The sequence below is a fragment of the Mytilus californianus genome, unplaced genomic scaffold, assembly GCF_021869535.1.
Source record: "Mytilus californianus isolate M0D057914Y unplaced genomic scaffold, xbMytCali1.0.p SCAF_4, whole genome shotgun sequence".
NCBI lineage: Eukaryota > Metazoa > Mollusca > Bivalvia > Mytilida > Mytilidae > Mytilus > Mytilus californianus.
This window is the reverse complement of record NW_026262690.1, coordinates 23,406,413-23,668,884: the sequence shown is the minus strand read 5'-3', so window position 1 is coordinate 23,668,884 and position 262,472 is coordinate 23,406,413. Positions and strand designations below refer to the sequence as shown.

The following is a 262,472-nucleotide window of genomic DNA, read 5'->3' as shown; positions in this document are numbered from 1 at the left end:
GAAGTTTAATAAAAGTATCATTTTCTACTATTGATTATTTATTCACGCTACCAATGATGACAGAGAACAGACAACAGATTTGACGGCCGTATGATCCCTTATATTAGTTTAGTCACAAGTTTTGTGAGTTTATTCGTATTTGCTGGCTTTAAAACTATACATCAACCTAGCAAGAAGCAGAAATTACAACAGAGGCCTAAGAAGTGCTAACAATATTCATGCAAGTCATAAAACATATGAAGAAATATTAGCCATACTATTAAATGTACTTTGTTTATATTTTTCTGAAATCTGAGGTCATCTTAAATTTGAAACAGTTTAATGTATCTCTTATTACGTCTTTGTTCTATTAAATAATTGAGGGTCACCACTTTTTCCCCTTTTGTGACCATAGGACAAAAAGATTTATTCAAACTATTGTTAACAATCAAAAAAATATTAACTAACTATCCAATTTATATACAATTTTCAAAATACCATATTAATTTAAAATAAAGGGAATAATTTATTTAAATTAAGGGACAATAACTCTTAGACTAGTAAACATATTACCATATGTTGAATTACCAATTAATCTCTTAATAATAGAGCATGCTTATATTTCAAATATGCAATGTCCCTTTATCTATTCTACTTTTCAAGAAAGAAATTATGGTCTTTTTAAAGCAATTTAGGCAGATATGTTTTTGACTTTGATGCAACTTTTTTTACCTATTTATTAAATCCCAAAGGCAGAATTAGGGGGGGGGGGGGGGGGGGGGGGGGCAGGGGGCCTTGGTCCCCCTTTTTGTGGGAAAAATTTAGTTGCTTATATAGGAAATCACTGAAGCATGACTGGAGCGAGCCCCCTCTTAGGCAGTCAGTGGGCCCCTTCTTATGAAAATTTCTGGATCCGCCACCGAATCCCTAAATTTGTTAGCAATACATGTACACCAAACTACCAAACAACCTGGCATTCTGTAAGATCAATATATAAATGAGATGGCTGTAGAGTTTTATGAAAATCAAAGTTGATTTGGAAACGTTACACCAATTTTTAAAGATGACTATCTGAATTTAGCCTAAACTGACAATTGTAGCTTCTTTTACCTATTAACTAAATCCATAAAAATGAAAACAATAAACCAAAGTATCAAACAACCTGGTATTCTGTATGATCACTATGATATTGAGATAGTTGTAAAGTTATATAAAAATCCAAGTTGATTTGAAACTTTATACCAATTTTTAAAGATGACTATCTGAATTTAGTCTAAATTGAACATTTAAGCTTTTTTAACCTATTTATTCAATCCATAAAAATGACAGCAATAAACCAAAGTACCAAACAACCTGGTATTCTGTAAGATCAATATGTTAATGAGATAGCTGTAGAGTTTTATGAAAATCCAAGTTGAATTGAAAAAGTTATAAAAAAAATTTAAAGGTTACTATCTGAATTTAGCCTAAACTGAAAATTTTAGCTTTTTTTTCTTACTTATTAATAAAATCCATAAATTTGACAGCAATACTCCAAACTATCAAACAACCTGGTATTCTATAAGGTCAAAATACAATTGATTTGAAAATCCAAGTGGTTTTGAAAATTTATATAAACTTTTAAAAGTGACTATCTGAAATTAGTCCGAATAGAAAATTCTAGCTTTTGTATTCTTTAATTAAATCCTTAAGATTGACAGAAATGAACAAAGCTACCAGTTTGTTGAGACCATGTCTTTTATGTTTTGTGTGCCTGCAAAAGAAATTTCCTACACACCGATAATATTGATAGCAAAATGTTTCCTATAAAATAAGTTCTGGCCAATCGACTATACATGTAAAAAAAAGTTCTCGCCCATCCAAATATTTCCACAAAAAAGTGCTTGCCCCGCCCCATTTTGCACCGGCCCATCCATCTGATAAATATTGAACACTCCCTTATGGGACACTTTTAACTATCACACAATTTTTTTAAATTTTTTGTTCACTCATGGTCAACATATCAATGAAAGACACTGTGAAAAGGTCCTTGGTATTTTCGTTGACAAACTCTGTCTTGGTCTGAACATATAAACCATTTTATAAAACATTAAATTCTTCATTTGCATTACTGAAGAGAATAAAGAAATACTTGAATCATAATGCAATGATTTTATTTTACAATGCTTATATTCACCAACATTTAGATTACTGTTGTTCAGTATAAGGAAAATGTGGCAAATTTATAATTTACAGTTTACTAAACTTGCAAAAAAGGGCAGCTAGAATTCATTTAGACAAACAGGATACCCGAAAACCATCTATTGAACTATTTAAGGAATCTGGAATTATTCCCGTTACTGAGCGAATACTCTACGACAAGTCACTATTAATGTATAAATCAAAACATGAACCGGCATAGAAATATTTCTCAAATATAATTGTGCCTACAAATAGCAAACGATCATACAATACTCGACTTTTGTCACCATATAATTTTATTGTTCCTAAATCAATACAGAATTATAGAAATTAAGTATTTCATTTAGTGGTCCAAAAGTGTGGAATTCACTAACAAATGAAAAAAAAAACCAGACAGTATTTGCATTCAATTATTCTTACAAGAAATTATATTTTTAACAAAGTATTATATATTATATAACTTTAACCACAATGTATGTCATTGTTGTTGTCTGCATATATGTAAATGTTGTGTACATGTTATCATTTTGTATAAATTATAATTTGTGCAAAAAAATTGTACAAATTTTAATTTGTATGTTAACTTTGTACAAATTATAATTTGTCCAAAAAATGCTTGTACAAATTACAATTTGTACAAAATTTGACTAAAATTCATTTATAGCTTGTACATTGGATATATGCTAATTTAACATGATAGAAAAGATGACTTTTTATATATTTTTTTTACAGTAATACATTTCAATTGCCTTGAGGAAAACATTTTTGCATTCAACCCCTCTTGAACACGTTTGGACTGTTCATTATTTTGGGGTCAATTGTTTTAATAAGTTGTCAAAAATATATATTCCCCGTGTTTGTGAACACCATTTAGGTCGTTTACTCATTTGATGTAATAGTGTAAACATGGCCAGTATTGTTGATCAGCAAGATAAATTTGTCCAAGAAATTCTGAACCTAGCAGAGAATAATAAATGAAAGCACAATCATGTATTCACCAAGGATATTTGGTACCGCATTGGAACAGCTGTGGGAATTTTAACCGGATATTTGTCTAGAATTCAAATTGAAGCTATTAAAGACATACTAGTATGTTTATTCGCAGCAACGGTTCATGAGCTTCAACTTTCGCTTTTAAAAGCTGGTGGTCAGGGGTTTCTTTCATGTAAATGCAAAGGGGGTGCAGCACTTTTTAATGTAAAAAAACAAGAAATTATTTGAATCTGGAATAATTTTGAATTCTGGAAAATTGATAAGAAATGTATGATAATCATTGATAGACATCAACCCATGTAAGGAGGGTTAGTCATAAATGCACGGCTAAGTATGATAAGTTGTTAGTTCATACTGAAACATCGGTGAAAGTAACTTGAACCTTAGCCATGCGCTTAAGTTGGGTTAGTTTTCATCATACATTTCTTATCAAGAATTGTAAAAAGGTCCGGCGTAACCAAAATGTGAAACAATTCAAACGAAAAAAAACCCAACTCTTTGAAACTCCTTGGATTATCTTGTAATAAAACAATTACAGTCTTTTATAGAGGTCGATATGAGTTATAATAGATGAAATATTGAAGATTTGGTATATAAAGACTTACATTGACCTCTTTACAAAATACTATAACTGTATAATATAGAATATAAAGATTTGTGCAACGATACTTATGATAGATATGACACATATATATATACGAATGAGATGAAATAATGTTTTTTCGACAGCCAAATTTTCGGCAGAACAAAAGGCATTCGTCAGTCTCGATCGTTTTTGTCTCGCCTGCGACGAAAGTCGCGGAAAGCGAGACATAGGGATTGCTTTTCCGGCGACGGCGACGGCGTCAACAATTGTTAAGTTTTCTGCTTAAGTTGATTTGATAAGAACTACTTGTGATAGATCATTGATATTTAATATAAAGTTGCATTACTATCAATACATATCAGTTTGGCGACTATTTTGAGGCCCTTCCTGCTAGGACATGTTCAAGTGACTTTGAATAAATTAGCAATTTTCAATGTTAAGTTTTCTGCTTAAGTTAGTTTGATAGGACCTGCTTGTGATAGATCAATGATATTTTGTATGAAGTTGCATAACTATCAGTACATATCAGTTTGATAATTATTTAGAGGCCCTGCCCCCTATGACATGGTCCAGTGATTTTGAATTGTTTAGCAATTTTTAATGTTAAGTTTTCTGCTTAAGTTAGTTTGATAGGATCTAATTATGATAGATCAATGATATGTTGTATGAAGTTGCATAACTATCAGTACATATCTGTTTGATGACTATTTTGAGGCCCTGCCCCTAGGACATGGTCCAGTGACTTTGAATTAATTAGTAATTTTTAATGTAAAGTCTGCTTAAGCCAGTTTGAAAACAACTACTTGTGATAGACCAATGATATTTTGTATAAAGTTGCATTACTATCAGTACATATCAGTTTGACGACTATTTTGAGGACATGGTCCAGTGATTTTGAATTAGTTAGCAATTTTTGAATGTCAAGTTTTTCTGCTTAAGTTATATAGATATGAACTACTTACAATAAACAACGATATTATCTATAAAGTTACATTACTGTCTGTACATCTTAAATAATAAATAACAAGTTTGGTAGACATGCACGAAAAAGGCTTCATCGACGAAAACAACTCTTCAATATTTGTCATCAGAAAATCCAAAACCTGGCCGATTCATCGATTACCCAAAAACACAAGACCAATAATCCAGGAAAACCCTCTGTTTCAGCAAATGGTCATCCGACTGAAAGACTTTCTGAATTTATCGATAACAACCTTTGTCAACACTTACCATTTTATATCAAAAACACTGCTGATTATTTAAGGAAAATAGAGGTCTTTAAAAGAAGAGAGGCAAAATATATCAAAGGGAAATCGAAACTCATAAGTCGACAACAAACTGACGAACGCCATGGCAAAATAAAAGAGAAAACGACCAAAAGACAAAAAGACAAAAAAAGTATAAGAAACACAACACAGAAAACTAAAGACTGATCAACACGAACCCCACCAAAAACGGGGGAAGGGCGGTTGTGTCCTCATGCACTCTTGAGTGCATACCACATTTCTGTTTCAGCTTTTACATCATTTATAAATATAATTTGATTACAATTACCTTTTTGGTGGTATTCAGTAGGATATTCTGGTGTGTAAGATTAAAATCATCACTCTTTTATTCTTATGTAGGACTATGAGTGATCACTTAAAGCTATTATCAACAATGTTTTCTGGATGGTTAACATACAAATGGTAAATAATAGAACTTTTAGTAGATGTATTTCCAGTAGGGGTATTAATCATTTGAGTAATGAACTATTATTGATTTATTTCATGTTTGTGCAACCTGTTGTGTAATATATGTTATGATCTATTATCATGTATCATTTACATTGTCAATTTCTGCATCAAAACTGTCAATTCATGACTAAAATATCAGGGGATATATATGCATAATATATATTAAACTCAGTTTGGATGAAAATAGTTTCTAAACCACTTATCTCAAGATCTTTTATAACTTAGTGAATTTGAAATTTTCCAACCTTTTTTTCTTTCTAGACCAAATACCATCTATATATGGCAAAATCAAAAGCTCAAACACATTAAACGAATGGAAAACAACTGTCATATTCCTGACTTGGTACAGGCATTTCCTTATGTAGAAAATGGTGGATTAAACCTGGTTTTATAGCTAACTAAACATCTCACTTGTAAGGTAATCGTTTCCTTGGGACGCTCGAATCAAAAAGTTAAAAAGGCCAAATACGGTACGAAGTTGAAGAGCATTGAGGACTTAAAATTCCGAAAGATTTTGCTAAAGTGCTGACTACTGGGCTGGTGATACCCTCGAGGAGCAGACCTGCAGACCCAGTGGTTGTAAATAAACTCATCATAGAAACCAGGATTAAAATTTTTTACGCCACACACGCGTTTCGTCTACAAAAGACTCACCAGTGACGCTGTTTAAAAGGCCAAATACATAACGAAGTCGAAGAGCATTGTGGACACAGAATTCCGAAAGGTTTTGCCAAATAAAGCTAAGGTAATCTGTTCCTAGGGTAGAAAATCCTTATCATTTCGAAAAAAAATAAAATTTCTGTAAACAGTTAATTATGACCATATCAATGATTATTCATGTCAACGCAAAAGTGCTGACTACTGGGCTACCTCCAGGTAGAAAACCTCCACCAGCAGTGTCATCGACCCATTATAATCTCATTGGTTCGTTAAGAGTTTTATATCATTTAATTTTGATAAAAGATTAATAACATGTAGAAAAGATATCTTAGGTTTAGTTTTGTTTATTCCAAAATAAGTACTGTTTCTTTGTTATATTTTCAACTTAAAATTTTATCTAGACCAAGTTTATATATTTTTGACATCAAAATCACTTACTTTTAACTGTTTTGACTTAGTTCTTATTTTGTTAAATAATTCTTTTAAAGTCTTTCTATTATACTCTTTGCAGGAGCAATAGCTATGGTTACATTCAGAACATATTTCGAGATAACATTTCTTATCGAAGGTTGAATGCCTGTCTTTAATGATTGGTACGTGTTTATGGTATGATTTGTACATACAGTACATTTGTAATTTGTTGATTTGTAAGTACAGTAGTGCCACGATTTGACAAAGAGGCACTATCTTTCCATATAAAAGTTTTGTTGGGTGATCCATTTTCCCTTAAACTTTTTCCTATGGTTGTAACAATGTTCACACTCTAGTTCAGGATCTTTTTTGCGACTGGCATCATTTCCTCCCACTTGAATGATTTATGTTCTTGAATTCTCCAAGCTACGGTGTTCCGATCGATGTTTTATGTGTTATGTATATGCTGATGGTATTAATGCATCTAGAAAAGTTGGAGATTCATGTACAGTCAAACTTCAACCTAATGAACACCTGGTTAAAACTCTCAAGATGGTACTGAAGAACAACGAATTTACCGTTTTGAATGGCAATGAGTACCAAAATAGGACCAAACTATGCTAACATATTTATGGGTAAAAACCCACCAAAGGTATGGATAAATCATCTTTCACAGAACCGCTTTCCTGGTTTGAATTCATTGATGGTGTGGATATAAAAAGGAATAAAAAGGATGAAGATTTAGACCGATACCAATAACATACTCCCCAGCATTCAATTTACAATATGTGGGTTTTTGTTGTGTCAACTAAACCAACTTATTTTCGTGGATATTTTATACACATTAGATATCATATTCCGAAGCTACCTTCCTTGATACTTCCTTCTGACTAACGAATGGAATGTACTCTAAGCCTACTGACACTCACCAATACCTGTACTCCGAAAGCTGCCATTCTGGTCATTGTATTCAAAGCATCCCTACAATCAAGCACTCATAGTCAAACGTATATGTTCCAACACCGAAAAAAAAGAATGAGCCAACCCAAAAACTACTTGAGGAGAAATGGTTATAAAGACTAAAAAAGAAATGCTTTCCAAAGGACCAAGACTATCCCAAGGAACAAGTTGATAAATTGCAATGAAATGAAATATAAAAGACTCCATGTGTTCTTACTTCACCTAAAGGATCCAAAATCTTTCTCGAGCCCCTATGAAGTCACACCTCCAAGTGTGCCAACACTTTAGATAATCATACCACAACCTCGATTTCATATGTATGTAGTTCTTGTGGTTGAACATAACAATCTATTGAATGATACCAAGTGTGGGGTTGAAAACTATTCTGGCTAAAGAAACTTAACGTCTTTTACCAAAATGGTATTGACAGAAAAAAAATAATGTGTTGATTTTTTAGAAGTATTCGTCGATGATTATTTTGGATGTTACATATAAATGTTTGCATGCATATCTACGTTTTTACATCTGATGATGTATGTGTATACTCAGACATTGTATGTTCTTTGCATTTCAAGATCACGGATTAAGATTTAAAATAATCTTATAACATTAAATAAAGAAATATTAAGATTATCAGAATGTACATTAAACGATCGACACTGATGTCCAAATATTAGTCGTTCAAGACGATATTATTTCATCTCATTCGTATATATATTTTAAAAATCTTTACACATTTAATTTATATTCGTGTTTGTGTAGCATCGTCAGTTCAAGACGATCCGATACCTGTTAAGTTTGCTGGTTCTTTTTACAAACTGTTTTATAATCTATAGACTTTTATAATTGTATCTCATTTGTACATTATCGTCAATTGTTGTCTCGTGCTTCTAGGACATGATATCATATAATGAGACAAATATATTCCGGCACAAAAAATAGGCTTTTGCCAGCGTTAATCTTAAAAACTACCGATAAAAGATATATAAAAAGATATTACATTTGTATCGTATAGAAAAACAAATATTTCGACACAACAAATGGCCTTCATAAGTGTCAATTTTTAGTTTTCCACCTCGAATTTTAACATTTAACTTGTGATGATTTCAAAGTATATGCCATTTGTGGTGCTAGTCGTGTATAGATATGTTAACCGATTGTGAATGACTGTTGTTGATTGACATATTAAATGGGAACACCATGATTACTGTTGTCATTCATCAATCATAATCATTTAGGTCACATTAATAACGAAGATGTGAATGTTTTGGTAGACAGTAAAGACATAAGATTAGGTCAGCAGCTATAAATTTACCATATGTAATTATGCCTATGTAATTCGTCTCTTCTTTTTAACTCACCTGGCCTACAGGACAGTTATGCTTTTTATTCTTGATTTTGATGATGCGTGTTTATTCAAAATTTTTATGACGCTGTTCTCATATTCAACAGTACACATTTTATTTAATTTTTGTTCACTACATTTGTAATGTGTATCTTGAGTTTGTATTTGTTGTACCTCATTGTGAATTTCTCGACTTCAAATGTTTTGTAATTTGTAACGTATTGTTTTCATTTTTTACAGCACTAGGTCCATACCTCTGCACAGTTCCCGAAGGTATCATCAGTTCAGTAGTCAGTACTTCGGTACTGACATGATATAACAAACCTTTCTAAAAGTGTCCGTAAATAAATTTTGAAATTATAAGGAACTAAGGTTTTAACTCCTTCAGGCAAAGTTGACCTAAGATGGATTTGGCTATTTTTTAGGTCCTTTTTTGGTCATATTGCTCGTTAACTTTTTCGGTATATTTATATATATACATTTTTTATAAATGTGGTTAGATATATGTTTGTATGTTTATGTATATGTCTTGGTAACAATCCTATAATTTTGGATTTTAAACCAATAAAATATCTTATCTTATCTTATACATCATTGGCTGTCTAATATTCGGCTTTGAGTGTTCCTGATGAAGGTAAATTCAGAAAAGCGCTTCGGACTCGTGGAATTTGTTACGTGCTGTTTTCATATTTTTTGTAGATTAATTAAGTAACCCCTATGTCTTGTTGAGGAGTCAAATCACCTTTAATTACAGCAAATGTTAAGCCATGACAATTGCTCACTCCTGTAAGATTTATTTATTTATATTTGAACACATACTATCATTGTTAGTAAGGAACATCAACGAGAGATGAATTACAGTCTTTGTTGAAACAGGTGGTATTATTCATTATTAACTTTTTGTGAAAAATTAAAAATGTCACACATATCCTTAATAGATAAATGGCTTTAACCGTAAAATGTCATGTTTATATAATGTACCCGCCTAGCATACGGCTAAATCATATACCAATCGAAAACATATCATCTGTACTGTCTTTTTTGCCAGGTCGTTAGATATTCGAACGGTGCAATTTCCGTGAAATCACGATGAAAGGCCAAGGACGGATATTTTCTTATTCTACGAGATTTCAGTTTTTTTAATATTCTGTCTTCTGAATAATAAAATTATGTATGAACATATGACAAACTTTAAGAAAAGAGGTTAATATTCACTTATCAAACACACTTTAAAATATTAATGACGTACTTTTAATAGCGCCTTTTCGAAGAACCAAGGGAAATGATTAAAATGGGTGAACACCAAAATATGTATCTGTAATTCAACTATTAATCACAATAAAACCAAATAACATTTTTTATTTGGTGCTAAGAACATTTTTGACAACAGCAAGTTACTGCAATCACACCCTAAAAATAGCCAATTATAACAACTCATACAGTTGCCCAAAATACTCACATCTTCAAAAAAGATAGCTTTTTAGCTGTTCTCCGTTAATGTATGTAGTCAATATAAGTATGAGGAAACACAAATCTATAAATGCAAAATATGTTTAAAGGGGCATTACCTACGAGATATAACAAATTCAAATATGATATTTTTTGTTCAATCATTAATTAAGGTAAAATATTTAAATAAGAATTCGCTTTTAGCAGCCAGTTTGGTTCAATTTTGTCCAAATAAGCTAAGAAACATCGCTGATGAATTATTCACTTGCAAGTGAATAATTCGACCTCATGGAATCCGTATGCATGTGACCTTCAATTAAACCCCTAAGCTAGAGATGGGTTACGCATGAATTAGGCATTCTCAGCTATTAAAGGGAAAAGAATGTCAACATTGAAAGTGAAACAACAGTAAACCATTTAGTTGACTGATTTGATCCACAAATCCAGGCGAAAACGATTAACATATCTTATTAACACATAATATGAAATCAAACAGACCTAGACAAATCCAATTGCACGTGTTCGCTATATTTATTTATATATATATTTATGTTTATATCAAGTTATATGACCGTCGGTAGTCTTCGGGTGTCACCTCGGTGGTTAATTAGATGGCATCTAGAGTAAAATAAACACGAAACGCTGATACATATTATCGAGTCCGTGCATCTTAAATTGTTTTTTAGACTGTTTATTATTTGGATATATGTTTTATTTTTTATGGAAATATTCTTTATAAAGCACAAAAATGTCAGTATTCACCTCTGAAGCTAACAAAACCTTTAAATAGACTTATTAAGAAGGGATATAGTTACGATACTGTTGTCAGGTCATTAAAGATTGCATATTTTGGCGTTAATATTGATTCACTTATAGGGTCTTTGCATCGGCACTAAACACATTTATTTAAAAACCAGTTGTTGGCATGACACGGGTTATGTTCTTCTCATATATGTTATGATGGTATGATACTAAACCCCTAACGGGAAGGATTGTGCCTGATATTCATATGATGAAGACATAATCTTTCAATCAGTTTAATTGAAGTCTGGAGCTGGCATGTCAGTTAACTGCTAGTTGTCTGTTGTTATTTATGTATTATGGTCATTTTGTTTATTTTCTTTGGTTACATCTTCTGACATCAGACTCGGACTTCGCTTGAACTGAATTTTAATGTGCGTATTGTTATGCGTTTACTTTTCTACATTGGCTAGCGGTATAGGGGGAGGGTTGAGATCTCATAAACATGTTTAACCCCGCCGCATTTTTGCGCCTGTCCCAAGTCAGGAGCCTCTAGCCTGTGTCAGTCTTGTATTATTTTTAATTTTAGTTTCTTGTGTACAATTTGGAGTTTAGTATGGCGTTCATTATCACTGAACTAGTATATATATTTGTTTAGGGGCCAGCTGAAGGACGCCTCCGGGTGCGGGAATTTCTTGCTGCATTGAAGACCTGTTGGTGACCTTCTGCTGTTGTCTGTTCTATGGTCGGGTTGTTGTCTCTTTGACACATTCCCCATTTCCATTCTCAATTTCATTAAGTATGTTATTAACAAATATGAGAATTTGAGTCAAATTGGTGAACATGAATTTGACAGCTAATGCCCCTCTTAGGGAAATAATACACGCGGAATGCACTCTCAGGGGAATTTAGGGAGCAAACTTTGTATATATTTAAACCGACAGTATAAGATTTTTTTTTTGTAAATTCATGATTAACATTAAAAGAAACAAAGGACTGTATATATACATATCAAGCTAGCCCCAAAACTAAATACATAAATAGATATTACATACTAGTAATTAGTAAATTGATCAATGAACTGTTTAATTTTAAAATATTTCTCTTATACACATTAGAAAATTTGTTTTATTGGATCTTGCATTGACGAAGAAAGTAAAAACTGTTATATTCTAGATGCTGAAAGTGTTCTTTGTGCTTACCCGAAGTAGGAAACCCTATCAAACTACATAATAGTCCTGTTAAAAATGACATGGTGCAGTCACATGAACTTACAGTTGTATTTTAATTTTGATTTGAAAATTCTAGCAATTCGCAATAATTCTAGTTATAATTGGACTTCCTAAATAGTAAAAATAGAAGTAGATTAAAGAAAGAAATTACTGTATCGGTGTCACACCAACCATTCGACCAATCAGCCTCAAGAACGTTTTATAAAGTAGGCAACCTTTGACAAACTATAGCTATTTTGTTGTTGCTGTTTACTACAGCTACATGTAACATGTAACAAATAAATTTACATAATTGAAACTGAAAGATAAATATGTATTTGGATCAGTTTTATTCCAAATTTACTTGATCACAATTTTGCATTAAAATTTTATGGTGGATGTGCCCATAATATTCTATTTAAAAATGTAAAACAAAACCACCGAACTCCAAGGTAAGTTGAAAAAGGGAAATGCAAGAAAAGTCAAACTTTACCAACCAACAGAATGAATGGAAAACAACTGTTTTGGAGGTAGAAATTTCCAGGAGGTTGTCGGCCTTCATATGGGTACCAACTGTGCACCTCTCCAGGCCGACATTTTCCTATTTTCATATGAGTCGGAGTTCCTTCAAACACTGTAAAAACAAATAGATAAAAGAAGCGAGATAATTTAATTTCACATATAAGTATATTGATGATGTTATTTCCATTAACAATCCAAACTTCTGAACTAAGAAACCACTCCGACTCATTTCCAGACACTTACCTCGAATTTGATAACAGCGAGACAACCAATTTTGAAATTATAAATTATCCGCCCCTTAGCAGCAATATACCAACTTCACCCGCGCATGGAGTATACATTTCTAAACTCGTAAGATATTAAAGAGCTTGAAACTGTTTCTCAGACTTTGTAAAACGACAGTGGTGTCTGAGCAAAACATTAATGAGCCAAGGTTTTTGTCAAAAACATCTCGTCCTTTTTCTCACAAAGTTCATCGGAAAGTACCAAGATTAAAATCGATAAATATTCAGTGTCTACTTCACAAATAATAAAAAATGGTCTTGATTTATAGGTTCTATGTGATAAAGGTGTGTATCTTTTTATTTACTGTACCGTTTTTCCTTTATTTGTCTTCGTGCTATTATGTTTCTTCTGATCGTACGACTTTTGACACGTAACTCGGTATTTATGTATCCCGCTATAGGGCGTTCCTTGTGCAGTTGGATCCTGAGGTACAAGAGGTTTTTACAGTGTTGCTTCTATTTTATGTACCCTTGTATTGCTGTTTTACTTAGTTTATACTTTATTAAAAAAAGTGTATGCTATATGCGGTATGCACGGTATGAACTATCAACTACAAACACTTTTTTCGACGTCTTTGTCAATTTGCTGTCAACTGCAAAAACATTTTTTGTTGAACAAATGCATGATAAGCTTAATAAGTACACAATAAGACATTTTCCGAGTTCAGGCATCAATAAAATTCTCAAAATTTTTAGTTAAACTATTAAGGTTTATAACCCCTTTTGTAGGCCTGTTTAGCACAACATTTTCAAAGTGCAAAGATATCAAAACAGCAAACATATTGAATAAAAGAGATGTCCTATTTTGAACATATACCAAGGGGGAACGTCTTCACAGAAACTATATTTGTTTAGTCATTGCATTTAATAAAAAAATGTGGATTTTGTGGCTCCTTAAGCGAAGATTCTTACAGAAAATCCCCCGACTTTATTACTTATATTTTCATTGAAGCATTTGAAACATAGACAACTCACTTTTTTGTTCATGTTGTGCTAGCCTTTATTGTTTACAAAAAGCGCTTAGCAACCTTTACAATCCCAAAAAAAAAGTCACAAAAGTACCCTAGAAGGTGTACTTGGATAGGTCCATATTTGTTCTTGTTTTTAGCTTATATCTTTATTTAGAAACTTGTTTTATGGAAATCATTGGTAGCACTGCATGCAGTTATCCACTATCTATTAATTACATAATTGTCCAAAAATAAGAGTACAAGGGAAAAGCCTGTTGATTTTTTATAAAATTTCCATATGTTAAGCATTGAAATTACATAAGGGTGCATTATCCTTAATCTTGCCCTACTTGTTGAAGTCATATGTAACGAGTTTCTAGTATTAAAATGTAAAAGATATCATTGAACCAATGTGTTCATATATACTAAACTAAGTCCTCTATGCTCGTATATTTACAATTATTACCAATCCATACTGTAAAATATACAGCAAAATATTTCATTCGGTGATTGTTGATCAAAAACTTTGTCTGCTTTTTAACTTATGGGACAGAAATTAACCGATAATGACCTTAATAAACAATTATCACAGAATTATGGAGCATGTATAAATGACCGAGATTATAGAACGATTCTTATTTGTTGTTTTTTAACATTGGCAAAGCATTCCCATCTTTTAAATAAAGTTTGTCATATCAGTGGTAAATTATTTGGTGTATTAATTTTTTACTTTTAAAATCGGTTATTACTATATATCTTCTACATTTGTTACTTTTTTCCAGTCTTGCGATATGTTATTGCCGAATACCAAAAATTGACAAAGCTGTCGGTTAATTTAAGTACAGTAAGACAATGATTCCATAGAAGTACATTTCTTTAAATTACAATATTTGACAACCCTACCATCATTCGGTATATTGAGACAAATGATCGTGAAAGTATTACTAACGGTGGTCAACTATTGCAATCGGATTATGGAATATGTGGTATCGGATCATGAATGAATTTTTTATCGAAAAAAAAACCATACAATATCTGTATTCTATCTAATTTGTAAAATCATATGAACAAATTTTGTAAAAAAAAAGATGTCGTCATAAAAATGATTCACTACAGTTTAATCAGTATTTGCCATACAACCCCATCAAAACACCAAACTAATTTGGCAAACTATGTCACTCGCGAACGAAATTTATATATTTTAATTGTGATAGAAACAATTCGGCTAACTATTTTTATTATTGATTTCTCAATAACTTTGATAGATATTAATTCAAACTCCTTTACAGAAATGTTGATCGTAGTATTGTTTTTTTTTATTAGTTTATACCAACATTACTGAATTCTTTGCAGTGATTTGTGTACTATGAAGTGCATTATATATTTAAAAATGAATAGTTTTTATGAATAGCTAGAATTCATACCACTGTGTCTATAAAAAGAACAACGCAAATGTCAGATTTAAATTTGTTAGAGGATAAATTTATTATATATATACTATCATACCTTCATTACTGATATGGTCTTATGTAAGCAACTTTGCATTCACAGCAGTTGATCCTGGAGTCGACATGGCTGATTCGTTTATTTTCAAGACACAGTAAAGACTCTATATAGATATAAGAAGATGTGGTATGAGTGCCAATGAGACAACTCTCCATCCAAGTCAAAATTTATAAAAGTAAACCATTATAGGTCACAGTACGGTCTTCAACACGGAGCCTTGGCTCACACCGAACAGTAAGCTATAAAGGGCCCCAAAAAATTACTAGTGTAAAACCATTCAAACGGGATCCATATTACAGACGGTAAGTGTCAGTTTACAGTAGTAGTAGTAGTTTACCTGAACTAAATGTGCAAATGCAAAAAAACAAAATGATAACAAAAGATTTAAAAAAATAAATGATTGCGGTTCAACGAGTTTTGTTTTCTTGGATTTAAATATAATGGTTTCGTCTAGGTTACAGATAAATATGATAAACTCTAAACGTCGATAACGTTCGATTTTGTCCGTTTTATGGACTTCCCCCTTTTGGAATTTATCTTGGAATTCGGTGTTTTTGATATACTTTTCTTAAACGATCGAACAAGGCTATGTAGAATTCATGCATGAAACAATTCATAAAACAAATGAAAAATAAATAAATTATTAAAAGCACGGGTCATGGTTATTTTGCTCTTCTTTTACCGACAAATAAATCATCTGGTCAATATCCCTAATGCGCCTCAAATTGAGGAACACAAAAATAGTGTGTAAACAAAAAATCTCTGTGTAGTGATATTGGACCTGTTTCAATTTTGAACAAGTGACTGAGCATAACCATGTGTGCTGATTTGGAGAGCAGAGGACCATATAATAAAGGTGTAAAAACTATGGCGTTATTAAATGTATTCAAAGAACTAAATTTTGAAAGAACTAATTGTGTGAAAAAAGGGATTTTTTACCTCGAGAAGCCGCATCACAAAAGTCTTTTCGGGGTGTGCTAAATTATGGAAAAACTAATCTCACTTCGTACCCCCAAAATTTAACCACAGATGTGAAAATGTCTCAGCTTCGAAACGAGCCTTCATACATATCCAAGTTTACAATATGAGCAGAGTAATTAAGGAAACGGCTACTATTACCGTCTACCTGAAATAAAATGAATTGCGCATCTGTACCCATTTATAGAAAAAAGTAAAATAACAAAAATACAGAACTTCAAGGAAAATTCAAAACGGAAAGTCCCTTATCAAATGGCAAAATTAGTAGCTCATGCAAAGACATCAAACGAACGGAAAAGAACTGTCATATTCCTGACTTGGTACAGGCATTTCCTTATGTTAAAAGCGGTGGATAAAGCCTGGTAGCCAAACTTCTGACTTGTATGAAAGTCGCATAGAATTACATTAAATTGACAACAATGTGTGAACAAAACAAACAGTGCATTATATACAACAAAGTATTTTAACACAAAACTGTTGGAAATGTTTTACTTTAGATCGAGGGGACAGATAAAAAGTAAAATCACAAAAATACTGAACTCCGAGGAAAATTCAATCGGAAAGTCTCTAATCACATGGCAAAATCAAATGACAAAACACATCAAACGAATGGGCAACAACTGTCATATTCCTGACTTGGTACAGGCATTTTCAAATGTAGAAAATGGTGGATTGAACCTGGTTTTATAGCGCTAAACCTCTCACTTGTACGACAGTCTTATCAAATTCCGATGCCACTCTTACTATTGGAGATTTGTTTTATGTAGTTAAACATCTCAATGCAGTGAAAGCGTCTCCGTATAATTATGCATGCATCACCCAGGTTGTGAATCCATAACTGTAACGACCCAACTAGTTATTACATCACCTTGTTGGGTACTTCAACGTTCGTAGGACGATCTATATAACTGATAGATAGATAAGTGGCCAGATGCATAACAACCCTTACGCAAAAAATGTTGCTGCGTACACATGTTCTGAGTTGAGTATGTGACAAAGTAATGATAGATATCATACAAAAACATACAAAACACGATAATATATCTGACCCCCCAATACATTAGTGCTTTAGTAGTGATATAATTAATGAGATACATTCTGATAAATATATACATACAGTTTATATACTTGTAATGTATGAACGAAAAACGGGTTACTACTGTCTTATTTTGATAATGAAAGGTCTACATACATTTTATGGATATGAGGGCTAGTTACAGTCACTAAGGAATTTATCTACTACTAAAAGTCTAAAGAAATATTCACTAAATAAAAACTTTAATGACACATCTTGCTATGATATAGCAAACAGAGAGGTGTTGTTTTTTTTTTAGATAAACAAAAACTTAGGGGAACAGTAGTTAAACGATGTTCAAATCTCGTTAATCGGTTAGGAAGAGACACATCAAGGTAACAAACAAAATCTAAGGGAATTGCATGAACTCCAATAAAGGCAACAGTAGTATACCGATGTTCAAAACGGAGCAAGATTGGGTGCGTCCACAGGGTAAGCCTCTCCTGCTATGCATGCATCACCCATCAAAATATCACAATCGGGAATAGGACACAATCGGTTAAAAAACTGGTAATTGTCCGTAAATTCGGAAGTTCTTCGTCTTTCTCTCATACTGAATAGATCAAGCATTTATCCACATAATATCAACGAGATGTGTTGTCCTGTACGGAACCGATAGTTTAGTTTTGACAATTGCATACCTAGGGTTAAAACACACTTATACTGCCTTTTTTGAAAACATAACTTTTATCAAATCGGGAGCGTCATAAAGCATATCCCGACCCGCACGTATTACTTAAAAGGAAGCGTTTAAAAAAATATAAAACTTTGCTTTTTAGTGCCTAAATTGAAAAAAAAGAAATGGTGATTTTTTTTTTGTCAAATGATAGAAACATAATTGTCTGAATAAACTGTATTATACATTATACAAAGAATTTGATACAAAAATGTCCGGTGACGGTAACTGGTCCCTGGAGGTAATGTGTCCTGTAAGGCATAATATACTTAAAATTTAACAAAAAAGATGAATTTGTTTTATATACTGGAATCGCTCAGTTTACTTAAAAAACTGGTGATCAGTACATAGACGTTCTTAAATGAAAATCCTTTATTTTATCCAAGTCTTCAGAAATGAACTGCTATTGAATCATTGTCTTCGCGTACTGTAAGTGAGAGGTTCAGCTAGCTATAAAACTATAGGTTTAATCCACCATTTTCCATATAAGAAAATGCCTGTACCAAGACAGGAATATGAAGTTGTTATCCATTCGTTTCATGTGTTTGAGCTTTTGATTTTGCTCTTTGCTTAGGGACTTTCCGTTTAGAATTTTCATCGGAGTTCTGTATTTTTGTTATTTTACTTTTCAATGGCGGCTTTACCAAACGCAGTGACCGTAACCATACTTTCGCTAGAAATTCGAAATCGCACAGCACAGACTGAGGGAAAAAGCCGTGATGAAAAATGCAACAAACGTAGAGGGAAAATGGTATTACCGATTCCATAAGTTAAAAAAATACACCAATTAATTTACCATCTGGAATGACAACATTAATTTAACAAATGGGAACGCATGGCCAATATGAAAAAAAAAACAGCAAACAAGAATCGCTATCATCATAGTCGCTTAGTATATACGTGTTCCATAATTCTGTGTTGATACTTTTTCAAGGTCACTCGAAAGTTAATTTGCAGCTAAAGTTTTAGACCAACTATTTTTTTGTCGATTATACATTATGGATTGGTAATAAATGTAAAATAGTACATAGTAAGTACATATGCATGCAATGGTGCAATAATTTTCTTCACATTATAATAACTTGAAACTCGTTTCATCTGACTTTTTAAAGTAAAACAAATAGGGCAAAATTAAAAGTTTACCCAAAATATTTTGAAAATATTAATGTTTGAACATGGAAAATATCATAATTGTGATGATTGACAACACGGCCGTCATTTGATATATCAAGACAAATGATCGTTAAAGTATAAAGATCAGGTACCGCTTGTTTTGGTTGTCATGGAAATAATCGTGAAAGATCAGATACCGCTTATTTGTTTTTGTAATTATCCTTGCAAGCGTTCCACTCGTCCTGTAATTGTTTGGCAATTTATCATTGAAATTAGTCTAGTTAAAGACTTGACTAACATGACTTATCCATTTTCATTTTGATGGGAAAAAGGGCTACAATGATTCATTGAATTTGTTTTTTTATTATATTTGTGAAATCTTACAAACTACCCCATAAAACACCAAAACCAATTTGGCAAACTATTTCACTCGCAAACGAACTTTGTATACTTGATTTAATCGTGACAGAAACAATGCAGCTAACTATTTTGACAATAATTTCTCAATAACATTGATAAATAATTATATTATTTCATACCCATTTACAGAAATTTTTATCGTAATATTTTTTTTAAGATTTTTTGAATAACCTTAAATTACTTAATTATTTGCTGTGGTTGTTATCATATAGAGTGCGTAATATAAATTTAATTGTGAATTATTTTTTTTATGGATAGTTAGAATTCATACCACTATTTCGTGTCTATGTAAAAAAAAAACGCAAACGTCAGAGTTAAATGTGTTAAAGGATAACATTATTATGTTACTATCAAACCTTTATAACTGAAAAGTGATGTGAGCAACTTGCGAATTCACGGCAGATTAAAGAGGAGTCGACAAAAGAAAGTAATGACCGATTCCTTTAGTTAAAAGACATGCTACAGACGTTTAGTGTCAGTTTATCAAAATAATATATGAAGAGCACAAGTCATGATCATTTTGCTGTTCTTTTACCGACAAACAAATACAGCGAGTTAAATACAACAAAGTATTTTAACACAAACATGTTGGTATTTTTTTTTCATTTGATGTTGTAAATAAACTCATCATAGATACCATGATGCTGTTATTACTTTAAGTGGTTTGTTTGTTTTGACTAAACGTCCCACTGCATGTGCAATAACTATGTAGCGACGGTTCAATCGAATTGGATTTTTCACGTTCAAGCTCAAAAGGTATAAACAGATTAAAGTAGAAAAATCACTTTACCGGGATATTAGTTATTCTGACTTAGAGGCAATTGAATTTTATGTTATCCGTTATAGTTATGGTCTTGGGAATTAACTATCAGTTTTTAAGTAAATCCATTTTCAAGATACAAACCAAGAGAAACAATCATAATGGAATCACATTGTCACTAAACCGATCGAGACTTGGTGTTTCTACAGGGTGAACATCTCATAATAATTATGGATGCATCACCTAGGATGATAATTTACAATTGTTGTGCTGGTCCACGAAAAATAGCAACAATTAACTTCATCAACTTGTTGGGTACTTTGATTTTTGAAGGACGATTTATATAACTATAGTATGATAAGCGTCCTGATGCGTAACAACCCTACGTAGTTGGCTACTCATTAACTATTCCCAGGGAAAACCCTCATATCCCTCTGCTTTGTTCATTTTCTAAATGCATTTAACTTTAGTGATAAAAGATATTTGTTTTTCGGCTAGTTAGTCTATTTTTTCTCTCTGTATGATCATGAACTTCAAGGTACTATTTGTATTTAAGTATACATATAATTTTAAATTGACTAATTTGATGGATTTTGTAGAAAATGATATAGTGGTTAAATACATAAAAAAAATTATTTCATTATGATTTAGTCTAATTTCTCATTGTCAATCACTTTCAAAATAATGTCATATCCAACTAAGTCAGACATCACGTGACTTTTGTGACGTATACTAGCCGCCATTTTGTATTATATTGCCCCATATAAAATGCATAGGTGCTTCAATAAAGTTTAGTTTTCTCATGAACCTGACCCGTTTTCTAACTTTTGCAAATCAATCCTTGATATTCAAACATATTTCTATCAAACAATGTTGGTCCTAACAGTTTAATTTTTGATTAAATTCTGTCACTGGAGAATCGTAAAAACATGTACTTTTTCTCGTTATTTCTCCGTTGACTCAATGCTAAATGTACCGATACCCATGTCTACTTGTATAACAAATAAAGAAATTCTGTTAATAAAAATAAAACTTTGCAAATCGATTAAGTATATTCAAACATATATCTGGCGAAAAATACTATTTAAAACAGTTTAATTTCTGGGCAATTTCGGTCAAAAATCGATTTAAAAAAGTGAATATTTCGAGATTTTTCAAAATGGCGGATGATGTATATGGAAGTGTTGCATCAAATGGAGGATTTGTATAGTAAGACTTTCCTTGATTTAATTTAATTTTTATGTAGAATCTATGATGTTTCTGTTATTTTCTTTGGTTATATTTCGATATGATTGATTTCAAAATTTATTGATTAAAAAAATATTATTTTAAGTGTGACACGGGAACATTTTATTTTGACAGATATCCAGGATATACTGTTACCAGAAAATAGTTAACAATAAAATTTATAATAAAATTTTTCTCTTCTTTTTTTAAAAGGTTTTTTTCCTGTTTTCTGTATAATTTATCTTTCTTTAGAAATATATTTATACATTCCTTTTAGAACAAAAAAATATTTACGTCCCAAGAGAGAAAAAAATCCCAACAATTATTATAGATAAATATTCCATACCTTCAAATTCCCATCACTTGACGAACAGGTGAACTCTGACTTTGGATGTAATGTTACATAACAATATATTGTCAGGTAGACGTGCAAACCAAAAGCAACCAGGTGACATTAAACATCCTGTGTATACATGTATTACCAGAGTTTAAATTTTGTGATATACAAAAGTTTTCATAACTGTACAAATAAATATCTTCTCTTCCCCGTGTCAAACCAGAAGAAGTATGCATCATAATGAACTTAAGAAAATATGAATATTATAAAAAAAAATCTTTAAAAAAATAATTTTTGCTTTAAAAGATAATTAAATTAATATTTATGTTTCTATAATTATTTTAAAGAAATATTTTGATTCAAATTTTAATTTAAATGGATTTTGTATTATTTCGTAAAAAATTAAACGAGATTTCATTGAATATGATTTTATTATTTATTTTTTTAATTCAATATTTTAAGCAAAATCCAGGCATTCAATAAATCGATATAAAGTTAAACTTGTGTAAAAAAATTTGTTATTGTATACATTTCAACAGAGACATATAATACAATTGCTCTGATTTCAACAACATTGTATACCCGACAATATTTATCGACAGAGTTATCGGTCCTGAATAGGACTGATATAGTTGGGTATGGTTGCCTGATCTTTTGCAAACAATCATAGTTTAAAGTTAACAAAATCCTTCTTTTCATTAAATAACCAGACTTTCCTTTCGAGGAAAAAACAACTACACTTTACTCTACTACCTGGCACACTAACGATCTTCTTTCTAATATATCATGATATATTGGTATGCGATCATAATTTGAGAGAAGTATGATGCATTGATGACCAATAATAATTCTGTAAGAGTTGCCTCGCTTTTGACGTAGATTTGAAAAATGGTATTACACTAACTGGACTTGGATTTCATAATTCCTAGTGTTTAATTTAGAGCGCCAGTAACGTGTTTCCAATATAAAAATGAATTACAAAAATGAAATGCAAATATCCGAAGTATTAATGAGACAGAAACTGAAAACGAAAGAATTAAAAATAATGATCCTAACAACTCTGATTTATATGCAATTAGCACTTTAACAGAGAAAGTGAATTCAGTATTCAATTCTCTAGGATATAGTATGGTAATCTTGAGAAGAAATTTGAGGACGAATTATCAGAAAGGATACGCTGACCGTTACGTCGAGCTCGATGAATTCGGTAAACAAATCTCAAACTTCTAATAAAGAAAGAAATCAGGACATAAGCAATATAAAATCTGACTAAGATAAACCATCGAAATCATTTGCAGGCGTGATCGGAAATGCAACATTGCTGTTAAAACGTAGCCCCCCTCCCCCCTGACTGGCTGATAATAACATAAACGAATGGACTGCCACAACGAACAACGTTAACAGGTTATTTGGAGGCGGTTAAAAACTAGCGGGTTTCAAAGTTACTCAAGCCAAAAGATTAACACCCAAAGGTAACAAAAGTGGCGTAAGTATTGCTACGGTGGGAGTATTTGAACAAAAGCAGAAACTAATGAATACAAAATCCAGTTAAAAGAAACTGACTCTGAAACGCGAAAGATTGACGTCAATTTACTACATTATTCTTACAATGGTTTACAAATTATCAATCTAAAAATTATGTAAATCGAGGATAAAAAACTATTTGGATTTTTCATATTTTTGAATTGATAAGTGTTTGTAAAACCTCATGAAAAATAATGAATACCGAAATTTAGTAATGGAAATGGAAAACATGAAATGAAAATCTATTCAATATTTGTGACCACGGTAACTTCGACAAAATTCATTTAAACTTGGTAAATAGACAATCATGTTTGTTTTTCGAATAGAAACTGCGACATTCTGAACGACCCTATGGCGGCGAAACAGGACGTCATGGATTTGGTATAACGTACAACAGTAAATAAGGCATCTTGTTTTACTGTATTCCTGCAGACAATTACGCTCTACTATTTAAACATGTTTTTATTCTTTTTCCAAATGGTCATGTGTCTGCCTTTCGGTGAATGGTTTCATTAATTAAATTCAATAATGATAGTGGTTGTAAATGAAAATAACACTTTATTAAACAGTTGTGTCCGAAGCGCTTTTCTGGATTTACTTCATCGGGAACGCTCAAAGCAACAACAAAAATGAAACCCAAGAATGTAAAAACGCGAGGAGCTTAATGGTAAAAGGACATAAGAAGAATAGTCAAATCCATCTAAGGTAAACTTTGCCTGGGGAAGTAACAACTTCCGGAACACCACCTGTATCCTCCAATGCAACGAGAATATTAATTATTTCTAGCCAGTTACACTATTAGTCCCCGAGGTTATCATCAGCTCAGTAGTCAATACTTCGGTACCTACATGATTTATGACAAACCTTTGTTAATGTCTGTTTATAAATTTACAAATTATGAAGAAACTAAGGTTTCAATTCCCTCAGGCAAAATTGACGTCATATGGATTTGGCTCTTATTTCAGGTCTTTTTTGTTATATAGCTCTTTTCGTAATATAACTGTTTCGTTTGTTATAATCCTTGGCTTAAACATATTTGGCTTTGAGCGTTCCTGATGAAGATAAATTCCGAAAAGCGCTTAATTATGACGCATGAATTTTTTAAAGTGTTGTTTTCTTTTATTACGGTACTTGGTCGATACCGCTGCTGGTGGACTATCAGTCCCCGAGGAAATGATCAGCTCAAAGTCAGTACTTCACTACTGACATGATTTATAAGAAATCTTTGTTAAATTGTCCGTTTATGATTTAGTAGTTATAAAGAAACTAACTAAGATTTCAACTCCCTCAAGCAAAATTACACCGTAAATTGATTTGACTACTATTTCGAAAAGCGCTTCGGACGTATGACATTTGTAAATTGTTGTTTTCATTAGATTTTCCTCGGAGTTCAGTATTTTTGTGATTTTACTTTTTATTATTTACAATTTGACAAAAATAACCGTATAATGGATATTGCATTAGGAAACAGTGTTTAATAAATCACTCAACAGAAGAGGTAACTATGATTATACTCTTATACAACTCTGTAAGATACCACAATTTACACTCCAATAAATATATGAAATAATCAAAGCTATACTCCTTTACAACACTATGATAAAACCATTCCTTTTCTATTTAGTTCTATAAGCCAACCGTTGCTTTTTACTATATAATTGAAGAATATAACCAATGCTACACTCCTATAAAGTATACGTACGTTGTCCGAATATATGCAACTTATTGTTTCGAGATCTTTGGAAACCTGTAGCTTCATTACCATACAACTCTATAAACTTACCGAACCTGTACTGCTAGACAGCTTTAACAGATAGTAGTTATCATAAATAAGAAGATGTGGTATTAGTGCCAATGAGACAACTATCCATTCAAGTAACAATGTCTTAAAAATAAACAATTATAGGTCAAAGTACGGCCTTCAACACGGAGCCTTGGCTCACACCGAACAGCAAGCTATAAAGGGCCCCAAAAGACTAGTGTAAAACAATTCAAACAGGAAAACCAACGGTCTAATCTATATAAAAAACGAAGAAACATTTATGAATCACACCAACAAACGACAACCACTAAACAACAAGCTCCTGACTTAGGACAAGTGCATAAAAATGCAGCGGGTTTAAACGTTTTAACAGGCGCCAACCTTCACCCTAACCTGAAACAGTGGTATAACATTACAACATAAAAAGACACACAATAAAATATCAATTGAAATGGCTTAACTCGATCAAAATGATACTTCTATTGAACCAAGATAACAGTAGCTACAGATCAATACAACTCTATAAGATTAACAGTAGCTACAGATCAATACAACTCTATAAGATAATTGTAGGTATACTCCTAGAAATTGCCATAGCTATACTTCTAGACAGCTCTATAAGATAATCGTAGGTATACTCCTAGAAATTGCCATACCTATTATCCTAGACAGCTCTATAAGATAATCGTGGTTGCACTTCTATTCAACTCAATAAGATAATAGTACCTTCAGCTCAATACACTCTTTATATAGCTCTATAAGGTAACTGTAGCTATACTCATTGACTCATTGACAGGGTTTCAGAAATCTACAATAACATTTATAGACATATGAATTAAATAACCGTAGATATACTTGTTGATAGCTTTATATATAACCGTAGTTAAATTCCCAGCCAGCTTTATAAGATTACCATACTAGTAGCTATACTCCTAGATAGCTGTATGATATACTGTAGTTGTACACATTGGCAGCACTCGTTGATAGCTCTTTAAGTTAACCGTAGTAACACTCCTATACAGCTCTGTTAAATAACCGTAGTTATACTATCATCGACAGCTCTATAAATAACAGTAGTTACACTTCTAGTCAGCTCTAAAAATTATTGTAGCTATACTTCTAGACAGCTGTATACGATAACTATAGTTGTACTCATTGGGAGTTCCGTAAAGATCTATTAGATAATCGTAGCTCTACTCATTAGTAGTTCTTTAAGATAACAGTAGCTATACTCATAGACAGTCCTTTACAGCTGTATAAGATAATCGTAACTATACTCATTAAAATCTTTATATAGCACTCTTAGCTATATAAATTAGTTGTATAAGATAATCGTAGCTTCACGCATAGATATCTCTATAGGGTAGTCTTAGCTATATTCGCTGACAGCTGTATAAGATAATCGTAGCTTTATTCATAGATATCTCTATAGGATAGTCTTAGCTATATTCGTTGACAGCTGTATAAGATAATCGTAGCTTTACTCATAGATATCTCTATAGGGTAGCTATATTCGTTGACAGCTGTATAAGATAATCGTAGCTTTACTCATAGATATCTCTATAGGGTAGCTATATTCGTTAACAGCTGTATAAGATAATCGTAGCTGTACTCATTAACATCTCTATGAAATAAATGATTACAACTCTTTAAAATAATCGTACTATACTTCTAGATAGCGCTATGAGATAACAGTTGCTATACTCATTGACAGCTGTTCACGATTAACTCCTTAAACACACCTTTCGATAATCATGAGTAAACGGTCACAAATTTTTTTTAAGATAATAATGGATAAAAACTAAATAAAAGACAATCGAAAAAACCGTAGCTTACTTATATTTTGGCATTGCACAATATCATGTTTTTCTCTGAATGTTTATGTCGTCTTTACACAAAATCCGTTGGATGTGTACTGGTTGATATTTTAATCTGGAATATATGATTATTTTATTAGTTGCTATTGGCTTTGAACTAGCTTTCAGTAACTTCAATTACTCTGAGATCGGTACTTTTTGTCAGAATTAAATCTTTTTGTTATATGTTAAAGTGTTTTGTGTCAATCTAGTGAGTTGAACCTTTTTCGGCTGATTTCTATAGCTTTTTCTTAAGTTGTGCTGTTACCCCCGTCCCAGTTAAGAGGGACGATTGAGTGTTTGGTTGTTTCGTACATAAATCGGCCAGTTTTTTTCTCTCTCTTGTTTGGAATGTTTTATGGGGACTTTTACAGCTTGCTATGCGATATAAATGTTGCTCATTATTGTAGGCCGTACGGTGACCTATAGTTGCTTAATTCTATGTTCTTTGGTCTGTAGTGGATAGTTGTCTCATTAACAATCATTCTCATCTTCTTATTTTTATATCTTATCATTCAAGTAATTAAGATATGTTTAACCCTGCCACATTCTGTATGTGCCTGTAATTCAGTGGTTGCCGTTTGTTGCTGCTGTATGTCATATTTGTTTTTCGTATATTGTTTTTTTTAACATAAATCAGACCGTTAGTTTATGGCTTACTGTGCGGATGGGATTTTCTCATTGTTGAAGGTCGCACGGAAACCTATAGTTGCTATCGTCATTTAGTCTCTGTTGAAAACTTGTCTCATTGGCAATCGTACCAGGTTACGGGTATTAAGAGTTATTTCCCTTTCTGTGTTAGAGCCATAGAGACCTCTTCGGTCTTTTGACACAACAAAAGTTATTTTGAGCAAGCAATTTTTTTTCTTTTCATATCTGGATAAAATTTCATTTAAACCTTAATTATCAACGTGTAGGGTGGTAAGGCCTTCAGTCGTTCTCTGACAATTAGTTTTAAGTTTGTCTATTTCTTCGGGTAGGGAAATAGTTGGCAGGCACATTAGTTTACTAATATTCAAATCTCATAAATCCATTAAGAACATACAAATCAAGGTAACAAACAAATAAAGGGAATCGCATGAACTCCAAAGGGAGCTAGCTATACCGGCTGCGTCGACAGGGCTGGCGTCTGGTGTCATTCATGCATATCCAGCTATGTAAATCCACCCCGGCAAAATATTACATCGAGTATACGCAATCGGTAACTTTACAAATAAGACGACTATCTTTGTATCTAAAGATTTTAGAATTCGGGAACATGTAGCTAGTGAGTTAAGACACAGACATATATCGTATCGGTCAACCAATTCGTGATGGTCACAATAAAACTTGTGTAGTGTCCGATTTTAGTCGTTTAAGATAATACTATAAGAGACATGTTTATGTATGTTACTTTAAGTATTCTGATTATATATGTTCAAAGTGATTGTTCATTGTCATCAACATTTTACACAAAGTAAAAAGCGCAAATTAGAGGAAAGGGTTTGAAAAAAACTCAATAATGATAACAGGCGTATATTTTAGTTTCGTTCTCACAAGACTCATCTGTGTCACTCGCATTAAACAGTTGGAAAAGTACATATCAGTTGAACATATCTTATAAGTATGTTTTCCTTTGTATTAATTTTTGTCTGGTTTTTAGTGTTTTTCTATGTATTAAAAAAAATATGACTAGTGTACATTTTCATTCGATGCGGCGATATATTCCTTTTTGATTGTCACCGATTGTCCTTATAAAATCTAAGTCTCATTCAGTCATGTTATTAAGGTCATTAACTCCTAGATAAATATATAAAATTGGAAATAACTGATAAACAAAGGGGTTTGAGCATATTGCCGTGCCATAGAACTATTTTTTTTACCAAAATTGAATTACTATGACTGTCATTCGACAATTGATTCGAAAGATATAGTTTGACATTTCCTCTAAAGATACTTGTATATTTAGACATTATTTTTTTTAACCTACCTCTAAGTTTTGTTCATTTGTTATTCCGTGTACATATATAGAAACCATCAGTTCAGAAGTACAACGGTGCCACTAGTAGAGAGGATCTGTTTACCCTTCCGGAACAACTGAGATCACCCAAGTTTTTGGTAGTGTTCGTATTGTTTAGTCTTTAGTTTTTTTCTTTGCAGTGTTTTGTGAATGTGTTTGTTTTTTCGTCGTCTTTCGTTTTTTGCCATGGATTGCCAGTTTCTTTTGATTTATTAGTTTTGAATATCGCCTAGGGATCTTTCATCTCTATTTCAATGGTCGACGTCATGGTTGTCTTCAGGGCCAGATAACCGAATAATCTGGAGATATACTGGGTCAACTATATGTAAATCAACGAAGTAAGATAAATGTATGTTAACATTTCTGAAGCACCAGATAACACCGCACCATGAATTGATGTTGATACTGCACAGTCGTTAGTTTTTAGTATTGTTCGTCGTTTGTTGGATCAATTTTCTCGTATATTTTGTTATCAGGATCTTATAACTTCCTCTAAGTTTTTTGTCTCTAATATTCCATTTTTTAATGTTTTTAAACTTTTGTTTTGAGAAAGTTGCACTCATCCTAGACTACTTTAAAACACACAGAGGGCAATTAACAACAACAAAGGTCAATTTACACTATTTTTTTAATTGCGTTATAAATAGAATGAGCACTTTTTTCAAGTCTGTCACCTTAAACACACTTTTCCCATAAAAGAAAAGAAAAAGAGAAAAGGCAAAAAGACGCATAAAAATTTTAACCAAAAAATTATAAATAAGTTCAAAAAATGTGTTAACAAAAATTCTGAACTCGAAGGTAAATTGAAAAAGGGGGAAGTCCATAAAACCTGAGAATATCAAACGTTATAACTTATCAACCAACGGAACGAATGGAAAACAACTGCCACATTTATGACTTGGTACATGCATTTTCCAAAGATCATGTTGGGTTAAACTTGGTTTTAAAGCTAGCTTAACCTTCCATTTGTATGACAGTAGTTTATTTTTCCGTTATATTGACAAAATTGGATGAGCAACCAAGACATAAAATATTTTAAAGAAAAAAAGGTAATGTAATACATAGAGGAAAAATTTTTTTTTTCTCTCTCTAGAAACGTTTTGCTTGTATGTATATATGTATATGAAAGAAGTTACGCTTAATGATTTCACATTTGACACAGAACCTTAAGTAAGTAGACCGCAGATGATTTATCTACTTATAACATCATACGTAATTAAAGGTGAAGATAATAAGGTAAGTATCTAATTTATCTTTCAGCCTTAAGAATATATAGCAGGATATAAGTTTACAAAGATGGACCTTTTTCTTCATTACATATTGCAGTTATTTATAACTGTATTGTGCACTTTGAGAAACACCTGTTTCATTAAAAAAGAATTCCGAAAACGTCACAGGGAGTACTATTAAGACTGTGGTTGACATTATAATTGTTTGTTAAGGTCAGATAATCATGATTCTTGCTTATGATTTTTCCATTTGTAACATACACCATACAGAACATATAACAGTTTAATAACATAAACGGTACCAATTTTTTCTGCACCAGATACGCATTTCGACAATCAATGTCTCTTCAGTGATGCTCGAGGCCAAAATATTTGCAAATCCAAAGTTTTTTAAAAAGATGAAGAGCTATGAACCTTTCGCCTTTAAATCCTTTTTGACTTTCTTACAACTCTTTTATCAAAAATATTAAACTCTTAGAGATGTACTTAAACGATGTTGAACGATATTAAAACGACTTCTTTCATTTCCTTAATTGATAATTTATAAAAAAAAAAAGTACATTGCTGCTAACCAGGAAGCTGTGAGCGAACAATTGACCCCTATACGTTAAATCTCTACAGAGGAACAGGAATACTACTCGAAGTGGTAGAAGTAACATCTTCCATTATTAGTACATAGCTTATCATTAGAGTCGGCCGATAGTAGATCATAGTAGCGGCCCGACAATTGCAAGAGGTACCCAATGCCTTTCTAAAGAACTTGATATTTTCCACGTCCCTTTGTGATCAATGATTTGCAGTTTTCTCGAATATAATGACATATATAAAAATGGATATATATGAAGCCTTGGCCTTGTTTGTCAGAATGGAGGGGGTACCCCGGGCGTATTACGTTTCCGCATTTTTAGCAAAAATCCTGAGTTTCACGTTTCCGCATTTTCGTGCATTACTTTACCGAAAAAAATAGATACCACCTTTCCGCATTTTTACCTGTATTTCACCTGTAAAAAAATGGTTATAATGATATATAAGACTTTATTCTATTATAGTATTTTTTCTTAATTTGTATTTTATTATGATAATATAATTCCTTCAACAGGTAGATTATATTCAGATTAATTTTAACATTGTGAGTACTTTTCAAAAGTCACCATGTGGAAAGTCGTCCCATATGCGTTGAATTCCGTATTTGGTTATATCTTTTGTATTCATTTGCATAGTTTGATTTATTTTTTGGGCACTCAATTTCATGTCCTTATTTGGTTTCGGTCAGTATTTCCATTTGCATATCATTGTTCTTCGAAACATTCACAGTGTTTGAACTACTGGTATTTAAGAAAGTGTATTTTGAGTCTAAGTGCCAGTTGATGTATATGTCATGGATATCGTACACACAGAAACAAACCGAGGGAAAAAATGTATCATTTATGATGGTTACACGTACAGATTGTCAAATACCTTGAAAAATGAGGACACTGTCTACAGGTTATTATTATACTTTATTCAATTGATATTTACTTTTCAACCAAAATAAAGTTATTATACCTGTTCAGAATTTTATGAAATTTTCACAGAATCTTTTTAACTTAATCTACATTTCCACCGTCTATTTTATTTTATTTTTCATCAGAATTATGCATTTCATATCATGTTTACCTGGCAAACGGAAGAGGCATACATTAAAAATTAAAATGCGGAAACGTACATAACCTTTAAAAAAATAAATGAAAAACAATGCGGAAAAGAGTACTATAAAAATGCGGAAACGTAGGAATTTCAATGCGGAACCGTAGTGCCATAATGCGGAAACGTAAAACGCCGGGTACCCCGGCATGTCTCGTAGTCCTATTTATATAATTATTAATGACTGGACAAACCAATAATTCTTTTCCTTTCTTCCACACGAATCCTGAATTGTCCAATAATTCTTTTCCTTTCTTCCACACGAATCCTGAATTGTGTGCTCATCTGGTCGATTTGAACAAGTGAAAATACATCATTAAACCAAGTATCACATCTTATAAAATTAATTCTTAACTAAAAATAGAAAATCAATTTGTCAAAAACGTAATCTGGGTTCAGTTCGTTGGTGTTATCTCGAAACAGTCTCCACTTGCATTAAAAATTGCTATCGGCTAAAATATGAATTCAATTACACGGTATTACAGAAGAAGAAAAAAATTGAAGTACAATTTAATTAATCAAACATACAAGAATTATTTTATTCAAACTGACAAACTTTTACAACTAAAAAGTGCTAGAAATCTTATATAACATATTATTGTACATAACCCGCATTGTATATATACATGTATACAAGCATAGAGCAATTTATCATGAACTTATATGACAGCGATGAGGTAGTTTTACTTTCATGTATACAATAAATTGTGAGGTTAACACAGGAAATGCAACATGTAAAACCTGACTCAAAGATAAAAATGATGGGAAATCAATAGTGATATTCTTCAAAAGGTATGTAAACACTGAATTAAACACAGCAAATAATGATTTCAATAAGCTCCAATAACAAATATATTTTAAACCAAACGCAGTAATGGACATCCTAGCTGTATTTTTTTGTCTTCTATTGTAAAACAATTCAAGGCATTAAATGAATTACAAGAAGTCAAATTTGGAATGTAATAGTTGAACACATAAAGTACGTCATTAAAAATATGTGAGCTGACGTATAAGAGGAATAATACAAATGATGTAAACTCCTAGTGTTTGACTTTTATAGGAGGAATAACAACTGGTTTACTTGGGTTTTGTATTATTTTAACGTGCTATTTGAAAGGAAAATCTATTTTAAGATACGTTTATTTTTAACATACAACTTTTTGGTCACTTTCATATCACGGATGAGTTAACAGAATAAAATTCAAATATATGATACTTCCATTGTAATAACTGTTGCATTCTGTTGTTCATTTGTGCGTCCAGCAGTTTTATTTACGATTTTTCAGACGGAACATCAAAACAAATAAGGCACTGCTCTTGTTTCCTTATCCCAACTTTTGAATTACTTCTATTTTTCGTATTTCTTTACTCTTGTAGCTATAAATAACGAATTCTATAATAAAATATGTTAACACTAAAACAAATAATTTTATAACATAACCTCAAAATGTTTTATTCTTACATTAACTTTTATTTACATCTTATGTAGATAGTCAGGAGACGACAAAAATCTTTGTAGGAAGATGTTTTTTTGTTAAAACAACAACCACACTATAATGTACAATTCTTGTGACAAAGATATTAATTACCTAAACACGACGAAAACAATATAACTCAATGTCTTTATAGTGATTAAGTATAACAGATTGACGACTAATCTAATTACCATTATTTTTTTATAATCTGTAAAGGTTTTTATTTTCCGTTTGTTTTTTCATTCAAATACGCAATGAGGTGTAAGATCATGTCAGATGTTTTTCTATTAAAAAGAACGTTTTAGATCCATTGTCTGTTAATTATATTGTTTCAAAAACATTTAAATGTTTATGTTTAATAACAAGCATAAGAAAAAAAGTCTAAAATGAAATGTCTGTATATTATGTTAAGTATTCATTGCAGACATAAATCTAAAATATAAAAATGTATGAAGACCTTAAAAAAACTTGCTCAAATTGCTCATACTTCATCTTATAAGTCAAATAAATAAACAAATATGCACGTGTTTTCCTTTATTTCTCTTATACACGTTTACAAAAAGCCCCTAATTTGTCGTTCGTTTGACATTCACATGTGTCTTGTTGCAATCTATATAAAGTAGAACTCTAATCGTGATTATTTTAAGACTTCCGTATCAATTCAATTTCTTATAGACGGATACTAAAAGCACATTGGATCTTCCTACACTTATTATGTTTTTATTTGACATGTAAATGATAGATGTCAATAACAGGAATGTGACAATTCATTTAAATATCATAGACATATATAAAATAGTCCCTCTTTGCGTGAATAAATGTAAATTCAATCCATTATTTGGTATTAATCCAGGTGAGTTTTTAGAACATGGGCTCATAGTTGTATATCTCTAAACACAGTGTATGTGGAGTTGCAACTACACGTTGTAACAAAGCAAAGGTTCAAAACTTACATTTTGTGGCTAAATTTCAGACGAAGAATAAATATAATAATAATAAATACTTTATTATGGAGCAATACAGCTTACAGATATACATTATGGAAAATAGCTAGTGCATCAGTGACCTGATAATACCAATATTCACTGTATCAGTGATATGATGATATCAATAGTCACTGCATCTGTGACATGATAATACAAATATTCACTGCATCAGTGACATAATAATACCAATATCGAATGCATTAGTGACATGATAATACCAATATGCACCGCATCAGTGACATGATAAAACCAATATTCACTGCATCAGTGACATGATGATACCAATATTCACTGCATCAGTGACTTGATTATATCAATATTCACTGCATCTGTGACATGATGATGCCAATATTTATTGCATCTGTGACATGATAACACGTATATTCATCAGTGACATGATTATATCAATATTTAGTGCATCAGACACATGATAACACCAATATTTAGTGCATCAGACACATGATAACACCAATATTAGGTGCATCAGTGCCATGATAATACCAATATGTAGTGCATCAGTGACATGGCAATACCAATAAAGTCTTATTTTCATTTCACATTTGAAATGAAAATAAAACTTTGGAAGTTTAGGGCGTCCGAAGCGCTTTTCTGGATTTACATTAGCCATACAGGAAACGCTTAAACGCAAAAGGACAAGATATGGTAAACTCCATTCCTGGATTTCCTTTTTCAAGACTTTAGAAACTTTGTAGTTGAAACCCATCCCGCGTGTGAAATAATCTGTATTATCTCTTCGTCCACGTAGCACCTTATTTTGTTATATTATGCGCCCCGGAGAAGAAATTTAACACCGAAACCAACGTAGGTCATCCTGAAAGTTTCACCATTTAATTCTAATCTTATATATCTTTCATTTTATTAAATATCATGATGGTCAACTTTGGTGCTTATACTTTTAATTTAAAAAAATATATCCAATTGTTTACAATTTTGACAAGTCCGTTTAATACTTCAAATGAAATCCAAAGATGTATAATAAAACCTTTCTACTATAAGAGTAAATATAATTTTAATTATTATTATCATTGACCCTTAAAACGTTAGTAAAATATTAACTGCAATGCTTTCTATAGAACCTTAAAGGAAATACAGATACATATTCGTTAGAAGTTGCAGTGATATTTGTAATAATTAAATGATTTATTTTTTTGCTTGGCCAAAACAACCGTTAAAAATCATGAAAGACTTTCACGGTGAATCCTGTAAGATTACGTCGTTAACTCTTATGGTACTAAATGAAAGGGTGGTTTTACGTAATGGACCAGTTAGGAAATGGTTCTGCATTATGGAATGGTCACTATTTTTAACCTTCTGATTGGTTAAAACGTCATTTATGATGACACTAATAATCGCAACATTATTTACAAAGACAAGAGTTGAATTCTGAATTGGTCCATTAAATGACAAAATTGTAACTATTATTGTATTTTGAAAGAGTCTAAATAAACTTTTTAGGAAGACATCATCGACGGTTTTTCTTAAATCTACCTACTATAGTAGACTTGTTGTGACATACAACCAAACCTGTCACACAAGTCACATGTTTTAAAAGAGGACAACCAAATTAAAATTACCCGCTAAATAATCGAATCTGATCGTCTGTTAAAATCTAGACTAATGTTATTTGAACTATGTAACTGATTTCACATATTAGTTAACTTATTTTTTTTTCCAACCCAAAATGAAACTTTTTATATACTAATCACTCTATCAGATACAATTTAACTTAAAAAAAAAAGCAGTTAACTACCCACCGATCAAAAGCAAAATATGTTATGTGATATGACCAATTTTCCCTTGTTTATATATTTTATTACAATCAGAGGATCAGAATCGGAAAGTGGAAGAAACCAAGTGGAATTTCATTTTTAACGAATAAATGATATTTTAAGATATTAGATAATTTTGCATTTACGAGTTTTAAACCGAACAGTAATTTAGCGCTCCGCATTGCACTTGAAAATGTAACTTTGATACATTATTGCAAAATTCACATTTTTTTTGTAACTGAAATGAACAAGTTTGAAAAGTAATTAGAAAGCTTTAAATTTGATAGAATTTTTGAATTAGTTTGAAATATGATGATCTTTCTTAATTTGTTCTTTATTAACACTCAACATTTGACAAAATCTATTAAAATTGCAGGTTCGAGCCATCTTCAAGCATTTATAATATGTTTATAAGTTTTAAAATATAACACATACATAATGTTAATGGAACCTCGGAGTGCACAGAAACTGTTTTACTATGATTATTCGTAAACAATGAATGAATAAAAAAATGAAAATAGTCAAGGTGTACGAAAATTAGTAGGAAAATTAGTACTTTTCTTTGTCTGAGTTGATTACCACATTTTACTGTGTGTTAAAACAATTGAATTATTTTATTTACAGGTTTCCAACTGCAACATGGAACGGCGTATTTGAAACATACAAATTACAATGAAATATAACATCCATTGCCTGCTGTTAATGACAATTGTAACAACAGGATTTGCTTGTCAGAAACCAGACTGCGAATTTCGGAAAAAGCAACTACCTGCAATGAATATATTAAATAGAAAAGGAAAAAGTTTATCTACCACAGCAATACTATATCATATAAAAGTTCCTGACAATGTTCTTGAAGGATGTATCGTTAACACAACACGTTACTTCCAAGAGTTCAACTTCAGCGAAGACATGGAAAATATAGTCGTTTTCATCTTCCGATGTGGACAAGTTCACCCGATTTTTCTGACAGAATATGGGGGCAAAAAATATTCCAATATTCTTGCTTATATACAGATTACAAGGTGTACAATAGGGCACTATGACATTCAACAATTTGCCAGTGCTACGACTTTGTTGGTCATTACGATGTTTGAAAATAAGTACGATCCTAGAAAAGAAGCATGTTTATCTTATTCCAGAAATATTTCAAGCTGTGCGGGTCTGGAAGGTGTAAAGTCTCTAGCATTTACTACCCCACCTAATACTACAGCCTCCAATGTGATTGAAATAGTAAACTGCACTAAAGTTTTTCCAAATATTGCAGAATTATCATTATCATCTCAAGGTTTCACAGAATTCCCAAACGAATTCAAAAGAAAATTTCCGAATATTCAAACATTAGAATTGGAAAAGAACAATTTATCAGTTCCTCCAGAATTTCCATGGAATGATAACCCAGAAATCCTAGGTTACAATTTATCTCGATCGGTTTACCATGATAATCATTACGCTGCTCCTTATTACTTACAAGTTCCTAGAAATATTTTCCGACGCTATTTAAACATAAACTTCAATAAAATCGTCGACTTACGAACCTTTGAATTTACAGGAAGATTAGATATGATATCAATTAAACATAACAACTTAAGATATATAAACGAATATACATTTACTAAACTCACTGGTTTACAAAGTTTAGATTTAAGTGAAAATTTATTAGAAGAAATTCCATCTGGTTCTTTCTACGGATTAAAAGATTTAAGGAATTTAAATTTGAAGAATTGTTCATTAGCAAAACTGGTCAAGGACATATTCCGTGATCAGAGTAACCTCATTAATTTGGATTTGTCTGCAAATGCTCTAACCTCACTTCCTCATGATATATTTGCAAGACTTGAAAAACTGAAGAGAATACATCTTGAATCCAACAAGCTAACGTCAGTTCCATCAGAATCATTTCCTGTTCTAAGTTTACATCTTGAAGAGGTTGGTTTACAGTTTAATCCAATATCTGAATTTCCTGTGGTCGTTTTCTATTTACGTCAGCTGAAGAGAGTAAATTTAGGGTACACCAATATTAACTTTAACAATGTTCGTGCTCTTCTTGAAAATGTCAGTTATACATATTTAGTAGAAAGTACTGTTGAATCAACAGCAACAAACAATGTCAACATTAACCACAGACTCACTAAAACCAGGAAGAGAATGATTGACCTTACAGGTAGTAATGTTACTATAATTGGATTCGATGCTTCAAATGAAAAGGGCATGGGTAGTAATGTTACGAGAATAGGTCATTCGAAAGACGTGGAAACATATTTTAGATTGATTCTGCAAAATTTTAACATTATCCTAGACAAGAATGACATATTGTGTGACTGCAGAATAATTTCTTTTTCGAAATGGATAAAATCACAAGTTCAGATCGGTGAATTTAATGGAGACGAATATTTCTTTTCTGACTGGAAATGTAAACGACCAATCGGGTTAAACGAGAGGTCGCTGCTTAGTGTGACCGAAGAGGAAACATATTGCGAAGTCGATGTTGAATTCTGTCCAACCAAATGCAGATGTTTCCGGTGGTCCGTTAATAATATTATAATAGTTGACTGTCGAAACACAAGTTTAACAGGTTTCCCAGAAAAACTACCTGCAGGAACCTTAGATTTATGGTTTCAAAATAATAACATTACACATATTCAAGAAACGAACTATTTCGCTCGCGCTAGAGATATCATTTTAAGTCATAATTCTATAAGTGATGTAAGTGATGACATTATCAACATTTTGGGAGACGATATAAGAAAACTTTATTTAGATTCTAATTATTTGATACATTTGCCAAAGTTAATACAACGACTATCTGGTGTTCGATTTCACATTAAAGATAATCCTTTTGTATGCGATTGTAAGACACTGTGGATGAAATCATGGATATTAAAACATCAGCATATGGTGTCCGATTGGATGGATGTCGCATGTGCTTATGGAAATGAAGGAGGACATCAGTTGATATCCGTGGAGGATGACAAGTTCGTATGTCTTGAAGCCTTTAATACTTTTAAGCATGTAATTGCTCCGAGTGTTTCGTCATCTGTTAGTGTCCTTCTGTTTATAGTTATGTTAGCATGTGGTTTCGTCTTCAGATTAGAGCTAAAAGTTTTAATTTTCATATACTTTGGACTTCATCCCTTTGACAAAGATGAAAAGGATGAAAATGAAGATCTAGACTGTATTGTTATACATTCTAAACCGTTAACGGACTGGGTGATGGAACATGTGGTTGCTCCGTTGGAAGCAGGCGACAAAGCTTACATGGTTTGTGAAATGTCACGAGATTTTGTAGTCGGTTTTTCATATCAAGAAAATATCTGTAGCATTGTAAGGCGAAGTAAAAGAATGATTTTAGTACTATCGGAAGACTTCTTAGTCGATTCTGATATTGTCAAAATAGCATGGAATGAAGCACAAGAAAAAATAAGAGATATGCGCACAAATTATGCAATTATAATTTTTCATGAAATATCGATGAAATCAATTGATAACAAAGACCTTAAAAGATATATTAAAAGGGGGAGATATATAAATACAAGCGAAAAATTATTTTTTGAAAAAATTCTTTATCTAATGCCCCAGTACACGAACATTAATCATAGAAAATTTCCAAATCTAAGAAAAATAGTTCTTGAAACTTACGAGAATGGAGATGATTTAGATACTGAAGAAGTGCATGCTTTTTTATCTTATTCAGACAGAGATATTCATATTGCTTTGAAGACACTCACTCCTGTTTTACAGGAACTTAGATATATTCTTCATGTTCCAGATCGAGATTTCATTCCTGGTGCTTCAAAAGAAGAGAATATTTTAAACGCTATAGATATATGTAGACATACAATTTTCCTTTTATCAGGACCCTATTTAGAAGATGAATGGTCATTGTTTACGTTTCGAACTGCATCCGAAAAGTCTATCAGACATAAATGCAATCACATGATCGTAATAGTAATTGATGGCCAAGAAAACGTCTATATGGACGAAGAAGTGAAATATTATATAAAAACACATGTGACGCTTCATGTTACTGATCCCTGGTTTTGGGAGAAATTGACAAAAGCATTGCCAAGCGAACAGGACAATAAACTTCAGCTAGCAATTCTAAATAACAGAGTTAATAATCATCTTTACCGACAAAACTCTGTAGATGATAGACAAGTGGAAGAAAATGGAAGAAATATATACCGACAAAACTCTGTAGATGATAAACAATTGGAAGAAAATGGAAGAAAGATGTACCGACAAAACTCTGTAGATGATAGACAATTGGAAGAAAATGGAAGAAATATATACCGACAAAACTCTGTAGATGATAGACAATTGGAAGAAAACGGAAGAAATATATACCGACAAAACTCTGTAGATGATAGACAATTGGAAGAAAACGGAAGAAATATATACCAACAAAACTCTGTCGATGATAGACAATTGGAAGAAAACGGAAGAAATATAATAAGGAACTGTCTTCCAATGCAAAATATAAATGAAATCCAAGAAAATAACAATGAAAACAAACAAGAGGACTGCGCCTTAGAAACAAGGTGTTAGCCATAAACATGTTCATATATACATGTAGACCAATATCATTTTATAGCATAATGTCATGATGACAAATTGTTTTATATTTTTGTACACCTCAAACATATCATATTGGGCTTATATTGCCCTGTGAACTCACAAAAATATTACAGAAGTGTGTTACCGTTGTTGATCATATTTTGTAAGTTTAGACATAATACAGAGAGTACAAATATTGATAGAAATAGACTTTCAATAATGTGTGACTAAATTGACACGAAGCGCAACCAAAGTTTTTGCAAGCGAAGAGCACAATAAGCATTTCCCATGTGTAGAGAACATTAATTGCATTGACTAGCTCAATTGAAAAGAAATATGTATACACATAAAGAAATCTAGCATTAAATGAAGTTCACAGAATCAACATTTATTTCTGCAAATTGGACAACATTTTTAATAACATTAGATTCTTGGACACATTTGGACCCAAACTGTCACATCTAGTATAATGTTTAAGATTAAAATATTGACTGAAAATGTTAATAATAAGAAACACAGTCAATAGTGACACACTAGAGAAAACGGATTTTATGAACGATTAATAAAACAGTGAAAAATCTAAGTAAGTATAAACTACAAAATTACATGTTTTCTACATTGTAATTATTGAACTAATCATAAGTAAGATATATGTATAGGACATAAAGGAGACACGTTTTACATGTAAATAAGCCTAAACTATTCAAGGACGGCCTGTAAAACAGTTTGTAAAACAGATCCATCCCTAAAACATTATCAAAATTTAACAAATGAATGAAGACAAAATCCTATGCGAGGTAAAAGCTAATATTAAGGTTCAAGAACTAATGAAAAGGATAACGAAGTGCCAGGACTTATTAACAACTTTTGGGAGAAAAGCAGATGTACATTGTGTAATGGAAACACATAAAACCTCATTCGTCTACAGATTTTATAATAGTACATTATGTATGTTACTTTTGATGAGAACAACGGAATAGAGCCTAAACCTTTGAAAACAGGTTACGATATCATATTTCATATTAATAATTCCTAAGATTTCATACATAGGAATAATATATCCCCAATAATCGCAATGAAACGGTCGCGTATACAACTAAGCAAGAAAAATCACTTCTATTTTGTCATGATTTTGCATAAGGCATAATGATAGGCAAACTTCAGTTAGCTATCTCGGGTGAAGCTTTGTTTTTTCCCAAGCTGGTGAGTAAGCAAAAGAAAAAGTTTACTTTTATATTGCTAATGGTGGAAAATATTTCTCAATCTTTAAATGCAAATTTGACTGTTTTTAATGTCGATGTGGGACTAGTATTTATATTTACACTTTATCAAACTTCTATGTCTTTTGAAAACTAATTTTTTTGTAGTTTAAAAGAGAAAAAAGAAATCAATGTTATAAAAAAAATATAGATGTGGTATGGCTGTCAATAAGATAACTATTTAAAAAAAAAGAAACGACAAAGATAGATATGAATAATACTGGTTATCATACGGTTTTCAACAATGGTCAAAATCCATACCGTATGGTCAGCTATATATACTGATGAACTGGGTTGACAAAATGTAAAACAATCCAATAGAAAAAACCAACGGCCTGATGTATACTACATCAATGATCAACCGTCCACCCCCACTCAAACTGGGACAGTAATGTCATAAAACGAACTGTAGACATCAATTGAAAAGATATTGACTCATCAGATCAGTACTAAGCATTAAGTAATAAATATCTCTACATCATTTGGTCACTTGTGGATAGTTGTCTCATTGGTAATCGTACCACATCTTCGTTAATTTATACATAAATAAATAACAAAAGGACAAAGGACACAGAGTACCAATCAAAGAGTACCCGCAGTTACTGTAATTAGATCAAAGCCCAATTTCCACTTATTATCCCACACCATAATATTAATCAGTACACATCCAACGGATTAAGTATAGTAAAGACGCGGTAAGTAGTTCCTATAGATTTCTCTTTTTGTACATGGATATTTTCATAATTGTATTTCGTCCTGAATATGCATGAAATATTTGCCACTGGACGTTAAGCAACCAACAATCAATCAATCATAATTGTATTTGTTGAAGGAAAGAACTGAAGACTAGAGAAAGTATAGCAGCCATGATTTTCCTTAAAAAGTTAAAAAATAAATAGATAAAATCGATTAAATCTTTTCACAAACTTTACACAAATGCCATATTTGAAATTTAACCACAGTTGCCATTGTACTCTCATTTAACAAATATATTTCACTCATATCAACGTGTTTCTATGAAAAATCTTGTGGCGGGGTCCTTTTTTAAGTATGACTAAATACTTTAGATTTGAATATCTAAACACAAATGCAGTTCTAAAAATCTGAGTTTGCTTTTTAGTCTTAAGTCTGTTTTCGTTCTACACAAAGGTGTTTCCATTTCAATTACAGGACAACAATCGTCATAAGAAAGTTTATTACAAAACACAGAATGATATTTGACAAGGAAATGCTGTAACTGCTCTTACTTTTATGGCGAATTTACATTCATTTTTTCTTTCATCTTACTATTATCTATGCAGATACTAGCATTTTTCATTACACAAATATTAAACTAAAACATAATAAAAGACTGTTATATCATTAATTTTCCCAATGCTTGTTCACGGTAAGGTTCCAATTATAATTCTAATTTTTATTGAGTAAATGTGACCTTAGCGTTCAAGGTATTCACTTCAAAATTGATAGAAATCTTCAACTCATATTTGTAACTACCAATGTTAGCGTTTGGTTCATCATCAGGAAATCCTTTTTATACTCAATGTTCAGTCTTTTTTTTACTTTCTGTGACCGTAACCTGGGATAAATAAGAAAGAAATTGACTAAATGTTACCATATACAAAATGAAGTTCCAATTCCAAGTAGGATTGGCACTGCCATCTGAAACCATCAGAGATATTGCTAATGTAAACGTTTGACATAAATTTCACTTACTGCGATGAAACATTTTGGCATGAGGCACTAGTGGATTTTCCATATTGAACATGTATTTCAAAAGAGCACCCCCCTTGTGTCCATCTGATTGGTTGCGGTTGTTTGTGTGTATTTTGTGTCCATCTGATTGATTTGGTTTTTTTTGTGTGCTTTTGTGTACATCTGATTTGTTTTTTGTGTGTGCTTTGTGTCCATCTGATTGGTTTTTGTGTGTGCTTTGTGTTCATCTGATTTTTTTACTGTGTTTTGTGTCCATCTGATTGGTTTTTGTGTGTGCTTTGTGTCCATCTGATTGGTTGTTTTTTTACTGTGTTTTGTGTCCATCTGATTGGTTGGTTTTTTACTGTGTTTTGTGTCCATCTGATTGGTTTTTTTTGTGTGTGCTTTGTGTCCATCTGATTGGTTTTTGTGTGTGCTTTGTGTTCATCTGATCTTTTTTACTGTGTTTTGGGTCCATCTGATTGGTTGGTTTTTTGTGTGTGTGTTTTGTGTTCATCTGATTTGGGATTATTTGTGTGTGTTTTGTGTCCATCTGATTTGGGATTTTTTGTGTGTGTTTTGTGTCCATCCAATTGTTTTCTGTGTGTTTTGTTTCCATCTGATTGTTTTTGGTGTGTGCTTTGTGTCATCGGATTTATTTTTTTATAGATCTGATGTTTTTTTTGTGTGTGCTTTGTGTACATCTAATTGTTTTTTTGGGGTATTTTGTGTCCATCTGATTGTTTTTGTGTGTGTGCTTTGTGTCCATCTGATGAGTCAAGCCTTTTCAGCTGATTTTTGTAGTTTGTTCTTATAGTATGCTGTTAAACCACTGTCCCAGGTTTGTTGTTGGTTGGGAGACAGCACACATGTTTTAACCCATCTGCATTCTGTATGTGCATGTCCAAAGTTAGGAGCCTATAATTCAGTGGTTGACGTTCATTGTTGTATATTATATTTGTTTTTATTGTTTTTTTTTTACATAAATCAGGACAAATTTTTTCTTTGAATAAATACATTTGTCATGTCGGGGCCTTTTATAGCTTGCTATGTGTTAAGGGTTCTGCTGATTGTCGAAGGCCCTATATTTACCTATAGTTGCTAATTTCTACATAATTTGAACTGTGATGTAAAGTTGGCAATCATACCACATTTTCTTATTAATATATTAACATGGAATTATTATAGTGATCAATTAGTTTAATGAAGATTGTTTTATTCATTTTTTATTTGCATAGTTAAGATTCTGTTGCATTGCAGCTTTAATTAGTACAAAAATAAACATATTACATACTAATAGAAAATAAATTATAAGCAAAATCATGAAAAATTAAAATGCAATCAAAATGTTCAAATAAAACAAGATACTTCAACAACTAAAAATATTGCTTGCAACATCAATTTTAAACACACTTTTTCTCTGCTTTGGATGCTTCATTTATAAAATTACTTGTCAGCTCTTCAACGTTTGTATTCAGTCTTGGATTTTTAAATGTTTTGGCCTCAAACATCACTAAAGAGACTTTAACTTTGGATATATGCATCTGGTGCAGTAAAATTGATATAACAAACAAAAGTAAGAAAATAGTATTGAAAAAAAATATATTCACATTGATATGGCACCTTGATCATCTACATTAAACATGAATGCAAAGAAAACTTTCATGGAAATCTCTCTTTCAGTTAAACAAAAATCATGGAATCATATGTATTAAAAACTTTCAATTATATTGTGAAACAGTTAACACAGTGATATGTCTTGCCTGCTTTACCAAAATAGTAAATAAAAATGCATTTTGAAAGTCTGTCAAAGTCACTGAAGCATGACTAAGCCTTACAATCTGCTAGAAACTGAAATGAACGGGTGTAAATGCAACAGCATCAGAAATTAAATACCTCTCAAGGAACACACCTATACTTAGAACACTTCACCTCTCAACTGTGATAATATTTCAGTTATTGCAGCTGAACTGAGTGACAGAGTCTCATATTTTGCATGTAATCAATATGCATAACGATATGCAAATGTTTACAAAAATATACCAAATGTCAAATATGTATCATCTAAAATCCTTATTCTGAAATGGGCCTCACCAGAAGACATTACATCAGGTGTTAAAGACTGTCTCTGCTCCTCAACACTAGAAAAGTAATTCATATATCTGGCTTCTTCACAACATGTCACCAGAGAATGGCTTCTTCACAACATGTCACTAGAGAAAAACAATTGCACAAAGCTCACTAATCTATACCTTGTTTCACCATAGTTAAATAGATATGCAAAAGTCATTGTTTGCCTACAGAATAATACCAACGAAAATAAAATATGCATGAAAGGAGACAAGTGGTCTATATCAACTAGACAAAAACCTCTTAACATAAAACATAAAATAAAAGACATTTGGAAGTCAGCATATGATATTTAACAATAGACAAGTTTCTTAGTCTTCAATATATGTCATACCATGCTGACCAGTAAATGTGTGTGTCTGGTATTTCCGTTCATTTAACCCCATGTTATGAAATGAAAAGACCTACTGGAAAATGAAGTTACCAGACTTGAGGGTATGTCAATCTCATATATGCCACAACTATAGACAAAGTGAGACTGAGACTGAACAAAGTGAGACTGAATTCATCGTCTGAAGATTCTATGAAATTTTTGTTGAAATATTCTGGCAGTCAAGAGGAATAAATGATATAAAAAAGAACTCATTCTCTCAAAGATAGGACACATTCCATGTTTTGCAATAGGAAACAAAAATATCATTTGAAAAAAAAAAAAAAAAAATGTGGGTGTCTTTGTGTACTTTAAATTCACTAACCATTTCATTGAAATAGAGTCTATGGATTTGAAGTAGGTTTTGATTTACTAACCATTTCATTGAAATAGGGTTTCTGGATTTGAAGTAGTAATCAATATCAAGTGATGACAGATGAAAAAATGATAGGCAAACCACTATACACCTCCACTGTAGATAAGTGGGGTATAACTACTTACAAAATACAGTCAAATATGTAACAATCCCTGACCTTCTCACATCACATTTTAACAACACATTAATCAAAATATAACATAAAAAAATGACTCAACAAAACATATAAGTTCATGTAAACATCAAAACTTGTTACAAATATTTTTGTTATGATACTTTTATCAATGATATAAACTGAGGTAAGTATAAGATTACAACAATCTGATGGGGCTTATACATGTCAAAAATTTACTAAATACTACCTTGGAAGAAAGACAACTCTATCAACATTTGTTTAAGATCTATTGATCTCATTAATACACATCTTGATTTTGTTAAAGCTGGGAAATCCTTTTACTAATATAAATATATTTTTTTACTACTAAATTTTAAGTTCTATATTCCTTTTCCAGTTCAAACTCTCAGTAAAATAATTCATATAATTTGCTAAAAGGTAACTTTATTGTGAAAATTCAAGAAGTTGTTCAGTCTTGAATAGCACATAATTTCAATGGCTCTTTTTCTACAATGACATTTGAATGACCTTGACCCTATGACAATAAACATCAAGTTTTAAAAAAAAAATTTGTGTTGTTAGGGTGTTGTCTTATTGATGTATGAACCTCATCTCTTTTTATTGACAGGTTTCAAGTTCCACCAATTGCAAAGAAAATTAGATTCTCTACTCTTGGTCAAATCAAGATTTAGTGAAGATTTAAGATGCAAGAATTTAGCTCAATAGTGCCTTAAAGCGTACAAATCCATGATATTCTAACCCTGAACTTTGACCTTAATGTTTCAATGGTTTAAAGCTCATTCTATGGCTAAGCTTTGGATGATTTAATACAATTTTGGTAGCCATGGTCCTTATAATTTCTAAGGTTTTTTTTAAAGCTTTAAATAACAACAGAATTCAGATATGAGGTTGTTCAGGATTTAGAAAAAAATAAATATAATTAAGTTGGTAAAAGGCATTTTTATGCAAAAGTATATTACATTTTCTCTAAGGTAGGTATGGTAAATGTCAATATGACAGAAAACCAACCTAAATTAACCAAAGTCAACATGCGGTCTTTAAGGGCACATGATACAGTTACAGGGGAGGTAATGACATTGCTAACATAAAATGTTATTTTAAACGTCAAACTGTGACATATCGGGAAAAGATGCATTTTTCGAGTGATTTTAATCATTAGCTTGAAAACGAGTACATGGACCCCTCTTTTTTAAAATGACATTTGACTTGAAACTGTATGAAGATTATTTATTCCAATTTTTATAAAGAAATCAACGATGATTTTTTTTTAAATTAGATAAATATACAGCAAAAAATGCCTTTTTTTCCTAAAATCTTGAAAATTTAATAAAAATGAATTATTTCCAAAGAATTGTTACACAAATTAAGAGGATACTTTTGTAAAGAAGATATTCCAAATCATTTTACATAAATCTGCATGTGTTAATCTATTGAAACAAAAAGTTTAATATGTCTATCCAAAGGATAGAAATGTCCAAGAAACAGAAGTTTTAGGTAAATGTCTAAAATTTCAACCCCATTTTACTCTAAATTTAGAACATGAAGGTATATTTTTTAATTGACCAAGTGAAAAATAGCTTGTATGCAAATTTTCGTAAATAAATCACAGTGGGATCGAAACTGTGTCGTATGCCCTTAATGATGAGCACCAGTACTATATGGCAAGGTCAAAATCACTTATTGATCCCTTTTTTGTGTTTAGAACATTAAAGACTATTAACTACATTGATAATAAAACAAACAACTTTAGTGAAAATCAATATATACTTTAGATATTTAAGGTTAAGTTCTCCAACGAAAATATATCAAACATATAAGTACATACCTTTGCATAGGACAATTCAATATTCTTCAATCTTTCATAAATATAACTGCATTAACAAATTAAATGAAACGATATGTTAAACATTATCAATATGCAAAAAAGTTATATCACAAGTTTGTTTTTTGTACAAAGGATTTCAGCTGTGGAGAATCATCACTAGTTGTGACAAATTTCTCTGTTTCAAGTGGAGACAACTCCTTCAGAGGTATCGTCGAATCCGAATGTGGCTGAAAAAGAGAATAAAGATATTATCATAATAAACAATACTAACTACTGAATATTTGAAAAATTTTATAGAATCTTATTTCAAGTCACTCATGTGATCAATCAATGATACAAAGCTAAAAATCCAAATGCATTTATACACCAGTTACAAAAAAACAAATTCAAATCAAATATTATTACAAGTATAAGCTTTTTATCTCATTTTCCCAGTATTCTGATGCGAACACATATACCAAAACATCACACTGCAATGCTTACATATATGAACTAATATTCCAGGAATGTTCTCACCATAGCATTGTTAGTTGTATAGAATGCATATATCCCTTACCCTGTTTAAGTGGTGTTTTAATAGTCGTTATTCATAGTATCTGTATAAATCTGTGAAATACATTTACTGGACATGTATTCCTATTATTGTGACTTCAATTCTACTTAAAATATTAACTGTTTATACATACATGGACATAAACACATGCATCATGAAGATTCACATAATTTCTTTTTTAAATGTGTATTATATTCAGGAAAAGGAAAAGGAAGTAAGCTTTTAGAAAATCTTAGCTGGCTTCCAAATAAATGTCCATTTAATAAACAATTATTAAGCTCAGGTAGTAGTCTACTTACTCAGGAGCAAAATGACAATATCTTTAAACATGTGTTTTAGTTTTATTAGAGGGTTGAAAAGATTTTTTATTTTTAAAATTTTAGTGATTTTAAAATAGTAAAACATAACCACACACACATGACATCATCCTCTGAGTTCAGCTGTTTTTGGGGTTTTTTTTATTATTTTATTTCATAGTTGTTTTTTGTGTTCTATTTTTTTCCCCTATCTTTCTTCTTTTGCACCACTTAAATTTCTGTCCAAATCATACAAATGTTAAATACTATATAATGTATTCATGCTCTTATATATTGTATTGTTAGATATGTTGAATGGAGAAGGCTTCATAAGTCTGTTTGACTAGTGTCTTATCCAATTTGTGTTTATGCAAATAAAATATGTTTAAACTAAACATATGTAACATTGATCATAAAGTAATGATCACCTACATATTACATAGATTACAAATCTAATAATATAAACCGTGATGTGAAGTGATGTTTTGTAGTGTTGCCTATACATGTAATGAGAAAATACTATCATAAGATCATACCATAACTAAGCTGCTCCATTAGTGATTGGATTTTGATGGTTGTTGAATGTTTTACCTTAAGAGCCCACATTAACTCTGGAAATTTCAACTTTCAATTTTGAAACATGAAATACCATGAAAAAAATACCTTCCTAATTCTTATGCATGAAAATAAACAGAACACATTCAAAAGAAACACATGAACCCAAATTCCAAACAATCAATTAACACACTGGTATTAAATGTCTCTTGTACATGGTAAATGTCAGGGCTTTAATATTATAACTTTCAAATATCTCCTGTTCCAGGCATCAACTATACATTTATCACATCTTGCTTAAATTAGTGAATTATGATTGGATTAATGCTGTCGCATGATGACCCCCTATGGATCCGTACTGGGTCAATAAACTTTATATGGGGTTCATGACATCACATCTACTATTAATGGTGACATTATGAATTCATGTTATTACATTTCATAGTTTATTTTTATACAAAACTTGGCAGGAAAAGTCCTGTGTGCGATAAATTCATAAAATATGGTTTGCTACTGACCCCCTACAGATCCATAAAGGGTTAGTACAATCCATAGGAGATTCAGCCTCACCCCCTATGGATCAGTAGCAAACCATATCACTTATAGTATAGTACTCTTGCATTGATATGTAAAAATGTAAAATGCATAAATGATGAAATATATCTGTGTATTGGAACTTGTGGTAAGATCAGTGATTGGCTGTATAAATATGCATCAAATTCAGTTGCAGTCAGGTGTTTTAACATGCATGTCATTCAATGTAGATTCTGTAATTCGTTTTGCATGCTAAATTTACAAATCTATAAACTGTTAATGATAAGTAAGAGTAGGATAGCATTTTTTTTTTAAATTCATTGACACTGGGCATTCTCAAGTTGAGTTGAATGTTGGACAAATGGTTCCAAAAATATAGTCAAGAAACCAAAATTTTTCCAAATTTCAGTCTATCAATTACTTATATGACCTTGAATTTTGATCAATTGACCGCAAAATAAATATAAGTCTTCTTCATTCCATGAGGCATTATCAACAAAATGTTGGTAAAAGTTGGACATAAAGCTCAAAAGATAAAATTTGGAAACCAAAACTAGGCCCTAATTTTAGTCTATCAATAAATGCTGTGACCTTGATCTTAGACCTAAATCTATAAGGTTCTTCCTCATCCCAAAGAAAATTATCAAACCAAATTTGATGGCCCATAAGATTTTGCCTGAAAACTGTATCTTGACTCCCAGACATATTGATGGCATTCAGCATATTATAAGAGTTTGTTGCAACTCAGCTAAATATAAACTGCCCTTCCATTTGGATTTAAAATGACTATAAATATCCATAAAATTTAAAAAAAAGAAAGAAAAAAAAACACTGATAGAACATTGGATCCTTATTAACTCTTTTAAAATCATAGACAAATCACCTCAGAATTGTCTGCAGAACAAAGTTAATAATCTAGGAAGACATCTTCATAACCAATTTACACAATTTCTAATGACATTCAAACATGCCAATTACAAACAATAAATATTTCACGTATATAAACATACATACAATACTACATAACTAGAACATGTGCATGTTAATTAGGTAAAAAATGAAATGGTTATCATACACTGGACATAAATCACTAAAAATTTACCTGTTATCCTGTTTACCATGTTAATGAGAAATTACATGTATATATATTCATAAGTTTGTCTTAGTTCAAAAGCTACAGGTATATATATTCATAATTTTATGTTAGTTCAAATGCTACATATATATAAATGGTATAGTTAGTTGTCAGTCATCCAAAGATGGGAAAGTTAACAATTAGAAAATTAATAAAGAAAGGGTATTGGATATATCATTTTTCTAAAGAATTTTGATAGTGGGAGCTTTCAACAACAACAAAAAATTAGGTTGTCTTCAAATAGAAAAAAAAGTTTCAAGAAAAGCAACAAGAAACAGCTTCCAAAATGATTCAACTGATCCACCTAAGAGATTATACTATACTATCAGTATTTACTATCTTATAAGATAAAGTAATAAAACACTATTATTTATGAACTATACTACTACCTTTCACTGATCTCATAATCCCTGACTATTTATGACTTTGTATTTACCACAGAATATACATATTTGATAACTTCAAAATGTACTACAAAAATTTCATAATAGAACAGTACAACATTCAACACAGACAACACAAAAAAAACTGACGACATTAAAGCTGAACCTTAAAGCAATCTTTGTGGAACTGTAAAGCAATTCTGTTTCCATATGAACAAAAGGAAATGTCAAGTTCAGTTTTCACAGCTGTTTTAATAGATTCTTATGTTATGTTATTTACAGCATTGGATTACAAAGATTTGAAAGTTTACATGCTACATTGAGGTGTAGAATGACAGATTTTTTCAAACTTCAGTCTTGCTTATGTCACTCTTAGATGTGAAAATTGATGTGAGCAGATTTTGCCTGTGCTATAGTTTTGTGATTGCATATTGAATGTTAAACAACTAAAAATCAAATTATCATTGTATCCAATCATCATATGCCCAATTCAAGTTTTGAATCTGACTAAACATTCATATTGCTATGTGTTTCTTTATTCTACATTGGCTAGAGTTATAGGAGGAGGGTTGAGATCTCACAAAACATGTTTAACCCCGCCACATTTTTGTGCCGGTCCCAAGTCAGGAGCCTCTGGCCTTTGTTAGTCTTGTATGTTTTTTTAATTTTAGTTCCTTTATATGTTTTGGAGTTAAGTGTGACGTCCATTTTCACTGAACCAGTACACAATTTTATTTAGGGGCCAGCTGAGGACCACCTCCGGGTGCAAGATTTTCTTGCTGCGTTGAAGACCCATTGGTGGCCTTCAGCTGTTATCTGCTCTTTGGTCGGGTTGTTGTCTCTTTAACATATTCCTGATTTCCATTCTCAATTTTACATTGGAAGCAAAAAATATCAAAAGTGTTAGAAAAACAATAATTTATGTCAATTTAAGAATTAAACAGTTTACTGCCCTCAACCTGCAAACTTTGTTGTTTTCCAGTTCATGTGATTGAAATAAATATAAACACTGTGTGTGTGAAAACTGTAAATGACAAACAAACCTACTACAACTACAGTGTTATTTGTGTTAGTAACCAAACAAGTGCTTCACACACGTTACCTAATACTCATGATCCATAATATTAACAGTAGACAATGTAAGTTTCCCTGCACGCTTCGTAAATGAAACCAAATATTTATCTTCATTAGATTGGTAAGCCTTCAAGCAAAACAGGACACAAATACATTAACATTTCAGAGTTAACAAATCAGGGAAAAATTCTAGGCTTGAAAATCAAGCATCACATAACACGAAAGTCTACTCCATGTTTTAATTCTTCATTCTTTTAGTAATAATTTACATATAATATTGTTAACAGATAATTTTGTATTACATTTTAGAATTGATACCCTGAATTGTTGTCTCTCAAATCATTCAATGTTTTACCATTTTCATAGCAATATACTTGGCAATCAATCTATGAAATGTAAAATATTTGTAAAATTTCTTCTGAAAATATAACTGCAACACAATTAGCCAATCAATTAGAGTTTTGCTGGCCATTTCTAAAATATACAGTAGATAGAAATATTATATTTTTTTGAAAGAAAATGAACATATTTAACTTAAAATCTTCTGCTTATATGCAACATCAAAAATTAAATCCAATTATGTGGACAAAAAATCCATATTCCACTTTCTTTAAAAATCCACCTCCACTTAATTGGTTTAACTTCAGGAATATAAACCAAAACAACTTAAAACAAGGAGCAATCATCCGAAAAACAGGTCAACAAATAATAAAATGATGTTGACTTACTGTTCTCTGGTTTAAGGTTCTATTTTTAGTCTATATGATTTAATCATAAATTATCACTTACAAAAAAAGTGAAAGAAGTAAATAGTGCAATTTTAGAGCAAAACATACCTGTCCACAAAAGTTCAAGGGAAAAAATGAAGTTTAATTTATCTAATTAGTGTTTTGTGTGTTAAATATATAGTTAAAAGCTAATTGTAAATTAGGCTGCATGCTCGGATATGCTTTGCAAATATTCCTTGCAGGTAAATGGTATGACGGAACTTTTTAAACCTAAGGCTTTTATTATGCATTAGAGGTTCCTGTCAAAAACAATTGTAAACCTTGTATCCTCCATGTAAATTTTATATATTAAGCAATTAGGCAAATTGCACAATTACTTAATATGAAGTTCCAGAGCTGTTAAAAATTGCCTTATTACTTAAGTTACTCCACCCACAGAAAATCTTCATGTCTATTAGACAAGGAAATCTTGTCTAGGCTGTTAAAGTAGCAATTGCATATCCTGCATGTCCATGTAAATTGTCTTATATCGCCCATAAAAACATGTAATAAACAAATCAATCTGGTCAAGGAACAGTTTGTAATTTTATATGACAAGGAGCCAATTGCTGCTGATTAATGGTATCTGATCATATAGAACTAATCATCATTCTTGCAACATGTTATAAAAAAAAGTTGACAAAAATAAAAGAAAAAATTCAATTTTTTTCCTCCTGTATTTTTTTCTTTCACATGTGAATGGTCAAATTTTTCACAGCTCTATATCTTTGGAATGGGTCATGGGTCTTACTTTTAATAGATCTATTTTTATCTATTTTTGTCTCACAATGACATATCCAGTGTGTGCTGATGCAGTGTTATACTGCCATCAATAACTCAATCAATTAAAATATTGAAGAACAAGGCCGAGATAATTCATCAATGATCTGAAGGAAAAATAATTTGACCTTCCTGCCAAGAATTAAAAGTCTGGCTATGAAAAGTGCAGGGAAATGTAAGTGATAGTCATTAAGGTCTGCTATTTCAGTAGATATCGGTAAGGTAGATTTACATAAGGGATGGAGGCTTATGTTTTGATAGCATTCTTACACTTCATTCAGATAAGGTAGAAGCTGTCAGTTCCTGGCTCATCTTTATATTAGTACAGACACAAAGAGCCAAATGTTTACTTATGATAAAAAACTAAAGTTTAACCAATAAAATCAAGTGTCTAAAAATCAAACCTTCTGTCAAACCTAATGTCTGACAAAACTTTCAAATGTTCTGCAGAACTTTTCTAATCTATTATCTAAGGAATTGGGGGGGGAAAATGCATTTTGCTGCTAAAAAGCATTAAGCAGTTAAGGCCTTAAGGGCAAGAAATAATAAAAACACTTACATATGATTCTATAGATAATCATATCAGTCTGTTAAAACCATCTGCCTAAAAATCAAACTCTTAAGAAAATACCATTCAAAAATAATTAGATTATTTTTTTCATTCTGCATATCATTTATATTATTCTTTATTTTGAATATAATTGTATAGGTCTGGCGCTACTAAAATTGCACTATTTTTGCCATGAGCAAAAACCGTTTCACAAGAAATAGTATTCCAAAATTGCTATATGTATAAATTTATACAGTATTTGAAGTGTTAATTCCAAAAATCATATCAAATTCTGAAAAACGAGAAGAAAAAAAATTACACTGTTGAAATGGTTAACTCTTGTATTCAAATTGAAAATTACCTTTTACATTTCATTCAGTACAAAATGCATCCAGAATCCTTTGCCATTCAAGAAGCTATATCCTGTAATTCAAGAAAAGGATGGTATGAACCCATTCGGAAACCCATTATCAAGAATGGTAAGTGGTAAAATCAATTTCATTTCAAAAATTTGAAGGAAATTTGAAAAAAAACCACTAAAATTAATTTCGGTGATCCCTCAAGTTTCATGATAAGAAGATACTGATTCTCCAAATAAAGAGACTTTCTTTGAAAGTTGAATTCACATAAAATCAATTATGTGCAAAAGGTCTGAATTAATGTCTTCATTCATCTCAAATTCCCCCTTAAGAAATGAAATAAGACTTGAATTGTTGAAATATTTATCATCAAATGTAAGTCAATAAAAAAGATTTGGTGCTTTTACTTCTCTTCTTTTTTTAATTTTCCTGAACTTTATTGAATAATACAAATGCATGGCTCTTTATAGGTCCAACCACAAAAATGTATATGCAATAAGCAAAATATGAAAGCAGAAATTGCTTGAATGGCAAAGGAGTCCTTTTATTAACTTAGTAATATGTATGTATAAGATATCTAATTATTTTTTGGATGCACAAGACAAAAACTTTAAATTGATATGTTTAGGTACCTACCCGTCTACTATCATTTTTTGTCTTCTGTATATCAGTAATACACCGTATGACAATATCAGGTAATAAGGCAATCACAATCAATATGATCATACACAACCATATTGGTCCACATGACACATGTACAAAAAATAAATGATAAAAGTCTTGATGGCTAATGATCAAATCTCTGAAAAAATAATAATAGTTTGAAACAATTTTTTTCCCAAAGTACATGGACATCAACATACCTATAATAGGAATGGGTTAAAGTAGATCTTTATCATGATATACATTATCATTCCCTGTACAGCAGTATAGGTTACAAGAGCGCAATTATTTGTTTACATTTTACCAGCAAGTTTTTTACCCCAAGATGGTACTCAGAATAGAATCATGTACAGCTTCTGATTGGATGATACAGAATTGGAATTACTTTTAATCGAAAGCTTATCCAATTAGGTTTTAAAAATCCAGAAAATCCAATTCACATTTTGCAAAGTATAGAAAATATCTTCCATTTCTGCACGTCGGCCCATTAAAAATATGCCTTTTTCATTAAGCGAAAAAAATAGACGATCTTTTTCAACGGCATTTTAAGTCAATTTTTGTCGCATGACCATATATATTTTTTTGGTTGTAATGCAACACTGGCATTTCTAGTAACAGGAACTGCTACCCGTTTTTCCCTAGTTTGTGTAGTCTTCGAGAAAATAAATATGGAACACCACTGGTACCCTATGGAAAATGCATTACGAATAATGAGGGGCCTGATGGGTTAATTTCGTTTTTCGTGATCGGCGCATTTTCGCTATCGTGATCCGTTTTTCTACAGATTTATTTTTTTTTATATTTTCGTGATCCGTGATCATGGAAATTTATTTTCTGTGAATCGTGATTGACAAAAAAATCAACTCGTGAATCGTGATGAGACCCCCCCCATCAGGCCCCTCAATAATTGCGCTCCTGTAACCTATAGGAAAATGACATTTTTTTTTAATAAGGCTTTGAAAAATGTTAAAAATAGTCATTTTGCTTGGAAAAAATGCGAAACGGCAATTAATGGGGTCAAATGGACTTTTCATCAACGTGCATTCAAGCTATAGTCTGTTTCCTATTTGTATAGATTTCCATATTTGAAACTAGGGTGGGCTCGAATGTCGGCACAGTATAAAGAGAATAGAACGTTTCTGTGATATCTACTGTTTTTATTGGGAAAAGCATGTATATATCTTGAATTTGGAGATACATTTTGGTTTTTAAACATAATGATCGTGACTCAGTTGCTATTCTAGCAAAAAGCAAATTTGGTGAAAATTGGCAAAAAGTGCCCCTAAGCAAACACCAACGATTTAGTTAAATTGCTAAGTAGAAAAATTAATCTTGGCATTAAATATTGTAGTTCAAGAATAGTTTTTCTTGCCAAAGTAGTAATATTATCATATATTCGAAATTTGTAAAAACTATAGTCTGTTTCAAAAACGTATTTTTTCAAGAAATGATTTCATTTAAAGCCATTCTTCAAAATTCTATGTAGCTTTTCCATATCAGAACGGTTTTGTCGGCAATATGATCAGTGCTGGATGACCTTTGAAAAATTAGGGCAGTAAATAAACATTATCTTCATGTCATTTTGAACAGTACCGTATTTGGTCCAAAAATCAGTTCAAATTTTTGGCCTGATCGACTGGCAATAAATAATTCTCCAAATTCAGAGAGTGATCAGATAATGTTTAGAAGATGTGATATGAGCTAGATAGACGCTAGCGCTTCATTTGGCCCGGGCGCTTAATTTTAGAATTTTTTTTGCATTACCGTATAGGTTACAAGAGCGCAATTATTTGTTTACATTTTACCGGCAAATTTTTTACCCCAAGATGGTACTCAGAATAGAATCCTGTAAGGCTTCTGATTGGATGATTCAGAATTGGAATTACTTTTAATCGAAAGCTTATCCAATTAGGTTTTAAAAATCCAGAAAATCCAATTCACATTTTGCAAAGTATAGAAAATATCTTCCATTTCTGCACGTCGGCCCATTAAAAATATGCCTTTTTCATTAAGCGAAAAAAATAGATGATCTTTTTCAACGGCATTTTAAGTCAATTTTTGCCGCATGACCATATATATTTTTTTGGTTGTAATGCAACACTGGCATTTCTAGTAACAGGAACTGCTTCCCGTTTTTCCCTAGTTTGTGTAGTCTTCGAGAAAAAAAATACCACTGGTACCCTATGGAAAATGCATTACGAATAATTGCGCTCTTGTAACCTATAAGAATGTTGTTTATTAGGATTGATATCTACCTTTTGTTTTAAGAAATTGTACAAGGATTGATTGATTGTCGAGTGGTACAATGATTAACACACTGAGACTTCAGTAATTATGTTGTTAACAAAGAAGCTTCCAAAATTTTAACATAACACATTTGTAATTTGAAAGAAATCATATTATTCAACATCAACATTTTTATGAAATGGATAATTTGATATGTGGTTTTAATATTCCCAAAATAACTACCTAGGAGTGTCAAAATACATAATACTTTATCTAGTGGGATTAGTTTACTTACGGCCATAACAAGCCAGTATAAAGAGATGTCATTGCAACGTTCCCCACAAAGGCAAAAATATAAGAGAAGAAAATTGGTGCACTCCAGTAATATGTTTCTAAACCAAGCTGAAAAGATAAAATGAAAAGTTGTCATTTATATTTCTAAAATATGAAATGTTCCATTTATGATTAGAGGTGTCTGTACAACATTTATTTCCCATTACACACTAGGTTTTTTATGTTCAAGTTAAACAATTCCATCACGTTATGTCAAAACTAAATGAAAGATAAATTTGATTCTTATATTTCATAAGCTCAATATTTGCAGTTTTCACATGAAATATGGAGATTCATAATATCAGTTGGGTGAATTTGAAAGCAGTTTCAAAGAAAAAAGAGATGTTGTTAATGGAAGCATACATAATCTACTGTCGGGCGACCTACATTTGCGCGGATTTGAAAATGACAAGCATTACATTTGCGCGGAGAAATGATATAACATTTGCGCGAATTTACCTGTAGTTTACCTGAGTTTTTTTTACCTGTAATTTGTTTTTCGATTATTGTTTTGAACATAAATTGCTGATCATACCACATCTTCTTATTTCATATATTGATAAACATATATTAGACAAGTCTTTATTTGTTTATTTGTTTATATAAACATTAAAAAGCACTACATTTATGTAAAAGAAAAATTTTAAATAAAATACAGTGAATATCATGGAAAAGAACATTCAAAGTATATAGTCATAAATAAAACGCAGTATAAATGCAGATGATATCTATACGGGAATCATCTATAGATTAGTCTTTGCCTGGTACTTGTATCCTAGCAAATTTGTTGCAATTTTCATTTACAGGAGCATTTGACATTATATAGTCTGCAAAACTGTCCTCAACTTCCTCCGCCGGAAAACAGTTCAAATTAATTTAATCTATTTATTTTTTTTATTTTATTAAGTAAATTTGTTCAAAATAATTTCAGTTTATTTTAAATATATTAAGGAAATTTTGTCTTTTTTTTTATAAAAAGTTATGGATTTATTTTTCATATGTTTTTGTTTAAATCCGTGCAAATGTAGTAACTTTTCAACAGGTTAATTTCGCACAAACATAATGCGTTTTGTCGTGCAAACGTGGATTTTTTTCGCACAAATGTAGAACGAATGCACGCAAACATAACGCCCCGCTACTGTCACACATAAAGCTCGATTTAAATAAACAAATGGTTACTTTTTGTCATAAAAAATATTCAATAAATGTCAGTGATTTGTATAATACTGTGTTATACAGGGGGAATGCTTACACAATGACGTGGCATTATTGGCAAAGGAAATACAGTCGAACCTTGTTGTGTCGAACTCGGTTGTGTCGAAAACTCGGATGAATCGAAGTAATTTACTGGTCCCAGTAAAATTCCTGTTTGATCAATGCATAATTACCTCTGATGAGTAGAACTCGGTTGATTCCCAATATTAAGTCGAGTAAATTTTATAGTCCCGTCGATGTAAAATTAATGTAAATTGACCCTGATGTCTCGAAGTTCAAAAGTAAGAGTTTTCGAAAGATGCAAACCTAATGATAAAAATTCAAATCGGATGTATTTTTTATGTAACCTAATCATTTTCAAAAGAGATTAAAGCTGAGTAAACATACTTGTTTTTATAACAGTTAAAATGACATGTTTATGATGACCGGTAATTAGGACCTTTGTTGATAGTTCAAGCGGAACTTTAGTGTGTTGAACATATTTCACCTGACATAGAAACAAAACGAATTTAAATGACACAAGCCGAGATTAAATGAATCGTTTCAATTAAAATTCATTAATTACAATAAATAAAAGGATTAAAAAAATTATGATAAATTCATAATAATTTAATGTAAAGCAGACGACCTCATCAGAGAACTTATTTCATTCTGCGAGTGATTTCATAATTTATAGTGACTGACCTTTGTAATTATTTGTGTTGACTATTGATTTTATTTGTGCATGATTTGTATCTGTACTTGTGTGTTTGATTATTATGAAGAATAAAAAAATATGGAGATTGAATACACAATCATTAAGTGTCATATCGAAAAAAGGCACATTGTTTTAAGTATCTAAATTACACAAATCTCATACTATATTTCATGCATTCCAAATTTTTATTACAACACACTCAACCTTGGATAATAGGAATACTTTGGTCTGGTCCCTTCGACTTTGACACAACTTTTCCCTTGAATCAGTTGGTCTTGGTGAGGCTATTTAAATTTTTGCAAGTTGAACTCTCCCAATGAATAAGTACAATAGCTATTGTTCTCTGGGGAGTTTATTCAATGGGACCTTTCAATTTCTCCTTAACCCTTTTCAAATAATGGTAATTTCACACAAATTGAAAGATTTTTCTTCTTCACTAGATGAACATATTCATTACCTTGATATTGACAGCTAATACACATGTTATATACACTACTGAACCAAGCATCCAGTTCCCCATCATCTGAAAATAGTAAAGTCATATATTCTCAAAGCAAATCAAACCACACAAATATGAACTATATATAGATGATAACACCAGCCCTTGGCTACACATAAAATCAAATAATATAGCCAGTTGTATGAATGACTAAAAAAGTGTTTATGGGACAAGCCCAGAATATCATTTAATTTTCAAATGTAAGTATTGATTTCCTTGTATACATAAGAAAAAATTCTGAGAGTTATTATCCCTGATCTTTTGTAAGTGCTTCAATAATTCATTCACTATATGTGCAATTTTTTTTAATTTTTTTTATATGTTTCCTTACATGGTTGGTCTTACAGTGTGCTTACATATATGACAGTAATAAATTTGCAATTTATTTTTGTTTATGTAACCAATTAACATGCATATATATTCATTGAATTGTTCCCAATGATAAAGTTCATGTATATTTCTCAGACATTCTTGATCTTATTTTGGCAAATACTGTCAATGTTGAAGACTGCACAATAACCTCCAGGACCTGGTTCTTCATCTTCTAGTTAAATATAACTCGTAGTTTAATATAACCCAGTGTTAAATTATTTAACCAATGGTAACATTACCTAGGGTTAAAATTCTGTTGCTGGACTCCTTTTTAACCCTCTGTTACGTAAGTTAGTCTTGGATATATTTTCAGTGAATATTAATTTTTATCAAAAAAAAGTATTATCAACACTTTTCTCGAGTCCTTGAAGAACTGTTTAATCAATAAATATGATTAATTATTGAAACTTGTAAAAATGTTCATTAAATAGTATTGTATAAGAACAATGTGGACGTGATAAATCTGGAAAAATGCTTGAAGTTACAAAGACTAAAAAGCAAAAACTTTGGCAATATTAACTCTTTGATGAAAAATTAAAACAATAACAATAGATAATAATGCTCAAGACTTTGATATTCAATATGTTTTTTATTTACATTCATTTGCATTGTCCTACCTTTCCATTTTTATAAAATGTGATGTCACCATTAAACATCAGAAACACACCAAAGAAAAACACAACAGCATGCCATAAACCTGAAAGATCATAAAAAATGTAGATTTTAATTAATTTAAGTATTATCCAGTAAATTCAGTTGTAAAGATGTCTTATTTTAATTCAAATTCAAGGTTCCTTTTTGTCACAAAAACTTACAAATTGTCTCTTTCCATATTTCCCCCTCTCACTTCTAACTCAAGAAAAATACTGCATATTTAGTAATAGTATAAAAAAACAGCTTTCCAATGTCCACCGTGTTGCACATATTTTATCTACCCCGGACAATAACTAAATTTTTTTTCAATTTTTAATATATAATAACTTAATAATTTACTTAATTTCAAATAAATACCTTACAAGAAATATATGCATGAAATCGGTAATAATTTCCATATATTTCTATTTTCAAGAGGCATAAATCCTGTAAAAATAGTTTGTTGGCACGCTTCCAAGACATTGATGATATCAGTGTTTGATATAAACTTCATAAAAATTTGACAAGAAAAGTAGGTGCAAGGGTGCTATAGGCAATGTTCAATATAAATTACATTTCAAAAGGACATAACTCCTGTGAAAATAATATATCAGAGCTGATTTTCAAACTCACCCAAGTCATTGCAGATGTAAACCTATTATATAAATTTCATAACAATTGTACAAAAAATATTGGCATGAGAGCGCTTACAATGCAATATTCCATAAAATTCATGTTTCCAAGGGCATAACTCCTTCAAAGATACTAATATCCAAATGTCTTTAATATCATATGGAGGCCATGAATGTTTATTCTTGATATTAATTCTCTAATGGGTACCACATCATTTTTTCTCTTGACACCAGTTTTTTAATTATAATTGTTATGCTGTCCACCTGATTCATTTGCCTTATTCATACCTCCCTTATTTACTCTCCTTTCATTTAACATATATTTTGATGTGTCTCATGGTTATAAAAACATTTGTACTATTTCTGTATTTTGCAGTGAGACTGGTGTGATATTCATGACAGTAATTGTTCAATATCTTTGCCCAATATTGTTTATAATTTGTTGATGTTACCCGCAGTAACACCTTCCGGTGTTAAGGGAATGCGATTCATTTTTGATTCCACATTGGGTTTTTTTTACGAAAATTTGCATGAAAGCTTTTTTTTACCTGGTCAATTCAAATATGTCATAAACTTATATACATTCATGCATACTTATAGAGATAAACGGGGTCAAAATTATAGATATTTTTTACTCATAAATTAGTTTTTTTACCATCCAGTAGATGGTAACTAAAATCCTACTTAATATTCTGACAATGAGGTAAGTTAGTGTTATTTATTTATTGAAAGTGCATGTATTTAAAGGTATGGTTCAAGAACATTAAATTTTCTTATACTGCCTTGTTAGGACTGATTTTCATGGAATTTTAAAAAACACAAGAGTGTACATGCTGAAATATCTCACCTGGTTTAATAATGATTTTATTTAAGTTGAAAATCTGTTATTTGAAGGTTTTTCTACAATTATCACATAAACTTAACATTATCAATGTTGTATGAAAATGAAGTCACGGTCAGATGAACCATGCAAAGACAGACATGTTCACCTTGCAATCATTCCAAACACCAAGTACAGTTGACCTATTGCTTATAGTACCTGAGAAACAGATCAAAACAGAAAATCTTAACATTGACCAGTGAACCATGAAAATTAGGTCAAGGTGATATAAACGATGCCAGACAGACATGTCCACCTTATAATTGTTCTATACACCAAATACAGTTGACCTATTACTTAAAGTATCTGATAAACTGACAAAACCATGAAACTTATCATTGAACACAGAACCATGAAAATGAGGTCAAGATCATCAATCATGCCAGACAGACATGTCCACCTTACAATCTTTCCATACACCAAATATAATTGACCTATTGCTTACAGTATCTAAGAAATAGATCAAACCACAAAAACTAAACATTGTCCAATGAACCATGGAAATGAGGTCAAAGTCATATGAAATCTGCCAGACAGACATGTACATCTTAAAATCATTCCATACACCAAATATAATTGACCTATTGCTTACAGTATCTGAGAAATAAATCAAACCACAAAAAACTAAATGCTGTTCAATGAACCATGACAATGAGGTCATGGTCAGATGAAACCTTCCCGACAGATATGTACACCTTGATATCATTCCATACACCAAATATAATTGACCTATTGCTTATAGTATCTGAGAAATAGATCAAACCACAAAAACTAAACATTGTCCACTGAACCATGAAAATGAGGTCACGGTTATATGAAACCTGTCAGTACAACATGTACACCTTATAATCATTCCATACACCAATTATATTTGACCTTTTGCTTATAATGTAGTATCTGAGATACGGACTTGATCACATAACTTTAACCTTGATCACTGATCAATGAAATGAGGTCAGGGTCAGGTGAACCCTACCTGACCTACATGTAGTCGTTGCAAGGAACCCTTATATACCAAATATAGTTATCCTATTACTCATAATAAGTAAATATTTCTCTTAACAAAAATAATGTTTTTTTTTTTTAAAACAGTCACTGAACCATGAAAATGAGGTCAAGAGCAATGTACATATGAAAGACACAAACTTTGTAACATAAGGTATCTGCATACAAGGTATGAAGTATCCAGGTCTTCTACCTTTTGAAATATAAAGGTTTATACAAATAGTTTACACCATCTTCGCTGCGACACAGGTGAGACAAAAACAAAGAATCTTGCATAGTAAACATGTCAACATCAACTTTAAAATGCAACTTTATTGCATAATATTTTTTTTATATCTCATCCAGATTTTGATGAATGAAATGACTAATTTAACATTACATGAATGATCTTCTTACCTAAGGCATTCCACTGTATGAAATATTTTTTACTTAATTTGCGATTTCTGGTTATTTTTCTGAAAGATAAAAGGTTCATGCATTTCTAATACCTAAGTACAACAACAAGAAAATAACTGAATTGACTGTTGATAAACTGAAAATGTAATTTTTTCTCTTTAAAATTCAGTATCACTAAATATAAAGCATGAACTAGATACATTTTCTCATCAGAATACTAGTATTAATGCGTTGGACATTTGTGTAAAAAATAAAATAGGATGAGACTTTTCTTCCTTAAATTTCTTTAAATTTAAAAAAAAAATATTTTTAATCTTTATGATAAATTTCGTAAGATTGCTGATGAGCAACTGACACAGACATTGTAATTAACTGTTATCCTGATGTAAATTTACACTTTTCATATAATATAATTTAGAAGTATTAAGAGCCTTAAAATTGTTTATTACATTAACAAAAATCTATTTTTAAGCAGATTTTTTACAGAAATTTACCTGTATTGATTACAATGCATTTCAGCTTAGACCTGTTCCAGAATAAAATGCATTGAGGGGATGGAAGGCACTCAAATTAATAATTTGTGGGTGCTTGCATTTTCTTTAGAACTTTGTGAACATTATGAGTAAAATGAAAAATTTATATCATGGATGGTTGAAGTCTTAAAAAAATGCCTTCAATCCCCAATGCATTTAAATCTGAAACAGCCCTTACACGAAGAAGCTACACATGAAAATTGTATCTTAAGACTGAATTAACATTTAGGGCACATTTACAACAGATACAACACCACAAAGGGTTCACAAAAAAGTTGGACAGAACACAACTGCACACAAACACAAACATAGAAAGAGAATTCTAGTAAAATCTAACATACTTGTAAAGCTGTGGTTGTTCTAATAATGTTGACTGTTTGGTATGCTGCTCAAACAAACTATACAGAAATATTGGTAATGATGTGAATGTTATGTTGTAAAACATCAGGTAGAATGAATCAAATAAGGACTGAAAAACAAAAGATTTTTAGGATAATATTTTCTTTCAAATACATATTACATTAATTATACTGTTACTCAATTTCTGTTATATCATTTACAGTATATAAATTTTCAAGAAATATGTGATGAATTTTTCAGTTATTTCAATGTTCTTTGTAATATATCAAACACTTGGTACTCATATCTTTATCTGTTTCCAAAGGTCTATAGAGTACTAAAGTATATAAACGTTCTGTAATGTAAAGAATAAACTGCCTGGTCCAGTGGTAAATGTTTCAAGCATATTCAGAATTAGAATTTTAACAATAACCAATATGCGGTAAAATGTATTAAATAAACTGCTTCGCTGAGCGCAGCTGGATACGCCCGCAGAGGTCCAACCCTGAACAGTTGGGGCAAAAATGGACACAATATTCAAGCTTGATACAGGTCTGAATTTGGATTGTATTAAATATTTGACATATTATAGGTTTCTGAATAAATGTAGTCAAAGAACTTGAAATTGGTTATATGAATTGAATTTATATTCAATTAAAGATTTCTTGCTGTTGTGCAATACACTGTGCTGTTGCGCAATACTTAGTAAATCTGTTGTCAGACTATAAACAATTAAAGTTCAATTAATTCTCAATGTCATATTAGAAATTTATGAAAATAAAAAGGGAGCTTACATCAATAGATATAAACAATTCACCAAAGTTTCATGAGAATTGCTGACAGCATTTTTGAGTTATTGTCCGAAAACTGGAAAATCCCCCCTTTTTTAATGAATAAAACCCCATAACTCAGAAATGTAAAATGTAAAATTTATAAAATTCTAAACGGAGCTTACATCAATAGATATAAACAATTCACCAAAGTTTCAAAAGAACTGCTAAAAGCATTTTTGATTTTTTATCCAAAAACTGGAAAATCCCCCTTTTTTATGAAAAAAACCCTGTAACTCGGAAACGTAAAATCTAAAATATATTTAAATCAAAAGGGAGCTCATGTCAATAGATATAAACAATTCACCACTATTTCTTGCAAGTTGGTGAAAGCATTCTTGAGTTATTGTCCGAAAACTGGAAAATCCCACTTTTTTTAATGAATAAAACCCCATAACTCGGAAACGTAAAATCTAAAATTTATAAAAAACGAAAGGGAGCTCACGTCAATAGATATAAACAATTCACCAAAGTTTTATGCAAATTGGTTAAAGCGTTTTTGAGATAATGTCCGACATGTTGACGACGGACGGACAGACGGACGGACGGACAGACGGACGGACAGACAGACGGACGGACAGACGGACGGACGGACAGACAGACAGACGGACAATGGTATACCATAATACGTCCCGTAAACGGGCGTATAAAAACATCTCATCACACCTTAGTACCTCCAAGCAGTTTTTACACTTTCAATCATTCTTTCATGCTGGATTTACGGCAACCTTTCAGCAAAAGATTTTGTTTTATATTTTCTTTTTTTTTCAAACAAAAATATGGTGAAGTTTGTAGATAAAGGTGATTTTTTTTTAATTTGTCAAAAACAATATACTCACCTGTTGTGAAAATGCAGAGAAAAACATGTAAAAAAGCTGAGAAGTGATAAAAGCAACATTCTGAAAAAAAAAGGAAATAAAACACATGAATCAAATCATCTTATAAAACTTACTTTAAATTATTCAGTATTGGTTAAAAAGAATACAAAATTGTCACAAATATACAAGCTTGCATTTTTGTAAAATAACATTAGCATAACTTTTGCTGTTCCAGTTCCTGTATCATACAAATATAATATACATTTACAAGCTGACTTGTAAAAAAAATTATTTAAAAGCTTTTTCTCACTGGATTTATTTTTTCTAATTCTGAATCAACTGGCAGCCTATAGACCCAGAGGCCTTTAATTGTAAAAATATATGAAAATGAACTATTGCACTGATAATTCATGCTGAGTTTCATGCAATATCATGATTGGTAATTTTGATACATGTACTAGTAATCTCTCTTTTCTTTCTATGAAGTCAGTTTAAAACTTGGAATCAACAAGGCCTTTCAATATAATCAAAGTGCTTGTTAGCACTGAAAGGGTAAAGATTACTTTCATATTGCAATTTTGTGATTTTGAAAACAAAACATTGAATTGTACTTAGCTAGGCAAATTCTAAATTTGAGTTGGAGTTATCTTCCTTTGTTTATGATTGTACATCATAGTTGAGCCTGTTTTTATGACAGCTTCATACACCATGCACTACTTATGTAATTTTCAATAAAGAAAAGATTGCTTGACAAGTACGGTAATTTAAATACATATTATATTGTAACTTGAATATCTAATTAAATCATATCATTAATAAATTGCTTGACATTGACTGGATAGGATCTAAAGAATGATCACTTCACTGCTCTATTTTGTTTGCACCATCAAAGGTAGTGATAAACCTTTGAAGATTTAAATATCAAGTCAGTACCTTAGGGTTTTGATTGCATTTCATACAATCTTTACCCAAAAATAAGGAGATGTGGTATGACTGCCAATGAGACAACTATCCACCAGAGTTCAAATGAGTGGATGCAAGGATGTAAGCAATTACAGGACACTGTACTGCCTTCAACAATGAGAAAAACCCATACCATATAGTCGGCTATAAAAACCCTTGACATAAAAAATGTGAAACAATTCAAACAAGAAAACAGCCTAATTTATAACAAAACAGTTTAGGACAAACAAAATCGACAGACAGGAACCAACTACGACTACTGAACTACAGGATTCATACTTGGGACAGGCACATAAAGAATGTGGGTGGGTGGGTGTGGGGGTGGGGGGTAAATATGTTGGTGCACTTAACCCTCCTCTAATAAATTTCTAAATTTTAATACCAAAAAAATCATATCTAGTTTAAAGCCAATAAAAGAAAATTACATATACTTAGATGGCAATACCTTGCATGGCCTTTTATACTAAGACGGAATTTAGATTATATATAACATATAAAAGAAATATTGAACAAGAGTAGATATGTAGGACTCTGAACCGCGATGGTACCTTGAACCGCGATGGTACCTCTAACCGCGATGGTCATGCTGAAATGCGATGGTTTTACACTGAAGTGCGTTTTTGATCATGCTGAAGTGTGATGGTGGCATTGTGACGCTATCTTGTTGATAGCTACACCTAAGTGCAATGGTGGTAACACTGAAGTGCGAAGGACTACATAATCTATATTTTCTATACTTTTCGTGTTCACATGCCGATGTTTGTCAGAAGTAGCCTTTTTTTTTTAATAAAACATAAAAGGTATAACCTGATTAATTTAAAACAGGCATGGCAAATAGTCATTGCATTTCCAGTTCTAACTGATACAATCGTTCAGAAATTGACCACTATAGAAGCTACATACAAAGGTTATTTTCCTTTAAAATCTGTACTAATTGCAATGACTGAAAAACGTTAGAGTTGTTTGAAATGTAAATACTACTTGATTAGTCAGAACGAAACAAAATAAGCGAAACATCTATAGGGCTGCTGTGAATGAGAACAAGAAATGAGATAGATCACCTGGTAGATGGTTTTTACTGCAACTGGAGAAAATATTGAATGTTTGGTATTTATTTATTTATGCTAACTAATAAAAAATCTTAACTCTCATAATATTTGGACATCTGTAGATTTTAAACTAGTAATCACGCTTCTTATAGACCATGGCACATCAGCGAAAGAACCATCGCACTTCAACAGACCATCGCACTTCAGCGTGACCATCGCACTTCAGCGTCCCAATCGCACCTCCGAGTCCTACAGATATTCTGATGTAAAAGAAATTACCGTAATAGAACATACCATATAAAAGAAATAGTTAACTAGAGTAGATATTCTGATATAAAAGAAATGACTGTAATAGAACATACCTTATAAAAGAAATAGTTGACTAGAGTAGATATTCTGATGTAAAAGAAATGACCATGTAACAATAACATTCTATTTAGGAATTTAAACTTAGAGAATGCATAGTCACTGTTCCTCACTGCTTGTCTTCCTTCTTTTCCCATTATTCCTAGAAAATAAATTCATTTCAAATTTTACAGTTTTATGATAATAGTAAGTATAAAATCTAATTGTGTTACATTTTTATGCGGTGTTTATATATAAGCAGTGCAATTCCTATTTTGCAATGAATAACTTTCATCCTTTTAACTCCTGTTTCATTCAAAATTGTAAAAAAAACATTTCAATAATCATTTTGAACAATTCAATTTTGCTACACAGGATATTATAAAACTACTTTTTTCTAGTAAAGATTTTTGTCATATAATTCAGACAATGTAAATGACATTATTTAATTCAAGTTTGATTTGTTAAAAATTCTTTCTGATAATTTGACAAAAAAAAAACAGTAAAATACACACCTAAGCCAACATGGGCCTCTTGTATCATACTGACATCATTAGCTCCATCCCCTATGGCAGCTGTTACTGGAGCATCCTTACCATTCTTTATCAGTTTTACAACCTGTAATATATAGTTTCATGATAACAATTTATACTAAATATCTTTTTTATAAATACTTCAACTTAAGATTTGCTCATATGTCAACAAAATTGTAATACCATAGAGTGGGTGGCACATATTTGCTATGGACACATTTTTGCTGTTTTGCAATTTTCTAGTGATGCATATCAAGATGGGTAGTATTCTTTTACTTGAACAATGTCCATATTAACGATTCATATGCATTTTATGTACAAATAAATGTGGATAAGTGTCCACATGTGGACACAGATGATGCCCCCGCTTGCATATCATATAGTTATAAAGGGACATAACTGAAGAACGGTAAAAGTGACGCTACCCAAATTTCAACTTGATCTGAGTTTTGTGGTAATAAGCATTGTGTGTAAGTCTCATAACATTTGGTTGAGGCTAACTTAAGTAGAGAACAGAAACTAAAAATTCAGCAATATTTCTACATGTATTTGTAAACACGTATAACTCTAGAACGGTTGTGTATAAGTTTTATAACATTTGGTTGAGACAAACTAAAGTTAGAGAAAGGAAACGAAAAATTCAGCAATTTTTATGTTGATAAAGGGACATAACTCAAGAATGGTAAAAGTGTCGCCACCAAATTTCGTACTTAATCTGTATAATGTAGTAATAAGCATTGTGTATAAGTTTCATAACATTTGGTTGAGGCAAACTAAAGTTAGAAAACGGAAACAAAAAATTTGTACTTGATCTTAGTTTTGTTGTAATGAATATTGTGTATAGGTTTCATAATGTTTGGTTGGGGCAAACTTAAGTTACAGAATGGAAACTAAAAATTTTGCAATCTTTTGATTTATAAAGGGGCATAACTCAATAATGGTTAAAGTGACACTACCCAAATTCAACTTGATCTGTGTTTTATCAGTGGAAGTAAAATTAAACATTGCATTGTATAAAGCATTGATTGTAGTTGATTCAACTATAATCATGGACAAAGGAAGATAACTCCAATTTTAAAAATTACTTGATATTTAGAAGAAAATAAAAATTTTGCAATTTTTCCATTTATAAAGGGGCATAACTCTAGAACGGTTAAAGTGACGCCACCAAAATTCAAAGTTGATCTGTGTTTTGTGATAATAAGCATTGTGTATAAGTTTCATAACATTTGGTTGAGGCAAACTTAAGTAAGAGAACGGAAACTAAAAATTTTGCAATTTTTCCATTTATAAAGGGGCATAACTCTAGAACGGTTAAAGTGACGCCACCAAAATTCAAAGTTGATCTGTGTTTTGTGGTAATAAGCATTGTGTATAAGTTTCATAACATTTGGTTGAGGCAAACTCAAGTTAGAGAACAGAAACCAATTTTGGGATGTATGGACGGACGTACATACGTACGTACAGACGGACAAGGGTTAAACTTAATGCCCCCACCGCTACGGCGGGGGCATAAAAATAAATGTATCAAGGCTAAAAACAATGACCTCTGCATGTAATTATTAATCCCTTCCCCTTATCTGGAAGAAAAATTACAGTATTTCTTCCTGATGGAATAAAGGTTATAGAATATTTGTTCTAACAGAAACAGATAATATAGCATTGTTTATTACAAAGTTTCCAGAAGAACTTTTATTAGGAGGAAGGAAAATACGTTGAAACACATGACAGGTGCGTTTGATCAATCAATCAATCTAAGTGTTTGTAAAATTTAAAGTACCTATCATTCTTTAAAGAAGATTTTCTACCTATCAAATGGGGATTGCTTTCTGTTAAGAAAACTGATAAAAGTGCTCACTACGGTGATACATGATGGATGGCTTAGTAACATGCCATACATACATTTTAAGGTCAAGTTACAGTAAATGAGCGCCATCTAGCGGATTCCGCGAAATGGCGCGACGTTTTGTACGAGTTACGTCCCATTGACTAGATTTAGCAATGTTGCAACCGGCGACTTTCCGACGAGACAACGTTAAATTTGATGAAAAGTATGTTACTTCTAGGAGAATGAACTTGTATGCTAAAATTGAAGATGAAGAAATGCTACATAGTTTTGAAAATTAATATGAAAATAGTCACGAAGACTTCAAAATGAAAATAGAGAACTTGACTTGCGTCAGGGAGGTAGGGTGGTAACGTTAGAGCTTGGATATCTCGCCGACCAGTTAAAACAGTGTAAAAACTTCTAGCTCACCACTATTTCTACATAATTGTGATGAGGAAAACCAGTGTGGTCTCGGAAGTATTCTATATGTAGTATGTTAAAAACGTCACTACAGAAACCCTATATTCACTGGGAAAAGACATCGTCCCGCAGAAAATAAGAAGAAGGGGATGCAAGTTGGGACATTAATACTAAACTTTTAGTCTTGGTAAGATATCCCCTATTTTGAAAATTACCACACCAGTCGGAACAAGTAAAAATATTTCCTAATTCAAGAAAAGGGAATGAACCACATAAAATTCTCAGCTGCGTCAGTCAGTCTTGAAACAGATGACACAAAACGATTTTAAATTAACATTAACCTTCTTCACGATTGCAACAATCATTTAATATTTATACATCACAATCTTTAAGACTATAACACATAAATGATAAACAAAAAGTTATAGAGATTCATCGCTACAGTTTGTTTTCTAACGATTTTTTGTAATGGTGTTTTCTTTCACGTCCGCAATTTTGTGGAAAGTTTCGAAGCTAAAAATAGAACACAAATCCTTAAATAGATACATGTATAAATAGTATATGGTTTGAAGAGTTATACATGGTATATTTTCCTAATAAAAGAACATCCAAACGGATCCTAAACGCATTTTCTTAGTATTGATTAGTATTGTTATTTCCTCAAGGTAATTGATATATCAATGGTTAAAAAAATAACTGGAAACAAATAAAAATTTGTAGCCAGAAAGTTGCATCTCAAATATAGAATAGAACTGTTCTCAATTCTATTTCACTCATACAACTTGAAGATTAAGAACGAGCTTCTGTCGATCATGTCCATATCATACTACTAATATATACATGTGTGTGTATCTACTAAAAAAATATGCACACACACTTTCAGTACCCAAAGTAAAATGAAAATCCCGTAATAAGTCAGTACTTCAGTAAGACAGCAACCAGGCAACAACACCAGGCCACAAAAATGGAATAGGAAAAGACATCTGATGTTGCGCATTTGTGCAGATGGAATTTAACAAGTTAATTTAAAAGACAAAATTTTCAGTCATGTTTCAGTCTGTGATTGCTTTTTTTTTTTTTTTTTTTAGGGTTGATACGCTTTTCAAGAGCTTCATTAATATAAATTGTTTTGTAAAAAATAAGGCCGTTAGTTTTCTTGTTTGAATTTATTCACATTTTCAAAATCGGGGCTTTTTATAGCCGACTAAACGACATAGGTTTTTTTTGTCTTTTTTAAGTCCGTACGATAGTCTGTAATTGCTTATATCCACCTCATGTGAACTTTGGTGGATAGTTGTTTCATTTGCAATCAGACCACACCACCTTGTTTTTATATTTATTGGTGTCAAATACAGTTGCTCTCTGATGCACATTAATATTATTGTCACATATAATAAGATTTAAAAGGGGTTTGCAGAATAAAAGATAATGGCGAATATAGAAATTGAATAGAGAAAAAAGAGCCAAAAAAAAAAAGAAAAAAAAGATAGAGAATAATGGTTCGCAAAAGTATAAAGAATAACAATGGAAAATAAAATAATAAGTTAATACAAGTATAGTAGTTAAAGACATGAACCATGTACAGAATAAAGCAATCATGTAATATAAGAAGAATTTTACAATAAAATCATTTATTGAGGATTTTACAGAATAAGCGTGTAATTAAAAATTCAAGAAATTTGCCATTAAAATTAAAGAATACAGAAGTTAATTACACACTTCATATAGACCCTTAAATTAATTGTTGTATTATCTCGGTGTTGTTGGTAATAAACAAAAAAATCCGGCACTAGTCAAATTATGCTGAGGGTGTTGTATTTGATGCAATATATTCTTATCTTCCCGTTCCTAATGTATCTTCCATTTTTATTGAAGTTTACATTGATCAAAGCCTTAGTTTAATATAGTTTCATGTTATTACTATATTTGTTGACTCGCTATCTTTGCTGAAAACTGTGCTACCAGAGAGGAAACAAACGGGTAAAGGTAATAACCAGGAGTGTCTAGTATTTGACATTCTTGGTGTCAAATACGACGCACATAATGCCGTTGGAGATGTTCAAGCATTACAACAACTAGTAGAACATGTGTCGCTTCCCACTGAGAAAGTTGCACCACACTCATTCTCAGTGGAATATGTTTCACAGTCTTATGAACGTGAGGGGTCTGATGGTGTTGTCATTCTCCTATCGGAACTTTTTTTTTTGGAAAAGCCAGAGTCACAAAAGATAAAATAATTATATTACATCTTTTTTTGAGTCAAGACATTGGGATGATTTCTATTTTTATGTTATTTCTATTTTTGCGTTCATGTACTTACAAAGTATTTTCGTCTGAATTAGTAATTGTTTTAAACATGTTTATTGATAATGAACATATCATATTTTTTACAACTGTTATAATTTAATTTGAAATACCTGTCCATAAAAGAGGGTCTGACTGGGGTTTACGGAATACAGTTTAAAAGGCAAAAACTGCAGACTAAAAGGCAAAAAAGAAAAAAAGAGAACAGAGAATGATGAGGTGCTAAAATATAAAGAATAAAGAATACAATACTGGTAATACAAAATAAAAATTAATAAATGAAGGACCCTCTATCCAGACCCTTATGATAAAAAGAACCTATCAATACAAAACACATAATCATCATGCGTAATCAACACCAAGAACGTTGGAAGTTCATACCATGATAGCTTGACGTTATGTAATAAAAATGAAGACGTCACAATTTTTGATGTTTTTTCCCCAAAATGTTGAGGTTGCGTCGTTTCTAGAGGGAAAACGAGGTCGGTGACCATATTTTTTTTTCACATCATCTTATTTGTTAGACAAAGAGGAAGAAATCATCATTTTTAAAAAAAATTCTATGGAGTGAATCTCGTGATTTATACAGGAAACTGAAAAGTGTAGAAGAAAAATAAGGATCTTCCCTATATATTCAATGTAATTTAGTACCCTCTCGGACCATTTTGAAAATGGCTTTTTCTCGAAAACGAAGTCGGTGACTTTTTTTTTAATTTTCTGATGTATATTTTCAAAATCTAATTGAATTCTAAATTTTAAACAAATCTATGGACTGGTCATTTACTGATCCTTGACCTTAAGTAATGAACACATCCTACAAGACAAGAAAGAAACATCCCCATGGCGGTACAGATCATGGAGTGAAGTGGTGATAACAGATAATGAGAGCTGTAACATGTCAATATAGAGATATAATATGAATGTCTACTGAATACCTAACTCAGCTTTCTGTAATGGAGAGACATTCTACAACACAAGATAACTACATCCTCATGGCGGTACAGATGGTACTTACAGATAATGAGAGCTGTAACATCTCTTTATGGAGATATAATATGAAATGTCTACCTGATACCTAACTCAGCTTTCTGTAATGGAGACATTCTACAACACAAGATAACTACATCCCCATGGTGGTACAGATGGTGCTTACAGATAATTAGAGCTGTAACATGTCTTTATGGAGATATAATATGAAATGTCTACCTACCTCAGCTTTCTGTAATGGATACATTCTACAACACAAGATAACTACATCCCCATGGCGGTACAGATGGTGCTTACAGATAATTAGAGCTGTAACATGTCTTTATGGAGATATAATATGAAATGTCTACCTACCTCAGCTTTCTGTAATGGATACATTCTACAACACAAGATAACTACATCCCCATGTCGGTACAGATGGTGCTTACAGATAATGAGAGCTGTAACATCTCTTTATGGAGATATAATATGAAATGTCTACCTACCTCAGCTTTCTGTAATATAGACATTCTACAACACAAGATAACTACATCCCCACGGCGGTACAGGTGGTGCTTACAGATAATGAAAGCTGTAACATCTCTTTATGGAAATATAATATGAAATGTCTACCTACCTCAGCTTTCTGTAATGGAGACATTCTACAATACAAGATAGCTACATCCCCATGGCTGTACAGATGGTGCTTACAGAAAATGAGAGCTGTAACATGTCTTTATGAAGATATAATATGAAATGTCTACCTACCTCAGCTTTCTGTAATGGAGACATTCTACAACACAAGATAACTACATCCCCACGGCGGTACAGATGGTGCTTACAGATAATGAGAGCTGTAACATCTCTTTATGGAAATATAATATGAAATGTCCACCTACCTCAGCTTACTGTAATGGAGACATTCTACAACACAAGATAACTACATCCCCACGGCGGTACAGATGGTGCTTACAGATAATGAGAGCTGTAACATCTCTTTATGGAGATATAATATGAAATGTCTACCTGATACCTAACTCAGCTTTCTGTAATGGAGACATTCTACAACACAAGATAACTACATCCCCATGGTGGTACAGATGGTGCTTACAGATAATGAGAGCTGTAACATGTCTTTATGGAGATATAAAATGAAATGTCTACCTGATACCTAACTCAGCTTTCTGTTATGGAGACATTCTACAACACAAGATAACTACATCCCCATGGCGGTACAGATGGTGCTTACAGATGAGATCTGTTACATCTCTTTATGGAGATATAATATGAAATGTCTACCTGATACCTCACTCAGCTTTCTGTAATGGAGACATTCTACAACACAAGATAACTACATCCCCACGGCGGTACAGATGGTACTTACAGATAATGAGAGCTGTAACATGTCTTTATGGAGATATAATATGAAATGTCTACCTACCTCAGCTTTCTGTAATGGAGACATTCTACAACACAAGATAACTACATCCCCATGGCGGTACAGATGGTGCTTACAGATAATGAGAGCTGTAACATGTCTTTATGGAGATATAATATGAAATGTCTACCTACCTCAGCTTTCTGTTATGGATACATTCTACAACACAAGATAACTACATCCCCATGTCGGTACAGATGGTGCTTACAGATAATGAGAGCTGTAACATCTCTTTATTGAGATATAAAATGAAATGTCTACCTACCTCAGCTTTCTGTAATGGAGACATTCTACAACACAACACAGCTACACATAAATGACAAAGATCTCTTAGTATATCACCATGGTCATATAGAGCATGTGTTAAAGTGGTGCCATCTATGATCAGTGCATTATGTTTTCCTTGAGAAAAATTGTTCTCTGCACTGAAAAGTAAAATAATATTTCCTGGTGTTTCCTTAAGGTAGCACAATACAAAGATTTTTTTACTTCCAATCTCCAACCTTTAAAATGATGTTACTTTCTTATGACTGCATACAAATTAATAAAAGAGGTATATATAGATAGATAAAAGATTAATCTTTTAAATGAATGCAATATGTTTGATTAAACATTTGACACAGCATAGGTTTCTGACACAGAATGAATGTGGTCTAAGAACTTAAAATTTTTTAATTTACCTATTATGGTCCAATATCCAAAATCTAAATACATACACGGTTAGATTCAGCATATCAAAGAACCCCAAGAATTCAATTTTTGTTAAAATCAAACTAACTTTAATTTTGGACCCTTTGGACCTTAATGTAGACCAATTTGAAGACGGGACCAAAAATTAAGAATCTAAATACACGGTTAGATTCAGCATATGAAGAACCCCAATATTTAAATTTTTGATGAAATCAAACCATATCATTATTATTTGCTTTTGTATATAAATAAAAAATAACCAACTTAAAATTTTAAAGGAAAAAAAAAAGGAAAAAAAGAAAAAAAAATCTCCCCCCCCCCCAATTTTTTGAACCCCTTATGATTCATCACCCCCAAACTCAATCCCAGCCTTCCCTTTGAGGTATGGTACCTTGCAGTACAATTTCAGAGAGATCCATACACTTACACACAAGTTATTGTCTGGAAACTAGAAACATGCTTATTTGTGGCCCCTTTTTGGCCCCAAATTCCTAAACATTTAGGGCAATTACCCCCAAACTCAAACCCAGCTTTCCCTTTGTGATATGGAACCTTGTAGTACATTTTCATAAAGATCCATACATTTACACACAAGTTATTGTCCTGAAACTAGAAAAATGATTGTTTTTTGCCCATTTTTGGCCCCTAATTCCTAAAATTTTAAGGCAATTACCCCCAAAATCAATCCCAGCCTTCCTTTTGTGGTATGGTACCTTGCACACCAATTTCAGAGAGATCCATACACTTGAACACAAGTTATTGTCTGGAAACTAGAAAAAAGCTTATTTTTGGCCCCTTATTCCTAAACGTTTTGGGCAATTATCCCCAAACTCAATTCCAGCTTTCCCTTTGTGATATGGAACCTTGTAGTACAATTTCAGAAAGATCCATGCACTTACACACAAGTTATTGTCATGAAACTAGAAAAATGCTTGTTTTTTGCCCCTAATTCCTAAAATTTTGAGGCAATTACCCCCAAAATCAATCCCAGCATTCCCTTTGTGATATGGAACCTTGTGGTACAATGTTAGAGAGATCCATACACTAACACACAAGTTATGTCTGGAAGTTACAAAAATGCTTATTTTTGGCCCCTTTTTGGCCCCATATTCCTTAACTGTTGGTACCATAACCCCCAAAATCAATCCCAACCTTTCTTTTGTGGTATTGAACCTTCTTGTAAAATTTCATAGAGATCCATTTACTTAAACTAAAGTTATTGTGCGGAAACCAAATGTGTCTTCGGACTATGACGACGACGCAGACAACAAGAATATGTGTCCATTGGACACTATGATCTGCTCTGGGTCAAGAACTTCATTTGGAATATATCTAAGAAAGTTCAAATCATAATGAACATGTGTCTTAAGTTTCAAATTGAATTTACCACTAATTTGTGATAAACTTCTTTAACTTAAGATTTTACTGATTTCTCCTTTCACATAAACATGTTCAGTAAACCACAATATTTTAGTCAAAATTTTAGTTTGGCATATTCTAAAAAGTTTATCTTAGAATTGAATGCTGTTTTTTAATTTGTTTGAATTGAACACCTACTGTAAATATTTCAAAATGAACAGGTGTACCAAGTTTCCAGTTGATGTGACCACATTTTCATGGTTTACTACCTTAAACCAAATCTTTATCATAATAGAGGATATATGAAGAGACAAACAGACAGGAATACAATATGCCACCTACTATCATGGGAGGGGCTAAAAAATTATTCATAGTATAACTGATCTAAGATCTGGAATATCCTAAAATATTCAACGAGTGACCTATTCAAAATGCAATTAAGGCATGAGTGCAATATCAGAGTGTTCGGTCACAAGTTTTATATTTGACTCTTGGATTAGTTATTCTTTTTAGTAAATAGACTTTTAAAGTCATATGAAACATGTTTCTGGTTATAATAATGTTAAAGGGAACTATTGAACCAATGCATGCATATTATTAAACTAAATCCTTTGTCCCGATTTTTACATTTATTACAAATCAATATGTATAATCGACAAATATTTCATTGTGTGATTGTTGATCCAAAACTTTAGCTGCTAATTAACTTTGGGGTTTTGGTTCTGAAGTTTGCGGATAGTTACCTATTGATAAACAATTAACACAGAATCATGGAGCACGTGAAAAATAAGTGAGATGATAGAGTTATCATAAAAAAGAAAATGTGGTATGATTGCCAATGAGACTGTATATTTGTTTGATTTACATTTACCATGCATTCCCATTTGTTAATCAAACTTTGTCATAACAGTTGTTAATTTGGTGTATTAATTGTTTTCTTTCACAATCCATTAATACTATCTTCTTTCCACTTTTGTTTACCTGTTCTTTTATTATGGTATATTCCCACACACCTGCACTGTGAGGTTGCTGAAGTGTCATGGTTAATGTCACAGCATACAGGAAAGTTGTTGACTAATTAGAGTACTGGAAGACAATAAATCAACAGGGAAATCACAGAATCTCATTGCAACCAATTTTATAACTCATTATACACTCAAATTGTATGTCCTTACCTTATCATGTGTTTCCTGACAGCTTCAGCACATTCGATTGAATCAGTAATTTTGGTCAGCCTTAGCTCTGTCATTCCTTGTTTAAAATGACCAGCGGAGTAACTTATATTGACTGCTGTTTCTTCTTTATCTCCTGTTAACACCCAGACCTGAAAAAAAGAATTATGTTTCATACCTATAGGGGATTACATTATGTTTAATGCTCACCGTTTTACTGAATTTCTTAAATTTGATTTTTTCTCACATTGCCTTCATATAAAATGCATTATGGTCAATATTCTTTATACATGAATGAAATGACAAAAAGATGCATCAAACTGTTCATTATTACAAGCAAAGCTTTATCACTATACAAATATAATACCAGCCATCCTTAGACTCTATAGTCTTAGGAACATCTTCCTGTAGATTTTGTTTACTACTAATCAAGCTCTAAATCCCCCTGATTCTTCACTAACCTTAATACCAGTCATCCTTAAGGACTCTAAAGTCTAAGGAACATCTTCCTGTAGTTTGTCTATACTACTAGCCAAGCTCTAAATCCCCCCGATTCTTCCCTAACCTTAATACCAGCCATCCTTAAGGACTCTATAGTCTTAGGAACATCTTCCTGTAGTTTGTCTATACTACTAGCCAAGCTCTGAATCCCCCTGATTCTTCCCTAACCTTAATACCAGCCATCCTTAAGGACTCTATAGTCTTAGGAACATCTTCCTGTAGTTTGTCTATACTACTAGCCAAGCTCTGAATCCCCCTGATTCTTCCCTAACCTTAATACCAGCCATCCTTAAGGACTCTATAGTCTTAGGAACATCTTCCTGTAGTTTGTCTATACTACTAGCCAAGCTCTAAATCCCCCCGATTCTTCCCTAACCTTAATACCAGCCATCCTTAAGGACTCTATAGTCTTAGGAACATCTTCCTGTAGTTTGTCTATACTACTAGCCAAGCTCTGAATCCCCCTGATTCTTCCCTAACCTTAATACCAGCCATCCTTAAGGACTCTATAGTCTTAGGAACATCTTCCTGTAGTTTGTCTATACTACTAGCCAAGCTCTAAATCCCCCCGATTCTTCCCTAACCTTAATACCAGCCATCCTTAAGGACTCTATAGTCTTAGGAACATCTTCCTGTAGTTTGTCTATACTACTAGCCAAGCTCTGAATCCCCCTGATTCTTCCCTAACCTTAATACCAGCCATCCTTAAGGACTCTATAGTCTTAGGAACATCTTCCTGTAGTTTGTCTATACTACTAGCCAAGCTCTGAATCCCCCTGATTCTTCCCTAACCTTAATACCAGCCATCCTTAAGGACTCTATAGTCTTAGGAACATCTTCCTGTAGTTTGTCTATACTACTAGCCAAGCTCTAAATCCCCCCGATTCTTCCCTAACCTTAATACCAGCCATCCTTAAGGACTCTATAGTCTTAGGAACATCTTCCTGTAGTTTGTCTATACTACTAGCCAAGCTCTGAATCCCCCTGATTCTTCCCTAACCTTAATACCAGCCATCCTTAAGGACTCTATAGTCTTAGGAACATCTTCCTGTAGTTTGTCTATACTACTAGCCAAGCTCTGAATCCCCCTGATTCTTCCCTAACCTTAATACCAGCCATCCTTAAGGACTCTATAGTCTTAGGAACATCTTCCTGTAGTTTGTCTATACTACTAGCCAAGCTCTGAATCCCCCTGATTCTTCCCTAACCTTAATACCAGCCATCCTTAAGGACTCTATAGTCTTAGGAACATCTTCCTGTAGTTTGTCTATACTACTAGCCAAGCTCTGAATCCCCCTGATTCTTCCCTAACCTTAATACCAGCCATCCTTAAGGACTCTATAGTCTTAGGAACATCTTCCTGTAGTTTGTCTATACTACTAGCCAAGCTCTAAATCCCCCCGATTCTTCCCTAACCTTAATACCAGCCATCCTTAAGGACTCTATAGTCTTAGGAACATCTTCCTGTAGTTTGTCTATACTACTAGCCAAGCTCTGAATCCCCCTGATTCTTCCCTAACCTTAATACCAGCCATCCTTAAGGACTCTATAGTCTTAGGAACATCTTCCTGTAGTTTGTCTATACTACTAGCCAAGCTCTGAATCCCCCTGATTCTTCCCTAACCTTAATACCAGCCATCCTTAAGGACTCTATAGTCTTAGGAACATCTTCCTGTAGTTTGTCTATACTACTAGCCAAGCTCTAAATCCCCCTGATTCTTCCCTAACCTTAATACCAGCCATCCTTAAGGACTCTATAGTCTTAGGAACATCTTCCTGTAGGTTTGTCTATACTACTAGTCAAGCTCTAAATCCCCCTGATTCTTCATTAACCTTAATACCAGTCATCCTTAAGGACTCTATAGTCTTAGGAACATCTTCCTGTAGGTTTGTCTATACTACTAGTCAAGCTCTAAATCCCCCCGATTCTTCCCTAACCTTAATACCAGCCATCCTTAAGGACTCTAAAGTCTTAGGAACATCTTCCTGTAGTTTGTCTATACTACTAGCCAAGCTCTAAATCCCCCTGATTCTTCACTTTCCTTAATACCAGCCATCCTTAAGGACTCGATAGTCTTAGGAACATCTTCCTGTAGTTTGTCTATACTACTAGCCAAGCTCTAAATCCCCCTGATTCTTCACTTTCCTTAATACCAGCCATCCTTAAGGACTCGATAGTCTTAGGAACATCTTCCTGTAGTTTGTCTATACTACTAGTCAAGCTCTAAATCCCCCTGATTCTTCACTAACCTTAATACCAGCCATCCTTAAGGACTCTATAGTCTTAGGAACATCTTCCTGTAGATTTTCTATACTACTAGTCAAGCTCTTAATCCCCCTGATTCTTCACTAACCTTAATACCAGCCATCCTTAAGGACTCTATAGTCTTAGGAACATCTTCCTGTAGTTTGTCTTCTATTGCTGTTGCACCTAGGACATGTAGTTCATTCTCCATAAAGTCAAACACCTCAGCTAATTTCTCTTCTCTATTCTGTAGGGATGTCCTTGCATCCTGTAGCTTAGCATCAAATAATGCTATGTCTTTCTCTGATAATTTTCTTTGAGCAAGTACTAGTGTTCTTAATCCATACTGTAATAAATACAAACTTTATAATTGAATAGCAAAACAAACAATACTTTTAATCAATTTAAAAAGGAGCAACTTTTATCGTAATTCAAAACCATTGAAAAATATATTTACATTTTTAACCATTGAAATACATTATTACCTACATTCTTACAATAACATTTATTTAGCCAGCCACATGAAAAAATTCAGAATTCTGCTTTGAAAAGTACATGTACAAAAATGTGTAACAATTAAATACAACATTTTCTAACAATACTTTGATTATTGCTTGATATTCACCACTATAATATATATGACTTCTGCACGGCAACTATTTTCTATGTACACAATTAATAATTTGTCAATTGTCTGTTTATATTAAACTATCTGTCCTTACTGAACGTGTACTCTTGAAACAAAAAGATACACGTTTAACAGAAAAGGGTTACATCAGATTTTATATTTGTACAACATCTGTTTTTTGTGAGACCTTCTTACGTATAATTTATCAGTTTTAGAAAGGATTGTGTTGTTTAAAAGAAACAAAAGGTCTGATTACAACTAATTTGAAACTTTAATTACTTACTGTAGCAAACTCATTGACATGTTGTAAGGTTATCTGTTTCTCTCCTTCAATCACTCGGTCTAGAATTGCTGACTCAGCACCCTTACACAGAAGATAAACTTCTCCTACAAATTAAGATACTAGAAATAACATGTACATTAAATTAAAATAAAAGGATGTGTCTGTGGACATGAATTCCCTGCTCAAGTTTTGCAATTTTTCCAAGTTTAAAAGGGACATAACTCTAGAAGGGTAAATGACTAGCTCCCCAATTTAAGACTCTGTCAGCGTGTTGTGGTTCTTGCATTTTGTATGAGTTTCACAACATTTGGATCAGACTAACTCAAGTTAGAGTGTTGAAACTGAATAATTTGCAATTTTCCAAATAACACCTTAATCCTAATTATGGAGGACACACATTCCTTTTGACATTAATTCAAGACTGTTAATATCATTAAACAGTCTCTGATCAATTGTCATGATGATGTCAATTTTACTATATTATAAATATATAAATAAAACCTTTAACCTTTAACCTATTTCTTCACCATGAAAGGATTTCTGTTCTTAGTGGTCCAGCCCTTACAATTGATGCAAAGCTCTGACTAGGATGTCTGGTTAGTTATAAACCTACCTTCTTCATTCTTGATAATGACACTCATCCTCTTTCTGGTTGGGTCAAATTCTAGCACATGCAGCTGTTGATATCTCTTCATTTTACCCTTAAATGTAATCTCAAGCATGCCATCCTTCAGACCATGAAATATTATTGCATACCTGTATCAAGAAACAAAATCATCACTTACTGTAAATTCAGAAATTATTGCGTGCATTTATTATTGCGATTTTGTCATTTTAGACTAAAATGTGATTTAAATTTTTGCGATATTGAGAAAAATCCTGTTTAATTCATATAAAAAATTTCAAAATGCGAGTTTAAATTATTGCGATTATAACCCTGTCGCATTTTTCGCAATAATAAAAACATCGCAATAACTCACAAAAGGGTAACTCGGTCCTACATATTATTGGCATATTGAAGCAAGTAAATTTGATTATCGCCCCTTTAACATGTTGGACAAGGATTATATTACCATATGCACAACCTCATATAATGTTCTACAACTGTATGTAGTTTTATCAATATCAGTCTAGCTGTATAGGACAGGCTGTGACTACAAGGAACAAGGACAGACAAATGCAAAGACAGACAGATGGATGGACCAGTTCCTTCTTTCTAGGCCTAATTCTTGCAGTATCTGAACATGGAAACACTTTTCCTAATCTGTTCTTTCCCTTTACTATACACAGTAAATTTTGTCCAATAACAGACTTATCAAAGCATCTCACTTTGAATCAGCTTATTGCATAACTTTGTTTTTACATTATCAAAGAAGGACACACTTGAAAATCAACACAATTCACCAGTACCAACTGCTTATAGTATATGAACCAGATTCCATCACAAAATATATGTCAGTTTTGTTTGAATGAAAAAATATAAGTCTATTCCCCTTATCAATCAATATCAATTATCATGTTAAAATACAACAAATCATGTTTGTCCTAGATATATTTCAGATCCAGTTTAATTCTAAGATATATCTGGTCTATCAAATAATCCATATAAAAATATACTGACCTTCTACAAGCCTCTACAAAAGCCTTTTCATCAGGTGATGATGACTGGTATTCATACTCCATACCAGTGTGACTATACACATATGCTGCCCCTGTTTGATGCATCTCAGGATGATCCACACGGACTGTATGACATAAGGCAAGTAAGGCAAAAAATTCCTCTATTTCTGGCTATTAAAAAAGAATATAGATCATATTTATATATCTGGCTATCAACAAAGAATATAGATTTTATTTCTATTTCTATTTCTGGGTATTTAAAAAGAACATAGATTTTTATTTATATTTTAAATGGTAACTAGGATTTATCCACCATATTGTAAAGCTATAGCTTTACCATTATCATCTTTCAAACTATCGATTCTTTTAAGTGATCAAATGTTAGAAAATATGTTAATAATAGGGATACCATTACTCATAGAATTTATCCCACTTATTTGTTTATCAACATTTTGCAAATTGTTTGTATCTTTGATTATCCTATTGAACATTATATCATAAAATGGGAAGATCTGTTATTTCTACACTACTGTTTTTAAATGCTTTTTCAGAACAAATAGATAGGAATTGCAGTTAACTTATACTGTGTAATTTTGGGAGAGAACTGAGGAAGTGATAGTGAAGTTGAGGTGAGGACACATTTCACAAATATGTTATGTTTCACTTACAATGGTACCTGATATTCAATGTAATTGCAATACTTCAGTTATAACATATCATATAAATAAACAAAAATTGCAACTGAATAAATCTAAATTTACAACACATCTATTATCAATAATTCTGGGAGTGTTGCTCAAACAATACAATGTCACCCATTCTTTAAATATAATCATGATTACACCTGTTTTTTACATTGTAATCAATTAAATTACGATTACTTGTAATCAGAAATTGCATGATTACTGAGTACATCTGATTACATTGCAAAATGTAATTGATTACAGCTAATAACGATAACTGATAATGATTACCCCATGTCTGACCCAAAGGCAGGATCACTACCTAAAGATGAATACTAATTCATATATTTCTCTTTTGCAAGGGGCATAATTCTAGAATAAAATATCAACAACACTGGATTTGTAACTTTTCATACCATGACTTTATACAAATAAAATGTTGACACAGAGATATGTCTCGCCTGTCTGCATAAAATTCAGAAAAAGACAATCTGATGGACAGCAACATTGCTTATTAATTCAAAGTCGCTGGACCATGATCTTGTGGGCAGGGCCTAGAAATGGTCGACAAATTGAGATACTGATAGTAATGCAACTTTATACAAAATATTATTGATCTGTCTAAAGTAGTTCTTATCAAACTGACTTAAGCAGAAAACTTAACATTGAAAATTGCTAATTAATTCAAAGTCACTGGACAATGACTTAGGGTGCAGGGCCACAAAATAGTTGTCAAACTGATATGTACTGATAGTAATACAACTTTATATTAAATATCAATGATCTATCACAAGTAGTTCATATCAAACTAACTTAAGCAGAAAGCTCAGCAATTGTTGACGCCACTGCCGTCGCTGGATAAGCAATCCCTATGTCTTGCTTTCCGCGACTTTCATCACAGGCGAGACAAAAATGAAGAAAGTATTTGTTGCCAATTAGAAAAGAAGAAGTGCATCTGGAAATGAAATGTTTTTTTTCTAAATTCTAGCACTGTGGAAAAACAAAACATATAAATCTTGAAATGAAATACTAATCTTCAATACCTTAAGTTGATATAACAAAGGTTTTAGGAAAAAAGTCTGTAAGACTTAAGTGTAATGGACATACTGAGTGAAACCTATAGCCTCTTTTGTAACTTATGATACAATACAGAAATATACTGACCATTATAAAATGTTCAAATTCAAATATATATATATTCATCTTGACATAATACCAAAATTTGACTATTTACTATGTTAACTTTTTAGAAACTGAAGAAGAGACAATGAACTCATGTGCAATGACAAATGCTGTTAGATAAGCATGCTTAGAGTATTCAATGAGAGATTTTTTTTGTTAAATTACTTTGTTAATCTCTTTTTGAATTTTTAAAAAATTTCTAAAAACTCAATGAAAATAAATTAGAGATCTGAAATACAAAATACAACATTTTTTTACCTTCCAACTGATATCTAACAAATAAAAGAAGTGTGTTGGAACAATGTATCCATCTATCTTTCATTTTACAATGTCAAAATTTAATGTGGAAAGCATAGAAGCTAATTATTGCTGATGCTATAGGGATAATAATTACCGTCCAGCATCCATTTTCCTACCATGCAGAACATATTTTTTATCATAAAGTCCTTATACATTTTATCTGCTGTCTAATCCTTCTGTCTGTTAAGGCTTACTAATATGGTAGCAAATTTAGTATGAAATTATTTTCCATTTTGTTTGACCTATAACCATTCTTCTATTCACAAACTGTGCTATGAATACCACAACAGTATCTAGAATTTTGTAAACAAATTATTTTTTTTCTTCAAATTTCAGTGTTGCAGTAAAACAACCATGAGTTTCTTATATTTATGTATGTTATCCAAAATAAGACATTTTCTCAGATACTTTAAATTATTTTTTTTTCTACTATTAAATGAACATTTTTCAATGAAACTAAACTGACTATGTTCTTACTGTAAGTTTATGTACAGGCATACTCTGTCCTCCTGTCAGGGACACTTCACACAACATTCCTCCCACTTCTTCATATTTCTTGCCATGTATAGAGCACTGCCTAAACTGCATATCATTCTCTGTCAATGTACCAGTCTTATCAGTAAATAGATACTCTACCTAAAATTAACAGGTACATCATTTGTATTAGTTTAACCAAAGAATGACCTTTCTTTATTGGGGGAAATACAAATGAAACAGGACAATACTACTACATATATCCATGTATAAAAACAAGACTAGTGGGCCCTATGAAAATATATGTGCATAGGTAGTCAGCAGGGGGCACCACACTTCATAATTTTAGGGGGAAGTGACTTCTTCGTACCTACAAAACGGAGAATTCAGAAAGAATTGATGATCACGATAATGCCTTTCATGCGATAAATTTGCCACCATTCTCATGAACTATTAGGAGCCTTTTTTCATGACATGATTTATTTATTGCCTTTTTGTCTGAATGAATTGATAAAGGAGTTAAAAAATACTGCATTGAATTTTGCAGAATCTCACAGCTGATTTAAACATAAAGCTGTTTAGATTCACTCATATTTGTCCTCAATATCAATAAGTAAGTCCAAAACAAAGTCAAGCACCCTACTCCCCCCCCCCCCCCCCAAAAAAAAAAATTCTGAATGTAAAGTATATAATCTTTATTGCAATTTCAATCTTTTCCTATGTGTACTAAGATTTAAGTTCCTATGTGTAGTAAGTTTAAAGTTCCTATGTGTACTAAGTTTTAAGTTCCTAAGTGTGCTAAATTTTAAGATAAGGTTAGCAAAACTTCATGGCAAGCAACCTTAACCAAAAATTTTAACATGAGAATGTGCTAATTTCACACCATCATATTTCAACGTTTAATAAGCCATAAAATCTTGGTAAAAACCATACTTTGGCATTTTGGGACAAATATTTCAAAACTAACCTAAATCCCCTTTCAGTATATCAGACTAATTCAGAAATTCCATCTATCCATCCTTGCATGTTAATTAATTTGTGAAGTTTCAACATCCTCATTGATGTCATTGAGGTAAACCCTTCAGACAAATCCTTTAACAGCCACTTTCCCACAATGCAACAGCATTTCTGAATTGGGCCATCAGTTAGTGCACTGAAACCCTCTTAACTTTGTCCCATATTATGCTACATATAATCTGTAAATGTTTTAATATTGTCTATTATGAAGGCAAGAATAGCTAAAATTCAGATTGTAAGAGCGTAAAACAAATTTCAGTAGTAAACTTCATTGTCCATTAAGGATGTATTCTTCTGATGTTTCAGTCTCGTTGAAATCTAGTTCTGGAATTATTTCCAAAACATGTGATACAAGTGGAAAATATCAATGAATTTAAAAAATGTTATAATCAAACTTAACTCTGTGAAAGAATTGTGTATTTAAAATAGGTAGTTTTTGAGTAATAAATTTTCCCAATTTTATAACCAATCAAGTCAGTCTTTTTAGCCAAACTTTTGAGAAAATGGATGAGGGGTACAAGAAATGATTTTACCAGAAACATGTACATCCCATATCACGTTTTTCTTTTCAAATTTCTTAGATATGTATTTTTTCAATCATTTATAACAAAGAAGTTGAAATAATATGCATTTTGTTCTTAAAATAGAGAAAAATCACAAATTTACAAAATTGACAGCACGGTAAATTTGACATGAAAAAGCATCTTAATATGATAAAACTTTCTTATATTAACACAAACCTATAGTTTTTTTAAGTTAAATTTATACAGGTTGGTCCACTTCATCTTTATTGAAAGTATGAAAAAAAGTTTAATTGTGGAACTGTGATTTTTGTCAATAATAGCCCAAAAATGGGTAAAAATTGATGAAAAATGGGAAAATCATCAAAATTGGGTACTTTCAAAGGGCCGTAGCAAAAAAAGAAGTGCACCACCATATGATTTTTTCTTCACCAATTATTTTTTTACAGTCATATAAACCCAAAAATCAGGTTAAGAAAAAAAGTTTAATTCTAAAAAATTTTGGCTCCTCAGAGGTGTACATCCTTAATGTGAAGTAATTCTAACCTGGCCAAGTTCTTCATTTAGATCAGAAGTATTAGCTTTAGCAGGCTGGTCATTCTCAGTATCATACATCTCAAGGTCCCATCCTATAAACATGGAGCCTACAAACTTCTGTACCTCTGCAGACAAAAACAATTAAAAAATACATAAACATAAAGATACTCTGTAACCTATAGTAAATTTGTACTTCATTGAACGAAATCCAGGAAAATTGGTAACCCACAATTAATAATTATATATATAATGAATCAACAGTATTTAAGTTTGGTGGTGATTGGTCTTGGTGTGTTACAGATAAAAACAGAGACAAGCCCACTACTTTATTTCCTATTGTGACGTCATGAAAAAAGGCGACCATGCCTGATAACATCACATAAAAAGAACACATCTTTTTACAGATCATTCAAAAAGAAGGATTTAGATTGTCTGTTAATCATCTAAAATTATCAGAGAAACAGATGCCACCACCAAATCTCATGCAATACAATATTTATCCACTCTCGACAGTTAAATTCTAAATATTTAAAACACTCATCGAGCCTGGCATTTTAAGATATATAATTTAACTGTCTCAAGTAGATAAATATAGTATCACACTTGATGCAGTAGTAGAATCTATATATATCTCATCCTATAATCTTTATGAAGACAAGGAAATTCTGTATGATTGCCAATGAGACTAATATCCAACAAAGACCAATGGATGAGGATGTAAATTTTTAAAGAGCACTATACAGACTTCAACAATGAGCAAACACTATACTGTTTAGTATTTTATAAAATGCTTTGACATACTAAAATGTGAAACAATTCTAAAGGGAAAACCAGCTGTGATTTGTAGAAAAAATTATTGGTTTTGGAATTTGTTAAGGACTTTGCTTTTAAATTTACAAATTGAAGAAAAATATGCATTTTGCTATTAAATGAGATTACATACAAGACATACATTGATAAAAGAATGATACAGAAAAGTTACTATCCACTTTCCAATGGTGTAAGTATTATATAATACAGAGAACTTACCTACAGTAACATATAATGAGATAGGTATGATATAGTTATATAGCACCATAAAAGCCAGGAAATCTTCTAATGCTGATTTTACCTGAAATAAACAATGAAACTGAAATCCTAAAAGGAGCTAGGAAATTGTTCTCATTAGAAATATGTTTGATTTAATGGAGGTTAAGTTTAAATAGCCTATCCCATATGTATTATTCTACAAGTTAATTTAACCAAGTTTTCATTTATTATAGGTTTAATTTTATTTATCAGTGTTTTTTTCCATTATCACTTTGATGGAAAATTTTGATTAAACTATGTTTCATTTTTTTCCTGTTCAGGGGGAATGTAAATGATTTGTTTATTTTCGAAGTACAAAATAAAATAAAAGTTTCTATTAATCAATTAAAATGGCTAAGACTTGTTTTTTTTAAGAATTCCACCAATAATTAATTTGAATTCTCTCATAGTAAATATCATTTTCTTTACCAGTCCGACAAAAAATAAGTATATTTACATACACAAATTCATTTTAGGATGAGTTTAATATAAATAATAGATATGGAAAAAGTTGAATGGGAGAATAACTGGATGACAGAAATAACCAAAAGACTTCTTGAGCAACTTGAGTTATTGTAAGACTTTCTCAAATAATTAAATTTGATGGCTAAAAACCCCAAAACTCTGCAACAAAAAAATTTGTCAAGCCAAAGATTATGTGAAAATATTGTAAATATTTGATTAAACGAACTTTATTTATGATGGGACATGCTTGTACTTGCTGAGTTATGAACTATTTATGTTCCATAAATGTAGAACAACAAATCTTAAAATCAAAATAGAACTGGTCTTTATAGAACTTATTCACATATTATGCACAACAACACTAATTTTTTTTATCTGTGTCCTACTATCAGTTTTGGTGTATTGTATTTATAACAATTATTGACAGACTGATGGACAAAGTGAAAATTAAAGGGTTTTCGTATTATTGATAGAGTGTCTTTAATATTCTTTATGTCCAAAAGAACAAACTTCATTTATATTATAATTCCTGTTTAATTACTGTTCTTCAAGTCCAAAAATTACATAATATTGCAGTGTCAGATTCCCTAGTTAGTTGTAGGAGTTCAGTATTCAATACATAATATTGCAGTGTCAGATTCCCTAGTTAGGTGTAGGTGTTCAGTATTCAATACATAATATTGTAGTGTAAGATTCCCTAGTTAGTTGTAGGAGTTCAGTATTCAATACATAATATTGCAGTGTCAGATTCCCTAGTTAGGTGTAGGTGTTCAGTATTCAATACATAATATTGTAGTGTAAGATTCCCTAGTTAGTTGTAGGAGTTCAGTATTCAATACATAATATTGCAGTGTCAGATTCCCTAGTTAGGTGTAGGTGTTCAGTATTCAATACATAATATTGTAGTGTAAGATTCCCTAGTTAGTTGTAGGAGTTCAGTATTCAATACATAATATTGCAGTGTCAGATTCCCTAGTTAGGTGTAGGAGTTCAGTATTCAATACATAATATTGCAGTGTCAGATTCCCTAGTTAGGTGTAGGAGTTCAGTATTCAATACATAATATTGTAGTGTCAGATTCCCTAGTTAGGTGTAGGAGTTCAGTATTCAATACATAATATTGTAGTGTCAGATTCCCTAGTTAATTGTAGGAGTTCAGTATTCAGTACATAATATTGCAGTGTCAGATTCCCTAGTTAGTTGTAGGAATTCAGTATTCAATACATAATATTGTAGTGTTAGATTCCCTAGTTAGGTGTAGGAGTTCAGTATTCAATACATAATATTGTAGTGTCAGATTTCCTAGTTAGTTGTAGGAGTTCAGTATTCAATACATAATATTGCAGTGTCAGATTCCCTAGTTAGGTGTAGGAGTTCAGTATTCAATACATAATATTGTAGTGTCAGATTCCCTAGTTAATTGTAGGAGTTCAGTATTCAATACATAATATTGCAGTGTCAGATTCCCTAGTTAGTTGTAGGAGTTCAGTATTCAATACATAATATTGTAGTGTTAGATTTCCTAGTTAGGTGTAGGAGTTCAGTATTCAATACATAATATTGCAGTGTCAGATTCCCTAGTTAGTTGTAGGAGTTCAGTATTCAATACATAATATTGTAGTGTCAGATTCCCTAGTTAATTGTAGGAGTTCAGTATTCAATACATAATATTGCAGTGTCAGATTCCCTAGTTAGTTGTAGGAGTTCAGTATTCAATACATAATATTGTAGTGTCAGATTTCCCAGTTAGTTGTAGGAGTTCAGTATTCAATACATAATATTGTAGTGTCAGATTCCCTAGTTAATTGTAGGAGTTCAGTATTCAATACATAATATTGTAGTGTCAGATTCCCTAGTTAATTGTAGGAGTTCAGTATTCAAAACATAATATTGTAGTGTCAGATTCCCTAGTTAGTTGTAGGAGTTCAGTATTCAATACATAATATTGTAGTGTCAAATTCCGTAGTTAGTTGTAGGAGTTCAGTATTCAATATACTTACTGTTAATTTTTTCTCATTCTGTATAGTAGGGAGGTACCATGAGTTCTGCATGAAGTCTTGTCTGACAAACCAATATTTTAAAATTGTTGATATTAAAGCTTCGGTTAGTAACATCACAATAAAAGCTAATAGAAATGTGTTGAGTCCCCTGCAACAGCAAGAAAACAATATTTAGATAAAGGCTTAATAGAGTGCAAAATTCTCATCATTTGAATGAGTGTTTTCTAGTATCGTAGCAAGTCTTGATATTGATACAAATCAATTTCATTTTTATAATTTTTTTAAATTTATTTCACCTGATCAGATTCAACAATGATATAATTTAAGGTAATTTTATTCCAAAAATAACAAATAGTGATGATAATTTCTTATCACTAAACTAGCTATTACATTGCAGAAATCTTCTATGTTGTGACCTTGACTAAAAGTAGATCCAATAAGATATTTATTATGTATTATATTTGCACCTGTAACCACTGACTTAACCTTGACCTTTAACCTCGTACTATAAAAATCAATGAGAATAACATATTGGATTTTTAAGGCAAAGCTAGTTCTTATAGTTTTTGTTAAAAGCCCCAGAAAGTGGTCAAATTAGCTTTTTATTAGTTTTTTTGGGGGCCCTTTATAGCTTGCTGTTCGGTGTGAGCCAAGGCTCCTTGTTGAAGTCCGTACTTTAACCTATAATGGTTTTCTTTTACAAATTGTGACTTGGATGGAGAGTTGTCTCATTGGCACTCATACCACATCTTCTTATATCTATTTAATGTAGCATGTGACCTCATCTGGCATGTACAAGCTTGTCTCCCATGCAATTTTCACATCTATTTATGAGGTGAACGGTATGATTTAAAAATATCAGTTCCATGTCACAGTAAAATACTCAAACACTGTTTTTTTTTACCCCCTTATTCTTCTTTACCTTTCAACTCTAGAGAATTTGGTAGATTTAGCTTTGGAGTTTAAGGCCATCTTTGTCTGTGAACCTGTATACACTGCACAACCTGCAAATAAAACTCTTGAATATATATTCTTTTTCCTTTTTTCTGTAGAACACAACATTTAGATTGTATATATTTGGTTCGTGTTGCTTAGTCTTTAGTTTTCTATGTTGTGTTTTGTGTACTTTTGATTGTCTGTTTGTCTTTTTCTTTTTTAGCCATGGCGTTGTCAGTTTATTTTCGATTTGTGAGTTTGGATGTCCCTCTGGTATCTTTTGCCCCATTTTTACAGGAATTAATAATCAGTATAAATGTCCTCTGTTCTTGTTAATGTCACTGACAAATGTTTTAAGCATTCCCACCTTTTTAAGTTGGTTGTAGATGAACTACTTTTTTCCCATAACTGCTTCATAGGCTTCTTTGATCTAAACAATTTTTTTTATTTTTGTTTCATAATGACAAATGTGTTCTGGTTTATTTCCATTGCTAGTGATTTGAATCATGTTGATAAAAAAAACGTTAAAACGTAATGATGTATTACATAATACAGCTATTTCAGTCATAAAATACTTTACAAATTAATATTCTCACCATAAACATAAGGTGTATTTTTAAGTCTGGCTCCCCTGAGTAACACATTTTCTGGTCCAAGAGATTTCATTGCATTTTCACCATTTTTATCTACAGTCATTCTGCCTACAAACTTGTAGAGATCTGGAATGGGCTGTTGACATTCTATCATAGCATGCAAAGAACCAAAATCTCCATCAGTCTGGTAATGTTTGGTATCTGGTATACTGTAATGGGTCTAAATAGAAAATATAAACAATATTAAAATTTTAAATATATAAACAATAGTTCATATTTCCAAAGATAATTTAAGACCCACTACTAACACCTATAAAATTTATACATCTTTTACAGCCAATTTCATTGAGTGTGTAGGGAGAGGTAGAATCTTTGGTTAGCTTGCTTGTTAGCTGAACTGTGAAGTCATTATTAGGTAAGGTATACTACCCTCCTTACGAAGTAGTCTAGTCTTACAGACAGATAGATTGGTTATCTGTCGGACTAGTCTATTCTTAAAGGAGGATAGTTTACCTATCCTAATAATGACTTCACAGTTCAGCTAACAAGCAAACTAACCAAGGATTCTACCTTTCCCTACACACTCAATGAAATTGGCTGTAAGAAATGTTAGAATTTAATGTTCACTTTCAGAGTGTTAAGATTTATCTTCAAATACATTGTGGTTGCAGAGGAACAATTCTCTTTTCATTCATTTTATGCTTTGGCCTTAACATTTAAATTAAATAATCACAACGGTTTTATAGTTTGCTCGAATCATAATTTGCATAAAACCAAAGTAAACTGACAACCTTCAGAATACATATAAACAGGCCTATGATTTGAAAAGTAGACATACTCAGAAAATATTGTGTGGGCAAATAATTAACAACCCTTGAATATTTGCGTGTAAAACTATACTATTTTTTTTGGTAAAGTTTTTGATTTACTTGATAAGGAGTTTTTTGAGGATGTCTTAAAGGAAAAGGGTTCATTGTGGTGTACATTTTTACAGACATCATAACAAAATTGATTGGTAATATCAAGTTAGGTCCAGAATTGTCTTTTTACCTTTAGATTGGTTTCTCCATCAAGATTTGCTGTCGTAACATAGCATTTTCCTTCTGTATCATGTGATGATAACAATACCAGATCACATGGAAAGCTGTGGTTCAACTTGACTTTTACTATATCACCAACCTTAAAAAGAAATATAATATGATCTCAATTACTTCCCTTTGAACACTGTAAATAACAAAGGAAATATCCAAAACATTGTAGAAGTTACTCAACAATGATAGGTATCAGATTATAATGTGATATGTGTTGTTCAACTACAGGTACCTAATTCAACTTATTACAGTTACTGGTTGAGGTCCAGTTATTATCAGTGACCAGTTACCTTTACCCATCAATTTTCAAAATAACATACAAGTTACAAAAAAAACCACTTGTACTACTTGACTACAATGGACACTACAGACAGTATGGCCTATAATATTATTAGTTTCCTAGTCAGCACAGAACATGTTCTGAAAAAAAAATGGAAAACTATCTTCTGTCTTAATTCTTTATAGATTAGATTGTATTTAAAAAAAAAGGATTAACTAAAAAGATAAAGAAGATACCAAGTGAACAATCAAAATAAAAACAGACAATACTGTGTCACTAAATGGTGACTATATCTCTAAAATAAAAAAGTGAAAAAAATTACGGTTTGAAATTATAATAAAGCTATTATATAATAATACTTTTAAAAGAGTAATTTCAAGACCCAACCAATTAATCACTACTATATATCCTAAATTTGTTATTTTTATATGCAATAATGGGCCTTTCTTGACAGTTGATCTTGTCATTTACTTGCAATTGTCTCAATCATATATTAATCAAATCATAGATGTAACACCCATAGATCTATGATGAAATCAATTAATTAAATAAAGCATTCCTCTAGGATATTTAACTTTCTTATCATTGCTATATTACAGGTATACATATTCTCTTGATTACCCAATACACTTGATGTCTATCATGAAGAATGATAAAACAAACAATTTTAGATAAACATCATGTTTGATGATCAATTCAGATTTTTTCAGTACTTGGCAACTATTTACACCTGTTTAGTGCAATCTACATTAACAGGTGATTTGTGCTGAAATAGATTATTGCAACAGGTGATCTATTACGGATTTAAAGGGTTAACAAATGATAAGCAACCCCCATCTATTTTGGACAACTTTAGATTGGAGAAAAAACTTGGGCGTCCTTACTCCTTAAGCTCATTCTTATATTCTAACATTGTTAAACTTTTACATTAAGGTTCATTAAGGTTGAATTAATGATAAGTATCTTTAAAAAGATATAAGGGTTCAGGTAGGTTCTTGCCATTGACAATTTTACTCTATTAACTCTACTAAATCCAGTATCTGAATCATAAAAGAAAATTCAACCTACACGAAAACATCTGTATTTGACAATTAAAGGGTTCCAGTACTTTTGATGAAAGCCTAATGAGTGAACACAGAGGAAGATACAAAATATCAAAGTAATTCAGTATTTTATTTAATAGATGAGTCCAAATTTTAAAAATAATTCAGTGTATCTCCATAATAAGTAAAAATGTGTCTCAATTGTTAAACAAACAACAGTCACTGTGGAAAAAGAACTAAATATATAGCAATTAAACAGAAAGGGCATATATAGTATCTCACTACAGACAACCAATAACCAATACAATGTATTTCATCAGTAACAACTATGACCCTTCATGACTCTCAATATATATATATTGATCATAAAACAGATGTGTCCTAACTGTTTATGGCTCTGGATTATGGGAAAATAAGTAAAGAAAACACTAAGTATAATATATAAATAATTGAACATGCTATTATAAGAAATAAATATTTGCATATTTACTATTTTTACTACTATTTAACTTCTTAAATAGGGAATGTATTAAAAACAGTTTGTTTGCAACGACTTAAAAGGAACTAACTACAAATGTGTTTCCCCATTATTTGAAAAAAATTAATTGATATGATATAAGTATAGATACATGCAATTAAAATTAATAATGTCTTCTGTTTAATTTTGATTGGGTGACAATCTCTTTAATGTATATCTCACATTTCCTTTTATTCATATTCAAATTAAAACTATTATCTGGTTTTATTCAAATAAATTCTAAATTTCCCAGCTATTCAACAACAACAAAAGGTTAAAGTCAAGCCACAGTAAAATCCTTTTATAGGATAATAAAAAAATAATGTAATGATTTATAACTTCCTCTTAAGTGGGACATTTGTGAAATAGTTATAATTTGAAAAGTTGCAAATTGCAAAAATTGGCTCAAAACTTATACATATGAAGACCAACTAAGTATTGAAGTGAAATCTGCAAAGCATATTCATTTGAAAGTGCAGGTAAATTTTTTTCAAGGTTTTCTTAGAATTTTTATATTCATACTGCTAAAGGCTATATCAACTGGTACTCAAAACTGTCCTACAACACAAAGTAATGGGATAATAGCAGGACACACGACCAACTTATGAATATGAATAGTGGAAACAGTAAGTCTATAGACTATAAGTTCATGTACACATCTACCTTCCAGTAATCTCACAATCTCTTTCAAAACAAAATAATTTTATCTAAGTGTTTTGCCTGGCTGGTTTGTGCATCATGGTTTGTGAAATGTAGTTGTTAACTATGTTATACAGTAATCATTTAGATTTTTACATATTTGTTTCTCATTTTTATTTTTCAGTCATCAAAATGATTGATACAAGTAAATACAAGACAGGGTCTCTCTACACACTTCATTTTTCTCTTTACATACTATTATGTTTGAGGCTTCTTCTTTTTCATAGTGAACTGCAGAGGTAGATTCATTAGGGTGAGAGGTTTATCTTATCATTTTCCACATCAGTTAACTTAAGACATTGACCTACTCCAAGTTATTAATAATAATAGATTTGACAGAGGAGCTAATAACAGGCCTAGGGGAAGATCTGGCAATTTTTCAGGGGGTGTCACCAGAACAAACTTTCAAAATGTTTATTTTTTATTTTCTTTTATTATTAAGGTAGTAACAAAAGAAATGGTAACACATGGTTTACAAATTTCATTCAAATTTCATTTTTCTTTGATAGCCTGGGTAGTTTTGTGGTAGCGTGCTGTCTCGAGTGCAGGAGGTTAAAGGTTCGAACCCCTGTGGGTCAAAGCAAAGACTTGAAAATTGGTATTTGCTGCTTCTCCACTCAGAACACAGCATATAGAGTAAGAGCAAAGACTAAATAGCTCAGAGTCAAAAGAATGTGTCCGGGTAGGTTGACCGGTTGGTTGACCAGGTAGCTTGACATGTCTTCCTGCAGGGTTTATATTAGACAATATTTTGAATGACAAAGCTGTTTTGATAATCAAACTTGTTGCATTTCTTCATGCTTTCAGTGCTGACTTTGGCAATGTCTCTTTTGCATTTTGCTAGAATTACCACCACAATTTTACTTACAAAAAGCCCATTTGTATAAACAAGTCAAAGTTATAATAATCAAGATCAGTTTTAGGTTTTCAAGCCATGACATGCTAGGCCCATTAAAGTTTGTTTGTAGTTAGGTTTGGGCTGATTTGTGTTTTCCTAAAGAAAAGGGGAAAAAATTAAAAGCATGCAAAAAAAATTAGGTCAAAATTTGACTGGGAAATTTAAAAAGGGTGGGGTATAGGACACAGACACTTGTCTCAGATTTTTATATAACACACAGAAACTAGACAAAGTGATGCCCCCGCACTCCACTCTGAAGTAACTGTTTTATAACAAAATCAATGTAGGACTTTCTTTGAGATATTATTGTGTCTGGGAGACACAAATGATGCCCCCGCAGATGCAAAGTGTTATTTTAAAATACACAAAGTTGAGCATGGGAGCACACAGGTCTATGGTTCACTGTAGGAGGAGTTATCTGGAAACGCTATGCACCTCTTATGCAAGTATATACTCCAAAAACGACAAAGTTCAACTATCTCCCAAAAGAGCAAATATTAATAAAAATCAAAACCCTGACCACATGCACACCTTCAATATATGTACAAACAGCCAGAAAAGTGAAAACTTCCTAGCATTCAAACTGTAGGAGGAGTTATCTGGAATAGCTATATACCCATAATGGGACAGACAGACGGACGGACGGACAGACGGAAGGACGGACAGACAGGGGTAAAACAATATGCCCCCCAACTTTCAGTTGTGGGGGCATAAAAATCTGAGAACAGGGCCTGGGGTACAGGATTTAGGATGTTGCTTATTATCAGAACGATTGACAAATCATTCAGAATAACATTTAAACAATTCAAATATGAATAGATAATACTGAAGAAGGAAAACGCAAAAAATTGTTTTCATTTTCCCACCTCCGCCTCAAAGAAACTGAATTTGCAATTAACGTTTGGTGATTACAAATTCATTGTATAAAAAACATTTCAAGGTACATGTGTTTTGCCTTCAGGTAAATTAATTGATAAGTATATTATAAGTGATAGACAAATTAGTAATTATACTCTAGATGGTGCACCATTTTTGTCAACCTCAGGGGGTGTCAAGTGCACTCAGGGACATCCCCTAGATCCACCTCTCAATAAATATGTAAGACAGAGAAATTATATGTACATGACATTTGTACCTTTTAAATTGTATCAAGATAACAGATATGATAAGTAAAACCCACACAGGTAGATTACAGGTAGATTAATAACCAGGTGATTTGTTAAAAAGGTTGATCTGACAATTATATAGGTGATGAACTTTTATGGTCTCACAAAAATAAAATGCACATCATGACATGTCACAATATCATACTAAACTAAAAATTACCAATCTTTAATAAGTATGCAAATATTTAATGAAGTGTATATTAAATAATCCCCTAATTTACATATTGTTTACACTTTGAAATTACAAGGAAGACTATAAAATCAGATAAAATTAAGGTTATTTCCTAATGATAAAATCATAAAAGTCAGACTAATTTTGTTTTATTTATATTACACGTACAAGCCATCACAAATTAAAACACAGTTAGAAAGTCCATTGAACAGAATTTCATATTATGAAACAAACATAACAGGCTATTGGTCACTAATTAAACTGACCATTAATGATTGTTGGTTGCTTAACATCCAGTGGCAAATATTTCATGCATATTCAGGAAGATTACTGACCATTAAGAATTTGTAGTGGCTGAGAAAAATGTGATGAAAATTTCAAATATGCACATTTTAAAGACACAAGTTTTCAAATTCAGTACGATGTATGGTGAGCCATTACTCACTGATCATATCCTCCTCAAGATATATTTTTAGAAAACAGGACGTAGGAACTGAAAATGTGTCACATGGTATGGCATAACCAGAAGAAGCTTGATGCCATAAATCAAGAATATAGGACTTGTTATTTCTGAGAATGGTAGGAAGTCATGGTTAACAAGTGCAAACCTAAACTCCTTCTGTCACAAATGTTATTGTGTGGAACAATTCTCTTCTGACATTGTCTGAGGAACAAGTTAATCATAAAGACACAATCCTGTTAAAGCTTAGTAATATTTAAAACGAGGTATTTCAAACAACAAATCTCATAGAAATCTATGTTTTATAAAAAGGGCAAACACAGGTTTACATATGTGCAAACAAAACATATCCTTTTCTATTAATTGAATGACTTTGATTACCGTTATGTCCATAGATTTAACTTGTGCCACCTTGCCATCCCTGACAACATATGCCTCTCTGTTATTAACCTCATTGTCAGCTTTATGTCTGAGCCAATCCTCATAACCCTACAAAAAATACAATTTTATAAGTCTGTTATTGTTCACATGTAACAAATCATTTTCCTACATTTCATTGATCAGTATATTTTGTAATGCATTAGTATTGTGAAACGATTTGTTTCAATAAAAGATGTTGGATACAATGAGAGAGCAACCTAATAACAAAAATCAAACATCCTAAGGTCAACAATTGACAATTACCTATAATACAATATTTCAAGCTTTAAAACACTCAAGTATAAAAAAAAAAGTTGAATAAATTTAACAGAAATATTAATGACCTCTCATAGAAAGTTATATTCATCATTAACGTTTAATTGGCAATGTCTTTTAACACATACCGTAAAGCGGGTTATTTTCGCGGGTGTAAAATTTCGCGATTTAAAGGCAACAAAGTATAAGAAAAATTTTGGCAGTTTTTATTTTGGCGGATTAATCCCAATTAAATATTTTGGTGGATACTGAAATGGTTGCAGTTAAAAAGTTGTAAAACTTGACAAACAAGGGTCCATTGTTATTGTTAAATGATTGTTTTACCTGCATGATGTCTTATTTATTGATTATATTTTGATAAATTAATATAGAATAGAATACTGCTACATAGTTATTTGTCACAGGTGTACAAACATCTTGTAAATGTTACGGTTGATTAGTTACGAAATTGACCGGACCTTTAATGTACTAATGAGATTATAAAATTATCATGAGTGACTTGCAACTCTTATATAATTTGACACTAATTAATAAGGATAAAATACCTGACAGAGTACCTTACACTCTTATATTATTATTTATTTCATTATGTAACCAATAAACTAATTAAGACCTGACAGCCAGTGAACAATGGCCTTTGACATTTATGTTGTTTAAATTAACATGAACCGTTATTGATCCGTCGAACTCGAAAAAAATAGATAGTTTACAAAATGCTTAAGCTATTAGAAAGAATCGCACGTGGCATAAATTTTCGCGGAATTTATTTTCGCGATTTCCCCTGGCCCGCCAAAACAGCCGAAAATAAACACCCCGCAAAAATAACCCACTATACGGTACTAGTTAATACTATTTTATAATAAGAATATGAGAGAAGTTCATAGCCATTTATTTTCGGTATTTATTCTCTTCAGAAAAAGAGCACACCAAAAAAAGACCTTTGATCAAGTCAAACTGTAAGTAGAAAATTTATTATTTACTTAGTAGTAGTAGATTGTATGTGTAATATGATCAATGGCAATCGTGCTGTATCAGCCATATGTGATGCTATCAATATCAGTCATGGTTGCAAAGGCTTCATCACATCCCTACCCTGTATGACGTCACGTCATCGATATCAGTCACGGTTGCAAAGGCTTTATCAAACTCCTAATCTGTATTACGTCATGTCACGTGAAAAAAAAATCTTCTGGAGGTATATAATAAAGTTTCTCTAATTCTTCGTCAATTTATCCTTTTCTGCACCCATTGTATAAAAAAATTTAATCAACGTGTGGTTCGTTTGATCTCAGTTCTTCATTGGTTAAAATCCGATTATGACGTCGAATTTTCTTGCTTTCCTCTGAATTTCCTATTGTGACGGCATGAAAAAAGGCGACCATGCCTGATGACGTCACATAGAAAGAACACATCTTTTTGCAGATCATTCGAAAAGAAGGAAAAAATTTGCCTGCGTATTGTTTGAAAATCATTAGAGAAACAGATTCCACCACCAAATCTCGTGTAATACGATATTTATCCACTCTCGACAGTTAAATTTTAAATATTTAAAACGCTCGGCGAGCCTCGCGTTTTAAATTTGAAAATTTAACTGTCTCGAGTGGATAAATATCGTATCACACTCGATGCAGTGGTAGAATCTATATGTATATTATATGGCTTTTTCAATATCACATTGTATCAACCCTCAACTGGTGTCTTGGGTTGATACAGATGTGATATTGAAAAAGCCGTATGATATTCTCTATATATCTAATTCACATTTTGTTTATTTTCATTAAAAAAAATTGTAAGGAGCAAAACTTGAATTTGGTAGAAGACATCACAAACATGACATGTAGTTAATGGCTACTACTTTTCCTATCTTTGCATCCTAAATGTGCAAAAATATAAGGCTCCATATTTATAGCTATTCTGCTTCTAGACAAATATGCATGTAAAAACTGACCTAGTTTAAAGTTATGAATCACAGGAAAAATATTTCTTAGAAAAAATTAGTAATTCTGATGTCAATCGTTATGTTACTTGACATACTGTTTTACACTGTCTAATAAGTCAAGGTCATGTTCCTTTTTGGTATATTTTCACTTGTATAGTTTATGTACAAAATTCCAATATTAATTTAGAGTTGTGTGGAGTGAAAGGTTTTGATATAAAAAAGTATGATGTATCTGATATTTTACATACTGTATTTTTATGGGTAAACATCATAAATGTACTGGCCAAAGCTGACAAACATTTGGCTGTTATAGAAATGAACAAGTGAAAATAAATTCATTTGTGTTTTGTTATACAAAATTAGTATGGTTATACTGTACAACAGTCAATCCCCCTTTATAATTACTAATTTCTCAAAGATTAGAAATTTGTATTATTTACTGAAGCAGAAAAGAAAGGAATCTGTAGGTGTTATATTACGTCAAAATTTATCTCCTTGAAAAAAAATAAAGACATTCAAACAACAAGACAACTACTGAAAAAAGTCTGATATTAGTTAGCAAAATTGTAATTTATGATAGCATTACACTTTTCAGATTCAGCTTAAGTATTTTTTTTAGTTAAAAGTCTATTTCATACCTGTTTAATTGCTGTAACCACTACTACAAATACCAATGGTGTTATACTAGTGGCTGGACTAACTGGACTGTCGATTATCAACTGTAAAAAACAATTTAAATACAAGGTCATTAAAGGTACAACACAAACGTAGAAACTAATACAATTTTTTTTACCAGGAGGTAGAAAATATGGTTAGTTATTTTTTTTTCTACCACATCATATTTCAAAGACAATATTATCGACATGAATAGCCAACTAAATAATAAAAAGAATGATGAGCTTGGACTGAAATAATTTTGTGAATTTGAATAAAAGGCGTTGTTGGGTACATTTATAAAACAGCAACCAAAGGACTTAAAAAATCAAAAGACATCATGATCTGGTCCTCAATAATAGATACAACCATTGTCATACTTCTAATTTTACTATTCATGGGACTTTCAGGGAAAAATTTCCCAAATTCTCTGAATTGAGGGATAGGGGAACCGATATTTTTTAAGGTCAGAATAGGAAAGTATTAAAATAACATCATCATTACCTATCTATCAGTGTTATTTATCCCACTGGTCCACCCTATATTTTTGGCAAATCATAAACCTCATGTGCATTTCCTTGGGAATTCAACATTACAGTGAACACTGTCTAAACATTCTAGCTTGAACTGTTTCATTAGTATGAAAGAGATTTCAATCCTCTTGCACAGAATATTTAAAGCAATTAGAATTCTGTCATTTCTTCATCAGTCTTTTCTGATTGCCCTAAGTATTCTGCTGATATGTATAAAATTACCTGAATGAATCCTACACAAAGGAAATAGAAATTAGCCAATCTTCTAAACTGTTCAAACAGATTCTTGGGTATGAAATTCCATGATGTATACTGTAAAATAAAATTTATTTGATACTGTTTTAAAATATTTATTTTATCTCAAGCAATTCTACCTTCATATCAGATGTGGGCTAAGAGGAGCCAAGATGCTAACAATTGGATATTTTTGGGGGGTTTGTAATGAACAATTGTGTGTTTGAAGAGTTGCCACTGTCAATTGGTGGTTTGAAGATTGCAGTTTTACTGGGGACATAAAGAGTAGACAGTTGTACAAACACTTGCTAAAACAACAGTGGCAACCCTTCAATCAATAAACTCTTATTACTTGTTTAAATGCAATACTAGTAAAATGTCCCAGAAACATTGACAGCAATTATGCAATTTGTTTCCAACTGTCAACCGTTGAATTGATGGCAGACATCATTACATCTATAGCTTCGTTATTATTGTAATAGAATATACTGTAAGGAAATCAATTTCCTTTTGGGATCCAGGCCAGAACATTCTACAAAATTATAAACTGTTTTATAACAATTTCTTGTGTTTTAATGTTTAAAATGCAAAAAATGGTCTGTATTTCAAACTGAGTAGGATATATCTTGATTGTTTTTTTAAATTTGTGGCATTTTTATTTTCTTAGGGTAATCATATTTAACAATATCAAATTAATCTATAAATTCAGGCCTACATATGATAATGGAGAAGCAGAAGCAGGCTTTTACTGCCAACTTAACATTCAATTGTATAACCATGGCCAATATCAGAGAAATCAGAATTAAAATTTGTGGTATGTAGGATTGACTTTGCTGCAAAATGTATATGAATATTGGCTTTAGCATAAGAAAATTGTCATAGTTCATTGCTTTTATATAGACAGAGGAAATCTTAAGAGCACAGATATCCCCAACTTAATCACAATCACAGTTTTCAGAAAGGTGATCGTAAGTCCATAGCAAATGTATATCAATCATAAATATCCAACTTCAAATTTTCCTTACTAGAAACATTCTTTTTCTGAAAGGCTCATTATATCAATCTGCCTACAATGGAGGGCTGTGATACCTCACAGGTGAAACATGTACATTTCTCCATTGTAAACCTTCAAAATCATCATAAGTGTATTATGGATGGGACTGAAAATACTTGCATTTGTGAGAAAAATATAACTATAAATTTAGTATGCACATTATGTAATCAAGAGAACCACTTGTAAACATTTTGATTGTCAGCCAATACAATATAAATAATAAAGAATCAAAATCTAATCAAAACCATTATTTCACTTAAGAAGTTCATTTAAGTAATCTGAAATGTCTTAGATTTTGTCTATAAACATTACACAGTGGCACCTACTATCAATCTACATTGAATAATCATCTCTGAAAGAGCAATTCATCAAAAGAATGAAGTAAAAAAAAGATATGTACATATTAGCATACTACTATTTTCCTTTCAATTTTTCTCAAAGCAATAAGTAACATCTTGAAACAACAAAACCATTTTAAGCATTTTTAATAAAGTTAAAAAAAAAAATCTGAATAAATTTTACATATCAAGCATAAATATAGCAATCATGTCAATCAAACATAAATATTATACTTCTTTGATAATTGGTTAATTTCATTGGTCAGAGAGGAGATATAATTTTCTCTCTCTGATAAGCTCTACCCTCATTACAGCAACCATTGGCAACTGGTGGTATTTCATCGCAATACCAAACTGCAGAATATATATGCTTAAAAAAAATTTAGCAACACAACTTCTGACTGAAAATAAAGTAAAACAAACCTTGATTTATCTTTCAGACTGTGTTTTCTTAATCTTCTAAAGTACTATAGTTATTTTGGTGAAATTTCAGACAGCTACACTGTTCACAAACTTTGAAGGAAGGGGTCAAAATTTAGAACGTTACAATTTGAACATTTTTTAAAAATATTTTGCACATGGTCTAGCTAAAAAATGCATACACAGCACAAAATTACCAAAGTGGTAAATATGATGGCATAATTGATTACATATGAACAGAAATTGAAATTTTCCCCTGCAAAAAATGAGAGGAAAACAAGAATGTGTCCATCATAGTACACAGATGCCCCACTTGCACTATCATTTTCTATGTTCAGTGGACTGTGAAATTGGGGTCAAAACTCTAATTTGGCATTAAAATTAGAAAGATCATATCATAGGGTACATGTGTACTAAGTTTCAAGTTGATTGGACTTCAACTTCATCAAAAACTACCTTGACCAAAAACTTTAACCTGAAGTGGGACAGACGAATGGACAGACGAACTACGAACGGACGAAGGAACGGACGCACAGAACAAAAAACATAATGCCCATAGTTGGGGCATAATAATTGGGAAAGGCAATCCCCCCTCAATTTTTATTATATTTTTTTAGTTATCTTATTTGTCAATTCAACAATTCAACATCCTTTAAAACAGGAATGCTGTTAATTTTCTACTAAGATATGAGCCCTGAAAGTTAGACCACCATTAATCTCTATGGAAATGTTGCAAAACTTTCTTTGAATAGTATATGACTGCTTTCATTGGAGTATTATCTAGTATATTTACTGTTGTTGAAAGATTTATAAGCAACAAAATAAAGATAATGCTGATAAGATACAGTCAAAGAACTTGAAAACATGGAAGTCCCAAGGTGTGTGTTATTTTTCTTGCAAATATTAATACCTGGCACAAAGTATGTAGAAATTAGAAATATTCACAGCTTTTGTCTCGTCAGCCAAAACTACTTGAATCAAGAAAGTTTATCAATTATTTCTGACATCAGATGATTTAACTTTCTTTCATTCATTCTATACATAAATGTTTTTTACTTCAACATTTTATGCTCATAATAATAATAAGATGTGGTATAATAGCAAACTAGACTACTATCAACCATAGCCCAAATGAGGAGGATTTTGGCAACTACAGGTCACCATACATCCTTCAACAATGAACAAAACCCATGCAGCATATTCAGCTATAAAAGGCCCTGCCAGACATGACAAAATGCGATACAATCAAACTAGAAAACCAATAACCCAAATAATCCAGTCGTTATATTCTGCTCACAACGATCATTCCATTAACCTGGAGGATACTAACCGTGCTGAATTATTCGAGTTAGTAATGTATGTACCTTACATGCCAATTTTCTTTCATGAATTGCAAGTAATTAGAATATGAAAAAAATATACACATATGAAAGTAAAACATGTTTATTTAAAATAAACAAAAACCTGTATGTAAATAGTATAGGGCTCGAAACAGAAATTTGCTAAGCATTGTAATTTAATTGAAACAGGCTCTTTATCTTTGAAGCTGTTTTAGAGATAAGTCAAATACAATTGAAAAATGAAAAACAGGAAAGTAAATAAGGAAACTCAAGGATAAAAAAAACAATGTAAGGATGTGGTAAGAGTAAGAAGAAATCTGATTGCTAAACAGGAAAGCTCATAAGGAAATTGAAAAGATGAAAATAAGAAACAAACTTATTTGACTGCTTTAGCGATTACTGAACTTTATATGGAAATCCTAAAGATCAAGATTTTTCTACAGTTATCACATATACTTAACATTATCAGGCCATTATTAAAATAAATGGGGAATGTGTCCATTGGACACAGATGATGCCCCCACTTGCATATAACGTTATAAAGGGACATAACTCAAGAACGGTAAAAGTGACGCTACCCTAATTGGTACTTGATCTGAGTTTTGTGGTAATAAGCATTGTGCATAAGTTTCATAACATTTGGTTGAGGCAAACTTTAAAGAACGGAAACGAAAAATTCAGCAATTTTTCCATTTGTAAAGGGGCATAGCTCTAGAACGGTAAAAGTGACGCCACACAAATTCAAACTTGATCTGTCTTTTGTGGTAATAAGCATTGTGTATCAGATTCATAATATTTGGTTCAGGCAAACTAAAGTTAGAGAACAGAAACGAAAAAATTCAGCAATTTTTCCATTTGTAAAGGGGTATAACTCTAGAAAGGTAAAAGTGACGACACCCAAATTCAAACTTTACTTTTTACACATTGATGGAGAGTTGTCTCATTGGCACTCATACCACATCTTCTTATTTCTATTGATCTGTGTTTTGTGGTAATAAGCATTGTGTATAAGTTTCATAACATTTGGTTGAGACAAACTAAAGTTAGAGAACAGAAACCAATTTCCAGACATACGGACGAATGTACAGACAGACAAGGGTAAAACTTAATGGCCCTCCGCTAAGGCGAGGGCATAAAAATGTCTGTTTCCCCTCCCACTACCAACATGCTCATGGTAGGCCAGGCAGGCAGGTTTTTTTTTAATATTGTTTTTTATCATTTTTGTACATTTTTTTGTATATATTTTTGTGCTAGCTTATTTGTGAAAAATGATGCTGTCCTTAGTTGTGTTTCATGCAATATTAAGCACTGAGTGAAGTGTCATTGTATTTTCAACCAATTTCTGCATTCAATAATTTCAGATACTGCCCTCATGAGTTGCACATAAGATCCCTTACACATACATGTATTATATCTCAAATCACTAGTAGCACTTTATATGGTTTTTCTATGTATGTACCATTTATTTCTTGATCATCCTCTGCTTCATGCAGTCAATCTGTACTGTTTATTTACATATATAATGAAAGAACCTTAGTGAGCGCGCTCACATACCCCACGACACAGCAGGGGCAAGAGGAAACAAACATTCTTAAAATGATAGCCTCAATGATCCATAAGAAGAAGGTCAAGGTCAAATGAAATCTGCCAAAAACAGACAACATGACAGATATGATGAAAGAACCTTAGTGAGCACGCTCACATACCCCACGTCCCCACATTGTCATTGGAGAAATAAAATAAGTTTAAGAAAAAAAAATTGCATCAGAAAAAAAAATTGAATCATAATTTCCTGTCAATATGCACATCTACATAGTATTTCCTTATTATCTACACAGTTTCATGAAATTCTGTTGTGTGGTTTGAGAGGAGTTGCGATGACAAAAGGTTGCAGTAGTATATTGGGCAAATGAGTTCAAAGGGGCGCAACTCCTGGAAACAAAATTGAATCGTAATTTCCTGTCGATATCCACATCGACGTAGTGTGTCCTTATTATCTGAAAAGGTTTCATGAAATTCTGTTGTGTGGTTTGAGAGGAGTTGCAATGACAAAAGGTTGCAGTAGTATATTGGGCAAATAAGTTCAAAGGGGTGAACTCCTGGAAAAAAAATTGAATCGTAATTTCCTGTCGATATGCACATCTACGTAGCAGTCCTTATTATCTGAAAAGGTTTCATGAAATTCTGTTGTGTGGTTTGAGAGGAGTTGCGATGACAAACTGTTGCAGTAGTACATTAAAGTAAATAAGTTCAAAGGGCGCAACTCCTAGAAAAAGAATTGAATCGTAATTTCCTGTCGATATGCACAACTACATAGTTTGTCCTTATTATCTAAAAAGGTTTCATGAAATTCTGTTGTGTGGTTTGAGAGGAGTTGCGATGATAAGAAACAGGACTGACGGACTGACGGACGGACAGACGGACGGACAGACGGATGGGTCAAAAACATTATACCCTCAGCAACTCGTTGCGTGGGGTATAAAAATAAGGAGGTGTGGTATAATTGCTACGAGACTAAAGTTGTTTATGTAGCAAACTCTTCCTACTGGGGTTTTTCTTGTCTTATTTAACGTGTACACATACCATGTATTGACAGAATGTAAAGAAATCTAGGTTTATAAACACTACTATGTATCATAGAAGCAATGTGAGTGGTGTTCTATTTCAATGATATTAAATGCAAAAAAATTAAATATGTTATTCAGAAGTCCTGTCAAAGTAAATGTTTTTTAGAAATGTGTTTCCAAGAAAATCCTTAAAGTAGTGATACACGGCTGCATGAACTATTAACCAGGCACTGCAAGCATCTTATAATTGGGGCTGTGATTAGAATAGAAACAACAGTAGAATAAAAACACTGTTGTAAAGGTAAAACAATTAAACTCATATTCAATACTATTACATTTTCAGCATTATACTAACCGTATAGTCCAAGACCATGACATCATCTAAGACATTTTTTCATGTTGATTGTTTTGGAAACAACTATAACCTATTACCTCAAGCAAATGTTTCACCTTCCCATGTTTGAATAATGTATTTTAACACAGGATGAAGGGCAAAGTTGCCCTATCATTAACACTGTGACATAATGTTTTCATATTTCCAGTGAGTGTTACTAAAAGCTATTCATTAACACTTCCCAATTTCAGCTGGTCACAATTTTTTTCCAGAAATTACGAAAAAATAATGAAATCTTTTCTCAGACACAGCAGGGGCAAGAGGAAACAAACATTCTTAAAATGATAGCCTCAATGATCCATGAGAAGAAGGTCAAGGTCAAATGAAATCTGCCAAACACAGACAACATGACAGATATGATGAAAGAACCTTAGTGAGCACGCTCACATACCCCACGTCCCCACATTTTCATTGGAGAAATAAAATAAGTTTAAGAAAAAGAAATTGTATCAGAAAAAAAAAATTGAATCATAATTTCCTGTCAATATGCACATCTACATAGTATGTCCTTATTATCTACACAGTTTCATGAAATTCTGTTGTGTGGTTTGAGAGGAGTTGCGATGACAAAAGGTTGCAGTAATATATTGGGCAAATAAGTTCAAAGGGGCGCAACTCCTGGAAAAAAAATTGAATCGTAATTTCCTCTCGATATGCACATCTAAGTAGTATGTCCTTATTATCTGAAAAGGTTTCACGAAATTTTGTTGTGTGGTTTGAGAGGAGTTGCGATGACAAAAGGTTGCAGTAGTATATTGGGCAAATAAGTTCAAAGGGTCGTAACTCCTAAAAACAAAATTGAATAGTAATTTCCTGTCGATATCCACATCTACGTAGTGTGTCCTTATTATCTGAAAAGGTTTCATGAAATTCTGTTGTGTGGTTTGAGAGGAGTTGCAATGACAAAAGGTTGCAGTAGTATATTGGGCAAATAAGTTCAAAGGGGCGTAACTCCTGGAAAAAAATTGAATCGTAATTTCCTGTCGATATGCACATCTACGTAGTATGTCCTTAATATCTGAAAAGGTTTCATGAAATTCTGTTGTGTGGTTTGAGAGGAGTTGCGATGACAAAAGGTTGCAGTAGTATATTGGGCAAATAAGTTCAAAGGGGCGCAACTCCTGGAAAAAAAATTGAATCGTAATTTCCTGTCAATATGCACAACTACATAGTATGTCCTTATTATCTAAAAAGGTTTTGTGAAATTCTGTTGTGTGGTTTGAGAGGAGTTGCAATGACAAGAAACAGGACTGATGGACTGACGGACGGACAGACGGACGGACGAACAGACGGACGGACGGGTCAAAAACATTATACCCTCCGCAACTCGTTGCGTGGGGTATAAAAAATTATCAGGTAAGTAGACCTTACAATCTTTCCATACACCAAATATAATTGACTCTCTCTGAAAAACAGATGTCAGATGAACCCTGCCAGACAGACACTTACAACTTAGAATAATTATTCCATACACCTAATATATATGACCTCATCGTCACCTATTGGTCATGATATCTAAAAGACCTTATCACAAAGCCGTAATGTTGACAATGATGGCAATGAACCATGAAATGAGGTCAAGATTAGATGAATCCTGCCAAACAGACATGTTTATTTTGCAATCCTTCTACAAAATGTTTATACCAAAAATTATTGACCTACGGTTTATTGGTTCTGAGAAAAAGACTTAATCAAGAAAACTAGATGTTGACCAATGAGTTCAACCCAGATGAAACCACCAAACAGACATTTTTACCTTATAATCATTCCATGCACCAAATATAGCTGAACAATTGATTATTGTATCTGAGAAAGGACCTCATCAATAAAACTTTACGCTGACCAATGAACCATGAAAATAAAGTGGAGGTCAGATGAACCCTACTTTATGAACATGAACACAAAGCAATTATTCAATATACCTGTAACCAATATAGTTTACCTATCGCATTATAACTACAGTATCTGAGAAACAGAGCTAATAGTGAAAACTTAGTGTTGACCAATGAACAATGAAAATGAGGTCAAGGTCATATAAACCTTGTCTGACAGACATGTACACTTTACAATCATTCCATACAACAATTACCTATTGTTAATTGTAGTACACAAATGTATTTGAGAAACAGACCTAATCAAGAAAACTTGATTTTGACCAATGAACCATCAAAACTAAGATCAAGGTAAGATGAACCCTACAAGAGAAACCCCTTCCCCCCCAAAAAAAAAAATCCTATCTTTATCAATTAGATGGCTCAATATAGATGTCATTCTTAAACAAAATGAGCATTAATTAGGACATTGTCAAACAAAAACAAAACTAACAACCTACTAAATGACACTGCTGATTGTAAAAGTTGTCAGAAAGCTAAAACAAAAGGCTTTATATAAAACAAAGGGACAAAAATGGCACAAGTGGTGAGAGCATCACAAAACTAGAGGATCCTAAGAGTCTACATGGCTCACCAGACATTTTACATGAAACTTATACAATGCAGCAAGAATATTTGTGTTGAATGGAAACTGTATGGTCCAAATTCCTATTTTACTGACAGATTTTTTGTCTAAACATAATAGTTGTCAAGATCATACATAAAAATGGGTTAAAATTGTTTTGGGGCAACATTCAGCAGCTTTTCTAATTACTATTTTAAAAGAAGAGATTTCCAAGGCAGGAATACATTTAACCCCACCTGGTAACATCATTCTAACTTGGAGAAACCAGTCTTTTCTCCTACTATTAAATTTCAAATGCAATGAGTTTATATTGGATAATCAGCAAATAATAATTTCAAATTTTGTTGTTTTGACTCTTCAAGAGATACATTCCACAATCTCCTTTAGACAGTCCCAACTGCAAGATTATACACAATGAACTAGCATTAGTTAATTTACCTGTTAGGTAATGAAGAGTAAAGAAGATTTGTAGAAAAAAGTGAATGTGGATAAGGTTTTCAAAAAAATATAGATCCTGTGCCAATATTTTACTTACAAGCCAGTAAAAACAATTTAATTTGCTGTCTGATCTGAAGACCTTTTCCAGATACTAAGAATTGGTTGAAATGACACATAGCTTCAAAATTTGAATTCAGAAATTCCATTGGTAGTACTAGTAGTAATGATTATCAGAAGAAAAAGTAGAATGGCTCATTGTCAGATCCTTGTAGGGAAGCAAGGATACAGGTTCTTTATTTCAACCGGACTGAAAATTTTAAATGTACAATGAATCTGTGGTATTGAAGCACATCTTTCCTTAAAGGGGCATTAGCTACGAGATATAAAAAAAATAAAATATGTGATTTTTTTTTTGTTCAATCATTAATGAAAGTGAAATAGTGAAATAGTAATTTGCTTTCAGCAGCCAGTTTAGTTCAATATTGTCAAAATATGCTAAGAAACATCGCTGATGAATTATTCACTTGCAAGTGAATAATACAACCTCATTGAATCCGTATTCATGTGACCTTCAATTTAACCTATTAGCTAGGGATTGGTTACGCATGTTTTAGTCGTGATCAGCCATTAAAGGAAAAGAATGTCAACATTGAAAGTGAAACAAAGGTGAACCATTTCGTTGACTGATTCAATCCACCAAACATCATCAGGCAAAAACGATGATTAAGTTATTTTTTTAACCTATAACATGAAATCAAATAGACCTAGAAAAGTCCAATTGCACGAGGTCGCTATCTATTTACATTTATGTTTATGTTTATGTTTATGTTGGGTTATGTGACCGTCGGCAGTCTTTTAGAGGTCATGTCAATGGTTAATTAGATGGCATCTAGACTAAAATACACACGAAATGCTGATATATGTTATTGAACCTATGCATTGTTAATTGTTTATTTCAGACTTATTGTAATTTGGATAAAAGTTTTAGTATGTTATAAATCAAATATGAGAATTTTAGTCAAATTGGTCAACATGAATTTGACAGCTAATGCCCCTTTAAAAACAAATCTTTATTCTGTATGGTCAATATTGAAGATAAAAAAAGTGTATTACCTTTGAAGATATAACTCTGTTGTCAGGATATTTGTGAGGAACAACTACTTCTACATGTTCTCCAGGCAGACGTTTGCTTCCTACGTACACAGTCCTATCACCTTGTATTGCTTTCTTCTTACATTTACTCTACAAAAAATTAGCAGCAAGTTTAGTTCAATTTATAAATAATTTGTCACATTAAAAATAGTTAATTCTATATATAAAAATCATAAATTAAACATGTTAAAATGAGATCTAATTTGTAAGACATCTTTTCACTTGCTTGAACATCTCTGTTTTTATGTCATTAATGTAGGAATAACAAAAATCTTTTTTCTTCATCATGCTCATCTTGTAAAAATATGTAAGTCACACACATCCTTCACTTTCTTTCGGAGTGGTATCACTTTAATCCCTTTCATTAATAACAATAAATTAATTCTATCCATGCAATAAAAAATCAAATATAATATCAAATGAAAATGATTTCATTGCTTTTCATCTTTACAGTTACCGGTACTAATAAGTAACCAGTTTCTTCAAGCTTTCAGAAAGCAAAGCAAAACACGACTTGCATGCAATGAAAACAGATTGGACAAGACCAGGTGCCAGTTTGTTCTCAATAATTCTGGAGTATGAATAAAAGAGATGAAGGTCATACATTGTATTTCAATGAGACAGCTACCCTATGACAAATAAAAACCAAACGATAACTATTTTTTAAATTTTCTGTTCAGTTATGTATTATGTTTATATCAAAATAAGGTCAATTTCAATCTCTTTATAAATTTTTCGACAAGTTTGTTTTGAATATATTTTTTTTTTAATTCACTTTTGGGTGTTATTCATAATCTTATTTTAAATTTTTGTTTATCTTATTCTGATAAACCACCTTACAACAAATATTTTCTTAAAGATTACTAATATGCTTTTTAGTGAAGATATGGATATCTATAAATCAGAGGTCCAAATAAAACTGGATCACCATGACACATGTATATATACATTTATCATAAACTTAAATGATACACTAAATACATTTGTGTGTAGAACCACTAAATCTGATATAAACAGAACCAGTAGGGGTCTTTTAGATAGAGGTTTTACTACAGGTATAATCACATAAAATTAACTTTATCAATGATCTATGAAAAGTAGGTCAAGGTCAGATGAAGCCAGCCAGATGGACATGTACACCTTGCAATTATACCATAGGCATACACCAACACACCAAACATCGTTGACCTATTCTTGCTTATAGTATCTGAGAAAAGGACCTACATGAAACCATGAAAACATAACAATGATCAAAGAATCACGAAAATGAGGTTAAGGTCAGATGAACCCTTCAAGACAGAAATGAATATCTAGCAATGATTCTATGTACCAAATATAATTGCCCTATCTCCATAATAAGTGAGAAAAAAAAAGTTTTGAAGCAGTGACTGAACCATGAAAATGAGGGTCAATGACAAAGTTCACCTGCCAGATAGAAACTTCTTAACATTAGCTATCTGAATACAAGATATGGTTGTATCATGGTCTTTTAACTACTGAAATATTAAGCTTTAAACAAATAGTTTATGCTGTCGCAACCACCATCAACGCCAGGTAAGTATCCCTACATGTAAGTCTTGTATTCTGCGATATTAGCATGATTAGTCTCTAAAAACTAACAACTTCTCAAAACAGCAGAACCCCTAATCAAAAATTACAAAACAAGATTGGACCACAACCAATCAAAAGTTCCAAATACATAAAAATAAAGCGGACGATGAAAAGCATGATTTGCCCCGAGGTTTCGCCCCAAGCTTGTAAAATATAAAAATCAAATATATTCTTTATTATAAAACTTGTATATATGGTGAACCAAAACCTGAAGTGGTAATCGTGCCACGGGTTGGGTAATAGTGGGTTATTATAAAAGTTTAATAACCAAAATTTAAGTTTTTTAAGAATAAAAAAGTAGAGTTTTGTTTTAAAATATGTGAAATAAAGTTTAAATGTTCTAAAATTTCAGTCTTTAGCAAAACACATACTGCATAGTCAGCTATAAAAGGCCCCGAAATGACAAATCTAAAACAATTCAAACAAGAAAACTAGCAGCCTGATTTGTACAAAACAATGACAAATAACAAATGTGATATGTAGCAATAAACAACAACCACTGAATTACAGGCTCCTGACTTGGGACATGCACATACAGAATGTGGCTGGGTTAAACTAGTGTGTTGGCACCAACCCATCCCCCAATCCCCCTAACCTGGGACAGTGGTGTAACAGTACAACAAAAGAACAAACTATAACTAGAGGCTCTCAAGAGCCTGTGTCGCTCAATATTGGCCCTGTAATCTAATAAAAAATCCTGGTGGCCATCTTGAACAGTAAATCAGCAACAAAGTAGCAACACTTCATCAGCACCTCATAAGAAACATTTATGCCATGTTTGGTTTCATTCCATTCAGTGCACCTCTAGAAGAAGCATTTGTATGTATTTCCAATAGGGTCTTATGTTAAAGGAATTCCCCCCGTTGGCGGCCATCTTGGATGAAGGATCAGCTTCAAAGTAACAACAATTAGTCAGCACCTCATAAGGAACATTCATGCCATGTTTGGTTTCAATCCATTCAGTGGTTCTCTAAAAGAAGACATTTGTATGTATTGTCCATAGGGTCCTTTGTTAAACACTGTCCCCAGCTGGTGGCCATTTTGGATGATGGATAGGCTTCAAAGTAACAACACTTGGTCAGCACTTAATAAGGAACATTCATGCCATGTTTGATTTCATTCCATTCAGTGGTTCTTTAAAAGAAGACATTTGTATGTATTTCCCATAGGGTCCTATGTTAAACTAAGTCCCCCGCTGGCGGCCATCTTGGATGATGGATCGGCTTCAAAGTAACAACACTTGGTCAGCACCTCATAAGGAACATTCATGCCATGTTTGGTTTCATTCCATTTAGTGGTTCTCTAAAAGAAGACATTTGTAAATATTTCCCATAGGGTCCTATGTTAAACTAAGTCCCCCGCTGGCGGCCATCTTGGATGATGGATCGGCTTCAAAGTAACAACACTTGGTCAGCACCTCATAAGGAACATTCATGCCATGTTTGGTTTCATTCCATTAAGTGGTTCTCTAAAAGAAGACATTGTAAATATTTCCCATAGGGTCCTATGTTAAACTAAGTCCCCCGCTGGCGGCCATCTTGGATGATGGATCGGCTTCAAAGTAACAACACTTGGTCAGCACTTCATAAGGAACATTCATGCCATGTTTGGTTTCATTCCATTCAGTGGTTCTCTAAAAGAAGACATTTGTATGTATTTCCCATAGGGTCCTATGTTAAACTAAGTCCCCCGCTGACGGCCATTTTGGATGATGGATCAGCTTCAAAGTAACAACACTTGGTCAGCACCTTATAAGGAACATTCATGCCATGTTTGGTTTCATTCCATTCAGTGGTTCTCTAGAAGAAGTTCAAAATGTAAAAGTTACACGACGACGACGGACACAAAGTGATGAGAAAAGCTCACTTCGGGCCAGGTGAGCTAAAAATCAGTTGAAAAGGGCTTAACTCATCAGATCAAACCAAAGCAGAAAAACAAAAACACAGACTGGAAGTGGCAGGGTATTTATACAAATAAAAAAGAAGATTTGGTATGATTGCCAATGAGACAACTCTCCACAAGAGACCGAATGACTCAGAAATTAACAACTATAGGTCACCGTACGGCCTTCAACAATGAGCAAAGCCCATACAGCACAGTCAGCTATAAAAGGTCCTGAAATGACAATGTAAAACAATTCAAACGAGAAAACTAACGGCCTAATTTATGTATAAAAATTGAAAGAATAAAAAATATGTAACACATAAACAAACGACTACCACTGAATTACATCCCCATATAAAAAAAGACACTAGATGATTTATTCACTGTAATTGATTTATTTAGCTTCTATTGTCATTGCATGCTTTAGTTTTGAAACAATGAAAATGGTAACTAAAGATTTGACAGCTTAACCTTATCAATTATTTGTTAATTTGATGTCGGAATAAAAGAGATGCCTAATCAATTGAATTAAATACACATTATTGCTATTTGTCTGCAGAAATAGGATTTCACAGACATTCACATAAAATTTGACTTCATCATGTACATAAGTCATGAAAGTGAAAATGTATGACGCTGCAAAGCAAGAGGGATTGATGTATGATGTCAAAAGTTCTTGTAGCAATTTCTCAGGTCAAGTCTTACAGATTCCAAAATAGCAATAAGGTCTATTAGTTACTCATGGAAGCAAGTCAACTCGTACTACTAACAGTCAGTTGATACCAATATTAACACGTACCACTGCAAACTTGTACCATATACAATATACGAATGTTTTATGACTTGTTTTTGCAAATCTTTATAAAAAAATCATTCATTTCACTGATTTTTTTTATTAAAAAAATATACAACATACAAATTTTAAATGAATTGTTTTTGCAAATCTTTAACAGTATATACAGTTTATTGATTTTCTTGAATTTCTAAATTACAAGTATCAAAGAATTAAATTGTATTGTTTTTTATCATTACAATTACTTTCTATTACTATGTGATATTGAAAACATTTTAATATTCATCATGTTATAGTTTTGGTATATATGTTATACATGTTATACAGATATTGATGAAATTGTAAAATAAATATCCTGTGTAATATATGATATTTTGTTGTTTTTATACATTGTATTAGCCAATTCAAGGACCAATCAGGTACAAATTGGTTATTGTGACTTTCAAATAAAATACTTTTATACACTTCTGATTTATTCAGTCAAATTAAAATATATATTCAACTTTAAACACCACTGATGATGATTTGAGTGCATTTAAAAAAGTTGGTATGAGATTGCAAGGATACGAATTTACGAACTTACGTGATATGAGTTTACAGAGGTGAGCCTCCTCATGGGGGTTTTGATTATGTGATTACTTGGCTGTTTTTATAGTGATTATTTGATTACCAAAACAAATATTTCATGATTATTCGATTATTTGATAATCTAGGACGGTATTTTTGATTATTTGATTATCTTGTTTTAAAAAAATAATTAATGATTATGTGATTATATTGGCAAAAAATTTGTGATTATGTGATAACTTGGACTACCCCATGAGGGGCCTCATAGGTACAAGTTTGCTACAGTGGTATATCGAAATGCAAACTGGAATAGGGCTAAGCCATCTGATTCCCAACTAGCAGTATTGATTGAAAATTTTAAAAACAATATCTTACACTGAAAAGTATCCCATATTTGACTGATACCGGCAGTTACTTTATCTGGTGGACTTTTTGAAGTTTTTCATATTTTGTGAATTTTTCATACTTATTAGTTATTAAAAATATTGGATTCCGACTTTGTTGTTCATAACTATAAACAGCGTGGTACTTACAAAGCAATCGTTCATTCTTTAACGTAACACCCGCACCCATGTAAATACTTTAATGTCCAAAATATAAATACACCTCTAGCCTACATTGGGCTTTCCACATCTAAAGGTAAACAACACATTTTTGATACGTCCTGTTTCACTTTCACTTCGTGACAACTTATGTAGAAGTATCGAGAGAACTCCCGAACGAACAGAGACGTCTGCATTGGGGACTGTTTCAAAACACCAAATACTCAGTATCCCTCTCTACCATACATTTTAATTACAGACATTATACTAGATGGTTACGACTTTACTCAATTAGTTGCAGAACCCACAAAGAGACAGAAACATCTTGGATCTTATAGTTACAAACCATCCATCTAGTTTCTGTAGGCCTGAGATCATACCAGGTATATTAGATCACGACATAGTATCATGATTATGAAATAGATTACACCAAAATCCCAGCCAGATACCATTACATGGCAAAGCAAAATGGGAGAATGCACGGTAAGAAGGCATCAAGGCCATCCATCACTCATAATTAGATATGACAAAGGATCAACATTATAAAGAAAGGAAGGTAAGTCAGTGGACAGCATGTGGAAAATATTCAGGCCAGAAAAGGTTAGAGGAAAGTATCACATTTAGAACAAAATTCCTCATAAAACAGCAGAGTATATATGGATGCCTGTGGCTAAGTAGAGACTTGAAACAAGTCATCAAAAATCGGGAGTTACTGGATGGTTCAAACAAAAAAAGAAATCTTGGAACCACGAGTATGCGGGAGGAGGTGATTCCAAAAACTTATTCATCAATCAACAAACTAAAGCATTTCTACTGAATTGTTCACTAATTATTAGCCTGGATATCATTCTCACCACAAGTATTCACAATTCTTTGTATCTAGAATTATATTTATAAAAGATGGAACTTTTTTCACTAATTCAGAAAGTTATTGTTCTATAATTATTGTGTTAAGTTTTGAATATTTTAGTTTGAAATGAAAATCGTCTCCTACTTCTAAAAGACATAATTAAGGAACACTCTCTTCTGAAATAAGTTTTTTAATAGTCCGACCTTGTTTAGTATACAAATTTACTTAACCTTTTAACAAAATTTCCTGTTATCTTTTTGTCTATATGTTCAACATTAAGGAGAATTCTAAACTGCAATGTCTTTTGAGAGCTCTCTCTATATGTTCTTAGCGTTTTGCAATTCAGTTATTTCTTATCACAAAAAATATTTAAAAAACACAAAAAAACCCATCTTCTTTGCAATAGTTTAAATCTGGTATGAATTGCATACAATAAATGTGCCTTTCTTAAAAGCGAACATGTGGGAAATTAAATGTAGCAAATATAGATATCATATCTTTCTTGTAACCCATTGGGTAATTGCATGTTTGAATTATATACATCCCTAAGAAAAGAACCTAGTCAGATTTTGTCACCTGCGACCAGAAGCCAATTTACAATTTTAGTAATTCTATGAAAACAGGATACACATACAGTTTACCTAGCAATGCTAAACACAGCTGTTTAATTAGTTCCAATTAAATTTTTTTTCTGAATTCGAATACCGATATTTTGATTCAAGATTTGTAATATCTTTATATTAGGAGACCAAGCTTCACTTCTATAAAGAAGAATACAACCATTTAAAAAGTTTTAGGTGAGATAATAAATTAAAGTCATATATGATGCTTCAAGTTTTATAACAAGTTGCATATGTTTTATATATTTTAATGGCTATAGTTTTACTATAAAACACGTGTGCGTGGACAGGAACATATATATTGACATACTGTTCCCAGGCGTGGACTTTTCCTTTCAAAAGACAATCCTTTATCTTATCAACATCTTCAGAAATTTACTGCTATTGAATTATTGTCTTTCCGAACTGTTATTCGTCGATAGCTTTTCCCTATGCAGTGACCTTAACCACGAGACCTCTCGTTAGTACTTCGGCAATCCGGCACGGCGCAAATGTGAGGGAAAAACCGTGACGAAAGAAAAGGTAAACATACCACATCATTTAACAACTGTTATGACCAATTTAATTGACAAATAGAAACGCCTGAAAAAAAAAACCAACCAAACATCGCTCTATATATACATTGCATGTCTATCGTCTCACTTATTTTTCACGTGCTCCATTAATCTGTGTTGATTGTTTATTAAGGTCACGTTCGGTCAACTTCGGCAACAGACCACTAACGTTGATAAACAGGCAAGGTTTTCTCTATGAATTATTTTTTTTTGTCGATTATATGTTATGGATTCGTAATAAATTTTACAAAAAACGTGCATAGAGGTAGTCTAGCATATACACATGCATTGGTTCAAAAATTTCCTTCACATTATAATTTCAAGAAACTCGTTTCATATTACTTTTTCATACCTTCAGAAATAAAAATGTTCTCATACAAAATATAACTTTTGAGGCTTTGGTATATGTAACTACGCTTTCCAATTTTTAGAAAATTAAATACACGTAAAAAGAACCGTTCAAAATGTATCATAAGATCGCACGTTAATTTCGCCCAAAAAGCAAAAAACATGTTCTCAAATTGCCTAGTCTGGAAACCCTGTCATGCAATTTTGTTCTGAAAATAAATATATTTGTTTGCCTTTTTCTGTGCTTATATGTATTACCTGTTACCTAATTTATTTTTATATTGCAAAAGCTTGGCTTAGATTTTTTAAATGAGGGAAGCGCTAATTTTGATATAAGGATGCAATGTATTTCCAATTATGAAATGTAGAAGCCTCAGCTTCGAAGAACTATCACTGAAATAAACGACAGATTTTTTGTTATAAGTAGATACAAAATACAAAATTCTTTATTCAAGTCGGACTCTTTGAAACATTGAAAAAAAAATTCACAAATAAGAGCTAGTAAACAAATACCAGGCTTTACACAACTAATATATGAAGAGCGATTACGAAAATTGAAATTACCAACTTTAGCTAATCGTATAACATATGACATCGCATTTTTAATGTTTACAGTTTTAAATTGATATTTTCATTTTTTCATTTGTTTTGGAATGCGACACAGAAGGCAAATAGAAATAACAAATAGCTAAATTAATAAAAAAAGATTATCGCCCCCGAGGTCATATGTTAATTGACTACAACTTTAGCATACAGAAAATCAAGAGGAGATACGATTGAGCTCTAACCTTACCGGTATAAGTATGATGAAGACGTATCCAATTTTTTTAGAACTAGAGAAGATTCAACAATAAGAGGCCACAAATATAAGTTGTACAAGACACCACATTCAAGACTTGGTATCAGAAAACATTCATTCACACAAAGTACTGTTGAAATATGGAACAACCTACCATCCTCAGTTGTAATCACACTATTTATCAGATCATTTGAATGAAGGTTAGTTAAATTCTGGGAAAATCAACCACGAAAATATGACTATACTCATGCAATTGTTATTTATTATAACACGACCGGATATCTTCATCAAGATGCACTTCATCATGGAACCAGTCAAGTTGTTCTCAGAAACTGTAAGAGATTCCCATCTTCAAGGACGTGACATCGTATATACAATCAATATCAAGATCAAGACCGGACACGACATTATTGTGTATAAAGTTCAGACGAGGAGCTGCATGAAAAGTAAAATTTATTAATCATTAAAAACAGCTGACAATATAGTAGTACACATATAAATTATATACAGAAAATTGAAAGAAGGCGAAAGACAAACTAGTTCACAAAACACTACATAGAAAACTAAAGACCTTGAAACAATTCAAATGAGAAAAACCAACTGCCTGATATATGTTTTCTTCGTAAGAATTTTAATTAGTTCCGCACGTTTTAAGGACAAGGTCCCTAATATGTATTGGCTACACAAACAATACAAAACCCCGTCAAATATCGTGTTATACCAGCTTCTAGTAAGTGATATTTTTGCTTTAAATAAATACTAAAGAATTGTCTAATTATATACTTACTATATTTATCCCAAGAACTTTACTATATAAATTTAATACAAATAGAAACGACTGTCATTGTCTTTTTCTTGATTGATATTTCAGTTTCACACGTGAAACTCTATACTACTATTTACGACAAGAGACCATTTTTCGTTCCCTATTGTTAATATTGTTTTTTTGGGACGGCGATATTCCTTTTGACCCTTTGTACGGTGTGTATATTTTCTGACACGTTCGCGAAGTCCGTGTTTGCAGTGATGATCATATATCCTTGGTAAATTCATATCATCTTACTACTGAGTAACAGTCAAAACTGAGTGTTGGAAGAATGCTGTATATTGCACGCTTTCGTGATTAGATAAACGGCAGGAAATAGCAATCCAGTGCTTAAATCTGTTGAATCAGAGACAGCTTTTTAGATTATGATTATATTGACCTGTTCATGTTACTCATTTTACATCCATTCCGTGAATGAGCAGATCCGTACAAAACTTGAGTAACCTGAATATGTGTCTTTTTAGAGTGCATAAATCAATTATAAAATCTTGTTTGGTTTATCTATTTTGAATGATATGCTGCCCTAATCGCGATACCATAATTGAATTGATGAAATATGTCTGTCTGTCTGTCTGTCTGTCTAAGAAAAAGAAGAAGAAGAAGAAGAAGAAGAAGAAGAAGAAGACAATTAAAGGCTCCGATGTACATAATCATTTCATTTGACATGTCAATAACATCAATAATTTGAGATTAAAACAAATAACGTTCATTATCAAAGTACTGACGTACTGTTTACTCGGATGAACGCACCTCCATGTAGACTACTGGCAGTTGCTTTTTCAAGTCGGGTGTCAAACATTTATTTCACATTAAGACGTTAACATACTAGTATTCTTCGTTTAATCAATTGGCTAGGTTATGTGGGCACAGTGGGCCGAAAGGGACAACAGAAAAAAGTTAAATGTGTTTTGCACTGCCAGAAGATTTGATAATGCATTCAATGAATTTTCGAATTTCGATCAGAAGTGGTTGTGTATAAAAAGACACCATTCCCCAATACGAGACTGGAGAAGTTTATGTGACTTTAATTCTATATTCATGTGACCCTTGCTTGTGTAAACAGTATGCGTTGGTTGTCCTTTTCCTTAAACCTTCACAGCGTAGACCATTTTTTGTTCTTTGATTAGTTTTAAATAGTTCTGATTTTAAAAGCAAGACATCATCTATTTCCTTAATCATGCCCTTATCCAACCAATATTAAATTCATGTAAATTATACCATGTTTATAATATCAAATTGTTTTATTTTTCTTGATGAATTATTCAAACGGAAGTAGATCATACAGAAGTCTATTTTGGTTCTCCCTTAGCTTAATCAGTAGTTAATCAAGGAACTATTGAAAAGGGGAGTGGTTACATGTTAATATGGGGAGGATGAAGGAATAAACCTTATAGTATACTAATATTTCAGATATGAATGAGAATCAGATAATCAGTAAAAGTCAGCGGGCAGCAACCTAACACAAAAGGTTAACATGCATAGACATCTATTGTCTTTTTGCGATATTGAAAATTAAAAGTCTATCGAAAATATTGTTGGGTTTGCTTGAATCCAAAAAGTGAAATTGGAATAAAGTGCCTGCTAAACTTCAGGGGCGTAAGAGCAAGGGACAAAACTGACTACCTTCTAGACTATTTGACTATAGAAAAGTTCTTTTTTTTACTTTCACTAACTTTCAGAAGTTTGTTATCCCACCCTACACAAGCACACATACACAAACACTTTTCAGTCTAATCCATATCATGAAGCTGAAAAAAGTTACCTATTCCAGCGGTCCCTAAAACACATAATGTAGTAAGTGCCCCCCTCCCCCGATTATAGACCTAGGATGTCATGGCTCAAACACCTAAAACTGTTTTTGATTTTTATAACTTCGACTTGTTAACTTTAGACTTTTCTTCAGAAGTATAAATGTGGTTGTATTTCTGGCAAAATGCAAAAGAAACATTGCCAAAGGTCAGCAACTGAAAGCATTAAGAAGTGCATCTAGTTCACTGAAAACCTAAATTAGTCAATTTGACCAATTTAATTGGTCATTTTTACTGTCCTCTAGATGACAATGCATTTTAATCATTTTGACTATGCTCTTAGTCGTTTGACTAGATGGTTAGTCACATTTGACTGAGTAGGCTGGTATTTATGACTATGTTAGGAAGTCAAAATGACTATATGTAATACTCGTTATGACGAATTGGATTGTTCAATTGACTATGCACATTTGTCAGTTTGACAATTGAATGCAGTCCATATGACTTATTGAAATGGTCGAAAGTGACCATGTTGGTTAGTCAACATGATTACTGTGAATAGTCACGACTGTTAGACTGTTATTTTAATTTGTGTTGTGTTTTTTGTTCTACCATTTTACTTTGTGTGTGTTTCCATCCGTTTTGTACTTTTATGTTTCATTTCTTCTGTTATTCTACTTTATGTTGTTTCTCTTCCATAGGATTGACAAATACATTTGGAATATAATATCATTAAAAGTACCACAGCAGCAATACTAACAATGACAACAGTATAGGACCACAAAGTGCTCAATGTTCAAAACCTTCCTATATCTTAAGTGTCCATGTGTTACCATTACTCAGTGACATATATTAAAGTCTAAAAATCAAATAAAGAAAATATATTTATTATAAACTCATTGTTACATACATTATGATATCCCAACTTCAATATATATTTTATACATTTTCAGTATGTCAGAACTTGAAGTGTTTATTTTAGATATTTTGTCGGTATCAACTCTGCATGTGTCAGTGTAATATTCTCTCTGGTCAAAAATCTCTCAGCTGTGTTCATACAAATATAGCAATGTCTTCATTTGCTGAAAAATATAATTATTTCATTTTAAAAGCTAAAATATTACAATAAACAAGTATATCAGTCATGTTAAAAGTTAAAAGAATAAAACAAATTTTAAAATCTTTGATCTAGTGATTTAGTCACTCATCTTATACTATTATTTTGTAATGTAAGCACCGGGATCTTGACAGCCACCCATCCTATATCACAACATTGAAATGTAAGCACTAGGATCGTGACAGCCACCCATCTTATACCACAACATTGTAATGTAAGCACCAGGATCTTGACAGCCACCCATCTTATACTACAACATTGTAATGTAAGCACCGGGATCTTGACAGCCATCCATCTTATACCACAACATTGTAATGTAAGCACCGGGATCTTGACAGCCACCCATGCATCTTATACCACAACATTGTGATGTAAGCACCAGGATCTTGACAGCCATCCATCTTATAACACAACATTGTAATGTAAGCAACAGGATCTTGACAGCCACCCATTTTATAACACAACATTGTAATGTAAGCACCAGGATCTTGACAGCCACCCATCCTATATATCAGCATTGTAATGTAAGCACCAGGATCGTGACAGCCAACCTGAGTTTTTTTTTAATTTTTGTTGTGAATATCGATGCAGTGTTAAATTTATTTTCAACAGTTTTTGGTCAGGTGAAAAAAAGATATCGCTAAATACTCTTTTCAATCGACAATACGTTGTATGTGTATCAGAATTGATATCCCGTATACATATCTCCCCCTTTTTTATTGTCATTACGTCAACATGTGCCGATTTTACATTCATTACACTTTTTCTTAAATTTAATTTTTGTAAGTTATAATTTAAACAAATATACATAATACTTACTTTAAACAATTGGTTTAATTGACAAAATAACAGTTTCATGCCTCCTGGTTTGTTTACATCTACACGATCTAGGGAACAAAGGGAACGCGAAAGAGTGCGCGTGAAAATTGATACTCTACACCACGTGGTGCTGTGACCACTAACATAGTCAAATTGACCGTGCAGGTAGTCACAATGACTTGATGGGTAGTCATATATGCTGTTGACTACCTTTCGGCTAATATTTGACTAACTGAATAGTCATAGTGACTAATTTGAATTTTCAGTGTTTGACCATCCAAATGTATCGTTGTCATTCTTAAATTGTCAGCATGATAGTAACCAGTTCCGCGTGTGAGCGTTCAAATAGTGATCTCATGTTCCTGAAAATATTTTTACGTGCAACAATGAGCGAGAAATAACTAAATGGATTTAGCACTAATGCACATGTACCATATATTTACACTTATACCTTGATGTTTACACTTGATAGTTTACACTTGATAGTTTACACTTTGCTCTCAGGCATCAAAGAAAAATAATGATGATGATAATTACGATTGGCTGTTTAATGTCCATTGGCAAATTTAATGCATATTCAAGACGAGAACATGATAATATGATATGATCAGAATATAAACCCTGCTTTGTGCTAGACCGACAAGCTGAGCCTGATTCTTAACGTGCTTTTTCACAAGGAAACAATCCACTGCTGCTTTGTGCTAGACCGACAAGCTAAGCCTGATTCTTAACGTGCTTTTTTCATAAGGAAACAATCATCTGCTAGACATGTCAGCCTATGCAGACACATTTTTCCCAGTCGATCAGTCTTTGCTCTTACTCCTATACGACGCGTGCCTAGCGGAGAAGCAGCAAATACATATTTTCAAGTCTTTGGTTTGACCCCGTCGGGTTCGAACGCACAACTAGCCGCTCTCAAAGGGAGCACGCTACCAAAAGACCATGAGGAGGTAAAAAAAGAGACTAAAATCAATTTTGTAAACTATGCGTTCTCATATGTTTTGTTACTACCCTAATGACCTTAATATCAACTACAAAAATTGAAATATTTTGAAAGTTTGTTTTGGTGACACCCTTAAAAATTTCTCGGTCCGCCCTTGTTCACATGAATCCTTACAAGCGTTTGAGAAAAACAAAACAAAGAAAGGGATAGTAATTTATTTCTGTTCGAGGCGTTTACTTGAAATTATTTTATTTACAGTTATCGAACATTCCTTCTATAAAATGATAGAATAAGTATGTTGTGTATTGGACTCAGTGTATTGTGTAAATCACAAACTAATAAATAGATATTAATAATTTACAATCATGCGATGAGAGTATATATTGTCTCCGTGGTATTATGTAGATAAATAAATATCTTTTATACCAGTTGTGATATAATGTAACTCTTGAAAGCTGGATATAAAATTAAAACATGTAAGCATAATTATAATGATTCAATAAAAATACGGACACACATACAATTATCTTTTGAGCAATTATTCTATAAGAACTATTGTACAAAATAAATTTGTTCAATTACGTGTATTAATCCCATGATGACTTTAATAGTTTTACATTACCAGTTATGTAAATACTACAGGCCCCTGATAAGAATGATTTAACATAACTGTAAATGATGTGAATACCTACAAATTATTCAAAAGGTAGATAGACACCTTTGGATAATTACGCCCGTCGTATTGTTATACAAGGAACATGCACACAAGTCAGAAAACCCATATTTCTGAGGTTGAAATTAAGTAAAACTGACATGCATCGGAATAGTATTATCTTTTGTTATTATAATTGACTTGAAATTTCTAAGACCACAAAATACTGTCCTCGCGAAGTAAAACCCAGTTTTCGGGTTATGAGCTTGTTTTATACCGTTTTCGGCTCAAGATATACATGCATACTTCATCAAACCAAGTTCAACCCGCGTACACTGATATTCATGATGTTTTACCGATATATATTTCTCACGAAAAAACATGTTAATAAAACAAATAAATGTTTTTAACAAAATCTTCATTAAATTTCATTCATAATATTGATATATATATATAATATATGAAGCGATAAAGAAGCTGTGTTGCATTCGATAACGTCAGCGTATCTTTACGCAGTAAAAGGTGTTTAAGGTCAAGTAACAGTAAATGGGCTATATGTCACAGATTTCAGTAAAATTTTGCATACAACTTTGGCTCGATGAACTACAACTGAAAATCGAAAAAATAATGCATTCATCTCATTTATCATTTGAATTATTACTGATGGGATTCTTTTAAAATGGGTCAGTAAACATTTGTATAGAAAGCACATAAAATCGGCGAAAAAAACTTCTAAAATTTGTCTTAAAATCATCAAATCTCTAATTTCTACTCCATAGATTTTTCTTAAAAAACTATATGTTGTTGATATATAAATTTCTGTTTTAATGATGCAAAATAAAGATAGGGTCACCGACTTCGTTTTTACGGTATACCTCTTTCACAGTTGTGTTCTTGGTGAAAAACTCCCACAAAACGTCGAAATAATCGTAACGTCATCGCGTTGCAGGCTGTAAAACGTTGATTTTTGACGTTTTTCATTACCAACAAGGTAACCAATTGATTATTAGACAAAAAACGAAGTCGGTGACAATATGATTATTTTATATCATTTGAACAGAAATTTATGTGTCAACAACATATAGTTTTTAAAAAAAATCTATGGAGTAGAAACTAGAGATTTGATGTTTTTAAGCCAAATTTAAGATGATTTTTCGACGATTTTGTGTGCTATCTATACAAATATTCACTCATATTGAAAGAAATCAATCTGTAATATTTCAGATAATAAAAGAGATAAACGCATTATTTTTTCGATTTTCATTTGTAGTTCAACGAGCCAAGGTTGTATGCAAAATTTTAGCAGAATCTGCGACATAGCCCATTTGCTGTTCCTTGACCTTAAAAGCACACTCAGATGTTCGTTCGACCAATCACCAGTCGAAGAAATTGCCATAGCATAACTTCGGATTCCCTCAAAGTCATCCTTGTAAAAATCAAGAGATAAAGAACTTTCTTAAGTGAATGCAGTTGACACCAGGGGACGATGCAATTAGGATACAAGAACATTTCATTTAACGAAATAAAAAAGGAACGTATTAATTCTGTATACATCTCCCATTTCTTTCTTTTTTTTTTGTAATGTTCAAATCAATACGTATATACAGCCAAAACTAAAAACATATGTGTACAGAATAATCTTTAAACAGATGTTTGCATATAAAATTCCATATTATTTTAAGTAAATCAATATTTTTTACTGTAAATAGCCAAATGATTTTGTTTTGACGGTTTAAATTATTAATATTAGTATTAACTGTTACATTGCTAGACAACATATCACCTCTTTCACCAATATATTGTGTACAATCAAAAAGAAAATGAGACTCATCTTCAACTGTACTGGAAGTACATTTATTACATATTCTGCTGTGTCCGGGAATACCTTGATTTCTTGAAATATCTACTCAGTTCTAATTGTAACATATGCCAAGGACTTTAAGTTTTACCTGTGTTACCTGTAAAATGAATGCGCGCTAATGTAATCAAAAGCTGCGCGCAAAGTATTTTTTTTGTAATCCCCAAATGCGCACAAATGTAATGCGCCCAATGTAATGCGCCCATATGTTAGTTATACGTCCTTGCATATGTGAAGAAATATGCAACCTTGTAAAACTTCTAAGTTCAAATCAACGTGAGATTGTCAAAACCAAAATTTGATGTATATACATGAACATTCTTGATAGCTTGGTTTGGATATACTTCTTAAATTCGTAAATAGACTCATAAAAAAGGAACATTTCTAGCTTTTGTATATATATATACAGTCAATTCCAAGTTGACTTCAATCTAACATTTATTGAACCATACCATGACGTTTTATTCTGTTGGTGTAGTGTTTTAGGTGGTTCACATGCCTCTTTTAATAGGGGAAAATTACTTCCTAAATTCTCTACCAGTACAATAGCATACCTTTAATTATATTTAAATAAATTAGAGATTCCCCGAGTTCAGATAATACTGCAACATTTGCTGAATTTTTTTGTGCACTCCAAGTATAAATTTGGTAAACTGTATGTGCAGTTTTTGAAAGATACATCTTCCTTCTTACATTAGGAGGAAAGAGAATGAAACATTCCCCATACCGCCTCGCTACCATCAGAGACATATTCGATTCAATTCAATTCAAAGTTTTTTTCAAAGTCGATATTCAGTAAACTACATAAACACAAGCTCTAGTGAGCTATTCAAATCGACTGAATAACAAAATATATACACACATACAAAAGTCATGAAAGCTACACCATTTTAAACATACAGTGCATGGTAAGATACCATAGATGACATATAAAAGTTAAAAGCATAGAATGCAAAATAAAGTATTTCTCAAAACATAGCATAAGTTAGAATGATAAGCACAGCAGATAATAGCAACTAAACATGCCAAACAAGTTAAATAATCAAACAAAAATTAAAAATTGAAAAGCACAGGCATAAAAACACTATATGCATGCACTGCACTGGCATGAGCTGTTATTAGGATCGATTCCCATGTTTGTACCAATTTTTTTAATTGGTCAAATATGTTTCCATTCGACAATGGTTGGGTAGCTCATTCCAGATTTGTGCAGCATTATAGCGAAACGATCTCAAACCATACCTAGTAGTTCTGACTCTCGGGAGTACTGCTGTTTCCTGTGATCTTAAATTATACTTCTGAATCTTAATATCAATTAAATCATGAAGATAGCTTGGACTTTTTTTGTGAATTATTTTAAAAGTTTCTGTTGCAATAGTTTTTATTCTTCTTATTTTTAAAGAAGGGAATTTTGACTTTTCTAGCAGTTTTTCGTATGAACTATTATAATCTTCATAGATGAATATAAGATCTCTTTCTTGCATTTTTTCCATTTGAAAAGAATTTTTTCCGCTACAGTAGTGCCAAATTACTGGACAATAGTTAATTCGAAAGAATGAATGAGTAGTATGCTGTTAACCTACCTAGCCTGTTTAAATATTTACCCATACGTTTTAGAGTATTTAATTGTCTTGATGCCTTTTTACATATTTCAGACATATGACTGTTAAAGTTTACGTCCGAATCTATAGTTATTCCAAGAAATTTTGTTTCCATTTAAATTGAATGTCAAATTATGTTTATTTGTTTTTTTCCCGATGGCTATAGCCTGGAATTTGTCAGGATTAGCCTTCATTAAATTTATCGAAAACCAGTTTATTAGATTTAAACTATCAGTTTCTAAACATATAATACATTGTATTCGATATATGTCTCTGGTTATGGTAATCTCAGATTAAAAACAGATACTGTAATATTAGTTGCAGTTGATATAATATTCCATAATATTTCTACCAGTTAAAATAATGTTCCATCATATTAATCATTATTATAAAGGGACTTATGCATTGCATGACAGTCCTATCTATGTCTAAACAGTATTTTGAGATCACCCCCTCTAATATCTTCAGACTTTAGTTTCGTATCAAGATTTTGCTCACAATTTCTATAATTCATTGCTCATGTATAAAGATTATTAAAAACAATATGATTAGTTTAAAGGTTTATTTTTTCTTTCTTTTCATTCGAAAATATAACATAGCTTTACTTTACATGCGCATTGCCCGTAGCGCGGCAAAACAATTCTCTTGCAAATGGTCAATATCTGGCACTTTTTGTGCTATGGATAGGAGGGGCACAAATGAAACTGAGACATTATTGTTACAGAAACTTTGTTGTAAAATAACAGGGCTTTCTGAGGGTAATTAAATGTGTTCAGTGTTATCTACCAAAATCTGACATCAAACATCTTCAGACATGCACCAGAGTTTTTGTCTTTATAAATTATAGTCTGAGACTACTATAACACATGTGTTATAGTAGTCTCAGTTATAGTTTAACAAAAAAACTGTAATCAAGTTAATACAATATGAGACATATGTTTAATATCTGTGAAAGAGTATAAGAATTCAATACTTATTTTTGCAACATTAAAACTACAGTAAAATGTTCTCCATTCATCAATTATTCTTGCAGTTTACATATTATGAATTTATGTATTTACTAAGACCCCTCTGTTATTCAGAGCACCCCTCCAGAGCTGCGAGGGTACAATGGAATCTGTGTAAGCTCTGTATTAGGTTTAATGGAGATGTGTCACTAACTAGTATATATAAATCAAATGTCTTTATTCCAAATTAAAGGGCCCATGTAGCGCATATAAATCAATACAAATCACAAAGTTCATACAATATCCACACAACCAACACATGCAATACACCTTATCGCTATTTGTCCGCCATTACTGGACATCACAAAAGTTTCCTGTAAAATTTTGAAGTCACAACAGAAAATATCTGATGCCACAATGGAAAAGTGATTGTTGTATGACGTTCAAGCGGTGCAGATTCTTGGGTCAAGCGGCGCAGATTTCCAAATAACGATAAGGTCAATCTAACATACATACTGATCGTTAATAATTTAAAATGATTAAGAAAAAATATGGAAACATGATAAAAAAAACCATGTATATATATATATATATATATATATATATAACCATCTTTTCCACAAGTTTATTGTTTTCTGTTTGGTATTAAATTAATAATTAAGATCCATTTTGTTACATCTGGTGATCGGTTTATTTTGCAATGGCCATGGCAGTCAGCAGGGTTTAAGAACATCTGTTGTTCGACCTGCTAGTCAAATGCGTTTTGTTAAAATATACTTTTTCACTTTTTTGGTCTTTTGGAAAATGTTGTTGTGCTGTATTTAGACCCCTCTACCAAGAAATTTGTTTTGCATGCACACATATAAAAATTGCGGTTTTAATCCAACGCAATCATAGGTTTGAACGTTGTTTTCAATTTCGACTTGTTTATATATAACTTTCATACATAATATTAATTAGGAATAAGAAGATGTGGTATGACTGCCAATTAGACAACTCTCCATCCAAGTCACAATGTGTAAAAAGTAAACAATTATAGGTTAAAGTACGGCCTTCAACACGGAGCCTTGGCTCACACCGAACAGCAAGCTATATAGGGCCCCAAAATGACTAGTGTAAAACAATTCAAACAGGAAAACCAACGGTCTAGTCTATATAAAAAACGAGAAACACTTAAGAACCACAACAACAAATGACAACCACTGAACAACAGGTTCCTGACTTAGGACAGGTGCAAACAAATGCAGCGGGTTTAAACGATTTAACAGGCGCCAACCTTCACCCTAACCTGAAATAGTAGTGTAACATTTCAACATAGAAAGACACACTATACAATATCAATTGAAATGGCTTAATTCAATCAAAAAGACATATTAACAAAAACAAGTATACATACACTGAACGAATAAATTTGATCTATGACACTATATAAATACAATATTAAAATACTGAACCAGTACACAATTTTATTTAGGGGCCAGCTGAGGGCCACCTCCGGGTGCGGGATTTTCTCGCGTTGAAGACCCATTGGTGGCCTTTGGCTGTTATCTGCTCTTTGGTCGGGTTGTTGTCTCAGACTTATTCCCCATTTCCATTCTCAATTTTATTAATATTAAAATAAACTTATTTACACCAAGGACAATCCCCGTTCCAAAAGGAGTGTTGAGACACTGGGAAGTCTGTTATTATGGTGTAGGAAGCTGAAGTACTCGGAGAGAACTACCAGGCTCCTCAGCGGGAACAGACAATGCAAAAATATTACTATCATTTTAAAAACAGTCTGTTACCCTTCAGATACCCTCATCATTGGCTTCATGACAGACATGACAGAGGATAGTCCCAATTATTATGACATCTCGAAAGGCGATTTTAATATTTTGCTGGGAAGCCTTCCTACCACGTCAGAAGGCTGAAGTCATTTTTTTTGGCTGGAAGTTTGCCTTGAAAGCTTAACTGTCGTCTAGAAATTTTGCATTATATACATTTCATTTGTAACAATTCTTACCTTTTGTGTGCTTGGTGGTGCAAAATATTTCCAGAAATATCCAAAAGTAATTTATAAATAAGTTGCAATTCCATTCTAGTTGGCCATGACCTAGTGCTTTTTTCAAATGGTTTCCCAGATTTTCAAAGATCCTTCACTTTTGGAGAGTATAAAATAAATTTTAATACTGAACTCTGTAAAATATGACGGATCAGAATTTCCAGATAATATAAATATAAATCGAAATTCCAGCTGAAAAAATGGCTTTGGCTTTATGATGTAGAAAGACATGACATCATAAAAAATTTAAATAACCTTTCAAACTTCATAATTATTAGGACTAGACTGAGGGCTGAACAATAAACATGATAAAGGACTCTTTATCAAATTGCGAAAAATAAAATGAATTCCCCACAAAATTCTGTTGAAAAAGTAACTGAAATATGAAAACATATCGGATGTTGGTTCTGGTGTTAAAAATGTAGGACTTTTATTTATGAGGTAATTTTCAATGTTAACAAAGAAACTCTATCTTCAGGTACATCTTTTTTTTGTAATTTTTTTTTTTGTATTTAAAGTATTTAATAAAAAATGTAATAATTTGTACCTTTAATAGACGATTAAACCAGGACAGTTTGGCATCGATGAAAGACAATTCTACACAGAGAAAGACAGTTTAGTATCAAAACAAATCAGCACCTAGAAAAATATGCGCCTGTTTAAAAGAGAAAACTGCTTTGTTTATATTCCCACTGTTTAGCTTGCAGACCTTATTAATTCCAACGATGTAAATTGGCCTTACTGTCCAGATACTGATGTAACATGAACTCAGGGGTCAAACAATCACCATTTGCAAACACATGTACACTTTTTATTTTTCATTGAGAAAATATTAGAACTCATTATAAACTTACATATATAGTATTGATTATAAGTTTATTCATTGTTAAGCGTTTAAAACTGATAAAAAAGCTGTTTTTTTTGCTTACTGTACAGTTTGTGCATTAAAATATGGAACTTCCTATTTGTTGAGTCTACAATTTCCTGCTTTAGAATACGTAGATAATGTTATATTTGTAAATTTTTGTAGATGTTATTTTACCAGTTCTTCAGCATGCATTAAGGATAGTTGGAAGGTAAGATACATGCAACCCATACAGTTTTGATGTATTCATTCATTTAATGTATTTATATACCCAATCTTAAGGTCTCAATATCACACTCATGTGTACCTAATGAATGTTAATACAAACACATGCGTGCGCTGAACTGAGTACCATATATATATAAAAATAAGATGTGGTATGATTGCCAATGAGACAACTCTCCACAAGAGACCAAATGACACAGAAATTAACAGCTATAGGTCACCATACTGCCTTTAACAATGAGCAAAACTCATACCGCATAGCTATAAAAGGCCCAGAAATGACAAATGTAAAACAATTCAAACGAGAAAACTTACGGCCTAATTTATATACAAAATAATGAATGAAAAACAAATATGATACACAGCAACAAACGACAACCACTGAATTACAGGCTCCTGACTTGGGGACAGGCACATACAGAATGTGGCAGGGTTAAACTAGTTTGAAGGCACAAATCCTCCCCTAACCTGTTTATTTTATCAATAAACCTGGAAGATTTCAGACCTTGATATCATTTGGTAGTTTTGTTTACTGTAACACAACCATTATAGAAATGACATTTGGTGATCACAATAACACAAAACCAACAAGTGATCATACAAATATTAGTCCTATTATTTATTTTATTTTCAAGAGAAATTTTTTTTTTAAATTGTAATGAATAATAAATGTATTTGTGTTAACTTACAATTTCAGCAAAGTTGATCCATTAGTTGAAAGTGATGAAATACAGGTTGCAGAAAGAATTAAAAGGAGATGTAAGTATTACAAAATGTACTGTAATTTTAATAGCACTATATATTGACATTGCAAAATTACTTTTCTTTCATTTAACAATAAAACAATATTTATTAAAACTGTTTTTGTTGCAAGTTTTGAAACTAGAAATTAATTAAAACTGCTAGTGCATAAATGAAAACAGATTATACCTTGTCCACAACTGTATGGGCAAAACTGCGTAATTCTGGCTTTAAAAAAAACTTTGTATAAATCTTAGTACTGAGTTCTAATTAGAAGCAAAGCAATACATATTGTTACACATAAGGTTTTCTTACCTCAATGGATACACAATGTCATTATTTAAGATGCATAAAGCTATATTGTCAGTTGAATCAGGCAGTATATTTTGATTGGATTGTACGACCCACTTTTGCGTCCGATAAGTGCTTCTGCTCCTGAACCGATTTTGAAAACTTTCACATAATCCTACTCACATGATGTAATTTTGCACCGCTTATTTTATTGATGAGTTGACAAGACCCCTTCAGTCATGGTCTATTTACTTTTAAACTTTTGCATAGTTTACATATTATTATTTGGCGACTATTTGGCCTGCGCTTTCAGTCATGCTTTGCATATTTTACTTGTTAAAGTATTGCCATTTAAATTTCAATGTTTGCATTTTACAATCAAAATTACATACAAGTGAGACATATCTCTGTGTCAACAGTTAATTCATTTGATTAAAACTACATTGTCATTTAATATAACATTTTGATATGACGCCATAAGGGAACGGATAAAGTTATTGCTACAAGTTAATAAAATTGAAGTTCGTTCCTCATGCTATTATGTTCAGGAGGTACATGTAACTTATAAGAAGATATGGCGTAAATTCAATGTAGAAGCATTTTACACTTTACTTCCCTTTTCAAGTTTCTTACTGCTTTTTCAATTTATAAAAAATGATAGAAAACAGGTGATTGTTGGCCAATTTTAAATGTATTTTTCAATCACTACATACAATTGTGGCCTTGGGTAGTGATGTAGAATTGCATCTTTGGTACATATTTAAATATACAAGGTGTCCTATAACTATATTCATCAGTCTTTTACAGTCGAGATTGTTCAGTATATATTCTGTATTGGCTTTGTTGATTTTTTTAGTGGTCAGAAGAGGAAGGGAAAGTGATGCTGCTGTATTCTCTGATCTTCATAGAAAACTTCAGTCACAGGTAAAAAGGAATAACTTGTTTAAATTCAATTGTTAAGTGAAATTGGTTATGTCAGTAATCAGGCCATAATCTTGCCAGCGAAATGACGATTTTAGTCCCTATAGATTTTTGAAAATCACTGAAACTTGCCCGCAGAATGATTTCAAAATTGGTATAAGGGAGACAACTTGTGATTTACAAGTCACACAGATAAACAAAAATGGCAAGTGACAAGAAAAATTTGTAAGGGTTCCACGGAACCCAGTGTCTCGCCTACTTTTGCTGTTAATCGCAGGCTCAACAAAAATGAGGAAAAAAATTAATAAAAATATTCCTCTCTACTATTTTTTGATTGTAAGTAGCTTCTGTCCAAGTTTGGTAAAAATCCAGGATAGTTTATGAATCTAATAAATGTTTTAAAAACTTAAACTGCAGACTGTATGTAATGTTAACTGGAAGAAAAACTAAGTCCATTTATAAGTAAAATACGGATAAACAGGTACAAAATTTGAACAAATTTTCCTTCTAGATACTAGCTTTTAATCATAAACAAGCTTCTGTCCAAGTTTGGTACAAATCCAGGATAGTTTAAGAAAGTTGTTAAAATTTAAAAAAACTTTAACCACAGAGTGAATGTAATGTAAACTGGCAGAAAAACTAAGTCCATTTATAAGTAAAATACGGATAAACTGGATTTTTTTACAAATTTTACCTCTGGATACTATCTTATGATCATAAACAAGCTTCTGTCCAAGTTTGGTAGAAATCCAGGATAGTTTAAGAAAGTTGTTAAAATTTTAAAAACTTTAACCACAGAGTGAATGTAATGTAATGTTAGCTGGCAGAAAAACTAAGTCCATTTATAAGTAAAATACGGAAAAAATGGATTTTTTTTTTTACAAAATTTACTTTTGGATACTATCTTATGATCATAAACAAGCTTCTTTCCAAGTTTGGTAGAAATCCAGGATAGTTTAAGAAAGTTATTAAAATTTCAAAAACTTTAACCACAGAGTGAATGTAATGTTTCCTGGCAGAAAAACTAAGTCCATTTATTAGTAAAATACGGAAAAAATGGAATTTTTTTTGTACAAAATTTACTTCTGGATACTATCTTATGATCATAAACAAGCTTCTGTCCAAGTTTGGTAGAAATCCAGGATAGTTTAAGAAAGTTGTTAAAATTTTAAAAACTTTAACCACAGAGTGAATGTAATGTAATGTTAGCTGGCAGAAAAACTAAGTCCATTTATAAGTAAAATACGGAAAAAATGGATTTTTTTTTTACAAAATTTACTTTTGGATACTATCTTATGATCATAAACAAGCTTCTTTCCAAGTTTGGTAGAAATCCAGGATAGTTTAAGAAAGTTATTAAAATTTCAAAAACTTTAACCACAGAGTGAATGTAATGTTTCCTGGCAGAAAAACTAAGTCCATTTATTAGTAAAATACGGAAAAAATGGAATTTTTTTTGTACAAAATTTACTTCTGGATACTATCTTATGATCATAAACAAGCTTCTGTCCAAGTTTGGTAGAAATCCAGGATAGTTTAAGAAAGTTATTAAAATTTCAAAAACTTTAACCACAGAGTGAATATTTGTGGACGACGCCGACGGAATGTAGGATTGCTATGTCTCACTTTTTCGACAAAAGTCGAAGGCTCGACAAAAATCGCGATTTTTGAAGTGATCCAGGACTATTACGGTCAACGATTTAATAAAAAAAATATAACACCAACTACATACCTCCGTTGATTCAAACGGGTAACCGAGCGATTGTTCAAGTTATTATTTTACGATGAAATGTGTCTGAGGATGTTGAGTAATCACTCAGCTCAGTCAGCTGATTTGTTTTATTTACATTAATTATGAGCCGACCAGTTGTACTCGAATAGTTAAAGGGTGAGAATTAACACAGGATTCTTGATTTTCTTGTAATCATAATTGGAATATGAAAAATGAGAAACAGCTGATTAATAACTTTGATTGTATGTACATATACATGAAGCATGATTAGCTGGGGATCAGCAGCTCGTTTTGTTTTCATGACCAATTCAGATTCCTAATAAGAGAGAGATCTTTTATGAAAAAAATTTAAAGTTCTTTATTGGATAATTAATATGTGCTTTACAGACATTTTCATTTCTTGTCCTACAATCATTTATGAGAATCTCAAGTTACAGCTACAATGATATCCTGAACATTCACAAATTATTTACAAAATTATGACAAATTGTGATAATTTAATTACTCTAATAACTCAATCATTCTTTAAAAACAGATTTACAGGATGGTAGAACATATAAAACTGTCTAGTTTTTTTAGGGTCACCAATTTTCAAATTTTTAATTCTACTATAAATAAATTATTTACTACTGGAATGGCACTTTTGGAAATATTCCTTCTTAGTATTATAAACTGATTAAGAGGCAAGTCCCCAAAATCAACACAATCTCAGTTTACCATTGAAAAAAAACCCCAGATGAAACTAATAGAAATGAAAGGCCTTAATGTAAGGCAAAGTTATGAACCAAGAAATCTTGGGACTGGTTTACAGAAAAACCCTAGGCATTGTGAAATCTGTTTTGCAGCTAAAAAGGCAATGCAATGGGGAACCAATAGTGGTAGGTCAATGATATTTGGTATGCATTTGTATAAGCATTTAGCATGTCTCATTTCCATGGAGATTATTTGGCCACGGCCCCTCACTTTTGCTTAGTTAACATGTATTAGTTTGTGATTACATGTAGGTCAGTTTAAGGGGAATCGTTAGTGGTAGGTCAATGATAATTGGTATGCAGTTGTATAAGCATTAGCACATCTCATTCCCATGGAGAATATTTGGTCCTTACCCCTCAGTCATGGTCTATTGACTTTGAAAATTTTGCTTAGTTTACATACATGTATTAGTTTGTGATTAGGTCAGTTTAAGATGAACCACTAATGTTAAGTCAATGATATTTGGTATGCAAATTTGCAAGTTTCATTTCCATGAAGATTATATAGCCCCGCCCCCTCATCATGGTTCATTGACGTTGAAACTTTTACATAGTTTACAAGTTAATGTTTGTGTTTAGGTTTGTTTAAAGGGAACGACTTATGAAAAGTCAAAGGTATTTGGTATGCAGTTGTATTAGCATTGGCACATCTCATTTCCATGGAGATTGTTTAGCCCTGTACCTTTAGTCATGGTTCATTGACTTTGAATATTTGCATAACTTACATGTTAAAGTATTGCTATTTTAATTTCAGCATTTGCATTATCAAAATAACAAATAGGCGAGACATATCTCTGTGTTAACAGTTTAATTTTGTTGTATAATATTCCCAGTCTTTTTCAAGTAATATATAATATATCTGGATAAAGTCATAAATACATTTTATTCCTATCCTCAACTCTTCTCATATTTGCATTAGAATATGTGAATAGGCTTTCACTTTTAAACAAACCTTGATAATCAAATTTTAAATTGATATATTTAACTTCTGTTTTAGGGTGTGTTAAGAAATAGATGGTCTATCCTACATTTATTATTGTCATTAGCCGACAGTGCACCTAAATTAGACAATGAAACCAGCAGGGTAAGTTTAACTCTGAAATATGTACTGATTGATATGGATAATACAGAAATGATACTCTAATGAGACAAATGTAGCTGTAGCACATCGTAGGTGTTACATTTCATATAAAATTTTGTGTTCTGACAGTTCTACATGTACCTTATCTATGGTAGGTTAAGCTCAAGTATTGCTTTTCTCTGGGCATTGTTAACAGTTTACAAATGCCTTCGATAATAATTGATCCTTATGTTTACCTGGAATAGCAGCATTTTGTATTAGCCATGATAATATCTTATCAGCCACAGTAACAAGTCTTTTAAAAGTGGAGTTACAAGCCTTAGGTATGTAACTTTGTGGGAAATGATTTTCTTTCCAATTAAAAAGTTTTTTTTTTAATGAAGACTGATGTGGATTGGTTGTTAGGAGTATAGCATGTAATTTTTACAAGGTGCTAATTCTGGGCAAATTTGATCAGTAAAATGACAATCACAAAAATAAAGAATGGAAATGTGTTTACTCAAAAGCAACATGTATAGTGCTTTAAACCATACAGTACACACACAAAGTAACAGATAATAGTTTAAGGTTGTATTGGTAATATGACTGAATACAACTGCCATTAACATCTGTGTAGACAATTTATGGTTTTATCTTCATGCCTTTCCATATAAATCTCTCATCTGTTGACGTTTAAATGTAATTAAACTGTTGACTGAATTTATTCCTTTTCTACTGTCATAGTAGATGGTTTACCATTCAAAAACATAATCTTACCTAAAGATTGTCATAGTAGATGGTTTACCATTCAAAAACATAATCTTACCTTAATGTCACTCAAGATTGAATAAGTATACTGGTTAGGTTGAGTAGGGCTATTTTTTGGGGTATTAATAGGAATAAAAAAAACAGATTTGTCTTTTATTTAGGCCAATGTCCTGCTAAAATTTAAAACACAAAATATCTCAAGATTTTAAGAATTGTGGTGTCTTGTAATGAAGGCCTTAAACTACTTGAGACTATGAATTTTCATTTGTAAATAGTATTTTTGCATAATTTTGTTGTCATCCGAGTTATTGTGATAAAAGTATTACTTCTAACAGAGTGGACTTGGAAGTTCCGTATTTGGAGTTGGATTACCCACTCATGCTACATCAACACCATTCAATCCTGCTCTACGTCACCTGCAGCACCCTACTCCAGGTAGTAGAGATGTAACCTCACTGCATTCGATCACACACTCCTCTGGCAGCAGTGGTATTAGTAGTATACGCAGTGATATAAACAGTAATGATCCAACGCCTATACCACAGTCATTTTTACCTGTGTATGTATTACATTCTTTTTGTGTTTTAATTTCATTTCATTTTGATTTTTACATCAATTTTCGCTATACAAAAAACTAATCAAAGATACCAGACTTAATATTCCAGACCCGCTTTTTGTCTAGATCTACACAAGACTTATAAGTGATGCTTGAATAAAAAAAGGCAAGATCTTTGTACATAAAATCAGTTGATTTACTTTGACTGCTTTTAATAATTGTTAAATAATGAACATATTTTTGCTTTTGATGATGTTAATTCAAATCATATTAATGTTTTATATCAAAAGAAAGTTAGAAAATGAAAGGACCTTAGTATTTATTTAATATCTATGAAAGTATGTATGATAAAAAAAAAAATTATTTCAAGGATTTTTTAATTAACTAAATTTTATAACTACAGAATAAATTGTCCTGATGATGATATTACTTTGTATTTACAGGACAACTTTCACCCATGTAGACCCAGACAGAAATAGTAGAAGTACAGGCATGAGATTAGCTTCCACACTTACTGACAGAGGTAAAGTATCAGAATAATGTATAAGGAATATGTATGTGAAAAAATAGATAGCTGGTGAAATAAACTTCAAAACAAAATTAACAAACATCTAATAATCCAAGGGTAATACTTCTATTGTTTACAGTGATTGTCTAAAGGATTATATAATGAGTGTTGAAGAACATTCATCAATATTAAAATTGCAAATGGAACAAATCTTTTATCAGACTGTCTTTTAGGTCGTATTTGTTCAATTTCTTAAACATTCAATACATAGTAATATAAGTGAATTGCTCTTTTCAATGAGAGACAAACCAAGTTTATTTTTTTTAAATGTTTACAAATAAAATTATGCATTTAAATGGATGTGGGGTAGAAGTCACTACTGAAGGATACACATACAGTAACCTGAAAAATTTCCATGAGCCTGACAAAAGAACTAGTATGAGTAAAATAAGATATGAGGAAGTATGGAATTAAGAAGACAATAGAATATTGTTTATGATTATTTTAGGTACAGAATCAGCATTAATGCCAAGAGGTGCTAGAACAGTTATAGAATCAGGGATACCTATTAACAGGGGAGATAATAGTATGTATTTACTGAATCAATTATTGTACTGCACAGAAATAGAATCAGGGATACAGTATTACCTATTAACAGGGGAGACAGTAGTATATATTTACTCAATTATTGTACTGTACAAAAATAGTAGTTAGTTACTTACAAAACAATAAATGCTCGTTAAAAAAAGTGTTATATCAAAAGCAGTAGTTTCTACATCCATCTTCTTTGATAGCTATATAATACAAGGTATATAATCAGCATTAAAGTGTGATGAAAATTAGATTAAAAATGTAAAAATAGATAGTTCTAACTTATTTAACTTATGTAAACTAAGTTCAGTTATAAAATTCTTCTTACATCATAGTTTTATAATTCCTGTATGATTACATATCTACAAATACTTGAATGTGACTTGTTTGTTAGAATTTTTCCCTGTGTTTAAACTTCTCAAAAGCCCCTATTGCCAATCTACTTTCCTAACCTATGTAAATACTGTGATATATTCATGTGCAATTCACATACATGGAATCCTAGGGTTCATAGAAAGTTAAAACTGAAAGGGGGAAAATAAAAAAAAACATTCGAATTGAGAACTATTAGGATGAAACACATTTTTCCCTTTGGACTTTTATTCAATCTGTGAGTTATTCTGCCAAGTTTACACATCATTAGACCTTATCACTATTTTGGAATCTGTGACACTTCACCTGAGATTTTGCAACACTTGAATTATTGATGTCATACAACAATCACTGGTACATTGTTGCATCAGACATTTTCTCTAACGATATCAAGATATTACGGAAATGTCTGTTAAAGTCAGTAATGGCCAACAAATAACTATAAGGTGTATAATCTCTATAGAAAATGTGTTCAATCAAATATGAACCAAAATACTATCTAACTGAAAATAATAGTAAATTTTGTTTTTATTTAGCCTCTTATGAATTGCCAGAATCAGAGTTAATCAAAGATATTGTTTATACCTTCCAAGGAATTGATGGAAAATGGATAAAATTTGATCCGTCCAAAGATGCATACAGAATAGATTCACAGGTAAACAACTGATTCCTGATTTTTCTCTCTTTATGGTCTTTATTAAAGGTAATGTCTTATAGGATGACCTCTGACGTGAAGTAATCTCTTAAGATAGGAAGTAGTTGTGTTGGAGTTAAAATTCTTGAATCAAATTAGAAATTTCACTGTATTATTGACTCGCTTGACTCAAAGAAACATGTGAACTTTTCTGATCACTTTGTGATGCCTTTCATCTGTTAACTTTTTAAAAAAATCTTCTCTGAAACTACTGGGCCAATAGACCACAATCATCCTTTAGAGTATCTAGTTTTAAAAATGGATCTGATGATCCCACCTAACAACCAACATGGCTGCCCATGCTAAAAATAAAACATAGGGGTAAAATGTATTATAGGTAGGGAAAATCTAGTAGATAGAGGGAAACTGTGAACAGCAAAATTGATCAGCAGGACAAGATGTACAAATTATTTAATATGTCGGAAATAGACAGTTGACTCCTCATTGCCCTTAATAGACCTTTTTACCCATTATTGTGGAAACTAGAGTAGATAGAGGGAAACTGTAAATTTCAAAAATGACCAGCAGGACCAGACCTACTAAGGCAACATGACCCAAATTGTCAGTTGGAGTTATTGCCCTGGAAGGATGATTATCCAGTTTCTGTTATTTTTGTGTAAACAGTAGAACATTGTAAGAAGTAAAAATGACAAGCAAGACAAGATCTTCACATCTGTCAACAACAACACAGCCAAAATTGTTTGTTGACTCCTGATAGAAGTTATTGCCCTTGAAAGACACCTTTTATCTATTTTTGTGTTTCTTGGCAGAAATTTTAGTAGATTGAAAGAATCTGTTTATATCAATATTGACAAGCAGGACAAGTTCTACTATTAATTCATCATGACACAAATTGTCAGTTGACTCCTTGTAGGAGTTCTTACTGTTGAATGATGATTTTTGTCGAGCCTTCGACTTTTGTCGAAAAAGCGAGACATAGCGATCCTACATTCTGTCGGCGGCGGCGTCCACAAATATTCACTCTGTGGTTAAAGTTTTTGAAATTTTAATAACTTTCTTAAACTATCCTGGATTTCTACCAAACTTGGAAAGAAGCTTGTTTATGATCAAAAGATAGTATCCAGAAGTAAATTTTGTAAAAAAAAAATTCCATTTTTTCCGTATTTTACTTATAAATGGACTTAGTTTTTCTGCCATGAAACATTACATTCACTCTGTGGTTAAAGTTTTTGAAATTTTAATAACTTTCTTAAACTATCCTGGATTTCTACCAAACTTGGAAAGAAGCTTGTTTATGATCAAAAGATAGTATCCAGAAGTAAATTTTGTAAAAAAAGTAAAAAAAAAATTCCATTTTTTTCGTATTTTACTTATAAATGGACTTAGTTTTTCTTCCAGTTAACATTACATACAGTCTGCACTTTAAGTTTTTAAAACATTTATTAGATTCATAAATTATCCTGGATTTTTACCAAACTTGGACAGAAGCTACTTACAATCAAAAGATAGTATAGAGAGGAATATTTTTATTAATTTTTTTCCTCATTTTTGTTGAGCCTGCGATTAACAGCAAAAGTAGGCAGGACACTGGGTTCCATGGAACCCTTACGAATTTTTAACCATTTTGTGTAAACTATAGTAGATTATGAGAAACTCTAAAACGCTAAAACTACCAGCAGACTTCCTCCCCAAACCAAATTTGGCTGTCATGATAAAGCCATGAATGCTAAAATGTGGGTTTAAGCATCAACAAACAAACAAATGTTAAATATTTTTATGCCCCCGCTGTAGTAGAGGGGGCATTAAGTTTTACCCTTGTCCGTCTGTACGTCCGTACGTCCCCAGTTTTGGTCTCCACATAACTTTTTATCTTTTTAAACAACCAACCACATTCTGCTAGTGGGAATCTACTCAGCTAAAAATTTTAATTTTTTGCTCCATGCCTAAACCAAGAGCCTAGCTATGTGCATACTGAAAAGTAGCAAAGTATAGACCCCTGGCTTGACATCACACCAATCCAATTGGAACGATGGTTCAGAATAAATGCGTGAGGCTATCAGGAAGCCTATGAGGCTATCATGCCTAGAGGCTATCATGCCTATGAGGCTATGAGGAAGCCTATAATGAGGCAATGAGGAAGCCTATAAGGAGGCTATGAGGAAGCCTATAAGGAGGCTATGAGGAAGCCTAGTAGTGTTGATGTTGAATTGGTGTTGGAATGAATTTGTATGAAATTTGACAGTTTATCCCCAGAAATTCTTGGGGGATGAGTGAAATTTTTGAAACAACCAGTGATAAAATTTCATAAATGAAATCTATAAATCTGCTATAAACTGTGCTGAGATTGATTCCCCTGTCATGGCAATATTGAAGGTGAAAGGAGGGGTCGGCGGGTGGCAAGTTTTTAGCTAAAACACTATTAGAGCCAAGATTAGTCTAATAACTGCTTAATCTGCATTTAAATAAATGGATACTCAAGGCAGCATACACAGGTTTTTAATACACAACTTCTTAATGGGATACTCCTATGTGGGAGGAGTTAAAACTGCACCCAGGTTAATGTATAAAGAACAAAGGACAAAGGAAGCCAAATGCCACAAGTGGTCACTAATTAACAAGACATGTATATTTGTATTGGAACTGATGTAATTAAACCTCCTGCTAAGAACATGTGATAAACTTCACATCTAACTGATTGAGATATGATAATAAATCTGTTTCATCTCAACAGTAAAGAAAACACACATCCTGGGAAAATCCTAAAATAATGACCACTGAGTGTAATCATGGAAGTAATATTTAAAAGGAATAACAACGACTAATTAGCATGTATTAACAGCCTGCAGAGCTCTGTACTAAAGTCATATGATTTTATCCAATTATAGTCTCAGCGGCAAGACCCCTTTGGTTACTATCTGTGATACCGCGGTTGTAAAATGGCATCTGGAATTTCTTATCAGTCACATGATTTTATCGAGTCCGGTAATTATAAAGCACCTGTGTGAAATCCGATGTTTATTAATAAGAAGGTGGCGCTGTATCATATAAAACCTCTACCTTCAGAAAGAAGTCGTATGATGTAAAAAACTTGAAAAACGGACGAGAACTGTTCAACCTACAACAGTTTAGCTTGGAAAATTGTATTTAATTTAGCATATTTTTGCTTTTTACCGTTTGTTTTAAACTGTTCTAAAAGTATTTTCCGGTTAAAAGCGGATCCCGAGTAAAACAGTTAAATACCGATGAATCGATCAGGTTTCACATGATGTTGAACAAAATAATGTAGACAGATGTAGACATAGAATATTTTACTGTTGAAATGTGCCAAGTTTATCGAGATTTATAAAAATATTTACTTTCAAGTAATTGATTACGTTATTGAAAATGGACAATGAAAATCGGGATCAAAAGTTCGTAAACATGTTAAATTTATATCTATTTTAAAAAAGTGTTTACAATTGAATACTAATATTAATGTAGCACGTTACAGCAAAAAGAAAATCAACCATACAATACGAGCTTGACGCTATCTGTCTAATCGCAAATTTATTTTATATGAATTTGTTTATGTACAAATTAAAGAATAGAAACGTTTAAAATTGTGAATATTTAATTTGCCTGGTATACACGGAAGACTTGGATTATTCGTATTTAATAAAAGGGGGTCGAAACATATTTTTTGTACAATCATCTTCTTAACTTTCAGAAATGTCTTCTTAATTAACTGCATGGTTTTAAGTATTAAAATTGAAAATGATCCACCCTTTTTCTTAAATTCAATATGTGATAACTGTCGGCCTAAACTATTAAGATCGAAAAAGACATAAATAGGAAAAATAGACTAAAATCAACATTGAATGACTGACTCTATTCGGTAGCGTACAGCAGCGGAATGTAACGAGTGAACTATTCGGGTTACTTCGTACGTACATACGACAACAACTGGTCTATTCGTAATTTTCCGGGAACACGAAAATGACCGAAAAGTGTCAGTGATTTGATCTATCACATGTCGAGAGTCAATTACCATGCCATATATTAAACCAATTAACGAGTTATCGAAAGATGGGCGGTAACGCAGATGAAACCTTTGAAGTGACGACGATGTTATTCCTTTCAATATTACTTCCATGGTGTAATGAAAATCAAACTATGTATAAACATTACTTATATAACATATAAGTACCTATTTATACAAAATTCTCAGAAAAGGTCCTGAATATGTTTAATTGTCATTTGTTCCATGTTTGCATTGTGTTCTGATTCTTTGTAAATATTTTTAGGGTAAATTAATTTATGTTTGATGTGATGTTGTACTAATCTTATTTTAATTGTCTGTTGTTTATTCTGTATCTTTTCTTTGGTAAGTGTTAGTCTGTTATGTAATAGGGAAATGTGTGTTAACACCTGAGTAAACATCCAACCTGATACCTTCTTGCGAATTTCTTTGACCTGACAATTAAACCATCCTGATGTTACTTTCTGCCCTATATTTCGACTTTTGCTAATAAATGTGTCAGTGAACAAAATCCTCAAAGTCACACATAATGAGTTCATAGTAATTTAAATAATTTAATTACCCCTGATTTCTTTTAGAACTCACCATTTGAACTCATGATATGTAAAATTAAGGATTTAGTGCTCACATCAACATTATTATCAACCTAATTTTTTCCTGTTATACCTATCTTGTAAATAAACTCCTGGGAAATATTGTGTAGCAATGCCAGTGGTATCCATGTTTGAATTAAACATAAATCATAATTGAATTAAAACTTTTATTTTATATATACACATCACTAATTTGGCCCTTGGGGAATCTACTCAGCTAAAAATTTTAATTTTTTGCTCCATGCCTAAACCAAGAGCCTAGCTATGTGCATACTGAAAAGTAGCAAAGTATAGACCCCTGGCTTGACATCACACCAATCCAATTGGAACGATGGTTCAAAATAAATGCGTGAGGCTATCAGGAAGCCTATGAGGCTATCATGCCTATGAGGCTATGAGGAAGCCTATAATGAGGCAATGAGGAAGCCTATAAGGAGGCTATGAGGAAGCCTATAAGGAGGCTATGAGGAAGCCTAGTAGTGTTGATGTTGAATTGGTGTTGGAATGAATTTGTATGAAATTTGACAGTTTATCCCCAGAAATTCTTGGGGGATGAGTGAAATTTTTGAAACAACCAGTGATAAAATTTCATAAATGTCCATAACACAGATGGTAACAGCTGAGTGTCCCCAAGGATTTGTGAGGTAAGGGAGGGGGTACCTTCAATAAAGCCATGAGAGAAAAAAAAAACAAAAAAAAACAACATTATAATAACACATTATCAAAATCAATTGTCAAACAAAAACAATATCATACAGAAACTTTGTGAAAACATGCATATATATATATGAAACATTTGAAGATGAGCATTCCTTTAAATTCTGCCTAACCTACTTTGAGCTGTTTTAATAGCTGCTGGCGTGACTCTAATGTATCTGATGTAACTATCTGAAGACCAGCGCCCTAATGTTTTTTTCAAGTGATCTTCTATTTTTGCCTTACCAGCACTAGTAGCTGCCCCAATTCTAAAACTATGACCATTATAATGACTTGAGTTGAAGCCACATATATCCAGTACTTTTTTAATACAGGTGAGGAAATATTGTCTCTCCAGAGGTTTCTTATCAATGGTTATGAAAAGTGGATCAGTTTGATTGATAGGAGAAAATTCCTTCCTTATTTGTATATATTCTAACAAAATTGTGTAAGGGCAGATAAGCTGACCTAATTTATGTAGCTGTATATTTATGCCTTTTCTAAAAGGATCAGTTTTTGATTGTTTTAATTTCAAAACTACTAAGTCTGTGTGAAAAACAACATCTTCAATACATAAATTTATATCTGGATCAAATTGTGAGGCCTTTGACACTGTAAACTCTCCACATCTCAAAAATCCATAAAATGTGACAATGCATGCAGTTCTTAACATCAAATCAGTAGACTTGGAACAAAAACCATTTCTCAAACAATTTACAATTTTCTCCAAAATTTCGAAAGTTATTGGTAATCTTATGTGATTTTTTGTTTTTTGCAGTCTTTTTACAGAATTTAAAACATAATCAAGCCTAATTAAAGGTGTATTATTAGCAGATTGCAAGGGATCATTATGATTACCCTGTACATACTTATACCTAATTCCACATAAATATAGTTTTATGGTAGAGTATTGTAAACTCAGAATTTTAAAGCAGTGGGCTATGAAATAAATTAAAATATCCTCAGAAATAGGAGGTAAACTAGTAAATTGAAAACCATTCAATAACATAAAAGTCTCAAACTTTCTAAACCCAGTATCATAAACAGTTCTTGTAGTATTAGCAATAGCACTGTTCCAAAGTTCATTCACTGCTTTATTTAAGACCACATTACATCTGAGCTGCTTGGGCACTTCATTGGATGTTGTGCTGCACTGGGAGCTAGTTTGCGGAATCTGTCTATCTGAAAACGAGATAGAGCATCACTTATGTCATTCTGATATCCTGGAACATGTTTCGCACTAAAATGAAAGTTGTATTTACAAGCACACCATGTAAGTTTCCTCATTAATTTCATTATTTGTAAACACTTTGAACGGCCCTTTTTTACTATAGCTACTGTAGCTTCATTGTCACACCAGAAAAGAATGCGTTTTGTTGTCCACTGTGAGCCCCACAGTATTGCAGATACTACAATAGGGTATAATTCAAGAAAAGCCATTGAAAATGTTTTGTCAGGATAAGCAATGTTTGATGGCCATGATGAATAAAACCATTCTCCTTTGAAATATCCACCAAATCCTTTCGTTGATGAGGCATCAGTGAAAAGTTCCATATAACTTGAGTTAAATTGTCTACTGTAAAACATGTTCACACCATTCCAGCTGCTCAGAAAAAGTAACCAAAATTCTAGGTCAACACGGCATTCCTTATCTAATTTAACATAATGATGCAAATCATTGACAGTAGTGGACAGCCCTATGAGGTATGAAACAAAGGATCTACCAGGTAAAATGACACGTGAAGCAAAGTTTAAGTGGCCCAAAAGCTGCAACAATTCCCTTTTTGTACATGATTTTTTCCTGTATAATTTTTTGATGAATTCACAAATGCGATTGACTTTATTAAGGGGCAGTCGAGCTTCCATTTTTTCAGAATCTAGAATAATACCCAAATATTCTAAACATTTTACAGGACCTATTGTCTTATGTTTAGCTATAGGAATGTTCAGTTTTTTGAAAATCATCATCATTATAGCCATGGTCCTCTCACCATCAGCATCTGGTGGATCTATGGTTAGAAAATCATCCAATAAATGCAAAATGCTATTAACTTTGTAATTGTTTTCTGCAATATGACACAAAGCTTGGGATAAATGGTCAAAAATTTTAGGGCTTGAACGACATCCAAAAGTTAAACGGACATAAAAATAATACATTTTTTCCCATTTTATGCAGAAAAGAGGCCACTGACTTGGTATAATAGGACAATTTTTAAACGCGTCGGATATGTCGAACTTGCAAAGCCAGGAATTTCTTCCAAATTTCAAAATAACATCAATGGCGTCATCTATTCTTACATAAGACATTGAGCAATCTTGTTTGTCAATAAGATCATTAATGCTTAGATGGTTGTCATCATTATGTGGTGAAGATAAGTCCAATATTAAGCGCTTTTTACCAGAATATTTCCCTTCTGCAATACCAATTGGGCTTACCCTATATTTTTGAAAAGGGGGATCCTTAAAAGGCCCATACAAGAAACCTTTAAAAACTTCTTTCTCTATCAACTCAGAAACCACATCTGGTTGTGTCCTAGCAGATAAACTATTCCTACATTCTTTTGTAGGTAAATCTGTTGTAGCTACCATAGTATCAAAACCTTTCTCTAAGCCATTGCATAAATAGTTAACAAATTTTTTGTCAGGATGAGATACTAATTCTTTTGCAAGTTTAATAACATTAATTGGAGTAGTTGCCAGATGTGGAAAATCATGTAGTCATTGACCTTGCTTATTTGTTGTTATTTTCTCAAACTTTAGTGGTGAAGAGTTAACTGTATGTGGCTTAGATTGTACTTCAGTCCTACCTTGAGAGGGAAAAACTTTTTGACAGGCTAATAGGGTATGACCAGCGACTTTACATCTACTACAGATATGTGAAAAATGACAAAAACTCCTGGTACAACCCCTACTGGTATTAAAATTATTGCACACCTCCCTCCCAGAATGATAAACCTTCTTTCTACCTAACTTATCAGTATTGTCTACCTGCCTTGATACTTTATCTGGGTAGTCTTGATACCCCATGGAGGTTTGCATAGGACAAAAAGCTGTAGTGTGATCAACCAAATTACAAATTTTGCAAACATTTACATTCCCACCAGCAACTATTAATGAAAGAAGATCCCTATCTCTTGCTCCAGTCAACCTTAATCCTTCTCTCCCTTAAAAGAGCTGCTGATTTTGCAGAAAACAATTTGTGGTAATCATAAAATCTATTACCATAAAAATTACTAATATCTATAATCTCATCTTCATAAGCATCCAGCTCTGCTCTACGATCAGGATAAGCTGATGACATAACCCTTTTAAACTTGCCAAATGCCTTAATGAATTCTTGAATTGTGAGTTTCCTATTTAGACGGGGATCTGGCTTCCCAGAGATATTTAATTCTAACCCATTAGCTGCAACAGAGTGAACTTGGGGACTTTCATAATTTGGGATAAGAAGAGATGCCAAATTAACATCCTTACCGTCAATGATTTGCTTCTGAATACTGTAAATTCAGAAATTATTGCGTGCATTTATTATTGCGATTTTGTCATTTTAGACTTAATTGCGATTTTAATTTTTACGATTTTGAGAAAAATCATGTTTAATTCATATAAAATATTTCAAAATGCGAGTTTAAATTATTGCGTTTACAACTCAGTCGCATTTTTCGCAATAATAAAAACCTCGCAATAATTTCTGAATTTACAGTAGATGGAGATATTATGTCCACATTAGAGTATTCATCAGAACGCACTCCACATGAAAAATTTCCAATTTGTGTTCCTGAGATGAAAGATGCATTCTGTGTATTTCCTTGTAAACTGTTGTTATTTCCCCTGTTAGAAGTGTAGGTTTCACTCCTATTTCCAATCCCTGCATGGTTATACCACTGTTGAAGGTTGAATTCGCGATCTCTACTCGTGTCATGAGTATTGTCTCTGTAAATTAACTGTTTGAAGGTCTCTTGAAGCCCTGCAAAACACTGAGCTATGTTTTGTGATTCTGCAGTCTTGTTCCTGTCTGTTCCACCATTCTCATTTTCGCCATTCGATACACTGCTTCTGTGTTGATGCACTGACTCTGCCAAGTTAATCGGAACAGTGTTCTCTGGTGAGGAATCTGTGTTAATCTCATCACTAACGTTCTCTGTCTGTTGTGTCTCTATAGGTGTTACTCCTTCAATACTATTCTCTATGTAAAGTTGTTTTAACACTTGTTTTGACATTCCAGTAGGTGTTCTTATTCCCTTTTTGTTAAGTTCTTCTTTCAGTTTGTGTATAGTCCAGTTAGATGGGTTATTAGAATCCCATTGGGTCTCATACGGAGAACTCCTAGTCTTCCTTCGCACACCTTTTCCTCTGCCAGACATTTTGTTGTCAGTTATTCCAATAATGTTTAAATTCTCCAGTTAAATTAGTCTGAATTATATTAAATTGTTTAAAAACTGTAATATAGCTTTAGTAAAGTAATCCAAACACTGAGAGTTCAAGTTTTTAGCTAAAACACTATTAGAGCCAAGATTAGTCTAATAACTGCTTAATCTGCATTTAAATAAATGGATACTCAAGGCAGCATACACAGGTTTTTAATACACAACTTCTTAATGGGATACTCCTATGTGGGAGGAGTTAAAACTGCACCCAGGTTAATGTATAAAGAACAAAGGACAAAGGAAGCCAAATGCCACAAGTGGTCACTAATTAACAAGACATGTATATTTGTATTGGAACTGATGTAATTAAACCTCCTGCTAAGAACATGTGATAAACTTCACATCTAACTGATTGAGATATGATAATAAATCTGTTTCATCTCAACAGTAAAGAAAACACACATCCTGGGAAAATCCTAAAATAATGACCACTGAGTGTAATGAAAATCAAACTATGTATAAACATTACTTATATAACATATAAGTACCTAAGGCTAAAACTACCAGCAGACTTCCTCCCCAAACCAAATTTGGCTGTCATGATAAAGCCATGAATGCTAAAATGTGGGTTTAAGCATCAACAAACAAACAAATGTTAAATATTTTTATGCCCCCGCTGTAGTAGAGGGGGCATTAAGTTTTACCCTTGTCCGTCTGTACGTCCGTACGTCCCGATATTGATTTCCGTTCTCTAACAAGTTTGCATCAACCAAATGTTATGAAACTCATACACAATGCTTATTACCACAAAACAAAGATCAAGTTTGAATTTGGGTGGTGTCTCTTTTACCTTCCAATAGTTATGCCCCTTTACAAATGGAAAAATTGCTGAAATTTTCGTTTGCGTTCTCTAATTTAAGTTTGCCTCAATCAAATGTTATGATTCTTATACACAGCGCTTATTACCACAAAACACAGATCAAATTTGAATTTTGGTGGCATCACTTTAACCGTTCTAGAGTTATGCCCCTTTACAAATGGAAAAATTGCTGAAATTTTCGTAACCGTTCTCTAATTTAAGTTTGCCTCAATAAAATATTATGAAACTTATACACAATGCTAATTACCACAAAAGCTCAGATCAAGTATGAATTTGGGTAGTGTCACTTTTATAGTTTTTTAGTTATGTCCCTTTATAACGTTACATGCAAGCGTGGGCATCATCTGTGTTTCCCCATTTATTGTTATATTTTATATTTTCAGGCTGGAATTCCAAAAGCTGTAAGACAGTTAGTAGGTAAACTAGCAGAATGTGGTTGGTTGTTTAAAAAGATAAAAAGTTATGTGGAGACCAAAACTGTTGATAAAACATTTGGTCTTGTTGGACAGGTAGGTTATGCTATTTGAATTAATCCTATAAACCTGTTTAATTTACCTTTATAATGGAAAAGAAAGAATATGGTGTATCAATTCTTGACACAAAATCATTACTCAAACTTACTAAAAACAGAAGCAAAGGGACAGCAATTCTATTGATTTTCTTCACCTCAAAGTTACAATGAGACCTTCAGCATTGAGCAAAAATTCAAACCTCACTGCAAGTTTATGACAGCCCCTAGTACCATTGAGATACATTGGTTTACACATTTTTCTGTGCATTACATTTATATCATATTTTCACCAAGCCTAAATACATGCAGTCAACTAGATTTTCCTGTTGATAGTCATTTATTAGGAAAATTTATAACCGTCAAGAGACATTTCATAATTCTGATTAAACAATCTCTTTGAGAATTTGAAGGCCAGATTTTTTCAAACTTCATAGAAATGAAAACTTGCACATATATAAAATTTCTACAAGGTGCATTTATTTATTTTGTTAGGTCAATGTTCAAATGCCTTGTCTAAACTACAAATCGAAACCAACAGAATATATGATCTCAAATGTTTTTACCGTGATCACATTATCAATATAGAAACACATGAATTCTTTCTGTAGCTTACAGTAAGTAATAGATCACTATATTTGATATATAGAATGAGTTTAAGAGATACAAGTCTACCTGACATGGGTGATCTTTCCTGGGTTTCATTTTCATGGATCATTGATAATGTTAAGTTTATGTGATACGAATAGTAAACCCTTGATCTAAAAACTTTCAACTTAAGATTCAATCAAATTCTGACAGTAAAGATGGCAAACCATTTCAGCATGTGCACTCTTGTTTTTTCATAAATAATTTACTCACAATTTTTGTGATTTACATTATAGAGCTTTTGTGCATCATTACATCAAGAACTTACAGAATACTACAGATTGATAGCTGTATTAGAATCACAGGTAGGTATTCTATCATTACATGAAGAACTTACAGAATACTACAGATTGATAGCTGTATTAGAATCACAGGTAGGTATTCTAACATTACATCAAGAACTTACAGAATACTACAGATTGATAGCTGTTTTAGAATGACAGGTATGTATTCTAACATTACATCAAGAACTTACAGAATACTACAGATTGATAGCTGTATTAGAATAACAGGTAGGTATTCTAACATTACAACAAGAACTTACAGAATACTACACATTGATAGCTGTTTTAGAATCACAGGTAGGTATTCTAACATTACATCAAGAACTTACAGAATACTACAGATTGATAGCTATATTAGAATCACAGGTAGGTATTCTAACATTACACCAAGAACTTTAATACAGAATACTACAGATTGATAGCTATATTAGAATCACAGGTAGGTATTCTAACATTACATCAAGAACTTACAGAATACTACAGATTGATAGCTGTTTTAGAATGACAGGTATGTATTCTAACATTACATCAAGAACTTACAGAATACTACAGATTGATAGCTGTATTAGAATAACAGGTAGGTATTCTAACATTACAACAAGAACTTACAGAATACTACACATTGATAGCTGTTTTAGAATCACAGGTAGGTATTCTAACATTACATCAAGAACTTACAGAATACTACAGATTGATAGCTATATTAGAATCACAGGTAGGTATTCTAACATTACACCAAGAACTTTAATACAGAATACTACAGATTGATAGCTATATTAGAATCACAGGTAGGTATTCTAACATTACATCAAGAACTTACAGAATACTACAGATTGATAGCTATATTAGAATCACAGGTAGGTATTCTAACATTACACCAAGAACTTTAATACAGAATACTACAGATTGATAGCTGTATTAGAATCACAGGTAGGTATTCTAACATTACACCAAGAACTTTAATACAGAATACTACAGATTGATAGCTATATTAGAATCACAGGTAGGTATTCTAACATTACATCAAGAACTTACAGAATACTACAGATTGATAGCTATATTAGAATCACAGGTAGGTATTCTAACATTACACCAAGAACTTTAATACAGAATACTACAGATTGATAGCTGTATTAGAATCACAGGTAGGTATTCTAACATTACATCAAGAACTTACAGAATACTACAGATTGATAGCTATATTATAATCACAGGTATGTATTCTAACATTACACGAAGAACTTACAGAATACTACAGATTGATAGCTGTATTAGAATCACAGGTAGGTATTCTAACATTACACGAAGAACTTACAGAATACTACAGATTGATAGCTGTATTAGAATAACAGGTAGGTATTCTAACATTACATCAAGAACTTACAGAATACTACAGATTGATAGCTGTATTATAATCACAGGTATGTATTCTAACATTACACGAAGAACTTACAGAATACTACAGATTGATAGCTGTATTAGAATCACAGGTAGGTATTCTAACATTACACTAAGAACTTTAATACAGAATACTACAGATTGATAGCTGTATTAGAATCACAGGTAGGTATTCTAACATTACACCAAGAACTTTAATACAGAATACTACAGATTGATAGCTATATTAGAATCACAGGTAGGTATTCTAACATTACATCAAGAACTTACAGAATACTACAGATTGATAGCTATATTAGAATCACAGGTAGGTATTCTAACATTACACCAAGAACTTTAATACAGAATACTACAGATTGATAGCTGTATTAGAATCACAGGTAGGTATTCTAACATTACATCAGGAACTTACAGAATACTACAGATTGATAGCTATATTAGAATCACAGGTAGGTATTCTAACATTACATCAAGAACTTACAGAATACTACAGATTGATAGCTATATTAGAATCACAGGTAGGTATTCTAACATTACACCAAGAACTTTAATACAGAATACTACAGATTGATAGCTGTATTAGAATCACAGGTAGGTATTCTAACATTACACCAAGAACTTTAATACAGAATACTACAGATTGATAGCTATATTAGAATCACAGGTAGGTATTCTAACATTACATCAAGAACTTACAGAATACTACAGATTGATAGCTATATTAGAATCACAGGTAGGTATTCTAACATTACACCAAGAACTTTAATACAGAATACTACAGATTGATAGCTGTATTAGAATCACAGGTAGGTATTCTAACATTACATCAGGAACTTACAGAATACTACAGATTGATAGCTGTATTAGAATCACAGGTAGGTATTCTAACATTACAACAAGAACTTACAGAATACTACAGATTGATAGCTGTATTAGAATCACAGGTAGGTATTCTAGCTGTATTAGAATCACAGGTAGGTATTTTAGCTGTTTTAGAATCACAGGTAGGTTTTCTAACATTTACATCATGAAATAGATTAAATCAAAGGGGAAAAAGTCAATGTTTTCAGCATATATACAGCAAGATTGAAACAAAGCTTGAGTATCTACCTATAAGGAACAGTTTATCTACCATTTTGATGAGTAATCTTAATAATAAATAAATTAAGCAAAATGATATCATTTTATCTAAGTGTTGGATTTTGTCAGTTTGTTCTCTGCATTGAGAATTCTGATAGATGTGGGGAAGGTTAACTTATACAAGGGAATATTACTGTGTGATATTTTTAATGACACATGTTCTTGTCATTTTCTGGTAAGGCAATGGATACACCAAATTATTGTCTTCCAGGTATTTTATAGGTAGGTCTTTTATAGACTAACAAAAAAAATGCTTTGCTTTTCTGCTTTTTCTTATCAAGCAATGAGTCTTATGATTTAAGGTTTTCTAATTATTTGCAAACAGAATTTATTGATCACGAAGTTAAAGTTGGATCTCTACTTATAATTAATGCTATATGTTTTATAGCTACACCAAGAATTGGACCAAGGAATAGGTCTTGGTTTCACTGGTCTCTCATTACGACAGCTGTTTGTTTGGACATTTGATCCCTTACACAGACTTAAAACTCTAGCAACCGTGGTGGATGGTTGCAAAGGTAAAATAGTAATATAACATTCTGTCATACTATTAGTGGTGGGGGTATCTATTTATAATTGATAATACAAAGTATGTTATTGAAGAGAGACATGAAGTAATTTTTCCACATTCCATGAAATACAAATACTTACACCATATCTTGACATGCTAATCTGTCAGGTATGAAACATAAATTTACAGTGGAAAATGGCAAACCTTAAAGTAATCATTCAGTTTAACTATGATTAGCGTGACTAAACCATTAAATGGAGTATAATACCTGCAAAACTGAATGATGTCTCTGTCTTAGTATAATTCATCTATCAGATGTTCTTCACATAATTTTTCCCTTGGTAGTTCATCATACATAAGATTATGCCATAAATTTTTCTTCAACATGTAAGAATTTAAGTCTTTGTTCACTATAGTATCATGATGTTACTACATGTGGTCAGTATTTCATACTTTTTAAACTTAAATAGGAACCTTAAAACTTCCATTAAAGATACATGGTACACAGGGATGGCACTTTCAAAATGTGGTTACCACCTATAGAGGTAAATTTAGAATTAAAATTACATTTTCACTATACTTGATACCCATTCATAGTTGAGATTTCAAAGTGACTTCCCTGGGTCCCATGTTTGTTTTTATGGAACAGCTCTTAAAATATTGACATAGGTTATATTTTTCAAAAACTTGTGATTTTTGGTAAGCTACATTGTATTTGCATTTATGATATATTTTAAGGTTCTTTTCAGGTAAAAAAGGTGGAGCTTTGTCATCTTCAGTTTATTCCTATATGTTACATGGAGATCCATTTATTGCATCACTCATTAAACATATTTTAACCATGGTAAGTGTAAAGCTTCTTTGGTCATTTGATGTTGGCATTTATTTTTGGGTTACTTGTGTACAGAGATAATGTTATTTTACATAATTTTATCGCATCTTGAAAGCTTTTGATACATTGATTTAGTTTCTATAATCGTTGTTGCCAAAAATAATATTTTGTTCTTTTTATTCTAAATTAAGAATATTTGTTCTTCATTTTTCTGAAATACTTGAAGTAAATATCTTGAAAAATCAGAACACATGGAGTCTGTTTTGTTTCATGTCAGCTTGTTTTGAACGGTACCCTATTTCAACATCACAGATAATAACTTACAAAAGTCACACAACTTGAAAACATTGGTTAACATTTAAAGATAATAAATCTACAGATCCTATTTACTAGATCAAGAAATCATGATTTTGCTTGCAAACTGTTTGAAAGACTGTTCATCATCTTGCTTTTTATGTTCGTCTATTTACTTTATGATGACCGTCCATTGATTTCCTTAAAAAGGTTGTGTTGTCTAACTTGGCTGCATTGATATCTGATAAAAACAGGCAGCATGTAGGAGAAAGAGCAAAGAGTGGTCGACTAACAATCTGAACAATGTGTTTCGGGTAGTGTGCCATGTCTTTCTGTGGACTTCTAGCACTTTAAGAATGATGGTCAGCCTGTTGGTCTAGTACTCAGCAGGGTTAATATTCATGTCACACTAACATTTTCTCATCCTGAATATGCATTTAAATCCTGCTTGACATTATTCAGCCATTCATAATCTTCATCTCCATGCTGTATTCATCCACCTTTTGCTTTATTATTAATTATTTTATCCAACATTGCAAGTGTGTCCCTTAGTATTTTTTATGCCCCACCTACGATAGTGATCAATGGTTAAAAAATGTATGAATTATATCTGATGTTTATATTTGTAGGTTGCCCAGCCAATTTACTGTACACTTGTAAGGTGGATATATGATGGTGAATTAGAAGATACTCATGATGAGGTAAATAGATTATCTATTGTAAAAAAAATACACAAATCTATATATACATGTATCAACCAGGGCTTCCAAAACAGTTGTATTGTCCGGACTTGACCATTATTTTTTAATTGTTTTGATGAGCCCGAAATGGACATATATCGTGGGTTTTCCATTCTAACATAATTCAGAAAAAAAATGAAGTTTATGTGATCTTTTTGATCTGACCTTTTGCCTTAAACAATGACACATTTCCGGTCATAAAAGTGGCATGATGAATAAGTACTATCAGAACAAACCCTACTTTAATACCTTCTAATTACAATCGAGGTTAATTAGTTGTCTGACAGCTAAAATTTACCTGTTCAGGTGATAGGTAAACTATTTTGTTCCAGACATTGATCGGTCTATTTAAAGTTATTTTCTTAAATTTCAGCGGTTTGTGTCTGATTAATTTAGGCAAAATGATTAACATTATCAGAAATGCATATATAAATATGATTTGATGAAATATTTAAAAATGAAGTAATAAGGGCTATTCCATTAAAATGTATGTGGGAGGGTAGGAAGGGAAGTTTAATTATTGAATGTGGGTTGTGGGTCTTTTTTCAGTATGCGTCTATTACCATTATGCAAAATTATCTAAAAATGGTTCTTGGTTGTAGGGATATTTTGAAAGTCCCTTCCTACCCTCCCACATATATTTTAATGGAATAGCCTTAAAGGTTTTTAGCGAAAAATCGTCAGAACCACGGTGTTTGAACACGTACATGTGTGCACAGGTGTGATATTTAATTATGCATCCGAATTCTCAAAAATGCTAAAATTATCATTGATACCTTTATCTAATGTTCATTTCGAGTATTCTTAAAGAAATTACGTGGAAAGAGCTACTTAAACTCTATCATGCTTTGTAAACGTACACGGATTTTACCCATCCATCTCTGGTCCGTGTTCTACCATTGTCAAGTCAACATCCGTTATTAGGAAATTGTACTTTTTATATCGAAAATAAAGTTTTTGACAGTGTAATTTTGCACAAATAGAGAGTCTAAAGCAGATATTAGTATGCAGGTGTTGCACACTTCAAATAATGTGCTGTCAATAAAACAGTTAAAGTTCAATAATCAAATTTATATCAAAAGTCAAATTTAATATCATTTTTATGTCAATCATTGTTTATATGATGCTCAACTGATTACCATGATTGCCTTTTGTTACTAAGTCTTAATGGATTAAAATCAAGATAAGATTAAAAAAAAAAAAAGTGAGACTGGCTGAAATATTTTTTGGAAGCCCTGGTATCAACCCTATGAATTCATATAATTCATAGTTTCAAAACATATTTTTCTCATGTTTCAAGGAGTGCTGTTAAAAACAATTGCTTTGTTTATCTTGGTTTTATTGAAACATCTTCAATGTCTTAATTTTTTGAATGCTAGATTTTTGTCTCGCCTTGACGGAGTCAAAAAGCGAGACATAGGTATGCTGTTTCCTGCGGCGGCAGCAGCGGCGGCGTGAACAATGTATTAGTTTGTGATTAGGTCTAGGTCATGGTGAACCACTAGTGGTAGGTCAATGATATTTGGTATGCAGTTGTATTAGCATTGGCACATCTCATTACCATGGAGATTATTTGGCCCCGCCCCCTCAGTCAAGGTCTATTGACTTTGAAACTTTTCATAGTTTACATGTATTAGTTTGTGATTAGGTCAATTTATGGGGAACCACTAGTGGTAGGTCAATGATATTTGGTATGCAGTTGTATAAGCATTGGCATATCTCATTTCCATGGAGATTATTTGGCTCCGCCCCCTTAGTCATGGTCTATAGACTTTGAAAATTTTGCTAAGTTAACATGTATTAGTATGTGATTAGGTCAGTTCAAGGGGAACCATTAGTGGAAGGCCAATGTTGATTGGTGTTCAGTTGTATAAGCATTAGCACATCTCATTTCCATGGAGAATATTTGGCCCTGCCCCCTCAGTCATGGTCTATTGACTTTGAAACTTTTGCTTAGTTTACATGTATTAGTTTGTGATTAAATCAGTTTAAGATGAACTGCTAATGTTAAGTCAATGATATTTGGTATGCAAATGCATTGGCATTTGCAAGTGTCGTTTCCATGGAGATTATATAGCCCCACCCCTGGTTCATTGACTTTGGAACTTTTACATAGTTTACAAGTTAATGTTTGTGTTTAGGTTTGTTTAAAGGGAACGACTTATAATAAGTCAATGGTATTTGGTATGCAGTTGTATTAGCATTGGCACATCTCATTCCATGGAGATTGTTTAGCCATGTACCTTCAGTCATGGTTCATTGACTTTGAATATTTGCATAACTTACATGTTAAAGTATTGCTATTTTAATTTCAACATTTGCATTATCAAAATTACAAAAAGGCGAGACATATCTCTGTGATAACAGTTTATTAAAAGGAGTTGCACATGTTAAGTAGAAAAAAGCTTGTCATATATTGATGGATGTAATACTTTTTTTCCAGTTCTTTGTAGCCTCTGACCCTACCGTGAAGAATGACAGACTATGGCATGATAAATACAGTCTGAGGAAATCAATGATTCCTAACTTTGTAACTACAGACCAAGCCAGAAGGGTATGAACACTCTGAATTTTGTACACTAACTTCAAAGGAAGGGATAAATATTTTGTTTCTGTTCTCTTGTATGTAATACATTTCTGTTGCATTTTCTTGGCAACTAAAAATCATAGCTTCTTGATATATATATTACACCAGTGAAGTTTCATCTAGTTGTTCCTTAACACGTAACACACTCTTCTTTAGATTTTCTACCTCATGTTGAAACATTTATCTTTATAACATTGTGCTCATATATATTTAAATTTCTGTAAGATTTTTCTCAACATATACATGTAGCATCTTGATTTATGGCACTAGCTTCACCTTTTTATGCTCTACTGGATGACATGTTTTTAGTTCCTTGGATTTTTTACTTCCTGTTTGTCAAAAACATATATCTTTAAAATGTTGTTCACATATATGAATTTTTTGTCATATTCTTCTAAGCAACTGCAAGTCATACCTTCTTGATTACGTGAGGGTATAATTAGGGAGATCACAGTGTATTTTGTTCATCTTAATCTCAGTTAGAGGTAGGTGTGATGCAATTTCATTTTAAGAATAGGACATATATTACAGGAGTTTTGATATGTCCCAAAATTGGTTTCCTTTCTCTAAGTTTAGTTTGCCTCAACCAAATGTTATGAAACTTATACACAGTGCTTATTACCACAAAACACAGATCAAGTTCGAATTTGGGATGCGTCACTTTTACCGTTCTAGAGTTATGCCCCTTTATAAATGGAAAAATTGCAGTTCACTAGTGTCCCTTTATAACGTTAAATGCAAGCGGGGGCATCTCCATTTATTTATAGATTAAATAATGTAAGAAAATGTAATGATTTCTTTCTTTCAGATCCTGCTGACTGGAAAATCAATTAATTATCTACGCCAAGTATGTAAAGACACAGCTCCTATTAAAGGGAGAGAAAAAAGTATTGAAATAGACAGAAATAATGGTATGGTACAGCGTATTTGACATGCTTTTGAATTTGGATATGAATCATTTGGTAGATTTGTTTGTTCACTTACCTCAAGTTTCTTTAAATGTACTCTCAGCACAACTTATGTGTCAGAAAATAGAGAAAAAAGAATGATTAGTTTTTTGCTGAAATAGAGTTTTGGCTTATTTGCAGCTGTTTAGAGCTATTACTGTTAAATATATAGCTCACCCCAACAGTGAAATGATAATTTATTTCAGCCTGAAAAAAGTGTTTTTATTTTATTAAATGTTGACAATTGTAAACATACCACACTAAAAGTTTGGACAATAAGAAATAACTATAGTATTGGGGTGAATAAAGTAATGACTTACAGCTTGAAAATGGACGATAAGAAATAACTGTAGTATTGGGGTGAATAAGGTAATGACTTACAGCTTGAGAATGGACAATAAGAAATAACTGTAGTATTGTGGTGAATAAGGTAATGACTTACAGCTTGAGAATGGACAATAAGAAATAACTAGAGTATTGGGGTGAATAAGGTAATGACTTACAGCTTGAAAATGGACGATAAGAAATAACTGTAGTATTGGGGTGAATAAGGTAATGACTTACAGCTTGAAAATGGACGATAAGAAATAACTGTAGTATTGGGGTGAATAAGGTCATGACTTACAGCTTGAGAATGGACAATAAGAAATAACTATAGTATTGGGGTGATTAAGGTAATGACTTACAGCTTGAGAATGGACAATAAGAAATAACTAGAGTATTGGGGTGAATAAGGTAATGACTTACAGCTTGAGAATGGACAATAAGAAATAACTATAGTATTGGGGTGAATAAGGTAATGACTTACAGCTTGAGAATGGACAATAAGAAATAACTAGAGTATTGGGGTGAATAAGGTAATGACTTACAGCTTGAGAATGGACGATAAGAAATAACTATAGTATTGGGGTGAATAAGGTAATGACTTACAGCTTGAGAATGGACGATAAGAAATAACTAGAGTATTGGGGTGAATAAGGTAATGACTTACAGCTTGAGAATGGACGATAAGAAATAACAGTAGTATTGGGGTGAATAAGGTAATGACTAACAGCTTGAGAATGGACGATAAGAAATAACTATAGTATTGGGGTGAATAAGGTAATGACTTACAGCTTGAGAATGGACAATAAGAAATAACTGTAGTATTGGGGTGAATAAGGTAATGACTTTCAGCTTGAGAATGGACAATAAGAAATAACTATAGTATTGGGGTGAATAAGGTAATGACTTACAGCTTGAGAATGGACAATAAGAAATAACTAGAGTATTGGGGTGAATAAGGTAATGACTTACAGCTTGAGAATGGACGATAAGAAATAAATGTAGTATTGGGGTGAATAAGGTAATGACTTACAGCTTGAGAATGGACAATAAGAAATAACAGTAGTATTGGGGTGAATAAGGTAATGACTTACAGCTTGAGAATGGACAATAAGAAATAACTGTAGTATTGGGGTGAATAAGGTAATGACTTACAGCTCGAGAATGGACGATAAGAAATAACTATAGTATTGGGGTGAATAAGGTAATGACTTACAGCTTGAGAATGGACAATAAGAAATAACTATAGTATTGGGGTGAATAAGGTAATGACTTACAGCTTGAGAATGGACAATAAGAAATAACTATAGTATTGGGGTGAATAAGGTAATGACTTACAGCTTGAGAATGGACAATAAGAAATAACTAGAGTATTGGGGTGAATAAGGTAATGACTTACAGCTTGAAAATGGACGATAAGAAATAACTGTAGTATTGGGGTGAATAAGGTAATGACTTACAGCTTGAGAATGGACAATAAGAAATAACTGTAGTATTGGGGTGAATAAGGTAATGACTTACAGCTTGAGAATGGACAATAAGAAATAACTAGAGTATTGGGGTGAATAAGGTAATGACTTACAGCTTGAGAATGGACGATAAGAAATAAATGTAGTATTGGGGTGAATAAGGTAATGACTTACAGCTTGAGAATGGACAATAAGAAATAACTGTAGTATTGGGGTGAATAAGGTAATGACTTACAGCTTGAAAATGGACGATAAGAAATAACTGTAGTATTGGGGTGAATAAGGTAATGACTTACAGCTTGAGAATGGACAATAAGAAATAACTGTAGTATTGGGGTGAATAAGGTAATGACTTACAGCTTGAGAATGGACAATAAGAAATAACTAGAGTATTGGGGTGAATAAGGTAATGACTTACAGCTTGAGAATGGACGATAAGAAATAAATGTAGTATTGGGGTGAATAAGGTAATGACTTACAGCTTGAGAATGGACAATAAGAAATAACAGTAGTATTGGGGTGAATAAGGTAATGACTTACAGCTTGAGAATGGACAATAAGAAATAACTGTAGTATTGGGGTGAATAAGGTAATGACTTACAGCTCGAGAATGGACGATAAGAAATAACTATAGTATTGGGGTGAATAAGGTAATGACTTACAGCTTGAGAATGGACAATAAGAAATAACTATAGTATTGGGGTGAATAAGGTAATGACTTACAGCTTGAGAATGGACAATAAGAAATAACTATAGTATTGGGGTGAATAAGGTAATGACTTACAGCTTGAGAATGGACGATAAGAAATAACTAGAGTATTGGGGTGAATAAGGTAATGACTTACAGCTTGAGAATGGACAATAAGAAATAACTAGAGTATTGGGGTGAATAAGGTAATGACTTACAGCTTGAGAATGGACAATAAGAAATAACTATAGTATTGGGGTGAATAAGGTAATGACTTACAGCTTGAGAATGGACAATAAGAAATAACTAGAGTATTGGGGTGAATAAGGTAATGACTTACAGCTTGAGAATGGACAATAAGAAATAACTAGAGTATTGGGGTGAATAAGGTAATGACTTACAGCTTGAGAATGGACAATAAGAAATAACTATAGTATTGGGGTGAATAAGGTAATGACTTACAGCTTGAGAACCTGTTTGTGAATGATGATTATTTCAAAATAAATATTTATTTACAGCCTATGTTATGTTCATGCAAGATACAACCACAGAGTTCCAGAATATAATTGATGAGGCTTACAAAGATACTAGTCTTCATCTTCTAGATGTTTTACATGAAAAATATAAATTCTTAGATCACTTGAAGGTAAGTTAAGAGTTTGTATGATGTTGGTTAGCATATTACGATTCTGTATTATCCGGTGAAAAACCTATGTATAATGTATTCACAAAGTTTGTTTTTTACCTGCTGGTCCAAAGGTGGAAGCAGATCTAGTAACCACTTGACTCTATCTGTCTGTCTGTCCGTCAGAAAACTTTTGTCAAAGTTTGTCAAAAGGTTTCTATGACGGGGAATAATATAATATTTGGTCTGCAGCCTTACAAATTTGAGTTGTAGTGAGTAAGCAATTTCTACATACTGTGGATTCATTTATTTTCGTGGGTACCAATTTTCGTGGATTGAGGAAAACTTGCATTTTTGTGGATACTTTGATTTTGTGGTTTTGCCAAAGTCTGCATACAATCTTATAGAAAATTTGTAATTCGTTGAACATTTAAATTCATGGTTTACCTGTACCCAAGAAATCCATGAAAATTGGTACCCAATGAATAATAAGAATCCACAGTATGCCAAAGTGATTGGAGCTGTGGAGTAGGAAGAAAAATGGTAACTTCAGGGTTGTTAATTATATGTCAGATTTAAAAACAAAAACAAAAAGTCTTTTTTACAAGCATTTTTTATTTATTTTTAAAAGTAAAAGTTCACCTATTTTTACATTGTAATTTTAAAAATTGTGTAGTTACATGATTTACATACTTAGACCTGTAATGTTTTTCCTGTTTCAACTAGGCAATGAGAAGATACCTTCTTCTGGGCCAAGGTGACTTCATAAGACATTTAATGGATTTATTAGAGTAAGTTTTTCAAGTGTAGAGCATAAAAATCATTATATTAGATGCTAGAAAATGCATCACATATGTCATTTACATAATGCTGAAAATTTGCTGCTTTTTATATTTGTTTTTGTACTATAAAACTGATTTTCATAGAAATAGACCTACAAATAAGTTAAATTTCAAAGATAGCGGAAAGTTCCCATAGAACATAAATTGGGAGTTGCATAAGACCAAGAAAAAAAATATGTTGCATTTCCTGTTACTATCCTGAAAGAAGTAAGGGTTGACCAAATCTTTTTTGCACAACTCATTAAAGGAATAGAAGCATTATATAATTTAAATCGCAAAAATAGTTAGGAAGTTGATCTTTGTGAATGTATTTCCATTACTTAAGACTATTTTGGAAGCTGATTCATCCTTTTAAAGGGTCGTCTATGGCCGAGTGGTCTAATTTGTTTAATATACAGTTGTCACTAACCAATCAACTCTGAGTTTGTGAGTTGGAACCTACGTTAAGGTGTGTTAGCTCCAAACTTTATTGCAAGGATTTCCTACTGAAATCAGTGGTTTTTGTCTCACCTTGGCGGAGTCAAAAAGCGAGACATAGGTATGCTGTTTCCGGTGGCGGCGGCAGCGTCAACAATGTATTAGTGTGTGATTAGGTCTAGTTCATGGTGAACCACTAGTGTTAGGTCAATGATATTTGGTATGCAGTTGTATTAGCATTGGCACATCTCATTACCATGGAGATTATTTGGCCCCGCCCCCTCAGTCAAGGTCTATTGACTTTGAAACTTTTCATAGTTTACATGTATTAGTTTGTGATTAGGTCAATTTATGGGGAACCACTAGTGGTAGGTCAATGATATTTGGTATGCAGTTGTATAAGCATTGGCATATCTCATTACCATGGAGATTATTTGGCCCCGCCCCCTCAGTCAAGGTCTATTGACTTTGAAACTTTTCATAGTTTACATGTATTAGTTTGTAATTAGGTCAATTTATGGGGAACCATTAGTGGTAGGTCAATGTTAATTGGTGTTCAGTTGTATAAGCATTGGCATATCTCATTACCATGGAGATTACTTGGCCACCCCTGATCATGGTTCATTGATTTTGAAACTTTTACATAGTTTTACAAGTTAATGTTTGTGTTTAGGTTTGTTTAAAGGGAACGACTTATAATAAGTCAATGGTTTTTGGTATGCAGTTGAATTAGCATTGGCACATCTCATTCCATGGAGATTGTTTAGCCATGTACCTTCAGTCATGGTTCATCGACTTTGAATATTTACATAACTTACATGTTAAAGTGTTGCTATTTTATAATTTCAACATTTGCATTATCAAAATTACAAAAAGGTGAGACATATCCAGGGCTTCCAAAACGGTCATATATTCCGGACTTGACCGAAACTTTCATAAAAAGACCGGCTGCTCTCAGCCTCAAACGGTCAAATAGAATTGGTGTGCCACATTTTGTTAATCAAGGCATTTTCATGAAACGGTCATTTCAATTTTTACCAACTACCGATCGATAAAAATGTCCGTTTGGGGCTTTGGGCATGTCCGTTTGGGCATTTTAGTTTATAATTGTGGTAATCTATTTCACAAAGATATTTCGGTCATAATTGGGTTTAATAAAACAGAAGCAGCATATTTCAGATACTTTGAAGTGTCTCAGTTAGTCTAATCCTCTGGTTACATAAATGTACGGCTTGGTCTTTAGCTTGTGTACATCAATAAAAAGTAGAAAAAACACGTTTTCTTTTATTTAAATAACAATAAGCTGTCAAACAATTATCCCTTCAATAAGTTATATTGAAGCCATAAATCATTCACTGATTACAGGTTTGTTACCTTTGATGAGGTGTCCTTAGCTTGTCTTTATCAATAGAATTAATGATGCATAACAATAAAGGTAATCAGGTAAACGAGGTCAAACATGTAAGTGTGTATGGAACAACATCCTATTTAATTAGGCTTTATAGATATTATTTCAAATGAGCATTCAGTTTAAAAAAGTATCCTGATATTTAAAAGTTATTCTTCAAATAAGGATATTTATAAATGAATAAGTATGATATATATTATTTTATTTAACACTGTACATGGTGTTAAATACTGGGGTACTCTCAAGGGGAAAATTTACTAAAATATATAGGAAAAACACCGAGAATAGCTTCGCTTGGGTATACCAAGCTGAGTTGTCCAATAAATAAGGGGGGCGTTCTCTATTCTTGTTTTCATATTAAAAACTGTTTTTATAATTAAAATCATAAAGAATAATATCCAATCATGACAATCTCCGACTGTTATAAAGACTTTGTCTCAAATTGAACTTTACAAATCTGCCATCATGGGCAAACGTAAACGTGACGATTCCGATCAAAATTCGAAATCTGCTAAAAATGCTAGAAGCTTTATTCATAAATGGTTACAACTGTTTTTATGGTTAAGATTTGACAGTATGCTAAATGCCATGTTTTGTGACATTTGTCAAAAACATAAACTTAAAAATAACTTTGTAAAGCCAAATTTTCGAAAGTCAGCCGTTGTAGAGCATGCTAATAGCAATGACCACATTCAAGCTCTTAAATTAGAGACAGCTTCCAAAAGTAATCCATTTGTATCCGTATTTGAGAAAGTTCATGAAAAGACTGACAACGCAATGTGCACCTTGTTCCGTAATGCTTACTTTATTGCTAAAGAAAACTTACCAATGGACAAATTTCAGTCAATAAATGATTTAACTAAGTTAAATGGTGCCGTGATCACTTCTAAATTATATCAAGAGAACAATGCCTGCTCCGAATTTATTCAGACAATTTCCGATGTTATAGAGAAAGATGTGATGTCCGACGTAAAGTTAAGTCCCGCCGTGGGAATTATGATCGACGAGTCAACTGATCTGGCTACGCAAAACATTTAATTTTGATCAACTTATGAGGATAAGCTTAGTAGGTGTAGATGTTAAAGACTTTGACCCTGTTCCTGCTATCCGCAAATGGCAATCCGTTCGTAACCGCCATGTTTATCAGAACAATGCATTTAGCAAGCTCATGAATGTAAAATCTTAAATTAGACTAAATGAACTCTAATCTTGTGCTGTGATCTGTGCTTCTTTTCAATGTGCTCATTGTAATATTTATTGCGTGTGTTTGTCAACATTGTGCTCTTCTGATAGTTTATTGTTGTTATATGCTTACATAAAATATCATGTTGTTATTCATTAAATTATTTATCAACTGAGTATGTTTTTATTTATTCCTTATTTCTAAATCAGGTTGGGAAATTGTACAAAGAAAAATGTTATCACTGTTCAGTAGATTTTACACGGTTTAAAACAATATCCTTCATTGGGCCTCCTCAATGTTATCTATAAATACCGCATCAGTTGTAAAAGTCACGTGGTCAGGTAATCAATACACAAAAAGAAAAGTATCACGTGTATTGATGATCAAGTTGTACTGCAATTAAAGCCAACATCAACAGTTTCAAATAAGATGGCCTTAATTTACAAAGTGTTAAGTACTCACAGAGAGAAGATAGATTATATAAACAGAAACAAAAACATGAGAACAGTCAGGTACTGAAGCTGATTGATGCAATGATGGTTACTGTACTACGATACACAGAAAAATGACACAATACCGAGGATAATATTTTATTTATTTTTAGAATGAAGAAAACAAAACAGTTATAAATAATTTTATTGCATATAACACTACTAATTATTTAGACACATATATTAATTTATGCATCCTCTCAGTTACATTTAAGTATCCAGCTGATCACTGACCGTCAAAAATATTTCTTTGAAAAATGTCCGGCTGTCGTCAGGAAATTTTGGAAGCCCTGGACATATCTCTGTGATAACAGTTTATTTCCAGGTATTATGGCTTCTGGCATAAATAAAAACTGGCCCCTGTGATATAGTATAGTTGTTTATAAAACCAACAATTAATCAATCGTTCTAATACAATGTTTCGACATCAAATTCTTTATGTAAAATACAAGTGAAGGTGAAATGAGATGGTTTGGGTTTATACTTGAAACAGGTTTTTTTTTGCCTATCTTATGCCTAACTTATGTTTTCTGATTAACCAGTCCATTTCTGGAAAATTTTGTTACATTTAATTTAGTGTGTGAAGCAAACAAATTTCATGTAATATTATGTTTTCAGAGAAGATTTAGCTAAGCCAGCAGGTAACTTATATCTACACAACTTAACAGGAATACTAGAGACAGCAATCAGAGCCACAAATGCTCAGTTTGATGATTCTGATATTCTGAAGAGACTTGATGTTCGCTTGTTGGAGGTTTGTTTAGAAAAATATGATGTATTGCAATACTTTGTTGTTTTTATACGCCCATTTACGGGACGTATTATGGTATACCGTTGTCCGTCCGTAGTCGACATGTCAGACAATAACTCAAAAATGCCAAACCAATTTGCATGAAATTTTGGTGAATTTTTTATATCGCTTGACGTGAGCTCCCTTTCGATTTTTATAAATTTTAGATTTTACGTTTCCAAGTTATGGGATTTTATTTATTAAAAAAGGGGGATTTAACAGTTTTCGGACAATAACTCAAAAACACTTTCACCAATTTGCAAGAAACTTTATCAAATTGTTTATATCTATTGACATAAGCTCCCTTTTGATTTTTATGAATTTTAGAGTTTTCATTTCCGAGTTATGGGATTTTATTCATAAAAAAGGGGTAATTTTCCAGTTTTCGGATGATAACTCTTTAAGTTTTTTGAGCAGTTTTCATGAAACTTTGGTGACTGGTTTATATCTATTAAAATAACCTCCTTTTAGTTTTTTTATAAATTTCTGACACTGAGGAGTTATGGAACTTTATTCTTTGAAAAAGCAAAGGATATATCATGCGCTCATGGTGCAGCTCTTTATTATTTGTAATTCCACACATTTCTATAGTACATATTGAAATAAATCTTTTGAGTTATTTGACAGCGATGTTTTTTGTTAACTGAGTATTTTCAATGAAAATGTAGAATTGTATTGTGAAATTTATTTTTTTCTTGGACGTTAATTATAATGTTTTAAATGTTTAATGCTTTATGGATTGTTTAACTTCAGGTTTACCCTAAGATATATAGAACAATTGGATCCATTAGGCTATGTACACGTTTTTGTTTAACAAATATTTACACAATAAAGGACTAAATTATGAAATATTTATTAGAATTTTTATAAATATTTTTTGCATTATTATGATGATAATTATTGTAGGTATCCCCAGGAGATACAGGCTGGGATGTTTTCAGTTTAGATTATCATGTTGATGGTCCTATTAGAACTGTAAGTAAGATGTACACTTAGGACACTATATAAGTAGTCAGATGAATTAGAAGATTAGTTTTATTAATGTTGATTCCCTAGCTAATTAATATGGCATTTTTCAATAAAATAATGTAATAAAGTTTTTGTAGTTTTTGTATCATAATGATATGAAATAAATAAGAATTATATAAATTTTAAAAATTTATATTTCACCTGAATTTGAAACACATTGATTTTGAATTTTATTTGCTAACATGATTATTAACTTTTTAATATATAAATTATAAAATCATAAAATCAAACAAGAAATAGCATGCTTCTGTTATGACTGCAATATTTAATTTTTTATTAACTAGAAATTAATTGCATTTTAAATCTTTTCACATCATACTTAATGAAACAGACATGTTTTTTTCTATTTAATTCTGCTGATCATTTATTGCAAAACTTGAGAAGTTTACAGAAAATCCTGTAGAAAGAATGTGTAATTAAAAAACTGAATCTGTTTTCTATTTGACTTAGGTTTTTACTCCAGAATGCATCATCATGTATTTACGTGTGTTCAACTTTCTATGGAGAGCTAAAAGGATGGAATATATTCTTGCCATGATCTGGAAAAACCAAATATCAAATGCTCGTATGCTCAGAGCCATACCAGGTAAATAATTCTCACTTTGAGTAATAGGACATATATTTGGTATATGGGACTCTTGGCTGGTCAACATGTCTGTCAGACAGGATTCACCTGACCTTGGCCTCATTTCATAGATCAATGATCTGGGTTATGTTTCTGTGATAAGGTTTGTTTCTCAGATATTTTAAGCAGTAGGTGAACTATATTTGGGGATTGGAATGCTTGAAAGGTGTACATGTCTATCTGGCAGGTTTCTTCTGAACTTCACCTCATGTTCATGGTTCATTGGTCAATGTTAAGATTTCGTGCTTATGTCTGTTTCTCATACTTTAAGCAAGATGTTAAATACATTTGGTGTATGATAGATTATAAGGTGTACATGTCCATTTGACCTTGATTACATGGATCATTGATAATGTTGAGTTTATATGATTATAAGACTTTTTACATAAATTAAAAATGATATAAAATTAGATGTGCTGTCAACCATGAAATGTGATATTTATTACTGTATACATAGCAAAATATATTTTGTGGGTGATATAACCTTCATTTTACTAAATTGTGATCACTCGTAAGCATTTGGTTAAAGTTCAGATTTATAGTAGAATTTGTAAAATAAATATCAAACTTTATCCAAGAATGTGACAAGTAGGGGACTACATATAATTTATATAAAAATGGATGGTATGATCTGTATTTCAAGATTCCATATCACAGTTGAATTGTGGTTTAAGTTCATACTTAAGGTGTTTTTTTATAAAGTACCAAGTGTTTAAACAATGTAATCTATGGACATTTCAAGATGGAAACTTATATTAACTGTAAAAATAAACAAGTGATCTACTGTCATGCCACTGTCAACAGTTAAAGTCCCCTTTTTTTAATTAGTTTATTTGTGACCATTGTATTCTTTTATAGATAACACCTTTTTATTTTTCATAGAATTGACGGGTATTCTGCATCAATGCCATGTTTTAGCTGCAGAAATGGTCCATTTTATACAACAAGTACAGTATTATATTAATTTTGAAGTAAGTACATTTTACTTTTGAACAATTTTACTGAATTAAAAAGTTTAGTAACTTCCAAGTTATTGTATTACCAACAAAAGACCATGGCCTCAGTTTCATGCTTTAGTGGCTAGTATGATTACTTTGGTTTGTTTGTAGGTAAATATACACGAAGCTTACCAAAATTCTGAATTTAGTTGCTTGTAAGGAGTTTATGTTGTCGATAAGAATATCTTTAATACTTTTAAAGCTGAATTGAAATATCTAGAGAGGTCTAGATATATATCATATCAATTTTTCTTCATATACATATGTATAGGTTCTTTATTATTTGTTCAATGACTATGTTGACTAGGAGGGAAAATAGTTAAATTTTCTGTAGAGATAATCTTAACTACTCAGTCTCACAGTAAAGTCCAAATACTTTGAAATATTTTTGAATAGTGAAATGTTTGAATAAATAAAAACATTAAACACATATATATAATTAAAAGTAGGAATAAACAGTAATACAGTCGACTCCACTTAATTGCATACCACTCAATTGCATAATTTGGTTAATTGCATAATTTTCTCCTGCACAAAACCATTTCCCGTTCATCTAATGTTAAATTGTCCGGTTATATGCATAGCTCTACAAGTGGCCTTTCCGTTAATTGCATACAAAATAATCGCCAGCTAGATATGCTTAGTTAAAACTGACGAGATTTTTGACCGGAAACGGCAATTTGGTGAGTATATTTTTTCTTGAATGCATCACTATTTTCTTTATTATTTCACATTTACTTTTGTGTTATTATAATAAAGTTTTAAAACAGTTTCTTTCATGTTTATATGATGGAATTTGGTTATAAAATAAGCCTCGATGTGTACACAGGTAAAGTAAAGTTTCCCATGTTCTATTTTAAGCCTCAACGTCATAAAAATGTCAAACAGGTAATTGTTGTAAAAACACTACAATTCTATCTCAAAAGGTGTTAATTATTGATTGTATTTCAAACATTAACCATAGATTACATTTGGGGTAAATTTTAAAAACAATAACGCCTGCTAATTATCGATCATTATCCAATGTGTACTCTCGTAATTCGGCTTGGGGTGTTCTGCATTTATGTTAAATATTACAGGGCATTTATCTAAGGTTGAAGAATTTTTTAAATCAATCATTTATTTTTAATATTTTTTTAAAAGATCATTTACTTCTAATTATTATATTTTCTCACTTTCAACACTCGTGTCCAGCAAATAACCCGTACAGGGACCCATTACCTGTTTTGCATATATACGAAACTAACGAGGTTAAAGAAACAGTGTTACATCACTGTGTAGGCGGTAAATACTGCATATCAAAGGCAGTTCATTACACATTTATTGTTAAAAAATGATTATAAACTGTGAAGTATTATTAAACAGTCTATTTTAACCAAAGCAAAACAATGTACATTGTACATATGGGTCATAGAAACAAATCTATTTTTAGAACAATTTGTTCTATTTTCGTATCCTGGGTAAAGAAAACGTCGGTACTCAATTCAAATAAACTAAAACAAAATGTGTTTATAAACTTTATAGAAAGAATACAAAATACAATAACATGTATGACACTAGACAAATAACTTTTATTAGAATAAATCAATATTCAAAATGTTGTAAGTGGATTATGGACGTTCATCTTTCTTCAGGAATTTCCTTTACTGATCTGTACTATCGTTGTTATTTGACTCCGCAATCGGGCCTTTCGGATAAAAGCATACTCCACTCAATTGCATAATTTTGTCTGACAAATAGGCTATGCAAATAACCGGAATCGACTGTAGTAACAGGTACATTCCTGTTTTCTATTTTTAGGTTTTAGAGTGTACTTGGGATGAACTATTAACCAAAGTGAAAGAAGCCGAAGATTTAGATTACATTATAGCAGCTCACCAGAAATTCTTAGATACAATCACTGCCAGATGTCTATTGGATGAACAATCCAGGGTTAGCTTTTAATATCATTGTCATTTATGACTAATAGGAAATGTATGGTTGACATCAATGTCACAGCAACCCAGTTACACACAAAAATCAAAATCTAAAGATCAACATATGTCTTCAACAATAAACAAGATCTATACAAGATGTTAAGCTCTAAACCGCCTCTTCTATTGACTTCTTTAAAGAGAAAAAACCATTGTGAGATAGTTTTTGCTGTCTGTTGTTTGTGCAGTAATAGGTTGCATGTTTAGTCATTGTAGAAGCTACGTGAAATTTTAGGTCGGGTTCTCTGATTAAAAAAATTCCTGTGCTTTTTGAAAAAAATAAAAAAATCTACATGGAATTGATCTCTCTTAAAAAATTTGGAAATAAGTTTTGTTCAATTGAATGTTGTTTTGGTCTACAGGAATTTATAGATACATATAGATTCTATCACTGTGTAGAGTGCGATACGATATTTATCCACTAGAGACAGTTTAATTTTCAAATTTAAAACGAGAGGCTTGCTTGATATTTGCTATATAGTTTACTCCATGACAGGTTACTGTGGATTAATTATTATTCGTTGGGTACCAATTTTCGTGGATTTCGTGGATACAGGTAAACCACGAATTTAAATGTTCAACGAATTACAAATTTTCTATAAGATTGTATGCAGTATTTGGCAAAACCACGAAATCAAGTATCCACGAAAATTTTTCCTCAATCCACGAAAATTGGTACCCATGAAAATAAATGAATCCACAGTATAGATCAAGTTAGCATTTTGTTCCAGTACAATGAATTTTTAACAGGTAGGGGACTATGTATTGCCGTGCAATACTCTCAGAATGCTTGTTTTTATGTTAACTGTAGTAACCTTGCCCTTGGAATTCTTTTGTGAAATATCCAAAATGTAATTTTTCTTTATTGAAGGAAGTTTAAGATTAAATCATTTAATCTGAATTGAGGCTTTTCTGTTAACAATTACACCTTCTATGTATTCCAACTTAAAGAGTGTCAATGATTGAGGCAAAATGTGAAATGTTGCATAGTTACATATAAATAGTTGGGTTTTTTTTTCCATTTACAGGAAATTCTTACTCAATTAAGAACAATATTTGATCTAGTAATTGAGTTCCAAGCTGCACAAGATAATTTTTATTCAGAAGCAACACAAGAATTAGATATTAGGAGACGTTATGAACACAGACGGGAGCGCAGATCAAAAGAGGTATTTTATCTTATAATCTTCCTCTTAATCAAGAGAGAAGGTTACGTACCATACATTGCTTGTAGATAAAGATTACTACCAAAAAAAAAAGGTATTCCATAACTTCAGAAAATGAATTTAATAACCAGGGATCAATTTTTGTCATCACTGTTACAACGCTGTTATTGTAGCATGTTACATGTTTCAATATTAAATACTTATTTAGTTTTATAAATAAATCATAGACTTGCTTGTATTACTGACAATCTGGTAATCTTGTTATTTTTCCAGGGAGATTGGGAAGTGACTGATGATGAGGAGGAGGAAGAACAATTAAGACGAATTAGTTTTCTGAAACAAATTATCCCTTCTACGAGAGCAAGGCTAACAGTACTGTCTCAGTCTTACCAGGTACATGTTATATATATATTATGTTATTTAATTGGGCAAATAGTTTCAAGTACAGTCCAATATTGTCAAATGAATGGGCATATTTTTTAACGCTTACAGGATGTCTAGGCACATTGAATAGGAGTATTTAATAAAGTTTTCATTACAAATAAATTAATAACATGCTCAAAAGAAGAGAGTATACTGGTTTACCTCTGTTAGTCTGTACTTCTCTCAACATTTTCCTCTGGAACTACAAGTTTGAGCCAGAAATTTTGTTGCAAGCTTCATGTGAACATGCTATACTGTATAATGCTGTTTCACATTCATCGCTCATATGTTCTTGTACACATTATTGTGCTAATAAAAGACCTGCCAGGTCTATTGGGCACATACCAAACAAAATATTTCTATTTCAAGAGCTTTTATTTAGAAACGGAGAATCTAGTGAAGTTTTAATCTGTATATAGCTGTGTTAAAAATGCTTGCCCAAACACAATGTTTACCTGTATTTTTTTTGTGTCTGTGACTTGGATCTATTGACCTCAAAATCAACAGGCTTTGTCTCTTTCCTACTATCTTCCACTTAAGTTTTTGATTAGCCTTGATGAAGTTTTGAAGGCAAGATTGAGGTGTCCTATTTTCAGATGATGGTGTCAACAATTTGTTAAAGTTTGTGATTTGGTTAGTTTATTTAGTGTGCAGTTGTTTTAGCATAAGTACGTTTCATTTCTGTAGAGACCTGCCCCCTCAGTCATAGTCTTTTAAATTGTAAACTTTTGCATAGTTCACATGTAGAATTTTGTGATAAGGTCATTTTAAAGTGTACCACTAATGTTATGTCCATTATATTTGTTATATAATTGTATCAGCTTTTGATCATCTCTTTTCCTTGGAAATGTTGATATAGTGTTGCCATTTAAAGGGGAAGTTATTATAAGGCCACTCTTTTTGGCCCCTTGATTTCGAAAATCAAAAAGTATTATAAATCTACCCCAAAAAATCCTTCATGTGTTCATAAGGCATTAATTAGTCTGTCATACATCAGTATTGATATTTTCTAATTTTGTCTTACATTTTCGTATAAATGCTTCAAAATTTCTTGCATTTAGTGCAAAACTGCAAAACTTCTAAAAAAAACTCATTTTGAAAATTTTATATTTAGACTTGAGCAAGAGCTTTACCAAATAAGTTATATTTTGCTACAAAATGTATTTTACAAAGATGTAAATGTGTGTATGATATCTTTTTTGGATCAAGCTCTTGCTCACGTGAAATTGTCATTTTAGGTCAAAAATGTAAATTTCAACATGTTTACGATGTCACTATTGTCATAGTGACATTACAAGTGGCATTTCTGCATTTAAGTTTCAAGATTAAAGCAACTGGTTCATTTATCAATAAAGTTAATATTTTGAAAGGTTTAAATTAGTTTACCATTTTAGCAATTTTAGGGGCCAAATGATGGCTCTTATGCCTTCTCCTTTCCCACAGTTGCATTATACAATAGAAATTACATACAGGCAAGACATATTTCTGTGTCAACGTTTTTTTTTGTTTTTTTTTTAATGCAGGAAAACCAAAGTTTGAACAGTAGTATATAGTGTGTGGCAATCATCATATTGATTACGAGGAAATTTTGTCCTGAATATGCATTAAATTATAAACAAGTGACTATGAATCAATACTAGCAAAATATCAGAGGAAAGCACTATTATTGCTGTTCTTAATTTGACAGTAGCTATGTCTGATGGTTACATTTCAAGCCTCAAAACAAATGATTAATATTATAGGATCATTTATCAGGAGACATTTGTTAAACATATTTGTAAAACTTTGTGAGATAAATGATTAAGATAAAACAAGGGACCTCTCATCACAAGTAAAATCAGGTGTCAAAGGGCAGACAAAATTCTAAAGGATAATGTAACATGTAATATGAGACATTAACACAAATATTAGTAAAATTTTGACACATCGTTATTGTGTTCAAAATTTATTCAGAAAATGATTTTTAATATGATTGACTTCTATTATAGGATATGGTGAAGCAGTTCTTAGTGATGGTGACAACGCACCAGGATGTTAGTTTACGATTCCTAAGTTTCCGTCTAGACTTTAATGAGCATTACAAATCAAAGGAACCAAAGCTACAAAGCCCCTTTATGTATAGAGGCTTGAGACATGTCACATAATATTATAGATATTTATATATTTTTAATACTTAGTGCTGGGTACTGTTCACTTAAGATTGTAAGAGTTACATAACTGGTCATTATATACATGTATGTAATTACTGTGTTTATGCAAAAAGTTGTATTTCTGCCATAATTCCATCTTGAATGCAACCAGATTGTTTATATCTTGACTTGTTAAGAAATTTCAGATGAATAAATAGTTACATTTACTATCGTAATGACAAATACCTAATTGTTAGGTACATATATGATTTGAATAATTATCCTTGGTGAATAATTATCAATTGAAAGAGTTCCTTCCCAATGAAATGCAATCTGTATTTCAGAGACGATAAAATGTAGCTTTTAGTATTTATTTGAGAAATTTTTAATAAAAACAAGTCAGAATCTCTCAAGCGCTGTCTTTCTGACTTTCCACTAATTATTTGTATTTGAGAGTGTCTTACGTTTTGTGCCTTTGAGTTGCCATTAACAATTATGTCTCTTGTCAGATTTTGATTGTTTTATTGTTTATTTATGATAAGATTTACTTGTTAAGAATAAGAAGGATATATCATTTATGGCCTTTTTCTTTCATCGATATTGAACTTTATCTTTTTGTGGAGGATGTTACAGAATGCCTTTTTTGCTTTTGGTTTAAATGATTTTCACAAACCAGTATTTTTTTCCAGATCTTTTGATAAAAATAACCCTGTTAAATATATGAACAGAAAATAAAATATTCACAAAAATACAATGTTTCCAAAGTTCATGAAAATTAGTACCCACACAAGATAAATGAATAAACAGTAGTTTTTGTCTTGCCTTGACGGAGTCAAAAAATGAGACGGGAGGTGTCAACAATATATAAGTTTGTTATTAGTTCTAGTTTATGGTGAACCACTAGTGGTAGGTCAATGATAGTTGGTATGCAGTTGTATAAGCATTGGCATATCTCATTTCCATGGAGATTGTTTGGCCCCACACCCTCAGTCATGGTCTATTGACTTTGAAACTTTTGTTTATTTTACATGTATTAGTTTGTGATTAGCTCAATTTAAGGGGAGCCATTAGTGGTAGGTCAATGATAATTGGTATGCAGTTGTACAAGCATTTGCACATTTCATTTCCATGAAGAATATTAGCTCCTTACGCCTCAGTCAACGTCTATTGACATTGAATCTTTTGCTTAGTTTACATGTATTAGTTTGTGATTCGATCAGATTAAGATTCACTTAAGTCAATGATATTTGTTATGCAAATGTATAGGCATTTGCAAGTCTCATTTCCATGGAGATTATATAGCCCAAACCCCTCATCATGGTTCATTGACTTTGAAACTTTTAAATAGTTTACAAGTTAATGTTTGTGTTAAGGTTTGTTTAGAGGGAATGTATTATGATAAGTCAATGGTATTTGGTATGCAGTTGTATAAGCATTGTACATCTAATTTCCATTGACCTTTACATTCAGTCATGGTTCATTGACTTTGACTATTTGCATAACTTACATGTTTAAGTATTACTAGTTTAATTTCAACATTTGCATTATCAAAATAACAAAAAGGCTAGACATATCTCTGTATTAACAGTATTATTTAAAAATTACCATGAACATATATTCAAACGAATTTTTCATTTATATTTTACAGTGTTAAAAGAATGATATCATCTGAAAGTAAATTTTTAGAACAAATTGAAAATCAAACGTATACTTATAATAGCATTGAAAGAATATTGGTATAAGTTCATAAATCTTGTTTAAGAGTATCCGGTTTCTAAAATGGTTGTACATGAGTAAGATAAACAATAAGTGGAATTGGTTGTATTGTTTCAGATATATGGCAGTGCATAAGTAGGTGATTAATACAAAATAGCAAATTGCAGAACTAGAGTTTAATGTTTTGGAAATGTAATATTATTGACATCTTTATAGATTTATATTTTTGTTATGTTCCCTGCAACAAATGATACTGTTTGGAATAAAAGCAATGGAATACACAATTTATAGGAAGCTTTTCAAGGGGCATAAGAGAGATGCAAACCATACCTTGTAAATTGACATCTAATGATCTGAAGTATTTGTAAGGTATATGACCATTGAATTTAATTTCATGGTTTCATAATGGTATAAGATCTGTGTCAAGTTTTCATAAGGCTTTTATTTCTCAAAAGTAATAATACCTACACCAATAGGATTAAGTCATTAGATGTTTAACTGGTTGATCTGTCAGATATGTTGCATTTTACCTCTTCATTATAAACTTACAGATAATATTTGCATCATTGTATTTATGATTAGACCAGTTACTTATCTCATACCAAGAATAGTTCTTTAATATTTTCACTCTATACGAATTTACAAGACTAAATTCACCTTAAAAAAACTTTTCTTTTCTATCTGAAATATTGGAATACAGAAAATGTTAAACTAAGTTAGTATTTTTTTTTATATTTGGACAATTTGTGAGTCATTGTAGAAATAACCCATCAAATCATAGAAGAAATAACCAATCAAATCATAGAAGAAATATCCAATCGAATCATAGTAGAAATAACCCACCAAATTGTAGTGGAAATGACCTGCCAAAACTATATTGATTCACAGATGACTCCAAGAGCACAACAATAACATTTTTTCACCCATAAATGTAAATGTAGTAAAACTCATCAAATATACCAGTCTTATAATTTTGTACCCCCAACACATGTTTTGTCTACAAAAGACTCATCAGTAGACAACATAACCAGAAGGGATGAATATTAAACTATTTATCATTCTCACAATAAATTATTTGACCTTAAGAACAGAAGATTTTATTATTTTTAAGTAAGTTTATTTATACTATTTAAAATATCAGCCAATAAACATAGGAACAAATGATTGGATGAATTTTTACATATATATTGAATGTTGAAGACGTTTACTTCATAATTCTGAAGATTGTTATGAATAAAAGGAGGCAAGGTGGAACTTTTATTTTCAGTTAAATTTTCAAGACTATATTTATGTATAAAACTATTCGTATTTATTGTCTTTTACATTTAACCTGCATTAGTACTATTCACCTGGTTAAGAAACGTTTTATGCAGCATGAACAATTTAAGTCTTTGACTTATAGTGTATTAGGTATTATCAATTTCATTTTGTGTCAAAAAAAATACATTGCAAGAAATTACCTAAATTTTGACCTGCAAGCAAATTAGTTTTTTCAATTGATAAGAAATTAGTCCTTACATTAAGAACAATTATAGTAGCAATGCTATACTTTAATATGATCCTTAATAAGAAAAGTATAGATACTGTCATCTGTACATCTGTGATTTTTTTCTGATTAGACCTCTTGAGAACACTGGTATCTTATTGATTGAATATCTTGTTAAGTTTGAATTTGGTTTTTTTAAAATCTTGAATCTCGATTTTTAAGATATGCAAATTATTTCCAAATAAATGAGAAGTACCAGATTAAAGGCACAATTGGAATATCTTGCATGTATTTCATCATTTCATTCACTAAAGTATAATATAATTATGAATTTTTCCTTCATTTAGAGTACAAAGTTGTATAACAAAATTTATGCAAGGTATAGCAAGAACGTTTTAGTGGAATTGGTACAAGACTGCAGGAGATTATCCGATATGGTGAAGATCATTTTCTGAACTTCAAACTGTGATGAACTGTTATATAATTAATTTTGTAGAATACGTTTTAATTTTATTTTGAATTAAGACAAATACATTAAAAATTGGATAATTGCATTGTTCTTGTTCTAGCAATTTCATATGAATAAAAGAAAATGTAGAGTATGATTTAATGAGAAGATAACTCGGTAAATCTGCAAAAATAACAGGAAGAGCATAGTCTATATAAAACCAACTCTTCCTTACAATAAATATTCTTCCTGAGTCTTTAGAAAGGTTGTGCAAAATTAACCACAACTACTGTAAATTCAAAAATTATTGCGAGGTTTTTATTATGGCGAATAATGCAACTATGTGAAAATCGCAATGATAGGAACTCTCATTGTGATATTGGATACATTTATGCAGAATTTCATGAAATGGCAATAATTAATCTCTCACTTTTGTCCTTTCTTCGAAAATCGCAATAATAAATGCACACAACAATTTCTGAATTTACAGATCTGTAAGCAACACATAACCCACTAAGATAAAAACAAGGCAACCACCAATGAGACCCCGACCTTGGATAGGCACTGAAATATATGGTCAGACCAAATCAATCTCTTTATAATCTTAATCCATTCCCTTTCCCATCTTGATCAGTGGACTAAAAAGGAACTGGAAAAGAAAAAGCTTTTTATGCTACGGCGGGGGCATTAAGTTTTACCCTTGTCCGTCTGTATGTACGTACGTATGTCCCAAAATTGATTTCCGTTCTCTTAACTTTAGTTTGCCTCAACCAAATGTAATGAAACTTATACACAATGCTTATTACCATAAAACACAGATCAAGTTTGAATTTTGGTGGCGTCACTTTTACCGTTCTGGAGTTATGCCCTTTACAAATGGCAGTTGTAAGTTATAACTGATCTTCGCGCCACATGTATTCGTGTGTAATATTTTCTTAAGGATAATGAATGTGGGATTGAGGTGATTGCAAAGGGATTTAGAGAGTACTCTTGGTTGTTATAGAATTAGCGCATCTGAAACGATTAGTATTGAACCTCAGAGTAAAACGATTAATTCATGTTAGGTATGCGTTTCCAAGGGACAAACAATTATAAACGCTTCAAAGGGGTCGTAGAACCCTTAGAGTCAGAGGATGCACTGGACATGGATGGTTCATTGGTTGCTCTAAAACAAATAAAACAGATGATCAAGTTCCTATCAAGCTTATGTATTTGTGCCAAGATGTACTATTCACAAAGGGACATGTATAGGACAGGTACATGAAGTTGTAAGTACTTCAGATCAGAAACAGCATAAAATATATTCAGATCTATGCGTTCGAGATTTACTAAACTTGCTGCTTCTTTCAAACAGCTACCAGGCTACGAAATGAATTAGATAAAAACATTGATGACTTGCCAGAGAAGGATATGATTTAGACTAAATATAGTCCTTGGGCATCAGAAGTTGTGCTTATCAGATAGAAAAAACGAGTCATATAGATTTTGTATTAACTAAAGACGATTAAACAAAGTAAGGGGTAAGGGTGCGCATCTATTTCCAAGGTGCGACGATTCTTTGGAGCACTTTTCAGTGAATATCTGGTTTTCTACCCTTGATTTATGCAGTTGTCATTGGCAAGTTTAGTTTGGCACAACTGATAGTGACATGATACAGAAACTTGAAAAGGTGTTTGAGCGCCTTCAAAAGGCTGGTTTAAATTAAAGACCAAAAAGTGTTTTTGCACGTTTAAGAAGTACTGTTCTTATGACATTTCATTTTTAAAGGTGTCATCACCATTGACCATTCCAAAATAAAAGCCACCAAGAACTGGCCATCACCATTAAGTGTAATGTAGGTAAGATAATTCTTGATAAGACTTCTCAACTGTGATCAAGTGTCTTTACAGATAAACTGAAAATGGTAGGGCTTTGTTTGGAAGAAAGTTGTGAAGATGCGTTTACATTTGCACAGAACAAATTGACTTGTGCACTATTCTTGGGCATCCCGCTTTTTTCACATCCTCTGATGACAGTATTGAAACTATCTTTTCTGTGCTATCCCAAGCTGGTATTCTATATTGGCTAATCAAGTAGAACATTGAGTAAAACTGAAAGACACAATTACATGACAAGGAAGGAACTTTGGCCGTGGTTAATATGGCGAAGCACATGTCGCCTTAACTTTATACAAAAAGTATATTGTTCGCACCGACCAAGGTTCCCTGTGCTGGCTCATTCAGTGTTCAAGAATCCCGAAATACCTTTAACTCAGTAGCTTCAGGAGATGAGGAAATTTGATGTTGAAATTGTCAATCGACATAACAATGCAGATACCTCAAGCCGGATGCATTGTAAACAATGCGGATACTGCACAGTGATTTGGAAAAAGACAGTGGGAAATGAAAGTGGAAGTGTCCAATCAGTCAATGATAAACTCTTTAATCTTTCAGATCAAACAGCACTCTTTAAATGAATAGCAGGAAAATGACAACTCTATTCAATTTCTCAAAGTCTTTTCTTGACGATTTTTTAATCCCCATTCATAGAGATATCTTGAAGGAGTCCTTCCGTTAGATGGTTGGTCTAAGTGGGCTATTCTTGAATTGATTGGTGGTAGCTGAGACTACTATAACACAGTGTTATAGTAGTCTCAGGTGGTAGACTTAACCGACGATTTGAAACATCTGACAAATCGAAAAATCGATGACAGGTCATAGTACGGTAAATAGTGAGTAAAGTATGGTATAACAAAACTTCTGCACGCATGAAAATAATTTAAGTAATGGCTAGTAATTTCAAGCTATCATTTTAACTAATTTGAAGTAAAATTCTAAGTAATACCAAGTAATCCAAAGCAAATTTTTAAGCATTCAAAGTATTATCCAAAGAAAATTGCTAGTTATACAATGTCAAACTTATGCAATTTTCAGACTGTGAAACCTACATATGTTGAAAATGTAAAATTATGCAGTCAAATTTCATAGGAAGCATTTATTATTAACAATTATTAAACCTTATATATGCAAGTAAATGATATTATGTAGTGCCTAAGTCTACTTAGTAATAAGAAGTTTTATTTCCAAGTTATCAGAAGTAATTCCAGTAACTTTCATACTGCATTTTAGTAAGAAAAAATAAATATGTGTAGTTCTTTAAATATTTTACTAAATTCAAGTAATTTCTTTTTACTTAAAACAGTAAGTTATTACTTAAATAAGGACTTAGTAATTTATTTACTCGAGTGAGTAAAATTATTATAAGTATTTTTTTTTATTTAAGTATTTTTTTTAATAAACACAAAAGTTCAGTTAAACAATTACTTGTTTCAAGTAACTATGTTCATATCTAGTAAAATATAAGTAATTGCTAGTAATTGTGAGTAACTGGTAAGTAATTCCTATTAATAAGTAATCAAAAAGAATACTTAATTTAAGTAAAATATAATTACTTAGAAATGATTTTTTTGTGTGCATGGTAGAGTGAAAAAAAATTGAGATAATTCGCCAGAAGATTTACTTGACTGGATTACACGCTGACGTTCGTATGAAATGTATCTATTTTGAACACCAAGAAGACAAGGACAACATTTATCATTCTCTTTCAGATAGACAATTGGAGAGCCAGAAGATTTACTTGACTGGATTACACGCTGACGTTCGTATGAAATGTATCCATTTTGAACACCAAGAAGACAAGGACAACATTTTATCATTCTCTTTCAGATAGACAAGTGGAGAGCTTCAATAAAACATTTGAGATCATGTTCAGTGCATATGGGAACGACTATCATAGGGATTTTGACAAACACCTTTCGTGTGATGATGGCGTTCTGTAGTGCAGAACACAAGACCACAGGCTTACTCTAAATTATCTCATTTGATTTGGGTAGGAAAATTTCTACGCCAATTAACCTTCAGCAAATGTAAAGATTTAAAAAAAATATTGGGCGTTGGAGCTGAAAGAACCGAGAAGGTCAGACAGAATACAAAACTTCAATGAGGTTTCTTGTACTGAAACTGTCATGGCAAGATTTGTAGTGTGTCAAAGCATGTTTATTTTCCGCTAAAGAAGATTGACCAGTAATCAAAATATATCTTATTGGAGAGGGTATTTAAGATATAAGAGAAATATAACGATGTTACTTATTAAGTTCATTGTGGTCCAAAAGGAGATGCTTGGATAGTTCACGTAGACATGAATGCAGAAATTGAATCATCAACTACTTCAGGGAGATAGTGTGGAAACATCGGAAGGACCAAAATCTCAAAGAGAACAACCACGCGTTTGGATGAAATACAGGTGTGTACTGTATTTATATTATCATGTTAAAACTTGTAAATAACAACTTGCTTTGATTAGTAATTTGCATGCCATAAAGTTGTCAGTTAGTTTTGTGCCTATTTAGATATCCTTATTTTGTGTTTTATTGTGTTTCCTTCGGATGGGGACGTTAAATCCGAGGTCCTATATACAAGGTGAAAATACCACTTATACAGATTTCGTTGAGTAGGCATATTTGCCGCTTCGTAGGCTTGCTTGTTTCAAAAGAATTAGCATATTCCTTGCTCAGTGGCAGTTGTAATTCTTCCATGTTTTAGCATCATAAGAAGATATTATTTGGGGCGATAATCAAATTTCAAATTCCATGAAATTGAAATAATACAGGCAGTGAAAATGATAAAGACACTGTCAAGTTATTCAATTATTACATGATCTAGTTCCTCCAATATATAGAACATTTTGTTTGGTAAGAATATCTTGAAACACCCCATCATTGATAATCAACTTAACAGTCCTGTGATTGGCCTCCCTTTCATACTACCCTTTAATTAAGACTTGGGCTAATCCATTAAGGTAGAATATAAAGCATCTGAAATAGTAGTTCAGTGTTGGAAGTCCTTCAAATTTTGTGAGAAGAGAGTATAATTTGTTGTTATTGTATCAACATATTGAATTCCAAGTGAAATTGGGTTGCAATCTTCTTGACATACAACTCGCATCTCCTTTTATTCATGTAAAATAGAATTGAGAATGAAAATTGGGAATGTGTCAAAGAGACAACCCCACCAAAGAGCAGAAAAAAGCCCAAATGAGTTTTGATATCAACAGAAGCATTCTAATATTTGTGTATTTGCATACATAGCCCTCACAAACCCTAAACCCAATATAACTTGCTGTATAGCATGTTTTTTTATGATTAAGATTACACAGTGACCTGTAGTTGGCCTTCATAATTCAATTTGTTTCCAGTGGTGACAGAAAGTTGTACAGTCCTACCAAAAATACAGGTTTCAAATACACAAGGCAGCAAAAATGTGCTCTCACATTTTTTTAGAACATAGCTGGGGGTCTAAAAACTAGAGGCTCTCAAGAGCCTGTGTCGCTCACCTGTATCTACTGTGGTTTTGGAAATGGGCAATAACTCCTTAAGGGATCAATTGACAATTTTGTGATTTATTTGTAGATCTTACTTTGCTGAACATTTTTGCTGTTTACAGTTTATCTTTATCTATTATAATATTCAAGATAATAACCAATAAAATGCTTTGCTGAGCGCAGCCTGATACGACCGCAGAGGTTGAACCCTGAACAGTTGGGGCAAATTTGGACACAATATTCAAGCTTGATACTGTCTGAATTTGGATGGTGATGAAATTTTTGATATAATATAGGTTTCTGACACAAAATAAATGTGGTCAAAGATCTTATAAGTCCATTGCGCAATACTGTGCAATTGAAGATTTCTTCTTGAAACTTTTAAAAAATTCGAAATTTAAAAAATTTTGAAAAAAAATATGAATCCCTTAAAAAAATTGGGAAAAAAATTCACCTCCCCAACTTTTTTAAACCCCCCTTGGAGCAATAACCCCAAAACTCAATCCCAGCCTTTCCTTTGTAGTATGGAACCTTGTAGTACAATTTCAGAGAGATCCATACACTTACACACAAGTTATTGTCTGGAAACTAGAAAAATGCTTGTTTTTGGCCCTTAATTCCTACATGTTTGGGGCAATTAACCCAAAACTCAATCCCAGCCTTCCCTTTGTTATATTGCACCTTGTGGTACAATGTCAGAGAGATCCATACACTTACACACAAGTAATTGTCTGGAAACTAGAAAAATGCTTGTTTTTGGCCCTTAATTCCTAAACTGTTGGCCCCCATAACCCCTAGAATGAATCTCAACCTTCTACTTATGGTATTAAACATTGTGGTACAATTTCAGTGCAATCGAAATACTTATGCACAAGTTATTATCCTGAAACTATAAAAATGCTTGTTTTGGGCCCCTAATTCCTAAACGGTTGGGACCATCATCCCCAAAATTAATCCCAACCTTCCTTTTGTGGTATTGAAACTTCTTAAAAAATTTCATAGAGATCCATTCACTTAAACTTAAGTTATTGTCCAGAAACCAAGGTGTCTTCGGACAACAATGCAGACGACGACGACATCATACCATTATACGATCCCAAAATTTTTTTTGCGGTCATATAAAAACTGCACAATTTCCTTAAAATTACCAATTCAGGGGTAGCAACCCAACAAGGGGTTGTCTGATTCATCTGAAAATTTCAGGGCAGATAAATTTTGAACATTTTTAACCATGTCAGATTTGCTTACAAATGTTTCAGTTTCAGATATTAACCAAAAACTGCATTTTACCCCTATGTTCTATTTTTAGCCAAGGCGGCCATCTTGGTTAGTGGGCAGGGTCTTTGGATACAGTTTTTAAACTAGATACCCTAAGGATGAATTAGGCCAAGTTTAGTTCAATTTGGCCCGGTAGTTTCAGAGAAGATTTTTGTAAAAGTTAATGGAGGACGACAGACTACAACTGACGCCAAGAGATGTGAAAAGCTCACTTGACCCTTTGGGTCAGGTGAGCTAAAAAGTGTATCCCTCACCTGGATATTTTCCTGATGTCAACAATCTACATTCTCTCCATGTGTTAACTTTCCTCAAATAAAACAGCATCTAGAATAGCTCTAAACTACTAAGGCATTTGACAATGGGTTTAGAATTTGACAATGACCTTTGAATATGATATACTGTTGGTATCATTAATTATAGAAAATCAACAAGACAGTGTGTCTACATATGGTTGGAGCGCATCCATCCGTATAATGGAAAACCTATCTTCAGACTTGTATAATAGTGATGGAATCCATTGGATGTTGGATGTGTACTGATTGATGTTTAAGTCTTACATGATTTTCTTTCAAGTTGTTATTGGCTTTGATCTAGCGGTCAGTAACTGCCGGTGCTCTCAGATCAGTAATTTGTGTCTTTTTGTGTTGTTATGGATGTATAAATACACTGTTAGTCCAGTCTGTTTTTATATGACCGCAAAAATTAATAATTTTTTGGTTGTATATTGGAATCACGTTGTCGTCGTCTGGCGTCGTCGTCATCAGCGTCGTCCGAAGACAAATGGTTTCCGGATAATAACTTTAGTGTAAGTAAATAGAAATCAATAAAATTTTAACACAAGGTTTATAACCACTAAAGAAAGGTTGGGATTGATTTTGGGGGTTATGGTCCCAACTGTTTAGGAATTAGGGGCCAAATAAGGGGCCCAAATAAGCATTTTTGTAGTTTCCAGACAATAACTTGTGTTAAAGTGTTAAAATCTCTCTGAAATTATACCACAAACTTCCATACAACAAAGGGATGGTTAGGATTGACTTTGGGGGGTTATGGCTCAAACCATATAGTAATTAGGGGCAAAAAAGGGGAAAAACAAGGTTTTTTTCTGTTTAAAGGACAATTGAGACAATTTAAAAGCAGTGTAAGGGAGGTAATCCAATTCAAATTAAAGAACACTGTTTGATTACCTCCCTTACACTGCTTGTAAATTATGTATTAAGCAATGATGATTGTCTTGAGGTGATTAGCTGTCAATTTATTTTCAGCAGTTACTATTAATTAATATTAATTTTAGCCATGACTATGTATGTCATTTTATATTTTAAAACTTTTATGATGTATTCAAATGGGTAATTTTGGTTGCAAACTGCATTAGAAATTTGAATTGAGATACTGACCATATCTTGAGGGAAAGAATTTTTTTGGGGAATAAGGGAAAGGGGGGGGGAGGTGAAAAAAATTGGAGGTGGGGACAATTTTTCTTATTTCAGATTTCAGAAATTAAAAGAAAATTTCTTCAAATATTTTTTTTGGGGGGTTAATATTCAACAGCATAGTGTATTGCACAAAAGCAAAAAACCGGGGTAAAATAAACATTTTTTGGTAGGGGGGGGGGGGTCAATTCGCAACAGCATAGTGTATTGCACAAAAGCAATAAATTGAATATAAATTCAAATCATATAACCAATTTGAAGTTCTTTGACTACCGTTATTCTGTGTCAGAAACCTATTATGTGTCAAAAATTTAGTTACAATCCAAATTCAGACCTGTATCAAGCGTGTATATTGTGTCCATTTTGGCCCAACTTTTCAGGGTTGGACATCTGCGGTCGTATCCAGCTGCACTCAGCGAAGCAATTTATTGCTAGATATTTTTCTGCTTTGTATCGATCTGATGAGTTGAGCCCTTTTCAACTGATTTTTATAGTTTGTTCTTATGTTGTGCTGTTATACCACTATCCCAGGTTAGGGGAGGCTTGAGCACTCACGAACATGTTTAACCATGCCACATTCTTTATGTGCCTGCCCAAAGTCAGGAGCCTGTAGTTCAGTGGTTGTTGTTGGTTCATGTCTTTCATAAAAGCCGTTAGTTTTCTCAATTGAATTGTTTCACATTTTCATCGCCTTTTATAGCCAACTATACAGTATGGGTTTTTCTCATTGTTGAAGGCTGTACGGTTGCCTATTATTGCTTACATCTACTTCATTTGAACTTTGGTGGATTGTTGTCTCATTGGCAATCATACCACATGTTATTTTTATATAGTTGATGTTGCAGGGTCAAATGACACCTGAAGGACTTACTTGGCTTAAAAGGCTTTCAGTCTTTGTATTGAACTTGATATCATCTAATTCTTATATTGATTTCAATATACTGTAAAAGATATTTTCTTCTTGGATACATTTTTTTCCTGTACAAGTGAAAATTTATGGCTCCTAGTTGCAAACATTTTGACATTTAAGATTACGTTTCATTAATTATCTAATTCTAGCTTTTACATGCAATGAAATTCATAAAAGTTGGCACTAAAAAAATCAATAAACAAGAACATGTCCTCATAGGACATCATGCCCTGCTTGCAGTTTAACATTTCCATATTAATTGAACTGCAAGTTCTTGATCAAAACCCTTATATATATTCAAAAACGTTCACATCCTAATGAACACGTGTACTAACTTTCAAGTTAATATGACCACAACTTCTTGTAAAAAATACTGTAACCCGATACTTAACCTCATACTCGACAGACTTATAGATGGACAGATGGAAAACAAAATAAGCATTAACTATAGTGAGCTATAATAATTACAGTCACTTGCTAAGCCATTATGGTCTTATATCACATAAAATAACAACTATAAGATTTCAATATTTATTGTTTATATATTATAACAGTCCTAGAGGTCTTCAGACCTGTTCAACAGATTTAGAAACCTCCATAACAATTAACAAGGCAGGAATCTGTTGCCTCCAGGAGAAATCAAGGATCTACAGCTATTTGTTGCAAATAAAACATCTATTTTCCTACAACCACCTTGATATAAAATTATGCATATGTCAGAATTCACAAGCACCAAAACACCTTAAAATGATAAAATTAATACACATTTGGTATGACAAATATTTGTTTAATTATTTTGTATCTAGACTAGCTTAGGTAAGAGGTATCTCATGAAAATTTTATTTGAACCTGCTAAAATATTAAAATTTAATATGGCAAGAGACTGTGAAATATAATCAGTCCAATGTAGTTGCACTTTTCCTTATTTCATAATCTCAAAGTAATGCACAAAAATCAACTTTATTGATAAGTTAAATTCAGGCCTAATCTAAGGCCATTTTTTTCTAAACAAGTAACAGAAGATCTATTTCTATTTTGAAAAAAAAAGAAAGATGAAACCATCTGATTACTGATCAATTACAGCTTCATGTCCCTTACTTTATCAGACTGGTCAAATTTAAATACAAGTTAACAAATGCTCATTTTAATGAGGGGTTAAATCAATGATTTCAATCTAGTCTCCTCGTACTGTTTATACTTTTAAAACCACTGAAGAAAGGTTAATTCCTAGTATAAAAATTAATTTTCAAGTTGCACATATGGTCTCGCAGGTTTGTGCTCTAGTTTTTTGCCTCATGAACAAACCATGAGTATATCTCATACATATATATCACCAACTTATCCTCTTTGAAACAGTTATGTATAGAAATAATTCCATTTCCAGTAATTACTCATCATGTATATTAAATTTTTAATGAAAATCATTTTAAGAGGCACAGGTTCAAAGTTTTCAAATTAAAGTAAAAACACAAAATTAAAATTGACCATAAATTTAAGTACAACATTTTTTCAAAGTGATTAAATGATGAACAACATTTAATTTTTACAAAATCTGCTTATGATTTAAAATACTATAGAGATATAAAGAAATACATTTGGATTTGTACAAATTAATCCTAATAAATGTTCAAACAATATAGAGTATAAATGTAGTCTACCATGCAAAATACAAATAGATTTATAAAGCTTAGCCAGCATATCACTATCCTTTGATTTTTCTCTCTGGTATTGTCCACATATTTAAAAAAGCATTATCTTCAAACAGTTAAGCTGCATTGATAGAACTGAACTAAGATTGTGAGAGTCTATAAATGGATTTGTTATCTTGGATGTAGAGTTCACTGTTTTTTCTTCTTCTAATAATTGATCAAAGAAAAAAAAGAGATAATAATAATAATAAAGAGGAACAATTATCTCATATGTTTTTGTGTGTTGCTGAAAATTAGAGTAAGTTACATGGATGCTGCCGTCTATCTATTGCAAATATTTATGAACCATGCCATGGTTAATTTGAATACAAATGTGTACAATTTTACTAAATTTCACTCAATATAAATACCTCTTAAACATATATGGAACCATAAAAAAATGGAGCATACATGGACATGAGTCTTTAGTTTTGTGTTCAACCTGCTAACTACTATATATCAATACCATTAGAAACTATAACTGTTCTAGCAATAATCACGTGTACAAAATTTTCCCAAATAATACAGGGCATACATAATTTGATGTTATATGGCACAGTTTATACAACATCATGTCTAACTGACATTCATCATATACTACATCTACCTTTTATAAAACTAAAGAAGTATTTCTAAACAATTGTTTTAATCCTGAGCATAGAAGATTGTCAGCATAAAAACACAATGTCAACTAACAAACAAATAAAAACAACAAACATAAAAAACACTGATGCTAGATCATTTAATTTTAATTTCTCAATGCCATTTAATATGCTAGTCTTTTATATCTTTATCCAAGCAGTTTTTCAATAAAAAAAAAACTCCTTAAATTAATATTGTTAAAGTCTTCAATTTAAAGAAAATTGCAAACACTATTATGTTTAGAAAAAAAATGATCAAAATAACATAACAAATTTTCAATTTACATACAGATACAGCTTCATATTTTTGTAAAGAGACTAAAGAAGTTAATAGCAACCTAAATACTTCAAGTCCTTGCAACATTTTAAATATGTGAAAGATTTACTAGTTTTTTTAAAAAGGAACTTGTTACATATGCTTCTATTTTATCACAACTAAGAGTTATGAAATTTTCAAGTATACTTAGGTAAACCTTTAGGTTATCACAGAACTTGCTATTATAATAATTATATATCATTTATTAAGCTCACATACTTGTACATTTTTTAATTTTTTTATCAATTATATTAAGCAAATACACATATTTGAATTTCTTGTTAACAATGGAATGATGCATTAATTAATTTTGAGGTTTCTTCACAACATTTGTTTTCAAAGTTGCATGGAAAAGTATCTACAGATAAATAGTTAACATTATTTCTACATAAAACTAAATATCAATACATATAAGGAAAACTTTTATATAGATATTTGATACCTTCATTTATGATTTAACTGAAAATAAATCAGAAATTTAAACGTATCAAATCATGAATCTCTCATAGTTTAAACACTTAAGAAAACCAAATGCTGACAAAACACACATGCATGACTTACATGGTTTGCTAAAAATGACATAACAATAATGCTGACATATTACAAGTTGTACCTAAAATTACATGTATGAAAACAATGTATATACTGACTGTTAGTTGGTTCAAAGCTTCCTCTGGCATGGATTTCTGCTGAATTGCATGCATACTGTTTATTCACACTGGGTAAAATAAAAAGATAAAAAAACTTAAATAAATACACAACTGCAATACATGATCTGTATATTACTGGTTAGTTTGTATGAATTAATGACAGTTAGTTAAAAGCTTTTGTGTAGTTTTCTGTCATGCATTTTTAATACAAGAGTTCCAAGACAGTGAATGTTTCAAGGTGGAGGTTGAAAAAGTCATATCACATGACATTTTCTATGCATCTGCCTAATCTTTCTCTCAGGTGATTTTAATTGTATGCAGACAACTTGTTGATCCCTTATTATCTGATGTAATCATGTGACTGACTTGTGTAAAACGAGATCAGACCCAGTGAAAAAGACTATTTTGGAACTTTGTATTGTTTTGTAATTTTGAAATTGAACTTACAATTAAATAAAATAATTTGTAAATGCACTGCAGTGGTTGATCAAGACAACCAAAATGGCATTCTTGGACCTGTAACTTTTTTTTTGTAAAGTTTGCCTGAATATTTAGTTGTTAAAGTCCTATTGTAACTTAAGCAATTAAGAAAAATCTTTAATAAATATTTTAAATGTTTGAGCTAAATATATGGTATCATCCTTTAATTCAAAAATAAAATATAACATGCAAATGAATAAAAAGAATGCAATATAAGGTCGCAAGTCACCTACTAAATTATCCTCATGAATGAAAATGATTAGTGACTGTCAAAAGCTCCATCAAATCTTTTGTAAAGAAAAGTGCAAAAGCAGGGAGTGTTGCAGTTAACGGCTTTTTCTTCCCTAATATTTCCAGCTTTACTGCTGAAAGCCAGAGGAAAAGCAGCTATGTGTTATTATAAAGCAATATTCCCATTTAATTCTTGTCTTGTAAAAGGCTATCATTAGTCAGTTTATGAAAATAATTTTCAGCACTGGTCATTTTCTAAGAATTATAATTAAAGATTAAGATCGAGACAAAGAACATTGTAACTCTAAGCAGCACCACCCAATATATAAGCTGCCTATACACTCACAAATTTTAAAAGTTTTTATTTTCCAAACTTTGAAGCAAAAGGATTAAACACTTTTTTAGTTGGAGTAGTTGATGGTTTGGCAGGTTCTTTAGAGGTAGCTCCTGGTGCTGTCGATGATGCAACTGGCCCTGTGGGTGATGTTGGGGTTGTTGGCTTAGCAGAAACTCTAGGACCAAATTTTGATGCAATACCAGAACCTGGTCCAGTTGGAGATGTGGGTTTTGGAAATGTTCCTGGACCTGGTTTCGGCACACCAACTTTAGATTCTTCATTTGCTTTGGCACCAAAACTTAACTTCGGAGCTGGTTTTGAAGGAACTTTTGGATTCTCCTTTGGTGCTGCTGTTGGTGCAATTTTTATTGGTACACCAGTACCAGTTGGAGAAGTTGGTTTTGGAGCAGTTCCCGGACCAAATTTTTGAGCAGGTTTTGGCTCCACTTTTGGAGTAGGTTTACCAATACTCTTAGGCTCTACTTTTGGAGCAGGCTTTGGTTCTTCTGTTTGGGCTGGGGTACTCTTTGGTTCTATTTTAGGTGTTGGGGTACTTTTTGGTGCCACTGCGGGGGCTGCTGCTGTAGGAGAGGTAGGCTTTGGGCCAATTTTTGGTGCAACTTTAGGTTCTACTGTAGGTGTTGCTTCTGTAGAAGCGTGTTCTGCAGTATTCACTGGCTTCGTTTCTGTTACTTTAGTAGGTATAGATTCTACTGTTGTCATTGCAACTGGGGCTTCTATGGATTCCTTTACCGGTGCAGCTTTGATTGCAAGAACTGGCTCTTTCTTAGTAACCTGATCAGGTGTTATAGGAACTGCAGCAGGGTCTACACTAGATACAATATTTTCAGAAGCAGAAGGCTGAGAGGCAGATGATTCAGTACTACTTACAGGTTGTTTTGATTCCTTTGAAGTCTCAGCAGGTTCCTCAGGGGGTGATGGTCTAGAAAATGGACTAGTAGCTGGTTTATGGGGTTCTGCAGGTTTACTTAGGGATTCTTCTAGTTTTTTCTGAATGTTTACAAATGAATCTTCACCTAAGTAATCTATCTGACCCTTTTCCCAATTTAACTTTCTTTCACCACTGGACAAAGCAGATGCATGGGCTGGCACTTGGTCTCTTGATATCTTTAATGTAGCAAGCTGTCCTATTAATCCCTCCTAGAAAATATAAAAAGACAATTAAATACAAAACAAAAACTGTGCCAAACATATTCAATCAGAATTTTTTAATTATGTACAATAACAACTAAGGAAATATTGTATATTCATTTTATCATTGAGCTGCACACCATAATACTTTGGTTTTGATATTTTTTCTCTTGTTCTGGGGGTTCTTCTGATGGCTTTTTTTACTGAATCACCGATCCTCAATTCACAGTGAAAAACCAATCCAAATGTTATAGGTAAGCTAATATTGTGTCACTTAAAAAAATGTTAAATCTAAAATAAAATAGGACTACTGTAAATACAAAACTTGTTATAAAGGTTTTAACTTGGTTTATTACATGGATAGATATCATCCACGGAATTAAAACCCAAACTAAATTTTAACTTGCAAGGAATATTACTTGCACATACTAGAAACCAAGAAAATTAATCCCCATAGAATCAAATTTAGATACAAAACCACAAAATGTTACCCATAAATTACTGTTTTTACTGTACTTTGCTGGATAGGATTTTAAAGATACACTTTTAAAATCTACAACAATATATTTCATCTAAAAAATATTCTATAAAAATACTTGATTTTAGCCTAGTATATTTGTATTGCTGAGAAAATTGAACTACTGAATTATCTTGACTCAATGCAAAAAATTCAACCAAAGCAGTTTACATTTTAAATATTTTATATATACACTGCCAGCTGATGAAATAATAAGAGATTACAATAAAAATGTATATTTGTAAACATTTTGAACGGTATCAACACATACTAAGATTTTATTTTTAGAGCTTCCATGAAATCTAGTGTGACAGTGTTTGCCAACTCTTCCAACATTTTTTTTTTTTTATAATAATTTCATAATGTCGACAACTAACATTACAGCTATCTTGACATATTCATACAACCTCTTTTTACATTTTGATAAATTACAAACAAAAATGTTGAAAATATGATTAAACCCATTACTTGGTATATAAAATTGAAAAATTATCACTAAATTTGTTCAGAATTATGTTAATTTCATTGATAAATGAATAGGATGATTAAGTCTGGACAGTGGTCAGTTTAGGGCAAGGATGTCATTTTTTTTGGATCTCAAATTGACTGACCGATTTCACCAGAAGAATTGAAGTTTCCTATCAAATTTTAAGTATGCCACAGCCTGACATGAAACAACTACCGTATTTCCTCACTTCAACATCTTTGTATATGGCATCAAGTGTTCAATGACTTTTTGTGTAAGACTAAAGGTTCTATACAATATATCAATGGGAATTCAAAATTCTAAAAAGGAGGCAATTTTGACAGTTTCTCCTTCAATGCATGAAGTTTGAAAGCCTACAGTAAGTCTGTTAGAAAAAAAATTCAAATCTGTTATTACTGTTTTCTGATAGATCCCAAGTCTTATAATCAGCAGGGGAAATTCTTTGATATATTACCGTTAATAATACTGCAGGATTATTGAATTTAGATTATTGAATTTAAGAGAACTAAAAAGTGTCATTATCATACCTTCTCCTTTGGAGATTTGGTCAGCCTATCATAGAGCTTTAAAAAATCATTCCCAAGATTTTCAAGATACACTTATTTTAGATTTTTTAATAATAAAACAAAGAATCATATTTGAAATCCCAAAGTTAAAACAAATTGTTGACACAGAGATATGTCTCGTCTGTTGACAAAAAATTCAGAAAAAGACAATTTGATGGACAGCAACATTGCTAATCAATTCAAAGTCACTGGACCATGAACTAGTGGGCAGAGCCTCGAAATGGTGGAAGTGGTTGACAAACTGAGTTGTACAGACAGTAAAGTAACTTCATAGAAAATATCATTGTCTACTTTAGGTAGTTCCTATCAAACCTCACTTAAGCAAGAAACTTAACATTAAAAATTGGTAACATATTCAAAGTCACTGGACCATGACCTAGGGGGCAGGGCCTAAATATTGTTGTCAAACTGATATGGTCTGATAGTAATGCAACTTTAAAAAAAATATCATTGATCTATCACAAGTAGTTTCTATAAAACTAGTTTAAACAGAAAACTTAACATTGAAAATTGCTAATAAATTCAAACTCCCTGGACCATCCACTAGGGGGCACAGCCTCAAAATAGTCGTCATACTGATATGTACTGACAGTAATGCAACTTCATACAAAATATCATTGATCTACCAATACTATGTTTAGGTGCAAGGAGTTGATTAAAGAATGTTATTATATACTTAGTAGTAAATACAAGCAAATTGTATGTGTAACACAATTGATGGCAATGTATCAGCCATCTGTGATGATATCGATATCAGTCACTGTTGCAAAGGCTTTATCAAATCCTTAATCTGTATGACGTCACGTAATCTATATCAATCACGGCTACAAGGGCTTTATCAATATCACTCTCTGTATCAGCCCTCAACCAATATAATCCGGGATTATATTGGTGTTTCAGGTTGATACAGGTGTGATATTGAAAAAGTCATATGATATTCTCTATATAATCTGTCTCAAAAGTATATTTTATGACTATTAACAAGCATTCCAATGGGAAAAGCAAGAAAAGTACGTGTCAAAATTTTAAAAGGTAGTTCATGCATCAGTAAAAATTACATGCAGAGTATTAAAAAGAAGATAACTGAACCAAAATCTGGTATGATTTTATTTCACAAAGGTATCATATGTTTGGAAATAACAACTAAGCTATTATTGTTCATTAACTGCTGAAAACATTACAGACGATCATAGTTTAAAAAAAGGTGATTTAAAATTTGAACTGAAACCAGGGTAAAAATAAGTTTTACAACACCTATAAAATCTTAAAATGCCATCTTAAAAATACAAAATTAAAGCATATGCTGCAATAAAAGTAAGCAGACATTTACAGCCCATCACAATCTATATCTGGGGAATTCTGAATACTGCCACTGTGTAATTGTGGACATACAGTATAGGAAACTGCACATTTACTGTTATACCTTAAGCAGAAAGGACAACAATCTATCATATATATACAACGCTCTAGAATAATATTTTCAAGTCTCTAAGGTAACAAACCCACATGTATTTTTCCTTTCTGACTGTATATGCTGGAAGCTTACCTCTGACTTGGTTTTCTCCTCAGAGTTAATATTATTTACATTTTCTGTTGGATTCTCCTCAGAACAATAGTTGTTAACATTCATTTGATTGTTCTGATTTAACTGTTCTTGTAGAGCCCTATTATCAGTACTTATTTGTTCATGATTACCACTAGGGTCCTTCACATGGACATAACAGTCATTATGACTACAATTCTGACTATCATTGTCAATATGTTCATTATGCTGCCTATTTTGTTGCTTGTTATTGGTCCATGTTTGCACAACCTTTGGGGCATCATATATATGAGATGAAGGGGTACTTGTGTCCAAAGTGGTCATTGGTTCCTCAGCATAGTGGCCCTCCAATGTCGTATATGACCTTGGAATGTCCATCTGAGGTGGTTTACTACCCTTTTCGGAAAAGGTGTCAGGATTTTCTTGATAATATACATTCTCCACTGTAGGAGGTATAAAAGGGAATACTGACTGGAAAATTGGTTTGGGTTGTTGAACTTCACGATTGTAAAGCTTTTTCTGCTGCTGCAAGCAAAATACAATGCCAGATTTGTCTTTGAGAACTCAAGCTTGAAAACTAACAATCCTAGTTCTCAGACTTCTTCAGCTCATATGCCAAAAAAACATAAAATATTGTGAAACATCAAGATCCATTACATGCAAATAAGCAATATATGTGCAGTTGACATAATGACAAGAAAGCAGATTCCAATCTATTTTCTAGTCTGCCTGACACGGAACACTATGACAGTACTTTATAAATCATATTCAAATAGTAACAAATTCAAGCATCATTATGCTATACTATTTAAGCTGCAAGCTGATATAAATGCCAGTAGTGTTTCTGTAAATTGCCCATTTATCATTTCATAAGGAATAAGGAACTCTTTTTCTAAATAAATTGAAATGTGGCCCTCTTGGATGCATAAAATACTAAAGATGGGTTACTACAGCACAATGACACCACTCACCATATTAGGTACTTTAGCCCCATGTTTCAGTTACAAAATCACTATGACAATCTGATAATAATATTTACTAGCTCTTTTTACCAACAACAAAGAGAAAATGAAGAAAACTTCCATTCAAGATATTATACTTTTGTAATTATGTTAAATGAAATCTACCAAATGTGAAGAATTTGTTATGTATGACCACTCGAAAAGAATTCATTTAACTCAAATAACAATTCTAAGTTGCAATCTTGGTTAATACAAAAGCCTAGAAAGTATAGCTATCTATTTATTAGAATAGAAAGGACAATTTGATCTATCTTCCTTGGTGTCATTTACATTTTCCTTTTGGTCACTCTGTGGCTATTGTGATCTAGTGAAATGTCCATTAACACAATGTACTCCCACATTAAAAAGTTAAGTCTAAACATTTATTTTTTTTTGTCAATTATATATTATCCTGACTATAAAGATTACAAATATAGTCCACAAAATTAAAAAATTCACTCACTGTCAATGCTCTATTGCTCAGCAGGCAATAGTTCAAATTAAGCTGACATTTGGGAATTATTTGATTGGAAGGGCCGATTTTTTTCTAAACCGGCATCTAAAATCATGCACTTTGTATCTCATCAGATCATAATGTATGAACAGCATTCCAATGTCCACCTCAATGCACATATTATGTATGTGTTCAAGAACAATAACTCAAAAATCTTTGGTTCTTAACTTTTTAATAAATATTTGTGTATGCATGAGATGGCTGACAATGTTATGTTCCATATAATTTTAATTTCCAAGTGGCATAACTCCTGAAAAAAAAACATGATCAGATCTCTTCCATGACCTTGCTGATATAAGCTTTTGCAGTTACTTTCATAAAATTTATTAAGAAATATTGGTGTGAGAGTGCTAACAATACAATGTTCAATATAAATTACATTTCCAAAAGTCATTACCGGTAATCCTGTAAAAAAAACTTTTCAGGGCTTATTCTAGAACTCACCAAGATATACCCCTCCACATTGCTGATAAGAACCTTTAATATAATTTTCACAACAATCCTACAAGAAATGTAGGTGTGAGAGTGTGTACAATACAATTTTCTTTAAAATCTATATTTCCAAGGGGCATAACTCTTTTTTAAAATAGTTGATCCGTACTGATTTTCAACCTTGTCCAAGATATTACTGATATAAACTTTTAATATAAATTTCATTAATATCTGGCAAGAATTGTATACTTGAGAGCACTAACAATTCAATTTTCTGCAGAATTTACATTTCCAAGGGACATAACTCCTAAATTGTACTTGTGAGAGTGCTTACAAGACCTGACGGATGAACACCCGTTATTTCTATGTACAAAAATTACAAAAAGTAACATCAATGATGTCCTATTCAAGTCATTTGTAGAAAGAACGAAGCCAATATACCTTTTCTGCTTAAAATGAATAAACAAAATGGGCAAAATTTGTTACGGTCACTATTTTAAGTGTTTACAATCAAAAAAACATTACAAACCAAATTGTTGAATACTGATTATAACCAAAAAAATGTTCACAAATTGAGTTGATGCAAAATAATAAAAAATATACATTATGTAACTAAGTGATACACAACAGCAAAAGGTTTTTGTTACTCTAGTATTATTCAAACTAAAATATAAAATAATCTTTAATTATTAATAAAATGCTCCGCAGGGTGCAGCTTGATATGACCGCAGAGGTCGAACCCTGAACAGTTGGGGCAAGTATGGACACAACATTCAAGCTTGATACAGCTTTGCATTTGGATTGTGATTAAATATTTGACACAGCATAGGTTTCTGACACAGAATGAATGTGGTCTAAGAACTTAAAAATTTTAAATTGGACATTCACCTATTATGGTCCAATATCCAAAATCTAAATACATGGTTAGATTCAGCATATCAAAGAACCCCAAGAAATCAATTTTTGATGAAATCAAACAAAGTTTAATTTTGGACCCTTTTGACCTCAATGTGGACAAAGTTGATAACGCGGCCCAAAAATCAAAAATCTAAATCCATGGTTAGATTCAGCATATCAAAGAACCCCATATATTCAATTTTTGTTGAAATCAAACAAAGTTTAATTTTGGACCCCGATTTTGACCAACTTGAAAACTGGGCCCATAATCAAAAATCTAAATACATGTTTAGATTCAGCATATCAAAGAACCCTAAGAATTCAATTTTTGTTAAAATCAAACTAAGTTTAATTTTGGACCCTTTGGACCTTAATGTAGACCAATTTGAAAACGGAACCAAAAATTAAGAATCTAAATACATGGTTAGATTCGGCATATCAAAGAACCCCAATAATTCAATTTTTGATGAAATCAAACAAAGTTTAATTTTGGACCCTTTGGACCTCAATGTGGACCAATTTAAAAACGGGGCCCAAAATCCAAAAACTAAATACACGGTTAGATTCAGCATATTAAAGAAACCCAAGAATTCAAGAATAAAACCCCATTGAAATTGGTCAAGAAATAAGCAATTTATACGAAGTATTATCTTCTTTTGCACAATACTGTGCAATTAAATATTTCTTGCTATTGCGCAATACTGTACAATTGACAATTTCTTGCTATTGCGCAATATTGTGCTATTGGATATTTCTTGCTATTGCGCAATACTGTGCAATTGAAGATTTCTTGCTATTGCGCAATACTGTGCAATTGAAGATTTCTTGCTATTGTGCAATACTGCACAATTGAAAATTTCTTGCTATTGCACAATACTTATTATATAATAATTTACACATCCTGTTTGGTGTGTATCTCCTACCATATCATTATTATTTGCTTTTAAATATAAATCAGAAATAACCAACTTAAAATGGAAAATTTTAAAAGAAAAAAAAAATGAAAAAAAAAAAAAATCCCCCCCCCCAAATTTTTTGAACCCCCTTATGATTCATCACCCCCAAACTCAATCCCAGCCTTCCCTTTGTGGAATGGTACCTTGCAGTACAATTTCTGAGAGATCCATACACTTGAACACAAGTTATTGTCTGGAAACTAGAAAAATGTGTTTTTAGGCCCCTTTTTGGCCCCAAATTCCTAAACGTTTAGGGCAATTACCCCCAAACTCAAACCCAGCTTTCCCTTTGTGATATGGAACCTTGTAGTACAATTTCAGAAAGATCCATACACTTACACACAAGTTATTGTCCTGAAACTAGAAAAATGCTTGTTTTTTGCCCCTTTTTGGCCCCTAATTCCTAAAATATTGAGGCAATTACCCCCATCATCAATCCCAGCCTTCCCTTTGTGATATGGTACCTTGCAGTACAATTTCAGAGAGATTCATACACTTGAACACAAGTTATTGTCTGGAAACTAGAAAAATGCTTATTTTTGGCCCCTTTTTGGCCCCCAATTCCTAAATGTTTCGGCAATTACCCCCAAACTCAATTCCAGCTTTCCCTTTGTGATATGAAACCTTGTAGTACAATTTCAGAAAGATCCATACACTTACACACAAGTTATTGTTATGAAACTAGAAAAATGCTTGTTTTTTGCCCCTTTTTTGGCCCCTAATTCCTAAAATTTTGAGGCAATTACCCCCAAAATCAATCCCAGCATTCCTTTTGTGATATGGAACCTTGTGGTACAATGTCAGAGAGATCCATACACTAACACACAAGTTATGTCTGGAAGTTACAAAAATGCTTATTTTTGGCCCATAATTCCTTTACTGTTGGTAACCTAACCCCCAAAATCAATCCCAACCTTCCTTTTGTGGTATTGAACCTTGTGGTAAAATTTCATAGAGATCCATTCACTTAAACTAAAGTTAGAGTGCGATAACCAATGTGTCTTCGGACGACGCCGGATGACGCCAGACGACGACGACGACGCCAACGTCATACCAATATACGACCACAAAAATTTGTTTGCGGTCGTATAAAAACCAGTAAGTTATAGCCTAAAATGGTCAACTCAAATGTTATTTTGAATTTTTCTCCTGATATGTAATTTTGTTATTGTTAAGTTTCTAAGGAGGCAGAAAATATACATTTTTTTTAATTACAAATCACTATCAAAATGAAGGAACATCCTTATGAATAACCTAAAAGAGAAAAAAACACCAACTGTCTTGTTCTTAGCACAATTATTATGTACATTTCTTTTGCAATTAATTAAAGGGTTATGAAAAAAAAATAAGAATTTGCAAGCTATGTCATGCAAAGTTTAGCCCACTTGTATTCAACTTTGCTGAAAATTTCATGCTCACTTGGTATAAAAAAAAATCAAAGTACTATCAAACAGGAAGAAATTGTTCCGCAGACAATAGAAATAGTAACACAGTACAATTTAACATTATAAATGGATGGACAGCCAAGGTGATTGCCATATACCATCCATTCTATGAGTGAGGGTAAAATATATCTATTAATTTGAAACAGTAACAGTAAAGATTTAGTAAGCATAGAATCCAAGTAAAGAATACCATCAATACTTATGGTGTGAGAGATAATATGAATTTTTGTGTTCTTATTTTGTAATATTGAACTATAAAAATTCATGACTGACAATATGTCTCATCATTGAGCAATGTCACAACACAGAATTCTGATAAAGTCCTAAGCAGAAATATATTAAAGAGCCCTTCAACATCTCATGCATTGCCTTAGTCACCTAAAGGGGTTTCTTTTTCATTTTAAAGAAGAACAAGACCAATAATTATCTGGACCTGTGTCACACAAACTGTTTTGTAACACCAGCAGCATTAAAAGGAGAATAAAAAATCATAGTCTAGTGGGCAATACATGCAATAACATTCAAACGCATTATGCAAGCACATATAAGGAGATGCATATGAAACAAGGTACTCTTTTAAAAATAATTGATTGGCACTGATTTTCAAAGTTATCTGAGACACTGTTGATATAAACCTATGATTTAAAAGTTTCATTAAAATCTTGCAAGAATTGTACACATGAGAGCGCTAATAATTCAATTTTCCATACAATTAATATTTCCAAGGGGTATAACTCTCTTAAAAATAATTGATTGGCACTGATTTTTAAAATTGTCTGAGACATTGCTCATATAATTCTATGATACAAGTTTTATGTAAATCTGGCAAGAATTGTACACTACTATTTCCCTGCATAGCGTCAAGCGGGGGAAAATAAGCAAACAAGCCATGTTTACTTTTGGCAAAATTTCATAAATAATGACCACGTTCAACAGCCATTTTTTCATAATGAATGTCTTTGGTAAGTGTACACATATATGGTGAACATCATCAAATATACAAGATTTTATAAATGTCTTGTGAGGTATAACAGTAAGCATTAACACAGGTCTATTGAAGTGAGAAAGACTATGATAATAATTTGCAAGGCTATGAGTCTGAGAACAGGATTGTCAGTTAAACTATATAACAGTGCAAATAACAATGGGTTAGTAAGTACAAGCAGTGCTATCATAACCTTTAACCATCTTTGTTCAGTTTTAATTACTAAACAATCTCTTGGAAAAAAATCAAGACTGCTAAATTTATTTTAACCTTCAGTACCAAAGAATATATCGGTGAATAGTTTAAGAATGGAATAAAATTTAATTAAACATAAATAAGTTCTGCACATTTAATACTGTTTATTCAGAAATTATTGTTTTAATTAATGCGAATTATGAGACTGGGTGAGTATCACAAAAATAAGAACTAACATTCTGATATCTAATACATATATCTGTATATGGATTATCTGTTATCCCAATAACTAATATGGCATCTTTGTTCATTCATCAATAATAGCAATAATTAATCCATGTAATAATTTCTGAATTTACAGTAGTCATAGAATGTTTCCATGATTATGAAAATTAAATTCACAACTGAACTATACAACTTACTACACTAACATCCAAATATTCTTATACTGGAACTAAACTATTTACACCCTATACAACCGACCCTTATTATTATGTTTCAAACCCAACAGATACAATCATGAACCACGGTTGTTTTTTAGAAACAAGGAAACATAGCATTTTTATTTTAATTCTTCACTTCTTGAATGAAATAGTCTGTTAATTGTTTCAGTTTAATATTATTGAAATAATTAATGACCCATGTTTTATACTATTTCTTTGAAACAGATTTTCTGTTTATTTTCTTTCTGTAATCCTCACTGAATTAAACTGATAATACTTAAGAAAAATTATCCATAGCTAGTATGTGCAATTTACTAGATTAAAATTTAAGCAATTATGTTTTTGGAATGAAATTTTATGAGGTACACCTTGATGACAATGACATCATGGACCATCCGTTTAAACAACGTTACATGATGTATCCTTAGTCTCTGTATGCTTTTAAATTAAAACAGTATCAAACAGGTAATTACAAAGATTTCATACATGTAAACTAGAACGCTCATTAATAGAATACTTGTTAAGGTTTATCATAACTTGTTCTTGAAAAATAGGAAGATTTTTTTTATTTTGCTTATATTCATTGAAAAAAAGATCATAACCAAATCTCTTTTTACAAAAGGGCATACAAATTTTTAGATTTCAGATTCAAAATAAGAAAATTAATCACTACAAATGTCCATTTAGACTAAATATGAACAAGCATTCTGTGAGTATTGCATGGCAATACATAGTCACCTACCGGTTAAAAATTCATTGTATTGGAACAAAATTCTAACTTGATCTATAACTTGTCATGGTGTAAACTATATAACAAATGTCAAGTCAATATCTTCAAGCATGACGAAAAAAAGTGTTGAAAACTGATTATTTAAGTGAATTTTGTAAGTCAAAGGACCATATAACTCTGCACAAAATCATCAGACCAGAACGAAATTCGAACTTGATCTGTAACTTGTCATGATAAAAATATATACCAATTTTCAAATCAATATCTTCAAGCATGACGAAAAAAAATGCGGAAAACTGATTATTTGAGTGAATTTTCTATGGCCAAGGACCATAACTCTGCACAAACTCATCAGACCAGAACAATATTCAAACTTGAACTTAACTTGTCATGATTAAACTATATACAAATTATCAAACCAATATCTTCAAGAATGACAAAAAAAAGTGCGGAAAACTGATTATTTTAGTGAATTTTCTAAGTCAAAGGACCATAACTCTGCACAAAATCATCAGACCGGACAAAATTCGAACTTGATCTGTAACTTGTCATGTTAAAACAATACACCAAATATCAAATCAATATCTTCAAGCATGAAGAAAAAACGTGTGGAAAACTAATTTGCCGGACTGACGAATGGACAGACAGACAGACTGAGTGCAAACCTAAAGTCCCCTTCGACTTTGTCGGTAGGGGACTAAAAACAGAATGCCAGTCAATTAATTATGTAGGGATAAAATAAAATGAAATACCTATTTACTTCCTGACATGCTTTTAAGTATATAGCCACGTGTGATTGTATCCATCAGGTTTTGAACAAATGATACAGGTCAGTTGTACAGTGTGATTAAATCAATGTGTAAATAAATAGAAAATTTAAAGACAGTTTACATAAATAGTAATATTTCTTACCGAAGTTGTTAGCATGCTCATCTGTAAGTAGGAAATAAAAACATAAAGGTTAAATTCATGATGCATAAAAATACTTCAAATAATAATTCATGTCATAAAATATTTAAAAAGTATATATTTGAAACTTCACACAATTTATGCATTTTCAAATAAACAGTTGCAGCAAATACACATTATCAAAATCAACCATTCATATATGCCAAAGCAATTTAATGTTTTTAAGAAATCAAATGGGAAGATTTCTATAGTTATGATTCCTTATTTAATTTTTCCAACATTAGAAATCTCATACATAAAAGCAAAACAAACATTTGAAAATAAATACAATGACCTGAACACATCCTAACTAAGCTATAATGAAATAAAATTAAATATATAAATAGATCATCTGAGTAGTCAAAACTACTATGTATAAATTTGCATTGTGTGCATTTTCATCACATTTTGGGTGATCAACTACTGTTTAATAATCATAATAAAACTAGAAATTCCAAAGACACAAAGACAGTAACATACATTGTACATAAGAACACTCATCATGCAACAGCAGATTATAGTCATCAGTACAAACAAACAAACAAACTGCTATTTCCACAAATTTCAACTAATACATCATGGAAGGTGATAAATATTTAAATATGAAATTCCCTTTTTATGACAACAAAGATGAAGTTATTCCAAGATAATACAGAACGAACAAGAACAAAAGCAGTGCATGGACATGTATGGGGTTTACCTTCCAAGGAAAAAGACAGAAAAATTTAGCACAGCTGTAAGGTAAAAATCTCCACCACCATGGCCTTTTGTGTCTTCCATATGTTGTGATGCTCATTCCTTTGTCTGGTATACGATCATATGCTACCTTACATTGCAGCATGAAAGTTACAAACATTAAATATCACTAGCTCTGTATTCTACAGTCTACGTTCTGATTCACATCTTGATGGTGTTCATTTCAAATGTGCCAGTATTTAAAAAAATCAATTTCACATATTTAAGGTGCCTGTTAATATTTATTTCTGTTAACCAAACTCATGTTAGTGCATCTTGACAGAACAGTTTTTGAAAGACTTGCTGAAAATTTCCTTTTCTTCATTTAAGGAAAAATAAGTAAAAGATTATATTGCAATTATTGATAAACAGGACAATTCCCATTAAAGAAATGAACTGAATTGAATTTACACTACAAATTAGAGCTCTATTAATTATCAAATTTTATGTAATTTAGAAGATTACAATTAGCAATTCTATTCTAATATTATATTCACAATACACTTACTTCAAACATGTGAGAAAACATTTTTGCAGCAAAATTAAAAATTTGAAGACCTCTGGATGTCCTTAGAATGTTTGTTGTGTTGTTGGGTTACTGACTCATTGAAATATACCTTATATCCCTTTTTATTCATATAAATGTTATCTGTCAAATTTACTAGTCACCATTACCATAATTAAACAATATATATCACATCAAATACTTTTAAGTAAATATCACAGATGGATAAATCATACTAATTTGCCTTGAGATAAATAAAACTGTGAGTAATACCCCAACCCCCAAATTTAATTATCTCCGTTTTAACATGTTGTACAGGAATCATATTCTTTTATGTACATCTTCAGATAGTGTTCTGCAACTGTTTTAAGTTTCAACAATATTTGACCAACTGTTTAGAAGTTGTATATACAAGAAATAACCCTGTTGTGATTTCCAATTGCCTCCCCTGGCTCGAGAACACAGTTATTTCGTAGTGCATTTCTTTTAGACAATAAATTCAAATTAAAAAAATCGCACCTGCTCTATCTCAAAAAGATTTTTACAGTGTAGTGTACTACTATTGGGACAAATAATATCAAAATTATAGAAAAGTGGACAAAATCACTACTTAACATAAAGATTCAGCACCCAAACTATTTTAACATGTTATTTCATCCCTTTACTTAATATTTCATGCATAAAATATAAAGAAATAAATTTGGAAAGTGTATGAAAAAAATTTGCAAGTTATACACTGTCCACACTAGGGACTATATTTGTAGACAACGAAAATCTAAGGACAGTAACTGTGTCTTCGGACCTAATCATATAGAACAAGAATTATATTCCTTTATGCAACAACTGTGTAAAGTTTCCTCAATATCCATCTAAACCATTGATAGTTGAGCTTACAAGAGACTATTACCAGGTATAGCTTTATAGAAGTTTAATTATCTCCCATTTTAACATAAAGGACCACTATCACATTCCTTTAAGTACATCCTCAAGTGGTGTTCTACAACTGTTAGTTTCATCAAGATCTGTCTTGCTGTTAAAAAGTTGAGCTTACAAAGCACCAGATCAGGTCAGACGAACAGAACAGTTAAATTCCTGTTTTCATTTTGTTATGAATGATTTTTATTCTCAGCAGATGGAGCCATATTGGCTCGGACAATAAAATATCTTGTAATAACGCAACCCCCCATTATTAAATACAAGGTGTTGCAAAATTAAATGTCGATATCCAGGGATAAAAGAAAAAATAATGTAATCTTTATTAACTGAACATACAGAAAAAAATAGTAATGATAGCAACTGCAAATATTAACAAAAATTCAAAATGCAATAAAGTCCAAATTTTTCAAATAAACTAAAATGAATGAAATTATTTATATCAACAACAGTTACTATACCCAGTTATTCTTATGGTAATTTGTTTTCTGTTAATAGTCACATAGAGAGAATCAAAACACAAGAAGCAGGTATTAAAACATAAATTCACACTCATGCAATGTACACAAATGTAGAACAATTGAGACAACAGTTGAGAGGAAATTGTCAGAAAATAGTCTTGTTATCATTATTAAACATCTAACAGCGAGAGTCAACGTATATCTTAAGTTGCTTTACAAACCAACACTTAGTGAAATGTTTAGTATTTATTCAAAACTTTCTAATATCTATTAAATTGCATTACTTGTAAAATTTATTAGAGTGCATAATTCTAAATTGTAAGCTTACAAATGTTTTCTAAAATAAATAAAGGTATTTTGATGTGAACATTTTTATATTGACAGATATGTCAATGATATGATCATTCTAGAAACTCACAACTAGACGTACTGCAACTACCAGTATTTAAAAAAGTTTATACTTGTTTTTCTCTTGAATTTCAACTGTCTTTATTTCAAACATACAGTAGTAACATGTGTGGCTATAAAAGCTTACATTATCCGTATTTTTGCAAGTATTTCATTAAAATTGTATGATTTTCTCAGTAATCACAACAGGAATGCATTGTAAGAGAGATTTGTTTTCATTTTAGATATAAACATAATTAAGACAATCTTTTTTATATTAATTAGAACCCATATATTTCATGCATCATACTGAAACAAAAATGGGCAACACACAAACAGATTATACATGTTAAAGAGTTCATAATACCAACCAGATTTGGATCAAGCGATTGTTGTACATCTTCCATAAATATTGTCCACCACAACTGTAGGAATTCTTGGTTGTGGCCAGAATCTGGTAGTGGGGTTACCTCCCCTGATGAGGTATTAAATGGCTGGTGCCACGGTTTTGTAGCACCAATAAAATGAACTATTTTTACATTATTTTTAAACCTGTAAAAGGAGAAAGCATAAACATTTAGTAACACATATCTATGACTACTAGAATTGTTGACTTGTACTCGTATGCAATGGGTTGAATATTTATCAATGGAAAAACTCTCCTTTTTTTGAACAATTAAAATTGAAAAACACCTGTTCAAATGCTGTCCTTCCAAAAAATACTACCTTTCAACACTGTTAGCATTCTATATATAATTGTCAATGGCTCTACAACACCAACTGTTTGTTAAAGACTCAGATTCTTATTTAACTTCCTTTAAACTATTGTAAGCTTGATGAAATTGATCAAATAAGCAAATAAACACTACCTAATTATTTGCAATCTTAAGAGTCAATGATAAATGAATACAATCTGCTAAATGTTGGTGCATGTACATATTTCTATTATTTGAAAGGACCAAAATATCAAATCAATTATTTCAATGTTTTACATTACTATACCCCACTTAGCATTTCCACTTGCACTTATAATTAAAGAATTAGCCAAAGGAAACTGTTCATGTTCATGGATTTTGTAATTGTTTTTTATCATATGAAATCACAAAATTTTTCAATTTTATGGAACATAATTCTTGAACATTAAAGGTAAAAGTGAGATGTCATGCAACATTTTTTTGTATATATCATTCAACTCATCAACAACTTTTAAAATCAACAACTCTGAAATTATTAAAATGCAATTAATAGATAATGCATATCAAAACAGGAAAATGTTAGTTTGATATGAATATGATCCCTACTTGTTCAAGACCAACCTAAATGTAGCGTGCATAGAGAAGCAGCAAATCCCAATTTTCAAGTCTTTAGTTTGACTTGCCAGAGGATCGAACCTAGAAACTCCCAACACTCCAAGCAATCAAGCATTATGTGCCCCACTGTTGTATAACTTACTGTTTGAAAGCTGGAAGATAACTGTAGAAAGCTTGTGACACAACATTATATACAAATGGCAGATGCCGTGATATGTCTTGGGTAGCCCATTCACGAAAAAACATATTGAGTAATCCTTGATCTCCACCTACAAGTAAATTTTTCTTTTAAGAAAACAAAACATGTATAAACACAGCTTTTTTAAATGTAAGATATTCACTAAATATACTTCCTACTGTGTATTCATTTATTGTGTAGATGTAGTGGATTTGAATCATTTTGGGATAAGCTGTTTCATCCGACATATATGAAAAAGACCTGTCTTAACAAAAAGACTAAGTAAAAGTAACATAAATTGACCACTTCGTTTCATAGGTTGTACTAAAATTGTTCATCCATTTGGATATCAAAAGGGTTACCTTGCAAAAAGGATGAAATCAAAATCCCTGTCTTTCATATTCGACGGGTCTACTTTGTGGGTAGAACAGTGTTCTTTTCTTGCAATGTGTTTGTATTTTTTTTTTTTCACATGATTTCCTGCTTGAAGCTCATTATTTACTGTGTTTCCTAAAAATTGATGGCCCATAATTGATTACTACCATTTCATTTCAACTCTGCTGGATAGTTGTCTCATTGACAATCATACCACATCTCCTCATTTTTATATTAACAATTTAAAGTTGTTTTTTTTTTTAAATTTCATTTTATTTCCCATTTGAAATTGCACATACCCCCCTCTTTTACTGACTTAAATGACAATTACATGCATTATATGATTAAAACATAAGAGAAAATATGTTTGGTGCTAAAATTCAAGAAAAGATGACAAAAAAAATTGTACAAATGTTGTAATAAAGTTAAAGTGCACAACAGTAATTCTAAACATATTTGTCTTGTAATAAGATTTGTGCTGCTTTTGCAATTTCTCTTGATCCATTAAAGCATACAAAAAAAAAAAAAAAAAATCATCTTTCAAGTGCAATCCTACAAAAGGTTAATTGATGATTTCGTCCATGGTCACTTATTTGTAGATATCATTGTTCTGGTCATTTTTACTGTTTAAAATTTTTCTCTGTCTATTATAGTTTCAAAATAATAACCAAAAACTTTGAAAAATGCAATAAAATGACATTTCAGGGGCAACAACTACAAACTGGATTGTCCTATTTTTCTGAAAATCACACGAAATAAACTTGATCTGCTGATGATTTTTATTTTTAGGAACAGAATCCATATGATGGATCATCGGTATTCCCAGATACAGTTTTTAAACTAGATACCCTATGCAACATTCAGATAAAGTTTGGAAACATTTCGTACAGTTGTTTCAGAGAAGAAGAATTTCTAAAAAGTTTATGATAAGGGATGCCAAGTGACGACACAACTTCACATAGATCTTTTATCAATGATTTGATACATACAAGCTTTGACCATTTAAGCATCCCTTTTCATTATGTTAATTGAAGGAAATCTAAGTCAAAATGTTAGCTTATATTGTCAGAAATTATTTGAATATAAAAATGTGTGAGATGGTGTATGTCTCATGCCAAGTTGTTTTCAAGGAATTGAAGATTAACAAAATTATATATCAAAGCAGAAATGGCTTGGTCTATGTTAACGGCTGCCATGATACAATGTTATATTGAACTCCTACCTGAACATTATAAATGTTAGTAAGGCAAGAATTATATGAATTATTCTAATGAACTTTCAAATCACTTATATTGTAAAAAAGGACTGTATAAAGACAAAATTGACAGCATGAATTTTTTTCTCATATCAACAGATAGGAAAGTGAGATGTAGTAAAATGATGCTGAACTTCACAAAAGTTTTGTTTGCTTAGATTCTGTTAGACCTCAAGCCACTCCTATAAAATAAGTTTCCCCCTTAACTGCAGTATTTTATTTTAGCATTGTCTTATGTACAAATCTATTCAGTGGGATATTTCATCCTAAATATGCCTAAAATATTTGTCACTGGAACATCAATTTGATTTTTATATGACATTTTCTGTCTGTATACAGCTAATATACAATGGTATAATAACTTAAATTGATTACTCAAGTCTTTAAACATACCATCAAAACTGCCTTGATCTAAAGCAAACTGCAGAATGGCATTATATGTTTGTTCTGATGGTTTGAACACAAAAACACCTGAATTAAAACAATCTGGCCATCCAGCATCTGGAGCTGCTGATAATTCTTCTCGGTTGAATAATTCATCTACATTTTGTAAGACCTAAAATTAAAAGAGACTAACATTAATAAACAGAGACTGTGTTCACCAACTTGTTAAAACATGTAGAAATTTAACAAACATAAAAAGAATGATAGCAAAGTACTATTGTGAAAATATCATTTACAAAGTATGGATTTTACTGCTATGAATTGTTTTCCCCCATATCTCCTATTCTTTTCGATCAGAACTATACAATGAGCAAAACCTATACCCTCCATTAAGCTATAAAAGGCCCTGACATGAAAAAATTAAGGACCTATTCATGTCTTTAAAAAAATAATAAAAGAAGAATGTGTTTGAGGACACGAATGCCCCTGCTCAAGCTTTGCAATTTTCCAAGTTAAAAAGGGGCATAACTCTAAAACGGTAAATGACTGACTGCCCAAATTCGAACTCTGTCTGTGTGATGTGGCTCTCAGCATTGTGTATGAGTTTCATAAAATTAAGATGAGGAAAAACTTAAGTAAGATTGCGGAAACGAAATTGGACAGACGGAAAGACGGTGGTCAGGCCACACTTAAAAATATTTTGGTTTGCCCAAACCCTACCAAAAGGTAGAGACAGTGGGTAGGTAGGTAGGCATTTTCTTTTTTTTTCAGCAAAGAGAAATTGAAGCGTCAGATGTTTTTTTAGTCTTCATTCCTATCTGATTAAAAAAAAAAAACTTTTTCACATCAGGACAATAAAAGATTTTGAGTAGGCAGCTATTTTCTGGGTAGGAAGGGTTAGGGCAAACAAACATATTCTTTTTTATGGCCTCAAGGGTAACACTTAATGCCCCAGTTGCCTTCGGCTGGGGCATACAAATTTTAAACCTGGCAATGAAATGATTTGTTGCAGGTACTGACATACTTATACTCCTGTCAACAGTAAATATGAAATTAATTATATTGAAGATGAGCATCCTATCTCTGTAGCTGATATCAAGGTCAAGATCTTCAAATATTAAATATTGAGATATATTAGTTTTAATATCACACAAATAAATTATGACCCAGTTTCTTATTTTCATCTAACTGAGCCAACTGCATATGTAGCAGATTGGAACATTCCAAAAATATAAATAATCTGCATAATCTGTGTTGAAAAGAAAAGGTTATGTATGTGAATATGATAAGAATTTATAATGTGCCCTACAATACAATCAACTTTATGATGTCACTGCGCATTGTTGAACAGTGTATTAATTTTCTCACTAATCATTTCTTGATGTAACCAACATTACAATACACTGAATGCTAGTCAATAGACATTGAGCTATTTGTAGGTCAAATATTGAGTTTTCCCTTGCATCACTCAAACTCCTTATCCATTTTACTGATTGTTGCATAGCATTTGTACCAAGTTTGCCAACTCAAAAGCTTATTCTAGTTATTAATTTAACAGCATGATAAGACATTTGATCAACCCACTATATATATAGTAGTAAATGTATTTATAATTCATTAAGCACAGCTAGGTTAGAAATTACAAGATCTGGCAGTAAGCAACATTACAGCAAAACATAACAAGAGTGCACACACTGAAATGTCTCGCCTTCTTTACTAATCACTGATATTATGTTGATAGTCCTAAATATTAAGTTTTATTACAACTGTCACATAAACTTAACATTAACCAAGAAAACTAAACATTGACCAATGAACCATGAAAATGAGGTCAAGGTCAGATGAACCATGCCAGGCAGGCATGTACAGCTAACAATTCTTCCATACAACAAATATAGTTGACCTATTGCTTATAGTTTAAGAAAAACAGACCAAAACACAAAATTTAACACTGAGCAATGAACTGTGAAAATGAGGTCAAGGTCAAATAAAACCTGTGCGACTGACATATAGATCATAACATATTTCCATACACCAAATATAGTTGACCTATTGCATATAGTATTAGAAAAAAAGACCAAAACTCAAAATCTTAACTTTGACCACTAAACCATGAAAATGAGGTCAAGGTCAAATGACACCTGCCAGCTAGACATGTACACCTTACAATCATTCCATACACCAAATATAGTAGACCTATTGCATACAGTATAAGAAAAACAGACCAAAACACAAAAACTTAACTATAACCACTGAACCATGAAAATGAGGTCAAGGTCAGATGACACCTGCCAGTTGGACATGTACACCTTACAGTCCTTCCATACACCGAATATACTACACCTATTGCTTATAGTATCTGAGATATGGACTTGACCACCAAAACTTAAACATGTTCACTGATCCATGTAATGAGGTCGAGGTCAAGTGAAAACTGTCTGACGGGCATGAGGACCTTGCAAGGTACGCACATACCAAATATAGTTATCCTACTAGTTATAATAAGAGAGAATTTAACATTACAAAAAATGTTAACTTTTTTTTCAAGTAGTCACTGAACCATGAAAATGAGGTCAAGGACATTGGACATGTGACTGACGGAAACTTCGTAACATGAGGCATCCATATACAAAGTATGAAGCATACAGGTCTTCCACCTTCTAAAATATGAAGCTTTTAAGAAGTTAGCTAACGCCGCCGCCGCCGTAGCCGGATCGCTATCCCTATGTCGAGCTTTCTGCGACAAAAGTCGCAGGCTCGACAAAAACAATCCTTATCATTCTTCTAAATATAAAGATTGATTGTTGGTGTTTAATGCCAATTTCAGCACTATTTGCTATACTGTGGCGGTCAGTTTTAAGTGGTTGAGGAAGATGAACCATGGACCTTGGCCAGGAAAACTGACAGTCCTAATCAATTAAGATTGAAGTTAACCAGGTTCGAACTAAAAACCTCATTGTTGACAGGCCACTGTCAGCAGATGAACTACTTACACCACTCAGCCACCAATCCCCCTCCAATTATATAGCTTTTCAATCATTACTTCATATTAAATTATCCTTTTTCTATTCATATCTTTAATTGTATGATAATTGAAAATGTTTACTATGTGATTGGAATCCACCATAAGAGAAAATTTTGGGTTATTTCTTGATTTTAAAGGACTCTTTCCTTTATAAAATAAAAAAGAAAGCCAGATTGTGTTTTAGAAAAATAGAAGAATTCCTGAAGTTCCTATTAATTATCAAATAGGTAATTCACATTCTATACAATCACACAACATAAGGATGGCTGACACCAATGAGTACAGAGCCTCAGCATGTAACAATATAATCTAAAATAACTGAGTACTTGTAATTCCTCATCAGACTGGATTTTCAAAATTTATTTTGGGTATTTTATGTACTGTAAAAAAAAAAATCAACCTTTTGTCTACTTTTGAAAGTTAAAAAAAATTGAAGTTTGCCCCATTAGAACCTTGTTCTGACATACCTGAAAATCTATTATTGTATTAAAATGACAGTCTGGCTATTTTCTGTGAAATTACCGAAAGAAATCTTTTCACTTTTGTAAAAGTTAAAGAAAATTTGATGTGGTTTACTCTTTAAAAAAAAAAAATGTACCTAATTTAGTAAAATAAGAATATAGAGCTACAAAATATCTTTCACATCATGATATCAGTTCTCATTAAGCTGAATGAAGGAATAGGTTCAAAAGTACATTTTTGTACAGTTTATTTAAATTAAACTAACTGTGAATGAACTGATTTGGTCTCAATGAAAGGTCATTTAATTTAAGTTTTACTAACATATCACTATTATCATGTGTATTATCTGTCATGTGTACAATTGGGACATTTAAACCTTGTTAAAAAAGAAAATCGGTCAGGATATTAGATTAGAACATGGGAATTTAAAACATATACTATCTACACTTTATTATTTTAACCTGGCCATGAACATAGTGAAGTCATCCACATTATACAACCTGGTCAAAACATCTGCTGTCAAAAGTCACATATTTTGAAAAGACAATTTTCTGTGATTTTTTATACTGATAAATCAATAGCACCATAAATTCATTTACAGATAAAAATACATGGGGATAGGTCAAAGTTCTAAATCAACTTTATACGCTCTTTTTATACTGTCATCAACCACTTCCTCTTCACAGATGATTGTCTGTATTATAAAGGCAAAAATGTTTTCTGCCTAATTGTTAATATTGATTGATTGGTGTTTAACGCCACTTTCAACACTCTTGTGCTATTTCGTGGCAGTCAGTTTTTATTGTTGGAGGAAGCCGGTGTGCCCGGAGAGAACCACAGACCTTAAGATTGGAGACAAGTGCACCTGCCCCATGCGGGATTCAAACTCACAACCTCAGTGTTCACTGGCTAGTGATACAGTAATTCAACTACTTAGACCACTCGGCCACCGAGGCCCCCTTCTGATTGTTAATATATTAGCTGATTATTCCTAAAGCCCTTCCTCCTAACATTGAACAGACCCTGTTTATCATAAATATTACATTGTAAACAACTGCTTCTTTTTTGAGTCTTAAGGCTTTGAATTATACACAAGGGGCGGATCCAGGATTTTTGAAAGGGGGTGGTGCATAATTGAAGAAAATGAAATATATTTTCCAAGCAGGGGAATTGACCTCTATGCCCCTCCTAAACCCACCACTGCAAATGCTAAAAATAACAGAGAAATGGCTTGAAAAGGATTTTATGATGCACTACAACAAATATTGTGTGTTCTCATTTCAAGTGACAGTTTCATGTGTAAACAAAAATATTTCTCAAAAGGACAACCTGCCACACTTACTGGTACACTATCAGCTTTCAATGTTCAGTGAAATGCAAAATTAGCATATATTTTTAACATCATGATGATCATGCATACAAAGTTTCATAACTACCTTAAATCAAATCATTGATGGGGACAGACCAACAGATAGATGTAGATGGACAACATAATGTCCCTAATATGTAGGCCGGGCATAAAAAATGTCCTTAAAGTGACATATCTATATTCCAATATTGACTGATTTTTCAGTCATAAAATGATTCTGCACTGTAAATAAAACCTAAACAAATTGCCTATAATAAACCTACCAGAGTATCTGCATCTAGGAATACTGCTTTATCATACTGAGTAAGTCTCCAACAATGGAACTTTGTGAATGTAACATTGAGATCTGGACGGCCTAGTAATTGAAGATTTGTAGGATCTTGACTGTCTAGTAAATCTACATCATATACTAAATTAAATACTCTTGATAACTGGTCTCTGAAAGAGAACAATTAAATATTTCAATAGTATATTTAATAATTTAACAATTACTACACTAATGTTTTACCAAACTTCCAGAGGAGGGACGACAGCCTAGGTGTTGTGTGCAAAACTTTTCAGGTCACATGGTAAGATTTCGCTTCCTTTTATTTATGTTAAATATTGTAAAAGATCGATTTGTTCATGTTTTAAAATCAAAAGTACTCTATTGCTTTCATAGAAAATAAATCAACTTTTGACATAGAAAGATTTGTCGATGTTGGAAAATTACTTTTAAATAAAATATCGGTCGACTTGCATTCTCTATTGTGTTTTCTGGGTTTTTTTAAACTGATAAATGAAGAAAATTCCAATATTCATAAATATGTATTTCATAAAATGTTGTCCAGAATAAAAACTGAAAATCAATTCAATGTATTCAATAATCGGTATTCTAGTAATGTCCATGCCGTACAAAATAAGCCCCAGGAATGAGCAGTTTAATAAGGGGATATATTTGTGTATTACTGGCATATAATGACAATTACAAATGTACCAAATTTGTTTATAATGAATACATGTATATAATATGTAGGTGAATAGAAGGGTCAGATCATCTATGGTTTCTTTTATTCATACAACAGAAGTTGATCTATATCTAACTGGCTCTATGTTATTTACTTTGACCAAATATTAAGGACACTCCTTCAGTATTGTGATAAAGTATATAAGATTGTAATTTTGGTGATACATGTACAATGATTTTTCAAGATTAAATGAACAGCACCTCAACAGCAAAAGTTCAACAAAACAGACTTCTTGTAACCTAATAAATCACCAGAACTATAATATGAACAAAATGAGCTGTCAGGTATACATCAATGAAACAGAAACATAATGACACAAACAGCTTAATCACATCTAGAAATCAACATGGTCTTCAACAAGAGAGGTGTCTAAACATCATGTCGAGTTCTAAAACGCTTCCAAGTCTAAAAAAGTGTCAATAAATTAAAACAAAGACTACCAAGAAGAGACTATCTGCCATTAACAACAAAATGTCCAAATTACAAAAAATAAACATTTAGAATTTTAGATAGGACGTTGGTTATGAATAAGAGGATTAGGTAACCAGTAACAAGATTCCTGACTTGGGACAAGGAAATGAACATGTGGCAAGGTTGAAATTAAATTTAAACCATCCCTATTTTTAATCTCGATCAGTGGACTAATAAAATTATTTTCATTATCATATTTTGAATGTTATCAGCCTATGGATTACAGTATTTGCAAGAATGTATTTTCCAGTTTACGGTAATTCAAACATACTTCAAGTGTCTGTATGTTAGATATATATCCTTCCTACTAAGGAACACCAAAAAATATAGATATATTTTGTGACATTAAGCAGCATACCAGGACATATTAATGCCAATATTGTTTTTCAGAGTTTCATAGACTGAACATGAGAGAATTTAACAGAAAGGAACATAAAATACAATGTCATTGTACTGAAGACAATTTTCAAGATTATTAGAAAGGAAATCCTCAAGAAGAGATTTCCTTCAAAAAAATTCATCTTACATTTAACATCTAGGAAGGAAATCCTCAATAAGTGACTTCCAGAAAAAAATCATATTGTCAGATTTCAAAACTAAACTTTTTAATTTTAAAATGTTGTTAGAAAAAAAATTTCCAGTAAAAGATAAAGCTCCACTCTTATATTAACCCATTAAAGAATTCAAAGGGACATTTCTTGCAATCTTCAGATAACTTTCTTCAGGTGAAGAGTAGATTTAAGTTTCTCACACAAAATTGTTATTTACACAAATAGTGCATCTATTAACTACATGTACCACCCTCATCTGACATTATACTGCTAATGATAATGTGCCAAGATTAATAACTAATATAACAAGTCTGTTGGAAACAGACAAATATTTACTACGATTTAAAAAAATATCAAGGAGGTGGAAAATTTCTCTTTGATTTTTCAAGAATATGATCTATTTGACATTCAACGCTCAGCATTTCTTATCATGATTTCCCCGATAGTTTTTTATTTTTATATAAATGATGACAACTGATTACCATATTTATAACAGCATTGATGTTGCTATCAGGAATAACTATTTGAACAAATAAAAGAAAACAGTATTTGTACTAGTAACATGTAGCTCAGCTTACTTTCCAATTTAACAGATATGAATGAATCTCTTACTTGAACAGTTAGTTATCAGGAATTGAGAGGTGTATTTTTTGGAAATAACTGTAAAAGTTAAAAATTTTATGGAACTACAAAGATATATTTTTTCCTGATATCTACAAAACTGTATAAATTGGGATTCAAGCAAAATAAGGGTGGGTTGTTACATCATATTCAAATTTCATTGAAGGGATTTCACTTTTCAAAATATCAGATGAATTTTGTTTCACATGACTAGGAAATGTTAGAAATCATGAACCAATTTCTGTTCCCAGGGAGGACCCATTCCCTCTACAAATGTACAAGTCAAACAAAAACCTCTAAATTTTGTGAAGGAAGGGTATAAGATCTGATCAGGAAAATGTACTTGTATAATATTTTAGTAATTTGTTATTTTAAAGTACATAATTTCTAAAATATGCTGTAAATGAATTGGGAAAAACTCAATCAGCACTGCCTTCTCTGTCACTGTTTCATTGCATGATAATATTAGCAATTAGAAGAGTAACACAGATGACTGGGAAGACAATTATTTGGCTCACTTATAAATGTATGTAAAATGTACTACAAATGATGTTTTGATGTAACTGACAAATAAATAGGACAATATATCTACATAACATAAATATCAGATGTCATCAGTCTGTTCTAAGAGAGTAGAAATATTTGTCACGTTTTTTCCCCTACCAGACAAGTTATTCACTTACACCTGAAATACTTGACTACTACATTATATTCAGATAATAAGAGGAACAACACAAAACTTAGTTTTTTACCTATTTCCTGTTAATGATGTGTTGGTGAATTAAGCTGAAACTAATTACCCTGGCACCCACCTATTCTTTATCATTACTTTTTTTTACTGTAAGATATTCATTCATCTTTTTTATACCTACTATATTGGAAACTTAGCTGAGCTACATGTTCTTTTATTTATTCAAATAGTTAGTTTAAGGATGTTACACAAATTTGTGTAAATATATTGTACATTTTTGTACATATATATATATATATATATGAGTCTAAAAGATTGTGTAACAATACCGATAAATAGATGGAAAACAAAACACTAAAAAGTGTTGAATATCATCGCACAAAGATGGAAAAACTGAACAGATGATATAAATTATACAATAATTGCAAATATTTTGGCTCCATAAAATATTGATCTTGTAATTAACCATTATCTTATTGCACATGGTCAGTATCTCCATGGTGTATCTGCTCACCAAATTATATTGCTGTATGGTGATTAGTTTTTAATAAATGGCTGCAGATGTGGATATGGACAGGGACACTTGGGCTACTCAACATGAATCCCCTTCAACTTCTTCGCGGGGAACTAAAACGGTGGGTAAGTTCATGATTTAATGAACATTTATGACTCGATAAGATAACTAAATGTCTGTCAAATACAGTATACATTACATACAACAGGGGTTTCCATGACAGCTAGGTACAGGGCAAATAGCTAATGTACTTGTATTTTGTTGTACTTCTGCTAACCCACTGGCAATAATAATAAGACTTATAACAATATAAAAATAAGATGTGATATAACTGCCAATGAGACAACTCTCCACCAGAGACCAAATGACATAGAAGTTAACAACTACAGGTCACCATACGGCATGTATTTAACACAACTGCAACAACAATTATTTTTCCACTTTCATTTGAAACTCAATGAAATGTCCTGAATCTGAATATGCATGAATAAACATTTGCCAAAAATCATTCAATCAATCATACAGAGTTGTGTTGACTCTTTTACAATACTTATTTCAAAATTACTATCAAATCAGAAAAACTGGATGTCACAAAGAGGGAATTAAATAAATGAAGAATGTGTCCATGGGACACAGATGATGCCCCAGCTTGTATATATCATTACAAAGGGACACAACTCAAGAACGGTAAAAGTGATGCCACCCAAATTGCCAGAAGGACCAGGAGTTATTGTTCCACTAAATTGAACCTCCAAAAGGCAATTAGCATTGTGTATAAGTTTCGTAACAGTTGGTTGAGGCAAACATAAGAGAACGGAAATAAACAAATCAGCAATTTTTCCATTTGTAAAGGGGCATAACTCTAGAAAGGTAAAAGTGACGCCACCCAAATTGCCCGAAGGACCAGGATCTATTGTTCCACTAAATTGAACCTCCAAAAGGCAATTTAATCAGTGATTTTTTTTTTAATCAGTTTTATCAACTTTAAACAATGCAGAAATGAAAGAAGGTTCATTGTTTTGAGCATATGTAGATTCATGATCATTATCTGAGGACAGCTAGCCATTTTATGAATAAATGGTGTCCACTTCACTGGAGCAAGTTCATCAGGTGCACCTAGTTGTATCACCACTCTAGTAGTAGAACAACCTAGCATATATTTAAAATAAAATATAATACTGATAATCGTCTTCAGGCTCATGACAGGACACCTTGTCCCCTATACTTGACTCTGATCTTTTATAGCTGACTATACAGTATGATTTTTACTAAATGTTAAAGGTCGTTTAGTGACCTCTTATTGTTCACACTTTTGTCCTTTGGTCTTAATGGATAGTTGTCTCATTTGCAATCATGCTGAATCTTTATTCTCAGTGTTCCTGCTGCCAGTACCTAAACTGCTGCTATCAGATCATGATCAGATCACCCCACTTGTTACCCCACTTGTGTCATGAGATGTCAATACACCATGTCCTTATCCACAGGTGGATTGCACCAGTTTACTTTTTATTTTCAATTTTCCTGCAAATTTTTATTGATCATCTTCCTGACTTTTCACAAAGAATCTTTATGCCTTAACCAACAAACATCACACAGAGGAATCATTTCAAATGTCCTATTCATAGCCCTTGTGGTGGTAAAGCGTATTCATCTTGTTTGAAATCCCAGAAAATCCACAACAAATGTACAAAGAAAAAAGTAATGACATGTACTCAAAGGCAATGAATGAAAAACTGCATAATTATTTGATGGGAAGTAACTGGAGGTCTCACCATATATACTCTATAAAAAACTCAAAGAACATATTGGAAAGTTGGAGGAAAAGTCAAGTGCAATAGTTTAAAGGGGCATTAGCTATGAGATAAAAAAAAAAAAAAAAAAAAAAAAAGATTTTTTGTTCAATCATTAATGAAAGTGAAATAGTGAAATAATAATTTGTCTTTAGCAGCCAATATGGTGCAATTTTGTCAAAATATGCTAAGGAACATCACTGATGAATTATTCACCTGCAAGTGAATAATTTGAATCACTGAATCCATATTCATGTGACCTTCAATTTAACCTCTTAACTGGACATAGGTTACACATGTATTTAGCTATTAAAAGGAAAAGCATGTCAACATTGAAAGTGAAACAAGGATGAACCACTTGGTTAACTGATACCATCCACAAAAAATCATCCTTATACAAGTAAAAACAATGATAAACATACTTTTAAGCCTACAATATGAAATCAAACAGACTTAGAAAAATTCACTTTCACATGGTCACTATCTATTTATATTTATATCTTGTTATATATATGACCGTCGGCAGTCTTCGGAGGTCATCTTGAAGGTTAATTAGATGACGTCTATACAAAAATACACACGAAAATGTTGATACATATTATAGAGTCCATGCATTGTCAACTGTTTATTTTAGACTTTTAGTAATTTGGATATACAATTTAGTATGTCATAAATCAAATATGAGTCAATTTGAGTCAAATCGGTGAACATGAGCTTGACAGCTAAAGCCCCTTTAAGGGGGCAGATAAATGGAAACATTTACAGGTTATGGTTAAGACAAACGGTTCATCTGTGGTCATTTGGAACACAAATATTCTGTAATGCTAATTGGTCTACAAAGTCATGCTGAAATATTTCAAAAAGCTGACCAATTTCACCATTAATATTAACCCCTGGTTTAGTAGTTTACATGCTAGCAAAGAGAGGTTCTAATAGGAAATATAATTATTTGTACAATGTACCTTAATGACTGTGAAACACCCGGTGTCACCATAACAGCCAACTTCCTGGTTGTTTCCACACGTCGTAAGGATGATCCCAAAACCAAACATCCTAATGCATAAGTATCATTTGTAGCTAATGTGACAAATGCCTCTCTCTCTTCTGAAAATATATTCAATAGTTATTTTATGAAACTGTTTAGATACACAGTTACATTTAGTTGTCCATACAGTCTATTGAAATCAACTGGGGAATCCAATTCTAAGTAATAACCTTTCAAAACAGGTATCAGTGCTACACAGTATCATATATTTAAATCTTTGTTTTAGTGTAAGTGTGATTTTTGAAGAGGAAGAGAGTTTTTGTTTTTTATTTCATAAGTAATCATACATGTAAGTTTTATGTACATTTTAGAATACTTTTTATTTGTGCAACCTGACAGGGAACAGGCTTGTGAAAACTAAAATGAGCACCTTTCATTCAGATGGTCACGAATTAGGAATTGTGAAAGAAAGATATAACAGAAGATGGAGGGGCCTGATGGGGGGGTCTCATCACGATTCACGAGTTGATTTTTTTGTCAATCACGATTCACAGAAAATAAATTTCCATGATCACGGATCAGGAAAATATATAAAAAAAAAAAAAAATCTGTAGAAAAACGGATCACGAGAGCGAAAATGCGCCGATCACGAAGAACGAAAATAACCCATCAGGCCCCTCAAAATAGGTAATAACAAATGAAATATTTCATTTGAACAAAAAGTTTTTTTTTTAATGTCCTTGAATAGACTTACAGTCAATTATGAAATAATATTTTTCTCTCTAATGAATTAAATTGTCTCAAGTAGAAGTCCACTGATACCCTCAATTTCATTGTCCCAAAAACAGTCACAGACACAGTTACTGTACACATCAAGAGTTACACATAAACTAATGCTTTAAGGTCAAGGTTCAGTAAATGGGCTATGTCACAGATTTTGGTAAAATTTATCATACAACTTGGGCTCGTTGAACTTTAACTGAAAATCATGAAAATTGAAAAAAAATGCATTTATCTCTTTTATTTTTTGGAAATATTAGCTAATAAATTCTTTAAAATAGGTGAACATTTGAATAGAATCAAACGATGCAAATTAATAAACTGTTATCACAGAGATATCTCTCGCCTTTTTGTAATTTTGATAATGCAAATGTTGAAATTAAAATAGCAATACTTTAACATGTAAGTTATGCAAATATTCAAAGTCCATGAACCATGACTGAAGGTACATGGCTAAACAATCTCCATGGAATGAGATGTGCCAATGCTAATACAACTGCATACCAAATACCATTGACTTATTATAAGTCGTTCCCTTTAAACAAACCTAAACACAAACATTAACATTAACTTGTAAACTATGTAAAAGTTTCAAAGTAAATGAACCATGATCAGCCATCATCAGGGGTGGGGCTATATAATCTCCATGGAAACTATACTTGCAAATGCCAGTACATTTGCATACCAAATATCATTGACTTAACATTAGCAGTTCATCTTAATCTGATCTAATCACAAACTAATACATGTAAACTAAGCAAAAGTTTCACAGTCAATAGACCATGACTGAGGGGGCGGGGCCAAATATTCTCCATGGAAATGAGATGTGCTAATGCTTAAACAACTGAACACCAATTAACATTGGCCTACCACTAATGGTTCCCCTTGAACTGACCTAATCACAAACTAATACATGTTAACTTAGCAAAATTTTCAAAGTCTATAGACCATGACTAAGGGGGCAGAGCCGAATAATCTCCATGGAAATGAGATATGCCAATGCTTATACAACTGCATACCAAATCAGGGCTTCCAAAATTATTTTTAGCCAGCCGGACATTTTATATATTATCCCGATTTTAATCCCTTAAGACTAAATAAACAAAATGCAATTATGGTATTCAGTTGCTGAGTTGGCCATCCCAATGATTGACATTAAAAAAATTGATATTAAACTTTCTTTGATTCAAATTCGAAGTTCTGACGTAAACTGTTAAATTGGCAGTGCATCATTCGAAGTGTGCAACATCAGCGTACTTATATCTGCCTTAGACTCTTTATTTGTGCAAAATAACGTTGTCAAAAACTTTACATTCGTTAAAATCTTATACCGGATGTTATCTTTACAATGGTAAAACATGGACCAGAGACAGATACGTAAATTCCGTGTACGTTTGCAAAACATGAATGAGTGTACGTAGCTCTTTCTACATTATCTCTTCAAGAAAATATTCGAAATAAACGTGAGATTAAGGTATCAATGACAATTTAAGCATTTTTTGAAGAAATTATGATGCATAATTAAATTTCACACATGCGCACATGTGTACTAGTTCAAACAGAGACATGTCTCTGGTTCAAACAACGTGGTTATGATGATTTTTCATTTTCACCTTTTTAATTTTTTCATCAAATCATATTTGTAAACGTATTTCTGATAATTTAAATCTTTTTGACTAAATTAATTAAGATGCAAACCGCTGAAATGTAAGAAAATAACTTTGAATAGACTGATCAATGTCCGGTTCAAAATAGTTTACCTGTCACCTAAACAGGTAAATTTCAGCTGTTTGACAACTAATTAGCCTTGATTAAAATGAGAAGGTATTAAAGTAGGGGTTGTTTTGATAGTACTTAATGTCACTTTTATGACCGGAAATGTGTGGCTGTTAAAGGCAAAAGGTTGGGTCAAAAAGATCGCGAATTATGTTAAAATGACCGTCTCTTAAGAAAGCCTTGAAAACTAAAAAGTAGATAACCGTTTCATGCTTTGCCCAGCCGGACTTTACGAATATATGACCGTTTTGGAAGCCTTGTACCAAATATCATTGACCTACCACTAGTGGTTCCCCATAAATTCACCTTATCACAAACTAATACATGTAAACTATGAAAAGTTTCAAAGTCAATAGACCTTGACTGAGGGGGCGGGGCCAAATAATCTCCATGGTAATGAGATGTGCCAATGCTAATACAACTGCATACCAAATATCATTGACCTACCACTAGTGGTTCACCATGAACTAGACCTAATCACAAACTAATACATTGTTGACGTCGCCGCCACCGACAACAGCATACCTATGTCTCGCTTTTTGACTCCATCAAGGCGAGACAAAAACTGGATGTACTGCAAGAAAACTGTGATACACTTGCACCCGCATATACATGTAGCCATGACAAAGTTGTTATTTGCTTAGGAGAGAGAAAAAAAGCAGATCAATACACATAAAAGAACAGAGTTCCAATGTCCCCCACGTATTTTATCAGTCCAAAATTAATAACTAAAAAAAATTTTGTTTTTGTTTTTTAAAACTTTTTACAAATTATCGAGAGTTGAAAACCTGAGACATTTCTGATATATTTAATATCTAAAGTGTTTGATCAGCAATTATTTTCAAAACTGTCCCTGACATTGCTGATGTTAACCTTTGATATGAATTTGATAAAAATATGGCAAAAATTGTACATGTGAGAGCGCTTACAATGCAAATTTCCATATAATTAATATTTCTAAGGGCAATAACTCTTATAAAAATTATTGATCAGCACTGATTTTCGAACTCATCCGAAATATTGCTGATATAAACCTACAATATAAATTTCATAAAAATCTGGCAAGAATTGTACACATGAGAGAGCTATGGATGCAATTTCCCATATAATTAATGTTTCCAAGGGGCATAACTCTTTAAAAATAGTTCATCAGCACTGATTTTTAACTCGTCCGAGACATAGATGATATAAACCTATGTTATAAGTTTTATAAAAATCTGGCAAAAAATGTACATGTGAGAGCGCTAATAAGACAGGTGGGATGGACGCCCAGTGTTTCTATTGCGCAGGGGACAAAAATAGGAAGTGAACAATGCCAGGCATTATAATGTTAAGATTCTGAAACAATTCAAATTACAATTTAGGCTTACAGATTGATACAAAACATGTCAAGCCCCCCCCTTTCCAAAATGTTAACTGTGTCTTTTAAGCACAGAATTATCTAATTTGTAATTTTTTTCATTCAAGGGTAATATCTCACATAATGGGTTGATTAAAATTTTCCTCATATTGGCATTTTTACAGATTTTGTAATTGCTGATAATTTTTGCTGTTTCAGTTTCAGTCAATTTTGAAGACTGTGATGTTCAGTATTGGCATTCAAAAGCAATCAGATTTATTTCATATGTGAAATCATCGATTTTTATTTCACTGGGAAATCAAGGTAATTCATTGCAACCTTTAAATTTAAAATGATTCTGTAATATAATTTTAAATAGCTATTATTATATAAATATGGAAATGTGGTCTTTCTCAGCTTACACCTACTTTATTTAAACTCAAATGAATAAACAATATCAAAGTGGCGAGGCAGTATTGTCTTTTAAAATCGACAAAATGACCTTGACATTATCTACGAGGTCTATCCCATTGCAAGGTCAAAACGAAAATGAAACTAGACTTTGTGAAATTCGTTGTAACTTCCCATTCATGAAAACTGTAAACTCTTACAAAAAATTAATGTCTTTGCATAGTATTATGTCTAAAACGCGTAAAATATTGAGATATGTGAGAAATGCATCAAACATGAGTTTGACCTGCCCCACTTCATCAACCGATTTTTTTTTTAACAGACCAACTTCCGCTAATTATTTTTTATGTTTATTACGTTTTACACAATTTTTGAACATTTTGAATACTAGAGTATATCTTTCATATCAATAACAATTTATTCTAGATATTGCAAATTGCTTGTCCATTATTTTTAACGAGAAAACATTGAATGAAAGCCACATACCTTGACTAGCCATTCTGCAGCAGTTGCACGTCCTGGAAAGGCAATATCTATATCAACCAATGGTGGGCTGGATTGATAATCACGTGACTCAAGATGTCTGCGCCTATGGAATAAAAGTTGATTAATTTAAAGCAACTATTTTATGGTAATATCTGGTTCTTGTGTTGCTTAATTAGTTCAGAATATTTCTGTTTACACAAAGTAAGAAAGTGTATCCGATATTCCTAGTTCTTTATGCCAGAAACTCCCAAAATGAGCATATTTTCCATGGTTACTATGAACGCTTCATCAGTTTGGTCGAAACCACTCGCATAGATCATTTTAATGGGATATATTATAATAGCCCGTTTTGGGATGTAGTAACATTAAGGGGATATAAATTCAATGTTAAATAAATCTTCTTTTTTTTTAATGTTCATAAAAAATATTAAAAGTCAAATTATAAATTAAAAGATAAAATAAGATAATCTTTAATATCTTTAATGACTTTATTTCAATTTTCAGACTTGATTGATGTATGTCGTTCCGAACTTGCCAGGCTGCCATTTAAAATAGGATAATGTTATCCAGCATTAAATTCTGGGACCATTTAATCACTTCAGAAGGAAGTTTAAATTAGTTCACCAAATATATAATGCTACAAAAATGAGCAACCCTTGGGTTAATTAGGAGGTTAAATATTAATATTCAAAATTTAGGTTTATCATATTTGTCAACGTTAAACCCACTATTAAACCCCTTTTTGGTTTTATAAAACAAAGAATAATTGACCAGGGTATTCAAAAACAACATGCAAATATTTTAGCATCTCCAAAATTAACATTTTTCCAGTGTTAACAAAATGAGTGAACGTGCAGCTTATGTTGATGCTTTAAGAAATAGATCAGATCGATCCTCATTGTGTAAATTAAGAGTTAGTGCTCATAACCTTGCCATTGAAAGAGGAAGATATTTAAAAGTTCTCAGGGATCAAAGAATTTGTGAAATCTGTAAAAGTGCCGAAATTGAAAATGAACAGCACATGCTACATGTACTACACTGTAGAGGGTACTCCAGCATCAGAGAGACTTTTGAATTCAAAATGTCCAAAATTACAGGAAAAAGTATAATCCCTTTGTGCGATAAATATAAAATGAAGCTTATACTTAATAATAAATCTTACACAGCACTAAAACTATCTTCCTCTTTCGTAACAAATTGTTTAAATGCAAGAAGTAATCTAATACAATAGATTTGCATTATACATGTATTTTATATTCACACAATTGTTTGTATTTTACTACCATGTTTATGATTATCCATTCGGTCATTACCATTTATTGTAAATGCGATTGTGCCAATAAAATATTGTCTATTGTCTCAAAAAGGTCTATATATATATATATATATATACCGGTACATGAAACAAAATAATCTGTTTAAACAGAATACAATGTTAAAATATTTAAGGTATCTATTTGCAATGTCCGATAATTTCAGCGGTCCTAGAGGGCCTACAATGTATACCCCTCCCTTTGATCAGAAAAAATTTTTTTTTGGGGTTAGCATGGTGATATATATTCTATTTTCTGGAATTTTGCTCCCCTTAAAAAAATGTATCCTCGCCTGAACTGCATACATTCATGGGCCTGAAATATTTGTCATCTGAGACCACTATTCACATTGATAAGTCACTGTTGATTTCGCATATTGAACAGGGCTGTTTGTACTGTGACATCAGCGATGAAACTATTAATATAGGTCAATTACAAATAATATAATAACAGTTATAAAGTTGTTTATTTAATATTTAGGGAAGTAATTAATGTATAATTGAATAAATTCTTTACAATTTTTAGAGTAAAGCGATATTTAAAAGCATATTTGTTTAAACAGGTTAAATTAAAAAAAAAACAGCAACTTTTCCTGAAACTTCAGAGTTTGCAAATCCTTTTTGTCGAGCCTGCGACTTTTGTCGCAGAAAGCTCGACATAGGGATAGTGATCCGGCGGCGGCGGCGGCGGCGGCGGCGTTAGCTAACTTCTTAAAAGCTTTATATTTTAGAAGGTGGAAGGTCTGGATGCTTCATACTTTGTATATGGATGCCTCATGTTACGAAGTTTCCGTCAGTCACATGTCCAATGTCCTTGACCTCATTTTCATGGTTCAGTGACTACTTGAAAAAAAAGTTCAGATTTTTTTTAATGTTAGATTCTCTCTTTTTATAAGTAATAGGATAACTATATTTGGTATGTGCGTACCTTGCAAGGTCCTCATGCCCGTCAGACAGTTTTCACTTGACCTCGACCTCATTTCATGGATCAGTGAACAAGGTTAAGTTTTGGTGGTCAAGTCCATATCTCAGATGCTATAAGCAATAGGTCTAGTATATTCGGTGTATGGAAGGACTGTAAGGTGTACATGTCCAACTGGCAGGTGTCATCTGACCTTGACCTCATTTTCATGGTTCAGTGGTTATAGTTAAGTTTTTGTGTTTTGGTCTGTTTTTCTTATACTGTATGCCATAGGTCTACTATATTTGGTGTATGGAATGATTGTAAGGTGTACATGTCTAGCGGGTAGGTGTCATCTGACCTTGACCTCATTTTCATGGTTCAGTGGTCAAAGTTAAGTTTTTGAGTTTTGGTCTTTTTTTCTAATACTATATGCAGTAGTTCAACTATATTTGGTATGTGCGTACCTTGCAAGCTCCTCATGCCCGTCAGACAGTTTTCACTTGACCACGACCTCATTTCATGGATCAATGAACAAGGTTAAGTTTTGGTGGTCAAGTCCGTATCTCAGATACTATAAGCAATAGGTGTAGTATATTTGGTGTATGGAAGGACTGTAAGGTATACATGTCCAACTGCCAGGTGTCATCTGACCTTGACCTCATTTTCATGGTTCAGTGGTTATAGTTAAGTTTTTGTGTTTTGGTCTGTTTTTCTTATACTGTATGCCATAGGTCTACTATATTTGGTGTATGGAATGATTGTAAGGTGTACATGTCTAGCGGGCAGGTGTCATCTGACCTTGACCTCATTTTCATGGTTCAGTGGTCAAAGTTAAGTTTTTTGAGTTTTGGTCTTTTTTTCTAATACTATATGCAATAGTTCAACTATATTTGGTGTATGGAAATATTTTATGATCTTTTTGGCAGTCAAGCAGGTTTTATTTGACCTTGACCTTATTTTCAAGGTTCATTGCTCAGTGTTAAGTTTTTGTGTTTTGGTCTGTTTTTCTTAAACTATAAGCAATAGGTCAATTATATTTGTTGTATGGAAGAATTGTTAGCTGTACATGCCTGCCTAGCATGGTTCATCTGACCTTGACCTCATTTTCATGGTTCATTGGTCAATGTTTAGTTTACTTGGTTAATGTTAAGTTTATGTGACAGTTGTAATAAAGCTTTATATTTAGGACTATCAACATAATATCAATGATTAGTAAAGAAGGCGAGACATTTCAGCGTGTGCACTCTTGTTTTTTTTTAGATCAATCATTCCATGTCATACAATCATCATGAATGTGCATTATAACTTGTGATCTTGTCAACCTCACTTTTTTAAGAAATTTTAAGTCAAAGTCAAGTTGAAAGAACCGAAATATTGTTACCCTAAACAGGGATTGATTATACTAATATTATAATAGTACCAGCCCTAAATCCATAAAGATATAATGCCATTTTATTAACCAATTATGAAAAAGAAGACATGTAGATACTTTCTGAAGTAGTTGAAGGTTTAGGTTGTAAATACAAAAACTTAATGGGTCTATGATCATGATTACTCTTTTACATTTTGTTCATCTACATTGTACATGTACCTTCCTAAATATTGTAGGACACTTTTCATACCTCTGTAACAGATACGATGTATGTTGTTGTCCTTTCAGATAAAGTAATAAAACATTATTGTTTTATCTGGGTTTTTTTCCTCATGCAAATCATACTTACATTAAGCAACTGTTTGATACACTATAGAAAAAGGGTATTAAGCTTGGACATGTTTAAAAACCTTATAAATATACATTATTGTGTCATTTCCTTTTTCTTTTCATTTTTATTCATAAATTTAGAAGTAACCAATTCATTGTAATCATTTGTCACAAATTTAACTTGATTATTCTGTCTGTAATGGGCATTTTTAATTAACAATACAATAATGAACTTGAATTTGAAAATCTACTAGAATAGAATCATTGCTCTGTATGTATTCCTTTTTGCATGTAGAACAATAAAGATGTAGAATACTAGAATTTGATATTCCTTTACTTTACTGCTTATATCCAAGTTATATATAATATAACTGTTCTGACAAACAATGTTACATATTGGGTCTGCCATTTACCTTATATAATATAACTATTCTGACAAACAATGTTAAATATTGGGTCTGCCATTTACCTTATATAATATAACTGTTCTGACAAACAATGTTACATATTGGGTCTGCCATTTACCTTATATAATACAACTGTTCTGACAAACAATGTTACATATTGGGTCTGCCATTTACCTATGCATGCCTCTTTTTATTACTTAATTTGTTAGACATACCTGAAATAATGTTCAGTGTTCTTCTCCCTATTGTGTCATTTGTATGAATGAAACATTTCATTGTTCATTTTCTTTTAAGAATTAATGGATTTGCACACTTAATCCTTATTTCCTATCTATCCCTTTTAAGAGTGACACAAGAGTAATCAAAATTATAAGTGTAAACTGTAATATCTTAGTAATCCTTCCTGAGTAAAGAAAACAATAGAACTTTTAAGTTTCATTTCCCTTATCTTTAAACTTGTGCTAATAGCTATTGTTAATTTGTTAGATGGATTTATAATGTCTAATGTATTTTTTTTTTCTCTGAGTGCTCATTGCTGTATCAATTATAGATTAGTTTTCAAGCAAGCAATAAAAAGAACATACAATGTATCAAAAACAAAGTTACACCAAATACTTTTTTCTTTTCTTCTTTTTACAATGCTATAAGACATTTAAATTTTTCTGATTCTTAAACTTTTAGTTTATTTCATTACTAAAGTCTTCTTGAATATAATAACTGTCTGTGGGATCACTATCACCTAACACTTTTCTTTAGACACATCATAATCATCAGTTTTGTTTGTTTCTGGATTTTTTTTATTTTAGGGGGATGGGTTTGCTTTTTAAGTTTACAATAGGAAATGACTCGTGCAAATATTTGGAGGCCTAATGGTGAACTTTAGACTTTGCTGTTGGTGATTACATAAGACTGTGTATTTGACAATTGGTATACATCTTATTTTCATAATGTCCTTAAATCAAACATGACATATATGTACAATGTATTCTCATAATCTCCATTTTGATTACAGCTGAATATGGCAAAGGAAAAAAATGAATGGAATGATTGGATTGGTGAACTTTTTACACCATCTTATGATGTTACTGTTGAAGATATGCTTGATCAGCCACAGGATGAAGAAACAACAATAAAGTCTAAAGTCAAACTGGTATCGGCTTTAGATCCAGACACAATTAAGGATGCCTTTGAAAGAGTTCGTGTGACATGTGTTTTAGCTGAAGAAATGAGAAAGAAAGCATCAAAACAAGATTCCTCTAAAGGCATTAAAGTAGCAGAAGGCAAAGGTTAACATGAAATGATAACAATAGATATTACAATCAAAAATCCTAAGTAAAATATTGTGTATAAATCAGAGTATCCTCAATCAGCTAGAGCATGTAGAGAACTAAAAAAAAATCTGTTACTGTCAATTCATTATTATTCGTTGGATACCAATTTTCGTGGATTTCGTGGGTACAGGTGAACCACGAAATTAAATTTTTAACGAATGACAAATTTTCTATAGGCTTGTATGCAGACTTTGGCAAGACCACGAAATTAAATATCCACAAACATGAAGGTGTTCCTTAATCCACGAAAATTGGTACCCAGGAAAATAAATGAATCCACAGTATATATACCAACTGTACAAACTAACTCACCACACTCCTGTTAAATATATAAAACATATAATATGCATTTATAAGTTGATAATTGATTAATGTAAAAATGAGATAAAATATGATTGCCAATGAGACAACTGCCCACAAGAGACCAAAAGATGAGGCGGTAAACAACGTCATGTATATACATTGTAAGGCCTGAATTACGTTAAAAACAAGAAATGTAAAACAAATATGGTAGACAGCAACCATTCAATTACATGTTCAATTTCCTTTCAGACTTGGGACAGGCACACAATTTGGCAGGGTTAAACATGTATGTGAATGCTCAAGCCTTTCCTTGTCTGTTTTATTGCCATATTGGCCTTAGCTGCCATGGTACATGTACATGTACATGCATCTGTATTATTAAGTTTCTGGTAAAAATTGTTTATCAGATTATCATAACCAAGTATTTCCAATTCCTCAGGAAGACTTCTTTTATATCTGCTTTCAGTTTTGATGTCCTTTTAGTTTTTATTGGAAAATAGTCATACATTGAGATACTTTTGATTCTCTATATTATTTATGAATATTTATTAGTTGAAATTGGGCTTTGAACTAGCTTTCAGCAAGGTTGGCAAAAAACTGTCTATAGTAGTTTTGACCAGGCTGGCGGTAAACACTGGTCAGCTGAAATTTTGATAGGACATTACCATAAAAAACAGTCCCTACCAGGTCAATAAATTGGCAAATGGACAAATAGTTACAACTTACAGGACAGAAAGTCACTAAGACCAAAAGGTCAAAATTAATTAGTGAACAAGTGTTTGAATATAAATGAATAAGTAAAATTTAAGGGAAAATCCTTGATAGAATGCCTTTTTATGTGATAAATTCATTGTACAGTTCATGAAATTGTTATTTGGAATGGTTAAATGAAGATTTATCAAATATTAATCATACAAAAGATATATTTCTTGGTATTATGATACCAGTTTCTAAAATTATAAGTCTTTAAGGACAAAATTATCACAAAACTGAATTTTGACTTTTTGTCCTGTTACTTTCTGTCCTACAGCTGTCTAACAAGACACTTTGACAGCTTGTTTCTTCACAATTATTTCATCTCGATAACATTTTTATGCCCCCACCACTAGGTGAAGGGGGCATTAGGTAGCAATACACAGGTAGGAATTTAGTTTCGCATTTTGGCCATAGTGAATTTTTTAATATGAAAGTTTATGTGCAATAAAAATGATTTTAAGATAGCTGAAGAATAATATAGCCTTCAAAATGGGTTTAAATGAACATCAAGATTGTTTTTTGCATATTTTAGGCCATTTTTCTGTTTGACAGTCCATATTTTCACACCCGTACTGCCCATAGGTCCAGAAATTATTGTAGTGTTTCAAAAAAATATTTGACTCGAGAACTTTTCAATTCAATTTTATGGAAAAATGAGGTGAAATGCATATGATTTTTTTGGACCTCTTGATAGATAAATGTCAATGGTTTTAGAAAGGTACCACTCTAATGGATTGAAATTCTTCTTTGGACCAAATTTTGGTGACTTTTGTGACATTTTCACCCCCTTTTTGCAATATTTTGTATCAAATATATGCAGATTTTTGCCATGGTTACACCAAAAAGAGATTATATTTCAACATTTTAATTTGTGGAAATCAAATCTATGGAAGATTCTGTTTCCATACATGTACATAAAATGATATGCACATACATAACACAAACATTAAGCATTATTTGGTAGAAAGCAAGGGAAAGAGGGTGGTTAAAAATTATGAGTCGATTTTAAAATTTTTTCCTCACTGTGCATTGCTACCTTAAGTGTTACCCTTGTCTGTCCGTATGTCCATATATCCCAAAATTGGTTTCTGTTTTGTAACTTAGTTTGCTTGAACCAAATGTTATGAAACTTATACACAATGCTTATTACCATAAAACACAGTTCAAGTTTGATTTTGGGTGGTATCACTTTTACTGTTCTCTAGTTATGTCCCTTTATAATATTATAGCAAGCAGGGCATCATCTGTGTCCCAAGGACACATTCTCCATTTATTTACAATAATTTTTGTTAAAAAAGTTGTTTTATATATACATGTAATAGTTTAAGAAAAATACAGAAATGGTCTTAAAAAAATAAAATACAACAAAAGGTTCACATGAGCTTCTACCATGACTTGTTGGCAATGTCTGGCATACATTTAAAAAAAAAATCTTCGCTGAAACTGCCGGACCAGTTGTTAGAAAACTTCATCTAAATGTTCCTTAGGGCATTTAGTTTATAAATCTGGGGATTTGATCCATCAACAACATGGCCACTGGTGATGAAATATTACAGAGAGTTAGCAAATGTTTATAGTTTATACTCCAAAACTATGATAGATAGAGGAAAAAATATGACATCTAAAAAATCCGAATACAATTATCTGCAAATTTTTGTATACATATGTATGTTTGGATTTGTCAATTAACTATCCATGGGAGTTATTACCCTTTAATTAAAAGATGGTTTTTACCAATTTTTTTATGATGATGATTGATTGAACATTCCCAATTTTTTTTTAATTCTTAGCTTTTATCTTGAAAACTATACTAGATAAAGAGACACTATCAACAGCAAAAATGACCAGCAAAACAAAATCTACATATATTTCAACATTGCTGAAATCATAGTTTGACTCCATACATAAGTTATTACCCTTTGATTGACCGTTTTTACACATTTTTAGCTCACCTGGCCCAAAGGGCTAAGTGAGCTTTTCTCATCACTTGGCGTCCGTTGTCCGTCGTCGTCCGTTAACTTTTACAAAAATCTTCTCCTCTGAAACTACTTGGCCAAATTTAACCAAACTTGGCCACAATCATCATTGGGGTATATAGTTTAAAAAATGTGTCCGGTGACCCGGCCAACCAACCAAGATGGCCGCCATGGCTAAAAATAGAACATAGGGGTAAAATGTAGATTTTGGCTTATATCTCTGAAACCAAAGCATTTAGAGCAAATCTGACATGGGATAAAATTGTTAATCTGGTCAAGATCTATCTGCCCTGAAATTTTCAGATGAATTGAACAACCCGTTGTTGGGTTGCTGCCCCTGAATTGGTAATTTTAAGGAAATTTTGCCGTTTTTGGTTATTATCTTGAATATTATTATAGATAGTGATAAACTGTAAACAGCAATAATGTTCAGCAAAGTAAGATCTACAAATAAGTCAACTTAACCAAAATAGTCAGTTGACCCCTTAAGGAGTTATTGCCCTTTATAGTCAATTTTTAACAATTTTTCGTAAATTTTTGTAATCTTTTACAAAAATCTTCTCCTCTGAAACTACTAAGACAAATTTAACCAAACTTGTCCACAATCATCATTAGGGTATCTAGTTTAAAAAATGTGTCCGATGACCCCGCCTGCGAACCAAGATGGCCGACATGGCTAAAAATATTGTACATAGGGTAAAATGCAGTTTTTGGCTCATATCTCTGAAACCAAAGCATTTAGAGCAAATCAGACGAGGATAAAATGATCATTAGGTCAAGATCTACCTGCCCTGAAATCTTCAGACCAATCAAGCAACATGTTGTTGGGTTGCTGCCCCTGAATTGGTAATTTTAAGAAAATTTTGCAGCTTTTGGTTATTATCTTGAATATTATTATAGATAGAGATAAACTGTAAACAGCAATAATGTACAGCAAAGTAAGATCTACAAATAAGTCAACATGACCAAAATTGTCAATTGACCCCTTAAGAAGTTATTGCCCTTTATAGTAAATTTTTTACAATTTTCATAAATTTTGTAAATTTTTGTAAATTTTTACAAAATATTTTCTACTGTAACTACTGGGCCAAGTTCATTATAGATAGAGATAATTGTAAGCAGCAAGAATGTTCAGTAAAGTAAGATCTACAAACACATCACCATCACCAAAACACAATTTTGTCATGAATCCATCTGTGTCTTTTGTTTAATATGCACATAGACCAAGGTGAGCGACACAGGCTCTTTAGAGCATCTAGTTTTGTGTTTTTGACAAAATCTATAGTAGATAGAGAGAAACTGACAACAGCAAAAATGACCAGCAAGACAAGAACTACAAATAAGTTTGAATAGCTGAAATCTTCCAACTCAGGCCCCTAAGAACAGTTAGTTATAGTTTATCTTGATACATTGAACACACATATAGTATGAACTTTATTTGACTTTTAATGGTACATACATGTATATACATGTACCATTGTACTCCATAGTCCTTTGTTAAGCCTACCAGTAATTTGTTTGACTGACATGGAATAAAGATAGTTTTAAATGATGATTTTATAAATATATTTATAATATTTTGTAGGCATAGATACTCAGCCTGATAAAAAGGAAGAAAAAACAGTTGATGTTGATCAGCCTGGTATCTGGGACACAAATGAACTTGCAACTCTTCGTAAAGTTTTTAAAACTATCAAACAACATAATAGAAAATTAAAGGTGATCAATACAGAACTAGAGAAGAGAAATGAGGAACTTGAAAATGAAGTTTCCAATTTGAAACTGCATTTAAACAAAAAGAATCATGAACTAACAGAGGCTGCAAAAGCAAATAAAAGACATAAAATTTTGAGTGACCAGCTGCAGCATGATTTGGATTACATAACAGCAAGAATGACTGCAATGGAGCAAATATTTAAGGAAATTAATGAGGAAAAGTCCAAAATGGTCAAAGAAAATCAGGAAATGAAAATTGCAGTTGATAAAGAGAGAATGGACCGTGAAAGGATTGAATGTCAGTTAAAATCATTAGAACAGCAAGCACTATGTGAAAAAATGGCAATGGAACAAACAATAAAAATGGAATGTCAGTCAGAGATTTCAAAACTACATAGCCGAATAAATGATCTTTCCGATGAACTGAACAAAGAGAAAAAGTTACATTATACAACAAAAAGAGGATTGGAACATTTACGACAACATTTTGCAAGTTTGCCTTTGTCAAATATTGTACCTCCAAATGCAGTGAAATCAGACCAAATAAGCAAATTTAGCTATACGTAATTTATAAATATTTATAAAAATAGGCATCTTTTATTTAGAAATTTCAGATTATGATATATAAGCATTTTTTACTGTATTTTTTATCAACTTATTAAAATTTAATTTAGTTATAAAATCTTTAATATTTTCTGATTTATTTTCTAAAAACTTTAATTGTCTTATCTGTGAAGAAATATCCATACAGTGAAAGTAGACTTCAATCAACCACAGTTCAAATGAAGTGAATGTAAGCAATTATAGGCAACTGTACAGCCTATAGCAAAGAGAAAAACTCAAATGGTATAGTCGGCCATGAAAATGTGACGCAAACAATTCAAAAGAGAAAACTAATGGCCTGTTTTATATCAACAATTTATGAAAAACAACTATGACAGACATGATTCACGGACAACCACTGAACTACAGGCTCCTGACTTGGGACAGGCACATAAAGAATGTGGAAGGGTTAAACATGTTTGTGAGCTCTCAACGCTCCACTTATCTGGGACAGTGGTTTTACAGCACAACATAAGAACAAACTGCAAAAATCAGTACCAATTGGCTTCACTCAAAAGATCAGTACAAGGCATAAAAACTAACAAAAAAACAAAAAACACAAAGCACTGAAATAAAGAGTACTTACAGTTACTGTAAGCTAGATCAAAGCCAATTACAACTAATAAATAAATCATGTTCTCCCAAACTTAACAATCAATCAGTACACATTCAACGGATTTAGTGTAAAGATGTTATAAACGCATGGCCTTGTGCAAATGCCAAAATATAAGTAAACAGTATGGATAGGATGTAGGATAATGAGTACTCATAACTGTACATATATAGCAATATATATTAAAAAATATCAAAAACAAAATCAATGTTAGTACTACATGTAATAAAAACAATATTAAAAGATTTACCACTGTGTTGAATTGATAACCTTTAAGAATAAGTTTATTCAAAGGATCAATTAGTTTTCAAGGATCATATCTAAAATTACGGGCTTTATAAACAACATCACAGTAAAAATTAGTATGTGATATTCCATTTTTTTATAAGAAATCCACAGGTATAGTCAAACTTCCTAACCAAATCCTTATTTATGAAAGAATTTGGTAAAGGTTTTAATTTGTGGTAACAAAATCCTTGACTTAATATTTTATCATTTATGCATAAATTATATTCATTGAAATCTAAAATGTGACTACAGATAAGGGCATGGAGACCAATTTGTGAAGTATACACATGTAAGGATGGGCTTGAGGAACATTACCGTCCAAAAAGGGAAAACTAACAATTGGGAATGATAAACTGTTTCTTCTATCATAAATTTTGTATAGAGTTTCCCTGCATGAAACTGAAATATTCTTATCTAGAAAAGGACCACAATTATTGCAGTCTGTATTAGATTTATTTTTAAAAGTGATTTCTTTAGGGTGAACATAATTCTTGATTATTTAAAGCAAAATATCAAGGTAATGGTAAGTGTTTTTAAATTTATCAATTAAGTGTAATTAAGATGGATCTTAACCGAGTTTGACCATAAACTGTGATCCATAAGAATACAGGAACAAGTCTGCTATTATAGGGGCGCAATTGGTGCATATTGGAATATTGGCATATTGGAATACCTACAACCTGTCGATAAACTTTATTGCCATAACAAACATAGATGTTATCAAGAGAAAAATTAAAGCTTTAATCATCTCAACACAGTTCCAGTAAGTATATCTAGCATTTTTCCCTTTTTCATTACAGAAGGCGGCTTTATAAGAGTTGCAGCAAATAAATCTGCAACCATATTTTTCAAAGGACCATTTGATTAAATTATCTGTTTGATAAGATTTTGTGGTAGTGTAGTGTACAGGGTGGAAAAAGCATAACTGTCGACTGAATTGAACGGACCATCAAAAGCAAGTAATTTATCCGAAACATTGGAAGGTTTTTGACACTCCAAAAATAGTTAATTCCATTATTTCATATGGTTTTATTACACAAGAGTGCACACGCTGAAATGTCTCGCCTTCTTTACTGACCATTGATTTTATGTTGATAGTCCTAAATATAAAGCTTTACTAAAAGTATCACATAAACTTAACATGATCCAAGAAAATGAGGTCAAGGTCAGATAAACCAAACAGGAAATACATGTACACCTTACAATCATTCAATACACCAAATATAGTTAACTATTGCTTATAGTTTCTAAGAAACAGACTTAAAAAGGAAAACTAAACATTGACCAATGAACCATGAAAATAAGGTCAAGGTCAGATGAACCATGCCAGACAGACATGTCCACCTAACAATAATCTATGCATTAAATATAGTTGACCTATTGCTTATAGTATATAAGAAACAAACTTAACCATGGAAACTAAACATTGACCAACGGACCATGAAAATGAGGTCAAGGTCAGATGATATCTGCCAGACAGACATGTACACCTTACAATCATTCCATACAACAAATATAGTTGACCTATTGGTTATAGTTTAAGAAAAACAGACCAAAACACAAAAACTAAACACTTAGCAATGAACCATGAAAATGAGGTCAAGGTCAAATAAAACCTGCCAGACTGACATGTACAGTGTAAAATATTTCAATACACCAAATATATTTGACCTATTGCATATAGTATTAGAAAAAAGACCAAAACACAAAACTTAACTTTAACCACTGAACCATGAAAATGAGGTTAAGGTCAGATGACACCTGCCAGCTGGACATGTACACCTTACAATCAATCTATACACCAAATACTTATAGTATCTGATATATGGACTTGACCACGAAAACTTAACCTTGTTCACTGATCCATGAAATGAGGTCGAGGTCAGATGAAAACTGTCTGACAGGCATGAGGATACATATGACGCACATATTAAATATAGTTATCCTATTACTCATAATAAGAGAGAAATTAACATTACAAAAAATCTGAACTTTTTTTTCAAGTAGTCACTGAACCATGAAAATGAGGTCAAGGACAATGGACATATGACAGATGAAAACTTCATAACATAAGGCATCTATATACAAAGTATGAAGTATCCAGGTCTTCCACCTTAGAAAATATAAAGCTTTTAAAAAGTTAGCAAACGCCGCAACCGCCTGATCACTAACCCTATGTCGAGCTTTCTGCAACAAAAGTCAAGGCTTGACAAAAAATTAACTAGTTCTTTAATAGAAATAAGGGAATGAGTCAACAGTACAGAAAGATTAGTCATAGAGCACTTAATAGAAGCTGAGATGAAACGAAATTTGAACTGTATAAGGTTAATGTAATAATTAATAATGGTTAGCTATAATCATCAAGTTCAATTGCTTTAATATTTTTATACCCGTGCATGGGTTCTGATTTACCACCGTTTGAAACTCAATCCTATCATATTTTCCCAGCAACAAGCCATAGCTTCTTGATATATGGCACAAAGATGTGTCTGGTATGCCATACTGTTAAGATTTTAGTTTCTTTAACGTTCTACTTACTGCTTGCTGAAAACAAATTTTTTAAATGTCATGCACATTAATGAAATTTTCTTGACATAAACACAACATTGACACATAAATCATACAGTATGATATCAATAAATAGCTCCCAGTACATTTTGATTAGTATAGATCATTTGATAGGTTGCATTTGGTGATATAAACACAGAAGAGAAAGGATTGTGGCTATGACAAATGATACATATTGATGGCAATCTGAGACAGATATTCCTATACAGATTCTACAAACGAGCAAGACTAAGGAAAAAATGTTTCCCAGGAGACATAGCTTCAACAGACAAAAAATCTACAAATCTGAACACAAAGTGAGGTGCACATCTTCAATGTACATACACAGTTTGAATACCGGTACTCTGAAAATGGACCAAATATCACCACCTGAAAGACTAAATCAAGGATCCTGTTGAAAATTGACCAAGTTCATGTATCACCTCCTGAAAAACCAATATTCTCTAAATGTGTCCACAAATTAAGGTGCATGTCTTAAATGCATATATACAATCATTCCTGAAAACTAATGGGCCATGCTTTGAAAACTGTAGGAGTTGATAACACAATGCAGGTAACCTATTTGCCATATCAGTCCAAACCCCACCAGCAATCTCCTTACTATAAACTGCATTTGCCCATAGGACACATCAGCTAGAAAGTAGCATTAGTTTTAATATATTTCTGCAAATTAATTCTCCATCTTCTTGATTATAGTATGTAAAAATATGATTTCAGCTCAGAAGTTAAAATCAAAGACCTTGGTAGCTCTAGGGGGAAAGATGGCCATTGTACCATTGATGTCAATTTTTTGTCCCATAATAATTGAACTCCATAAGAATTCTTTATCACAGCACCCCATCATAAGCATATATGAAAAAAAAGCAAGGCTACATATCCTTATGCCTGTTTTATGTGGATAGAATGATTTTTTTAAAATACCTTACAAAAAAGTCAACACCATTTGTTAAATTTATACATAAAATGTAAGCTATAATTCCAGTATCAACTTCCTATACCAAACACTACCATATTTTTCTAGTTATCCGCCCAAGTATCAAAATTCTGGAAACTTTGGCATAGACAACTCTTAATAATGTGTTAATTAATTTTTATGATCTGTGATGCATGAAGAGTTCAATGGAAATTGATTTTTTGCTTTTTGGATCCAATGAGGATCATGCCTTTAGTAATGCATGAAAATTCCTATGGAAAAGTTTGTATATGAACCCTGTTAACAATCATTCCATACATGTATGAAATATAGTTGACATACTGCTTATAGTATCTGAGAAAAACAAACATAACCATGAAAAATCAACATTGACCAATGAACCATGAAAAAGAGGTCAAGGTCAGATAAACCCTGCCAGACAGTCGTGTACGCCTTACAATCATTCAATTCACTAAAGACAGTTGACCTATTGCATACAGTATCTGATAAACTGACAAAACGGTGAAAATTTAACATTGACTAATGAACCATGAAACTAATGCCAAGCTCAGATGAAACCTGCCAGACAGACCTTGCAATCATTCCATACACTAAATATTATGGCCCTATTGCTTATAGTATCTCAGAAATAGACCAATCCACAAAAACTTGTCCAATGAACCATGAAAATGAGGTCAAAGTCCAATGAAACCTTGCCAGATAGACATGTACACTTTTCAATCATATCATTCATCAATAACAGTTGCTTTATTGTTAATAGTATCTCAGAAACAGACCAAACCACAAAAACTTAACATTGACCAATAAACTGTGAAAATGAGGTCAAGGTCAAATGAAACTTAACAGTCAGACATGTACACCTTACAATCATTTCATACCTTGCTATGGAAAGCCAACGGGGTCAAAATTCTTACTTCGTAACTTGTCAATTTGTAACTTGTAACTGTGTGATTTGTCAATTTGTATATTGATGTTTTGTAACTTGTCGATTCGTAAATTGTCGATTTGTAAATTGATGTTTTGTAACTTGTCGATTCGTAAAATGTCGATTCGTAAATTGTCAGTTTGTATATTGATGTTTTGTAACTTGTCGATTCGTTAAATGTAGATTTGTAAATTGTCAATTTGTATATTGATGTTTTGTAACTTGTCGATTCGTTAAATGTCGATTTGTAAATTGTCATTGTTGTATTATGCTAACGATCATTATGACGACAGATGGCGCTCGGTTTCTTCTTCGGTGAATCAGCCTTCTGTAAGTAGGAGCACCTCCATATGGAGTAAATATATATACTTAAGTAATTTAAATCAATCATATATGTACAGCAAATGCATCTAAAAGAACACATTAGAATAATAACATTTTTATTTGTATATGGCATGGATACAGAACATTTTGTTTTCTGAAGACGATAGGTGGCCGTATCGTTCGAGAACGGAAACTATATAAAAATACAACCCAAAAAGTTCATTCCTTCCACGTTAATCGATCTCTCCTACTTGCAAGGTTAATGGTGTAATCGTATATTAGCGAAACATAGCGACTGAATTATTCGGGTAAATAGATATAAGGAGATATGGTAATAAACAGAATGATTATCAATGAGACAACTATTCACCAAAGTTCAAATATAAAAGTCGATGTAAGCAATTATAGGCAATGTACGGCCTTCAACAATGAAAAAAAACCCAATCCATATAGTCGGCTATAAAAAGCTACATCAGTACGTAAAAATCCAGGTAAAAACAGTTTCTATTAATCCTAAAATGCTATTTTCGGACCATTTTATTCTGACTGAGTCCTCAGGGGGAAGGGCTGACATACATGTATATATTTAATATATTAATATTCATTTGTACATGCCTACTAAATTTTTTCTGGTCATGAAGCTAAGGATTGCCACAACCTGATTTTTCGTTCTATAAAAATTTAGAAAACAAAAAGAACAAAAATTTTCCCGATTCCCTCATTATCAACTGCTGTCGAACGGATCGTTAATTAACAGTTGATTCACGATGTTAATCAATAACGTTTGTATTATATAAGCTAAATATTTTGAAATTTGCATTTCATATGAAATTAAAAATAATTAATTAATTAATTTTATGAATCATTCTATTATCCAATTGACGAAACCATGTTGTTGTATTCCGCCTGGCTCTTCTGTCGAACAGTGAGCCAGGATCCCAGGCTACCCCGTCTCACAGTTTGCCACCTTTTTACTCTTCAAAATATTCCCTGACAGCCCTCCCCCGCAACCCCCAGCCAAAACCCAAAATCATGTTCAAAGATTATCATGGGGAAATGAAATTAGGGTAAGCAGATTGGAGATAATTGCTTCGGTCATGCAAATGGCGAGATCTTCTATCCGACAAGTCAAAGCGGCAGGGTGTCACTTTGGTAAAAAGTGGGTATAGGTGTGTAATAAAAAAGAAACTGTTTCATAGTTTTACGATCATGGTCATTGACAAAATATTCAGAGGAGACAACTCCTAGTATATGTCGATCCAGTACCATGATCATTCTAGATCTGTATCTGTATCTGTAGGAATACGTTTGGGATACCAATTCTGGCTTTAATACAATGGTAGAGAGAGCGCAGATGATTTATTGACGGTGCACGCGAGCAGTATCTAAAGCTGTCAACGCTCGGTGTGGGCACTACAGTGTCTTCAAGGAGGTTCCACTCGATTACTGTTTTTATGAAAAATGAATTGGAATGTGGGGTTTTGATTGCTGAAATCTCAAAACACTTTGTGTAGTTCTTGGTCTCTTTTTCCACAATATTTATTGACTGATAATTGTCAAATCCCTTGGCAGCAATTGTTCTTTTTGGAAGAGCTTTTTTTAAAATTTGTCAGGTTCTATAGCAAGAACCAGCCCCTCAACCACTTCGTACAGAAATACTAGCTTCTGGCTTACGCGTTTTGTCTGTTTGCCTTTGGTGAGCGTGTTTGAGACGCAACCATCTTCTCTGGATTTGTAGCCTCCTCGTTATAAAACTCACAGCTTGTCGCTGTATTCTTTCAAGCTTTTTGATGTTCGTAGGGGTCCCATATACTATTGCTTCGTACTCCATTATTGACCAGTGAAATATATGCGGTTTTCTTGCATTCTGGTCGGCAATATCTCAAATTCCTTATCCGGAATCCTAGTCACGGTTGAGTTTGCATTCTTGGCTACGATTGAAATATGGGTAGTCCATTTAAGTTCTCGATAAGTTTTCTGGTTCCTTTAGATTTTATTACAAAATATTGCATATACCAATACAGTTTTAATATATAGTATACATTAACTAAGTGACTCATTTAAAATAATACTTCATTCAATTTGTTTTGCAAAGTACATTATATAAAACATTTTTATCTTCATTACTCGAGAGCCAAATGAATAAAGATTTTTCATCCATTTCAGTGCTTCTTGTATTAAAAAATCATTAGATATAAATTACATTCTTTTCCAATATCTTAAGATTATAATATTAAGGAATAATAGGTGTTCACCCATTTCTCCCATCATACATTTAGTCCAAAATTTGCGGCCCAGAACAATATTGAAAGTTTGAAATTCCAGCTCAGTCTTATATTTCATGTATTTAGTCTAATTTTGACCCGGTCAAATATTAAGATGAAATTTCCTGCCAAGTGAAAGTATTATATTTGCGAAGTTGATAAGGGAGCCAAAAAATATAGTATATATGCCAATACACATAATTAACAGCGCCTTGATAAGGGAGCCCATTCCAGCGACACATCAGTATATACCTAAATACAGGAAGTGACACACCCCTCCCAGGTGTGGTGACCAGTACGGTAGACATACATGTTTATTCGAGGTCAACTCTATATAAAGCTGAGTCCCTGGTATATGCCATATAAACCGAACAATGTATTTATCTATTTATTTTCTTTTATTTGTATATGCTGTACATAATTGATTTATAAAATTACTTAGGTATATACTCCACATGGAAGTGCTCCTACTTACAGGAGGCTTATACACCGAAGAGGAAACCGAGCGCAATCTGTCATCATAATGATCGTTCGCATAATACAACAATGACAATTTACAAATCGACATTTAACGAATCGACAAGTTACTGTACAAAACATCAATATACAAATTGACAAATCACAAATCGACATTTAACGAATCGACAAGTTACAAAACATTAATATAGAAAATGACAATTTACAAATCGACATTTAACGAATCGACAAGTTACAAAACATCAATATACAAATTGACAATTTACGAATCGACATTTAACGAATTGACAAGTTACAAAACATCAATATACAAATCGCAATTTACCAATAAAGAATTTTGAAATCACACAGTTACAAGTTACAAATTGACAAATGTACGTATTACGAATTTTCAAATTACAAAGGTACAAGTTACAAATTGACAATTTATGAAGTAAGAAGTTTGAAATTACAAAGATACAAGTTACAAATTGACAAGTTACGAAGTAAGAATTTTGATCCCGTTGGCTTTCCATACCTTGCAAGGATCCCATGTACCAGATTAAGTTATCCTATTACTTATAAGTGAGTATTTAACATGACAAGCAATTGATGAACCATGAAAATGAGGTCAAGGACAAATGACAGATGTAAACTTCATAAAATAAAACATCTGCATATAAAGTATGAAGCATCCAGGTCTTCTACCTTCTAAAATATAAAGCTTTGTACAAATAGTTTACATCACTGCCAGATTCTTTGTTGCAGGCGAGACTTATTTGCTGCATCTCATATAAAGCCTTCTTCTGTCATGAAAAAGTAAAATATGCTAGATATACTTACTGGAAGTTTGTTGAGATGATAAATTTTCTCAGTGGAACTGTGATGAGATGACTAAAGCTATAAATCTTTTGCTTGACAACATCTATGTACATTACAGAAATCAAGTTTATCAATAGGGTTGTATGGGCACCAATTGTGTCCCTTTAATAGCAGAATTGTTCCCATATTGTTATGAATCATAGTTAATAGGCAAACTCTGTACAGTTCCAAGAATTTTCTATTTTACTGTGGAAATTGACCAAAGGGTACTAACTTTAAATAAATCTGATACAGACAGCAATAATTGTCCATTTCTTGATTTGGGATATTTCTAAGTGTTACAAGGAAATCTATTAAGTACTGTATATGACAAACAGATGATATTTTGTTCCCTATTGTTAATTTTCCCTTTTTGATGTTCTTTCTGTCCTTTCTTATGGTGTATATATTTCACAACTTGTTGGCTATGCCCCTGTGAGTGTCTGTAGTCACATTCTAGATTTCATTGAACGTAATTTATATGAATAACTGGTAAATTATTAAGTCAGGGATTTCATTACCACAAATTTATTAAAAATCTTTACTAAATTCTTTCAAAGATACAAAGATTTGTAAAAATTTGTAAGGGGTTCCTCAGAACCCTGTGTCTCGCCTGCGATTGCTGCTGTCTGTGTTAAAGTGTAATGTTGACTAAAAAAATTAGTCCATTTATCAGTATTTAAAAAAAAATCAAACGTTTTTATTAGGTGCTATTTCTTGGTCTTGAAGATTAGCTCCTGTCCAAGTTTCAAACAATCCATGAAGGTTTACAAATTTATCATGTGAAAAAATTTTAATACCAGACTGTCTGTAAATACTAACTGTAAAAAACTAAGTCCATCTATCAGAAAAATACTAATAAAGAGCTGCGCCATGAGCGCATAATACACATGTGGCTTTTTCAGAGAATAAAGTTCAATAATTCCTCAAAGTCATATCATAAATTTATAAAACAAGAGTGCACACGCTGAAATGTCTCGCCTTCTTTACTAATCATTGATATTATGTTGATAGTCCTAAATATAAAGCTTTACTACAACTATCACATACACTTAACATGATCCAAGAAAATGAGGTCAAGGTCATATAAACCAAACAAGAAATACATGTACACCTTACAATCATTCAATACACTAAATATAGTTGACCTATTGTTTATAGTTTCTAAGATACAGACTTAACCAAGAAAACTAAACATTGACCAATGAACCAAGAAAATGAGGTCAAGGTCAGATGAACAATGCCAGGCAGACATGTACTACAGCTTGCAATCCTTCCATACAACAAATATAGTTGACCTATTGCTTATAGTATTAGAAAAACAGACCAAAACTCAAAAACTTAACACTGAGCAATGAACCGTGAAAATGAGGTCAAGGTCAAATAAAACCTGAAAGACTGACAGGTACATCATAAAATATTTCCATACACCAAATATAGATGACCTATTGCATATAGTAATAGAAAAAAAGACCAAAACTCAAAAACTTAACTTTGACCACTGAACCATGAAAATAGGGTCAAAGTTAGAAGACACCTGCCAGCTAGACATGTACACCTTACAATCATTCCATACACCAAATATAGTAGACCTATGGCATACAGTATAAGAAAAACAGACCAAAACACAAAAACTTAACTATAACCACTGAACCATGAAAATGAGGTCAAGGTCAGATGACACCTGCCAGTTGGACATGTACACCTTACAGTCCTTCCATACACCGAATATACTAGACCTATTGCTTATAGTATCTGAGATATGGACTTGACCACCAAAACTTAACCTTGTTCATTGATCCATGAAATGAGGTCGAGGTCAAGTGAAAACTGTGTGACGGGCATGAGGACCTTGTAAGGTACGCACATACCAAATATAGTTGAACTATTGCATATAGTATTAGAAAAAAAGACCAAAACTCAAAAACTTAACTTTGACCACTGAACCATGAAAATGAGGTCAAGGTCAGATGTCACCTGCCCGCTAGACATGTACACCTTACAATCATTCCATACACCAAATATAGTAGACCTATGGCATACAGTATAAGAAAAACAGACTAAAACACAAAAAATTAACTATAACCACTGAACCATGAACATGAGGTCAAGGTCAGATGACACCTGCCAGTTGGACATGTACACCTTACAGTCCTTCCATACACCGAATATACTAGACCTATTGCTTATAGTATCTGATATATGGACTTGACCACCAAAACTTAACCTTGTTCACTGATCCATGAAATGAGGTCGAGGTCAAGTGAAAACTGTCTGACAGGCATGAGGACCTTGCAAGGTACTCACATACCAAATATAGTTATCCTATTACTTATAATAAGAGAGAATCTAACATTACAAAAAATCTTAACTTTTTTTTCAAGTAGTCACTGAACCATGAAAATGAGGTCAAGGACATTGGACATGTGACTGACGGAAACTTCGTAACATGAGGCATCCATATACAAAGTATGAAGCATCCAGACCTTCCACCTTCTAAAATATAAAGCTTTTAAGAAGTTAGCTAACGCCGCCGCCGCCGTAGCCGCCGCCGCCGCCACCGGATCACTATCCCTATGTCGAGCTTTCTGCGACAAAAGTCGCAGGCTCGACAAAAACTAAAGGGAGGTTATTTTAATAGATACAAGAGTGCACACGCTGAAATGTCTCGCCTTCTTTACTAATCATTGATATTATGTTCATAGTCCTAAATATAAAGCTTTATTACAACTGTCACATAAACTTAACATTAACCAAGTAAACTAAACATTGACCAATGTACCATGAAAATGAGGTCAAGGTCAGATGAAGCATGCTAGGCAGGCATGTACAGCTAACAATTCTTCCATACAACAAATATAGTTGACCTATTGCTTATAGTTTAAGAAAAAAGAACAAAACATAAACTTAACACTGAGCAATGAACCTTGAAAATGAAGTCAAGGTCAAATAAAACCTGTGTGGCTGACATATAGATCATAAAATATTTCCATACACCAAATATAGTTGAACTATTGCATATAGTATTAGAAAAAAAGACCAAAACTCAAAAACTTAACTTTGACCACTGAACCATGAAAATGAGGTCAAGGTCAGATGACACCTGCCAGCTAGACATGTACACCTTACAATCATTCCATACACCAAATATAGTAGACCTATTGCATACAGTATAAGAAAAACAGACCTAAACACAAAAACTTAACTATAACCACTGAACCATGAAAATGAGGTCAAGGTCAGATGACACCTGCCAGTTGGACATGTACTCCTTACAGTCCTTCCATACACCGAATATACTAGACCTATTGCTTATAGTATCAGAGATATGGACTTGACCACCAAAACTTAACCTTGTTCACTGATCCATGAAATGAGGTCGAGGTCAAGTGAAAACTGTCTGACGGGCATGAGGACCTTGCAAGGTACGCACATACCAAATATAGTTATCCTATTACTTATAATAAGAGAGAATTTAACATTACAAAAAATGTTAACTTTTTTTTCAAGTAGTCACTGAACCATGAAAATGAGGTCAAGGACATTTAACATGTGACTGACGGAAACTTCGTAACATGAGGCATCCATATACAAAGTATGAAGCATCCAGATCTTCCACCTTCTAAAATATAAAGCTTTTAAGAAGTTAGCTAACGCCGTAGCCGCCGCTGCTGCCGGATCACTATCCCTATGTCTAGCTTTCTGCGACAAAAGTCGCAGGCTCGACAATAAACCAGTCACTTAAGTTTCATGAAAACTGCTCAAAGCACTTTTGAGTTATTGTCCGAAAACTTTTTTAATGAATAAAGGCCCCATCCCATAACTCAAAACGTAAAATCTAAAATTTATAAAAATCGAAACGGAGCGCAAGTCAATAGATATAAACAATTCACCAAAGTTTCATGCAAATTGGTTAAAGCGTTTTTGAGTTATTGTCCAACATGTCCAACGGATGGACAACAGTATACCATAATACGTCCCTTAAACGGGTGTATAAAAATGAAAAAAATATATTTTCAAATGTTTGCTTCAGGTATTATCTCTTAATCATTTAAAAAGTTTCTCTATGAAGGTTTGACAAAGTAACTGATGTGTAAAAAACTTTAATCCCAGACTATCTACTTGTTAATTGTAAAAAAAAACTATCAATAAAAGTCCTGTTTTTTTTTCTGCAAAGTCTTTGTTAAAATATACTTTGTAAACCGGACCCTGTATATTCTGAATTCCGGTCTAATGATGCAGTCCCAATACTCCTAATTACATCAATTATTACCTGTCAAAACCAGACTGTCTAATTAATTATAAATGATAACAATATTGATCGATATGCAATCAAAACATATTTGTTTATACAAGATGGCTTTTCAGGATAATCAATTAGCCAGGTGTTAAACCGCGAACATTCAATGGTACAATAGTGAGCTATATTATAAAAACACTATTAAAGTGTAAATTAAACTAAAAGAATCGTGTTTTCGAAATCCTGTTGTGAACCCCTTTAAACAATGACCCTGATAGTGAGTAACACCTGGATGACAACAATCAATGAGTATCGTAAACTGTACGACAATTTGTTGATCATGATGAAATTTCATTTTATAACATTCTGCCTTTTTTATATGCTATACCAACGTCGGAAATGAAAAATGGAAGTAAAACGAAACTCTTGTGTCACGTTTCAAACAACCCGAGGATAAACAATGAACATAAAGTGAAAGTGAAACTGACAAATCGGAGACTGATGCTACCAAGGTCTATTTGACATATGAGGATATGTTAAAAAAGGTTAAAATATTTATTTTTTGAATTCGAGGAACAACCAGTTACTTAAATTTTTATAGCCAATGAATAAGAAGATTCAACACAACGATGATGCGAAGTTATTACGTTTTTACGTTTTGTATTTATCAGTTTATAATTTACAATCAGACAGAACATTTACATACAATATATCGGACGTCACAATTTATTAACTTCCGGTCAAAACGGAAACCTGA

The 262,472-nt window shown here is 32.1% G+C and overlaps 5 protein-coding genes and 1 long non-coding RNA gene across 23 annotated transcripts; 3 read left to right on the top strand and 3 right to left on the bottom strand.

Moving 5' to 3' along the window:
• The first annotated feature begins 37,440 nt into the window (after window positions 1-37,440).
• Window positions 37,441-41,631, top strand: LOC127699261 (protein toll-like). Its single transcript, XM_052203014.1, has one exon. It carries the CDS (start codon window positions 37,494-37,496, stop codon window positions 40,950-40,952), a length of 3,459 nt encoding a protein of 1,152 aa, XP_052058974.1. The 5' UTR covers window positions 37,441-37,493; the 3' UTR covers window positions 40,953-41,631.
• Window positions 41,632-47,472: 5,841 nt separating this feature from the next.
• LOC127737740 (phospholipid-transporting ATPase IF-like) lies at window positions 47,473-122,002 on the bottom strand. 16 transcript variants are annotated; one of them, XR_007999793.1, is made up of 31 exons: window positions 121,857-122,002; window positions 116,430-116,558; window positions 106,297-106,386; window positions 105,526-105,606; window positions 102,634-102,741; window positions 96,977-97,105; window positions 95,930-96,146; window positions 95,320-95,401; window positions 94,398-94,545; window positions 91,894-91,975; window positions 90,874-90,989; window positions 88,793-88,951; window positions 88,410-88,427; window positions 86,152-86,321; window positions 85,144-85,286; window positions 84,531-84,634; window positions 83,729-83,965; window positions 80,877-81,025; window positions 77,918-78,077; window positions 70,679-70,781; window positions 70,181-70,326; window positions 67,828-67,887; window positions 66,161-66,288; window positions 65,287-65,345; window positions 62,358-62,437; window positions 61,327-61,392; window positions 58,920-59,026; window positions 56,372-56,537; window positions 55,386-55,444; window positions 53,635-53,665; window positions 48,869-48,976 (listed from the first exon to the last, which is right to left on the bottom strand). XR_007999793.1 is itself a non-coding variant. In XM_052248613.1 (31 exons), the coding sequence occupies exons 1-29, from the start codon at window positions 121,869-121,871 to the stop codon at window positions 55,404-55,406; spliced, it is 3,279 nt and encodes a 1,092-aa protein (XP_052104573.1). In that variant the 5' UTR covers window positions 121,872-122,002; the 3' UTR covers window positions 48,869-48,976; window positions 53,635-53,665; window positions 55,386-55,403. The 16 variants fall into 16 exon arrangements, 12 of the variants coding, with proteins under 12 accessions (XP_052104569.1, XP_052104574.1, XP_052104576.1 ...); XR_007999794.1 differs by having other exon boundaries at window positions 55,386-55,426; XM_052248613.1 differs by having other exon boundaries at window positions 55,386-55,430.
• A 6,474-nt stretch (window positions 122,003-128,476) lies between these two features.
• LOC127699263 (uncharacterized) lies at window positions 128,477-129,791 on the bottom strand. The gene is made up of 2 exons (XR_007981146.1): window positions 129,547-129,791; window positions 128,477-128,692 (listed from the first exon to the last, which is right to left on the bottom strand). It is a non-coding gene; the product is annotated as an uncharacterized LOC127699263 (long non-coding RNA).
• A 5,432-nt stretch (window positions 129,792-135,223) lies between these two features.
• On the top strand, window positions 135,224-188,403 carry LOC127737738 (gamma-tubulin complex component 3 homolog). Its single transcript, XM_052248602.1, has 26 exons — window positions 135,224-135,358; window positions 138,622-138,667; window positions 139,379-139,440; window positions 140,570-140,637; window positions 144,116-144,202; window positions 145,282-145,505; window positions 145,946-146,025; window positions 146,519-146,596; window positions 147,510-147,628; window positions 158,566-158,691; window positions 159,575-159,643; window positions 162,549-162,678; window positions 163,421-163,515; window positions 164,427-164,498; window positions 166,981-167,091; window positions 167,933-168,035; window positions 171,071-171,198; window positions 171,904-171,968; window positions 176,137-176,272; window positions 177,215-177,283; window positions 177,788-177,923; window positions 178,845-178,933; window positions 180,761-180,892; window positions 181,962-182,102; window positions 182,373-182,492; window positions 184,511-188,403. The coding sequence occupies exons 1-26, from the start codon at window positions 135,280-135,282 to the stop codon at window positions 184,664-184,666; spliced, it is 2,721 nt and encodes a 906-aa protein (XP_052104562.1). The 5' UTR covers window positions 135,224-135,279; the 3' UTR covers window positions 184,667-188,403.
• Window positions 188,404-197,794: 9,391 nt separating this feature from the next.
• On the bottom strand, window positions 197,795-237,326 carry LOC127737731 (glycogenin-1-like). Of its 3 annotated transcripts, XM_052248594.1 has the most exons (10): window positions 237,233-237,326; window positions 232,418-232,559; window positions 226,074-226,248; window positions 220,964-221,126; window positions 218,905-219,031; window positions 217,824-218,004; window positions 214,396-214,416; window positions 205,889-206,410; window positions 202,512-202,781; window positions 197,795-200,640 (listed from the first exon to the last, which is right to left on the bottom strand). In XM_052248594.1, exons 1-10 carry the CDS (start codon window positions 237,243-237,245, stop codon window positions 200,632-200,634), a joined length of 1,623 nt encoding a protein of 540 aa, XP_052104554.1. In that variant the 5' UTR covers window positions 237,246-237,326; the 3' UTR covers window positions 197,795-200,631. The 3 variants fall into 3 exon arrangements, with proteins under 3 accessions (XP_052104554.1, XP_052104556.1, XP_052104557.1); XM_052248596.1 differs by lacking the exon at window positions 205,889-206,410; XM_052248597.1 differs by lacking the exons at window positions 205,889-206,410; window positions 214,396-214,416.
• LOC127737733 (TATA element modulatory factor-like) lies at window positions 237,323-248,321 on the top strand. Its single transcript, XM_052248599.1, has 3 exons — window positions 237,323-237,377; window positions 242,570-242,843; window positions 247,509-248,321. The coding sequence occupies exons 1-3, from the start codon at window positions 237,375-237,377 to the stop codon at window positions 248,204-248,206; spliced, it is 975 nt and encodes a 324-aa protein (XP_052104559.1). The 5' UTR covers window positions 237,323-237,374; the 3' UTR covers window positions 248,207-248,321.
• The last annotated feature ends 14,151 nt before the right edge of the window (window positions 248,322-262,472 follow it).

Bases quoted from the DNA above. Each gene is read 5' to 3' on its own strand.
- LOC127737740 (XM_052248604.1), bottom strand. The intron at 85,287-86,151 runs GTCAGTATATTT...TTCTTGATACAG, and splicing joins TTTGTAGAGGCTTGTAGAAG to GTATGCAATAATATTTCATG. The intron at 48,977-56,371 runs GTAGGTACCTAA...TCTCTTTTTCAG, and splicing joins CAAAAAATGATAGTAGACGG to CCACATTCGGATTCGACGAT.
- LOC127737733 (XM_052248599.1), top strand. The intron at 242,844-247,508 runs GTTAACATGAAA...AATATTTTGTAG, and splicing joins TAAAGTAGCAGAAGGCAAAG to GCATAGATACTCAGCCTGAT.
- LOC127737738 (XM_052248602.1), top strand. From the start codon at position 135,280: ATGGATAGGAGGGGCACAAATGAAACTGAGACATTATTGTTACAGAAA. The intron at 146,597-147,509 runs GTATGTATTTAC...GTTTTTATTTAG, and splicing joins TATTAACAGGGGAGATAATA to CCTCTTATGAATTGCCAGAA. The intron at 163,516-164,426 runs GTAAGTGTAAAG...TTATATTTGTAG, and splicing joins TTAAACATATTTTAACCATG to GTTGCCCAGCCAATTTACTG.
- LOC127737731 (XM_052248594.1), bottom strand. The intron at 221,127-226,073 runs GTAGGTTTATTA...TTTTAATTTTAG, and splicing joins TCCTAGATGCAGATACTCTG to GTCTTACAAAATGTAGATGA. The intron at 206,411-214,395 runs GTAAGAAATATT...TTTTGCTTGCAG, and splicing joins TGAGCATGCTAACAACTTCG to CAGCAGAAAAAGCTTTACAA.
- LOC127699261 (XM_052203014.1), top strand. From the start codon at position 37,494: ATGTTTGAAAATAAGTACGATCCTAGAAAAGAAGCATGTTTATCTTAT.